The sequence below is a fragment of the Eulemur rufifrons genome, chromosome 30, assembly GCF_041146395.1.
Source record: "Eulemur rufifrons isolate Redbay chromosome 30, OSU_ERuf_1, whole genome shotgun sequence".
NCBI classification, from domain to species: Eukaryota; Metazoa; Chordata; class Mammalia; order Primates; family Lemuridae; genus Eulemur; species Eulemur rufifrons.
The window spans coordinates 97,148,976-97,437,333 of NC_091012.1; the positions used below are offsets into that span (position 1 = coordinate 97,148,976).

Sequence of the window (288,358 nt, forward strand, 5' to 3'; positions counted from 1 at the left end):
ATCATAATTGTATTAATTTATAAGGTACAATGTGATGCTTTGATGTATATATGCAATGTGGGATGATTAAATTAAGCTAATTAACATATCCAGCACCTCATATAACATTTTTTGTAGTGATACATTTGAAATTTACTTTTCTTATTTCACAGTATTATGGGGGTACATATGTGTTAGTTACATAAATAGTTTTGCAATGCCTGAGTCAGAGCTACAAGCATGCCCATCCCCCAGACAGCATACACACCATTGGTTAGGTGTGAATTTACACATTCCCTCCTCCCCCTGCCCACCTGGCCAACATCCCTATGAATGTTACTTCCCATATGTGCACATAAGTGTTTACCAATTAATATCAATTTAATGGTGAGTTCATATGGTGTTTGTTTTTCTATTCTTGTAATACTTCACTTAGAACAATGGGCTCCAGCACCATCCAGGACAATATAGTAGATAGTTCATTATTTTTTGATGGCTGAGTAGTATTCCATGGTATACATATAACACATTTTATTAATCCACTCATGCATTAATGGGCACTTGGGTTGTTTCCATATCTTTGCAATTGTGAATTGTGCTGCTATAAACATTCAATTGAAGATGTCTTTATTATAGAATGTCTGTTTTTCCTTTTGGTAGATGCCCACCAGTGGGATTGTTACATCAAATGGTAGTTCTACTTTTAGTTGTTTGAGGTATCTCCATACTACTTTTTTTTCTCTTTCTTTCTCTCTCTCTTTCTTTCTTTCTTTCTTTCTTTCTTTCTTTCTTTCTTTCTTTCTTTCTTTCTTTCTTTCTTGTCTCACTCTCTTTGCCCGAGCTAGAGTGCTGTGGCATCAGCCTAGCTCACAGCAACCTCAAACTCCTGGCCTCAAGCAAGCCTTCTGCCTCAGCCTCCCAAGTAGCTCGGACTACAGGCATGCACCACCATGCCCGAATAATTTTTTCTATATATTTTTAGTTTTCCAGCTAATTTCTTTCTATTTTTAGTAGATACAGGGTCTCACTCTTGCTCAGGCTGGTCTTGAACTCCTGAGCTCAAATGATCCTCCTGCCTTGGCATCCAAGAGTGCTAGGATTACAGGCGTGAGCCACTGTGCCTGGCCCTCCATACTTCTTTAAATAGAAGTTGTACTAGTTTGCAGTCCCACCTGCAGTGTATGAGTGTTCCTATCTCTCCACATCCATGCCAACATTTGTTTTATTTTCTCTTTTTTTATTACAGCATATTACAAGGGAACAAATGTTTAGGTTACATATATTGCCTTTGCCCCACCTGAGTCAGCGCTACAAGAGTGTCCATCCACAGATAGTGTGCACCACGCCCATTAGGTGTGAATTTACCCATCCCCTCTTCCCCCTCCCAGCTGCCTGATAGCTGATGAATGTTACTATTATATGTAACATAAGTGTTGATAAATTAATACCAATTTGATGGTAAATACATATGGTGTTTGTTTTTCCATTCTTGTGATACTTCACTTAGTAAATTGGGCTCCAGTTCTATCCAGGATAATACAAGAGGTGCTAGATCACCAGTGTTTTTTGCAGCTGAGTAGTACTCCATGGTATACATATAACACATTTTATTAATCCACTCATGCATTAATGGGCACTTGGGTTGTTTCAATATCTTTGCAATTGTGAATTGTGCTGCTATAAACATTCGAGTGAAGATATCTTTTTTACAGACTGTCTTTTTTTCCATTGGATAGATATCCACTAGTGGGATTGCGGCTTTAAATGATAGTTCTACTTTTAGTTGTTTGAGATATGTCGAGGTTATACTAGTTTGCAGTCCCCCCAGCAGTATATGAGTGTTCCTATATCTCTGCATCCACACCAACATTTATTGTTTGGGGAAATTTTGATAAAAGCCATTCTCACTGGAGTTAACTGATGTTCCATTGTGGGGTTTTTTTTTTTTTTTTTTTGAGACAGAGTCTCACTCTGTTGCCCAGGCTAGAGTGAGTGCCGTGGCGTCAGCCTAGCTCACAGCAACCTCAAACTCCTGGGCTCAAGCGATCCTACTGCCTCAGCCTCCCGAGTAGCTGGGACTACAGGCATGCGCCACCATGCCCGGCTAATTTTTTCTATATATATTTTTAGCTGTCCATATAATTTCTTTCTATTTTTAGTAGAGATGGGGTCTCGCTCTTGCTCAGGCTGGTCTCGAACTCCTGAGCTCAAACGATCCGCCTACCTCGGCCTCCCAGAGTGCTAGGATTACAGGCGTGAGCCACCGCGCCCGGCCCATTGTGGTTTTGATTTGCATTTCCCTGATGAGTAGAGATGTTGAGCATTTTTTCCTGTTTGTTGACCATTATTCTGTCTTCTTTAGTAAAGTTTCTGTTCATGTTCTTTGATCATTTTTAATGGGATTTTTCTTGCTGATTTTCCTGAGTTCTATATAGATACTAGTTATCAGCCTATTATCAAATGTATAGCATGCAAATATTTTGTCCCATTCTGTTGTGTGTTGCTCTCATGATAGTTTCCTTGGCTGTGCAGAAGCTTTTTAATTTGATCAGTCTCATTTACTAATTTTTCTTGCTGCTGTGATTGACTTTGGGGTCTTCCTAATAAATTCTTTGACTAGGCCAATGTCTATAGAAGTTTGTCCAACATTTTCTTCTAGAATTGTTATAGTTTCATGACTTAGGTTTAAGTCTGCTATTCATCCTGAGTTGATTTTTGTGAGAGGTAGGAGTGTGGATACTGTTTCAGTCTTCTAAATGTGGGTATCCAATTTTCCCAGCACCACTTATTGAATAAGGATTTTCTTCCCCAGTGTATGTTTTAACCTGCTGTGTCAAAGACAAGATGGCTATATGAGGATGGCTTTATGTCTGGGTTCTTAGTTCTGTTCCATTGGTCTATGTCTCTGTTCTTGTGCCAGTACTATGCTGTTTTAGTTAATATAGTCTTATAGTATAGCTTGGAGTCTGGTAAATTGATGACTCCCAAAGGGACTTACCTAAAAATGATAGGAGCCATCTATGACAAACCCACAGCCAACATCATGCTGAACAGGAAATAAGTAAAACTATTCCCACTTAGAACTGGAACCAGACAAGGTTGCCCTCTATCACCACTTCTATTCAACATAGTGCTGGAAGTCCTAGCGCGAGCAGTGAGACAAAGAAGGAAATCAAGGTCATCCAAATGGTGGCAGAAGAGATAAAATTATCACTCTTTGCTGATGGCATGATCTTATATCTAGAAAACCTGAAAGATTCTTCCATGAGACTACTGAAATTGATAAACAAATTCAGCAAAGTCTCAGGGTACAAAGACAATGTACACAAATAAGTAACATTCCTCATATGCCAACCACAGTCAAACTGAGAACCAAATCAAAGACTCAATGCCCTTCACAATATCAAAAAGGAAGATAAAAAAAACCTAGGAATATATTTAACTAAGGAGGTGAAAGACCTCTACAGGGAGAATTATGAAACACTGAGGAAGGAAATAGCAGAGGATGTAAACAGGTAGAAAACCATACCATGCTCATGGATTGGCAGAATTGACATTGTTAAAATGTCTATACTAACCTAAGTGATCTACAGATTCAATGCAATCACTAGTAAAATATCAACATCATTTTTCGCAGATCTAGAAAAAAATAATTCTATGCTTCATATGGAACCATAGAAGACCCCATATAGCAAAAGCAATCTTAAGCAAAAAGAACATTTGTTGTGTTGGGCCTTTTTGATAAAAGCCATTTTCACTGAAGTTAAGTGCTATCTCACTGTGGTTGTTTTTTTTTTTTTATTTCAGCTTATCATGGGGATACAAAAGTTCAGGTTATATATATTGCCCATGTCCCACCCATCCCCCTGAGTCTGAGCTTCAAGCGTGTCCATTCCCCAGACAGTGTGCATCACATTCATCATGTAGCTATACCCCTATCCCCTCCCCCCACCCGCATCCCCCTGAGTCAGAACATTCAAGCGTGTCCATTCCCCAGACAGTGAGCAATGCACTCATCATGTAGGTATACACCCATCCCCTCCCCCAACCCCCCACCTCAGTCTGATACCCAATTGGTATTATTCCCAAATGTGCACTTAGGTGATGATCAGGGAAACCAATTTGCTGGTGAGTACATGTGGTGCTTATTTTTCCATTCTTGAGATACTTCACTTAATAGAATGGGTTCCAACTCTCTCCAGGAGAACAAAAGGGATTCTATATCACCGTTATTTCTTATAGCTGAGTAATATTCCATGGTATACATATACCACATTTTACTAATCCATTCATGAATTGATGGGCATTTGATTTGCATTTCCCTGATGATTAGGGATGTTGAGCATTTTTCATATTTTTTTGGCCATAAGTCTATCTTCTTTTGAAAAGTTTCTGTTCATGTCCTTTGCCCACTTTTTAATGTGGTTTTTATTTTATTTTTTCTTGCTGATTTTCCCGAGTTCTATATAGATTCTAGTTATCAGCCCTTTACAGGATGTATAGCATGCAAATATTTTCTCCCATCCTGTAGAGTATCTATTTGTTCTAATGATAGTTTCCTTGGCTTTAGAACGTTTTTTAATTTGATCAGGTCCCTTTTATTAAACTTTGTTGTTGCTTTGATTGCCTTTGGGGTCTTGTTCATAAACTCTTTGCCTCGGCTGATGTTTTTAAGAGTATTGCAAACATTTTCTTCTAGAATTCTTATGATTTGGTGCCGTATGTTTAAGTCTGTTATCCATTGTGAGCTGATTTTTGTGTCATTGAGAGGTGTGGGTCTTGTTTCAGTTTTCTACATGTGGCTATCCAGTTGTCCCAGCACCATTTGTTGAATGGGAATTCATTTCCCCAGTGTATTTTTTTGGTCTGCTTTGTCAAAGATCAGATGGCTATATGAGGATGGTTTTATATCTCGACTCTGAATCCTATTCCACTGGTCTATGTCTCTGTTCTTGTGCCAGTGCCATGCTGTTTTGTTTACTATAGCCTTGTAGTATAGCTTGTAGTCTGGTAAATTTTTGCCTCCCAATTTGTTCTTTTTGCTTAAGGTTGCTTTGGCTGTAGACAGTCTTCTCTGGTTCCATATGAAGCATAGAATTATTTTTTCTAGATCTGCAAAAAATGATGTTGGTTTTGCCATGAGTTAGCTATGCTCCCAGAAAAACAGGTCCCAGGCAGGATTGTCGCAAGAGATTTGGAAATAATTGAAATAGAGAGATAATAGAGACAGAGAAATAACAAAGACAGAGACATAGTTTAAAGTGATGGAGGAGTCAGGGTTCTTCCAGCATTCCCATGAGCTGTGAGGCCCTGAGTGAAGTCCTGCATCAGTATTTATTGGTGCAGCAATTAGTTGCCAGTGGTTACAGATTTACATGTAACAGATAATTCGTTTAGGTTTTAAGGCTACTCAAAGTTTCTATAGATCCCCTAATTAACTCTATCTACATGAACAAATGGTTACAAAATTTTTCAATGGTAAACTTCTAAGCCTTAAGTTAAGAATAAACTTAGCTGAGTATACAAGTTAAAGACAAAATTGTCAATTAGTAGAAAAGCTAAACAGAATTATAGAGGGTATATATATCTTTATCTAGTTTCTCAATAACTGAGACTTGGTCAGGAGTGAAGCAGGAACTGTCTTTGAGGCTAATTGTTTTTAGCTGCAGGTGTCTGATGGGCTGACATTCTTTGATCAGTCCTTAACCTGTGACCCCATGCTGAGCTCTGTCTTACACAAGCATCAGGCACAGGCCTCCAGGTCTCAAGACAGGCGTTGCCTTGCATGCGCCTCTGACCAGTGAGATGCCCTCCCGTGGGTAGGCAGCTTTTGCTCTGTGAACTAACACGTTCAAAGATTCCTTCAAAGCAAAGCCCTACAAAACTCCTGAAACCTTACATGTCTCTATGTGCCAACAGTATTTTAATGGGGATTACATTGAATTGGAACATCACTTTGGGTAGTGTAAACATTTTAACAGTGTTGATTCTCTGATCCATGAGCATGGTATGGTTTTCCATCTTGTTTACATCTGCTGCTATTTCGGTCCTCACTGTTTCGTAGTTCTCCATGTAGAGGTCTTTCACCTCCTTAGTTAAATATATTCCTAGGTATTTTATTTTCTTTGTTGCTATTGTGAAGGGTATTGATTCTTTGATTTGGTTCAGTTTGACTGTTGTTGGCATATATGAATGCTGCTGATTTGTATACATGATTTTGTAACCTGAGACATTGCTGAATTTATTCATCAATTCCAACAGTCTCTTGGCAGAATCCTTGGGATTTTCTAGATTAAAATCATATCATTAGCAAAAAGCAATAGTTTGACCTCCTCTGCTCCCATTTTGATGCCCTTGATTTCCTTTTCTTGTCTGAATGCTCTGGCTAGGACTTCCAGCACTATGTTGAATAGAAGTGGTGATAGAGGGGAACCTTGTCTTGTTCCATTTCTAAGTGGGAAGGTTTTCAATTTTTCCCTGTTCAGTATGATTCTGGCAGTGGGTTTTTCTTATATGCCTTTTATTGTTTTGATGTTAAGTTGTGTATATGCCTATTTTGTTAAACATTCTTATCATGAAAGGGTGAAAAATTTTGTCAAATGCTTTTTTTATATGTATTGAGAGGATCATATGGTCTTTGTTTTTACTTCTACTTATGTGGTGAATTACTTTTATAGATTTGCAGATGTTGACCCATCCCTGCATCTATGGGATGAAGTGTACTTGGTCATGATGGATTATTTATTTATTTATTTCAGCATATTACGGGGATACAAATGTTTAGGTTACACATATTGCCCTTGCCCCACCCAAGTCAGAACGTCAAGCATGTCCATGCCCCAGACAGTGCACACCGCACCCATTACTGTTGCTCCATATATTAATATTGCTCTATAGAATTGTTGCCCTATGGAGACAGAAATGATTTCAGGATTTTTGCAGGGCTTTGCCATCAAGGAATATGTGAACATTTTAGTTCACATATCAAAAGCTGCCTCACCTCAGGAGGGCATCTCACTGGTCAGTCAGCTGCTTTCCAAGGTGATGTTGTGTCTCAAACCTGCCAGCTTTTGCCTGTTTTGTATGACAAACCTTGGTATGCATGAGGCCACAGGATGAGAACTGATCAAAGAGTGCCCACCTGACAGACAGACACCTGTGGCTAAAAGCAATTAGCCTAAGGGACTGTTCTTGCTTCACTCATGACTACCTGTCTCAATCCACAAATCTAGATAAAGAAATATAGAGCCACTATATTTCTGTTCAGCCTTTCTGCTAAGTGATAGCTTTGTCTGAGAACTTAGAAGTTTGTCTTAGAAAGATTTTGTAACCATTTGCTCACATAGTTAAAGTTAATTAAGGAATCTCTAGAAGCTTTTTGGGAGACTTTTAACCTAAAACAAACTGCCTGTTATTATGTAAATCTGTTACCCCTGGCAACCGATCACTGTACCAATAAATACTGATGTAAAACTTCACTCGTGGCCTCACAGCTCACAGCAATGCTGGAGGTCTCCCAATCCCCCAACTTTTATAAAATCTATAAAAGTGTACATTCTTCTCTGTGTATTCTTTTATTTCTATATTCTATTATTTTCTATTTTCTATTATTTCCTTATCTCTTGTGATGACCCCTGCCAAAGGGACCCGATTTTTGCTGGGAGTGTAGCTATCTCCCACACATAACATATGTATATATCCACCCCCTCCTCCACCTCCCATCTGCCTGACACCCAGTGGATATTACTGCTATATGTTCACTTAGGTGTTGATCAGTTAAAACCAATTTGATGGTGAGTACATGTGCTGCTTATTTTTCCATTCTTGGAATACTTCACTTAGTAGAATGGGTTCCAGCTCTATCCAGAATAATACAAGAGGTGCTAGATTACCATGGTTTTTTGTGGCTGAGTAGAACTCCATGGTATACATATACCACATTTTTAATCCACCCATGTATTGATGAGCACTTGGGCTGTTTCCACATCTTTTCAATTGTGAATTGTGCTACTATAAACATTCTAGTGCAGATGTCTTTTTTATAGAATGTCTTTTGTTCTTTGGGGTAGATTCCTAGCAATGGGATTGCTGGATCAAATAGTAGTTCTACTTGTATCTCTTTGAGGTATCTCCATATTACTTTCCACAGAGGTTGTACTAATATGCAGTCCCACCAGCAGTGTATGAGTGTTCCTATCTCTCTGCAATCATTCCAACATTTATTGTTTTGGGACTTTTTGATAAAGGCCTTTTGTGTTTTAGGTAAGTGATATCTCATTGTGGTTTTGATTTGCATTTCCTTATGATTAGAGATGTTGTGCATTTTTTCATGTTTGTTAGCCATTAGTCTATCTTCTTCTGAAAAGTTTCTGTTCATGTCCTTTGCCCACTTTTTGATAGGATTGTTTGATTTTTTTCTTGCTGATTTTCCTGAGTTCTATATAGATTCTTGTTATCAGTCATTTATCAGATGGGTAACATACGAATATTTTCTCCCATTCTGTAGGTTGTCTTTTTGGTCTTCCCAGAATTTCCTTGGCTGTGCAGAAGCTTTTTAATTTGATCAGGTCCCATTTATTTATTTTTGTTGTTGCTGTTGTTTTTGTTGTTGTTTTTGTTGTGATTGCCTTTGGGGTTTTCATAAATTCTTTGCCTAGGCCAATGTCTATAAGAATTTTTCCAACAATTTCTTCTAGAATTCTTATAGTTTCATGCCTTAGGTTTAAGTCTGTTATCCACCATGGGTTGATTTTTGTGAGAGATGAAAGGTGCAAATCCTGTTTCAGTCTTCGACATGTGGCTATCCAGTTTTCCCTGCACCATTTATTGAATAAGGATTCTTTTCCCCAGTGTTTGTTTTTGCCTGCTTTGTAAAAAATTAGATGGCTATATTAGGATGGTTTTATATCTAGTTCTCAGTTCTGTTCCATTGGTCTATATCTCTGTTTTTGTTCCAGTACCATGCTGTTTTAGTTATTATAGCTTTGTAGTATAGCTTGAAGTGTGTTAAATTGATGCCTCCCAATTTATTCTTTTTGCTTAAGATTGCTTTTGCTATGTGGAGTTTTCTCTGGTTCCATACAAAGCATAGAATTATTTTTTTATATTTGTGAAAAATGATGTTTGTATTTTAATAGGAATTGCATTACATTTGTAGATCAGCTGAATTTGATATGCTAGGATCTTATTGGGAATTTTTGCATCTATATTTATAAGGTATACTAGTCTCTAGTTTTCTAGTTTTTGTTGAGTCCTTTCCTGCCTTTGGTTTGCTGTTGATGTTTGCTTCAGAGAATGTGTTGGGGTGGATTCCTTCCAACTCTATTTTGTGGAATAATTTCTGCAGGATAGGTACCAGTTATTCTTTGTAGGTCTAATAAAATTTGGGTCTGAAACCATCTGGTCTAGGAATTATTTTTTAGAAAATTTTTTTATTGCTGCTTGATGTGTGAGATTCAGATAAGTAGATGGCTGCTATAGACTAAATATCGTTTGGTTTGTATATGAGAGACATGCTCCCAGACTTTTCCTATGCAGTCTCTAAGAAAGGGCTACCTCTGGAAGGAGCAATCTCTTCCTGGTCCACAAGGCTCCTAAATGATAGAACATCAAGAATACAGAAAAATAAGAACATATATTTAATATAATTGAATCTTTGATAAATTAATGCAAAAAAGACACATATAGAATCCGAGAAAACACAGAACAATTCCTAATGTGTAATAACTTTTAAAATGATGCTTACAGACATTATTTTTTCAGTAAAAATATCAACACAAATATTAATAGTAGATTTATCAATGAATGTGTGCAGCTAAAAGAGGAAAAGTTAGGTTCTGTCCATGAATCAAGGAAAATGCCTTAGAGAGTAGATATTGTTGAAATTGGGATCTGGAGAATTTGTAGAGAATATGATGGAAGCATATTTCAGAAAGAAGTAATAGCGTGAACAAAGATAATGAAACATCATTACCAAGAAACTCTAACTGCTTACTCTATGCAAGAGTGTGGTTGTGACACTACTAACACAAACCTTTCAATATCGTCTGTCATCATGATGGGCCAGCTTAGGCATCAGGCATATAAGCTGCATCATTTATAATCTATCTTGGGACATAAGGCAAGGAGGAAATGCCAACCCTTTCCAACAGTGTAAAATATATACAAATTGTCTTTGACAATGCAAGTATTTAAATATTTAAAGAAAAATAGTAAAATATAAAGGCCAACTAAGAAAAAAATTTTTTATGGATAATATTATAAACTTTATTATAAAACATCTTAAACCCTGAATAATGGAATACATACTATGTTCATAAATATAAATTCACAATATCATAAGGTCAGGTTTTCACAAACTGATATACAAATTTAATGAAAAAGAAAAAAATTTAATTCTATCAAAAATAAATCAGATATCTAAAAAATGGTAAGAAGTCTCACCCTGGTACCTAGGACACAGGAGATAGTGCAGGTGATTTTCTGCTAGTAAAGCTGGAAAGTAATATATATTTGAGAAAACATTTAAGAAATTTCCTCTCAAAGACAGCAGCCAGTCATGATTTTTACTTACTCATTTTATTTGTGGAATTCTATCTATTTTAAAAGAATTTTTATTGTTTGGTGATGTGGAAGTGACCCAGAGTGGGCTGGCAGGCTCGTGCTTTGTTTTCAAAAGCTCCCAGTTCACTGGCAGCAGGAGCTTTTGGGCTCATTATGGTACAAAAACTTTTCAGAAGCTCAGGAACCTGCTGAATTCCAGAGGTGTTAGGGAAGGAAAAACAACCCTCCCTCCTACCCTTTCAATGGGGCTCCATGTTTCTCAGGAGTTGATCTCTGCTGGTATATTTTTCCTTTTGTTCTGTTCTGCAATTTCTTCCCAGAGAATCTGTAGTAGGTTCTGAAACTTTTCCCTCAGAATTACACCTGGTCTATGTTTTTTTTTTTTTTTTCCCACCTAAAGCTTTTCCTTCTTTCTGAAATGATCCAGCAACTGTCTGTAGTTAGGCATCTTCTTACTCCTCCTGCAGAATTATGTCTTTAAGGTTTATACATGATGAATCATGCACCATAATATCCTTCCTTTTTAAGGATGAATAATATTCTATTAAATGTTTATAGCACAGTTGATTTATCCATTTATCTGTCAATGGACACTTGGGCTTCTGACATCATTTGGCTATTGTGGATAATATTGCTCTAAACATAGATATACAAATATTGGTTCATGTTCCTGCTTTCTATTATTTTGGGTATATACTCAGAAGTGGAATGGCTGGATAATATGGTAATTTATAGCAATAAACATGCACATCAAAAAAGTAGAAAGATTTCAAACAAAGAATCTAATGATGCACTTCAAGGATCTACAAGACCAAGAACAAACATATCCCCAAATTATTAGAAGGAAAGAAATAATAAAGGTCAGACAAGAAGGAAAAAAAGACAAAAATAATATAAAGGATCAACAAAATGAAAAGTTCAATTTTTGAAAAGATAAAAAAATTGATAAAGCACTTTTTGGCTAGTCAAGAAAAAAGACAGAAGATCCAAATAAACAAAATCACAAATGTAAAGAAAAGATATAACTGTTTCCACATAAATACAAAAGATAATCGGAGACTACTGTAAAAAACTATACCCTATCAGACTATAAACTAGAAAACCTAGAGGAAATGGATAAATAAGTGGACACATGCAACCTATCAATATTGAATCAGGAAGAAATAGAAAATTTGAACAAACAAAAAACAAATAATGATATTGAATCAGTAATAACAGTTTTCCCAACAATGAAAAGTCAAAGACCAGATGGATTCACTGCTGAATTCTACCAAACTTTCAAAGAAGAATTAAGACCAATTCTCAAACTCTTCTAAAAAAATGAAGAGGAAGGAATTCTCCCTAACTTATTCTATGAGACCAGCATTATTACCCTGATGCCAAAACCAGACAAAGATGCAATAAAAAGGAAAAGTACAGGCTAATATCACTAATGGACATACACTCAAAAATTCTCAAAAAATACTAGTAAACTGAATCTAACATTATAAGTACTTCATTATGTTGTTGTGATATATCACATTTATTTATTTGAATATGCTTAGCAATTCTTTTATCCCTGGAATAAATCATGCTTCACCATGGTATATTATCTTATTGAGATTATATATATATGTGTGTGTGTATATATCTCCAGCAGTGGGATTTCTGGACCACATGATAGTTCTAATTTTAGTTTTTTGAAGCATATTCATACTGTTTTTCATAATGGTTTTACTACTTTACATTCCCATCAAGAAGTGTATGAGCATTTCCCTTTCTCCACATCCTCACCAGAATTTATTATTTTATAGCAGCCATTCTAATTGGGGTGAGATGGTATCTCATTGTAGTTTTAGTTTGCATTTCTGTGATGATTTGGGATGTTGAGCATTTATTTATATATCTGATGGCTATTTATATCTCTTATTGTGAGAAATGTCTATTCAGATCTTTTGCCCATTTTCTAATTGGATTATTCATTCCTTCCTCCTTTTTTGCTATTGCGCTCTTTGAGTTCCTTATACATTCATATCGTCAAATGGATAATGGATAATATTTTATTCCATTCTATAGGCTGCTCTTCAGTTTTTTGATTGCTTCCTTTGATGTATAGAAGCTTTTTAACTGATGTAATCCCATTTTTCTGTTTATGCTTTTGTTGTCTGTGCTTTTGAAGTTTTACCCAAAATGTTTGGCCAAGAAAAACATCCTGTAGCATTTCCTCAATGCTTTTTTCTAGTAGATTCACAATTTCCACATCTTCAGTTTAAGTTTTTAATTCATTTTAATTGACTTTTGGTGTATAGAGAGAAATGGGGACCTAGATTTCCTGTATAGAGATATCTAGTTTTTCCAGAACCATTTATTAATATCTTTTAACCATTATATGCTCTTGGTGCCTTTGTTAAAATTGAGTTAGCTATAAGCGTGTGGATTTATTTCTGGATTCTCTATTCTGTTCCATTAGTCTGTATGCATTTTTGTGCCAGGACCATGCTGTTTCGGTTACTAGAGCTTTATGGTATAATTTGAAATCAGATAGTGTCTTGCCTCAAGCTTTGTTCTTTTAGGTCACTATTGTTTTAGCTATTCAGGGTCTTTTGTGGTTCCATACAAAATTTAGAATTATTTTTCTGTTTCTGTGATGAATGTCATTGATTTTTGATAGGGATTTCATTGATTTTGTAGATAATTTTAGGTAATATAGACATTTTGACAATATTAATATTTTCAAATCCATTAGCATGAGATAGCTTTCAATTTTTTGGTGTCCTCTTCAATTTATTTCATCAGTGTTTTATAGTTTTCCTTTTAGAAATATTTCTCTTCTTTGGTTAAATTTATTCCTGGGCATTTTTTTTCTATAGCTATTGTAAATGGGATTGATTTCCTGATTTCTTTTTCAGATTTATTATCATTAGAATATATAAATGCTACTGATTTATTCAAGTTAGCTTTGTATCTTGCAACTTTGCCATATCTGGTTATCAGTTCTGAGAGTTTTTGATGGAGCTTTTATATTTTTCTAAATATGAGACTGTAATCTGTAATCAAAGATAATTTGACTTCTTACTTTCCAAGTTGGAAGTCCTTTGTTTGTTTCCCTTGCATTATTCTCCTCTCTTACCTTATCAATTGTAAATCTTTTTTCCACTATTTTTAGTGGCTGTCCTTAAGGTTGAAACGTGCATTTACAACTAATTAGAGTCCTCTTTGAATTGATAATATATGATAGTCTACCACTTCACAGATAGTGCAAGAACGTTAAACAGAGTATTGCCAATTGCTCCCTTCCATCATTTAAAACATTGCTGTCATTCTTCTCACTTATCCATAACCTACAATCACCAAATATACTCTTGCCATCATTATTTTGAATAACCTATTATATGTTAGGTCAATTAACAATAAAAATGTAATTTTTTACCTTCATTTATTCCTTCTTGAATGCCTTTCCATTTTTATGTAGTGTTTATAATCTATATTACTATTTTTATTGGTGTAATTTTTCTTCTCTCTGAAGAATTCATTTTAATGTTTTTTACAGAGTAGGTCTACTGGCAACAAATTTTCTCAATTTTTATTTTGAGAAAGGTTTCATTTATCTTCCACTTTTGAAAGATAATTTTGCTGGGTACAGATTTCTAGACCAGTGTGTTTTTTCCACCACACTTTATTTACTCCATTCTCTTCTTGTTTGCATGGTTTCTGCAGAAAAGTCTAACGTATTTCTTATCTTTGCTCCTCTATAAGTAGGATGTGTTTTTTTTTCCCATTTGCTTCTTTTAAGACTTTGATTTTCTTCAGTCTGAATATTATACATATAAGTACAGAGTTTGTGGGATTTATTCTGCTTTGGTGTTGTGTTATTTTCTTAAAACTGTGACTCACATCCTTGATTAATTCCCAGGAATTCTCAGTTGTTATTGCTTTAAATATTTCTCTGTTTTTTTTTTCCACCCTTTTTTCACCTTCTGTTATGACACCATTTATGGTAGCCTGAAACTTTGTGGATATTCTGTTTCAGCTTCTTCATTCTTTGTTTTCTTTGCATTTCAGTTTTGATAGATATTTAATAGTATTTATTGATGTTTCTTCAAAATCACTTATTCTTTCCACAAATGTGTTAAGTATGCTGATGGGCCCATCAAAGTCACTCTTCATTTCTGTTAGTGTTCTTGATTTCTAACATTTGCTTTTGATTCTTTTTTAAGAGATCCACCTTACATTATCTATCTGTTCTTGTGTGTTATCCAGTCTTTCAATTAGAACTCTTAGTATAATAATAATAGTTGCCATTTAAGTTTTGTAGACTTCCTTCATTTTTTAATTCTTTTTTTTTTTTACACCTGACTAGGTTATTTAAAAAACCCTGTCTTCAAGTTTATAAATTCTTTCTTCTTCATGATCTCGTCTGGTGTTGAAGTTATCAGTAGGATTTTTTATCTGATTCACTTAATGCTTCAACTCCAAAACATTTGCTTGATTCTTTTTTAATGATAAATATCTCTTTGTTGAATTTCTGCTCAGATAATGAATTGTTTTTCTAATTTGATTGAATTGTCTATCTATTTTCTCTTGTATTACACTGAGTTTTCTTAAGATCATTATTTTCAATTTCTCTTCAAGTATTTCATGATTTCTTTTTCCTTTGGGGTCTGTTACTGGTGAAGTATTGTGTTCCTTTGAAAATTTTATGTTGTCTTGACATGTTTTAATGTTTCTTGTGTCCCTACATTGATATTTTCACACCTGGTGGAAGTCACGTCATCTAATTCTATGGTAGCTTTTATAAGGGAAGAATTTTTTCCTGTAGATGGTTCCTGGTATGCTGGTTTGGTAGGGTGCTTTGGCTTTGGTTCTGGATGAGTGCAGTAGTGTAGCTTTGTGCAGTTTCTTCAGCTTTAATCAACATCAGTGGCTTCTGCAAGTGCCTCAGTAGCCTTGGCTGTGGGAGTTTGTGGTGGTGGTAACTCAGCTTTGCTTAGGGTGGAGTCCCAGACCAGTTATCAGGCCCTGGAAGATACAGATTGGTAGTTTATTTGGTCTCTAGGGCAGACTCACTGGTGGCAAGGCCATTGGGTTACTCCTTGGGCCTTGGAAGGTGTACACATAGCTGTTCCACAGGTCTCAGGGGTGGTGTTACTGTGGTTGGTGTGCAAGGCTTGTCCTTAGGTCTTGAGAGATGCACATACAGTAGTTATTTCAGATGTAGTGGCAGCACCAGGGGAAGGGCTACTGGGCCAGTTTTCAGGCCCAGGGGTGGGCACAAATGCCATAGTTCCACATGTCATCAGGACAGCCTTCTAACACCACAGAACTGCTTGTTCCTTGGGGGACATGGCACCACCACATGGGCTTAGGTGGTTGGTTCCCAGCTGGGTCTATGCTTAAAGCATCTGGGGTGTGGCATAGTAATCACCTGGGTGATCATGGTGAAATGATGGTAGAGCCTCAGGGACTGGAAGGTTCAGTGTCTACCTGCCCCTAGAAAAGGATATTCTCTAGCACTGGTTCTGGTTTCAAGATGGCACTGTTATGTAACAGCTTGTGTTAGAGGGGTAAGTAGGACACAAAGTGGACTTCTTCTCTGGAGCAATGCAGCTGCATAAACTCTAGGCAACTCCCCTAACTGGGCCCAGGACCTCTGAGGACTGAGAGATTCCCTGTAGTAAAGACTACATGGAAGTAATGGGGGATACTTGGGACCTCCCACTTTTGTTTTTCCTGCAATATGAAGTTCTTTATGACTCCAGGTCAATCATGGCTGGGGAGACATGGGTGCAGAATCAGGGTACTTTGCTACCCTCTCTATGCTACCACCCTGAGCTTCTGTGATTCACAGACTTTGTTTGTCACTACCTTGCTGCACTCCAGTGTTCTAAGAATATTCTAGTCAAAATACAGTTGTTTATTTGTTGTTTGGTCCTTTTCTGTGTGGGGAAAAAGCAGTAGGTACATCTAGTCAGATATCTTGTTAACATCATTCTTGATGGTGGTTCTTTTTTTTTTTTTTAATTATTTAAGACCTTTATTAACAGGTGCTTGCAGTTTGTTGACTTTTTTGAAAAAATCAAGTTGTAAACTTTTATTACAAATTAAAAATGAAGTTCTTAAAAATCTCAACTTGACCAGATATGAAACAATTTAAAAACCTTTAAAGGCGCATTGAGAAAAACCAGGCTTTTTTAAAAAACACGTTTGTTATTACGAAAAAAGACATCTTTAGGTAAAAATAATAGAAACCCCATGCTGCATAGATAATGCAGATAGTTCTAGTTATCTGGTCAACGGGCAAAAAGCAAGCACTTAAGGTCTTCAGCTCCAATCTTGTTCATTTCTTATTGCTGGAATTTCATATTCATTTCTTCTTGTTGGATGACTAAACTGGACGATGGTGGAGATGGTAAGCCGGCATTTACTCAGCCCCGCCCTGCTCAGCCTCGGGAGCGGACGAATTCTCAGCTGGTGGATCGGCTGCTTTTGTGTCTTTGCCGTCTTGTGGTTTAGGGTTTTCTGGGCGTCTGCGTGGGTAATTGAAGTTACGGCGGCAGTACAGACGTTGAGGTGGCTGCTGACCTTGGGTCTCATCTCCTTGATTCTCTTTATCCTCTTCATTGCCATCCTCTCTGGGCTGTCTTTGGCGAGGAGGGCCCCTGCGGAATCGTGGTCTATAACCTCGATACATATTTTGTCTTACTGGTGGTCTACCTTGTTCTCCTGCACCCTGGTTGTCAGCACCCTCCATCACTTCTCCCTGTACAGGAGGGTTGGAATACTGTGGTCGACGCCCATAGGGTCTCCGCATGTAGTAAGGTGGGAACCTTTACCTGCGGTAGGGCCGGCGTTGTTGGGCCTGGCCTGCAGGAGCACTCTCCGATCCCTCATTCTTTTCCCCACTCTCACTATTCTGGTAACTCTGCTGGTAATTGCGTGGAGGACCCCTGCGATGTGGATAGCGTCTATAATGGTTACGGTCTGCTGCATATTTACTGCCTTGAACTGGAATTCCACCAGGGCCTGTAACATTTGCTGCCTCCGCACCCTTTTCTCCTTCAACAACATCAAACTCCACAGTTTCTCCATCTCCTACACTGCGAAGGTACTTCCTGGGGTTATTCTTCTTTATGGCAGTCTGGTGTACAAATACATCTTCTTTGGTGTCATTCCTGTTGATGAAACCATATCCGTTTCTTACATTGAACCATTTTACTGTCCCCAAAACCTTCGTTGCGATGACCTTCTTGTCCCCGCCGGCAGGCGCCGCCGATGTGAGGCCGCCCGGGCCACCGCTCCCTGCGCCGCTGCCCGTGGTGCCGGGCTTGGTGTCGGCAGCGCTGAGGGCGGGGGCGGCGGACGGCTGCTGGGTTTCGGCCTCGCTGCTCATGGTTGCAGTGGTGGTGACTGGGGCCGGCTGTGGCAGCTGCGGCTCCTCCCAATATGTGATGGTAACTAGGCCGGCGGCGGCGGTGGAGCTGCACAGGGCTCTCTGGGGTCCGCTCTCCGCTGCCGCTACCAATCGAACTGGTGGTGGTTCTTATTAAGATATTTTGAGCAAGATATCTTTTCTTCTTGAAAGATATTAAATTACTCTGGAAGTGTAGTTTACTTCCTAATGAAAGTGCCACTTGACCAGTTTCCAGAGAGGAAATAAGGCTTCTATGGTTACCAAGGAGATCCAAACATTTCATACAATTCTGAAATGAGACCAGACTTTATTGTTGGTCTCAAAAATATGTGGTCATGGAAATGGGCATAATTCTATTTCACAGTAAAATATTTAAGAACCATCCTAACATCAATCTTCTATAAAGTATGTACTATGGTAGTGTGGTTATGAACACAGGCTCTGTGTCAGACATCATTTTCTTTCTTTTTTTTTTTGGCATTTTATTTTATTTACTTATTTTTTATTTCAGCTTATTATGGGGGTACATAAGTTTAGGTTATGTATATTGCCCTTGCCCCCCACCCCCCTGGGTCAGAGCTTCAAGCGTGTCCATCCCCCAGACAGTGCGCATCACATTCATTATGTAGGTATACACCCATCCCCTCCCCCCACACATCTGCCTGACACCCGATTAATGTTATTCCTAAATGTGCTCTTAGGACCTGAGAAGATGGTAGAGTGGAGGTAACCTCCTGGATTCATGTTCCCAGAGAGGAAGGCATAGATCTCAACCTGCTACAACACGAGTGGATCACTCCCCTGCAAGAACAGCATTGTGAATCCACAGAGAATCAGCGTGGGACACAAAAAGCAAGAAAAAGAAAAGGTGAACGGGAGATAAGATCGTGAAAATCTGGAGAGTGTGAGACAAATAATAGAGAGTAGACCGTGGGATGGCTGTGCTCATCTCACCAGTGAGTGAGGTGGGATCAGTCCCACAGGAGAACGTTTTACTTCCCCACTGGCCTCCACACCCACTCAAACAGGGATCTGCCTGAAGTTGGTGCAAAATTACCATGGGAGATGTGGGGCTCTGTGGAGAGGAGACATTAGCGGGAAGCATTTTGAACTCCCAAGCTCTGTGCCAGGACTGCACTTGGTGGGGGAGGGACTGGTCTGGGCTACCCCTGGAGGCAGTTAGGAGACAGGTAAATTGCCTCTACCACTCAGCTGGTCCAGATTGATGGAGGTGAAAACTAATTGTGCCAGTATCATGCTGTTTTAGTTACCATAGCCTTGTAGTATAGCTTGAAGTCCTGTAGATTGATGCCTCCCAATTTGTTCTTTTTGCTTAAGGTTGCTTTGGTTATATGGGGTCTTCTCTGGTTCCCTACAGAATGTAGAATTTTTCCTTATAAATCTGTGAAAAATTATGTTGGCATTTTAATCTGAATTGCATTGAATCAGTAGATCACTTTGGGTATTATAGATATTTTAACAATATTGATTCTGCTGATCCATAATCATGGTATATTTTACCATGTTGTGTCCTCTGCTATATCCTTCTTCAGCATTTCATAGCTCTCCTTGTGCAGATACTTCACCTCTTTAGTTAGGCACATTCCTAGGTATTTTATTTTCTTTGCTACTATTGTGAAGGATATTGAGTCTTTGATTTGGTTCTGAGTTTGACTGTTGTTGGCATAAATGAATGCTACTGATTTGTGTGCATTGATTTTGTAACCTGAGAATTTGCTGAAATTTTTATGAATTCCAGTAGTCTCTTGGCAGATTCTTTGGGGTTTCTAGATATAAGATTATATCATCTACAAATAGCGATAGTTTGACCTCTTCTGCTCCCATTTGGATACTCTTGATTTCCTTCTCTTGTCTGATTGCTCTGCGTAGGACTTCCAGTACTATGTTGAATATAAGTGTTGATAGAGGGCAACTTTGTCTGTTACCAGTTCTAAGCAGGAATGCTTTCAATATTTTCCCATTCAGTAAGATGTTGGCTGTGGATTTGTTATATATGGCTTTTATTATTTTGAAGTAAGTTCCACCTATGCCTATTTTATTAAGTATTCTCATCATAAAAGGGTGCTTTATTTTTTTGAATACTTTTTCTGTGTGTATTCACAGGATCATGTGGTCTTTGTTTTTACTTCTAGTTATGTGGTGAATAACATTTATAGATTTGTTTATGTTGAACCATCCCTGTATCTCTGATATGTATCCCACTTAGTCAGGATGGATAATTTTTTTCAATGAACAGCTGAATGTGATTTGCTAGGATTTTACTGAGAATTTTTACATCTATATTCACAAGGGATATTGGTCTTAATTTTAATTTTGTTGAGTCCTTTCTTGGCTTATGTATCAAGGTGATGTTGGCTTCATAAAACATGTTGGGGAAGATTCCTTTCTTCTTATGCTATGGAATAATTTCTGCAGGATAGCCACCAGTTCTTCTTTGTAGTTCTGCTAGAATTCAGTTGTGAATCCATCAGGTCCAGGACTTTTTTTTCATAAAGGTTTTTTATTAGTGCTCCAATTTCATTACTTGACGTTCCCTTTTTCAGCAATTCTTTATCTTCCTTATTGAGCCTAGGGAGGCTCTGTGTTTCTAAGAAGTTGTTCATTTCCTCTATTATAGTATTCAGTGATGATATTTTGTATTTCTGTCATATCAGTCGTAATTTTTTCTTTTTCATTCCTGATTGACCTTATTAGAGTCCTGTCTTTTCTGCATCTGGTTTATCTACTGAGAGACATGCTCATTTTATCAGTTCAAAGAACCAATTTTTTGTTTTATTAATCTTCCATATGGTTCTTTTTGTCTCGATTTTATTTATTTATGATCTGATCGTGGTTATTACTTTTCTTCTGCTAGGTTTGGGATTGGTTGGCTCCTTTTTTTCTAGATCTTTGAGGTGATTCATTATATTGTTGATTTGTGATCTTTCTGTCCTTTGGGTGTAGGTATTTATGGGTATGAATTTTCCTTTTGGGACTTCTTTAGCTGTATCCCACAGATTTTGATAACTTGTGTTCCAATTGTCATTTATTTCAAATAATCTTTTGCTTTCTATCTTAATTTCTTCCTTGACCTACCATTAAGCATTAGGTTGTTTAGTTTTCATGACCTTGTGTAGAGACAAGTGTTTCTGTTGCAGTTGTTTTCTAATTTTATTCCACTGTGGTCTGAGAAGATACATGGTATAATTTCTATGTTTTTAAATTTTGTTGAGACACATTTTGTGGGATAGGATGTGATGAATCTTAGAGAATGTACCTTTAGCGGATGAGAAGGGTGTGTATTTGCTGGTTTGGGGGTAGAATGTTCTGTAAATGTCTGTTAGGCCCATTTGTGCTAGAATTCTTTTTATGTCCCTTTTTTTCTGTTTATTTTATGTTTGGAGGATCCATCCAGTTCTGTCAATGGGGTATTGAAGTTCCTGGCTCTTATGTTACTGTTGTCTACAATATTGCTTGGATCCAGTTTGCTTAATGAATTTGGGCCTTCCTGTGGTAGGTGTGTCAATATTTAAGATTGGTATATCTTCTTGTTGAATTGTTCCTTTTATCATTATATAATGACCATCTTGTCTTTCATTACTTTGTTGATTTGAAGACTAAGTATCTGATATGAGCATTGCTACACTAGCTTTTATTTTGGTTTCCATTAGCGTGGAATATTGTTTTCCATTCCTTCACCTTGAGTCTGAATGATTCCTTGTAGGTTAGATATGTTTTCAGAAGATGGCAGATACTTGGCTTGTGTATATTTTTCTGTTCATTCAGCCTATGTCTCTTCAGTATGCAGTTAAAGCCATTCATGTTTATTTATTTATTTTGAGACAGAGTCTCACTCTGTTGCCTGGGCTAGAAGCCTACCTCACAGCAACCTCAAAATCCTGGGCTCAAGCAATCCTTCTGCCTCAGCCTCCCAAGTAGCTGGGACTACAGGCATGTGCCACCATGCCTGGCTAATTTTTTCTATATATTTTTAGCTGTCCAGATAATTTCTTTCTATTTTTAGTAGAGATGGGGTCTCGCTCTTGCTCAGGCTGCTCTCGAACTCCTGACCTCTAGTGATCCTCCCGCCTTGGCCTCCCAGAGTGCTAGGATTATAGGTATGTGCCACCACGCCTGGCCACATTCATGTTTATTGAAAGAATTGATAAGTGGGGTGAATTTCTGTTCATCCTGTTGGCTTGAACTTTGTTGCTTTGTTTCATCTCTTGAGCCATTGTGGTTTCTGGTGTTTAACCTTTATCTTTTTGGTAACTTTACATTGGTAAGCATTTATTTTGCTGATCTGAGAATAATACAGTTCTCAGTACTTCCTGTAAGGTGGGTGTTGTTTTGATGAAGTCCCTCAGTGTTTGCTTATCCGAGAAAAAATTTATTTTCCCCTAATATATAAAACTTAGCTTTGCAGGATACAAAATTCCCAGCTGGGCATTATTCTGTTTGAGAACACTGAGAATGTGCCCCCAAAGCCTTCTGGCTTGTAGGGCCTCATATGAGAAATCTGCAGTTAGTCTGATGGGTTTTCCTTTGTAAGTTACCTGCTGTTTTTACCTTATGTCTTGTAGGAGCACCTCTTTGGTGTTTATTTTAGCCAGTGTGATGACTATGTGTTATGGTGTATTCCTCTGTGTGATGAATTTCCCAGGAGTCATAATGAGCTTCTTGTACTTGGATATCTAGATTCCTACCAAGGCCAAGGATATTTTCTTCAATTTTTCCCTCAAATAAATTATACAATCATTGTGTATTTTCTTCATCACGCTCAGGGATGCCTGTGATTTTCATGTTAGGCCTCTTTGCATAATCCCATATTTCTTGTAGGCTTTGCTCATTCCTCTTATTTCTCTGCTCTATCTCTATGACTGACTTGTTTAATTGAAAGGTGTTGCCTTCAGTCTCTGAGATTCTTTCTTCTGCCTGATCTAACCTATTCTTAAGGCCTTCCACTATGTTTTGTAATTCCTTGAATGAATTTTTCATTTCCAAAATGTCTTTTTTATTTATTTTTTTTCTGGTATTTTTTAAACTTTAATTTTAATTTTTTGTTTGTTTTTCAGCTCATTATGGGGGTACAAAAGATCAGGCTATATGCATTGCTCATGCCTCCCCATCCCCCGAGTCTGAGCTTCAACTGTGTCCATTCCCTAGACAGTGAACATCGCACTCATCATGGAGGTGTGCACCCCTCCCCTCCCCCCACCCCATCCCCCCCAGTCAGAACTTCAAGTGTGTCCATTCCCCAGGCAGCGTGCATCACACTCATCAAGTAGATATACACCCATCCCTTCCACCCAGCCCCAACCTCTGTCCGACACCCAATTGGTGTTATTCCCAAATGTGCACTCAGGGAAACCAGTTTGCTGGTGAGTACATGTGGTGCTTATTTTTCCATTCTTGGGATACTTCACTTAATAGAATGGGTTCCAGCTCTCTTCAGAAGAACCAAAGAGATGCCATATCGCCATTATTTCTAATAGCTGAGTAATATTCCATGGTATACATATACCACATTTTACTAATCCATTCATGAATTGATGGGCATTCCTCTAGTGAATTTTTCATTCATTTCCTCCATTGTTTTTGTGGTTTCTTTGTGTTGGGTTTCTGTGTTGTATCATGTCATTAGGCTTCCTTACAATCCATGCTTGAAATTCTTCATCTGTCATTTCAATATTCTGCTTTTGGTGGGTATCCCTAGCTAGGGAGCTTGTGTTCTTTTTTGGGGGTAAATTTTTGCTCTGATTCTTGACATTTCCAGAATTCATTCACTGGTTCCTTCTCATCTAGAACAGATGTTGCTTCTTACTTTTGGAATTTCTTTTGTTTGGACAATGACACATGCAGTTTAATCTCTGAATCTTTAGGTGGTGTTTGTGGTTGATGATCCAACACACCCTCTATTATTCAGTCAGTGAATTCTCTAAGAGATGTGCAAATTTACCTCCCTGTCAGTAGGTGGTGTTTGCTGGATTGAACAAGCTTCACTGTTGTGTTTGAGTCCTGTGACCAGCTCTAGTTCCTCCAGAGAAGCCCTTTAATGCCCCTGGTGGTGGGTGAGGGCCGGGGTGTTCCAGGTGATGCCTTTTTTCACCAGCACAGTAGAGGCAGGTGGGGGAATGAGACTGGATGGCATTAGGTTGGGTGAGCTTTCCTTCCAGCTACACAAACACTAGTAAGTTGTATGCAGGAGTTAATGGTCTGTTCCCTGTCTCTGGGCTAAGCTTCCTGGGAGGGGCTGAAGTGGCCCCACTCAACCAGAGAGTCTGCTCTCTATCCCCAGAAAACTCCACTAGGGGACATTCCCACTAGGGGAATAGTGGCAGCTCAAGGAACTCTTGGATCAAACTGAACTCCCTATTAAAATGAATGGCAAGGGGGGCAGCTGCTGTGATTCAGCATGAGGCAGCAGAGGCGTTTGGTTGCCATGGGAACCTGGACTTATGCAACTTAAGTCTCCCAGGTTCAGTAAACTCCAATATGTCAGTTCTCTGGGGAGGTGGGAAGGGGGCACACTTACAGAGCCCTGTTATTCTATACTCCTTCACACCTGCCCTATAGGCACAGGCTCTCACTAGCTGCCCAACCCTGAAACTAGGATCTCTCCCCAGTGCCTCCCCACCCACCTCCAGTGCTGGCAGCAGGTGCATGCCCCAAACACCTGTAGGGGGAAGTTTACAAACTGAGGCTGCTCTGCTGGCTTGGGGCAGAAATGCTGTCCTGGTGCTGAAAGTGGGCCACTCATCACAGACCACTCCAGCAACTGCTATGGTGGGGGGAAGGGGCCTCGGTCTTTCTGTATCACTCTCAAGCTTGGGGGAGCACCAGTTCACCCTCCTTCTCTCCATGGCTTTGGCACAGCGACTGCCTTCCTCTCTGAGCCGCAATGATGGCTACTCTGTTCAAGGCAGGCTCGTCCGGGAGTGCACTCTCCTTTGCCCGTGGCAGGCTCGGTCACTCAGTGTGGGCTCAGCTGGGATTGCACTTCCCATTGTCTTGGCTCAGCTGGGATTGCACTCCCCATTGTCCAAGGCAGGCTCAGTCACTTAGCACAAGGCACTTTGGAAGTTGCTATGGGGTGGGTGCAGCCACATGGCTATGAGCAACTTGAGCCAAAATTACTTCCTGGGATGCCATGAGTGGAGGAGATGCAGAGGAGGGGGGCATCCAGATGCAGGGATGCCAGCTTTCTGGTTCCTTGTGGCCCTCCCCCACAGGATGAGAGCCCTGTTCCCTGTTGCATGCCTGAGGCACCCAGGTGAGGGAGGGGAAAAAATCCCTTGCCCTTTCCCCAGGCTCTGGAACTCCCTTGATTTGGTTCATGCCAATTTCTCCCTTCTGTCCACCTCTGTCTCAGCTGTTCAGCTTCTGCTGGTGGTGTCCTAGACTTCACTGGTGTCAGATCCTGTGGTCCACTCCCAATCAGCTATCACCCTCCACTACACTCAGTCCAACCCTCAACTCCTCTACTGGGAATGTTTGACAAGCCTTGACTCTAGTTGGCCATCTTGAACTCTCTCCCATTTCTCTTTCCACTCAGTCTGACCATACTTCATTTATGTTATATTTGCTGAGATGATGATGCCATTGCTAATGACACAGACATTCTCCTACCACCTGGAAAATCCAGGTAACTCACAGTAGGATAGCATCCACGAGAAGTGCTATAATGTGCTGAATAAAACCTCAGAGGATGTCTGTGTCCAGGAATTCATCCATTTCCTATAGGATTTCCAGTTTGTTAGTGTATAGTTATTTATACTAATCTCAGATGCTCTTTTGTATTTCAGTGGTATCAGTTATAGTATCTCCTTTCTCATTTCTGATTTTGCTTATATGGGTCTCCTCTCTTTAATTATTGCTTGGTCTAGCTACCAGTTTACTGATTTTGTTTATTTTCAGTAAGACAGATTTTTGTTTCATTGATACTTTCTATTTTTTGTTAGTCTATATTTCATTTAGTTCTGCTCTGATATTTATTATTTCTTTATTTCTACTAATTTAGAGTTTAGTGGGTTCTTGCTTTTTTAGTCCTTGAGGTGCATGATTAGATTGTTTATTTGAAATCTTTCTACTTGTATGATGTAGGCATCTATTGCTATAGTCTTCCCTCTTTAGCACTGCTTTTGCTGTTTCCCATAGGTTATAATATGTTGTGTTTCCATTTTTATTCGTTTCAAGAAATATTTTTATTTCCTCTTTAATTTCTTGCTTGACCCTGTGTTCATTCAAGATCATGTTGTTTAATTTCCATGTTTTTATACAGTTTCCAAAGGTCTTCTTGTTATTGATTTCTAGTTTTATTGCATTGTAATCTAAGATACTTGATATGATTTTGATTTTTTACTGATACTAAAATTTTACATGTGTATGGTGTACATGCAAAGAATATGTAATTATCATTCAGAGTATTTGGGGTACTCATCACCTAGAGTATTTATTATTTCTATGTGTTACTATGATTTATATAGTCAGTCATCATTTTGCAATCATCTCTATCATCTATCTATCATCTATTTATCTCTTCCCTCTACTCTCATTTGAATTGTAATCTATTACTGTTATTCATTTCTATATTCAAATTGTCCCAAGTGTGGCCAGTGGGAGCCTCATTAAACTAGTCCCTCGACATCTTGACATAGCCTTCTTCAATTTTGAGCACCTAGTATCTGGTGAAAAACATGTTCCAGGTTTATCTTATTGTTTTTCTTTCTCAGTCCAGAAATAGTCTCTTTCTCCAGGGAGCTTTTCTTCCTTTTACTAGAGAAAGGTATTTGAAAACAAAAATATGGGTGCTATGTGTGATCATTTGTACTGAGATGCCATTGTTGCTAGGACCTCTTAGTGAAAAAAGCTATGAAATATTTTTTCCTTGGGATATTGGAAAAACTTTTCTTGGTGCAGTTGCATTGCTTCTCTACCCCTCTTCGGTTCTCTACTAGTCATATTACTAATAACGTACAGCTGTGTCAACACACCATGTAGTTTCATGGCTTCTTTTTGTCACTATAACTCCTTCTAACTGGAATTCCCTTACTCCATGTCCTGCCTGAAAAACATATAACTCTCAGTTTAAACATCATCTCCTCTGTGAAGTTTCATAACATGCCCTCATTAGAATTGAATATTCCATCCTTTTATCTTCCTACTGTACCCCAAACAGGTACCATTACAGCATCTAGGAAACTTCATTGCATTCATTCATTTACATGTCCACATTCTCCAGTAAGTGAAGGCAGGAATCAAATATTACCATTTTAGGCCGGGCGCGGTGGCTCACGCCTGTAATCCTAGCACTCTGGGAGGCCGAGGCAGGTGGATTGCTCAAGGTCAGGAGTTCGAGACCAGCCTGAGCGAGACCCCGTCTCTACTAAAAATAGAAAGACATTATATGGACAACTAAAAATCTATATAGAAAAAATTAGCCGGGCATGGTGGCGCATGCCTGTAGTCCCAGCTACTCGGGAGGCTGAGGCAGTAGGATCGCTTAAGCCGAGGAGTCTGAGGTTGCTGTGAGCTAGGCTGACGCCACGGCACTCACTCTAGCCTGGGCAACAAAGTGAGACTCTGTCTCAACAACAAAAAAAAAAAAAATATTACCATTTTAGTTAGACAAACAATTAGTGCAGGAAATAAAAGTAGAAAGAAAAACTGAATGAGTAAATAAACCACCCAGTTGTTTTTTCTCTACTTGCCTGCTGGTGCTTGATCTCACCCAATTAATAGAAATACACACATGCACATACACACAATCCTTGACCTTGGAGAAGGTCTACTAAAACTTTCCAGGACAAACCCAGCCCCCAAAAGTTTTCTCAAAGTACTGGGCCACAGCGAGGGTCAAGTGATCATTAAAGGGTCCAGCCACAACCTGGATGCCTAGAGGAAGTCCTTCGGCATTCAGACCCAGTGGGCACTGGGTCACAGGCAAACCCAGGACATTGAAGATACCTGAAGAAAATAAATAAGAATAATGTGAGAAGTCAAGACCAATTTCTGAAAACTTCTTTCCACCCTCATTTGATCAATAATGAATATAATAGCTTCAAAAATATAATTATAGTTTACTACCTGCTAAGGATTCATCTAGGGACTTCATGTGTATTAAACACTTCAATCATCACAGCAAACCCATTATATAGGAGCTATTAATTATCCCTAATTTACCAATGAAATAACTAAAGAATAGAAAAGTTAGATAACACGTCCAACGTTACTTGGATAATAAAAGTTGGAATCAGAATGTGAATGAAGAAAATGTGAATAAGAGTCTGAATGCTTTCCCACTATGCTATTCCTAACTTGTCCCATGTAGCATTTTCAGAAAAATCACAGTAAATGTAAGGTGGGATAAAATGTTCTCAAATACATTGATTTTCTTTTTACTTATGAACTTTTTGTAAAATCAGTTTGCACTAATCAAGAGTTGTAATTTTTAATTACTTACCTAATTCTTGCTGTTAAAAAGCTTTCTTACAGCATAATTTACATAAAATAAGATTCTCCCTGTTATAACTGTACAATTCAATGTCTGTTAATAAATTTACAGAATTGTACAACCATCACCACAATCTAAGTTTAGAACATTTCAACACCCCCCAAAAAACTCCATAACAAATAACAGTTATTCTCCATTTCCAGATATTCCAAACCCCTAGAAACCAATAATCTACTTTTTATCTCTATGGATTTCATATTCTGGTGATTTCCAATATGTTGAATTAGATAATACATAGTGTTTTGTATAATATATAGTGTCTGACTTCTTATACTTAGCATAATGTTTTCAAGGTTTATCCAAGTAGTTCTTTTTTATTGCCAAAGATTATTCCATTGAATAAATGTGCCAAACTTTGATTATCCATTCAACAATTGATGGACAATTGGTTTAACACTTTTTGTCTATTACAAATTACATTTTGATACACATTAGCACTATTATATATATATATTTTTATAATTCTTCATATGAACATATATTTCCATTCCTCAAGTGTGTATACATGAGTAAAATTGTTGGATCATATAATAAATTTCAATTTAACATTATAAAAAATGTCAAACTGTCTAGGAAAGACCCTGCACCAATTTGGGGATAGTCTCATGGCCTCAGAACATAGGCAGCAGCTCAGCCCAACTAGAGAACCCAAGAACAATGTTAGACTGTCCAGGATTGCTACCAGCCAGTCCATCCAAAATCCCAGGTTGGAATAAACAGAGGAAGACTATCACTGCCAAAGAGCACCTGCAAAGGCTGGAAGATGTGGCTATTTCTTCAAATTCATAGACATCAACACAAGAACACAGCATTTGCAAACAATTTGGAAAATATAACACCACTAAACAAACTAACAAAGCTCCAGTTATGGACCTTGAAGAAATGGAGTTCTATGAAATGATTGACAAATAATTTAGACTAATCCTCTTAAACTATTTAGGGGAAGTTTAAGGAAATATGGATAATGATTTTTCTGCCTCTATGTATTAAGTATAAATTCTTTACCTTATTAATATATTACATTACCTGATCATTGAATGTTACAGCTACCTTACATTCTAGAATAAATTCCATTTGGCCATGGTATTATCCTGTATATTTTACTGAATTTTGTGTGCTAATATTGTGTTGAGGATTTTTTCATCCATATTAATGAGAGATGTTGATTTATAGGTTTTTCTTGTGATGTCTTTAATCTAGCTTTGGTATCAGAGTTACTGGCCTCATAACAGAAGGGAAGAAATGAAAAAAGAGGAAGAAATAAAGAAAGAAAAGGGAAAAGAAGAAGAGAGGAGAGGAGTGGGGAGGAGAGGGGAGGGGAAGAAAGAAGGAGACAAACTTTATTACTGGCCTCACAGAATAAATTCAACACTTATGTGCACATATGGAAATAATACACATCAGAAATCAAGCAGATGGGGGAATGGGGAAATTCACATCTAACAGTACAATGCACACTATCTGGGGGATGGGCACATCTATCACTTTGACTCAAATGGTACAAAGGCAATTTATATAACCAAAATGTTTGCACCCCCATAATATTCTGAAATAATTTTTTTTTCCAGTTTCCAAGATTTTATTTATTTTTTTTATTTCATCTTATTGTTATGGGGGATACAGAATTGCAGGTTACATACGTTGCCCATGTACCGCCTTTCCCCCCAAGTCAGAGCTCCAGGCGTGTCTGTTCCCCAGATAGTGCGCGTTGCACCCATCATGTAGGTATATATCCCTCCCTTCCCCACCCCCCACTTCCCGAGTCAGCACCTTCAAGCATTACCATTCCCCAAACGGTGCACAATGCACTCATTGTGTAGGCATACACCCATCCCCTCCCCCAAGCCCCCACCTCAGTCTGATATCCGATTGGTGTCGTTCCCAGATGTGTATTTAGGTGATGATCAGGGAAACCAATTTTCTGGTGAGTACATGTGATGCTTGTTTTTCCATTCTTGGGATACTTCACTTAATATAATGGGTTCCAACTGTCTCCAGGAGAACCATAGAGATGTCATATCTTCATTATTCCTTATAGCTGAGTAATATTCCATGGTATACATATACCACAGCTTACTAATCCAATCATGTATTGATGGGCATTTGGGTTGTTTCCACATCTTTGCTATTGTGAATTGTGCTGCTATAAACATTCAGGTACATGTGTCTTTGTTACAGAATGACCTTTTTTCCTTTGGGTATATGCCCAATAATGGGATTGCTGGATCGAATGGCAGGTCTACTTGAATCTGTTTAAGATACCTCCATAATGCTTTCCACAGGGGTTGCACTAGTTTGCAGTCCCACCAGCAGTGTATGAGTGTTCCTGTCTCTCCACATCCATGCCAACATGTGTTGTTTTGGGATTTTTTGATAAAGGCCATTCTCACTGGGGTTAAGTGATATCTCATTGTGGTTTTGATTTGCATTTCTCTGATGATTAGGGATGTTGAGCATTTTTTCATATGTTTGTTAGCCATTCTTATATCTTCTTTCGAGAAGTTTCTATTCATGTAATTTGCCCACTTTTTGATAGGGTTGCTTGATTTTTTCTTGCTGACGTTCCTGAGTTCTAAATAGATTCTTGTTATCAGTCCTTTATCTGATGTGTAGTATGCAAATATTTTTTCCCATTCTGTAGGTGGTCTGTTTATTCTCTGGACTGTTTCTTTGGCTATGCAGAAGCTTTTTAATTTAATCATGTCCCATTCATTTATTTTTGTTGTTGCTGTGATTGCCTTAGGGGTCTTCTTCATAAATTCTTTGCCTAGGCCAATGTCTGTAAGAGTCTTTCCTACATTTTCTTCTAGAATTCTGATTGTATCACGCCTAAGGTTTAAGTCTGTTATCCACCGTGATTTGATTTTTGTGAGAGGTGAAAGTTGTGGGTCCTGTTTCAGTCTTCTACAGGTGGCTAACCAATTCTCCCAGCACCATTTATTGAATAGGGATTCTTGTCCCCAGAGTATATTCTTTCCTGCTTTGTCAAAAATTAGGTGACTATATGAGGATGGTTCTATATTTGGATTTTCTGTTGTGTTCCACTGGTCTGTGTCCCTGTACTTGTGCCAGTAACAGGCTGTTTTAAGAACCATGGCTTTGTAGTATAGTTTGAGGTCTGGCAAATTAATACCTCCCATTTTGTTTTTGTTGCTTAAAATTGCTTTTGCTATACGGGGTCTTCTCTGGTTCCATACAAAGTGTATAATTATTTTCTCTACGTCTGTGAAGAATGATGTTGGTAATTTAATAGGGATTGCATTGAATCTGTAGATCACTTTGGGTAGTATAGACATTTTAACAATGTTGATTCTTCCGATCCATGAGCATGGTATATTTTTCCATCTATTTGCAAGTTCTGCTATTTCTTTTCTCAGTGTTTCATAGTTTTCCTTATAGAGGTCCTTTACCTCTTTAGTTAGGTATATACTTAGATATTTTATTTTCTTTGTTGCTATTTTGAAGGGTATTGAGTTTTAATTTGGTTTTCTGATTGACTGTTATTGGCATATATAAATGCCTCTGATTTGTGTATATTAATTTTGTAGCCTGAGACTTTGCTATATTCGTTAATCAATTCCAGGAGTCTCATGGTTGAATCCTGGGGGTTTTCCAGATATAGCATCATATCATCAGCAAAAAGTGAGAGTTTGATCTCATCCTTCCCTATTTGGACTCCCTTGATTTTGCTCTCTTGCCTGATAGCTCTCGCAAGGACTTCCAATGCTATGTTGAAAAGTAATGCGGACAGTGGGCAGCCCTGTCTGGTTCCAGTTCTAAGTGGGAGTGCTTTCAATTTTTCCCCGTTCAGAATGATGTTGGCTGTGGGTTTGTCATATATGGCTCGTATCATTTTTAGGTAGGTTCCATCTACGCCTATTTTGTTAAGCGTTTTTATCATAAAAGGGTGTTGAATTTTGTCAAATGCTTTTTCTGCATCTAATGAGAGTATCATATGGTTTTTGTTTTTGCTTCTATTTATGTGGTGAATTACATTTATAGATTTACGTATGTTGAACCATCCCTGCATCTCTGGGATGAAGCCCACTTGGTCGTGGTGGATTATTTTTTTGATAAGTACTTGGATTCGATTTGCTAGTATTTTATTGAAAATTTTTGCATCTATATTCATGAGAGAAATTGGTCTGTAGTTCTCTTTGTTGTGTCCTTTCCTCGTTTTGATATCAATGTTATATTGGCTTGGTAGAACGTGTTGGGGAGAATTCCATCCTTCTGAATATTGGAGAATAGTTTATGTAGGATGGGCACCAGTTCTTCTTTGTATGTATGGCAAAATTCAGGTGTGAACCCATCTGGACCAGGGCTTTTCTTTTTGGAAAGGTTTTTTATTGCTGTTTCGATTTCAGTTCTTGATATTGGTCTGTTCAGGTACTCTATTTCTTCCTGGTTGAGCCTGGGAAGACTATGTGTTTCTAAAAATTTGTCCATTTCCTCCGCATTCTGCAGTTTGTGTGCATAAAGATTTTTGTAGAATTCATAGATGATATCTTGTATCTCTGTAGCATCGGTTGTGATTTCTCCTTTCATGTTCCTAATGGAGGTTATTAGAGATTTTAGTTTTGTGCTCTTGGTTAGTCTAGCCAGAGGTGTGTCTATTTTGTTTATCTTTTCAAAGAACCAACTTTTTGTTTTATTAATTTCCCTTATAGTTTCTTTGTTGTCCTTTTCATTTAATTCTGATTTCATCTTAGTAATTTCTCGCCTTCTGCTGGGTTTGGGATTGTTCTGTTCTTCTTTCTCCAGCTCTTTGAGTCTATTCGTTAGGTTGTCTATTTGCATGTTTTCTGTCTTTTTGATATAGGCATTTATGGATATAAATTTTCCTCTCAGGACTGCTTTAGCTGCGTCCCATAGATTTTGATAAGTTGTATTTCCATTGTCATTTAATTCAAAGAAACTTTTGATTTCCATCTTGATTTCTTCCTTTATAGAATAATTATTCAGGAGAAAGTTATTTAGCTTCCATGACTTTGAGTAAGAGTGAGGGTTTCTGTTTGTGTTCATTGTTACCTTTATTCCGCTGTGATCTGAGAAGAGGCATGGTATAATTTCTATTTTTTTCAATTTTTTAAGACATGATTTATGTCCTAGGACATGGTCAATCTTAGAGAATGTCCTGTGAGCTGATGAGAATAATGTATATTCTGTGGACTTTGAGTAGAATGTCCTATAGATGTCAGCCATGCCCATTTGTTCTAGCATTCTATTTAGGTCCATTATGTCTTTGTTTATTTTCTGTTTAGAGGATCTGTCCTGTACTGTCAGTGGGGTGTTAAAGTCTCCAGCTATTACAGTATTGTTATCTATCATTTGGTTCAGATCTAGTAGGGTTTGCTTTATGAATCTAGGTGCACCTAGGTTGGGTGCATATATATTGAGTATAGTCATGGCTTCTTGTTGAATTGTGCCCTTGACCAGTATGTAGTAGCCATCTTTGTCTTTTATTATTTTTGTTGATTTGAAAGCTAAGCTTTGGAAATTAAGATTGCCACACCAGCTTTCTTTTGGTTACCGTTTGCTTGAAATACCAATTTCCATCCTTTTATTTTCAGTCTAAATGCATCTTTGCAGGTTAGGAGAGTTTCTTGAAGACAGCAGATACTTGGATTGTGTTTTTTTATCCACTGGGCCAGTCTATGTCTCTAGAGCAGGGAATTCAAGCCATTCACATTTATTGAGAAAACTGATAAGTGAGACAGTTTTTTGTTCAGCTTGTTGTGTAGAACTTCATTGCGATGTTTTCTCTCCTGAGCCATTGTGGTATCTGGAATTTGATCTTTAACTCTTGAGTAGTTTTACATTCGTGGGTCTTTCTTGTGCTGATCCATGTGTAACTCTCTTTTGAGTACTTCTTGGAGGGCTGGTCCTGTCTTGGTGAATTCCCTCAACCTTTGTTTATCTGAGAATGTCTTAATTTCTCCTTCGTATAGAAAACTTAGCTTAGCTGGGTACAAGATTCTAGGCTGGGCATTATTCTGTTTCAGAAGTGTGAAAATGGGGCCCCAACCTCTTCTTGCTTGTAAGGTTTCAGCTGAGAAATCTGGTGTAATTCTGATGGGTTTTCCTTTGTAAGTTACTTGTTTCTTTCTCCTTACAGCTCGGAGAAGGGACTCTTTAGTGGATATTTTGGTCAGCCTGATGACTACGTGGCGTGGTGTTTTCCTATTTGCTATGAATCTCCCAGGGGTCCTTTGAGCTTCTTGAATCTGTATGTCTAGAGTATTAGCAAGGCCTGGAAAATTTTCTTCAATTATGTCTTCAAATAGCTTGTCCAACCCTTGCTTATTGTCTTCTTCACCCTCAGGAATGCCAATAACTCTCACGTTAGGTTTCTTCACATAATCCCACATTTCTTGAAGACTCTGATCATTTCTCTTACTTCTTTGATCTATCTCTGTGACTGACTTATTTAGTTGGAAAGAGTTATCTTCAATTTCTGAGATTCTTTCCTCTGTTTGATCTACCCTGCTCTTGAGTCTTTCCACAGTGTTTTGTAGCTCTCTGAGTGAATTTGAAATATTTTTTTTAAAGTGTTTCCTCCTTTATTTTCTCGAAGTGTTTGTGAAAGTTAGCATTCATTATTTAAATATTTGGTAGAATTTGCCCATGAAGCCATTTGGATCTGGATGTTTGTGGGAAGTTCTAAAATTACTAATCAAATCTCTTATTATAGGTTTTCTATCTTTTCTCAAGTCAGTTTTGGCAGTTTGAGATATTTGAAGACTTCTTTCCATTTTATATTAGTCTAATGTCTTGGCATATACTTGAATATGGTATTCTCCTACAATTTCTTTAATTTATTTAAGTTTGGTAATCATGTTGCCTTTTTCATCTTTATTTTAGTAATTTGAGTCTTTCTTTGTTTATTGATCAGTGTAGCTAATGATTTGTCAGATTTTTTGAGATTTTCAAAGAACTAACTTTTGGACACTAGCAGTATAGCAGAATAAGAGGTACCTGAGTCTCCCTCTTTCCAAATTCATGCCCCTCCTATCAATAACAATAACTCCTCCAATAACAATTTGCATTCTCTAGTTAGAGTAATGTTTGTACTCCCCATCCACAATGCTCCGGATGTGCTTTTTCTGTGCTATAGCTCATGGTGTTTCTAATGCCTAGACCATTGTACCCCTTTCTCAACTCCCTTAACCTGGAAAATTTCTACTCATTTAGGACCCAGGTTGGGTGTCACCTTCTCCAGAAAGTCTTCCTTTGCTGTTGTATTTGCTTCCCTCTGTGGAAATTCCTTGGTACATTTGTGTTTCTCTTATACTAAGCTGGGAGTTCCCTGAGGGCGCAGAATGTGTCTGGCTCATCTCTCTAACCCCATCACACACTGACTGGTCTGCAATAGTGCTTGATAAATCTCTTCTAATCCAAAGTGTCAATGTAGCAAAGTAGTAAATGGCACTATGGTGTACTGAGCAGCAAAACAGGCAGAAGAACAAGGGAGGAGAGTTAAGAGTAATAAAATTTGGAGTTAGACAGACCTGGGTTTGAATTCTTATCCCATGACTTCATAGCTCAGGGACCTTGTCTAACCTCTTGTTTCCTCCTCTGTGTAGTGAATTATCTCAGTAACTCTGGAATCAAGAGGCCTGTGTTCAATTCCCAGTTCCAATACTGTCTTAGCTATGTGACTTTGGAAATGTATCCGAAGTTCTTTGTGCCTGAATTCCTTCATCTGTATAATGAGGATAATACTAGTATTTCTCCTTTTTATAGAGCTGCTATAGGATAAAATTACATGCAACATATAAAATTCTTAGAACAATTCGTGGAACAGATAAAAGAAGGAAAACATATATAGCTAATATTATTAAGTAAAACAGAGATATTAATATTACTTACACTAATGTCAATATAAACATACACATATGTTCAATAAATGGTTTTATTACCACTATTCTTAATAGTTTGAAGGCACTTTATACACATTATCACATTAAATCCTTCCTACCATCCTGCAAAGTTTATGCAGGATCATTATCATTCCCATAAGAAAACCAAGGATCAAAAATTAAATATCTGACTTAATTTATCCATCTTGTAAGTACAAGACATACATAAGAAGCATGCTTAAGAAACTGAGAGGGATATTGCTCAGCATGGAAAAAAAGTTATACATTTTGACAGAAGGTCTCCAAAACCTGGTAAGTTTTCAGCTTCATTGAAGAGAATGAAAACAAAATGGGACTGAGTGTTATCAACCCATGCATGTAGTGAAAATCACATTGGCTTTGAAGTCAGATAGAACACAGTTGAATTCTAACCCTGACCCTTAAGTCAATTTTTAAGTCACTCAGCTTCCTCATCTTTTACACAAGGATAACTGCACCTATCATGAAGGATTTTGTGGAGAATTGAAGGGAATAATGTATAGAATTCCCAGCTTAGAGTATCTTTCACATAGTACATATTTGATAAATTATGGCTATCACCTATCATAGATCTTGTGTTTATATCACCTGGAGCACCACCTGACTTATGACGGACATTGTCTGAATGTGTTCAGGATTAAAGTAGAGGGAAAAGTTCAAAATTATGGGAAACTTCAAACTGAGGAAAATGCCTCCAAAAACCTTTAATCAGTAACTTTCTCTTTGGGTTCTCTTCTGTACACTAAAATATTCTTCCTGTCTTCAGAAGCTGAGTAACGAGGTGATACAAACTGAACCAGAACAATTTAGGCAAAAACTTGTTTCAAAGACTTAAAGAATTAGATACGAGTGACAAAAGCCAAGGAACAGAGTAAGGGTGAGGAAATGAAAGGTAAGAACTATTTTATACCCTCTCAGCCCATCCTCCATAACCCTTATGCTATTTACTTTACATGAATTATTTAACTTAATCTTGACAGCAACACTGCAAGGCATAGATTACTCTGGCTTCCTAGATAAGAAAATATGTTCAGAAAGATTCAGTGTCTTGCTCTAAGATGCACAAGTAGAAAGTGTCAGGGCCAAGGATTTGAACTCAAATAAGTAAGCTCCAAATTCCCAATTTAAGTGGACCACAGGCTTCTTGAATGGGAATTCATATTTAATGAAGACCCTTCTACAGTCATCCCAGAGAGCAGCGTCGTTCCCTGGAAAAGATCTTAGAGAAGTCATACAAACTGACCTACTACATATTGAGGGGTTTTTAGACCTCATATAACCATGGTTCAGCCACAGCTCCCAAAACAGCTGAAGAAAGTTAGTTTGGTGAACAATAGAATGAATCAAATTCACAAAGGATGATAGCTAAGGCAAATTAGTGGTCCCTTGGGAATTATTTATATACTAGAATCTTCTGGAGACCACAGATTTTCGGAAAATCTTTACTTGGCTTTACCATCTATCGAAACAGCCGGAGGGGCCTTTGGATTCAGTGAGATCACACTGTGTGATTGAAGACATGTCACAGAACCTCCCTGAGGCTCAGTTCTGTAAAACATGGATACTGATACCCACTTACACGGTTCTTGTGGAAAGACTCCAGGTACTAGCAAAGTATCTTCCACATACAACATTAGCGTCTGTTTTCTGGAGCTTATTTTTAGGCACACAGCATTTTTATACATGTATCTTCAAAACTTTTCCAACAGCAAAGAAACTATGCTTTTCTTGGAAAGTATCTCTATTTCTTTAAGATTGCAAAGTTCAAGGAATACAAATAGGTACCTGTGTAAGCAAAGTTGAAAGGCCTTGTTAGAGGAACATGATGCTTGGGTGCCACTGTGGGATGTGACGGATATAAGAATACACCATCATCACTTAGCATCTCCACCAGTTCTTTACGCAGGCTTTCTTCCACTGCCTTAAACTTTTTGTATTTTTCATTGTTATATTTGAGCTTTTCCTCCAACAAAGCCAACCCTACAGAATGGTAACATATATAAAGTTAACGTAAGAAACTTCATTTTAGACCCTAGTGTTCTTTATTTTTCCTTATTCAAGTAATACATGATCATTGTAGAACACTAAGAAAGTAAGACAGTGATGAAAAAGAAAACCCTATAACCTTACGACCCACACATGAGAATATTTGATCATCTACTGGTCTCTCCTTTTAGTCATTTTTAGTAATGCTATACCTCTCCCACAGCATATTATATCATGAGGATATTTCATATCATTAAAAATCCATTATAGATATGCTTAATCATATGAATGCATAATATCTTAATAGTAGGAATGTACCACAGTTTTTCTTTTCTTTAGCCCATGATTTGGGGGCATGCAGAATGTTTCCAAAATTTAAATGCTATAGTACACATCTTCATGAACGAAACACTTGACAAAACTTTATAATATAAGTATGTCTCTAGAAAATTCTACCCAAAATGTCTTCATGTTTTTATTTATTTATTTATAGTTTTTTTTTAATTTCAGCATATTACAGTGGTACAAATGTTTAGGTTATGTATATTGTCCTTGCCCCACCTGAGTCAGAGTTTCAAGCCTGTCCATCCCCCAGACAGTGCAAAATGCACCCATTACGTGTGTATATACCATCCCCTCCTCACCCTCCGATCTGCCTGACACTGATGAATGTTATTACTATATATGCCCTAAAGGGTTGATCAGTTAATACCAATGAAATGGTGAGTACATGTGGTGCTTGTTTTTCCATTCTTGGGATACTTCACTTAGTAGAATGGGTTCCAGCTCTATCAACAATAACACAAGAGGTGCTATCTCATCATTGTTTTTTGTGGCTGAGTAAAACTCCATGCTATACATATACCACATTTTATTAATCCACTCATGCACTGATGGGCACTTGGGTTGTTTCCACATCTTTGCAATTGTGAATTGTGCTGCTATAAACATTCTAGTGGAAATGTCTTTTTATAGAATGTCTTTTGTTCTTTTGGGTAGATGTCCAGTAACAGGATTGCTGGATCAAATGGTAGTTCTACTTGTAGCTCTTTGAGGTATCTCCATATTGCTTTCCCAGAGGTTGTAGTAGTTTTTTGTGGTTTCTTTGTCCCACCAGCAGTGTATGAGTGTTCCTATCTCTCCTCATCCATGCCAACATTTATTGTTTTGGAACTTTTTGATAAAGGCCATTCTTACTGGAGATAAGTGATATCTCACTGGGGATTTGATTTCCATCTTCCTGATGATTAGAGATGTTGAGTATTTTTTCATATGTTTGTTCGCCATTAGTCTATCTCCTTTTAAAAACTTTCTGTTCATGTCCTTTGCCCATTTTTTGATATGGTTGTTTGATTACTTCTTGCTGATTTTCCTCAGTTCTATATAGATTCTACTTCTTAGCCCTTTATGTGTAACATGTGAATATTTTCTCCCATTCTGTAGGTTGTCTGTTTGCTCTCCTGACAGTTTCCTTGGCTGTGCAGAAGCTTTTTAATTTGATCAGGCCCCATTTATTTATTTTTGCTGTTGCTGTGATTGCCTTTGGGGCGTTCTTCATAAATTCTTTGCCTAAGCTAATGTCTATAAGAGTCTTTCCAACATTATCATCCAGAATTCTTAAGGTTCTATGCCTTAGGTTTAAGTCTCTTATCCATAGTGAGTTTATTTTTGTGAGAGGTGAGAGGTGTGGATCCTGTTTCAGGATTCTACATGTGGCTACCAGTTTTCCCAGAACCATTTATTGAATAAGGATCCTTTTCCCCAGTGTATGTTTTTGTCTGCTTTGTCAAAGATTAGATGGCTATATGAGGATGGTTTTATAACTGGGTTCTCAGTTCTGTTCCATTGGTCTATGTCTCTGTTCTTGTGCCAGTACCATGCTGTTTTAGTTACTATAGCCTTGTAGTATAGCTTGAAGTCTGGTAAATTTTTACCTCCCAATTTGTTCCTTTTGCTTAAGATTGCTTTTGTCATATGGGGTCTTCTCTGGTTTGATACAAAACATAGAATTATTTTTCCTAGATCTGTGAAAGAGACATTGATCCAGCCTGGGAAACTCGTGGGTGACTAGAGATCAACAATCCTTTCCCTGACAGGGTTAGGGATTGATCTCTAGGGCCCAGGGGATAGGTCTGAATATAAGATCCCATACACACAGGTCTCGATCACATCAGCCCGGGGCACAGATGGGATATTTCTGAACAAGCCTACTTAGGTATGTGTGCCTTCAGGGGAAGATCCGTGCGCTTAAGAGGCAACCCTCCTTCCACAAGAGGGATGTACACACAGCTCAGGCTGTGATGCTGGACAGGGACCCTCCTGGCCAGCATCACAGCTAGGGGAGATCTACTGGCTAGAAGATCTGTTGGCAGAGACCTGGGAGAAACTGTGGAATAGGGGAGGGTGGAAAGGAGCCAGGCCTGCTCCAGACTACAGGTTTCAGACAGCCCCACCCCACAAGCAGAATTTTTGGCTAAGTGGGGCCATTTGGTCCCCTCCCTGACAGCTTTGCCCAGAAGCAGAGAACAGAACTTTGACCCCCACTAACAGCATTTGTGGTGTTTGAGGGCAGGATCACTCAACCCAGCTCTGCCCAGACTCAATCCACACCTGGTACTACTGAGGTGGAGAATCTGGAGACACATGGAAGTCACAGGACACCACACACCACCTGAGGCACTAGAGTGCCTCTCCAGAGTAACAAGAGCTGGTTACAGGACCCCAAAACAACACTGCAGCCTGCTCCTCCCAGCAAGCGCCACCTACTGACACGGAGGTCATTCTCCACACACTTTAAGTACATCTACTAACTCATCATACAGGGTGTGGTAGAATCTCACCCACAAACACCACGTACTGGCTCAGAGACTAAACAGGGCATATCATTATTCAAACAAAAATCTAAAGGTAAGAAGTAATAGCTGATCTAGATGGGAAGGAATCATCAAAAGAATGCTGGAAGTATGAAGAAACAAACGGAAAGCACACCACCAAAGGGGAACATCAGCTATAGCAATGGACATCAACCAAATTCAGAACACTAAAATGACAGAATTTTGAGCATGGATTGTAAAAAATCTGAAATGATATGCAAGAAAAAATGGATAACCAACACAAAGAAATCACCAAAAAAAAATCTAGGACTTGGAAGAAAAATTCACTAAAGAACTTGAAATATTAAAGAAAAATCAAACCAAACTTCTGGATATGAAGTATTTATTCAAGGATTTACAAAACATAGTAGAAAGCCCCAAGAACAGGGTAGATCAAACAGAAGAAAGAATGTCAGGGATTGAAGATAACACCTTTAAATTAAGTAAGTCAGTTGTCGAGATAGAGCAGAGAAATAAGAGAAAAGAGCAAAGCCTACAAGAAATGTGGGATTATATGAAGATGCCTAAGGTGAGAATCATAAGCATCCCTGAGGGTGAAGAAGAAAATACACAAGGGTTGGATAAGCTATTTGAGCATATAATAGAGGAAAATTTCTCAGGCCTTGCTAAAAGTCTAGATATCCAGGGACAAGAAGTTCAAAGGACTCCTGTGAGAGACATTGCAAACAGGAAGATACCACGACACACAGTCATCAGACTGACAAAAATAACCACCAAAGAGGCCCTCCTATGAGCTGTAAGGTGAAAGAAGCAGGTAACCTACGAAGGAAAACCCCTCAGAATAGCATCATACTTCTCACTGAGACCTTACAAGCAAGAAGAGATTTGGGCCCCATTCTCACTCTTCTCAAACAGAATAATGCCCAGCCTATAATCTTGTACCCCACAAAACTAAGTTTTGTACATGAAGGAGAAATAAAAACCTTCACAGATAAGAAAAGACTCAGGGAATTAATCAAGACAAGGCATGCCCTCCAGGAAGTGCTCAAAACAGTATTACACACGGATCAGCACAATATGCGCTCACCGATGGCTCAAGAGAGAAAGCAAAGCAAAAAAGTTCAACTCAACAGCATGAACAGAAACCTGCTCCAATTATCAATTCTCTCAATAAATGTGAATGCCTTCAACTGCCCACTAAAGAGACATAGGCTGGCCAAATGGGTAAATACACACAAGCTAAGTATCTGCTGTGTTCAGGAAACACATCTAACCCAGAAGGAAGCATTCAGAGTCAAGGTGAAGGGTTGGAAAACAATATTTCAAGCAAACAGAAACCAAAAAAAAAAAAAAAAAGGTGGCATAGTGGTCCTTATTTCAGATAACTTAGTCTTCAAATCAACAAAAGTGATGAAAGACAAAGAGGGTCACTATATAATGGTGCAGGGTAAAATTTGACAAGAAGACATAACAAGCCTAAATATTTATGTACCTAACTCAGGTGCACCCAGATTCATAAAGCAAATTCTACTTGATATAAACAAAATAATAAATAGCAACACCATAATAGCCAGAGACTTCAACACTTCTGTGACAGAACAGGAAAGATCCTCCAAACAGAAAATAAACAAAGACACAATGGACTTAAACAGAACTCTAGAACAAATCAGCCTGATTGACATTTACAGAAAGTTTTACCCCAAAACCACTGCATATACATTTTTCTCATCAGCTCATGGTAGACATTCTCTAAGATTGACCATATCCTAGGCCACAAAGCATGTCTAAAAAATCAAAAAAATAGAAATCATACCATGCATCTTCTGAGACCACAGTGGAATAAAATTAGAAATCAACTCCAATAGAAACTCTAATCTCTACACAAAGTCAGGGAAACTAAACAAACTTCTGCTAAATGATTATTTCATTAAGGAGAAAATCAAGATGTAAATCAAAAGATTCTTTGAACTAAATGATAAAGGAGACACAAGTTATCAAAAATCTGTGGGACACAGCTAAAGAAGTCCTGAGAGGAAAATTTATATCCATAAATTCCTACATCCAAAAGACAAAAAGATCACAAATAAACAATCTAATTATTCACCTGAAATAACTGGAAAAGGATGAGCAAACTGACCCCAAACCCAGCATAAGAAAAGAAATAACAAAGATCAGAGCAGAACTAAATGAAATTGATAACAAAAAAGTGTACAGAAGATAAATAAAACAAAAAGTTGGGGGATTTTTTGGAAAAATAAACAGAACTGCCATACCTCTGGCTAGATTAACAAGAAGCAGAGAAGAAAAAACTCTAATAAGCTACTTCAGGAATGAAAAATGAGAAATTACAAGTGATGTCATGGAAATACAAAATATCATCTATGAATACTATAAAAACTTATATGCACATAAACTTTAAAATGTAGAGGAAATGGATAAATTCTTAGAAACACACAACCTCCCAAGGCTCAATCAGGAAGAAATAGAATTCCTGAACAGACCAATATAAAGTACTGAAATTGAAACAACAATAAAAAAGTCTCCCTAAAAAGAAAAGCCATAGACCAGATGGCTTGACATCTGAATTTTACAAGACTTACAAAGAAGAACTTGTGCCTATCCTGAAGAAATTATTCCACAACATCAAGAAGGAAGGAATCCTCCCCAACACATTTTATGAAGCCAACATCACCATGATACAAAAACCAGGAAAGGACACAACAAAAAAACAAAACTGCAGACCAATATCCCTTATGAATATAGATGCAAAAATCTTCAACAAAATCCCACATTTTCTTCTAAAATTCTAATAGTTTCACTCCTAAGATTTAAGTCTGTTATCCACTGTGATTTGATTTTTGTGAGAGGTGAAAGATGTGGGTCCTGTTTCAGTCTTCTACATGTGGCTATCCAGTTTTCCCAGCACCATTTATTGAATAAGGGTTCTTTTCCACAGAGTATGTTTTTGTTTGCTTTGTCAAAGATTAGATGGCTATATAAGGATGGTTTTATATCTGGATTCTCGATTCTGTTCCACTGGTCTGTGTCCCTGTTCTTGTGCCACTACCAAGCTGTTTTAATAACCACAGCCTTGTAGTATAGTTTGAAGTCTGGTAAATTAATACCTCCCATTTTGTTCTTATTGCTTAAAATTGCTTTTGCTAAACAAGGTCTTCTCTTGTTCCATACAAAGCATAAAATTATTTTTTCTATATCTGTGAAAAATGATGTTGGTAATTTAATGGGGATTGCATTAAATCTGTAGACCACTTTGGGTAGTACAGACATTTTAACAATGTTCATTCTTCCGATCCATGAGCATGGTATGGTTTTCCACCTGTTTATGTGCTCTGCGATTTCCTTCCTCAGTGTTTCATAGTTCTCCCTGTAGAAGTCTTTTACCTCCTTGGTTAAATGTATTCCTAGGTACTTTATTTTCTTTGTTGATATCATGAAGGGTATTGAGTCTTGGATTTGGTTCTCAGTTTGACTGTTATTGGCATATATGAATGCCTCTGATTTGTGTGTATTGATTCTGTATCCTAAGACTCTACTGAATTCATTTATCAGTTCCAGGAGTCTCTTGGTTGAATCCTTGGGGTTTTCTAGGTATAATATCATATCATCCACAAAGAGTGAGAGTTTGATCTCTTCTGTTCCCATTTGGACACCCCTGATTCTGCTCTCTTGCCTGATTGCTCTCACAAGGACTTCCAGCCTAGAAAACTGAATTCAGGTGCTTATCAAAAAAATAATCCATCACGACCAAGTGGGCTTCATCTCAGAGATGCAGGGATGGTTCAACATACACAAATCTATAAATGTAATTCACCACATAAACAGAAGCAAAAACAAAGACCATATCATCTTTTCAGTAGATTCAGAAAAAGCATTTGACAAAATTCAACACCCTTTTATGATAAGAACGCTTAACAAAATAGGCATAGATGGGACTTAGCTAAAAATGATACAAGCCATATATGACAAACCCACCACCAATATCATACTGAATGGGGAAAATTTGATAGCATTCCCACTTAGAACTGGAATCAGAGAAGGTTGCCCTTTATCACTGCTTCTATTCAACATAGTGCTGGAAGTCCTAGCCAGAGCAATCAGAGAAGAGAAAGAAATCAAGGGCATCCAAATGGGGGTAGAAGAGGTCAAACTTCACTCTTTGCTGATGATATGATCTTATATCTACAAAACCCCAAAGTTTCTGCCATGAGACTACTGGAATTGATAAACAAATTCAGCAAATCTCAGGTTACAAAATCAATGTACAGAAATCAGTAACTTTCCTATAGCCAAGAACAGTCAAACTGAGAAGCAAATCAAAGATTCAGTACCCTTCACAATAGCAACAAAGAAAGTAAAATACGTAGGAATATATTTAACTAAGGAGGTAAAACACCTCTGCAGGGAGAACTATGAAACCCTGAAGAAGGAAAAGCAATGTATCTTCATGTTTTTAATTATTTCATAAAAACCATAAACATATACACATATATATCTTGCACTTTAGTTAAATAGACATTATAAGTGCTTAATAAATATTAGAATATTTAGTATTTAATATTTTTCATCTTCTAAAATAAGGTTTATAAGTTTATTTTTCCTATCATGAAAGGAAAACATAAGTCATACAGAAAATAAGAACAATTTCAAATGGTTAAAGTAGAATAAAAAACACACACAGTAATAAAATGTCCAAAGGAAATAATTGTAAACATGTTATTACACTTAGTTCATATACTTTGTTATGCAAACATTGTATTCTTATAGTACAGCTAATACCATATGTAAAATTTTTCCTTTTTCCACTATTATACACACATTTCCATGTCATTAACACAGCTTCATGAACTTGACTTTACATGACTGCATGCAATTTCATCCTATATATGAACAATAATTTGCCACCTATTGTTATACATTTAGAATGTTTCTAATTTTGAGTCTGGCTTTTTGACAAAAACCATATGTGTTTTCCAAGTCCAACCATAGTCAATTACAAAGGCTTTACCAAGCAGACCTCACTAGGAAAAGCTGCCTTTCCCAAACCAGACATAGTGGTCAGCCAATGCATTCCAATCTATAAAGGGTGTTTCAGTCAAGGACTCAGAATCCTCTGGCCAGTCATGCTGTTATGTATATTTCATTCCTATTTAAAGCCTCTTCATTCCAGATATTTATTGTTATTCTTTTTTATGTAGAAATAGCATACAAATTTATTAGCATCCCTGGGGGAGACTATCTTGAATGAATATTTTTTTACAACACTAATCGTCAACTCTGTAACAAGTATGCCTAACTACACTAATTTGTTGAGCTCCTTGAATTGAATTTACTCTACATAAGCAATAATTATGATTTTGATAAGTTAATCATTCAAAATATTCTTGAGCATGCCTATCCCTAAAGTCAAATATATTGTCCAAAATTTACATTTCACTATTAAGAAATAATAAAAGATGCAGAGAAAACATCACAGGCTTTTGAGTTTGTAGAAACATTGCTTGAAGAGTGCTTCATAACTTGGTTGCAATGTAATCTTGCTGAATTATGGTTTATAATCATACAAAATTTGCATCATAATAGATACATTGCAAATCTATAGGGTAAAGTGCACATGACATCACTTGGAACACAGTGACAAATCAGAAATATGGAGGGTACTTTCATTTATTCATATGTTGCAGCTTCCCTCAAAGGATTGAGAGTTATTATTATTAAGATACTTTTGGTAGAATGCTCTTTCCTCCCCTAAAGACATCAAACCATTCTGGGAGAAAAGATGATTTACATACCAATAGAAGGAATGGTGTACACTGACAGACCCAGGCACCATTTGATCAATTCCCACAGAGGATTGATAGGCTTTCCATGCTCACCAAGCAGATCCACAAATTTCACTGGTTCCTGAGATTGAAGACAAGAAAGAAAATCCAAGAGTATGTTCTCTAAAAAGTATGGTTAAGACAAAACCACGTATAGGAATTTTTGTAGCAGCATTATTCATAGTAGCCAAATACCAATTAATTGGGGAATAGATAAATAATACATTGATACAATAAGATATTATTTAGCCTCACAAATAAATGAAATACTGATACATGGAACAACATGGATAAATCTTGAAATATTATGCTAAGACAATGAAGCCAGTAACAAAACACCACACAATGTATGATTCGACTTGCATGACGTGTTCAGAATAAGCAAAGCGATAGAGACAGAAAGTGGATTAGCAGTTACTTAAGGCTGAGGAAGGATGGAGAGATTGCAGAGTATAAGGTCTCTTTATAATATGATTAAAATGTTCTAAAATTGTGGTGATGGTCTCACAACTCTGAATATACTAAAAACCATTAGACTGTATGCTTTAAATGGGAAAACTACATGGTATGTGAATTATAACTCAATAACATTGCTATTAAAAAACAGCTACAGGCCGGGCACGGTGGCTCACGCCTGTAATCCTAGCACTCTGGGAGGCTGAGGCGGGTGGATTGCTCAAGGTCAGGAGTTCGAGACCAGCCTGAGCAATGAGCGAGACCTCGTCTCTACTAAAAATAGAAAGAAAATTATCTGGCCAACTAAAATATATATAGAAAAAAAAAAATTAACCAGGCATGGTGGCACATGCCTGTAGTCCCAGCTACTCGGAAGGCTGAGGCAGTAGGATTGCTTAAGCCCAGGCGTTTGAGGTTGCTGTGAGCTAGGCTGACGCCACGGCACTCACTCTAGCCTGGGCAACAAAGCAACACTCTGTCTCAAAAAAAAAAAAAAAAAAAAAAAAAACAGCTACATTACAATAAAAAAACATAGTTTAGAAAATGGCCACATCCTTTTTCCATGTTAAAAGCTTCAAGTACTATCACACAATCTACCTATTCTTAAGAGATGAGCTATTAATGAGTGACATGGTACAGTGGTTATGACCACCAGCTCTGAGTGAGGCATTACAATTCAAGGTAACAGGAGAACATTATCTTTCCTTCTTTAACTTTTTTCAGGTTTTTAATTTCAAGACCAATTTTAATAACCAATATGTATGTTAAGAGGTTCTCTAAATTACAAAAGAGTATCTCCTGGAAGTGGACTCAGAACAAACATTTTAGTAATGATCTTTGCTTTAGTTTTTTTTTTTTATTTATTCAGGAAATTATGGGGGTACAAACATTTTGGATATATGTAATGCTGCTTGCCCCACCCAAGTCAGGACTACAAGCATGTCTCTCCCCCATACAGTGTATTCTGGTTCCATTAGTTGTGAATTTATTCCACCCACCCCACCCCTACTGGCAGCCAGTGAGTATAACTACCATGTGAACAACTTAGTGTTGGTCAGTTAGTACCAATTTGTGAAAATTCTTTAGTTTTGATCCAATACTCTGATTATGAACTTACATTTCAGAATCAAACATCCTTAGCTTGTGGATTTACACAAACTTCCTGTTTGGGGAGATTTCCAAGGTGTTTATGTGAAGGAAATTGGATACTTATTTTTTAAAAATAAGGATAGTAACTGAGTATTTATGTTGTTTAATGTAGAAAGGAATTATGTGAGTTCTTATTGAAGGGCTACTCTACGTCAGACACTTTACAAGAAACATTCTTACCACACAATTCTCCTGTAACATAGACATCAGTAGCCTCATTTTGCATAGGAGTAAATTGCAAAATACATAAGTAACTTGCCCAAGATAACAAAGCTAGGAAGTGGCCTCAACAAGCATAAAGAAATCACAGTATAAGGGAAACTTCTTTCACAAGTACCCATATCAGCTTCTAATCTTGCAGATATAAATATGAGGGGAAAAAGACACAGGAGAAAAGCATATAGTTGTGCGTATGTCTCTAAAAACATAAGCAGGGCGTCAGAGCCAGAATCAGAGCCATACATGTGGCGAGGCTGATCTGATTTGGAGGGTGGGATCATGGCCAAGCCACTGGCAGGCTGTTAGGACTTCAAGGGCAGGGTCAGGGCCAAGCAAATGTAAGGCTGTTCTGAAGACTTGGGGACCCCACAGATGCCAAGTCACATGGACAGATGTTGGTTTCAGTGGCCCAGGGGCTGCAGAATTATCCACAAGCCCCAGGACCCACCAAAGCAGTCACCCAAAGCCTCCCAGGTCAGAGACTGCAGTGCCCACGCTCGGATCCCATTGTGCTGCGGGAGAGAACAATTTGGCTTCCAGTCATAGGGTATGGCTCAGAGGAACCTCCAGTTAGTCCATTACCTCCCCAGCCCAGTGGGTGTGATGTGAAGGCTGCTGCCACGAAGCTGAGACCCATGCCAACCTTGTGTCATGTACCCAAGAGCTCAGGATGGCTTTAGCTGTTGCCTGATCCCCACTGTGCCTGTCACTTGGTGTAATGACTGCACAGATTCCAGGCAGGTTCCCAGTCTGTCCAAGTCGAGGTCTGTGGCAGTGGAGAGAGACCTCTCACAACTCAGCCACAGCACCTGTTGGCGAATGTGGCACTCCAGCACTCTAGCCTCCTATTCTTTCCCATATGTACTTTGATTTTGTCAAATGTATCACTGTCACCTTTACTTCATATGCTGAGTGTCCTGCACTGCTTCTCTATGATTTCTCAATGTTTCTTCTGAGAACAATCCACATACACGCAGCTGTCTGTAATTTTCACTTCTTTCTTTGAGAATAGCATGTTCATAGGCTGCTTCTAGTCCACCATTTTTCAGCCTCCTCCCAAGTTTATCATTTCCAAATATAGTGTTCTATCTTACTTAGGTAAACAATCTGGCAACTTTTTCTGTTGTTTGTAGACACGGTGTCTTGCTCTTGCTCAGCCTGGTCTCAAGCAATCCTCCTGCCTTGGCCTCCCAAAGAGCTAGGATTATAGGCATGAGTCACTGCAGCAGGCCTAAATCCTGTAATTTGAGGAGTGTTTAATAAAATCACACGTTACAAAAGTCCAGGAAAGAGTTAGGAAAGCCCCCGAGAATTTTCCAGAACCCTGAAGCTAATTACTGAAAGAGGAGGTGGGGATAAAGGAACCAAGGGGAATTCCTTATTTTTACTGTGAGTTTCTTTTCTCTATATCTCTAACATGTGGCACACAATAGAAGCTCATTAAATATTTACAAAAGAGAAAAGGGAAGGAAAGAAAGAAGTGAACATACCTTCCCATCATGTCCCTTTGCTGACATCATTGTGATCCACAACTGCAAGGAATACTTCATTTTCTTCAGTTTAACATGTTGCACTGAGGCTCCTAGCATAGTTTCGAGGTGAGCCACAACCTTATAAAATGAAGATATAAGAATAGACAAATATGATGAGAAAAAGATTTACCACTGGACAGTGGCATGAGCAAGATGGCATACTAGGAAGCTCCAGGCCCTCATTCCCCCATGGAAATACCCACTTGCGTGTATGTATATATATATATATATATATATATGTGTGTGTGTGTGTGTGTGTGTGTGTATATATATATACACACACACACACACACACATATGTATATGTGCATGTGTGTGTATATATATATATATATATATATACCAAAGTACCTTTGTGAAAACTCTAGAAACCAGTTAAGAAGCTGAAGCAACCAGGAAAATGCCTAAAAGCCTAAAAAAAACCCCAAAATGCTAGGAAATTTCATAGCATTTTTGTTTGCCATTGTGCTACCTGCACCCCCCCGCCACCCCCCAGCACAGGGTGGAACAGTTGGGAGGAAGCCAGCCAATTACTGGATTCTCCCTCAGTACGAAAGGAAACATGTGGAACTTGCTTACAAAGTTCTGGCTTGTCTGGGGGCAGCCAAAGGAATTGTTTTCTCTTTTGCCTGACTTGAAGCACTGACAAGAATGGTGGAATAGTTTGGATTGTAAATTAGAGACTGATTAAAGCAGTGATGGGAACTATAGCATGAGTGAGATGCAGGATTATTGTAGATGTGTGGGTGCCTGTGGGCAAGAGATTATCAGCAGAGAATACACAACTAAACCTCTGAGAAGAAGCAGGGGCGAGACATTCCTGATGATCCTCAGGACTCACCATACCACCCTCCTTTGCTTCTAGACCTATAAATAGACACAATTCCAAGCAAGCCATGAGGTATAAAGTGCTACCCATGAGGAAGTACAGTAAACTCCAAAAGAGCTACATGATTTTTACAATTTATACAGACATAAATTCAGAGAATATGCATGGCAATGGATATTCAAAGTATGGAATAATGGTGGAAGGAACACAAAGTTGGAACAGGCCAAATTTATTGACATGGGCCTACGAAGAAGAAAGTCTGGATTTAATATTGCAGCTCACAGTGTAAGGAAAAGCTCTAAACGGTTGAGTGAAACATGGACCAAAGGTGTTCTTTCTACACTAAATGAAGTTGAAATTCTAGTCCTGCCTTGCATGCTGTATAGGGAGGGATCCAAATTCTTAGTGATGTTTATCATTTAAGATCTTCTCACTCACCTTGGGAGGATGTAGGGAACAACTTTTCACAATTGTAAGAAACAAATTTGTGAGAAACCCTGTAATCTTAGAAAAGCTCTGTGATTACTTTTTTCTGTAGGTCCAACATTAAAGGAAGGAGTGCTGCCATTCAGCTGAAAAATCTAATTTCAGTGGGAATAATTGGATACTCAGGTGGCAGGGCCCAAGTGCCAACACTTAGTTGGCAAAATCGGGGTGGACATGGTTACTGTAATAGGCAGAAAAGTCAAATCAGCAATCAGAATAATCTGACTCACACACTCATATAGACCCATGACATTGGATAGTTGATCATGTTTATAATAGTGAGATAGATGAGAAATCAATCAAATTCTTACTAAATCTGTATAAGCAGAAGAGTTCTCAGTCAACAGAAGTCTAATGTATGCTGTAAATACAGAGTCATTGCCCCTCAATCAATTCCCAGACTTGAGTCAATTTCCAGACTCCTAACCCTTTGAATGAAAAGGAGAATGGGTCCCCTGGAGGAAGGATCCCACTATACTGCCAAAAATTTATACTGTTAATTTTTCTCACAGTCTTCTCCAAAAGGACATACAGCCTTTTACTGGGAATTGGGGAAAAAGAAATAATCAGAATTATCAGGGATTATTGGACATGGGTTCTGAACTGGCATTAATGCCAGGAGACCCAAAACATCACTATAGTCTACCAGTCAGAATAAGGGCATATGGAGGTCAGGTAATCAATAGAGTTTTAGCTCAGGGTACTTGAAAGAAGCAAAAGAAATTGCTTGAGAATGTTGAATGTGTATTGGTTAGGTTAAGAGATGCTGGGAGAACTGTGTGAGGTCCCAAGGTGTCTACTTTGAAGGGGAGTAAGGCATCATTGTCTTATGTACAATGTTTCTCGTATCTTGTATTTTCTTCAATAAATGTCTCTATTTTTCATATTACATGGCTGAATACTTTCCAGACAGACCTTGTATTTTGCTCCTTGGTATTGCCTAATTGAATAGAAAATTTATTTCCATCGATAAAGTTCACATGAATGTTTATAACCATATTGTTCAAACATGCTAACACTTAGAAGCAACCAAGACGTCCGTCACTGGGTCACTGTATAAATAAATAGTGGTATGTCCTTATAAAGGAATATTATTCAGCAATAAACAATGAGTTATAAAGCCACAAAAATAAATGGAGGGGACTTAAATGCATATTTCTACATGAAAGAAGCAAATTTGGAAAGGTTAAATAATGTGTATGCTAAGTATATGATATTGTGAAAAATGTGAAAGTATAGAGACAATAAAAAATCATTGGTTACCAGGGGGAGTAGGGAGAGTGTAGGAATAAATGGATTACATACATGGGATTTTTAAAGTGGTGAAACTATTCTGTATGATATTGTAATGGATAGATGCCATTATGCATTTTTCAAACATAGAACTATATAATAGCAAGAGTGAACACTAATGTAAACGATGAAGTTTAAATGATAATGTACCAATATTGCTTCATCAGTTGCGACAAATGTACCACACAAATGCAAGACAGTAATAACAAAAGGATCTGTGTGCAGAAAAAAAGGAATACCCATGAATTCTCTATACTATATGCTCAATATTTTGGTAAATGTATAATTGTTCTAAAAGTAAAGTCTACTAATTAAAATAATCCAACGACACACAAGGCCTTGGTGTTCTTTTCTATAAAATGAGTAAAAGTAATGTTCTGCTAGGAAATAAAGAAATGATAAAAGACTTGGGCCATAAAATATTCTGAACAAAGATATATGTCCTAACTCCTTCTTTTTCCTTCTGACCTAGAAAGAATTACATACCAATGTCAGTTAGCAGCCATTGAGTTTCTGCTATAAAATCAAAATAGATTTCTCTTTTCATTGAACCTGGAAGTGGCTAAAGTTCAAAAGCCTGTATAAAGTTATTAACCTTAGGAAAATATTTAAATAAATTATGCCACTTAAAAACCCTGGAATACTACATCCTTGAAAAATATTTTGATTCTCTCAAATCAAAAGTTATCATTTCTTTTTGGCTGTTTATTCTGGCAGGAGAAGATTAATATTTTCTCAACTTACATAAGAAAAATTACCAATTTGATTTTAGTTGCTATAAAAAATGGCCTCACCATCCCAAAATATGAACTTTTTCTGTCAATAGCTTGGGAAGGGTGGAGGTGGCACACATCTTTACCATAGCCCCAACCATATAACAAGGCCTTACCCCCTGACTCCTCCATCCTCATATAAACACACTATTCATTGTCACCTTTCTCTTCTTCCTCCTTTTAAGAAAATAAACAGAAACTAAATAAACTAATGCATGAATGACAGATTAATCCACATGACAGCATGTCTGTTGGTGTTTCATAAACACCTTTGCGTATGATGTAGTTTTGTGCTGTGTTTGGAAACTTTATAAAATGGGATGATAATTGTAATCCCACTAACACTGATCATATAAGCTATGTATCATAACCCCCAACAACCCAAGCTATAAAACTGTTTCTCTTTTATTTAGAATTCATTTTAAAACTCATAGTAAAGTTTTATTTTTTGTTTCAATTTTTCTCAGGTAGGTCCTATACCTTTACTTTCAGAGTCTGTAGATATTTTGTGGGTCTCTGTCTCTCTCTCTGCTGTTATTTTTTCCATTCTACTTTCTAACTGGTTATTGCTGATAAATTAAATATGCTTGCAATGTTTTTTCCTCATATTCATCTCACATTCCAACCTTTGTTGAACTCATTTATTCTAAGATACTCTTTAATAACACTCCTTGACTTTTTTATTTCACATTATTAAGGGGGTACAGATGCTTTTGATACATGGCTTGAGTCAGGACTATAAATGTGCCTACCACTCAAATAGGATTCATTGTACACTTTAGATGGGCTTTTGCCCTTCGCCTTCTCCCCCTTCTCCCGCTTGATTTCCAATGACTTTTACTTTCCTCTATGTACTTGTGTGGCCATTTGTTAGTTCCAATTAATTGGAGAGTACCTGTGGTGATTGTTTTTCCATTCTTGAGATAATTTGCTTAGGATAATGGTCTCCAGTTCATTCCACATTGCTGCAAAAGGCTTTGATTCATCCTTTGTTATGGGTGAGTAGTATTCCATGATATCCATATATGCCATTTTGTTAATCCACTCATGAATTGATGGGCACTTGGATTGACTCTGCATCTTTACAATTGTGGATTGTACTGACATAAACATTCGAGTGCAGGTGTCTTTTTGATAAACCAATTTGTTTTCCTTTGGGTAGATACCCAGTAATGGGAATGCTGGATCGAATGGTAGCTCTACTTTTAATTTTTTGAGAAATCTCCATACTGTTTTCCATAGAGGTTGTACTAATTTGCAGTACCACTAACAGTGTATAAGCATTCCTTTCTTTCTGCATCCACACCAACATCTATTGTTTTTGGACTTTTTAATAAAAACCATTCTATCAGGAGTAAAGTAATATTTTATTGTGGTTTTAATTTGCATTTCCCTGATGATTAGTGATGTTGAGCATTTTTTTCATATATTTGTTGGCCATTTGTCTATCTTCCTTTGAAAAACTTCTGTTCATGTTTTTGCCCACTTTTTAACGGGGTTAATTTTTTTTCTTGCTGATTTGTTTGAACATGCCTTGATTTTGCAAGAATATACTCAAATAAGAATATACTACAAATAAGTATGTTTTTCAGTTTTTCATAATTACACCTCTAATCTCTGACATCTTTAAATAATAATGGTGATAGTTGGCATGCTTGTATTACTACAGATTTTTAAAGAGATTTCCCCTGTATTTTATATATATAACAAAAAAGAACACTTAGTATGGCAAAATTTAGTTTTTAATCAGAAATAAGTATTTGAATTTTATAAAATGCTTTCTTGAAAAATATTGACCCAATTGGTAAGGTATACTATAGTATTTTGATTTTTGTCTCCCAAATACCTATTTTTACTAGAGCCTGTTGTAAAATGATACACTATGACATGAAACTCCTGAATGGCTTTAGATATATTTCAATTTGTTTCTTTTATAACATGTGACTATTTTAAACTGTTACTTCAAACTGAAGTGTTCAATGGTGGCTCTGCCTGCTAGCTGATTCTGGCAGGTTATGAAGTCTGCATCATTTTCACTTCTGGCACTCCAAAGAGAGTCTCAATAATTCAAAGCGAGACTCTTTGTTGGTACCAGCAGCGGAAAAAAACACTCAGGAAAATGGACTGTTCATATAGTACACATGAATTTCAGGCCAGCAAAGACTATATTGATATGCTAAAGGAAGGTTTTTGGAGCAGAATACTAAATAGGTTTGATAATTTGATATTGAATATAAAGAAACTACATACTACGTTATTAAAATTTTTGCTTAAGTTATTAAACAGAAGTGGGGGGGGTCATTCTGCTATGAGAGCAACTTACAGTTGGGACAGGATTCAGTGTGACTAATTTACTTCCAACCACCTATTTTCTCCTCCTTTCTTTTGCTCCTGGCTTCATAATTTTTCATTTATTCTTCAGACTGTATCAATTTGCTTTTCCACTAGCATTCTATGACTTATCCACCCAAACAGTCAAGGAATACTATCTTACTTTTTATAGTTGGTTTTAATTTAATTACTTATAAAGTTAAACATTTTTTATGTTTTCATTATTTACTTATGTGTGTGTATGTGTGTATACATATATATATATATATATACACATATATATATAGTTTTATAATTTACCTTTCTTCTTTTCCTATGTCTGTTGTGATATTTCTCTTATGGGTTATAGCCTATTTAAGGTTAATACTCCTCTATCATTTTTATTGAAAGTGTTTTCTGTAATTTCTTTTCAGTGTTATCAATGCAGATTTGTGACGCTAACTTAATACACATAAAAAGTTAATATAGGAAGAAAGTCTGCTTCTGGGTTTATAATTTATTATTCAGATCTCACTTTCCCTTTTCACCCACTTAACATTACAAAATATTAAAAGTACATTGGGTTTTTATTTTAATTACATTTTACCTATAGATTTTTTAATAATGTATATTTTTATAACATGATTTCCAAATCTAGTAACACAGTAAGGTAGTCACATATGCTATTGTATGAATGCATCTCCTCCAAAATTCAGGTGTTGCCAATGTGATAGTATTATTAACAGGTGGCGCCTTTAAGAGGTAATAAGGCTATAAGGGATGCTCCCCTAGTTAATGGAATTAGGGCCTTTTTAAAAGAGGCTTCACACAACATTAGCTAGCTATCCCTTACACCCTCCTTCCATGTTCCTCCCTCTGGAGAATGCAGAAAGAAGGACTGCACCAGACATCAAACCTGCTGGCATCTTGATCTTGGATTTACCAGCCTCCAGAACTGTGAAAAATAAGTTTCTCTGCTTTATAAATTACCCAGTATCAGGCATTTTGTTATAGTGGCACAAAACAAAGACAGAATTATTAAAGCCATTTTTGTAGCACTCAATTTTATAATTTTCTTCATCTAGTTTCCACATATATGTTTCAGCTAATTCATAAGTATTGCAAAACCATTTCCTACTAGTTTTTTGTATACCAGGATGATTCTGATTTGGGGATTATCTGAATTTCATGAAGACACTTCGCTAACTCTTACTGTGAGTTTTACATGGATTTTTCTTAGGATTGAATATACAATTACACGTTGCTTCCAAATAATAGTCTGTACTATTTTAAATGGTGCCACAGGTTAATTTACTGTAGTTTCTTTTATAAAAGTGCTTTTAAAATTTGATAGGGCTCTTCTCCCTATTACTTTTCTTTTCCAAATGAACTTTTTATTTTAAAAAGACAAATTTGTTTCATTATTTTATCTGATTGTAAAAGTATTTAAAAATAAAAATAAGACTAAACTTACTACATATATAATGTTATCTCAATCATGCAAAGTTTACATCTATACATAGCCATAGAAAAACCACTGGACAGAAATAATCCAAATTATTAATGTTACCTCTGAGCAATTTCTTTCTTATCTTTATTATACTTTACTTTCAAAATAATCCTTTTATTATTAAAAAATAAAGTATATAAAATGACTGAAAACCCACACCAGAAATTACTGAGTATAACTATTCTGATCACCTTAATTCTGTATGCTGATACAGAAATATCTGGCAGAAAATAAAGGAAAAAGATCAGAATGGCATCTGTTTGACTGAATATGTATTCTATTAAACAAATTCTATTTAAAATTACCTTTTTCTGAGCCAGGATGAGATCTTGGTCCACCTTGGACATTAAAAATGAACCTCCATCGTGTTCCATCCAGTAAAATTTTATGTCCTTCAAATGTACATTTGCATCCAGTTTTAACCTGTGGGGGATGAAAAAGAAACTGATATCAACAAATTATTTATATATGCTTACTAGTTTATTCCTAATATCTGACCCTACACTCTAATGGAGTCCCCCACCCCCAGCATTGTGTGCCAGAAACAATGCTATGTCTTCAGAATTTACATTTGGATTTAAGAATATTATTCAGCCTTCAAGGGAAGGAACAGTTTGAAATGGGTCAAGATTGGAGAGGGAGTGACAAGTCAGAAGGCTATGATAGTAGTCCAGGAGAGAAACGACTGTGCCTTAACTAGAATTGTAACCATGGTGGTGGAGAGGAATGTAAATATGTAAGAACTAATTAGGAGGTAGTTTTAATAGGACTCAAACCTATGTGGTCCAGTCACCGAAACTGGGTAAGAATAGAGGTAGTGGATCATGTTTGGGGGCCTTGGAAGGAAAACAAGATCAGTTTTAGACATATTGAATTTCAGGTATCTGAGATGGGTAGTACGCCAGCGAATACATAGCCCTGTAGCTTAGGTGAGAAGAGTGCCTGAGATGAAGATTTGGGCATCATCTATGCATGGTAAATAATTGAAGTGCAATTGTAGATGGAGTCGTTTTGAAAGGTTGAGTAAAGATAACAGGGAAGCAAACCAGGTCCCTCTAGAGTACCAATATATAAAGGATGAGCAGCAGCAGAAGATCCAGCAAGGGAGATTGAAAGTGAAAGGAACTATATCAAAACAGTGTGAATCACAAAAGCCAAGAGCAGAGATTGTTTCATGGAAGCTGTAGTCAATAATATTACCAGTTATGAGATTATGAATAGTAAGTAATGAGGAGTTGTCATCATCCTTAGCAATAAAAAAATCAGAGACTCTTGCAAGAATGATTTCAGTGGTGAACACCAGTATGTAGTGGGTTGAGAAATGAGAGGGCAATGTGAGAATTTTGACCCAATGGGTATAATTAATTCATACAGGAAATTTGGTTATGAAAGCAAAAGGGAACATAAAGTAGTACCTTTAGGAGAATGTGGGGCTGAGAAAGACTTTTGCCTGTTTTTAAGATGAGAGACATTTAGATTCATTTAGTAATAATGAGAAGGTGCCTATATATATAATCTCTTCCCCCCTACCCTCTGTGTGTGTGTGTGTGTGTGTGTGTGTGTGTATGAGAGAGGTTGAAGTCATAGTAAGGTAAGTAATGAACCAAAGACCTTAGAGTAAGATAACATGAGATCCAGAACATAGGTGAAAATATTTATATACTAAAGCAAAAAGGAAAGACATTTTCTCCAGTCTAAGAGAAGAAAAAACGCAGAATGAATGGCTGGAGACCTAGGAAAGTTTGATGGTAAGAAACTGAAGGAAGTTCCGTACAGATTGCACTTTCTTGGTGAAATAGGAAGTGGGGTTATTTACTTAAGTTTTAAGGAGAGGAAGAGATTACAAGTTTGATGGAAACAGAAATACTATGAGATCACTGCTATAGAGAATGTGATAAAGAGCTTTCTAGGGAAAACAGACATTCAGGCAGCATAGATGGCACAAGCAAGGGCAGAAGAAACAGAAAGGTTAAATTTAAAGTGAGCTAAATCCTGATACTCAAATTGACAAACAACAAAGTGATCTTCTGCTTCTATCCCAAAATGAGGCCTCTCTTTGCTTGTATTTTCTCAGTAAAATATTGTTACATAATGTCCTCCCAATTTGTGAAGCATGAAGTCTGCTTATATAAAAAGCTCCCTCATAAAAATCTCTAATACTTCTTTGCCTGAGGATTGAAATTTTATCTCTATGACACTAATAAACAAGGAGAGAATGAATGTCAGAATAGGAGGCAGAGGAAATAAAGGAAATATATGAACATATGAACATACTTTTTGATCCCAGATCCTGCCATGACCCTCAGCATGGGGGTGAGGTCTTCAGCATAGCGACACATCGGACCAGTGCACTGAAACTGCTCCTGGGCTTCCCCAGCCACGGGAAACTGGCCTTCATTAGAAACCACACCTTAAAGGTTAGACACTCAAGTTAGCTGCAAAGAATAAGACATGATCCCTGCATGTTCTATTTCACCATGACATTTAATCTATCTTAAATGTCTTTATCCTGTTTAAAATTTTCAAAGCCTTCTTGTTTTTTATTGCAGTAGTGTTCACAAGTTTGCAAGCATTTTAAAAAGCAGTCAATCTTTTGGAGGTCCAGTACAGACCTCCAAATAAAAACAGGCAAAACCAGAGCTTCTCTGATGATGGAAACAAGGTCTCTACCCATTAGACTATTCTCTTTCTGGAGATGGCTGCAAGGGCCTGTAGACCATAGGTGGATAATGGCTAGATAAAACACGAACCAAAACGTCCTGACTTAGAGGACAAAGTTCAGAATTCCTTTATCTTGTATACAATGCCCTCTGCAACCTGGCACCTAAAGAGAAGCCATAACAAAATGTTTGCAATTTTCCACAAAGAACAGACCGTTTTAATTTAATTTCTTAATTTTTTTATTTCAATAGGTCTAGGAGGCATAAGTGGTTTTTTGTTATATGAATGAATTGTATAGCAGTGAAGTCTGGGCTTTTAGTGTACTGGTCACCCCAGTAGTGTACATTGTACCTAATTGGTAGTTTTCTTATCCCTCACACACTTTCCATCCTCCCCCTTCTGAGTCTCCAATATCTATTAGGTTGCTCTGTATGACATTGCATACCTATAGCTTAGCTCCCACTTATAAGTGAAAGCAGGTGGTAATTGTTTTTCCCTTCCTGAATTATTTCATTTAGGATAATGGCTCCAGTTCCTCCAAGTTGCTGCAGAAGACATTATTTCATTCTTTTTTTATGGCTGAATTGTATTTGATGGTGTGTACACACACACACACACACACATATATATAATGTATGCATATATCACATATTCTTTATCCATTCATCAGTTGATGTATACTTGAGTTGATTCCATATCTTTGCAATTTTGAATTATGCTGCAATAAGTACATGAGTGCAAGTGTCTTTTTGATGTAGTGACCTTGTTTCCTTTGGGCAGTAGTTGGATTCCTGGATTGAATGGTAGGGCTACTTTTATTTCTTTGGGGAATCTCCATACTGTTTTCCATAGATATTTTACTAATTTACATTCATACCAATAGTGTCTGAGTGTTTCCTTTTTACTGCATCTGCTCAAACATCTATTGTTTTTTGACTTTTTGTAGTGGTCATTCTGACAGCCATAAGGTGGTATCTCATTGTAGTTCTAATTTGCATTTGCATTTTTCATGTGTTTATTGGCCATTTGTACCTTTTCTTTTGAAAAATGTCTGTTTATGACATGTTTCCACTTTTTAATAGTTATTTGTTGTTGTTTTTCTTGCTGATTTGAATTCCTTATAGATTCTGGATATTATTCCTTTGTCAAATGTATAGTTTGCAAATATTTTCTTCCATTCTGTAGGTTGTGTATTTACTCTGTTGACTATTTCTTTTGCTGTAAGAAGTTTTTTTTAGTTTAAGTCCCATTTGTTTATTTTTGGCTTTGTTGCATTTGTTCTTTGGACTTTTTTTTTTTTTTGAGACAGAGTCTCACTCTGTTGCCCAGGCTAGAGTGAGTGCCATGGCGTTAGCCTAGCTCACAGCAACCTCAAACTCCTGAGCTCAAGGGATCCTCCTGTCTCAGCCTCCCGAGTAGTTGGGACTACAGGCATGCACCACCATGCCCGGCTAATTTTTTCTATATATATTTTTAGCTGTCCATATAATTTCTTTCTATTTTTAGTAGAGATGGGGTCTCACTCTTGCTCAGGCTGGTCTCGAACTCCTGAGCTCAAACGATCCGCCCACCTGGGCCTCCCAGAGTGCTAGGATTACAGGCGTGAGCCACTGCGCCCGGCCTGTTCTTTGGACCTTAAACTTATTATTATTTTTTTTTTTTTTGCCTAGACCAATGTACAGAACAGTTTTTCCTAGGTTTTATTCTAGAATTTTTATGGTTTTAGCACTTACATTTGTCTGCATTATCTCTTGAGTAAATTTTTGCACATGGTGAGAGATAGGGATCCGCTTTCATTCTTTTGCATGTGGCTGCCCCATTTCCCCAGAACCATTTATTGAATAGGGGATACTTTCCCCAGTGTATGTTTTTGTGTGCATTGTTAAAAATCAGTTTGTTGTAGACATATGGTTTTATTTCTGGGTTCTCCATTTTGTTTCATTGATCTATATATCTATTTTCATAGTAATACCATGCTGTGTGGGTTACTTATAACCTTGTCATATAATTTGAAGTTGGGTATATGTGGTGCCTCCCAATTTGTTCTTTAGCTATTTAGGGTCTTTTTTGGTTTCATATAAAATTTAGGATTGTTTTTTCTAAATATCTGAAAAGTAACACTTGTATTTTCATAGGAATTGCACTGAATCTGTAGATTACTTTGGGCAGTATAATTGGTCATTTTAACAATATTGATTTTTCATGGGATGTTTATCCATTTGATTGTATCAGCTATGATTTTTTTTTCAATCAGTGCTTTTTGGTTCTCCTTGTCAAGTTCTTTCACCACCTTGGAAAAGTATATTTCTATGTATTTTTTATTGCAGCTATTTTAAATGAGATTGAGTTCTTGATTCGATTCTCAGCTTGGTCAGTATTGGATTACGGAATTTCAACATTGATTTTGTAACCTGAGACTTTACTGAATTTATTTATTAATTCTAAGAGTCTTTTGAAGGAGGCTTCAGGGTTTTCTAAGCATAAGATTATATCAGGAGAAAGGAATCCCTATTCAAATAGCCAATAACATATGAAAAAATGCTCAGCATCACTAATCATCAGGGAAATACAAAGAAAAACCACAATAAGATATCAACTAACCAAAGTGAGAATGGATTTTATCAAAAAATCCAAAAATAATAGATGCTGGCATGGATGTGGAGAGAAAGGAACACTTACACACTGTTGGTGTGACTGAAAATTAATACCACCTCTATGGAAAACAGTATGGAGGTTCCTCAAAGTACTAAAAGTAGACCTATCACTTGATGCAGGAATCCCACTATTGCACATTTGCCCAAAGGAAAAAAAGACTTTTCACCAAAAAGATACCTGCACTCAAATGTTTATTGCAGCACAATTCACTATCATAAATATGTGGAATCAACCCAAGTACCCATCAATTCATGAGTGGATTAATAAAATGCGGTATATGTGTACTATGGAGTACTACTCAGCCATAAAAAATGATGAATTAATACCTTTTGCAACGATCTGGATGGGACTGGAGACCATTCTCCTAAGTATCACAAGAATGGAAAAACAAACGCCACATGTACTCACTATTAAACTGGAACTAACAGAACAGAACTCAGGTGAACAGTAGAAAGTAAAACTCAATGGAAATCAAGGAGGTGGGGAGAGGAGGAGATGAGTGAAATCATACCTACCATGTACAATGTACACTATCTGGGTGATGGGCACACTTATAACCTTGTCTCAAGCAATACAAAAGCAATCCATGTAACCAAAACATTTGTACCCCTAGAATATTCTGAAAAATTTAAAAAGGATTATGTCATTTGCAAAAAGAGGTAGTTTGACATCCTGTATTTCAATTTAGGTAATCTTTATTTCTATCTTTTGCCTGACTTCTCTAGGTAGGACTTCCGATACTATGTTGAATAGAAATGGTGAAAGTGGGAGTCCTTGTCTTGTTCCAGTTTTTAGAGGGAATGCTTTCAACTTTTCCCCATTCATTATGATGTTTGCCGTGGATTTGTCACTTGTGGTTTTTTTTTTTTTTTTTTTTTTTTTTTTTTTTTGAGACAGAGTCTCGCTTTGTTGCCCGGGCTAGAGTGAGTGCCGTGGCGTCAGTCTAGCTCACAGCAACCTCAAACTCCTGGGCTTAAGCGATCCTACTACCTCAGCCTCCCGAGTAGCTGGGACTACAGGCATGCGCCACCATGCTCGGCTAATTTTTTGTATATATATATTTTAGTTGTCCATATAATTTCTTTCTATTTTTAGTAGAGACGGGGTCTCGCTCTTGCTCAGGCTGGTCTTGAACTCCTGACCTCGAGCGATCCACCCGCCTCGGCCTCCAAGAGTGCTAGGATTACAGGCGTGAGCCACCGCGCCCGGCCTACTTGTGGTTTTTATTATTTTGAGTTATGTTCCTTCTGTGCCTAGTTTGTTGGGGATTATTATCAAGAAGGGATGCTGGATTTCACTGAATGCTTTTGCCATCTCTATTGAGATGGTTTTATGGGTTTTTTTAAATTTCTGTTTAACTGGTGAACCACATGTATTGATTTGCATATGTTGAACCATCCTTGCATCCCCAGAATGAAATCTACTTGATCCTGATGAATTATCTTTTTGAGGTACTGTTGAATTTGATTTGCTAGTATTTTGTCAAGTATATTTGCATCTACGTTCATTAGGGATATTGATATGTAGCTTTCTTTTTTGTTGTGCCCTTTCCTGGATTTGGTGTCAGGGTAATACTGGCTTCATGGAATGAGTTAGGGAGGATTCTCTCCTTCACAATCTTTTGGAACTCTTTCAGTAAGATTGGTATTAGTTCTTTTACATCTGATAGAACTGGGCTGGGAATTCATTTGGTTCTGGACATTTTTTGTTGTTGCTGTTGTTGTTGGGAGATTTGTCTATTACTGATTCAATATTACTATTCATTATTGGTCTGTTCAGGATTTCTATTTCTTTCTTATTCAAGCTTTAAGGGGAGGAGTTATAGGTTTTCAGATATTTATCCATTTTGTCTGGGTTTTCTACTTTGTATGCATAGAGGTCTTCTATGAGTGGATCATCATTTGTTTTTCTCTGGTATCAGTTATAATATTTCCCTTTTAATTTCTGATTGAGGCCGGGCGCGGTGGCTCACGCCTGTAATCCTAGCACTCTGGGAGGCCGAGGTGGGCGGATCCTTTGAGCTCAGGAGTTCGAGACCAGCCTGAGCAAGAGCGAGACCCCATCTCTACTAAAAATAGAAAGAAATTATATGGACAGCTAAAAATATATATAGAAAAAATTAGCCGGGCATCGTGGTGCATGCCTGTAGTCCCAGCTACTTGGGAGGCTGAGACAGGAGGATCGCTTGAGCTCAGGAGTTTGAGGTTGCTGTGAGCTAGGCTGACGCCACGGCACTCACTCTAGCCTGGGCAACAGAGTGAGACTCTGTCTCAAAAAAAAAAAAAAAAAATTTCTGATTGAGCTTATTTAAATCCTCTTTCTTCTCTTCTTGGTTAACCTAGCTAGTGGTTTATCAATTTTATTAATATTTTCCAAGAACCAACTTTTTCTTTCATTCATTGGTTTTATTTTCAATTTGAATTAGCTCTGCTCTGATCTTTGTTATTTGTTCTCCTGCCAGCTTTTGATTTGTTCTTACTTTTCTAATTCATTGAGGTATGATGTTAGGTTGTTAATTTCTGACCTTTCTGTCTTTTTGTTGTACGCATTTAGTGCTATAAACTTACACCATAGCAGTGCTTTTGCTATACCTCAGAGAATTTGATAACTTTTTTCACTGTTATTATTCATTTAAAAAAGTTTTAATTTCCATCCTGATTTCATCATTGACCCAAAGGTCATTCAGGAGCAGGCTGTATAATTCCCATGTAATTTATATAGTTTTGAGAGTTTTTCCTGGAATTGGTTTCTAGTTTTATTCCCTTATGGTCTGAGAAGATAGTTGATATAATTTCAGTTTTCTGAAAATGTATTGATACTTCTTTTGTGGCCTAGCATATGATCTATCTTGGAAAATGTTCCATGTACTGATGAGAAGAATGTATATTCTGCAGTTTAGAGGCAAATATCTATTACTTCCATTTGTCCTAGAGTCCAGTGTAAATTTAGTGTTTCTTTGTTGATTTCATGCCTTGATGATCTGTGTAATGCAGTCAGTGGAGTGTTGAAGTCCCCTACTATTATTGTATCATGGTCTATTTTTTAATAAATTTGAGAGCTCTTGTGTTAGGTGCATATACATTTAGGAGTTTATATTATCATGTTGATTTGGTCCCTTTATCATTATATAATGACCTCCTTTGTTTTGTTTTACTGTGATTTAAAGTATGTTGTATCTGATATAAGTATAGATACTCCTGATCTCTTTTGGTCTCCATTTACATAAATATTTTTCTACCCCTTTACATTGAGTCTATAAGAATCTTTATGAGTTAAATTATTCTTTTGAAGGCAAGAGGTATTTGGGTTGTTTTATAAATCCATTCCATCAATTAAGTGGGACATTTAGACTATTTACATTCAATGTTTTTTTTTTTTTTTTTTTTTTTTTTGTTGAGACAGAGTCTCACTTTGTTGCCCAGGCTAGAGTGAGTGCCGTGGCATCAGCTTAGCTCACAGCAACCTCAGACTCCTGGGCTTAAGCGATCCTACTGCCTCAGCCTCCTGAGTAGCTGGGACTACAGGCATGCGCCACTATGCCCGGCTAATTTTTTCTATATAGATTTTTAGTTTCCATATAATTTCTTTTTATTTTTAGTAGAGACGGGGTCTTGCTCTTGCTCAGGCTGGTCTCGAACTCCTGACCTTGAGCGATCCACCCGCCTCGGCCTCCCAGAGTGCTAGGATTACAGGCGTGAGCCACCGCGCCCGGCCTCAATGTTAATATTGATATGTGAAATACTGTTCCAGTCATCATATTGATTTCTACCTAGTTGCTTTGTATTCCCCTTGTGTTACCATTTTATAAGAGTTGTGAGATTTTTGCTTTCAAGTGTCTTTATACAGCTGAGTATTGACATTTTGTTTGAATATTTAGAACTCATTTGAGCATTTCCTGTAGAGCAGATCTAGTTGTGACAAATTTCCCCAGTGTTTGCTTATCTGAGAAAGACATTATGTCTCCTTCATTTATCAAACTTAGTTTTGCAGAATACTAAAATTCTTGGCTGACAATTATTCTGTTTAAGAAGACTAAAGATAGGACTCCATCCTATTCTGGCTTGTAAGGTTTCTACTGAGAAGTCTGCTGTTTGTCTGAAGGGTTTTCCTTTGTAAGTTATTTGTGATGCTTCCATTTGAGTTCTTGTAGCATTTTTTCCTTCACATTGACTTTGGCTATAATGATGATCATGTGCCTTGAAGATGTACTTTTTGTAATGAAACTCCCAGGAGTTCCTTAAGATTTTTGTGTATGGATGCCTAAATCTCTAGCAAGACCAGGGAAGTTTTTCACCATTGTTCCCTCGAATAGGTTTTCCAAATTTATTGCTTTTTTTTTCTCCTTTGGAGATGTCTATGATTCTTAGGTTTGGATGATTTACAAAATCCCATATTTCTTAAAGATTTTGTTCATTTCTTTAAATTATTTTTTCTTCATTTTTGTCTGACTGGATTAATTCACTTGTCTTCAGAGTATGAAATTCTTTCTTCTGCCTGGTCTAGTTTATGGTTAAAATTTTCCAGTGTATTTTGTATTTCTCTAAATGAACTTTTCATTTCAAGAAGTTCTTTTTTTCTAAATATATCTATCTCTTTAGTACATTTTTCAATCATATCCTAGGTTTTTTTTGTTTGGTTGGTTTTGGTTTCTTTGAATTGGTTTTCCATATTCTATAGGATCTCAGTGAACGTCCTTAAAATTCATATTTTGAATTCTTTATCTGTCATTCTGGTATTTTTGTTGGGGTCCATTGCTAGAGAGCTGATATGAGTTTTGGAGTGTTGTCACACATTTTTAATACTTCCAGAGTTGTTGCACTAATTTCCTCTCATTTAGAAATGCTGTCACTTCTTATTTTTGAATTTACTTTTGTTCAGATGGTAAATTTCCCCCTATTAAGGATGTGTCTGTAGTATATGTTGGGTAAGGACCATTGGCTTTGCTTGTGGGTGCTTTCAAGGGCCAAGGCTCTGAATGAACTCCTTGGTTATAGATAGCCTTAGTGCGGTGGTTTTCTCAAATTTTAGTTATCTATAGGTTGTAATAGTGGTACACTGTAGATATGGGTAGTTTCCCTGCCTTCTTCCAAGAAGAGGAGATAAATGTCTCTGGAATATTATATCATTCCCTAGCCTTGTGCACTTCCAACAGTATGAATTACATTAAAACATCTAGTTTAGTCTCCAGGCCAGTAGGTGGCACTTTCAGTTAACAGTCAGCCAAGTACTGTATAATTGTATCAGCCAATGTTTTAATGGGCTGTACAAGTCAACCTCCCTGCCAGTAGGTGGTGCTTGTAGGAGAGAGCCAGCTGTGGTGATAATTGTGGGACCTATGCCCAGCCCTAGTCAATTAGGAGGAGCCCTGGAACTTTTAAGGGGCCTCTTCTTTTTTTCCACCACCAACAAGGCAGATGGACAGCAAAGCCAGTCAGAGCTGGTTAGGGCAATCCTGTGACCAGGTTCCCCCAAGTCAGGCACAAGCACCATCCCAGTGGGGGTTGGAGGGCATTTCCCAGGCCACCAGAGGAAGCTTTCAGGTTGTGGCAGAGGCACCCACACTATACCAGAAAACCTTATCATGGGGCAGGTCACTCCAGAATCCACAGTTCAGTAGGTAGAAATGGGGTTCACTGAGCTCCCACTTACCTGAAGTAGCACATCTCTTTCCAGCATCCAGCCACCAGCAGCAGGCCAAACCAGTTAGGCCAGTCAAAAGGAGACTGTATTTAGGGCATGAAACCACCCTAGGCTGCAAGCCTCCTTGCCCAGGACAGAAAGTACAGCTTCCCTGAGCATTCCTGTAGAGGGAGGGGCACCTCACTCTTGCACAAACCCATGCAACACTCTACTCTCAGCTCTGCCTGTGATGGTTCCATCTCCATTTGAGATCAGTTTGCAAATATCCCCTTCATGCACGAGGCCATTTTAATGTCTCTTCTTGGCTTTGTGTATGTCATGTCCTCTGCCTATGATACATTTCACAACATAATATGCCAAACAGATAACTACTCAGATTTCAAGACTTAGCTTAAGTGAAACTATGAAGCCTTTCTTGACCACCTACAATCTCTAAGAACACACCACTCCCTGCTCTATACTTTATACTACTAAGTCCAAACTTCTACTTTAGCCTCAGTAGCAGATCATGCATGATATTTTTTTACAAGGTTATTTTCTCATACAATAGAGAAAATCAACATATCTAAAACATGATTTGTGGAAAAGGTTAACAAAGTTGATAAGCATGTAGCAAGATATATTAAGAAAAAGAAAGAAAAAACATAAATGACCAGCATCGGGAATGATAAGGGGATACTACTGCAGATCTTACAGATATAGTACTATCCCACAGCTATAAAACAGATATTGTAGATACAGACACAAGGATAGGCACTTAGGCTAATGGAACAGAATAAAGGCCAGACCCAATTGCACATGTTACTGTCACCATATTTACAGTAAAAAAGGCACTGTAATGCAGTGGGGAAAGGATAATCTTTACAGTATTTATTGTCAGAACAATTCAATATCCATATAGAAAACGTTAACTGCTAAGCTTAATTCACACAAAAGTTCTTTCCAATAAATTTTAAACCTAAGAGTCAAAGACAAACCATTTTATTCTTAAAATAAAAAACAGAATATCTTTATGACTTTGGATGGGCAAAGATTTCTTAAACAGGACACACAAAGCATTAATCAGTAAGAAAGCAAACTATCCAGTAAAAAATGGGCAAAATACTTTATCAAGCTTTTCACCAAACAGAAATCCAAATGGCCAATAGATATATAAAAGATATAATTAACATCATTAATAATAACTTAAATTCAAATTTAATTTAAAATGAGATACCATTGCACACCTACCAGAGAGACAAACATAATCTGAAAATAATAAATGTTATTAGAATGTGAAGCAATAGGAACTCTCAGTAATACATCACAAATGACTTGAGAGTAGCTAGTAACATTCAATATATACGTATACTGTCATATAGCAATTCCACTTTTAAGAGAAATTCTTTCTAATCCACATGAAGAAATAGGCACAACAATCTTCATGGAGGCTTGGTTATAAGACCAATAACCCAAATGTCTATCAACATTAAATTAGATGGATGTGATGTTAGCAAGATTACAGAATAGGAGATTTGTATGGGCATCCATTCACAGATACATTAATTTTGACAACTGCCTATGGATAGGTAGTTGTAGATTTGTGGGAGTCCCAAAGTCCAGTGAAGTTCCCACACACCATTAAAACAAACAAACAAAAAAATCCAAGAATAGATACATTGAAGAGGACAAGAAGAATAGTTTCACTTTGCCCATGTCAAGCCTCCCCCAAGTTTTCACACCTCAGTTAAAAGAGAAATCCCTTAGGCCCACAAATTTTCTCATGGTGAAAAGCAAGAACACAGTGAGTGAGTGTCCATATCCTCCATGAACATGGAGTGTATCCAAGAGGTCCACTTCTTTTTTGCCTTACCCAAATTATTTAAGTGATCAGCACAACTGAATATTGGGAGAGTGTGGTAACAAGGAAGGCAACAGGCAGATCTTATTCACCACTCTGTGGACTCCATCAGGTACCTGGTTGGGACACCTCACCTGCAGATATCCCTCTACAGGGAATTCTAATATCTCTTTGAGATCTTGATTTCTTTTTTTAATTTCAGCATATTATGGGGGTACAAAAGTTTAGGTTACATATATTGCACTTGCCCCCCACCCCGAGTCAGAGCTTCAAGCGTGTTTATCCCCCAGATGGTGCACATTGCACTCATTATGTATGTATACACCTATTCCACCCCCATCTACCCAACACCCAATTAATGTAATTCCTACACGTGCTCTTAGGTGTTGATCAGTGAAACCAATTTAATGGTGAGTACATGTGGTGCTTGTTTTTCCATTCTTGAAATACTTCACTTAGTAGAATGGGTTCCAGCTCTATCCAGGAAAATACAAGAGGTGCTATATCACCATTGTTTCTTATAGCTGAGTGGTACTCCATGGTATACATATACCACATTTTATTAATCCACTCATGTATTGATGGGCACTTGGGTTGTTTCCACATCTTTGCAATTGTGAATTGCACTGCTATAAACATTCAAGTGCAGATGTCTTTTTTATAGAGTATCTTTTGTTCTTTTGGCTAGATGCCCAATAATGGGATTGCTGAATCAAATGGTAGGTCTACTTTTAGTTCTTTGAGTTATCTCCATACTACTTTCCAAAGAAGTTATACTACTTTTCAGTCCCACGAACAGTGTACAATTGTTCCTCTCTTTCTATATCCATGCTAGGATCTGTTGTTTGGATACTTTTTGATAAGAGCCATTCTCATTAGAGTTAGATGATAACTCCTTGTGGTTTTAATTTGCATTTCCCTGATTATTAGAAATGTTGAGCATTTTTTCATGTGTTTGTTCACCATTAGTCTATCTACATTTGAAAAGTTTAGGTTCATTTCTTTTCCTCATTTTTTAATGGGGTTATTTGTTTTTGTCTTGCTGCTTGGTTTGAGCTCATCATAGATTCTGATTATCAGCCCTTTTTCAGATGTATTCAAATATTTTCAGATGTATTCAAATATTTTATCCCATTTTGTAGATTGTCTATTTGCTCTATTGCTTGTGTTTTTGGCTGTGCAGAAGCTTTTTAATTTTATCAGGTCCCATTTATTTTTTTTTGTTGTGGCTGTCATTGCTTTTGGGATCTTTTTCATAAATTCTTTGCCTAGGACGATATTTATAAGAGTTTTTCCAACATTTGCTTCTAGAATTCTTATAAGAGAATAAGCCTTAAGCTTATGTCTCTTATCCATTGTGAATTAATTTTTTCGAGTGGTGAGAGGCACGGATCCTGTTTCAGTCTTCTACATGTGGTTATCAAATTTTCCCAGCACCATTTATTGCATAATTATTTTTTTCTCCAGTGTATGTTTTTCTCTACTTTTTCAAAGATTAGATGGCAATATGAGGATGATTTCATATCTCGGTTCTCTGTTCTTATTCATAGGTATATATCACTGTTTTTGTGCCAGTATCATGCTGTTTTGGTTTCTATCACCCTACAGTATAGCTTGGAGTCTGACAAATTGATGCCTCCCAATTTGTTTTTATTATGTAAGGTTGCATTGGCTATTTGGGCTCTTTCCTGGTTTCATAAAAAGCATAGTACTATTTTTTTTCTATATCTGTGAAAAAAGGACATTACTATTTTAATGGAGATTGCAATGAATTTGCAAATCAGTTTGGGTAATACAGAATATTGATTCTGCCAATCCATGAGCATAATAGGTTTTTCCATCTGTTTAAATCCTCTGCAATTTCTGTCATCAGTGTTTTGTAGTTCTCCCTATAGAGGTCTTTCAACCTCTTTAGTTAAATATATTCCTAGGTATTTTATTTTCTTTGTTGCTATTCTGAAAGTATTGCATCTTTGATTTGATCCTCAGCTTTACTGTTGTCCACATAAATCAAACCTAGTGATTTGTGTATATTGATTTTGTAACCTGAGACTTTGATTCATTTATTTATCAATTCCAGGAGTCTCTTGGTTGAATCTTTGGGTTTTCTAGATATAAGAATATATCATCAACGTTGGCAATATTTTGACCTCTTCTTTCCCCATTTGGATGCCATTTATTTCCTTCCCTTGTCTGATTGCTCTGGCTAGGACTTCCAGCACTATGTTGAATAGAAGTGGTGACAGTGGGCAGCCTTGTTTGGGTCCAGTTCTAAGTGGGAATGCTTTCAATTTTTTAACCATTCAGTATGGTGTTGGCTGTGTGTTTGTCATATATGGCTTTTATAATTTTGAAGTATGTCCAATCTATGCCTATTTTATTAAGCATTCTTGTCATAAAAGTGTGCTGGATTTTTCTGAATCTATTGGGAGAATCATATGGTCTTTTGTTTTTACTTCTATTTTTGTGGTGATTCACATTTATAGATTTGCTAATGATGAACCATCCTTGCATTGCTAGGATGAAACACACTTGGTGATGGTGAATTTTTTTTATTTACAGCTGATTTTGTTTTGCTAAGATTATATTGAGAACTTTTGCTTCAATAGTCATAAGGGAGATTGGTTGTTAGTTTTCCTTTTTTCTTGTGTCATTTTCTGGATTTGTTATCAAGGTGATATTGGCTTCATAAAATCAGTTGGGGAGAATGACTACCTTCTTGATGCTGTGGAACAATGTCTGCTGTGTAGGTACCAATTTTCTTTGTAGGTTTAGTAAAATTTGGGTGTGAAAACATCTGATCCAGGACTTTTATTATTGAAAGATTTTTTTTTTATTGCTTTAATTTTAGTGCTTGGTAGGGGTCTCTTCATGAATTTTATTTCTTCCTGATCGAGCATAGAGAGGTTGTTTCCAAGAATTTCTCCATTTCCTCCACATTTTCAATTTTATGAGCAGAGATTTTTATAGTATTTAGAGATGATGTTTTGTTTTTCCAAGAAATCAGTTGTAATTTCTCCTTTTCCATTTCTAATTGAGCTCATTAGGATCCTTTCTCTTCTATTTCTGGTTAATCTAGCAAGAGGCCTGTCAATTTTATCATTTCAAAGAATCAACTTTGTGTTTCATTAATCTTCTATATAATTGTGTTCTCATTGATTTCATTTAACTCTGTCCTTGCTTATTTGTTTTCTTCTGCTGTGTTTGGGTTTGGTTTGCTCCTCCTTTTCCAGTTCCATGAAAGCCTTCATTAAATTGTTGATTTGTGATCTTTCTGTCTTTTAGATATGGGCTCCTAATGCTATGAGTTTTCCTCTTAGGACTGCTTTTTCTGTATTTCACAGATTTTGATAACTTGTGCCCCCATTATTGTTTAGTTCAAAGAATCTTTTGATTTCCATCTTTATCCCCTCCTTGGGCAGTAGGTTGTCCATAACTTTGTGTAGAGATGAGTGTTTCTGTTGGAAATGATTTCTAATTTTATTCCACTGTGGTCTGAGAAAATACATGGTATAATTTCTATTTTTTAAAAATTTGTTGAGATCTGTTTTGTGGCCTAGGATGTGATCAATCTTAGAAAATGTTCCATGAGTGGATGAGAAAAACGTATATTCAGTAGTTTTGGGGTACAATGTTATGTAAATGTCTGTTGGGCCCATTTGTTCTAGAGTTCTGTTTAAGTCCATTGTGTGTTTGCTTATTTTATGCTTAAGGATCTGCCCAGTGCTGTCAGTGGGGTGTTGAAATCCCTGGCTACTATGGTTCTGCTGTTTATCATTTTGTTTATATTGAGTAGGATTTGCTTTAAGCATCTGTATGCTCCTCTGTTAGGTGCATAAATATTTATGATCGTTAAGTCTTCTTGTTGAATTGTTCCTTTCTCTGTTACATAGTGATCACGTTTGTATTTTTTTACTTTTGTTAATTTGAAGTCTTTGCTCTCTGATATAAGAATGGCTACACCAACTTTCATTCCTTTCCATTTGCATGGAACATGGATTTCCATCCTTTCACCTTGAGTCTAAATGAGTCCTAGTGTGTTAGATCTGTTTCCTGGAGAGAGCAGATACTTGGCTTGTATTTTTTTTTTTTTATCTATTCAGCCAGCCTGTGTTTCTTGAGTTGGCAGTTCAAGTCATTCACATTTCTTGAAAGAATTGATATGTGGGTTGGATTTATGTTCATCCTATTGGGTAGACCCTTATTGCTTTGTTTTGCCTCTTGAGCCATTGTGGTATCTGGACTCTGAGCTTTAGATTTTACACTGGTGGGTGTCTATTGTACTGATCAGAGTATAATGCAGGTATGAGTACTTCCTGAAGGGCAGATCTGGTCTTCACAAATTCCTTCATCAATTGCTTGTCTGAGAAAGTCTTTATTTCTCCCTCATATAAGAAACTTAGTTTTTCAGGATACAAAATTCTAGGCTGGCCATTATTCTGTTTTAGAAGACTGAGGATGGGTCTCCAGTCCCTTTTGGCTTGTAAGGTTTCAGTTGAGAAATCTGCAGTTAGTCTGATAGGTTTCCCTTTGTAAGTTACCTGCTTTTTTTCTTCTTACTGCTTTTCTTCTTACTGCCTCTTTCATGTTTACTTTGGCCAGCCTAATGACTATGTGTTGTGGTGATTGCCTCTTTATGATAAATCTGTCAGGAGTCCTGTGTGCTTCTTGTATATTGATACCTACATTTATGGCAAGGCCAGGGACATTTTCCTCAATTATTCCCTCAAATAAATTATCTAACTATTATATATTTTCTTCTTCACCCTCAGGGATGCCTATGATGCTTACGTTTGGTCTTGGTACATAATACCATATTTTTTGTGGCTTTCTTTATTTCTTTTATTTCTCTGTTCTTTCTCTTCCAGTGATTTGTTTAGCTCATAGATGTTATCTTCAAGCTCTGAGATTTTTTCTTCTTCCTCTTCTATCCTATTCTTAAGGCTTTCCAATGTGTTTTGTAATTCTTTGCATTTTTCATTTACAGAATTTCTGTTTGGTTTTTTTATGATTTGACTTCTTTAGATAACTTTTCATTCATTTCCTGCATTGTTTTTGTTTCTTCTTTGTGTTGGGTTTCTATCTTCTCTTGTATATCATTGAGCTTTCTTCAATCCATATTCAAAATTGTTCATGTGTCATTTTAACCATTTCATTTAGGTTGGTATCCATTGGTAAGGAGTTTTTTATTTCTTTTGGAGATGTATTTTTCATGTTTCAGGAGTTCTTTCACTGATTTCTTCTCATCTCGCCTCTTAATCAAGATTTGAGTGTGCCAGGGTTGGCTTATGGCCCTGTCTCTGAGTCCCCAAAGATCAATCCATTACTGCTCTGGGGATAGGAGTGCTGATCCTGTGTTGCCTTTGGGGTGTTTTAGCAGGTTTGAAGACTCTATCATGTTAAATCTGACCTGTTGTCTTCACCTCTTCCCGACAGAGTGTAGTGAGTTTTATCCCCCAGTTTAGTCTTAGAGCTCTTGGATTGCATTTGTGGGTACCAATCCACCATTGCCTAATTTCTTGAGATGGAAGGCAATATGTTTAGCTATGGGGTTGTTTCCCCATTATTGATTGCAGTTTGCTTGGAGGAGCCAGCTGCGGAGGTAAGGTCTTGTGCCTGTGGTCCTGTGCTTTGGTTCCCTGAAGTGATGTACAGAAATGCCCCAAGCCTTAGTAGGGACCCTCAAGCTCCCAGGAAGTTGCTTGGTCCCTACTCCCCCTGAGATGTGGGAGGTACAAGACAGATCATAGTTGGAATGCCAGAGCCTCAGGGGCTTTGCTAAGCCTCAGTGGGGCTCACGGGTTGCTTATTAGGCTGCTAGGGGGAACCACTGATATGCAGTTCAGAGCAATCTCTCCAAGCCATAAGTACTATCCCTGGGGGAGGGGGCATATTCCTGAGATTGCAAAGACCCCAGGCCAGGCTCTTTCTGGCCCTTTCCACTTGCCCAATTTCTCTGCAGGGATGGGGTGAGTGTCTTCTCCATTTTCTCCCTGGAACTCCAAAGCCCTCTCCCCTCAGATCAGTCTGAGTGTGTGTGCTGCCTGAAACTGGCTCATGAACTCCCTCACTGTCCATGTGTCTGACCTGCTGGCATGCATCTATGCTCTCAGTGGCAGGCACAGGTGGGGCCACACCTCTGCCACAGAGAAACAAGCCTTTCAGCAAAGAGCACTCTCGCAGTTTCTGTGGAGAGATGGGGACATGGTCTCCCTGCACCACTTTCGTGTCTGGGGGGCACTGGCCTGGCCCTCATGTTCAAGCTGCCAGTGGGTGATCCCACAAAATGCCAGCACAGGGAGAAACAGTCCTCTCAGTACCAAGCACTCACATATTCGCTATGTGGGGAGAGGCCACAGTCTCCCTGCAATACTTTCATGTCTGGGGGCAGTGGTCTTGAGGGTGCCTGTCCAAGCTGCCTGCAGACAATCTTGCAAGATGCCAGCATGGAGATAAACAGGCATGGCAGCAGTGAGCACTCACACTGTTGCTATAGGTGGGGACAATGGCCAACTAGAGATAGCACTCATCAGACTGTTCCAGTTGGAGGGTGGAAGGTTGGACTGAAGAGAGCTTAGAGCACTTGTGGTTTGGGTGCAGAGCATAGGGAGAGACAACAGAGGCATCCAGGGACCCATCTGAGAAGGGCTGTGAAGACAAGAAAGAGGAATAAGGAGAGGAGAGGAGAGTGGCAACGTGGCCCAAATCCAGAGAAGCCTGGAGCCAAGTGAAAGGGTAAGGAGGGTTCCCCACCACCACTTGGGTGCCTTTGGCAAGCAGCAGAACACAGAAGCTCTAACCCTTCAGGAAGGTGCCACGAGGGACCAGAGAGCCAGCTTTCTTATGCCTGGACACTTCCTCCGCTGTATCTCTCCCATTCCTGGCACCACAGAAAGCAATTTGGGCTCCAGCTGGCCTGTAGCCAGGGTCCCTCCCCCTATAGCAACTGCAAGAGTGTTCAGCACTGAGAGACCTATTTCTCTGTGGCCCAGCACCCGGTGGGATCACCTGTTGGTGGCTTGGACAGGCGGGCCAGACTGGTTCCCACCAGACACAAGAGAAATGCAGGAAGACCTCAAAATCTTTTTGATTACTCAATGTGCAATGATTCTACATGCATTTTAATTTTTTTCTATTTCTGTAGAAATAAAAATGCCTTTGGGATTTTGATAAGGATTGCCTTGAGTGTATGGACAACTGTGGATAGTATGGACATTTTAACAATATTATATCTCCTAATACATGAACATGGGATGTTTTTCCATTTATTGTGTCTTTTTAATTTTTTTCTTCAGTTTCCTTAATCAGTGTTTTATAGTTTTCAGTGTACAAGTCCTTCACGACCTTAGTTAAATGTATTCCTAAATACTCTATTTTTCCTGATGCTATTATAAAAGGAATTGTTTTCCTAATTTCCTTTTCAGATAGTTCATTGTTAATGTATAGAAATTCAACAAATTTTGTACGTTGATTTTTGTTTCCTGATAATTTTCTGAACTTGTTTATTAATTCTAAGTTTTTTACTGGAGTCTTTAAGGCTTTCTATATATAAGATAATGTCACCTGCTAACAAGGAAAATTCTACTTCTTCCTTTCTGATCTGGATACTTTTCATTTATATTTCTAGCTTAATTCTTCCGGCAAGGACTTCCAGTACTATGTATAGAATTGGCAAGCTTTTTTCTGGGGAAGCAACCTCTCTTGGTTTGTGTAATATCCTAATTGAAGAAGTTTGATGATTTCTACTGAGGAGCTCACCCCTGTATCCGTCTGTGATACGGCAGCTACTAGCATGCTGTAATAAGCCATGGTTCTTGAAGCTCCACATAGTGTCTGTGATAGTGCATCTTCTGGTATTTCTTGAAGGCTTTTGTTCTAAAGACAACCAGGTACCCACTTCCTGTCAGTGCTTAAGATTGAGACAAGACAGAAACCAGTTCCTCAGGTCACATTCCAAAAAGTCAGAACATTGGACATATAGTCCATTCCTTTCTTCCTCAGAGAGAAATTGGAAGTCGGAGGTTTTCTCCCAGTGGCACTGCAAGTGTCTTGAGGGATGGTCTCTGGCTAGGAGAATGTCCTGATTTTTCCTGTCTAGCATCTGTGGTAGGTTTCACGCTGGACTGGAGTGGAGAAAAGTCTGGTCCAGCAAATTTATTTTCTTTGAAGATGTTTTTTATTGCTGCTTAAATTTTGGTACTTGATATTGGTCTGTTCAGGAATTCTGTTTTTTCCTGATTGAATCTGGGGAGGCTGTCCATGAGAATTTGTCCATTTCCTCCAAATATTCAAGTTTATGTGAATAGAGATATTTATACTACTCAGAAATGATATTTTATATTTCCACAGTATTAGGTACAATTTATCCTTGTTCATTCCTGATTGAGTTTACTAGAGTCCTTTTTTTCTGTTTCTGGTTAATCTAGCAACAGGCCTCTCAATTTGGTTTTTCTTATCAAAGAACCAACTTTTTGTTTCATCACTATTATTTATACTTCTTTTGTTCTTAAATTCATTTAGTTCCCCTCTTATTTTGTTATTTCTTTTCTTATGCTGGGTTTTTGATTGGTATGCTCATCTTTTTCAAGTTTGTTGAGATGATTCATTAGATTGTTGATTTGTGATCTTTATGTCTTTTGCATATAAGGCAATAGTAAGAAAAACAGCATGGCACTGGCACAAAAACAGAGACATACACCAATTGAACAGAACAGAGAACGCAGATATAAAACCATCCTCATATTGCCCTCTGATCTTTCACAAAGCAGACAAAACCATACACAGTGGAAAAAAAATCAATATTCAGTAAATGGTGCTGGGAAAATTGGACAGCAACATGTAAAAGACTGAAACAGGATCTGCACCTCTTACCTCTCACAAAAAAATCAACTCACAATGGATAACAGACTTAAACCTAAGGCATGAAATCATAAGAATTCTAGAAGAACATGTTGGAAAAACTCTCATGGACATTGGCCTAGGCAAAGAATTATGAATAACATCACAAAAGCAATCACAGCAACAACAAAAAAAAAAACAAACAAAAAATGGGACCCAATCAAATTAAAAAGCTTCTGCAGAGTCAAGGAAGCTATCACAAGAGCAAACAGATAACCTACAGAATGGGAGAAAATATTTGCATGCTATACATCTAATAAAAGGTTGATAACCAGTATCTACATATAACTCAGAAAAATCAGCAAGAAAAAAATCAAACAATCCCATTAGAAAGTGAGCAAAAACCATGAACAGAAACTTTGCTAAAGAAGACAGAATAATGGTCAAAAAACATCTGAAAAAATGCTTAACATTTCTAATCATCAGGGAAATGCAAATCAAAACCACAATGAGATATCACTTAACTCCAACACAAATGGCTTTTATCAAAATGTCCCCAAATAACACGTTAGCAAGGATGCGGAGAGATGTTGAGCACTTTCTTATATGTTTGCTGGCCATTAGTCTGTCTTCTTTTGAAAAGTTTCTGTTCATGTCCTTTGCCCATTTACTGATGGGGTTGTTTGATTTTTTCTTGTTGATTTTCATAGATTCTTTTTCTAAGCCCTTTATCAGATGTGTAGAAAGCAAATATTTTCTCCCATTCTGTAGGCCATATATGTGCACTAATGATAGTTTCCTTGCCTGTGCAGAAGTTTTTAATTTGATCAGGTTCCATTCGTTTACTTTTGTTACTACTGTGATTGCTTTGGGGGTCTTCTTCATAAATTTTTTACCTAGGCAGATGTGTAAAAGACTTTTCTCAACATTTTCTTCCAGAATTCTTAAGGGTTCGCCTCTTAGGTTAAGTCTCTTATCTATCATTAGTTGATTTTTGTGAGAGGTGAGAGGCGGGGATCCAGTTTCAATCTTCTGCATGTGGGTATCCAGTTTTCCCAGCACTATCTCTACTGAATTGAGATTCATTTACCCAATGGATATTTTTGTCTGTTTTGCCAAAGATTAGATTATAATATGAGGATGGTTTTATATCAGGGATCTCAGTCCTATTCCAAAGGTCCATATCTATGTCCTTGTACCAGTACCATGCTGTTTTGGTTACTATTGCCTTGTAGTAAAGTTTGAATTCTGGTAGACTGATGCCTCTCAATTTGTTCTTTTTGTTCAAAATTGCTTTGGCTGTACAAAGTCTTCTCTGGTTCCAGATGAAGCATAGAATTGTTTTTTGTAAATCTGTAGAGAATGATGGTAGAATTTTTATAGGGATTGTATATAATTCTATGGATCATTTTAGGTAGAAAGGACATTTTAACAATAGTGATTCTAACAATCTGTGAGCATGGTAGGTATTTCCGTCTGTGTACATCTTCTAAACTTTCTTTTCTCAGTGTTTTGTAGTTCTCCCTATACATATCTCTGAACTCCTTCATTAAATATATTCCCAAATATTTAGTTTTCTTTGATACTGTTGTAAAAGGTATTGCATCTTTCATTCGGTTTTTGGCTTGACTGTTATTGGCGTATATTAATGCCACTGATTTTTGTGCATTCATTTTGTATCCTGAAGCTTTACTGAATTCGTTTATCAATTGCAGGAGTCTCTTGGTTGAATCCTTGGGATTTTCTAGATATAATATCATATAATCAGCAAAGAGTGAGAGATTGACCTCTTCTGTCCCCATTTGGACACCCATAATTCCCGACTATTCTCTGATTGCTCCGTCAAGTATTTCCAGCACTATGCTGAATAGAAGTGGAGATAGTGGGCAAACCTGTCTGGTTCCAGTTCTAAGTGGGAATGCTTTCAATTTTTCCCCATTCAATATGATATTGGCTGTGGGTTTATCATATATGGCCTTAATAACTTTAAGGAATGTTTCACCTATGCCTATTTTATTAAGGGTTTTATCATAAAAGTGTGCTGGATTTTATCAAATGCTTTTTCTGTGTCTATTGAGAGAATCATATGGTCTTTGTTCCTACTTTTATTTATGTGGTGAATTGCATTTATAGATCTGCATATGTTGAACCAGTCTTGCATCTCTGGGATAAAGCCCACCTTGCCATGATGAATTATTTTTTTGATGTGCTGTTGAATACAGCTTGCTAAGATTTTGTTGAGAATTTTTGCAACTATATTCATGAGGGATATTGGTCTGCAGTTTTCTTTTTTTGTTGTGTCCTTTTCTGGCTTTGGTATCAAGGTGATATTGGCTTTGTAGATTTAGTTGGGGAGAATACAATCCTTCTCAATGTTTTGTAATAATTTCTGCAGTATAGGTATGAGTTCTTCTTCATATTCTTCATAGGTTTGGTAAAATTCAGGTGTGAACACATCTTGTCCAGGATTCTTTTATTTATTTTTTTGGAAGATTTTTTTATTGCTGCTCCAATTTCTGTGCTTGATATTGATCTGTTCAAGAATTCTATTTCCTCCTGATTGAGCTTAGGGAGATTGTGTGTTTCCAAGAATTTGTCCATTTCTTCCACATTTTGTAGTTTTGGGGCATATAAATTTCAATAGTATTCAAAGATAATGTTTTCTCTTTCAATGATGTCTGTAGTGACCTCTCCCTTTTCATTTCTGATTGAGTTTATTAAAGTCCTCTGCTTTCTAGTTCTTGTCAATCTAGCAAGAGGCCTATCAATTTTGTTTATATTTTCAAAAACCAGCTTTTGGTTTTATTGATCTTCTGTATAATTCTTTTGTTCTCAATTTCATTTAGTTCTGATCTGATCTTAGTTATTTCCTTTCTTCTGCTAGGTCTAGAATTAATTTTCTCTTCTTTTTCCAGTTCCTTGAGACAGTTTATTAGTTTGTTGATTTGTGAGCTTTCTGTCTTTTGGATGTGAGCATTTAATGCTATTAGTTTTCCTCTCAGGAATGCTCCATCCCATAGAGTTTGATAATTTGTTTCCCTGTTATCATTTAATTCAAAGAATTTTTTTTATCTCCACCTGGATGTCTTCCTTGACCCAGTAGTCATTCATCAATAGATTGTTTAATTTCCATGACTTTGTGAAATGGTGAGTATTTTTGTTGGAATTAATCTCTAGTTTTATACCACTACGGTCTGAGAAGATACATGGTATGATTTCTATTTTTTTTTAATTTGTTGAGATCTGATTTGTGGCCTAGGATGTGGTTGATATTGGAGAAAGTTCCATGAGCTGATGAGAAAAATGTATATTTGGTTTTGTTTGGGTGGAATGTTCTGTAGATATTTGGTAGACCCATTTGTTCTAGAGCTCTGTTTAAGTCCATTATTTCTTTGCTTATTTTTTGTTTGGAGGATCTGTCCAATTCAGACAGTGGGGTGTTGAAATCCCCCGCTACTGTGGCATTACTGTTTATCATGCTATTTAGATGAAACAGATTTTGTTTTATATATGTGAGTGCTCCTGTGTTGGGTGCATAAATGTTAAGAATTAAGTCTTCTTGTTGGATTTTTCTTTCACAATTATATGGTGGACATCTTTGTCTTTCTTTATATTTGCTATTTTAAAATTTATGCTGTCTGAAATCAGAATTGTTATCCCTACTCTCTTTTGATTTTCATTTGCCTGTAAGTTTGTTTTCCAACCTTTGATTTTGAATCTAAAAGTGTCTTTGTGTGTTAGATGCATTTCCTTGAGACAGCAGATACTTGGCTTATAATTTTTTATCCACTAAGCCAGTCTATGTCTCTTCAAAGGACAATTCAAGCCATTCAAATTTATTGAGAGGATTGATATTTGGGGTAGATTTCTGTTCATATTTTTGGGTAAATTCTTTTTTTTTTTTTTTTTTTTTTTTTTTTGAGACAGAGTTTCACTCTGTTGCCCAGGCTAGAGTGAGTGCCGTGGCGTCAGCCTAGCTCACAGCAACCTCAAACTCCTGAGCTCAAGCGATTCTCCTGCCTCAGCCTCCCGAGTAGCTGGGACTACAGGCATGCACCACCATGCCCGGCTAATTTTTTCTACATATATTTTTTAGCTGTCCATATAATTTCTTTCTATTTTTTTTTTTTAGTAGAGATGGGGTCTCGCTCTTGCTCAGGCTGGTCTCGAACTCCTGAGCTCAAAGGATCCGCCCACCTCGGCCTCCCAGAGTGCTAGGATTACAGGCGTGAGCCACCGCGCCCGGCCTGGGTAAATTCTTATTATTTTGTTTACCTCTTGAGCGACTGTGGAATCTGGGTTCTGGACTTTAACTCTTGAGTGATTTTAATTTGGTAGGTGTCTATTGCGCTGTTCAGTGTTTAATGCAGGTCTGATTACTTCCTCCAGAGCAGGTCTGATCTTCGCAAATCCCATCAGTGATTGTTTTTCTCAGACAGTCTTTATTTCTCCCTCATAGGTGAAGCTTAGTTTTGCCAGATAAAGAATTCTAGGTTGGCTATTATTCTGTTTTAAAAGATTGAAGATGGGTCCCCAGTCCCTTCTGGCTTGAAGGGTTTCATTTGAGAAGTCTGCAGTTAGTCTGATAGCTTTTCCTTTGTGGGTTATCTGTTTTATCTTATGTTTGTGGTGACAAAATTTTTGGCATCAACAGGTTGGTTGTTAAAACCAGAAAATACTACTGCATTAAGAGGTTGAATTATGATATTAAATATTGTTATACAGAGCAAGATAGTGGAATAGGAGGTCACCCACTCTTATCTCCCCACAACAAGAATTCTGCACCTATCTATGGACAGAAGTCTGCTTGTGGGATCCTTCAAACTTATGTAAAAGCTTATGAAACCACAGTGATTCCCAAGATCTAGGGTTGTTTTGAGAGTGCAGACCTGCATCCAGGTGGCAGACCCACTGATCTTGCTCCTCGGTTCAAACCTGGAAAAACCCTTTTCTCTGAAATGCTAGGCTACAGCCGCATTTGGCCTTGCTCGTGCAACCAAAATCATCTGCCAAAGGGTCCAGGGGAAATCACACACACTAGGGCCTAGACAAACAGGCTCTTCTGCCCACTCCTATCAGTCTCTATAGTGGACGCAACAGTTACCCATAACTTGGCTCCAGCCCTTCTTAGCTGGGATCTCAGCATAGTATTTCTCAAACAATGATCCAGAGGGAGATGCACTATTCTGAGCCACTGGAACTGGCTTGCCAGCCCTTATTCCATAGCAGATCTAAAGCTGCCTCATCTTGGCTCCAACCCCTCTCTGTTGCCACTTATGAGTAATCCCATCCATGCAGAGAACTGCTGTGAGATGTGCCCATTTGATCCGCCAGGACAGACTTGCCAAACTCCATCCCACAGTAGATCCTTATAGGGATCTGTCTTGGCTCTGGCCCATCTCTGCCACAACCTGGGAATAATTCTACTCAAACAGAGATCTCCTGAGGCACTAGCCTATCTGAGCCACCAAGACAGGCTTGCCAGCCTCCATTCTATATCAGATCCAGAAACAACCATGTCTTGGCTTCAGTCTCTCTCTGATGCAACTTTGGAGTAATGCTGCCCACATACACACCCACGTGAGTAACCAAAACAGGATTTTTGGCCTCCATCCCACATCAGATGCTGAAGAGGCACTATCTCAGCTCCAGACCCTCTTTGCCTCAGCCAGGGAACTATCCCACATGTACAGGGAGCAGCTGAGAGATGCACCCATCTGAGCCACCTAGACAGGCTTGCCAGCCTCTATCCCACATCAGATTCTAAAGTGGTGATCTTTGAGCTCCAGCTCCCTCTCTACCATAGACAGGGAACTATTTCATTTATACAAGGAATTTCTGGGAGATACAACCTTCAGAGACATCAGGACACACTTTCCAGCCTCTGTCCCACAGCAGATCCTAAAGGGGCCCTGTCTTGGTTCCAGCTTTTCTTTGCTGCAGTCCCAGAGTAATCCATCTTATGCAGGGAAATCCTGGGAGAAGCACCAGTACAAGCTTGCCAGTTTCCATTCCACAACAGTTCCAGGGAAAAAACTTGAACGTAAGATTCCACTCTCAGCTGTGGTATGCCAGCAATTCTGCCTGCATAAGAAACAGCTAATAGTATTTCCTGATGAAGCTACTGGGGTGGGCTTTCTGACATAAGTTCCACAGCAGATTCTGAAATAGCCTTGAAGCTTGTTTTCAGCCCCTCCCATCTGTAGTCTGGGTATAGTCTTACCCAGCCAAAGTTCTTCCAAGTGATGCTCCTATCTGAGTCCCTGTGGCAGGCTTGTCAACTTCTGTCCTTAGCAGATCCTCAAATGGCCCTGGATCTCAGTCTTGCCCCCACTTGTCTGCAGACAGAGAACAGATCTTCCCACCTGGGAACATGAAGGGAGGCACATCCAGTACTGCCTTTGCAGGCTGACCCCTAGAACTTGTTCACATTGTGTATCCTGAAATAGATCTATAAATTATCTTCAGCCCTACTCAACTGCAATCTGAGAGCAGATCTGTTCACCCAGGTCCCCACTGGGAGACACATCTGTCTATGACCCAAGAAACAAGCTGGAAGATCGTGGTCTTGGCTGTGGAAATGAAACAACCCAGTGTCTCAGTTCCCGCTCATCACTGACACAAGCCAAAGTAGCATGGCCAGCTAAGGGAACCAATCAACCAGCCAAGTGGTCCAAGAAGAGCATTCCCGGAGACCTAGAGGAAGCCACACACACCATCACACCTTGTAACAGGCCTGCTGTATTATAACACTATAGCAGACCTTTATCCCAGTTCCATCCCCTTATGACACTGTAGCCTGGGCTACATCAGCCACATCAGACTTTGGCTTAGGGTGTCCACTGGCACTAGAATGGGTGCAGAAGTCATGATCTTAGGAGCCACAACAATTTGAACAGACCTAATGAAAAAGGACAACCACGGACAAAGCCAGACTGCAGTTACTATAATAAATACCTATGTCTTCAATGTGAAGACATTGAAATACAACCAAAAATATCAAGTACAATCAGGAAAACATGATGCCACCAAATAACAAAATAAAGTGCCAGTGGCTGACCCTAAAATCATAGAGGTGTATGATTTGGCTGAAAAGAAATCAAAAGAGCTATTTTAAGGAAGCTCAGTGAACTTCAATTAAATATAGAAAGAAACAATTCAGAAACTTAGCAGAGAAATTAAACAGATTAAAATAATTAAAAAATCAAGTGCTCGCTTCGGCAGCACATATACTAAAATTGGAACGATACAGAGAAGATTAGCATGGCCCCTGCGCAAGGATGATACGCAAATTCGTGAAGCATTCCATATTTTTAGACTATTTGCTAGTTCTTTAAGCTATGACATATGATGAAATCCCAAATGGCAGTACCTCATTGTTTACTTAGCTTTTGTACTTATATTTTTCAGAGAAAAAAATACTACTGTAAATTGTAAATAGTCAATACATAACTATTGTATGCAAATCTGTGACTGTTGGCAATGTCATCTCGGAGGAACAGATAAATAAAGTTTATTTACTATAAAAAAAAATCAAGTCCTGGAGCCCTATAACACAATAAATAAAATAATAAATAAAATAGCATCAACAGTGGAAAAGATCAGGCATAAGAAAAAATCAGTAAGCTTGATGAAAAGTGATTATAAAGTAAACACTCAGAAGAGAAAATGAAAAAAATATGAAAAGCTTATGAGATTGATAGGACAACATCAAAACAGCAAATTTGGGAGTCATTTCAGTTCCAAAAGGAATAGAGAAAATAAGGGGTAGAAAGCTTACTTAAAATGGTAATAGCAGTAAACTTTCCAAACCTGGAAAAAGATATAGATACCCAGATAAGTCAAAAGTCACCAATCAGATTCAATCCAAATAAGACTATCCCAAGACATACTATAATCAGATGATTAAAGATCAAAGACAAAGACAGGATCTTGAAAACAGTAAAAGAAAATAAGAAAATAACACATGAGGGAGTGCCAAAATGACTAGCAGAAGACTTCTGATAGAAATTATATAAGCAAGGAGGAAGTAGGATGATATATTAAAGTACTAAAGAAAAAAATTGACCAAACAAGAATATTATGCTTAGCAAAGCTATCCTTCAGAAATGGAAGTGAGGTAAAGACTTTCCCATACAAATAAAGCCGAGTTTATCACCACCAGAAGGGGCTTATAAAAATGCTAAAAATATTTCTTCAAGATTAAAAAAATAAAGAAAGTAATGAGTAACATGAAAACATTCAAAGGCATAGAACACACAGGTAAATGCAAGTATATAGTCAAATTCAGAATACTCTAATATTATAATCATGGTATAAACCACATATATCTTTACTATGAGGATTAAAAGAAAAAATTATTGAAATAAAAATAACTACAATAATATATTAAGGAACACCAATTGGGTATCGGACAGAGGTCGGGGCTGGATGGAAGGGATGGGTGTATACCTACTTGTTGAGTGAGATGCGCACTGCCTGGGGAATGGACACGCTTGAAGTTCTGACTGGGGGGGATGGGGTGGGGGGAGGGGAGGGGTGCACACCTACATGATGAATGTGATGTGCACTGTCTAGGGAATGGACACAACTGAAGCTCAGACTCGGGGGAATGGGGAGGCATGGGCAATGTATATAGCCTGATCTTTTGTACCCCCATAATGAGCTGAAAAACAAACAAAAAAATAAAAATAAAACAAAAACAAAAACAAAAACTACAATAATACATTAAGGGATATGCAGTACAAAGTGATGTAAATTTTGACATTAAAAATTCAAAATATAGGAAAAGGAGGGAAATTATAACATAGAGGATTTTTTTTTAAATTTTAATGTGATGCAAATAAAGTTGTTATGACACTTTATAACTATAAAATGTTTTCTGTAAGTCTCATGGTAAACACAAAGCAAAAACCCATAATATATTCACTAATTTTTTTAAAACCCCCCAAATCATAACATACTACTAAAGAAAATCACTTAACCAAAAATAATACAGTAAGAGAGGAAGAAAGGAAGATGTGAACTACAAAATAGCTAGAAAACAATTAAAATGGCAAGACTCAATCCTCACCTATTAATATTAATATTTACCTTGAAGGTAAATAGATTAAATTATCCAATTACAAGACAGAGTAAATGCATTAAAAAACAAATTATTTTGCCCATAAGAGACACATTTTACCTATAAGGACACACATAGACTAAAACTGAAGAAATAGAAAAAGATATTCCATGTATATGGAAATGAAAGAGAGCAGAATTGGCTATAATTATATCATATAAAATATATATCATATATTTTTAACAAATGCTGTTAAAAGAGACTAAGAAGATAATTATATAATGAGAAATGGATCAATTCAGCAGAATATATGCATCCAACACCAAAATGCAATATATATAAAGCAAATATTAATATATCTAAAGGAAGAGATCTCTGCAATACAATAATAGTTAGGGATATCAATACTGCACTTTCAGTAATTGGACAGATAATTCAGACAGAAAATTAATATGGAAATAATGGCCTTAAACTACATTCTAGATCAAATGGATCTAACATTTAGAAAACATTTCATCCAACAGCAATGGATTACACATTCTTTTAATCTGTACACAAAACATTGCCAGTATAGATCATACGTTAGGCCATGAAACACATCTTCAGAAATTGAAGAAAATCAAAATTCTTTTAAATATCTTTTATAAACATAATGGTTTGACTTGGGGTGGACTCAAGGGCAACAATATATGTAACCAAAACATTTGTACCACCTGTAACCAAAACATTTGTACCACCACAATATGCTGAAATAAAAAAATAAAAAAATCCCCCTAAACTAGAAATAAATAACAGAAGGATCTTCAAAAACTTCACAAATATGAGAGGGGTCGGGAAGATGGCGGAGTGGCGGTGACTGCTTGGATCTGTGCTCCGGCGAGGAAGCCGTGGATCCGGACCTGCCACAACGCTAGGGGACCGCTCCCACACAGGAACAGCGGTGTGAATCCACGGAGAATCAGCGTGGGACAAACAGAGCAAGTGAGGTCTGAGGTGAACAGAAATTAAGATTGCAGAACTCTGCGGAAGGCGCGGAACAGACAGTAGCCAGCGGAGTGCAGGCGGCTGTGCCCGCCCCCAGGTGGGGCGGGGGCAGTCTTTAGGGAAAGTGGCTTGCGCTCCTCACTGACCTCCACCCCCAATTGCTTGGAGACCCCCTCGCAAGCCAGAGCAGAATCACCGAGGGAGACGTAGGGCATTGCAGACAGGAGGCTTTTTCGGGAGAATAGCTTGGAACCTGGGAAGTCTCGACTGAGACAGCCCTTGGCGAGAAGGGACGGACCTGCGCCAGGGGGGAGGGGCACGAAGGATCCCTGATCAGCGAATTGCGCTGTACCTCTGCACTACTTTTGTCGGTGGTTCTTCAGCCGGTGGCCCCCAGCGGCTTTGCCCGCCAACCCCCCCGGCAGCGGCGGTCTCTGGTCTCTGCCTGCCGGGGAGCCGGTCCCCCTCCGACGCCGGAGCGCTGTGGGCACCATCTTGAAAGCAAAGGCGGAACCGCTCGGGAGCCATAAGGTGCCGAGCGAATCTCTCTCCCCGGCGCCCTCTGCTGGTCTCTGGGCCCGCGCCATCTCCGCCGGGGCCGCGCTCAGCGTGAAGGGGCGGAGCTGCGCTAAGACGTAAAAAAAACATTGAGTGGCCGCTCGGGACCCAACGGAGCGGGAGTGAAGGGGCGGAGCTGCACTAAGGCGCAAAAACACAATCATTGAGCCGCTGAACTGTATACTTCAGATTTGTGTATCCCTTCGTTTAGCGATGTGCTGTGGTGCTGTGTAGCTCTGTTTTTGTTCTTTTGTGTTTGTGTTTTCGGTGTTTCTGGGTTAGGTCTCTTTGTGTTATTTGTTTGTTTGGTTTTTGTTTTTTCTTTGTTTTGTTTTGTTTTATTTTGCTTCTTTTGTTTTTTTTTTTGGTTTTGTTTTTTCTTTTCTCTTTTTCCTTTTTTTCCCTCTTCTCTTCTCCTTTTCTTTTCTCTTTCTTTTTCTTCTCCTTCTTTTCTTTCTTTTCTCTTCCTTTTTTTTCCTTTTCTTTTTCTTTATTTCTTCTCTCTTTTTGCCTTCTAACTGGGAACCCACGGTGAGCTTCGGAACGGGCCAGGCCCCTGGCTCTGGTACATACCGGAACCTGAGTAGTCGCTCCCAACGCCGGCGATCTGCGGGCGTGAAATCGCCATCTTGGGGCCCACAGCCAAGTCACTGCGGAGCTATAGGGTGCCAAGAGGCTCCCTGGACGCCCCCCTCCCCTGGTCCACAGACCTTATATAGGGACCCTGCCCATGTCTAAACATTGACTACTTCTCCAGAAGTGAGAGTGTGGAGCCTGGTCCCTGGGGACATTGGGCCAAGGCAGACTTTTGCCCGTGGGAGTTGCGGCAACTGGGGTGCTGAGCGAGCGAGGGCACCATCCACTCCCCACAGCTAGTATCTTTCCTGCAGATAGAGACAGAAAACACCCCTATAGAGGAAGAACCAAAGGGAAACAAACAAACAAAGAGAATTTCGGTCTACTACTAGTGTGGACCCTGCCTGCCTTCTGAAAGATCACAACACAGTGTCCTAACTCGCCAAAGCAGTCTTGGATCACTCCAATCCTCTAAGATTGGACCCATCAGAAGCAGTCCCACCAACTGAAATAGAAAAATCTCTAAACAATTCACAACAGTCTTCCCCTCTTGCCAAAGGAAGCAATATATCTAGACTGCTCCACAGCCTAAGAATAGAGCACAAAGAGTGCTGTTAACCAGACTAAATCTATAAGAAAAGATCCAACGATTAATCTAGATGGGAAGGGCCCAGCGAAAAAACACAGGAAGCACAAAGAATCAAACAGAAAGCTCACCCCCGAAGAGAAATACCAGCTCTCAAACATTTGACACAAACCAGACTCAAAACACCAACATGTCACAGGAAGAATTCCAATTATGGATCATAAACAAGCTGAATAATATACAAGAATCAATGAATAAACAACACAAGGAAAACACAAAAATAATACAGGATTTGGAGGAAAAATTCACTAAAGAAATTGAAATATTGAAGAAAAACCAAACTGAACTCCTAGAAATGAAGAATTCACTCAGAGAGCTACAAAACACTGTGGAAAGCCTCAAAAGCAGGGTAGATCAAACAGAGGAAAGAATCTCAGAAATTGAAGATAACTCCTTCCAACTAAATAAGTCAGTCACAGAGATAGATAAAAAAAGTAAGAGAAATGATCTGAGTCTTCAAGAAATGTGGGATTATGTGAAGAAACCTAACTTGAGAGTTACTGGCATTCCTGAGGGTGAAGAAGATAATAAGCAAGGGTTGGACAAGCTATTTGAAGACATAATTGAGGAAAATTTTCCAGGCCTTGCCAATACTCTAGACATACAGATTCAAGAAGCTCAAAGGACCCCTGGGAGATTCATAGCAAATAGGAAAACACCACGCCACGTAGTCATCAGGCTGACCAAAATATCCACTAAAGAGTCCCTTCTCCGAGCTGTAAGGAGAAAGAAACAGGTAACCTACAAAGGAAAACCCATCACAATTACGCCAGATTTCTCAGCTGAAACCTTACAAGCAAGAAGAGGTTGGGGCCCCATTTTCACGCTTCTGAAACAGAATAATGCCCAGCCTAGAATCTTGTACCCAGCTAAGCTAAGTTTTCTATACGAAGGAGAAATTAAGACATTCTCAGATAAACAAAGGTTGAGGGAATTCACCAAGACAAGACCAGCCCTCCAAGAAGTACTCAAAAGAGAGTTATACACGGATCAGCACAAGAAAGACACACAAATGTAAAACTACTCAAGAGCTAAAGATGAAATTCCAGATACCACAATGGCTCAGGAGAGAAAACATCGCAATGAAGTTTTACCCAACAAGCTGAACAAAAAACTGTCTCACTAATCAGTTTTCTCAATAAATGGGAATGGCTTGAATTCCCCGCTCGAGAGACATAGACTGGCCCAATGGATAAAAAAACACAATCCAAGTATCTGCTGTCTTCAACAAACCCACCTTACGAGCAAAGATGCATTTAGACTGAAAGTAAAAGGATGGAAATCGGTATTTCAAGCAAACGGTAACGAAAAGAAAGCTGGTGTGGCAATCTTAATTTCCAATAACTTAGCTTTCAAACCAACAAAAATAATAAAAGACAAAGATGGCTACTACATACTGGTCAAGGGAACAATTCAACAAGAAGCCATGACTATACTCAATATATATGCACCCAACCTAGGTGCACCTAGATTCATAAAGCAAACCCTACTAGATCTGAACCAAATGATAGATAATAATACTGTAATAGCTGGAGACTTTAACACCCCACTGACAATACAGGACAGATCCTCTAAACAGAAAATAAATAAAGACATAATGGACCTAAATAGAATGCTAGAACAAATGGGCATGGCTGACATCTATAGGACATTCCACCCAAAGTCCACAGAATATACATTTTTCTCATCAGCTCATGGGACATTCTCTAAGATAGACCATGTCCTAGGACATAAAGCATGTCTTCAAAAATTCAAAAAAATAGAAATTATACCATGCATCTTCTCAGATCACAGCGGAATAAAAGTAACAATGATCACAAACAGAAACCCTTACTCTAACTCAAAGTCATGGAAGCTAAATAACTTTCTCCAGAATAATTATTCTATAAAGGAAGAAATCAAGATGGAAATCAAAAGTTTCTTTGAATTAAATGACAATGGAAATACAACTTATCAAAATCTATGGGACGCAGCTAAAGCAGTCCTGAGAGGGAAATTCATATCCATAAATGCCTATATCGAAAAGACAGAAAACCTGCAAATAGACAACCTAACGAATAGACTCAAAGAGCTGGAGAAAGAAGAACAGAACGACCCCAAACCCAGCAGAAGGCGAGAAATTACTAAGATGAAATCAGAATTAAATGAAAAGGACAACAAAGAAACTATAAGGGAAATTAATAAAAGAAAATGTTGGTTCTTTGAAAAGATAAACAAAATAGACACACCTCTGGCTAGACTAACCAAGAGCACAAAACTAAAATCTCTAATAACCTCCATTAGGAACATGAAAGGAGAAATCACAACCGATGCTACAGAGATACAAGATATCATCTATGAATTCTACAAAAATCCTTATGCACACAAACTGCAGAATGCGGAGGAAATGGACAAATTTTTAGAAACACACAGTCTTCCCAGGCTCAACCAGGAAGAAATAGAGTACCTGAACAGACCAATATCAAGAACCGAAATTGAAACAGCAATAAAAAACCTTCCCAAAAAGAAAAGCCCTGGTCCAGATGGGTTCACACCTGAATTTTACCATACATATACAGAAGAACTGGTGCCCAACCTACATAAACTATTCTCCAATATTGAGAAGGATGGAGTTCTCCCCAACACGTTCTACCAAGCCAATATAACATTGATACCAAAACCAGGAAAGGACACAACAAAAATAGAGAACTACAGACCAATTTCTCTCATGAATATAGATGCAAAAATTTTCAATAAAATGCTAGCAAATCGAATCCAAGTACTTATCAAAAAAATAATCCACCACGACCAAGTGGGCTTCATCCCAGAGATGCAGGGGTGTTTCAACATATGTAAATCTATAAATATAATTCACCACATAAATGGAAGCAAAACCAAAAACCATATGATACTCTCATTAGATGCAGAAGAAGCATTCGACAAAATTGAACACTCTTTTATGATAAAAACGCTTAACAAAATAGGCGTAGATGGAACCTACCTAAAAATGATACGAGCCATATATGACAGACCCACAGCCAACATCATTCTGAATGGGGAAAAATTGAAAGCACTCCCACTTAGAACTGGAACCAGACAGGGCTGCCCACTGTCCCCATTACTTTTCAACATAGCATTGGAAGTCCTTGCGAGAGCTATCAGGCAAGAGAGCAAAATCAAGGGAGTCCAAATAGGGAAGGAAGAGATCAAACTCTCACTTTTTGCTGATGATATGATGCTATATCTGGAAAACCCCCAGGATTCAACCATGAGACTCCTGGAATTGATTAACGAATATAGCAAAGTCTCAGGCTACAAAATTAATATACAGAAATCAGAGGCATTTATATATGCCAATAACAGTCAATCAGAAAACCAAATTAAAGACTCAATACCCTTCAAAATAGCAACAAAGAAAACAAAATATCTAGGTATATACCTAACTAAAGAGGTAAAGGACCTCTATAAGGAAAACTATGAAACACTGAGAAAAGAAATATCAGAACTTGCAAATAGATGGAAAAATATACCATGCTCGTGGATCGGAAGAATCAACATTGTTAAAATGTCTATACTACCCAAAGTGATCTACAGATTCAATGCAATCCCTATTAAATTACCAACATCATTCTTCACAGATGTAGAGAAAATAATTATACACTTTGTATGGAACCAGAGAAGACCCCGTATAGCAAAAGCAATTTTAAGCAACAAAAACAAAATGGGAGGTATTAATTTGCCAGACCTCAAACAATACTACAAGGCCGTGGTTCTTAAAACAGCCTGGTATTGGCACAAGTGCAGGGACACAGACCAGTGGAACACAACAGAAAATCCAAATATAGAACCATCCTCATATAGGCACCTAATTTTTGACAAAGCGGGAAAGAATATACTCTGGGGACAAGAACCCCTATTCAAAAAATGGTGCTGGGAGAATTGGTTAGCCACTTGTAGAAGACTGAAACAGGACCCACAGCTTTCACCTCTCACAAAAATCAAATCACGGTGGATAACAGACTTAAACCTTAGGCGTGATACAATCAGAATTCTAGAAGAAAATGTAGGAAAGACTCTTACAGACATTGGCCTAGGCAAAGAATTTATGAACAAGACCCTCAAGGCAATCACAGCAGCAACAAAAATAAATGAATGGGACATGATTAAATTAAAAAGCTTCTGCACAGCCAAAGAAACAGTCCAGAGAATAAACAGACCACCTACAGAATGGGAAAAAATTTTTGCATACTACACATCAGATAAAGGACTGATAACAAGAATCTATTTAGAACTCAGGAAAATCAGCAAGAAAAAGTCAAGCAACCCTATCAAAAAGTGGGCAAAGGACATGAATAGAAATTTTTCAAAAGAAGATATAAAAATGGCTAACAAACATATGAAAAAGTGTTCAGCATCTCTAATCATCAGGGAAATGCAAATCAAAACCACAATGAGATATCACTTAGCCCCAGTGAGAATGGCCTTTATCAAAAAAAGTCAAAACAACACATGTTGGCGTGGGTGTGGAGAGACAGGAACACTAATACACTGCTGGTGGGACTGCAAACTAGTGCAACCCCTGTGGAAAGCATTATGGAGGTATCTTAAACAGATTCAAGTAGACCTGCCATTTGACCCAGCAATCCCATTACTGGGCATATACCCAAAGGAAAAAAGGTCATTCTGTAACAAAGACACATGTACCCGAATGTTTATAGCAGCACAATTCACAATAGCAAAGATGTGGAAACAACCCAAATGCCCATCAATACATGATTGGATTAGTAAACTGTGGTATATGTATACCATGGAATATTACTCAGCTATAAGGAATGATGAAGATACGACATGTCTATGGTTCTCCTGGAGAGAGTTGGAACCCATTATATTAAGTGAAGTATCCCAAGAATGAAAAAACAAGCATCACATGTACTCACCAGAAAATTGGTTTCCCTGAACATCACCTATATACAAATCTGGGAACGACACCAATTGGACATCAGACTGAGGTGGGGGATGGGGGAGGGGATGGGTGTATGCCTACACAATGAGTGCATTGCGCACCGTTTGGGGAGTGGTAACACTTGAAGGTGCTGACTCGGGAAAGGGGGGGTGGGGAAAAAAATATGAAACTGTTGTTTTTAACTTGCATTGTTCACTTAATAATTTATCATGAATATTTCCCATATTATTTCATATCATTGTACAAGAAATAATAAAAAAAAAATAGCAGAACTTGTAAATAGGTGGAAAACTATGCCATGCCCATGGATCGGTAGAATCAACACTGTTAAAATGTCTATACTACCGAAAGTGATCTACAGATTCAATGCAATCCCTATTAAACTACCAACATCATTTTTCACAGACGTAGAGAAAATAATTATACACTTTGTATGGAATCAGAGAAGACCCCGTAGAGCAAAAGCAATTTTAAGCAATAAAAAAAAAAATAGGAGGTATTAATTTGCCAGACTTCAAACTATACTACAAGGTTGTGGTTCTCAAAACTGCCTGGTACTGGCACAAGTATGGGGACACAGACCAGCGGAACACAACAGAAAATCCAAATATAAAACCATCCTTATATAAACACCTAATCTTTGACAAAGCAGGCCAGAACATACTCTGGGGACAAGAATCCCTATTCAATAAATGGTGCTGGGAAAATTGGATAGCCACATGTAGAAGACTGAAACAGGACCCTTAGCTTTCACCTCTCACAAAAATCAAATCACGGTGGATAACAGACTTAAACCTTAGGCGTGATACAATAAGAATTCTAGAAGAAAATGTAGGAAAGACTCTTACAGACATTGGCCTAGGCAAAGAATTTATGAAGAAGACCCCTAAGGCAATCACAGCAACAACAAAAATAAATGAATGAGACCTGAATAAATTAAAAAGCTTCTGCACAGCCAAAGAAACAGTCATGAGAATAAACAGACCACCTACAGAATGGGAAAGAATTTTCGCATGCTACACATCAGATAAAGGACTGATAACAAGAATCTATTTAGAACTCAGGAAAATCAGCAAGAAAAAATCAAACAATCCTATCAAAAAGTGGGCAATATTCCATGACTCAGGAAGGGTGGGTGGGTCAGGGAGGGATATATACCTACATGATGGGTGCAACCCACACTGTCTGCGGAATGGACACGCCTGGAGCTCTGACTTGGGGAGAAAGGCGGTACATGGGCAACGTATGTAACCTGCAATTCTGTATCCCCCATAACAATAAGATGAAAAAAAAAAACAAATAAAATAAAAAAAATAATAATAAAAATAAAATAAAAAATAAAACAGAAAGCACTATGTAAACTCAAAAAAAAAAGTGGGCAAATGACATGAATAGAAATTTCTCAAAAGAAGATATAAGAATGGCTAACAAACATATGAAAAAATGCTCAACATCCCTAATCATCAGGGAAATGCAAATCAAAACCACAATGAGATATCACTTAACTCCAGTGGAATGGGCTTTATCAAAAAATCCCAAAACAACACATGTTGGCATGGATGTGGAGAGACAGGAACACTCATACACTGCTGGTGGGACTGCAAACTAGTGCAACCCTGTGGAAAGCATTATGGAGATATCTTAAACAGATTCAAGTAGACCTACCATTTGATCCATCAATGCCATTATTGGGCATATACCCAAAGGAAAAAAGATCATTCTATAACAAAGACACATGTACCCGAATGTTTATAGCAGCACAATTGACAATTGCAAAGATGTGGAAACAACCCAAATGCCCATCAATACATGAATGGATTAGTAAACTGTGGTATATGTATACCATGGAATATTACTCAGCTATAAGGAATAATGAAGATACGACATCTCTGTGGTTCTCCTGGAGAGAGTTGGAACCCATTATATTAAGTGAAGTATCCCAAGAATGGAAAAACAAACATCACACGTACTCACCAGCAAATTGGTTTCCCTTATCATCACCTAAATTCACATCTGGGAATGATACCAATCGGATATCAGACTGAGGTGGGGGAGGGGGGAGGGGATGGGTGTATGCCTACATGATGAGTGCATTGCACACGGTATGGGGAATGGTCACGCTTGAAGGTGCTGACTCAGGGAGGGGGGGATGCGAGGACGGGATGGGTATATACCTACATGATGAGTGCAATGCGCACTGTCTGGGGAATGGACACACCTTGAGCTTTGACTTGGGGGGACAGGCAGTACATGGGCAATGTATTTAACGGGAAATTCTGTATTCCCAATAATAAGATGAAATTTAAAAAAAGAATTATATAGAAGATTAATGAAACAAAAAGTTTATCTTTGAAAAAATAAACAAAATTGACAGGCTTCTCACTAGATTAACCAGAAACAGAAAAGAAAGAACTATAATATGCTCAATCAGAAGTGAAAAAGAAGAAATCACAACTGACACCATAGAAATACAAAATATCATCTCTGAGTACTATAAAAACCTCTATGCACATAAACTTGAAAATGTGGAGGAAATGGAAAAATTCTTTGAACCATATAGCTTTCCTGGGCTCAATCAGGAAGAAATAGAATTCCTGAACAAACCAATATGAAGTATCAAAAATGAAGCAACAATAAAAATAATCCAACAAAAAGAAATGCTGGACCAGATGGTTTCACACCCAACTGTATCAGACCTACAAAGTACAATTGGCATTTATCTTGCATAAATTATTCCCCAATATTGAGTAGGAAGGAATCCAATCAACTCATTTTACAAAGCCAATATCACTTTGACACCAAAGCCAGGAATGGACACAAAAAGAGAAAGCTACAGACCAATATCGCTTATGAATATAGATGAAAAAATTCTCAATAAAATTTTAGCAAATACAATTCATCTGCATATCAAAAAAATAATCCATCATGACCCAGTTGGTTTCATACCAGAGATGCAGGGATTATTCAGCATATGCAAATCTATAAATGTAATTCAATTCACAACATAATAGAAGTAAAAACAAAGACCATTTGATCCTCTCAATAGATGCAGAAAAGCATTTGACAAAATCCAGCACCCTTTTTGGATAAGAACACTTAACAAAATAGGAATAGATGGGACACACCTCGAAATTTAAAAAATCAGTGCTAGCAAGGATATGGAGAAAATGAAACTCATACACTGTTGGTGGGAATATATATTAGTACAGCCAATATGAAAAACAGTACGGAAATTTCTCAATCAATTAAAAGAACTACAATATGATCTAGCAATTTCACCACTGATATTTATTCAAAGGAAAGGAAATCACCAAAATACTGTTCATTGTACCCAACAGGTAAGTTTTTAATACCTCCCTCCCATCCTCCCCACTTCTTGGTTTCCAATGCCCTTTACATCTCTTTGTGCCCAGTATACACATTGTTTAGCTTCCTTACCAGTGGTAACAAACACATGTGGTGTTTTTTTTTTTTTAAACATGGTAACACTATATATGTAAAATGGTTAATAAATATATAAACATTATGATAAATATGGCAGTTTCCTTAAAAAGGCTTGAAGTTTGCTCTGGAAGTGGAGGGTCAAAAGTGTTACAGCGTATGAGTTACTGGGAAGCAGTAAAAGACAGAGGACATAGAACTAGGTGTGGATGGGTGCAGCTCATAACACATGGTAAACTCGGATGTGTGTTTGGTGCATGTTGTATATTCTTTCAACTTGGTGCAACTGAGCACAGTTTTTTACATTCACCTAGTTCTTGCAAACAATATCACGCACAAGCAAACAAAATTCTTTATGCTCCATATGCATACTAACACGTCAATCATATTGGAAGAAATTCACAGCTTTAAAACAAACATGATGTGGTAAAACTTACTGAATTTGAACACAGAGTATTCCTGAGATACTTCACTTAGGATAATGGTCTATAGTTCCAACCAATTTGCTGCAAGTGATATTATTTCATTTCCTTTTATTATAGTTCAGTAGTACTCCAGGGCGTGTGTATATGAGACAGTGTGTGTGTGTGTTACTGTGTGTGATATACACACACATGTACACTTACACACCACATTTTCTCTATCCACTCATGAATTGATGGGCAGTTAGGTTGATCCCACATCTATGCAATTGTTAATTGTGCTGTGATAAACATATGAGTGCAGGTGTCTTTTTGAGGTAATGACTTCTTTTCCTTTGGATAGATACCCAGTAGTGGGATTGCTGAATCAAATGCTAAATCCACATTTCTTTCTTTGAAGAATCACCATACTGTTTCCCATAGAGGTTGTACTAATTTTCGTTCCCACCAGCAGTGTATAAGCATTCCTTTCTCTCTGCATCCATGCCTCCATCTATTGTTTTTTCACTTTTCAATAATAACAATTCTGACAGAGCTCAGATAATACCTCACTGTAGTTTTAATTTGTATTCCCCTAACTATTAGTGATGTTGAGCATTTTTTCATATATTTCCTGGCCATTTGTCTGCCTTCTTTTGAAAAATTTTTTCATGTCTTTTGCCCAATTTTGATGTTTTTTTCTTGTTTATTTGCAGATTCTGGATATTATCCCTTTGGTGGATGTATAGTTTGTAAATATTGTCTCCTATTCTGTAGGCTGTCTAATTATTCTATTGATCATTTCCTTTGCTGTGCAGAAACTTTTTAATTTAATTAAGTCTCATTGATATAATTTTCTTATTGCTGTATTTGCCTTTGGGGTGTTAGTCATAAATTCTTTGCCTAGGATGATATCTAGGAGAGTTTTTCCTACATTTTCTTCTAGGAGTTTTATGGTTTCATGCCTTACATTTAAGTCTTTTATCTATCTTCAATTGATTTTTGTATATGGTGAGAAGTAGGGGTCCTGCTTTATTCTTTTGCATGTGGCTATCCCATTTTCCCCTAACCATTTATTGAATAGGGATTCCTTTCCCTAGTGTATGTTTTGTCTACTTTGTTAAACATAAGATGGCAATATGAGCATGAATTCATATATGGTTTCTCTGTTCTGATCCATAAATCTAGGTCTCTGCTTTTGTGCCAGTAGTATGCTATTTTGGGTACTATAGCCTGTAAGTGTAGCTTGAAGTCTGGTAAAGTGATGCATCCCAATTTGTTGTTATTATGTAAGGTTACATTAGCTATCTGGGGTTTTTCTGGATTCGTATGAAGCATAAACCTAATTTTACTAGATCTACGATAAATACCATAGATATTTTAATGGAGATTGCATTGAATCTGTAAATCGCTTTGGGTAGTAAAGACAATTCAACAATGTCAATTCTGCTGATCCTTTAGCATGATATATTTTTCCATCTGTTTACATTCTCTGCATTTTCTTTCCTCAGTGTTTCATGGTTTTCACTATAGAGGTCTTTCACCTCCTTAGTTAAATATATTCCTAGACATTTTATTTTCTTGTTTGTTATTGCCAAAGGTATTGTTCCTTTAATTTGATTCCCAGCTTGACTGTTATTGGTGTATGTGAAAGCTACTGATTTGTGTACATTGATTTTGTAGCCTGAGACTTTGCTGAATTTATTTTTCAACTCCAGGAGATTCTTAGTTGAATCCTTGGTGTTTTCTAGATATAAGGTCATATAATCAGCAAAGAGAGATCTTTTAAACTCTTCTTTCCCCATTTGAATACTCTTGATTTCCTTCTCTTTTCTGATTGCACTGGCTAGAACTGCCATGTCTCTGTTGAATAGAAGTGGTGTTAGTGTACAACCTTGTCTGGTTAAGTTGTAAGCAGGAATGTTTTCAATTTTTTACCATTATGTATGATGTTGGCTGTGGGTTTGTCATATATGCCTTTAATAATTTAGAGCTATGTCCTATCTATGCCTATTTTGTTGAGAGTTCTCATCATAAAAGGGTGCTGAATATTCTGAAATGTTTTTTTCTACAACTGTTGAGAGCATCACGTGGTCCTTATTTTGCTTCTATTTATGTGAAGAATTACATTTATAGGATTCCATATGTTGAAACATCCTTACATCTCTGGGATGAAGCCTACTTGGTCGTGCTGAATATTTTTTTTTTTTTGATGTGAAGTTGAATTCAGTTTCCTAAGATTTTATTGAGAGTTATTGCATCTATATTCATAAGAGATACTGGTCTGTAGTTTTCTTTTATTGTTGTGTCCTTTCCTGGATTTGGTATCAACGTGATACTGGGTTCATAGATTGAGCCTGGAAGGATTCCTTTTTTTCAATGTTATGAAATAATTTTGGTGCTTGATATTGGTCTGTTCAGAAGATCTACTTCTTCCCATTTGAGACTTGGGATGTTGTGTGTTTCCAAGAATTTGTTCACCTCTTCCACTTTCTCAACTTTATGAGCATAGAGATATTTACAGCATTCAAAGTTTATGATTTTTATATCTGTGATATCAATATTGATTTCCCTTTTTCATTTCTGATTGAGCTTCTTAAAATCCTTTCCGTTCTGCTTCTGGTTAATCTAGCAAGACTCTGCTCAATTTTGTTTATCTTTTCAAAGCCTTTTTGTTTCATTAATCTTCTGTATAATCCTTTGTTTTTGGTATAAATTTTTTTAATAATATTTCAGCATATTATGGGGATACATTAGTTTAGCTTATGTATGTTGCCCTTGCCTCCCAACCCCCCAAGTCAGAGCTTCAAGCGTGTCCATCCCACAGACAGTGTGCATCATACCCATTATGTATGTATACACCCATCCCCTCCCCCCCCACATCTGCCCAACCCCTGATTAATGTTATTCCTAAATGTGCTCTTAGGTGATAATCAATGAAACCAATTTGATGGTGAGTACATGTGGTGCTTATTTTTCCATACTTGGGATACTTCACTTAGTAGAATGGGTTCCAACTCTATCCAGGAGAACATAAGAGATTCTATATCCCCAATAGCTCTTATAGCTGAGTAATACTCCATGGTAAACATACACCACATTTTATGAATCCATTCATGTACTGATGGGCACTTGGGTTGTTTCCACATCTTTGCAACTGTGAATTGTGCTGCTATAAACATTCAAGTGCAGATGGCTATTTTATAAAATGTCTTTTGTTCTTTTGGGTAGATACCCAATAATGGGATTGCTGGATCAGATGGTAGGTCTACTTATATCTGTTTAAGGTATCTCCATATTGCTTTCCACAGAGGTTTCACTAGTGTGCAGTCCCACAAACAGTGTATGAGTGTTCCTGTCTCTCTGCATCCATGCCAACATGTATTGTTTTGGGACTTTTTGATAAAGGACATTCTTACTGGAGTTAAGTGATACATTATTGTGGTTTTGATTTGCATTTCCCTGATGATTAGAGATGTTGAGCATTTTTCATGTTTTTTGGTCATTCTTCTGTCTTCTTTTGAAAAATTTCTAGTCATATCCTTTGCCCACTTTTTGACAGGATTGTTTGATTTTTTCTTGCTGAATTTCCTGAGTTCTAAATAGATTCTAGTTATCAGCCCTTTATCGCATGTGTAGCATGTGAAAATTTTTTCCCATTCTGTAGGTTGTCTGTTTGCTCCTGTGATAGTTTCTTTGGCTGTTCAGAAGCTTTTTAATTTAATCAGGTCCCATTTATTTATTTTTGTTGTTACTGTGATTGACTTTGGGGTCTTCTTCATAAATTCTTTGCCTAGGCCAATGTCTATAAGAGTTTTTCCCACATTTTCTTCTAGAATTTTCATGGTTTCACACCTAAGGTTTAAGTCTGTTATCCACCGTGATTTGATTTTTGTGAGAGGTGAAAGATGTGGGTCCTGATTGAGTCTTCTACCTGTGGCTATCCAGTTTTCCCAGCACCATTTATTGAATAGGGATTCTGTTCCCCAGAGTATTTTTTTGTTTGCTTTGTCAAAGATTAGATGGCTATATGAGGATGGTTTTATATCTGGATTCTCAGTTGTATTCCACTGGTCTGTGTCCCTGTTCTTGTGCCACTACCAAGCTGTTTTAATAACCACAGTCTTGTAGTATAGTTTGAAGTCTGGTAAATTAATACCTCCCATTTTGTTCTTATTGCCTAAAATTGCTTTTGCTAAACGGGGTCTTCTCTGGTTCCACACAAAGTGTAAAATTATTTTTTTTATATCTGTGGAAAATGATTTTGGTAATTTAAAACGGATTGCATTGAATCTATAGATCACTTTGGGTAGTATAGACATTTTAACAATGTGGATTCTTCTGATCTATGAGCGTGGTATGGTTTTCCACCTGTTTACCTGCTCTGCAATTTCCTTCCTTGGTGTTTCATAGTTCTCCCCGTAGAGGTCTTTTACCGCCTTAGTTAAATATATTCCTAGGTATTTTATTTTCTTCGCTGCTATTGTGAACGATATTGAGTCCTTGATTTGGTTCTTCATTTGACTGTTATTGGTATATATGAATGCCTCTGATTTGTGTGTATTAATTTTGTGTCCTGAGACGTTACTGAATTCATTTATCAATTCCAGAAGTCTCTTGGTTGAATACTTGGGGTTTTGTAGATATAGTATCATATTCACAAATAGTGAGAGTTTGGTCTCTTCTGTCCCTATTTGGACACCCTTTATTCTGCTTTCTGGCCTGATTGCTCTTGCAAGGACTTCCAGGACTATGTTGAAAAGCAATGAGAACAGTGGGCAACCTTATCTGGTTCCAGTTCTAAGTGGGAATGCTTTCAATTTTTTGCCATTCAGTATGATGTTGGCTGTGGGTTTGTCATATATGGCTTGTATCATTTTTAGATAGGCCCTGTCTATGCCTATTTTGTTAAGCGTTCTTATCATAAAAGGGTGTTGAATTTTGTCAAATGCTTTTTCTGCATCTATTGAGAGGATCATAGGGTCTTTGGTTTTGCTTCTATTTATGTGGTGAATTACATTTATAGATTTGCATATGTTGAACTGTCTCTGCATCTCTGGGATGAAGCCCACTTGGTCTTGATGGATTATTTTCTTGATAAGCACCTGGATTCGATTTGCTAGGATTTTATTGAGAATTTTTACACCTATATTCATAAGGGATACTGGTGTGTAGTTTTCTTTTTTGTTGCATCCTTTTCTGGTTTTTGGTATCAGAGTTATGTTGGCTTCATAAAATGTGTCGGGGAGAATTCCATCCTTCTTGATGTTGTAGAATAACAACAGGTGAATGTTCAGGGGCTGGCAGGTGCTAGATCCAGGGGCTGTGTCATCAAGATGCTCCCTTGTCTCTTTTATGTCACCCTCCCCCAATCTCACGCCTGTTCAGCAGGAGCTCTCTCTCTCTCTCTCTGATCCACCCTGAGTGGGCCTAATAGCCCACAGCAGTTTCCAGGTTAGAGTCCCCTAATTAGTTTTCACCTCCGTCAATCTGGACCCGCTTAGTGGTAGAGGCAATTTACCTGTCTCCTAACTGCCTCCAGCGGTAGCCCAGACCAGTCCCTCCCCCACCAAGTGCAGTCCTGGCACAGAGCCTGGGGAGTTCAAGATGCTTCCCACTAATGTCTCCTCTCCACAGAGGCCCACGTCTCCTGTGGTGATTTTGCACCAACTTCAGGCAGATCCTTGTCTGAGTGGGTGTGGAGGCCAGTGGGGAAGCAAGACATTCTCCTGTGGGACTGATCCCACCTCACTCGCTGGCAAGATGGGTGCAGCCTCCCATGTTCTACTCTCTATTGTTTGTCTCACACTCTCCAGATTTTCGTGATCTTATCTCCCACTCACCTTTTCTTTTTCTTGCTTTTTGTGTCCCACGCTGATTCTCCATTGAGTCACAATGCTGTTCTTGCAGGGGAGTGATCCACTCACGTGTAGCAGGTCGAGATGTATGCCTTCTTCTCTGGGAGCAGGAATCCAGGAGGTTACCTCCACTCTGCCATCTTTTTTCCACAGCTATATAATCCTTTTGTTCTTGATTTCACTCAGTTCTGCTCTGATCTTTGTAATTTCTTTTCTTCTGCTGGATGTAGGGTTGGTTTGCTCTTCCTTTTCTAGTTCCTTGAGACAATTTATTAGATTAATGATTTATGATCTTTCTGTCTTTTGGATGTGGGCATTTAAAGCTATGAGCTTTCCTTTGGGGACAGATATTGCTGTATTCCACAGATTGTGGTAATTTTTCCCCCTTTATCATTTAATTAAAATAATATTTTGATTTCCATCTTTATCTCCTCCTTGACCCATCTATTAATCAGTAATGGGTGATTTATTTTCCATGACTTTGTGTGTAGATGGTTGTGTCTGTTGAAGCTGATTTCTAATTTTATACCCCTGTGGTTTGAGAAGACACATGGTATAACTTCTACTTTTATACAATTTTTGACGGCTGTTTTTTGGGCTAGAATGTGGCCAATTGTAGAGAAAGTTCCATTAACTGATGAGAAGAATATATATTCAGTATTTTTTTTGTTAGAATGTTTTGTAAATATCTGTTAGGCTCCTTTGTTCCATGGTTCTGTTTAAGATCATTGTTTCTCTGCTTATTTTCTGTTTGGAGGATCTGTCCAGTTCTGTCAGTGGGGTGTTGAATTTCCCCCACTATTATGGTGTTGCTGTTTTTTTTTTTTGTTTGTTTTGTTTTTTTTTTTTTTTTTTGTTGAGACAGAGTCTCACTTTGTTGCCCAGGCTAGAGTGAGTGCCGTGGAGTCAGCTTAGCTCACAGCAACCTCAGACTCCTCGGCTTAAGCGATCCTACTGCCTCAGCCTCCTGAGTAGCTGGGACTACAGGCATGCGCCACCATGCCCGGCTAATTTTTTCTATATATATTTTTAGTTGTCCATATAATTTCTTTCTATTTTTAGTAGAGATGGGGTCTCGCTCTTGCTCAGGCTGGTCTCGAACTCCTGACCTCGAGCGATCCACCCGCCTCGGCCTCCCAGAGTGCTAGGATTACAGACGTGAGCCACCACGCCCGGCCATGGTGTTGCTGTTTATCATTTTATTTATATCAAATTGGATTCTCTTTATGTGTCTGGCCACTCCTGTGTTTGTGCAGAAATATTTAGGATTGTTAAGTCTTCTGGTTGAATTGTTCCCTTCACCATTATATAGTTACAGTATTTGTCTTTATCTACTTTTGTTGTTTTGAAGTTGTTGTTAACACATTACTATATGTTAATACCTACAGCAACATTCTTTTGGTTTCCATATGCATGGAATATGGTGTTCTATCCCTTCACCTTGAGTCTGAATGAGTTCTTTTGGGTGAAATGCATTTCCTGGAGATAGCAGATACTTAACTTGTATTTTTGTATAAATTCACACAGCCTATGTCTCTTGAGTGTGGAGTTCTAGCCACTCACGTTTATAGAAAGATTTTATGCATTTGGTGGATTTCTGGTCATCCTGTTGGGTGGACCCTTATTGCTTTGTTTTACTTCTTGAGCCATTGTGGTATCTGGATTCTAAACTTTAGCTTTTGGATGGTTTTACACTGGTGGGTTTCTATCACACTGATTAGTGTCTAATGCAGGACTGAGTACTTCTTGCAGGGCAGATCTGCTCTTCACACATTCCCTCAGCAATTGCTTGTCTGTGACAGTCTTTATTTCTCCCTCATATAAGAAACTTAGTCTTGCAGGATACAAAATATTAGGCTGTCCATTATTTTGTTTTAGAAGACTAAGGATGGTTCCCTAGTCCCTTCTGGTTTGTAAGGTTTTTGGTGTGAAGGCTGCAGTTAGTCTGATAGGTTTACCTCTGTAATTACCTGTTGTTTTTACCTTATTATTTATAGGAATGCCTCTTTTGTGTTTACTTTGGCCAGCCTAATGACTACGTGATGTGGTGATTGCCTTTTCATGATGAATCTCCCAGGAGTTTTGTGTGCTTCTTATTCTAGGATATCTATATTTCTACCTAGATATCCAGGGAAATTTTCCTCAATCATCCCCTCAAATAAATTATCCAACCCTTGCTTATTTTCTTCTTCTTCACCATCAGGAATGCCTATGATTCTTATGTTTGGCCTCTTTACATAATCCCACATTTCTTGTAGGCTTTGTTTGTTCATCTTATTTATTTGCTCTTTCTCTTCATTCATTAGTGTTATCTTCAAGCTCTGAGATTCTTTCTTATTCCTTGAATGAATTTTTCATTTCCAAAAGTTCTGCTTTGTTTTTCTTTAACACTTTGATTTTAGACAATTTTTTTCATTCATTTCCTGCATTGTTTTTGTGGCTTCTTTGTGTTGGGTTCTATTTTTTCTTGTCTATCATTGAGATTTCTTATAATCCATATTCTAAATTCTTCATCTGTCATTTTAACTATTTAATTATGTTGGTATCCATTGGTGAGGGGTTATTGATTCCTTTTGGGGGTGTCTTTTCACTCTGATTTTTCATGCTTTCAGAGTTCTTCTACTGATTCCTTCTCATCTATCCTCTTGATTGAGAGCTGGGGGGGCTAAAGTTGGCTTATGGCCCTGTCTCCAAGTCCCAAAAGATCAATCCCTACTGTGACAGTGAGTGGAGTGCCAGTCCTGAGTTGCCTTTGGAGTGTTTTAGCAGGTTTGATGAACCTCCTGTGTTACCTCTGACCTGTTGTCTTCACCTCTTCACAGTGGAGTGGAGTGAGTTTGGTCCCCCACATTAATCTTTGAGCTGCTGGTTTGTACTTGTGTATATAAATCTGCTGCTCCCTAATTGCTTGATTCGGAAGGCACTATGTTTAGCTATCAGGTTATTCCCATTGTAATTGATTGTAGCTTGCATGGATGAGACATCTTCCTAGGTAATCTTCTGTGCCTGTGGTAGGCTCTCATCCCCCAGGTGGGGTACAAGAATGCCACAAGCTTTAGGAGGGGCCCTGTAACTCCCAGAAGGTTGCTTGGTCTCTACTCTCCCTAAGTTGAGGTGAGGAGAAAGATAGATCATGGCTGGAATGTGAAAGCATAAGTGAGTTTTGCTTAGCCTCAGTGGGACTCTGAGGTTGCTTATCTGGCTGCTAGTGGTAGCTGCTAGTATGGAGTTCAAGGCTATCTCTCCAAGAGAGCTGATCCTGATGAGATGGCCTAATCATGTTATTGCTAAGGCCCCTAGCCAGGCAATAAGTGACAGGCAATAAGCATTATATGCATATATAATGGATATATCTTAACATCACAAGACATTCTGTAAATATATACAATTACTATTTCTCAAGCAATGATAGTATTAATGCTAAATTTTTAAGAAGCACCTTGCACACGTCACTCTCATGGAGAGCACTGAAAGTGGTGAGATGATATTTATCTTCATATCATCATCTAAGACAGAGCATTGGAAGTGAACAGAAAGGAAATGGGAGGCACACAAAATAAAGAAGAGAGAAGTGGGGCAGCCTGCTGGGTAGGATTGGAGGGAAGATGCCTGCACAGGGTGAAGGGACAGAGGAGAGAACCCTGGGATTCCAAATTTCCCACATGGACATTGCAACTGGAGATTCAGGAGGGCAAATCCACCACAGCAGGCTTCAAAACTGATACAGGAGCTAACTGGAGCCTGTGTAGTGGCATTGCTCTGGAGAGAAGGCAAACTGGGGTCCCACTGGCTTCTGAACCCTAGGCGGTAGAGCTGGCCCCATTCTAAGGTCATAGCCCCAGATTGTGATGTCTATGTGGGGTCAGATACACTGCTGCAGCCTCTCCATTGCCCCTGCCATTCCAGGGAGAGTGTGGAGAGGCTAGGCACTCCCACGTACCCTCTGGGAAGGAGCCACAAAACCCTGCAGCCATCAGAAGAAACAGGAAAATGAAGGAACCATGGAAAAAACATCTGCTGTTGTGACCTAGGTAGCCCTACCCAACCACAGATGCTATGGGACTTGGGTAAGCATGCACCGTGGCCACTGAAGCCCATCACAACTGCCTGGGTAGCACAGCCACCAAAGAAACTGAGTAAGGCATGTGCTCATGCTGCCATGGGTGCCACCACTGCCACCACTGCTGGACATGGGTAGAGTGAACACCAACAGCCCTGGTACCCAATGTCACCATCTAGGTAGCCTCACCCATCCTCCACTGTCACCACTGCTAAGGAACCAAGGAGGAGCAAATCCCTATGGCTATGTGCCCGTGTAGAGGACACAATCTAGCCCCACCAAAACTTTCAGCAGTGGCCTGGGGACCAGTCCAGCCCTCCACATGAATATCCTCCTATCCAGCATGGACTGTAACTACATGGGAATGAGGAGAAACAGCAGAGCAGCACTGTTACAGACTTACAGAATGTCTGCCCTTCTCCTGCCTCGCTAATTTTCTGGAGTAAGACTCAAGCACAAGATCCAAGGATGTCTCCCACTCCCACTCTTCACTGAGAAACAGAATTCCAAGCAGAGGAGAACAGTTGGACCACAAAGCTGAGAAGAGGTTCCAGAAAAGCATTAATCAGCATAACAGCTCTGGCACGAAGAAAAAATAGGCTGCCCTAACACCCTAAAGGATCACACAAGCTGTCCAGCAATGGAATCTAAGCAAAAGGAAATTGCTGAATTGTCAGATAAGGCATTCACAGAATGGACTGCAAGTAAGATCAATGAGATTGATGCAAAAGGTGAAAACCAACATGCACACACACAACAACAATAACAAAAAGAAATAATTCAGGACATGAGTGAAAAAAATCATTGAACAGATAATGTAAGAAAAAATATAACACATGTTCTGGAAAGGAAAGAGTCATGTAAAGAATTTGAAATACAATAGAATGTTTCAAAAAAAAGAGAAAAAAAAATGATGGATTAGGGGTGACCTCCTGGTCTCTGCTCCCAGAGTAGGAGGTGAAGAATGCGGACAACTACACTCAAGTGGATCACTCTTCCACAGGATCAGCTTTGTGACCCTGCAGAGAAGCAGCATGGGACAAGCAGCACTGGAAAAAAACAAAAAGGTGAATCAGAGAATCAACCACAATGTCCAGAGAGTGCAAGATATACAAAAGGGAATAGAGCATGGGATGGCCATGTCCAGCGGCCTGCTTGGGGCAGTGTGATCTGACCCACAGGACGACAGCTCTTCCACCACTGACCTCCACACCCACACAGGCAGGGAAGCACCTGAAGTCAGTGTGAAGTTGTAGTTGGGCCAACAGGCTGTGTGAAGTAGAGACGAGAGGGGGAAACATTTTGAACTCTCCAGTGCACTATGCAGGGTCAGCTTTGGGTGGGGGAAGGACTGGTTCCAGCAGACATTTCCTGGTTCCACAGGAGGGAGCTTGGAGACAGGCTTCTCACTTCAGGCTGCCAGGACCAAAACAAGGGAGGTGAACACCATAAAGGAGGCTCTGCCCTCGGAAATCACCAAAGATTTGGCTGGCACAGGGTGGGACAGAGTACAGATCCCTCCAACTGAAGTCATGAGTCAGTGTGTTAGGGAAGCAGTGGGCTTAGCAGGCGGCTGTTAGAGATAGCGTGCCAAACCCAGCCCCGCTACCTGCTGTGCAGTCGCCTCCAGCGCTGGCTCTCTGTGAGTGGGCAGCTACCATTTTGGGAGTCCATAGACTAAAATCGCTGTGGTGTGTTGCCCAGGCAATGGACTCAGGCAATGCCCCTGCTTGGCAGAGCAGGTCTCACCCTTGGAGGGGGGGGAGTAACAAGAGAAGCCACTTTCTCTCCCAACTCAGCCACTGGCCTTTTCCACTGGCAGGTCAAACCCCGCCTTTGAAGGGGCAGAATAATGAGAGAAGCCGCTTTCTTGACTGAGTTGCCAGGCAGTCTCCGACGGCCCCCTCTTCCCACCCAGCCACCTGCATTTTGTGCCAAAGGGTCAGACCCCCACCCTGGAAGGGTGGAATAGTGAAAGAGGCTGCTTTTCCAGCCAAGAACTGCAGAGAGATTGCATTGTCACCACCACCGGGCTACTTTTCCCAAAGGGACAGACCCCACCCCTGAAAGGGTGTAGTAGCAAAGGAGGCTGATTTTTTTGCTAAGACCCTGGGCAGCATCACCATGGCTACCTTCTTGAGACTCGGCCACCCAGGTGCTTCCCGCCAAAGGGTCAAACCCCGCCCAGGAAGGGCGGAGTAGTGAAAGAGGACACTTTACAAGCCGACACCCACAGCAAGATCATTACCACCCCTTTGCTTTGTCTCCACTGCTGGGCTGCTTTGCACCAAAGGAACAGACCCTGCCCTTGAAAGGGCATAGTAGCAAAGGAGGCTGATTTTTGAGCTGAAACCTGTGATCGCCTCTTTGCTGCAACTTGGTCACCAGTACCTTCTGCCAAAGGGGCCGATCCCGCCTCTGGAGGGGTAGAGTAGCGAGGCAGGCTGTTTTCTAGTCAGGGTCCCTCAGTAGCCTTGGGCAGGGCTTCTCCAGCAGCCCTGAGGCATGTACTTCCTACCAACTAGACAAACCCTGCCTTTGGAGGGGCGGAGTAATGAGAGCAGCCACTTCCAGGGTTGAGACAGTTGGTGGCCCCAGGAAGTGCCCTTCTCCCAGTCCGGTGGGTTATCTTCCCCTCTTGCAGGGCAGACCCCACCCTTGGAGGAGGGGAGAAATGAGAAAAGAAGTCTTCAGAGCAGGGACTTGCGGCAGTCTCAAACGATGCCCCTCCCCCAGCCCACCAGGGCAGACTCAGCCCTTGAAGGCAGGGAGAAAGGTGGAAAGCAGCTTTCCCTGTGTGACTAGCTCGAATCTGTGGGACCTTGGACCTAAGCAAAAGGGGACAGATTGCTGACTTGGTACAGCAGGTTGGTTTTGATCATTTGATAAGATCATAACACAAGGGCTTGCCCTCGGCACCCAGGCTGTTGCCAGCTTAGGGGCTTGTGGTCTGGGAAGGAAAACCTTGACCCGAGTCCTTAGCAATTACACCAATTGACACCTGCCATCAGGAGCTGCTTTGTAAGAGTGGCAAGAGAGTCCTGAATACCATATTAGCAGCTCTCCCCCAGCTACAAATTAAGCAACCTCTGAAGCATACACTCTTAGGCTTGCCGGTACCTGTTGCTCTTCTCACCCCACATAAAGTGATAACAGGGCTCAAGTAACCCTTGGGAGTGGCATGACATTCCACAAAGACTGAGGTACCTGTATATCCCACTTGGGGGTTTAGAGCTCAATACAAAGGTATTGGAATACCTTGATAACTGACGACTCCATGCAAACTACAAGCAACAAAAGAGAGGATAACCTCATAGACCAACACAGTGTCTTCCACCTCAAACAAGTGGTCAGCAGCAGAGTCACACACACAAGAGTGATCCAACTCCTGGGAGTCTAAGCAAGGGATCCAAATTCACTAATCTCCATAAGCAGAAGGTGAAGACAACAGGTGAGAGATAACCCAACAGGTTAAAACACCTCTAAGACAATACAGGACCAGAGTGCATCTCCCCAACATTGTCAAGGAACATCCCTTTGGGATCCCAGAATTAAGTCCATAAACCAGTCCCAGCACTACCAGTACTTGACATAGTAGCCTAATGATAAAGAATCAGTGAAAGAACACAGGAATAATGAAAGATCACAGATAAAAGTCACCTCCAAAAGAAAATATTCAATATCCACCAATATATACCAACTTACATGATATGATTAAACTGACAGAGGAAGCATTCTGAATATGGATTGTAAGAAAACTCACCACCTCACAAAGTCATGGAAATTAAACAATCTATTATTATATAACTATTGGGTCAAGGAGAAAATACAGAATGAAATCCAGAGTTTCTTCAAACTAAATGATAACAGAGACACAAGTTATCAAAACCTGTGGGATACAGCAAAAGCATACCTGAGAGGAAAACTAATAGCAATAAATGCTCACATTCAAAAAACAGAAAGCTCAAAAATTGACAATCCAATAAATAGTACAAAGGAATTGGAAAAGGAAGAGCAAACCAATTCTAAACCTAGTAGAAGAAAACAAATAACTAAGCTCAAACCAGAACTAAATGAAATTGAGAACAAGAGAATTATATGGAAGATCAATAAAACCAAAAGCTAGTTTTTCCAAAGATAAACAAAATTGACAGCCCTCTTGACAGATTGACAAGAATTCATAGGGAAAGGACTCTAATAAACTCAATTAGAAATGTAAAAGGAGAGGTCACAACAGACACCATGGAAATATAAAACATTATTTTTGATTACTATAAAAACCTAGATGCCCAAAAACTACATAATGAGGAAATGGACAAATTCCTGGAAACATACAACCTCCCTAGTTTCTTTCACCCAGGAGGTAACAGAATTTCTGAATAGACCAATCTCAAGCTCGGAAATTGGAGCAGCAATTAAAAACCTCCCCAAACAGAAAAGTCCCAGACTAGATGGTTACACTTCAGAGTTTTACCAAATATACAAAGAAGAACTCATACCTATACTACAGAAATTATTCTACAACACTGAGAAAGATGGTATCCTTCCTAACTCAATCTACAAAGCCAATATCACCTTGATACCAAAGCCAAGAAAGGACACAACAAAAAAAGAAAACTACATACCAATATCCCTTATGAATGTACATGCAAAAATCCTCAATAAAATTTTAGCAGATCGAATTCAGCAGTACATCAAAAACATAATTCACCATGACCAGATGGGCTTTATTCCAGGGATGCAAGGATGGTTTAACATATGCAAATCTATTAGTGCAATTCACCTCTTAAATAAAAGCAAAAACAAAGACCATATGATTCTCTCAATAGATGCAGGAAAAGCATTTGACAAAGTCCAGCACACCTTTATGATAAAAACTCGTAGCAAAATAGGCACAGAAGAGTCATACCTTAAAATTATCAAGTCCATTTATGAAAAACCCATGGCCAATATCATACTGAATGGGGAAAAATTGAAACCATTCCCACTTAGAACCAGAACCAGACAAGGTTGCCCACTATCTCTACTTCCATTCAACATAGTGCTGGAAGTCCTTGCTAGAGTGATTAGACAAGAGAGGGGTATTAATGGCATCCAAATGGGGGCAGAAGAGATCAAACTCTCACTTTTTGCCAATGATATGATATTATATCTGGAAAACTGCAAGGATTCAACTAAGAGACTCCTAGAATTGATAAATGAATTCAGTAAAGTCTCAGGACACAAGTCAGTCATTTAAATATCCATACTGCCCAAAGTGATGTACAGATTCAATGTGATCCCCACCAAAATACCAAAGTCATATTTCACAGATCTAGAAAAAAAATTACTCTGCACTTCATTTGGAACTAAATAATCACATGAAACACCAAATCAACTTAGCATAAAGAAGAAATCTAGAGCCATCACACTACCAGACTTCAAATTATACTACAAGGCTATAGTAACCAAAACAGCATGGTATTGGCATAGAAGTAGAGACATAGACTAATAGAACAGAGAATACATAAATAAAACCATATAGTATGACCAAGGCATCTTTGACAAAACAGACAACAGCATACACTGGGGAAAGGAAGCCCTATTAAATAAATTGTGCTGGGAAAATTCGATAGCCACATGCAGAATAATAAAACAGGACTCCTGTCTTTCACCATATGCAAAAATTAATTCAAGATGGATAAAAGACTTAAATGCAAGGCATGAAACCATAAAAATTCTAAAATAAAATGTAGGGAAAACACTTCTAGACACCAACATGGCAAAGAATTTATGAATAAGACCCCAAAGGCAATTATAGTAACAGCAAAAATAAATACATGGGACTTGATTAAATTAAAAAGCTTCTTCACAGCAAAGGAAATACTCATCAGAGTAAATAGACAACCTATAGAATGGGAGAAAATATTTGCAAACTATATATCCAATAAGTGACTAATATCCAAAATCTAAAAGGACTCAAATGAATCAGCAAGGGGGAAAAAACATTAAAAATTGGGCAAAATACATGAACAGAAGGTTTTTTTTAAAGAAGATAGAAAAAACGTCACCAAACAAATAAAGAAATTCTCAACATCACTAATTATTGGAAAAAATGCAAATTAAAGTCATCATGAGAAATCACTTTACCCCTGTCATAACAGCTATAATTAAAAATCCAGAAACCATAGATTCTGCTGTGGATGCAGAGAAAAAGGAATGCTTATGCACTGTTGGTGGGACTACAAATTAGTACAAGCGCTATGGCAAATATTATTGAGATTCTTCAAAGGAATATATATAGACACACCATTTGGCCCTGGAATCCCACCACTCAGTATCTGCCCAAAGGAAAGGCAGTCATTTTATCAAAAAGACAGCTGCATTCAAATATTTACTGTAGCACAATTCACAATTGCAAAGATGTGGAATCAACTTAAGTGCCCATCAATTCATGAGTGGATTAACAAAATATTACACACACACACACACACACACACACACCATGGATTACTACTTGCCATAAAAAGGAATGAACTAATGTCTTTTGCAGCCATTTGCATGAAACTGGAGATCATTATCTTCAGTGAGGCCTCTCAGGAATGAAAAAGCAAACATCACATGTACTCTCTACTAATGTGAAACTAATTGATGGGCGTACATGGACACAGAAATAAGTAAATATTGTTGGAAATCAAGAAGAGGGTGGAAAGAGGAGGGGAGAGTCACAAACTTACCTAACAGGTACAATAAACATAATTTGGGTAAGGGGCACACTTATAGCTCTGAATAAGGCAATATAAAAGCTATCCATGTAACAAAAACATTTGTAACCTCTTAATATTTGGAAATTAAAAAATAGATAAATTGGACTTCATCAAAATTAAAATATTTTACGTGCCAAAAGTTACCATCTAGACACTGAGAACCCATGCAATGGGAGAAATATTTACAAATCATATATCTGATAATGGATTAATATCCAGTATATATAAAGAACAATTACACTTCAACAACAAAATCAAAATGATCCATTTCAAATTGGGCATAGGAGATGAATATACATTTCTCCAAAATTAATATAAAAATGTCCAACAAGCACATGAAAAGAGCCTCAACATCATTAGTGATCAGGCAAATGTAAATCAGAACCAGAATGAGACACTGCTTTACACTCACTGGCTTGGCTATAATAAAAGAATGCAAAATAACTAGTGTTAAAGAGGATGCAGAAATTGGAATCCTTTCTTCATGAGTGGAAATGTAAAATGTTTTCAGCCACTGTGGAAAATATTTTGGTAATTCTTCAATAATTTAAACATAGAATTACCATATGACCTAATAATTGCACTCCTCGGTATGTAACCAGAATTATAAATAGGTCTTACAAAAAGAACTGGTACATGAATATTTATAGCAACAGTACTCACAGAAGTCAAAAGGTGAAAACAATTCAAGTGTTCATGAAGTAATGTATGAACCAAGAAAATATGTATATCCATAACATGTAATCAGATTCAGCCATAAATGTGAATAAAGTACTGAGACATAATACAACATGGGTAAATGTTGTAACCCTGAAAACATTATGCTAAATAAAAGAGTACAGATACAAAAGACCACATATTGTATGATTTCATTTATATGAAATATACAGGTTGATAATTGCATAGATAGAAACAGATTAGTAGTTTTCAGGGACTATGGGAAAGAGGAAATGGGAAACTAAACAACCTGCTGTTGAAAGATAGTTTGGTAAAGGAGGAAATTAAAATTAAAATCAAGACTATTTGAACTACATGACAGAGGGGACACAAGTTATCAAAATCTGTGGGGTACAGCTAGAGTAGTCCTGAGAGTAAAATTCATAGCCCTAAATGCCTACATCCAAAAGACAAAAAGATCACAAATCAACAATTTAGTGAATCATCTCAAAGCACTGGAAAAGAAAGAGCAAACCAATCCAAAACCCAGCAGAAGAAAAGAAATAACCATGATCAGAGCAGAACTAAATGAAATCAATGACAAAAGAATTATACAGATTAATGAAACAAAAAGTTGACTCTTTGAAAACATAAACAAAATTGTCAGACCTCTTGCTAGATTAACCAGAAGCACAAAAGAAAGGACTATATTAAGCTCAATCAAAAATGATAAAGGAGAAACCACAACTGATACCATTGAAATACAAATACCATCTCTGAATACTATAAAAATCACTATGCACATAAACTTGAAAACGTGGAGGAAATGGGCAAATACTTGGAAACACATAGCCTCCCTCTGGTCACTCAGGTAGGAATAAAATTCCTGAACAGACCAATATCAAGTATCAAAATTGAAATCAGCAATAAAAATTCTTCCAACAAAAAAAGTTCCAGGCCAGATGGTTTCACATATGAATTTTAATACCTTCAAAGAACTGGTACCTCTACTACAGAAATTATTTTATAATATCTAGGAGAAAGGAACCCTCTCCAATTCATCTTACTAAGCCAGTATCACTTTGATACCAAAGACATGAAAGAACACAACAAAAAATGAAAACTACAGACAATATCCCTTATGAATATAGGTGCAAAAATTTTCAATAAAATCCTGGCAAACCCAATTGATCTGCACATCAAAAAATAATCCATTATGACCAAGTGGATTTCATACGAGAGATGCAAGTTTGCTTCAACTTATGCAAACCTATAAACATAATTCACAACATAAATAGGAAAAAAGATCATATGATCCTCTCAATAGACACAGAAAAAGCATTTGACAAAATCCTGCACACTTTTTGATAAGAATGTTTAACAAAATAGGCATAGATGAGACTTACCTCAAAAGTATAAAAGCCATATATGACAAATCCACAGCCAACATCATACTGAATGGAGAAATATTGAAAGTATTTCTGCTTACAACTGGAACCAATTGCCCACTATCACCTTTCTATTGAACACAATGGTAGAAGTCCTAGCCAGAGCAATCAGACAAGAGAAGGAAATTAATGGTATCCAAATGGGGAAAGAAGAGGTCAAAATATCTCTCTTTGTTGACCATATGATCTCATATCTATAAAACCCCAAAGATTCTGCCCAGAGACTCGTGGAAATGACAAACAAATTCAGCAAAGTTTCAGGTTACAAAACCAATGGACGCACATCTGTGGCATTCCTATACATTAATAAAAGACTCAGTACCTTTCAAAATAGCAACAGAGAAAATAAAATACCTAGGAACATACATAACTAAGGAGATGAAAGGCATCTACAGGGAGAACTAAAAAACACTGAGGAAGGAAATAGCAGAGGACATAAAGAGATTGAAAACCATACCATGCTCATGGATCTGCAGAAATAACATTCTTAAAATGTCTATATTACCCAAAGTGATCTAGAGATTCAATGTAATACCCATTAAAACACTAACATCATTTTTCACAGATCTAGGAAAAATAGCTCTAGGCTTCATATGGAACCAAAAAAGACCCTGCATAGCCAAAGCAACCTTAAGCATTAAGAACAAAACAGGAGGCATCAATTTACCAGATGTCAAGCTATACTATAAGGGTATAGTTAGCAAAACAGTATGGTACTGGCACAAAAACAGAGACATAGACCTATGAAACAGATATGAAAACCCAGATATAAAACCATCCTCATATTGCCATCTGATCTATAACAAAGCAGACAAAAACATACACTGGAGAAAAGAATTTCTACTTAATAATTGGTTCTGGGAAATTGGATAGCAACATGTATAGGACTGAAATGGGATCCACATCTCTCACCATCCACAAAAATTAATTCACAATGGATAAAAGACTTTAACCTAAGACATAAAACTATAAGAATTCCAGAAGAAGATGTTGAAGAAACACTACTAGATATAGGCCTACACAAAGAATTTATGAAGAAAACTCCAAAGGCAATAACACCAACAACAAAAATTAACAAATGGGCCTTGATTAATTTAAAAGGTTCTATACAGCCAAGGAAATAATTAATAGAGTGAATAGACAACCTACAGAATGGGAAAAAATATTTGCATGCAATACATCCAATAAAGGGCTAATAACCAGAATCTACAAGGAACTCAATTGAATAAAAAAGAAAAGATCAAAAAACCTCATTGAAAGTGGGCAAAAGACATGAACAGAAGCTTTTCAAAAGGTGATAGACTAATGGCCAACAAAATATGAGAGATGCTCAATGTCTCTCGTAATCAGGCAATTGCAAATCAAAACCTCAATGAGATATCATCTAACCCCAGTGAGAATGGCTTTTATCAAAAAGTCCCAAAGGAACAGATGCTGGTGTGGATTTGGAGAGAAAGGTACACTTACACACCATTGGTGGGAGTGCAAACTAGTACAAATTCTATGTAAAATAGTATGGAGATACGTCAAAGAACTAAAATAGACCTACCATTTGATCCAGCAATCCCACTATTGGGTATTTACATAAAGAATAAAGGTAATTTTTTGAAAAAGACACATATACTCGAATGTTTATTGTAACACAATTCACAGTCACAAACATGTGGAATTAACCCAAGTGCCCAGGAATACATGAGTGGATTGATGAAATGTGGTATATATATACTATGGAGTACTACTGGACCATAAAAAATGGTGAACTATTACCTTTTGTAACAACCTGTATGGAACTGGAGACCATTCTTCTAATAAAACTATTGCAATAATGGAAAAACAAATACCACATGTACTCACTATTAAATTGGAACTAATCAATAAACACCCATGTGCACATAAGGTCATAAATCTCAATGGAAACCAAGCAGGTGGGAGGAGGAGAAGGAGATGGGTAAATTTACTCCTAACGGGTACAATGCATGGTACCTTTGTGATGATCACACTTATAATTTTGACTCAAACTGCACAAAAGCAAATTATGTAACCCAGACCTTTGTAGTCCCATAATATTCTGAAATTTTAAAAAATATACCTACCTAGTAATGGAACTGCTGGATCAAATGGTAGGTCTATTTTAGTTCTTTGAGTTATCTCCATATTACATTCCACAGAGGTTGTACTAGTTTGCAGTCTCACCAACAGTGTATGAGTGTTCCTATCTCTCTGTGTCCATGACAACATTTATTGTTGTGAGACTTTTTGATAAAAGCCATTCTCACGGTGTGTTAAGTGATATCTCATTGCAGTTTTGGTTTGTATTTCCCTGATGATTAGAGATGTGCATTATTTTCACATTTCTTAGCCATTAGTCTATCTTCTTTTAAAAAGTTTCTGTTCATGTTATTTGCCCATTGCGGGGTATCTACCCAAAAGAAAAAAAGACATTCTATAAAAAAGACATATGCATTTGAATGTTTATAGCAGCAAAATTCACAATTGCAAAGGTGTGGAAACCATCCAATTTCCCATCAATACATGAGTGGATTAATAAAATGTGATATAGGTATACCATGGAGTACTACTCAGCTGTAATAAAAAAGTATGAACTACTTATTGTATTATCCTGGATGGAGCTGGAGCCCATTCCTCTAAGCACAGTATCATAAGAATGGAAAAACAAACACCACATGTACTTACCATTAAATTGGTACTAATTGATCAACACTAATATGTATATATGGGAAGTAAAATTCATAGGGTGTCAGGCATGTGGGAGGGGGGAAGATGGGATGGGTAAATCCACACCTAACAGATGTGGTGCACACTGTCTGGGGGATGGGCATGCTTGCCAGGCAGTGCAAAGGCAATTTACGTAACCAAAGTGTTTGTATCCCTGTAATATCCTGAAGAACAAAAAATATATATACCTACCATATGATCCAGCCATTCCACTCATAGGTATTTACACAAGAGAAGTTAATATATTTCCATATAAAGACTTGTACATGAATGGTCATAGTCACATTATTTGTAATAGTCAAAAAGTGGAAACCCAAATGTCCATTAACAGGTGACTGGATAAATAAACTGGGCTATAGCTAGAACATGGAATGGTACTCAGCAATGAAAAGAAATCAGTACAATAAAATGGGTGAATCATATTGATATTATGCTGACTTAAAGAAGTCAGATTCTTTTTAAAAGGGGAATACAAAGTGTGTGATTCCATTTATATGAAGTTCTAGGAAGTGCAAACTAATCTATAACGACAGAAAGTACATTATCAGTATCACATGGATGTTACAGTAGGAGGTGGGAACCATAATTTTAAAGGTCTATGGGGAATCTTTTGTGTGTTATTATCTTCATGTGGTGATGGTTTCATGGATGTACACATATGTCAAAACTTATCAAATTGTGCAGTTTTAATATGTATTGTTTATAGTATGTCAATTATACCTCAAGCAGTTAAAAAATTAAATCTAACTTGTAACAGTGACATCATAGTTGTATGTTGAAAATGAAGAATATGGTATAACAATGAAGAAGTCATAGGTACAGAAATAAAATGCCTTTTAATTTTTATTATTTCAATGAACACATGGTACTTTAAAGTACATGGAAGATATTCATTCCTATGTAATATAATAAAATATTTTCTTCTGAATGATAAATGTCCATGTACATGGAAGTGCAGTGAAAGGTGAATTTTCTATCATTCCTTATGAAAACATAAAATAGTCTGACCATTTTGAATAACAATGGAACACAGTGCATCAAGAGGTTTCAGTTATTCTGTTCTGAGGAGTTACATCATAAAAACACAAGAAATATAAAAATATCTTTTAAAATATTTATGTTTGTTAACCATAATTCCACTTCCAGTAATTCATTCTCAGGACCTAATTGTGAGATGCATAATAACAGTTAAGAACAAGCAACAGAACTGCAGCATTAATGTAATAACAAAATTTTGAAACTAACACAAACAGCCTATAATAAAGGATTAATAGGCTAAATTTGGGGCATCCAGATGATAAATATGAATCCACTAAAAATGGTACTTTTTATTAAATTTAGGGACATAGGAAAATGCTGAAATAGAGCCTAATGGGTGGAAAAAGAGGTTACAAACCAAGATGTACAGTATGATCCTTATTTTAAGTACAAAACAAAATGCTTGGCGGGGGGAGTGTTGGTATCCGTGTGTGTGTGTATATATATATATTTATGTGTGTGTGTATGTGTGTATTCTTATGCATATATGTATGCCTGTGTGAGAGACATAAGATATTAATTTTTATGCATCCATGTCTGTGTTTGGGGTTGTTTATGTATATGGAAACACACAACATCTGGCACATATTAGGCAAAAAATATATACTAATGTATACCACAAAAGCATACCTACAGAAAAGATATTACAAGTGCATAGCGTAGAAGTTGTGAATGAATTTTAGTACATAGAATTAAGAGTGATTTTATTTTCTTGATATTTGTTATTTTCCAAATTGTCAACAATGGGTATGCATTGTTTTTACATTGAAAACAAAAACCCCCAAAATGTTAATAATAGTTGTCTTTATGTGAATTATAACAGGAGATGGAATGTGGCTTTATCAGTACAGTTCTGAAGACAAAGCACAATCGAAGCAATAGCTACCAAGAGGTGGAAGTTGTCCAGTCAAAGTAAAAGAGGACACATCAAGAGCAAAGGTCATGGCAGCAGTTTTGGGGGTGCTCAAGGCATTTTGCTTGTTGACTTCTGGAAGGCTAAAAAATGGTAACATCTGCTTGTTATGAGACTGCTTTAAGAATGTTAGCCAAAGTTTTAGCAGAAAAACATACAGGAAAGCTTCATCAGAGAGTCCCTCACCAGGACGACACTCCTGCTTATTCCTCTCATCAAACGGGCAATTTTGCAAGAGTTTCAATGGGAAATCATTAGGCATCCATCTTAGAATCCTGATTTGACTCCTCCTGACTTCTTTTGTTTCCTAATCTTGAGAAAGTCTTTAAAGGCCACTCATTTTTCTTCAGTTAATAATGGAGAAAAGACTGCATTGACACGGTTAAATTCCCTGGACTAAAGGGCTGGTATAAAGAGTCCTGAACTTGATGGAGCTTATGTTGAGAAATAATGTTTGTATCTTTTAATTCCATTTTTCTATGAACTTTGAAGTTCCTTTGTATATATGCACCCTGTCTAAAGGGGAAAAATTCTTGTGACTACTTATGTTGACTTAATGTTGATCTTCTATTTCTTAAGTTTATACAGACATAAAAGCTGATACAAGCTTTGTTTATAGGCCTTAATGAAAAGATTTACGAAATAAATGCATTCAAAAACAAAACTAAAACAACTCATGGAATGGGTGCTCCTGTTTTACTGAAATGTAGACATGCTGGCTCCTGTGGAGCAGATTGCGTGCACGTACTGCCTTGTACCTTGTGGTTATTATTTTGTCCAGAACTTTGCTCTTTGAAGCCCTCAGGACTATTGAAATGAGGGGAGGGGATCTGAATTCTCAAAAGAATGTCTTTGGACTGTCTGCAAACACTAATTTGAAGAATTCTGCATTAACTTATCTCCAAAGATTATTCTAACTCTAGTGAGGAATTCATTGTTTTGAGACTAGCATTCTTTGAGAAAAGCTTCATTTTGTATTTGATCCAGGACGATGCTTGGTTAGTAGTTAACTAAACTGAATTAAAAGTTGACTATTTTGCAAACTAAAAAAAAAAAATAGTTGTCTTTATGTGAAAGAATTTTTATTTTTTACTTTCCAGCGTTTTTGAAATTGTGTTTTATTACTTTTATTCAGCATATTATGGGGAAAATCAAATTTAATTGATGGTTCAGTTTAATATAGTGGATAGAGGACAGCCTCTGGTAACCAAAGTGGGTTTGAATACTAGCACTACCATTTACTTGTTTAACTTTGTAAGTGGAGAAGTTTTACATAATCTTTCTGACCTTTGAATTTGTCATTTGAAAAATGGGGATATCTTCCTGAAAAGGTTACTTTGGGGATTAAATAAAACTAATTATAGAAGACATCTTGCACATTTTTTGAGCATCAATCCCAGAGTTGGTGCTCAATAAACAATAGCTATATTTTTTATTAAAGAACATTGAACAATGTATAATAATCATCCTGATAAGCAAGATTTTCCTGCTACGAACCAAATTTTAACATTTCTCTAAACCATCCTTCCCAACATAGATTAGCATTACCTGGGGAAGGCTTGTGTCCAAATATGCCATTGAAGAAAGCGGGCATCCGGATGCTGCCACCAATATCAGAGCCCACACCAATCACTGAGCAGGCAGCTGCCACTGTGCAGCCTTCACCACCTAGAGGAAACACAAAATACTCCTTTCAAATAAATAAATTACCTAAATCACTGTTTACATGGAATATTTTTTCTGACCTTCCACTTTCAATCTTTCTTTTTTTATTTCCTTAAATACATCATTTGTGAAAAGAAAACAATGAATGCAAAATGCAAACCTTTCCCTCATTCATTCATACAGCAAATAAACATAAACAGAGTATGTTTTTGTGTGTTAGGGTTGACACAAAAACGATTCTGCTTATCCAAAATTTTAAAAAAGATTAAGATTAAAATGGATGGAAATAAGTTATTGTTATAATAAATGACTTAAATAACATTGGCAATCAATAAATATTGAGCAATGACAAACTAGTGTCATGAAGTAAAAAATGACTTATTTTTGGTCATATATTGTTGGCCTTGAAATTGACAACTCCATTCCAAAGTGTTACAACAATTTTATGATGGCATCATCTTTTCTTTTTTTTTTCTTCTTTATTTCAGCATATTATGGGGGTACAAATATTTAGGTTATGTATATTGCCTATGCCCTACCCAAGTCAGACCTTCAAGCATGTCCATCTCCCAGACGGTGCACACCACATCCATTCGGTGGGCATATACCCATCCGCTCTTCCCCCCTCCCATCTGCCCAACACCCGATGAATGTTATTGCTATATGTGCACTTTAGTGTTGATCAGTTAAAACCAATTTGATGGTGAGTACATGTGGTGCTAGTTTTTCCATTCTTGGTGTACTGCACTTAGTAGAATGGGTTCCAGCTCCATCCAGGATAATACAGGGGTGCTATATCACCACTGGTTTTGTGGCTGAATAGAACACCATGGTATACATATACCACACTTTATGAATCCACTCATGTATTGATGGGCACTTGGGTTGTTTCCACATCTCTGCAATTGTGACTTGTGCTGCTATAAACATATCCTAGGCCACAAAGCATGTCCAAAAAAATTTTAAAAAATAGAAATTACACCATGAATCTTCTCAGACCAAAGTGGAATAAAATTAGAAATCAACTCCAACAGAAACTCTAATCTCCAAACAAAGTCATGGAAATGAAATAACCTTCTGCTGAACAATTATTTCATTAAGAAGGAAATCAAGATGGAACTCAAAAGATTCTTTGAACTAAATGATTAAGGAAACTCAAGTTATTCAAAATCAGTAGGACACAGCTAAAGCAGTCCTGAAAGGAAAATATACATCCATAAATGCCTACATACAAAAGACAGAAAGATCACAAATAAATAATCTAGTGAATCATCTCAAAGAACTGGAAAAGGATGAGCAAACTGACCCCAAACCCAGCAGAAGAAAAGAAATAAAGATCAGAGCAAAACTACATGAAATTGAAAACAAAAAACTATACAGAAGATTAATAAAACAAAAAGTTGGTTCTTTGGAAAAATAAACAAAATTGACATGCCTCTGGCTAGATTAATGAGAAGCAAAAAAGAAAGAACTCTAATAAGCTACTTCAGGAATGAAAAAGGAGAAATTACAAAATATCATGGAAATACAAAATATCATCTATAAATACTATAAAAACCTCTATGCACATAAACTGGAAAATGTGGAGGAAATGGACAAATTTTTAGAAACACACAGCCTCCCAAGGCTCAAGCAGAAAGAAATAGAATTCCTGAACAGACCAATATCAAGTACCGAAAGTGAAACAGCAATAAAAACCTTCCTAAAAAGAAAAGTCCCATACCAGATGGTTTCACACCCGAATTTTACCAGACCTACAAAGAAGAACTGGTGCCTATCCTGCAGAAATTATTCCACAACATTGAGAAGGAAGGAATCCTCCCAAGACATTTTATGAAGGCAACATCACCCTGACACCAAAACCCAGAAAGGACACAACCATAAAAGAAAACTACAGACAAATATCCCTTATGATTATAGATGCAAACATGCTCAATAAAATCCTTGCAAACCAAATTCAGGTGCTTATCAAAAATAATAATCCATTATGACCAAGTGGGCTTCATCCCCAAAATGCAGAGATGGTTCAACACATGCAAATCTATAAATGTAATTCACCACAAAAATAGACACAAATACAAAGATCATATGATCCTCTCAATGGATGCAGAAAAAACATTCGACAAAATTCAACATCCTTTTATGATAAGAACACTTAACAAAATAGGCATAGATGGGACTTAGCTAAAATTGACACAAGTCATATATGACAAATGCACAGCCAACATCATACTGAATGGGGAAAAATTGAAAGCATTCCCACTTAGAACTGGAACCAGACAAGGTTGCCCTCTATCATCGCTTATATTTAACATAGTTCTGTAAGTTCTAGCCAGAGCAATCAGACAAGAGAAGGAAATCAAGGGCATCCAAATGGGGACAGAAGAGATCAAACTATCTCTCTTTGCTGATGATATGATCTTATACCTAGAAAAATCCAAAGATTCTGTCATGAGACTACTGGAATTGATAAACAAATTCAGCAAAGTCTCAGGTTACAAAATCAACATACAGAAATCAGTGTCTTTCCTGTACGCCAACAATAGTCAAACTGAGAACCAAATCAAAGGCTCAGTACCCTTCACAATAGCAACAAACAAAATAAAATACCTAGGAATATATTTAACTAAGGAGGTAAAAGACCTCTACAGGGATGATTATGAAACACTGAGGAAGGAAATAGCAGAGGACGTAAACAGGTGGAAAACCATACCATGCTCATGGGACAGCAGAATCAACATTGTTAAAATGTCTATACTACTCAAAGTGACCTACAGATTCAATGTAATCCCTATTAAAATACCAACATCATTTTTCACAGATATAGAAAAAATAATTCTACACTTCGTATGGGTACAGAGAAGACCCTGGATAGCAAAGGCAATCTTAAGCAAAATGAACAAATTGGGAGGCATGAATTTATCAGACTTCAAGCTATACTACAGGGCTATAGTAGCTGAAATGCAATGATACTGGCACAAGAATAGAAACATAGACCCATGGAACAGAACTGATAACCCAGATATAAAACCATCCTCATATAGAAATCTTATCTTTGACAAAGCAGACAAAAACATACACTGGGGAAAAGATCCTTATTCAATAAATGGTGCTGGGAAAACTGGATAGCCACATGTAGAAGACTGAAACAGGACCTACACCTTTCACCTCTCACAAAAATCAAGTCACAGTGGATAACTGACTTAAACCTAAGGCGTGAAACTATAAGAATTCTAGAAGAAAACATTGGAAAATCTCTTATAGACATTGGCCTAGGCAAAGATAATAATAAATAAATGGGACCTGATCAAATTGAAAAGCTTCTGATCAGCAAAGGAAACTATCACAAGAGCAAACAGACAACCTGCAGAATGGGAGAAAATATTCACATGTTACACATCTGATAAAGGGCTGTAAATAGAATCTATATAGAACTCAGGAAAATCAACAAGAAAAAATCAAAAACCCTGTGAAAAAGTGGGCAAAGTACATGAACAGAAAATTTTCAAAAGAAGATAGACTAATGGCTAAGAAATCTATGAAAAAATGTTCAACATCTCTAATCATCAGGGAAATGCAAATCAAAACCAAAATGATATATCACTTAACTCAAGTGAGAATGGCCTTTATCAAAAAGTCTCAAAACAATAAATCTTGGCATGGATGTGGAGAGATAGGAACCCTCATGCACTGCTGGTGGGACTGCAAACTAGTACAACCTCTGTGGAAAGTAATATGTAGATACCTCAAAGAGATACAAGTAGAACTACCATTTGACCCAGCAATCCCATTACTGGTCATCTACCCAAAAGAACAAAATACATTCTATAAGAAAGACATCTGCACTAGAATGTTTATAGCAGCACTTTCAATCTTCCTCAGTCTTTAGATCTAAAGTTAGTCTCTTATAGACAGCATTTATTTGTATCATGATTTAAATCCACTCTGCCAATCTATAGATTTTGGGGATATTATTCCATTTACACTTATAGTAATTACTGATCAAGTCTTTTCTTAGAAGGTGTCTTGCCTGGGTCTGTATGTGTGTGTGTGTGTGTGTGCTTTTTTTTAATTGCCCCTTTATAAAGGAGTGCTTTTAAATGTCTTAATATCCCAAGTATTCGCACCCTAGCTTTTTCTCAGGTCCTTAAATATTCTGTTGCATTCCTATACATATAAACTATTTCTCCAGGTATCTGAAGGCCTGGAATTCCCATGTAACTTTCGTGAGCAGTGCCTAATCTTTCTTGCAGATTTTTTCAACATTAGATGCAAGCTATCCTGCCTTTCCCCATCTGAGCTCTCAGTTAGGCAAAACAAAGACCAGTCATTCAGGCATGCCCCAGACAGGTTAGAAAATTGCAGATTAGTTCTTCTCTGCTTTCTATGTTGGAAGCAAGAATTGGGCAGTTGCTTCCTCCCACCTGCACTGTGCCAGGGAGGAGCATGAGTCAAGAGTGAGCAAAATTTCTATGAAATTTCCTACCATTTTTAATATGGCTTTTTCTTTGATTGTGTGTTCACGTAGTAGCTATAAACCTTTGTTTCCCAGAACTCCTATAAAGTTATTTTAGTCAGTCTCTAGCTGTTCTTTTTAATTTTTTCTACAGGGTGAATGAAGGCCTAGAGCTTCCTAGTCTGCAGCTTTGCTAAAAAACACTCCCCAACAAATTTTATATGTTGTATTTTCATTTCCATTTATTTTTTAAATGTCCCTTGAGGCTTCTTCTTAAATCCATTTTTATATAGAAATGTACCATTTAATTTCCAAATATTTTGAGTATTTTCAGCTATGTTGTTGCAATTGATTACTAGTTTAGTTCTACCGTGGTAGAATTAAGTACTCATTATATGAGTCTATTCCTTTAAATTTGTTAAGGAGTGTTTTATGATCCAGAATATGGTCTATCTTGTTGAAAGTTCCCTGTAAGCTTGAGAAAAATGTGTATTTACAGTTCTTAGATGAAGAGATCTATAGATGTCAATTAGATCAAGTTGATTGATGGTGCCATTTAGTTCAACTATGTCCTTATTAATTTTCTGCCTTTCTGATCTGTCAGTTACTGATGGGAATATTGATATATCTAACTAAAATTGTGGATATATTATTTCTCATTGAAATTCTACCAGTTTTTGTCTCATACATTTTGATATTCTGTTATTAGGCACATACACATCAAGGATTCTTATTTCTTCTTGAAGAATTGACCCTTGTTATCATTATGTAATGCCTCTGTTTATCTCCAGTGATTTTCCTTTCCCTAAAAACTGCTTTGTCTGAAAATGATATAGTTACTCCAACTTTCATTTGATTAGTGTTAGCATGATTTATCTTTCTCTATCCCTTCACTTTTAATCTATGTCTTTCTATTTGAAGTTTCTTGTAGACAACATATAAGTTGGTTCTTTTTCTATTTCATGCTGACAGTTTCTGTCTTAATAATTGGTATATTTAGATCATCGATGTTTAAAGTGATGATTGATACTGACCATATTTGATACTATTGTCTATTCACTGTCCTTGGTCTTTATTTATTTTTCTGCCTACTCTGGTTTTAACTGGCTATATTGTATGTTTCCGTTTTTTCTTCTCTTGTATCATATCAAGTATACATTGTGGGTTGTTTTTTTTTTTTTTACTTTTTTTAGTGTTTTCCCTTGAGTTTACAATATACATTTACAACTAACCCAAGTCTTCCTTTAAATGACACTATGCCATTTCCCAGTGTAATTACCTTATAAAAGAGCATTCCCAATTCCTCCATCCCTTCTCTTCTAACATTGCTGCTATTCATTTCATTTATATATGAGCTATAATCACCCATTATTATTTTAAACAAAACTGTTATATGTTAGATCCATCAAGAATTTTAAAAGTGAAATATTTTATTTTACATTCATCTATTCCTTCTCTAATGTTTTTTTTTCTTTATATAGATGCAAGTTTGTGACCTATATTATTAATATTTTCTTTCTCTCTACAGAACTTCTCATAATATTTCTTGTGATAGAGGTCTATTGGCAATAAATTCCCTCAATATTTGTTTGTCTGAGAAAGTCTTTATTTCTCCTTCACTTTTGAAGGATCTTTCTACTAAAGAGTTCTAGGTTGGTAGTTCTTTCAACAGTTTGAATATTTCACTCCGATCTCTTCTTACTTGCATGCTTTTTAAAGAAAAGAGCAATGTAATACTTTTCTTGATCCTCTATAAGTAAGGTGTATTTTTTCCTCTTCTTTTGAGATTTTATTTCTTTCCCTTTGATCTTCTTTATGTTGAATAGTAGGCCTAGGTGTAGATATTTGGTATTTATCTTGCTTGGTGTTCTCTGAACTTCCTAGATCTGTACTTTGTTGTCTATTACTAATTTGGGTTAATGCATTGTTTCAAACATTTCTTCTGTTGTTTTTGCTTTTTTTTTTCTCTTCCTAGTGTCCCCATTGTGTGTATGCTATGCCTGTTGTAATCCCACAGTTCTTAGATATTCTGTTCTATCTTTTCCATTCTGATTTTCTCTTTGTATTCCAGTTTTGGATGTTTCTATTAACATTTCTTGCATATCACTAATTCTTTCCTTGGTTGTGTTTAATATATTGATGAGCCCATCAAAGACATTCTTCATTTTTTATGGTGATTTTGATTTTTTGCATTTCCTTTTGATTCTTAGAGTTTTCATCTCTCTGCTTACTTTACAGATATATGTATTCATGTTGTCTGTCCACTTTTTCCATTACAGCCCTAAGCATATTAATCATAGGTGTTTTAAATTCTCAGTCTGATAATTACATCTCTGCCATATCTGAGTCTGGTTTTGATGCTTGCTGTCTTTTCAAACTATGTTTTCTGTCTTTTAGTATGCCTTGCAATTTTTTTTTCAAGTCCGACATGATGTACTGGATAAGAAGAAAGGAAAATTTGCCTTTATTGTAAGGTTTTGTTTGTCTGACTAGGGGTTAGTCCGTGTTTGCTGTTTGCTGTAACGGCAGATGTCAGATGTTAAATTCTCATCTGGTATTCTTGTTTTTATCTCCTATGTTGTCTTTGGGTTTCCCTAAAAACTTCTTAAACAGCACCTATGATGCACAGTTCTTCTAATTTATTCCCTTGTTATATAGAAGCTTTATTAATGTAGTGGTGAAATGCATGTGAGCAAAAGGAGAAAACACTCTGTAGTCATAAGATTAGGTCTCAGTTATTTAGTGTGCTTGTGTCCCTGCCCTGTGACCCTAGTAGGTTCTTCTCAGTTTTATTTTATATTTCCCCTTTAGGTGGGACAGGAAGCCTAGAGGGGGCTGGAGTTGGATATTTTATTTCTCCCAAGTCAGGGCTGTTAGTCTCTGATAAAACTCCAATCAGTTAGACTCTGGTAAAATGGTTTCTCCAAGGGCATTCTTTGTTAGAAGAAAAGAATGCTTTGGGAGTAGTATTTCAAGATGGCTACTTTTCTCATAACCCTACCAGAAGCATGGAGGGCATGGATTTTTCTCCAATCTTCACTATGAGAACCTAGTAACACTCCTGAGGGTAAAACACCTGAAAGTGTAGGGCGCCCCTAAGACTGAGCCAATTTCTGAAATTTTGACTCTGAGACATTTCTACACTGAAGCTCCAGCAATTCATCAACTACAATTTAGGTTTTCCTTCCTCTGTACTGGTTCACACAGAGTTTTCTGCTTCTAGGCTTCTGCTAAGTTTTGATTCTCTCTATATGCCTGTTTTTCTCTTTAATTTTGGGGGTACTGGTTTGCCCTGTGACCTCAGTGTTCCGATAGATCTAAGAAAGGTTGTTAATTTTCAGTTTGTTAAGATTTTTTTGCTTATTGTGTGAATGAGAGTGGTAATTTCCAAACTCCATACATGCCATATCAGAAACCTGGAGTCACACTTAACATTTTTGATCATCACAGTAACCTTACAAGGCAGGTTTCTTTATTATGGCCATTAAGCTAAGCAAACTGAACATCTACTTCATGTGACCAATGGTACATAGTAAAAGAAGTGTCAAATGCTAGAAGTACTACTCAACCATAAAAAAAATGGTAAACTAATATCTTTTATAACAACCTGCATGGAACTGGAGACTATTCTTCTAAGCAAGGTATCTAAAGAATGGAAAAACAAATATCACATGTACTCACTATTAAATTGGAAATAAGCAATCAACACCGATGTGCACATATGGTAGTAAAACTCAACAGAAACCAAGCAGGTGGGAGGCAGGAGGAGGGGATGGGTAAATTCACACCTAATGGGTACAACGCAGGCTACCTTGGTGATAGTCACACTTATAACTTTGACTCAAACTGCACAAAAGCAAATCATGTAACCAAAATGTTTGTACCCCATGATATTCTGAAATAAAAAAAGAAGTGTCAAGGATCTATTTGACTGTAGTATCTACAAGCTTAAACATCATATTTTACTAACCCACATATACACCCTTTTAGGTTTGATAAAAGTCTTGTAATTTCTAGTCTCTAATACACTCTCTTATGTTTCCCTTCTACATCACTTATAGCTCATTCTCAATTTCCGTTGCTAGCTACTTCTTCTCTGTTCACCTTCAACATGTCAGAGTTGACCAAGTCCACTATGGGCCCCATTTTGTCTCTGTCAACACATACATCCTGGGTTTTTGCATCCATTCTTAGATACTGTAGATAGATCAGATACAGTACCATGTTTATGATAACATCTCCTAAATTATTACTAGCTCAGATCTTTGCTCTGACGTAGATACATATCCAATAGGCCACTAGACGCCTCCACTGGATGTCTCACAAACATCTTAAACATAATATGCTCAAAATGGTATTCCTAGATCATGCTGCTGACATTTGCCCCCACTCCAGACTTCTCCATCTGAATAAATCTCTGTACTATCCCTCAAGTGAGAAAACCTGGAATTATTGTTTACTTTTATTTTTAACTTTATACCAACATCTGCATATCCAACCTAAAGTTATATTCAAGTCTACCTTTGCTATGCTTCTTGTATACCATCTACTTTTCTTCATCTCAACAAGCACTAGTTGAAGCCGCTATCATTTGTCTCCTGTACTTCTAAAATAGACTCCTAATTTCTCTGTTTGCTTCTTCTTTTGCTCCTCTACATTATCTTGCCTGCACCAAGCTTTCTGATTTCATCTCTATTTCCTCTCTGTCTTACACACTATACTGGCCTCCTTTCACTTCACTAAGCACACTAAGCATGCTCTCATATTGTGTTCCCTCCACCTAGAATGCTCTCTGCCACACCTACTTCCACTCTCAATGAATAGTTAGCTCTGACTGACCTTTTGGGCTTCATTGCAAATATTGCTTCCTCAGAGAGGATTTCTATGACCACATCTGCTATATTTCTGCATTAACACAGTTCCTAGCCCATAGTTATGAGAGCTAAATGTTCTTACATTACCTTATCACCTTTGTCTCCAGAAGAAATAGGTCGTAGCTAAACCAGCTTTACTAACTCACATCTTCTCACTCTCTGTCTCTCTCCCTCTCTCCCCACCCACACAATTTTGCAAAGGAACTCAGGATATGCCTTTTCATTGTTCACAATGCTCTTCAACAATCTGTGTTGCATTTTGCAACTTCTCTTACCATAAACAGTTAATCATTGCTTTCTCAGAGGTGTGTGTAAAAGTATCTCTACACCTCTCTTTAGAGGGATTTTCTGCAAAAATGTCCAACTCACCAGAACTTCCACCTACAATATGCCGTAAATCATATGGGTTGTTGGATCGGCCATAGATCTTGTTACTGGATTCATACCACATGCACAGTTCACTACAGTTGGTTATGCCAAGGGGAATAGCACCAGCTTCCTTTAGTAATGCCACTACAGCGGCATCTGTTTTGGAAATGGCATCACGACGGCTCATGAGGCCAGAAGAATTGGGCATTCCTATAAGGGTCACAGAAGAGGAAGTAAAAATGTTCTTAAATAAAAATTTACAAAAGCATCTATTTATTGAATACCTACAATGAACCAACACAGCTATTATTCTAGTTAATTTGCTTAGTACTAAGAGGTAACATGACTTACTGAGAAGTGCACAAGCTTTTGAGTCAGAACTGCGCAACTCTATACCTAACCAACTCTTCACACCTTGGGCAAATTATTTAACTTTTCTGAATTTCAGTTTTTATGAGAATTACATGAGAGAAAAAATGTAAAGTGTTCAAAAAATTTCATAAATAGCAGGTTTTCTTAAAAATTCATCATCCAACAAACCAAACTGTTAAGTACTTTTATTAATCCATCTTAGAGATGAATAGGCTTAGAGAAGTAAAAAGACTGAACCAAGGTCATACAGAAACACAACAAAAAGGTCAGAAAAGAACTCAGGTATATATGAAACTTGGCATAGATGTGGCATTTAGATCCATAATAAAAGAATGACTTACTGATCTAAATCAGAAAGGAAAAGAATCAGAAAGACAAGAAATAGAAAAGGAAAAGGAAAGAAAAAGACCAGAAAGAAAAGAATGGTACTAAGAAAACTAGCTTTCAATATGGAAATTTACATATCCCTACACCATATTAAAAAATAACAGCGAAGTGCACATATAGGAACAACATTCATCAGGTGTCAGGCAGATGGGAGGGGGGCAGAGGGGATGGATATATACATACATAATGTGTGCAATGCGCACTGTCTGGGGGATGGACATGCTTAAAGCTCTGACTAGGGGCGGGCAAGGGCAATATACATAAGCTAAACATTTGTACCCCCATAATAAGATGAAATAAAAAAATAAAAAATAAAATAAAATATGGATAAACTAAACACTTAAATGTGAAAAATAAAGCTTCAAAAATATTAGAAGAAATTATATGTAAAGATTTTCATAATCACAAAGTTGGACAATATTTTGTAAATAGGACATAAAGGCAGAAATTATAAAATAAAAAATTTATTCATTCCACAATATTAGATACTTTTGCTTAACAAAAGTAGCCATAAAGTTAAAAGACAAGCAACAAACTGGGAGAAGTTATTTGCACCATAAACATTAAAGGATTAGTATCCAAAATATATCAAAACATCATATAGATCAACAATAAAAAGACAAACATGCCAATATAAAATATGCAAAGAAAATTAAGAATTATACAAAGAATACTGAAAGGCAAAAAAACATATGAGAAGAATCTCAGTCTTGAAAGTAATTAAGGAAATTTTAAGAAAAAATCAAACAACCTCATTAAAAGTGGGCAAGGGACATGAACAGAAATTTTGTAAAAGAAGACAAAATAATGGCCAGCCAACATATAAAAAAGTGCTCAACATCTCTCATCATCAGGGAAACGCAAATCAAAACCACAATGAGATATCACTTAATGCCAGTGAGAATGGATTTTATCAAAAACACCCAACATAACAAATGCTGGTGTGGATGCAGAGGGATAAGAACACTCTTACACTGCTGGTGGGACTACAAATTAGTACAACCTCTATCAAAATTAATATGGAGATATCTCAAAGAACTAAAGATAGAAATACCATTTGATCCAGTAATCCCACTACTAAGAATCTACCCAAAAGAACAAAAGACATTCTAGAAAAAAGCCATCTGCACTTGAATGTTTATAGCAGCACAATTCACAATTGCAAAGATGTGGAAACAACCTAAGTGCCCATCAGTACATGAGTTGATTAATAAAATGTGATATATACATATACATAACATATACCATGATATATATATCACGGAGTACTACTCAACCATAAAAAAGTCAATGGTGAACTACTACCTCTTGTATTATCCTGGTTGGAGCTAGAGCCCATTCTACTAAGTGAAGTATCACAAGAATGGAAAAACAAGCACCACATGTACTTACAATCAAATTGGTACTAACTGATCAGCACTTAGGTGCACACATGTAAGTGATATTCACTGGGTGCCAGACAGGTGGGAGGGAGCTAGAGGGAATGGGTAAATTCATAACTAATGGGTGCAGAGCACACTGTCTCGGGGATGGACACACTTGTAGCTCTGGCTTGGGTGATGCAAAGGCAATATATGTAACCAAAATGTTTGTACCCCCATAGTATTCTGAAATTAATAAAAAGAAATCAAGAAAAAAGCAATTAAGGAAATCTCAAATTAAAACTGTAATGAGATACCATTCCTCACTATTGTGCTGGAAAAAAAAATTAAATTCTAGCAACACTGAGTATGGGCAAAAACACAGAGAAATGGAAATAGTTCCATACTTCTAGTAGAATGTAACTGATAAGATAGTATAGTAAGCAATGTCACAACATCTAGTAAAATAGATGTTTTATACCATATGAACCAGAAATACCACCATTAGATATATATCCAGGGAAAGCTCTCATAAATGTACACATTGTTTATAATAGAAAAAATAGAAACTAAGCAGAAGAATGAACACATTAATTTTACTTTATTCACAGGATAATATAATTTCAGAAATGAAAATAAAAGAACTAAGGACACATATATAAATAGAGATAAAAATACCAACCATAATATTGAGTGACGTGAGCAAACTATAAAAGGGAATATATAGTATGACAAGGTTTATGAAAAAATTAATAGCACATAGAAATAATACTGATTATATAGTATTGAATTAATAAGCACATAAAGTATTAAGAATAACTTGAAAGACAGTATATCAAATTCAGGATAGTGGTTGTATCTGCTGTTGGGTGGGAAAGGCAAAGAAAAGGAGCATGCACTTAGGAATGGGGGACAATAGAGACATCAAATTTTTCTGTAATATTCTACATTATTTTTATAAAAATAATTGCCCATTAGGGAAGTGAAAATTATTTTTTTTTAATTTCAGAATATTATGGGGCTACAAATATTTTGGTTACATGGATTGCTTTTGCACTGCTTGAGTCAAAGTTATAAGTGCGTCCCAGATAGTGCACATTGTACGTGTTAGGTATGATTTCACCCATCTTGTCCTCCTCCTCCCCCTCCCACCTGCTTGATTTCCATGGAGTTTTACTTTCATCTGTGCACATGAGTGCTGACTGGTTAGCTCCAATTTAATAGGTTAGCTTCCTATTAAATTGGAAGAGCAGATTAAAAGCACAATGAGATACCATTTCACAGCCACTAAGATGGCTGTAATAAAAAAGACAGAAAATAACAAATGTTGGTGAGGATGTGGATAAACAAGAACTCTCAGATGCTGCTAGGTGAGAATTGAAAACATGACCACACAAAAAACTGGTACACAAATGTTGATGGCAGCACTGTTCCTAATATCCAAAATATGGAAACAACACAAATTTCAATAAATCTACTGGATAAATAAAATGTAATATACAATAGAATACTATTCAGCAATAAAAGGAATAAACTACTAATACATGCTACAATAGGGATGAACATAAAATCATCATGCTATGTGATCACTATACTATGTGTATAGTATAGTATTATTCCATTTATAGGAATTGTACAGAAAAGGCAGATATATGAAGACATAAAGTAATTGGGCCTGGGGGTGGGAATAGAGATTAACTGTAAATGGAATCAATAAGAGAGATTGTATTGAGGTGAATAACATGTTCTAAAACTGGATTGTGGTAATAGATGCACAACTTGGTAAATTCACAAAAAGCCTTTGAATTTGCACACTTATAATTAATGGGCAAAGGATCTAAATAGACATTTCTGAAAAGAAGACATAGAAATGGCCAAAAGGTATATGAAAAATGCTCTACATCATTAGTCATTAGAGAAATGCAAATCAGAACTACAATGAGATATCATCTCACCCCTTAAAATGGATTTTATCAAAAAGATGATAAAATGACATGAATGCCTGCAATGATGAATGCTTGTGAGGATGTGGAGAAAGGGGAACCCTCATGCACTGTTGGTGGGAATGTAAATTAGTGCAACCACTATGGAAAACAGTACAGAGGTTCCTTAAAAAACTAAAAATAGAACTACCATATGAACCAGCAATCTCATCACTGGGTATATATCCAAAGGATGGGAATTCAGTATATCGAAAAGATATCTGCACTCTCATGTTTACTGCGGCATTATTCACACTAGCCAAGATATGGAATCAACCTAAGTGTCCATCAGTGGATGAATGGATAAAGAAATTGTGGTACATATAAATAATAGAATATTATATAGCCAGAAGAAAGAATGAAATTCTGCCATTTGCAAAAACATGGATGGGTCTGGAGAGCATTACGTGAAGTGAAATAAGCCAAGCACAGAAAAACAAATCTCACGTGTTCTCACTCATATGTGGGAGTTAAATATTAAAAACAATTGATCTCATGGAGACTGAGGGTAGAATGATGGTTACCAGAGGCTGGGAAGGGTAGTGGGGGGGGTGAAAAAGTTGGGGTAGTTAATGGATACAAAAATACAGTTAGATAGTTAGAATGAACAACATTTGATAGCACAACAAAGTGACCATAATCAATAATCAGTTAGGGTATATAATTAAAAGAATGAAATTGGAATGTTCCTAGCACAAATAAATGTTAAATGCCTGAGGTGATGGATACCCAAATTACCATGATTTGATTAATTCACATTGTATGCCTGTATCAGAACATCACATGTACCCTATAAAGATATACAACTGTTATGTTCCATAATAATTTAAAATAAAAAAATTAAAAAATAATAAATTCTATTGTATGTAAATTAAATGTTAAGAAAGAATGATTCTTCTTATCTGTAAAAAGAAAAAAAAGCATACTCTTAATATATCATGAGGAAAACCCAGACAAACCCCAACTAGGAACATTCTACAAAACAACTACCCAATACTGTTCAAAAATGTCAATAACATGAAAGAGACAGAATGAAAAAAATGTTTCCAATTAGAGAATACTAAAGAGATCTAGCAACAAAATGCAATGTGTAATCCTGGATAGAATCATGGACAAGGAGAAAGAAATATATGAAGGACAATATAGTAACAATTAGTGAAATTGGAATATTGATTATAAATTAGATAACGGTATTGTTTCATGGCCAGGAGCAGTGGCTAACACTTGTAATCCTAGCACTTTGAGAGGCCCAGGTAGGAGGATTATTTGAGGCCAAGAGTTCCAGACCAACCTGAGCAATATAGAGAGACCCTGTCTTTACAAAAAAATTAAAGAATTAGCCAGCATGATAATGTGTGCCTATAGTCCCAGCTAATCAGGAGTCTGAGAAGGAGGATCGCATGGGCCCATGAATTTGAGGTTGCAGTGAGCTATGATGACGGCACTGTAGCCCACAGAGCAAGACACTGTCTCAAAAAAAAATAGTATTGTTTCAATGATAAATTTCCTGAATTTAACAACTATATTGTGGTTATTTAAGAGTGTCCCCTTTGTTCTTTAGAAACACACTTAAGTATTTTAAGGCAAAGACACATGATATGTGCAACCTATCATCAAATATCTCAGAAAACAGAGAGGGAGAAAAAGGAGAGAGGAAGGAAGGGAAAGAGAGAGAGAGCAAAATGGGGGTAAGGGAAAGGAAGAAGGGGAGGAAAGAGGAAGAGAGGGAGGAGGAGGGAGAGGTAAAGAGGGAGAGAGGGAGACAGAGAGAGAGAGAAATTAAGCAAATGAGGCAAAATGTTAACAACTGGTAAATACAGATAAGGGCTATACTAGATTTTTTTGTGCTATTCTTGCGATTTTTGTATACATTTGAAATTATTTCTATATAAAAAGTTTAAAATTGAAAAAATGATTCAAAGTCATGCAACCAAGAAAAGGGAGAGCTAAGATTAAATTACAGGTTCATGTGACTCCAGTCTGTGTATTTCTACTGTGCTCCCTCTCAATTACCAGAGAAATAAGGGTTACAGGTTTAGAATAATAAGCCAACTTCTTTATTTACTTTACTTTTTAAAAAATCAGCTTTAACGTGCTTTTGCTTTGTGACTTTGCTGAACTTGTCAATTCCAGTAAGTTTCACTGTTACTAAACTAACCTTGCATTCCTTGGATAAATTTCAATTGGTCATAATATATAATCCTTTTTAGATATTGCTAGCTTCATTTTGTTACTATTTTGTTGATTTTTGCACTTACATTCATGAGGGATATTGGTTACAGTTTTCCTTAATTGTGATGCCTTTTTCTAGCTTCAGTATTAGGGTAATTCCAGCCTCAAAGAATGAGTTAGGAATTGTTTCCTCCTTCTCCATTTTCTAGAAGAGTTTTTTTAAGGATTTAGGTTTATTTCCTCATTAAATATTTGATAGAATTCACTAATTATGTCATCTGGACATAAATTTTTCTATTTGGTATGATTATAAAGTACTAAGCCAATCTCTTTTCTTGCTATAGATCTAATCATATTTTCCCTTTTTCTTTGAGTCAGTTTTGCTCATTTGTTATCTTTCTAGGAATCTTTCTATATCATTTAAGTTGTCTAATTTATTGGAAAGAGGTTTTTCATAATATTACAATATTTTAAATATGTTTAGAAACTGTATTCATATCACCTCTTTCCTTCCTGTTTTTAACTTTTTTTCCTTGGTCACCTAGCTAAATGTTTGTCAGTTCTGTTGATCTTTTCAAAGAACCATTTTTAGGTTTCATTGATTTTTACATATTGCTTTAGTGTTTTCTAGCTCATTAATTTCTATTGTTTTTTTTTTCAGCATATTATGGGGGTACAAAAGTTTAGGTTACATATATTGTCCTTGCCCCCCACCCCAAATCAGAGCTTCAAGCATGTTCATCCCCTAGATGGTGCGCATCACACTCATTATGTATGTATACACCCATTCCCTCTCCCCGCCACATCTGCCCAACACCTGATTAATGTTATTTCTAAATGTGCTCTTAGGTGATGATCAATGAAACCAATCTGATAGTTAGTATATGTGGTGCTTATTTTTCCATTCTTGGGATACTTCACTTAGTAGAATGGGTTTCAGCTCTACCCAGGAAAATACAAGAGGTGCTATATCACCATTGTTTCTTATAGCTGAGTAGTACTCCATGGTATACATTGATGGTCTACTTACTTTGGGTTTAGTTTGTTCTCTCTTTTTTTTTTTAAGTTTGCCAAGGTGGAAGCTTAAGTTATTGACTTGAAATCTTTCTTCTTTTCAAATATACTAATACAAAGTTGTAAATTTCCTCATAAATACCACTTTAGCTGCATCCCATAAGTTTTGTTAGAGTGTTCTTTCTTCATTTTAAAAGCTTCCTTGTGATTTATTTCTTTGACCCATGGGTTGTTTAAAACTGTGTTGTTTAAATTGAAAACATTTGGGATTTTCATTTACTTTTGAGGCTAGCAGGAAATCATAACACAAAAAGTGCATTACAGAGAAAGCAGAGGCTTTTATCAGAATCCCAACTTGATTTTAGGCAAACTACTTACTGAAAAAATATATTAATAATACTGTTCTTCTAAGTTTGCTGTGAAGATCAATGGGTACTGAGCATAGTGCCTCCATAAGCCATACAACCCTAACAGAGGATGACCATTATCTTTTCTCTTCTCAGTGGAATTTGCTGAATATTTTCCTTCATTTCAAAATTGAATAGGAAGCTTTGATTAATATTCCACTTTGATAATATCATTTTGAGTTTATAAGTTTTAAAAATATATGTCACTGTGAGTTAAATTCATGTAGCTAAAGAAATACAAAAAAAAAAAAAAATAGTACCCTGTAGCTGGAAAGATTCCTTGACTGTCAAAGGAACTCCAAGAAAGGGCCATTTCTTTTCCAGGGTGGCTTCATCTTCTTGCTTCTCTGCAAGCCTTTGATCTACAGCATGAGCCTCCTTCTTAGCTGCCTCAAACCTAGGAAGAAATGAAACAGTGCAAACCTAAACTACATAAAGAAGCCATCTAAATAACTTTATTTAAAAAAGAACAGTGATCAACATACTAAAATTAGTGTATTTGTCAAGAGTCTTATAAAGCTAGTCATTTGAACCAGTAATTCTCCTTTTAGGAGTCCATCATATGAGCAATAATACAACACATTAAGTGCACATACAGTAGGAACATTCATTGGGTGTCAGGAAGATGGGAGGAGGGAGGAGGGAATGGGTATATTCACACCTAGTGGGCGTAGTGCGCACCATCTGGAGGATGGGCACACTTGAAGCTCTGACTCAGGTGGGGCAAAGGCAATATATGTACCCTAAACATTTGTACACCCATAATATGCTGAAATAAAAAAATTATAATAATAATTAAAAAAACAAAGATCTACACCGAAAGCTGGTCAGTGCATCATTATTTATATTAGATAAAATAAGAAAGTACCCTGTCTACTATGGAAAACTGTATGGCCAATAAAGTGATGTTGCCTAAAAGTTTTACTATGAAGTACTATGATTCAATTTAAGCAAAAAGAGAAGGCTACAGCATTAAATTCCTAGCATAATCTCAACCATGTGAAAAATGTGCATGCATTTATAAAAAAAAGTAAAACATTAACAGTGAATAACCACCCTTTTGGTACTAAGATTATGGGTAAATTATTTTTATTTTTGCAAATGTTCTATAATAAACACATATTATAGCGATTCTCAGAAAGAAAAACAATGAAATCAATATGCCCAAAAGAACAATTTGAATGTATGTTGTAACACAATGACTAAAGTATGCAATTCCAGTGTAATTTCTCAGTATCTCAAATACTAAATCTTCAAAAGAGGAATTAAAAATCCTCTAAATAACCTGTCACGTGACTTAAAATAACTTTAGGAAAAAATCTTCAGGCTCACTGGAAATAGTAATAATGTGTATTGATCACTTTAACAAATACTCAAAGTATTCAAACAAAAATGAATATGATAAAGTTTGTGCCTTCAAGGTGAACAAACATTCTGGAAAAAGCCCTTATGTCTTAGTTTTGTGATAAAAGCAAGTTCTTTTTTTTTTTTAATTCAGCTCATTATGGGGGTACAAAAGTTCAGGTTATATATATTGCTCATGCCTCCCCATCCCCCCGAGTCTGAGCTTCAAGTGTGTCCATTCCCTAGACAGTGCACATCACACTCATCATGTAGGTATGCACCCATCCCCTCCCCCCGCCCCCATCCCCCCCACTCAGTTGCTTCAATTGTGAATTGGTAGTAATAATATCTACCTAGCAAGGTGTTTTCAGGATGCATTAAGAAAATGGATACATGCCTGTAATCTTAACACTCTGGGAGGCCAAGGTGGGCAGATTGTTTGAGCTCAGGAGTTCGAGACCAGCCTGAGCAAGAGCAAGACCCCATCCCTACTAAAAAAAATAGAAAGAAATTAGCTGGACAACTAAAAATATATAGAAAAAATTAGCCGGGCATGGTGACGCATGCCTGTAGTCCCAGCTACTCAGGATGCTGAGGCAATAGGATCGCTTGAGGCCAGGAGTTTGAGGTTGCTGCAAGCGAGGCTGATGCCATGGCACTCTAGCCCAGGCAACAGAGTGAGACTCTGTCTCAAAAAAAAAAAATAGAAAAGAAAAGAAAATGGATACAAAGTGCTGGTAGGAGACTCTAGGAAGCAGGATTTATCATTGGCATGTTTATATGACAATATGCCAGAAGTGGAGGAGGCATGAGTCACAGAGTGCACCAAATGATGGTGATGACACTTAATCATTGACACGTACCAAGTACTGCTCTAAATATTGTACAGTCACTCAATCCTGACAATCATGTGACATAGGCACCATTTATTGCCCACAGTTTACACATGAGGAAAAATAAAGCTCCAAGACCTTAAGAATCTTGCCAAAATTACACAGCTAGTAAATGGTAGAATCAGGATTTCATACCAAGGTTTAGCTGGTTCTGAAGCCTAAGAACATAGACTCTAGCTAGATCTGATCTGCCCAATATGGTAGACATAAGCTACATGTGGCTACTGAACACTTGAAATGTGGCTTATGCAATCTGTTGACATTATATTTTTGACATATTTAGTTAAATAATATATATTATTTAAATTAGTTTTAACTGTTTCTTTTCATTTTTTTTAATGTGGCTGATAGAATATTTAAAATTACATATGTGTCTCACATTTTATTTTCATTGAACAGTATTGACCTAGAGAAAGAATACACAGATCTGTATTCCAGCTCGACTATTTACTGTGTCTCCTTTGACAAGTTCCTTAGTCTTTTTGTATTTCAGTTTCCTTATATGTATAATGGAACTAATAATGTTTGTCTCACAGGACTGCTGATATGATTGAATTAGTTAATGCATTTGTAAAGTGCTACAACAGTGCCTGGAACATTGTAAGAATTAAAGTGTTAACTATTACTGATACTACTAATGCTTCTTATTAAAGGGAAAGGAAAAACCATGCAGAGAGACTAGAAAGATGCAGGAATGAGAAAACATAGCCCATTTCAGTGAAAACCTATTGAGACATTTGTCTAGCCTTTGTTTTCTGAGAAGTACTAGCCCACCAACAGGGGTGGGAACTCTGCTGTCATATCTATACTATAAGATGCTGCTAGTTTCATTGTATTGGATGCCTGAAACAAGTGAGAAAAATAAAATTACCTCTTTCTCTAGAAGTTCAACTAAAAGAACTAGAAACTGGAGTTGGTTAGAACTAAGATATGTTAATGTCAGGAGTCTAAAATGAAGGCTTACAATCCTATTTTTGAGAATCCAGAGCTGTCTCAGTTCCTTCCTGACCTTCCCAGGATCTAGTTGTTGAAATGTTTGGCCAAACCACATTATTTTTCCCATAAGCTAGTCAAAGTCAGATTCTATTACAATCAAAAGAATCTTAATAAGCACAGCCATTTAGAAATTATATATGTTTCTGCATGTCTATAGCTAGGTACAGTTATTACCATTTGTAGGGCAAAGGCCAATACTCTAGGTATTACACATTCCAGGGGGCCTGCAGGTAGGTGCACACTGTCTACTTGAGGAAAAGGGCACTTTTTGCTCTGCCTATATCTCATCCCTCACACGTTGGACATAAAGGAGGTCAGAAGGATGTACAGTTGAGGATACCCACCCTCTGGAAAGAAAAAGTTTTCACTTACCAATTCAGAGGGAGTTGGGAACCAACATTTCCAACAGGCAAAAACTTGTTAACCTCAGTAAAATGCCCATATGCTTAAGACTACTACTTAATGAAAGCTACTCTGGATTTGAGCCTCATCCAAGCCAGAAGGCCCTGTAGGATTGTGTCTAAAAACACCAGGAGGTAGAAAAAAATGGAACATTAGTGGTGACCTCCTAGCTCTCTGCTCCCAGAGAAGGAGGTGAAGAACACGGACAGCTACATACAAGTGGATCTCTCCCCACCCAAGAATAGTGTTGTGAATCTTCAGAGAAACAGTGTGGGACGTGCAGTGCAGGAAGGGGGAAAGGTGAATGGGAGATACGATTGCAAAGACTGGAGAGTGAGATATATACAAAAGGGAATAGAGCACAGGGTGGCTGTGCCCACCTGGCCAGCCAGTGCAGTGTGATCTGACCCACAGGAGAATGCCTAGCTCCTCCACTGACCTCCACACCCACTCAAACACGGACACACTTGAAGTTGGTGCAAAGTCATGGCATGGGACAACAGACTCTGTGGAGAGGAGACAATAGCAAGAAACATTTTGAACTGCCCGGTGCTCTGTGCTGTGACAATACTGGGCAGGGGAGGGACTGGGTTGAGTGGTTATTTCTCATGATCATGCAAGAGAGTTTGGAGATAGGCACCTAGCCTCTGGTGGTCAGTGGGACCAGAAAAAAAAAAAGTGAAAACTGAAAATGGGGCTCTACCCACAGAAACCGCTGATGATTGGGCTGGCTCAGGGAGGGACAGAAAGAGCAGGACCATCTGCTAGGCAGATGTGAGACTGCGGGACTGTGATGCAGAGGGGACAGCTGGCAGCCTGTTGATTCAGTCCACTAAAGCAGCCTCTGCCAAATCCTAAGTGATCGCCCTCATCACTAGCCACTACCGTTTTGGGCAGCATCCCTCCCCAAGCCCAGGGATTTTCAGGGGGGTGTGACAGGCTCTGCCCTGGCAGGTGGGGAAAAGCGAGGAGAGCCACTTTTTTCATGTGGCTGGCATGAATCCGTGGGACTTTGGTGCTGAAAAATAGTCCACGACCTATTTATTTGGCTAGCCAGGCCACTGTAACCAGATGAATTTTAAGTACTGTCCCCCAACACTAGTTCTCCAGGGGTGGATGACCTCCATCTGTGGGATCCCCAGCCCAGAGATTAGACCCTCAACAACAGATATCAATTTAAATGAAATGATTAAAATAATGGAGGAAGAATTCTGAATGTGGATTGTAAGAAAACTCAATGGAATTGAAGAGAAAATAAAATCCAACACAAAGAAGGCACAACAATACAGGAAATGAATAAAAAAAAATCTCTAAAGAAATTAAAATATTATGAAAGAACCAAACAGAAATACTAGAACTAAAAGAGGCATTCAAGGAAATATAAAACACAGTGGAAAGCCTTAATAATAGAATGGATCATGCACAGGAAAGAATTTCAGAGCTTGAAAAGAACACCTATGTGCTAAACAAATCAGATGAAGAAAAAGAACACAGAAGCAAGAGACAAGAATAAAATATACAAGAAATGTAGGATTATGTAAAGAAACCAAATATAAGAATTGTAGGAATCCAGAGAGAGAAGAAGAAAATACACATGGGCTGGAAAATTTATTCATTGGAATACTGGAAGAAAATCTGCCTGGCCTGGCCAGAAATCTAGATATCCAGGTATAAGAAGCACACAGAACTCCTGGGAGACTCAATGTGAAAATGCAATCACCACATCACATAATTATTAGCCTGAGAGATGTACACAGAAAAGGGGCAATTCTTCAAGCAGTAAGATGAAAACAACAGATAACCTACAAAGGAAAACCTATCAGACTCACTGCAGACTTCTCAACTGAAACCTTACAAGCCAGAAGGAACAGGGGACTCGTCCTCAATCTTCTAAAACAGAGTAATAGCCAACCTAGAATTCTTTACCTAGCAAAACTAAGCTTAATCTGTGAGGAAGAAATAAAGACCTTCCCAGACAAGCAATCATGGATGGAATTTGCAGAGACCAGACATACCCTGCAGGAAGTACTCAGACCTGCATTATGCACTGAACAGCACAATAGACACCCACCAAAGTAAAATCATTCAAGAGTTAAAATGCAGAACCTGTAGTCCACAATGGTTTGAGAGGTAAAGCAAAACAATAAGAATTTATCCAACCATACGAACAGAAATCTACCCCAAATATCAATTCTATTAATAAAGGTGAATTACTCGAATTGTCAAATAAAGACACATAATGAGCTGAATGGATTAAAAATCACAAGCCAAGTATCTGTTGTCTCCCAAAAATGCATCTAGCCCAAAAAGATGCTTTCAGACTCAAGGTCAGGGGTTTGAAAACAAACTTCCAGGCAAATGGAAGCCAACAGAAAGCAGGTGGTAGCTATTCTTATATCAGATAACATAAACTTTAAAGAAGCAAAAGTAAAGAAAGACAAAGATGGTCACTAAATACTGGTGAAAGGAAAAATCCAACAAGAAGACTTAACAATTCATAACATTTATGCACCCAACACAGGAGCATCCAGATACAGAAAGCAAACCTGGTTTCATTTAATAGCATGATAAACAATAATGCCATAGTAGCTGAGGACTTGAACACCCCATTGACTGAAATGGACAGAACCTCCAAGCAGAAAATAAGCAAAGAAACAATGGACTTAAACAGAACTCTAGAATAAATGGGGATAACAGACATCTACAGAACATTCCACCCAAACAAAACCAAATATATATTTTTCTCATCAGCTCATGGAACTTTCTCCAAAATTGATCACATGCTAGGCCACAAATCATATCTCAACAAATTTAAAAAAATAAAAATTATACCACGTGTCTTCTCAGACCACAGTGATATAAAATTAGAGATTAATTCCAACAGAAACACTCAACACTTCACAAAGTCACAGAAATTAAATAATCTACTGCTGAAAGACTACATTCTTTGAATTAAATAATAACAGGAACACAGGTTATCAAAAATCTATGGAACCCAGTAAAAGCATTCCTGAGAGGAAAACTGATAGCATTAAATGCTCACATCCAAAGACAGAAAGCACACAAATCAACAAACTAATAAACAGTCTCAAGGAACTGGAAAAGGAAGAGCAAATTAATTCTAAATGTAGCAGAAAAAAAGAAATAACTAAGATCAGAGTAGAACTAAATGAAATTGAGAATAAAAGAACTATACAGAAGATTAATAAAATAAAAAGTTGGTTTTTTTGAAAAGATAAACAAAAATGACAGTCCAATTGCTAGATAGGCAAGAACAAGAAAGGAAAGGATGCTAATAAAATCAATTAGAAATGAAAAAGGAAAGGAGACTACAGACATCACAAAAATACAAAACATTGTCTTTGACTACTATAAAAATTTATATGCCCCAAAGCTGCACAATGGGGAGGAAATGGAAAAATACTTACAAACACACAACCTTTTTAGGCTCAACCAGGAAGAAATAGAATTCCTGAACAGATCAATAATAAGCACAGAAGTTGAAGCAGCAATTAAACATCTTCCAACAGAAAAAGGGCTGGACCACATGGGTTCACACATGAATTTTACCAAACCTACAAAGAAGAACTCATACCTGTACTGCAGAAATTATTTCAAAACATTGAGAAGGATGGTATCCTCCCCAACCCATTCTATGAAGCCAATATCACCTTCTTAACAAAGCCGGAAAAGAGCACAACAAAAAAGAAAACTACATACCAATATCCCTCATAAATATAGATGCAAAAATCCTCAACAAAATCTTAGCAAACCAAATCCAAGAGCACATCAAAAGTATAATTCATCATGACCAGGTGGGCTTTATCTCAGCAATGCAAGGTTGGTTCAACACACACAAATTTATAAATGCAATGCACCACATAAGTAAAAGCAAGAACAAAGATTGTATGATTCTCTCAATAGATGCAGAAATAGCATTTGACAAAATCCAGCACACTTTTATGAAAAAAAAACTCATAAAATAGGCATTGATGGGAAACACCTTAAAATTATTAAGGCCATATATGATAAACTCACAGCCAATATCATACTGAATGGGGAAAAATTGAAAGCATTCCCACTCAGAACTGGAACCAGACAAAGTTGCCCACTATCTCCACTTCTACTCAACATAGTGCTGGAAGTCGTTGCCAGAGCAATCAGACAAATGAGGGGAATTAAGGGTGGCCAGATGGGGGCAGAAGTGGTCAAACTCTCACTCTTTGCTGACGATATATCTATAAAATCCCAAGGATTCAACCAAGAGACTCCTGCAATTGATAAATGAATTCAATAAAGTCTCAGGATACAAAATAAATGTGGACAAATCAGTGGCATTTATATACGTCAACCGTCAAGCCAAAAATCAAATCAAAGATGTAACACCTTTCACAATAGCATCAAAGAAAATTAAATATTTAGGAATATATTTAACAAAGTATGTGAGAGACCTATATGGGGAGAACTATGAAACACTGAGCAAAGAAATTGTAGAAGATGTAAACAGATGAAAAACCCTACCATGCTCATGGATTGGTAGAATCAATATTGTTAAAGTGTCCATACTATCTAAAGTGATCTACGGAATTAATGCAATCCCTATCAAAAAGCCATCAACATTCTTTACAGATCTAGAAAAATTATTCTACACTTCGTATGAAACCAGAGAAGATCTTGTATAGCCAAAGTAATCTTAAGCAAAAAGAACCAATTGGGATCCATCAGTCTACCAGACTTCAAGCTTTGTTACAAGTCTATGGTAACCAAAACAGCATGGTACTGGCACAAGAACAGAGATATAGACTTTTGGAACAGGACTGAGAACCCAGATATAAAACCATCTTCATTTTGTCATCTAATCTTTGACAAAGCAGACAAAAATATACATTGGGGAAAAGAATCTCTCTTCAATAAATGGTATTGGGAAAACTGGATAAAGATAAGCATAGGACTGATACTGGATCACCAACTCTCATCTCTAACAAAAATGAAGTCACGATTGATAACAGACTTAAACCTAAGGTGTGAAATCTTAAGAATTCTAGAAGAAAATGTTGGGAAAACTCTTGTTGACATTGACCTAGGCAAAGAATTTATTAAAAAGAACCCCAGAGCAATCACAACAGCAGCAAAAATAAATAAATAGGACCTGAATAAATTAAAAACTTCTGCACAGCCAAGGAAACTATCATTACAGTGTATAGACAACCTACAATAAGGGAGAAAATATTTGCATGCTACATATCCAGTAAAGGGCTGATAGCAAGAATGTATATAGAACTTAAGAAAATTAACAAGAATAAAATCAAACAACCCCAACAAAAAATCAGCAAAGGACATTAACAGAAACTTTTCAGAGGAAGACAGAATGGCCAGCAAACATATAAAAAAAAATGCTCAACATCTCTAATCATTAGGGAAATTCAAAACGAAACAACAATGAGATATCACCTAACTCCAGTGAGAATGGCCTTTATCAAAAAGTCCCAAAACAACAAATTCTGGCATGGATGTGGAGGGATTGGAGCACTCTTACACTGCTGGTGGGACTGCAAATTTGTACAACCCCTGTGGAATATAATTTGGAGATATCTCAAAGAGCTAAAAATAGAAATACCATTTGATCCAGCAATCTCACTACTAGGCATCTACCCAAAGGAAAAAAAGACATTCTACAATAAAGATAACTGCACTCAAATATTTATGGCAGCACAATTCACAATTGCAATGATGTGGAAACAAGCCACGTGCCCATCAATACATGAGTGGATTAACAAAGTGTGGTATATATATATATATATATATATACACCATGGAATACTACTCAAGTACAAAAATCAGTGGTCCACCAGCACCTCTTATATTATCCTGGATAGAGATTAAGCCCATTCTTTGAAGTGGGGTATCATAATGATGGAAAAACAAGCGCCACATGTACTCGCCATCAAATTGGTAATAACTGATCAACACTAAGGTGCTCACATGGTAGTAATATTCTCTGGGTGCCAGCCAGTTGGGAAGGGGCCAGTGGGGGTGGATAAACTCCCAACTAATGAAGACGGAATGCACTGTATGGGGGAAGGGCATGCCTCTCGCCCTGGGTTGGGCCAGGCAAAGGCATTACTTTTAACCAAAATATTTGTATCCCCATAATATTCTGAAATTTAAAAAAGATAATAAATAGGCCGGGCGCGGTGGCTCACGCCTGTAATCCTAGCACTCTGGGAGGCCGAGGCGGGTGGATCACTCGAGGTCAGGAGTTCGAGACCAGCCTGACCAAGAGTGAGACCCCGTCTCTACTAAAAATAGAAAGAAATTATATGGACAACTAAAAAAATATATATAGAAAAAATGAGCCGGGCATGGTGGCGCATGCCTGTAGTTCCAGCTACTTGGGAGGCTGAGGCAGGAGGATTGCTTGAGCCCAGGAGTGTGAGGTTGCTGTGAGCTAGGCTGACGCCATGGCACTCACTCTAGCCCGGGCAACAGAGCGAGACTCTGTCTCAAAAAAAAAAAAAAAAAAAAAAAAAAGATAATAAATAAATAAATATTTGATCTCATGGCTTCAATTTTGGTCAAGAGTGTGCTAGGAATTCAACTTTTTATTTTACAGATTGTCATCTAGTTTATCACATGCCTTGTTTATGATAGAATTTCCCATATAAAATATTCAGTTTATTATAATAAAACATGTCTATTTTCCTTTAAAAAAATCAGAAAGCTGTGATAGTCAGTTAGGCACAGCAAGATATCAATCTGACAATATTATAATCTGGCCCCTGGAAACACACAGAATGTGGCCACCCACAAGGCAGTGCAGGACAATGGTTAGATCGCAGGCTTTCTAGACAAACTGATCTAGGGTGGTTATATAACCTTTCAAGTGACAGCTTCCTAAACTTCAGTTCCCCAACTATAAAATGGTGGTAACAATAAGATCTACATAATCTGTCATTTAAATGAGATAATGCATAAAAAATAGTACCTAGCACACAGTGGCCTCTTAATAAATGGTCACTATTACTATAATTATTGCTAATATCATCAGGTTCTGCTGACAGTCAGCAAAATCCCTGTCAGGAAAATCAAAGGATTAGAATTATAGCAGCTTAAGCCACAGCCAAATCACCCAAATCACCAAGCTCAGTGAAGTGGCAACTTGAAATTTGGAAGTAGGCTACAAGCCTCTGTATCAGAAAAACAATGAGAAAAACTGCAACAGCTACTCTTCGACATTCCCTACTAGTACTGGCATTATCGGCACCATTTACTGACAGCCTATGTGTTGATAACAAAACAGGTTTCCTGGGACACTTAGCCTAGCCTCCAAGTTTCCCAACCAGGTGGGCAGAGCAGTCAGGCTCCCAAGTTCTATTCTTTCCCAAGGATGGGGCAAAGGTAGTGCCTTACCTATGTGCACTTTCCTGAGGTCTTGAAAGTCCCTTCAATAATATTGTCCAAACTTGAGCCACACACAATCAGCAAAGGCAGAGAGCTCTAAGAGAAAGTTGATATAGGTATGAAGAGAACTAGATACCTTTATATTCTATGTGGGCTCAGCACCACAAGGCAGCACTTAAACCCTGACACCAATGAAATCCCCATCATTTCAGCCAAGCTAAAACAAGATACTCCAGTCAAGAATCCTTACCCTTGCCTCTATGGAGACAGACAGAGGATGGGGCCTAAGTGTAGCTGTGACACCAGAATGATACATAGGCTGGCCAGTGTGACTCAAATGAAAGACCTTACTAAGGTCTGAGAGGTCTTTTTAAAAATCTATATATCCTGAAATCCTGCCTTTATCCAGTGGTTTAAGTAGAGCTGGGTTTAAGGGAGCAAGATCCAAGGAGGATTCTACCCCCATGCTGTGGTGGAAACCTATGTAGCTCCCCTATTGCATGGTGCTACCATCTGGTTAATTCTTATTCATTCATTCCTCCTAGTTCTTTTTGGGGGGGGAAGGTAGTTTCTAGTTTCTTAAAGGTTATTTTTTTAATTGATACATAATAATTATACATATTTTAGGGGTACATGTGATATTTTAATATACATATACAATGTATAATAATTCTGTTTTTACATCACTTTCTCCAGAAAATTTTCCCTAACACCTCTTGAGTCTTGGATAGGTACAGCTACACATTCTCTGTGTTCCCATAGAATTCTCTTCTTCCCCTTTCAAAACCTTAATTCCACTTTGCCATAAACAATAGTTATTTGCATGTTTCAACTAGACTGGGAGCTAAAAGAGATCAGGGACAATGTTTTTTTCATCTTTGTGTTTTCTGACATCTAGTACAGTGCCAGGCATACAGTAAGCATTCAACAACCATTTGTCGGATAAATGAATGAACATGTTAGACACTTTATAAACATTTAATTTTGTAAAACTATAAACCTTGAGGGTCCATATTATTTTCCCATTTTAGAAAGAATGAAACAAAGACTCAGAGAGGTTCAGAAACATGCCAAAGGTCACCCAATAACTAACAGAGGAAGAATTCTATCCTGGGTCTGTGTGATTCTATAAGTATGTATTTTTATGTCTTGCCATCTCTGGACTCTAGGGCTGCCAGAAAGCTTGCCTTGACCATTTTCCATGTTGTTCAAATATCAGAAAGAACATATCTATTGGCTGGAATGTATGACCATAGATGTTCTCCAGGGAGCAAGGCCTAAAAGTAGTAGCAAATCTGTACTTTTCCAGGCAAGGAAGAGAAACAGTGAGAAGACTTGGAAAGACAACAGGTTGCAGAGCATAAGAGTATTTGTGGCTCAAAAATGAACACAGTCTAAGAATAGATGCATTAATTCATCACCTATTGAAAAAAATACTACATTTCGGATCATGAGCTAGAAATTGAAAACACTAAGGTGAATAAGATATGGTCCCTACTATGGAAGAGTTCACAGTCTGGTGGGTGAGAACGTCAAGACCACAATGACAATGCAATGTTGAACCAGTTGTTATACTATTATCTCTAGGCCCTGAACCAAGCACTTGATATCACACTTTATGATGTGCCTCAGAAACTAAATTTCCCTTTGCTAGTCAGTGCCCTCTTAGATCCTTCAAATACAAGGTGCTAGAGAAAGATTAGAAGGAAAAGAAAGACGTAAAGGGATTTGTTTCTTTCGGTTTGCTTGCCGTTCCTGACAACACTGTTTCAACAATAGCCTTTCATCAAGGCAACAGTAGTTGGTTCCAGTTCCCTACTTCTTCCCACATTCTAGAACTGGTTTCACTGCACTCCCTCAGAAGTACTGGCACCAGTTAGCTGGCAATTTTCCTCAGAATTCTGAACCATAGTTCTGTGAGATCCCTTTTCAAAGCTTCTGAGGTATCAGCAGTAGCCAGGCAACACCCTCTTCACAAACCTCTGGGTCCCAGCTCTATAGGTACCTCCTCTGAGCTTCTAGGTGCTGATAATTCCAATCTTTTCCGTTTGTTCCTTGAGACCTCAGGGCGGTAGCTGTTTCCTATAGTCATCATCCCTGTGTTACTTTAGTGTTACATTTTTGTTTTTTCAGCACTTAACCACCTATTTCACCAATTCTCTATATAAAATTCTTTGTTGAAATAGCGCGGGGGAAAAAAGATGGCAGAATGGTGGTGACCTCTGGGATTCGTGCTCCCGGAGAGGAAGGCATGGGTCTTGGATTGCCACAACGCTAGAGGTTCGCTCCCCCACAAGAACGGCGGTGTGAATTCACGGAGAATCAGCATGGGACACAGAGAGCAAGAAAAGACTAAGGTGATCAGGAAATAAATCACGAAAATCTGGAGAGTGCGGGACGGTCAATAGAGAGGGTAGCGTGGGACGGCTGTACCCACCTCACCAGAGAGTGGGGTGGGTTCAACCCCACAGGAAAGTGGCTTGTTCCCCCTCTGACCTCCACATCCACTCAATTGGGGATCTGCCTGAAGTCGGTGCAGAATCGCCGCGGGAGACGTGGGGTTCTGCGGAGAGGAGACATTAACAGGAGGCATTTTGGACCCTGGAGTTCTGTGCACGGCCAGCGAAAGACTACAGAGACAGGAGCCTAGCAGATGCCAAACTGTCTCCTATACATGGGCGGCAGGGCTGCCTCGGTCCCAGCTCTAGCACACGCCGAACTGTCTCGTATGGGCGGGCGGCTGGACTCTCTCAGTCCCCGGCTCCTCTGGCCTCTGCCGGACCCTGAGCATTCAACCCCAGTGCCAGTGATCTGCAGACGGGCGGCCGCCATTGTCAGGGTCCACAGCCTAAACACTGTGGAGGATTGGGTACCGGGCGGCTCCCTGGGAGGCTCCCTCCCCTAGTCTGTGGACCCCCCCTACTAGGAGCTCCGCCTTTGTATGAACACTGAGTGCTTCCCCAGTCGCAAGAGAGTGGAGCGTGGACCTTGCGGACATTGGGGCGGGGTGGACCATCGCCCGCGGGAACTGCAGCGGCTGGGGTGCTGGGCGAACAAGGGCACTGCCCCCCTCCCCCTATCCACTGTCTTTCTTGCGGAGAGAGACGGAAACCACCTTGGGAGAGGAAGAGGAGCAGCCCCCCCAGCGTAAGTAGCAAAATCCTGAACAACACGCGAAGGGCTCCCCCTAGCGACAGAGGAGGCAGCTTACCTGGCACATACAGCGTGCCCCTATCCAGACTAAAGCTGAAAGAAGGGATCTTAAAGATTCATCCAGATGGGAAGGGCTCAGCGAAAGAACTCTGGGAGTATAAAGAATCAAGCTGAAACCTTGCCCTCAAAGAGGATTACTAGTTCTCCACCAATTGACACAAACCAGATTCTAAATAGCAACATGTCACAGGAAGAATTTGAAACATGGATCATAAATAAGCTGAACATTATGCAAGAAAAAATGGATAACCAACACAAAGAAACCACAAAAAAGATCCAGGACTTGGAAGAAAAATTCACCAAAGAAATTGAAATATTGACGAAAAATCAAACTGAACTCCAGGAAATGAAGAATTTATTCAGGGAGCTACAAAACACAGTGGAAAGTCTCAAGAGCAGGCTAGATCAAACAGAAGAAATAATCTCAGAGATCGAAGATAACACTTTCCAATTAAATAAGTCAGTCACAGAGATAGAGCAAAGAAACAAGAGAAAAGACCAGAGTCTACAAGACATGTGGGACTAAGTGAAGAAGCCTAACGTGAGAGTTATCGGCATTCCTGAGGGTGACAAAGACAATAAGCAAGGGTTGGATAAACTATTTGAAGATATAATTGAGGAAAATTTCCCAGGCCTTGCCAAATCTCTAGATATACAGGTTCAAGAAGCTCAAAGAACCCCTGGGAGATTCATACCAAATAGGAAGACACCACGTCATGTAGTTATCAGACTGACCAAAATATCCACTAAAGAGGCCCTTCTTCGAGCTGTAAGGAGAAAGAAACAAGTAACATACAAAGGAAAGTCCATCCGAATCATGCCAGATTTCTCAACTGACCCCTTACAAGCAAGAAGAGATTGGGGCCCCATTCTCACTCTTCTGAAACAGAATAATGCCCAGCCTAGAATCCTGTACCCAGATAAGCTCAGTTTTATATATGAAGGTGAAATTAAGACATTCTCAGATAAACAAAAACTCAGAGAATTCACCAAGACAAGACCAGCTTTCCAAGAAGTACTCAAAACTGAGTTACACATGGTCCAGCACAAGAAGGATCCATGAATGTAAAACTAATCAAGACATAAAGATAAAAACCAAATTATCATAATGGCTCAAGAGAGAAAACAGATCAATGAAATTCAACCCAACATGAGGAACAGCAATCTGTCTCACTTATCAGTTCTCTCATTAAATGTGAATGGATTGAATTCCCCACTCAAGAGACATAGACTGGCCCAATGGATAAAAAAACATAAGCCAAGTATCTGCTGTCTTCAGGAAACTCATCTAACCTGCAAGGATGCATTTAGACTGAAAATAAAAGGGTGGGAATCAGTATTTCAAGCAAATGGAACCCAAAAGAAAGCTGGCGTGGCGGTTTTAATCTCCAATAACTTAGTTTTTAAATCAACAAAAGTAATGAAAGACAAAGATGGTTACTATATACTGGTGAAGGGTACAATTCAACAAGAAGACATAACTATACTTAATATATATGCACCCAACCTAGGTGCACCCAGATTCATAAAGCAAACCCTACTTGATCTGAACCAAATGATAGATAACAACACTTTAGTAGCCGGATATTTTAACACGCTGCTAACAGTACAGGACAGATCCTCCAAACAAAAAATAAAGAAAGAAATAATGGACCTAAATAGAATGCTAGAACAAATGGGCCTGACTGACATCCACAGGACATTCTATCCAAAAACCACTGAATATACTTTCTTGTCATCAGCTCATGGGACATTCTCCAAGATTGACCATATCCTAGGACATAAAGCATGTCTTAAAAAATTTAAAAATATAGAAATTATACCATGCATCTTCTGAGATCACAGTGGAATAAAAGTAACAATGAACCCTAACAGAAATCCTCATTTCTACTCAAAGTCATGGAAACTAAATAACCTTCTCCTGAACAATCATTTTATAAATGAAGAAATCAAGTCGGAAATCAAAAGATTCTTTGAATTAAACGACAAAGGAGATACAACTTATCAAAATCTGTGGGACACAGCTAAAGCAGTCCTGAGAGGAAAATTTATTTCCATAAATGCCTATACCAAAAAGACAGAAAACTTACAAATAGACAATCTAATGAATAGACTCAAAGAGCTGGAGAAGGAAGAACAGACCGACCCCAAACCCAGCAGAAGGAGAGAAATTAACATTAAATCAGAACTAAGTGAAAAGGACAACAATCAAACCATAAGGGAGATTAATAAAATAAAAAGTTGGTTCTTTGAAAAAATAAAAAAAATTGACACACCTCTGGCTAGACTAACCAAGAGCAGAAAAGAAAAAACTCTTATAACCTCCAACAGGAACATGAAAGGAGAAATCACGACTGATACCACAGAGATACATGATATCATCTATGAATTCTACAAAAATCTTTATGCACACAAATTAGAAAACCTGGAGGAAATGGACAAATTCTTAGAAACACACAGCCTTCCCAGGCTCAACCAGGAAGAAATAGAATTCCGGAATAGACTGATATCTAGATCTGAAATCGAAACAGCAAAAAAAAAAACCTTCCCAAAAAGAAAAGCCCTGGACCAGATGGGTTCACACCCGAATTTTACCATACCTACAAAGAAGAACTGGTGCCCATCCTACATAAACTATTCTCCAATATAGAGAAAGATGGGATTCTCCCCAACACTTTTTTCCAAGTGAACATAATCCTGATACCAAAACCAGGAAAGGATGCAACTAAAACAGAGAACTACAGACCAATTTCTCTTATGAATATAGATGCAAAAATTCTCAATAAAATTCTAGCAAATCGAATCCAAGTGCTTATCAAAAAAATAATCCATCATGACCAAGTGGGCTTCATCCCAGAGATGCAGGGATGGTTTAACATATGCAAATCTATAAATGTAATTCACCAAATAAATAGAGGCAAAAATAAAGATCATATGATCCTCTCAATAGGTGCAGAAAAAGCATTTGACAAAATTCAACACCCTTTTATGATAAGAACACTTAACAAAATAGGCATAGACGGGGCCTATCTAAAAATGATACAAGCCATATATGACAAACCCACAGCCAACATCATACTGAATGGGGAAAAACTGAAAGCATTCCCACTTAGAACTGGAACCAGACAAGGCTGCCCACTGTCCCCATTACTTTTCAACATAGTAGTGGAAGTCCTTGCAAGAGCTATCAGGCAAGAGAGCAGAATCAAGGGAGTCCAAATAGGGACAGAAGAGATCAAACTCTCACTCTTTGCTGATGATATGATGTTATATCTAGAAAACCCAAGGTTTCAACCAAGAGACTTCTGGAATTGATCAATGAATTCAGTAAAGTCTCAGGATACAAAATCAATACACACAAATCAGAGGCATTCATATATGCCAATAACAAACAGAGAACCAAATTAAGGACTCAATGCCCTTCAAAATAGCCACAAAGAAAATAAAATACCTAGGAATATATTTAACTAAGGAGGTAAAGGACCTCTATAGGGAGAACTATGAAACACTGAGGAAGGAAATCACAGAACATGTGAATAGGTAGAAAACCATACCATGCTCATGGATCGGTAGAATCAACATTGTTAAAATGTCTATACTGCCCAAAGTTATCTACAGATTCAATGCAATCCCTATTAAATTACCAACATCATTTTTCACAGATATAGAAAAAATAATTTTATGCCTTGTATGGAACCAGAGAAGACCCCGTTTAGCAAAAGCAATCTTAAACAACAAAAACAAAATGGGAGGTATTAATTTACCAGACTTCAAACTATACTACAAGGCTGTGGTTCTTAAAACTGCTTGGTATTGGCACAAGTGCAGGGACACAGACCAGTGGAACAGAACAGAAAATCCAAATATTAAACCATCCTCATATAGCCATCTAATCTTTGACAAAGCAGACAAAAACATACTCTGGGGAAAAGATTCCTTATTTAATAAATGGTACTGGGAAAACTGGATATCCACATGTAGAAGACTAAAACAGTACACACAGCTCTCACCTCTCACAAAAATCAAATCACGGTGGTTAACAGACTTAAACCTTAGGTCGGAAACTACTAGAATTCTAGAAGAAAATGTAGGAAAGACTCTTACGGACATTGGCCTAGGCAAAGAATTTATGAAGAAGACCCCTAAGGCAATCACAGCAACAACAAAAATAAATAAATGGGACCTGATCAAATTAAAAAGCTTCTGCACAGCCAAAAAAACAGTCACGAGAGTAAACAGACAACCTACAGAATGGGAAAAAATTTTCGCATGTTACACATCAGATAAAGGACTGAAAACAAGAATCTATTTAGAACTCAGGAAAATCAGCAAGAAAAAATCAAACAACCCTATCATAAAGTGGGCAAAGGACATGAATAGAAATTTTTCAAAAGAAGATATAAAAATGGCTAACAAACATACAAAAAAGTGTTCAACATCTCTAATCATCAGGGAAATGCAAATCAAAACCACAATGAGATATCACTTAACTCCAGTGAGAATGGCCTTTATCAAAAAGTCCCAAAACTATACATGTTGGCATGGATGTGGAGAGACAGGTACCCTCATACACTGCTGGTGGGACTGTAAACTAGTGCAACCCCTGTGGAAAGCAATGTGGAGATACCTTAAACAGATTCAAGTAGACCTACCATTCGATCCAGCAATCCCATTATTGGACATCTACCCAGAAGAACAAAAGTCATTCTATAAAAAAGACACCTGCACCCGAATGTTTATAGCAGCACAATTCACAATTGCAAAGATGTGGAAACAACCCGAATGCCCATCGATTCATGAATGGATTAGCAAAATGTGGTATATGTGTACCATGGAATATTACTCAGCTATTAGAAATAATGGTGATATGGCATCTCTTTTGTTCTCCTGGAGAGAGTTGGAACCCATTCTATTAAGTGAAGTATCCCAAGAATGGAAAAATAAACACCACATGTACTCACCAGCAAACTGGTTTCCCTGAGTGCACATTTGGGAATAACACCAATTGGGTATCGGACAGAGGTCAGGGCTGGGTGGAGGGGATGGGTGTATACCTACTTGATGAGTGCGATACACACTCCCTGGGAAATGGACACGCTTGAAGTTCTGACTGGAGGGGATGGGGTGGGGGGAGGGGATGGGTGCACACCTCCATGATGAGTGCGATGTGTACTGCCTAGGGAATGGACACAATTGAAGCTCAGACTCGGGGGGGATGGGGAGGCATGGGCAATATATATAGCCTGAACTTTTATACCCCCAAAATGAGCTAAAAAAACAAAAAAATTAAAAAAAAGAAATAAAAAAATTTGCCTATAGGCTAAGATCTAGGGAGATAAATTTCCTTTTGCACAGAAATTTCAGTCAGTCAGTCCTCATATATCAATAAATCTGATTCCTCTGGAAAAAAAAAAAAGAAATAGTGCAGTTTCTTGACCCTGAATGACACAAGAGTGACATAAGCACAATGTGCTATCAGAGCTCATAAGTAGACATTTCACACAGGCTGAGATTATTAGATAAAGTGAAATTGGGACCTGAGTTGAGTCCTAAAAAATTAAGTTAGCCAAATAAAGAAGAGGTGAGGAAAGGGAGGGTGTTCCAGGCAGAAGGAACAGGATACACAAAGTTACGGAGATAAGAGACAGCATAATGGATCAGGGGAATTGGAGTAGTCCTATATGGCTAGAAGGATAGGATATGAACGAGCATAGCAGGTTGGTATGATGGGAAATAAGGAAGAAGAGCCAGTTAAACTTGTTGACTAATTAGAGTTAAAAGATAGATTTGGGAAAGGAATTAAGAAGGTGGAGTATAGGGGTACACCCCGGTTTCTTGTTTGTGTGCCTGGGTGGAAGAACAGGTTTGAGAAGAAGGCAATAAAGTGGTGAATATTTTCTCATCCGTCAATCAAAAGTAAAAAGAGAAAGCTATGGGCCAGGAGAATTAGAGTCCACATTTCCTTCTACTAATTCCTAGCCATGTGATTTTAATCACTGAACTACTCTGAGAGTCAGTTTCAGTGCCAAGTAAATGGGGATAACAATACAGTAGAACTGTGTATAATCATAAGGACAGCTCCATTTATTGAGCTTCTGTTTTAACAACAACCATAACAATAAAAGAGCTCATACTGAGTGATTGATGTAAGCTTTAATCAATGTGCTACAGGTTTTACACAAATTTTTTATTTTAATAACAATATTTTATTTTATTTTATTTTATTTTTTTTTTTTGTTGAGACAGAGTCTCACTTTGTTGCCCAGGCTAGAGTGAGTGCCGTGGCGTCAGCTTAGCTCACAGCAACCTCAAACTCCTGGGCTCAAGTGATCCTACTGCCTCAGCCTCCCGAGTAGCTGGGACTACAGGCATGCGCCACTATGCCCGGCTAATTTTTTCTATATAGATTTTTAGTTGTCCATATAATGTCTTTCTATTTTTAGTAGAGACGGGGTCTCGCTCAGGCTGGTCTCGAACTCCTGACCTTGAGCAATCCACCCGCCTCGGCCTCCCAGAGTGCTAGGATTACAGGCGTGAGCCACCGCGCCCGGCCTAATAACAATATTTTAAATTTCAAGTACATTGTTATTAGGGCAATAAGGCTATTTTGGGCCCTTTAAGGAAGGTATAAAAAACACTGATGTCACACATAGCATAGATAAACTTCATAAAATTATTTCTGAACATCTTTGTATTTTACCTAAGGTTGCTGTCCTGGAAGCAGCTGTGCTTTCTCTTTCTCCAAATCTTCAATCACCTGACCCTGCTCTGCTTCCCCTATTTGCCTATAAGCAGCCTCTCCAGTCACCTAGTGGTAGCCCAACTCCATTATTTTCAACAAGGACAATTTGATTTGCTCTCAGATCTTTATCTGTATCCTCCCACACAGAAACAAGCTCTGTAACAAAAGACTCCCTTCCTTAAGATTCACGCTCCTTTTAAAAAAGACAACTAAAAACTGTAAATAACAAAATTTCTGTCTCTCTCAAATGTTTAAAGATATACTCTGTCCAAAAAAGTACCCCTAAATTGCATTTCAGATAAAAGTTGGTCCATAGAGACAAAGGAAGACTCCCTGGAACATAAAACTCCCTGTACTTCTGCTTTTGTAAGCTTTGGCATCACATGTCTGTATACTTTAATCATGGTTCTGTCATCCTGTACATATAAATTAACTTTGCTTGGTCACACTTTGCATATCTATGACACAGTAATTATAGTAGTTTTTTGGAAAAGCTGTTAAGATGATTAAATGAGAAAACATGTATAAAATAAGTAGAATGATAAAAATGGATTTGAGGCAGCACTTATATTTCATAAAAATGTTTTAAATGTTTAAAATTTCATAATATTGGGTATTTTTCATTCTATGGGTATTTTTCATTTTATTGACATTAATAATAACTGTCAATGTTAGTTTTCAATTTTTGTAGTGATTTAAAAATGATTTAAGTTAACATAAGTGATTTGATTTTAATACATAAATTAATTAACAACAGAGTTGATATACAAACAAGACAAAAATGTTAAAGGTAGCATAGGAATGACTGAGATCTGCAAAGTGCCACCCTATGTCATGGTGTGCTAAGAACTGTGCTAGTCCTTGGACAGGATGACACAGAAAGACTAATCCAAGTTTTTGGTCCTCTAATATTTCACAGCTGCCTAGAAGGATTTACTTAGCATCTGAGACATAAAAGTCACATATATGATACCTACATAAAAAATGATATACTATGCTAATTTCACATTGGAGAGTGTGTGTGTAAAAAGAGTCACCACCAAATATTAATTCAATAAGTATTTAATGATGCCCACCAAGTTTCAGGCCTTGTTCTGAACGTTAGATATGTAAAAACCAATAAAATTTAGTTCTTGCCATCAAGGATCATACAGTCAATGGGAGGAGGGTGGCAGACACATAAACATAAATGCTCAAGAAAGGGCAGAAAATGCTGAAATTAGAAGTCAGGGAAGGTCCCAGAGAGCACAAAGGAAGGAGACAGAGAAAGAAGAGTCTAGCCAATTCACTAAGGTGGTGTGGCCACAGAAGTAGAACAAAACCCATCAGGAACGACTCCTTGAGAAAGTGAAACTACTCACCTGTACTTAACAATTCCATTAATCATTGGGTTCACATCCTTGATTCTTTTAATATAAGCCTGAACAACATCTATACATTTTACCTGCAAAATATAATATTTTAGTTACTAGGCGTTTATTCATTGAACAGTTAATCCATTCAAGAAGTATTTATTGAAAACCTCCTACGTGAATTAATCATTTTTATTAGAGACACATTTAGTGAATTATCCCGTGCAGTCCCCTGTGCAGCAATATATGAGGCTGAGAAGCTAAAAGATGTCTACTTTGAAGCTAAGAAGTCAGGAATATACTAGTACAAGAAGGTTTCAAACAATGAATAGGGATGAAAGGCATAACCCCTCTCTAAGTAAACAGAAATTGGAGTTCAGAGATATTATGTATATATACTCAACTAGGAAATATTTTATTCTAGTAAATAACCAGTAAAACAATAGATACCATTTTATAGTAATATACTGAAACTTAACATTATACATCATCTCTGCAAAACCCAAGAGTTGGGGAGTAGAGACATGAAAGCAAATAAAGGTAAGGTTTTCAAATAAAATACAGGACACCAAGTTAAATTTGAATTTCATATGCATAGAGAATAATTTTTGGCATAAATATGTCCTGATCGTTGCCTGGGAATAATTATACTAAAAACTATATGTTGTTTATTTGAAATTCAAATTTAACTAGGCATATTGTATTATTCACTAAATTTGGCAACCATATACCAAGGGTCTTATGTTAAGCATGTGAAGAGGGATAAGAAAAGTAAAATATCCTGGGGGGAGTGCTATAAGATTATATAATTATTATATACAATTATAGTTTTACTGGTAATTATTAGACATGTGACAATAAGCATTGCAAAATTACAGAGCAAATTAGAACCTCCAAATAAAGAGGAAGGAAAAGTAAATGAAGAGAAATTAGATCAAGACAGAAAATGTAAGAAAAGGGAAAGAGAAAGAAGTATGGTAAATTATAAACATTATATCAAATAGAAAAAATTAAACCAATTACACCATAATAAGTGTGAAGGACTGAATTCTTCTGAGAGCAAAGACATTAAATTTGTTTTTTTTTTTTAAGCAAAGCTCAGCTATACATTGTTTATAAGAAATTCACCTAAAACAAAGAGACAATGAAAAATTTCAAACAAAAGTTTAGACAAAGATATGCTAGGTGAATACAAACAACAAGAAAGGAGGAGGTGATACTTGGAGGTCATTTTATATCTTGTACATAAAGAGCTACTTCATTTTTTTATTTGCTGAATATAGACATACTGTATCATATTTAATCAGAACCCTGATTTGCCTTTACAAGCATTTACTTTTACAAACAACATATGAGTATATCCTCATATATATGTCATTAGGTGATTTGTATGTGGGACTTATGACTGTAAAACTTCATCAACTTTGGAATCACCAACAAAATCAACTTCCAAATGGGCAAAGACAATGACCAGGCTATGGATGGCATTGACCATGGTAAATTGATGTCCTTCTGTAAGGCCCAGTCTTGGAGATCAACTGAGGCTGTAGAGGTTCAGATGAAATAGTGGTACCTGGAATTCTGAATAAAAAGAGTAATCATACAGGAATCCAAAGGCAAGCATAAAGACAGTAGACCTTGACTCACAGAGAATGGACTATTCAATCAGAGATTCAGTTATCAAGAAGCATTACTCCTTCATGAAGAGCCAATAAAAATCAAATTAGATTAACCTGGCTTAACCACTTCCTAGCTATGTGGCATTGGACAAGCTACTAGAGAACTCTAAACTTTACTTTCCTATTCTGTAAGATGATAATAACACTGACCTCAAAATGTTGTTATGAGGTTTCAAGTTACAAAAATCTAAAAAACCTTTGCCTTATCAAGTGGCGCACAGTAGGTGCTTCAGAAAAGTTGTTTTCCAGTAAGAATATTTCTACATGTAAGGAAGGAAGAGACTAAGAAAGAACTAGGACAAATAAGACTTTGTACTCTCTCTACTTCTCCCCTTCAGAACATTTCCATGTATCTAAGTAGACTATATCTAGATAATCTCTTCTCATGGGCAAGCATGAACATATTAAAAATGGCTATCATTATCAAAAACCTCATGATAGTAATAGTTGCTAAGACTTAAAAGGACTATTATGCCAGGCAGTATTTTATAAGTTTTACATATATGAAATAATGTAATTCTCACAATAACTCTATAAGGTAGATTCTATTATCAAGTCCATTTTTCTTATGGGATATTGGAGGCACAAAAAGTTAAGCAATGTTTCCAAGATCACAGAGCTAGATAGTAGGAGAGCTAGGATTTATGGACCTACGCAGTCTGGCTCCAGGGTCCCTCTTTCTAATCACTGTGCTACACAATCTACTATGTGCCAGGTGCTTGTTATGTATTATCTGCAATTTCCATGGCATCCCTTACCCAGTGTCATACAGCTATGAAGAGAACAACCAAAATTTGAAATCTATTATTTTTCCACTACATCCCAATGCCTGCCTAACATTTAGAAAAACATGCATGAGGGGGTGAAGAGTGAGGAGGGATTATAGGAAGAAGGCAGGGTATGTCATTAAAAGGTAACCAGGAGTGTAACAGAGACATTATTAATTCATGCACTCAGGAATGCATATTCAGATAGGAAATATTTACTGCATGCCTACTCTTTGACAAGTAGTATTCTGGATCCTGGGAATAAAGCAATGAGGAAAATAAATGAAATAACAGATAAAGACAAGAGTGGTATAAAGAAAGAATACTAGCCCAAGATCTCTAGGGAACCAACCATTCATAAGACAAAGAAATGGATAGTACTGCCTGTACAACTCTAGAGAGAATGATTGAGCTGCTTAAATTTTTGAACTAAGAATTTCCACCGATTTTTGTGTATTTGTGCAAACCATTTTACCTCAGTTTCCTCATGTGTAAAATAGAGACATTACCTATATAACTGCATCAGTGAGGCAAAATATGTTTAAGTACCCAGCACAGAATTTCACATGTAGTAAGCACTAAATATATGGTAGCCAGAGCTGTCATGATACTAGATCAGGTATTACTTTTCTTTTCAATAAAATTTTGAGAAAAAGGAGAATTTCTTGGATGAAAAGCAGCACATAGATCTGGGGCCTGTTTCAGAGAGAGAGAGAGATGCAGACAGACAGAAAGACAAACACTGACTTTCCATGGCTGAAAATCAGTTTGAAAATAGTACCTGATTTAGCCCTGCACAATTATTATGCACAAATAGGACAAATGGACAGTAAAGACTAGGAAGGTATCAAAATAGCCCAAGCAATGCCCACAGTAAATGCTCTGGGTACGACAATAAGCATACTACAACTCCCAGAAATCTACTTTCATTCCTAGTGAATGCCACTCTTTTGTTGCCCTGGTAGAGGGCGGAAAGGAAATCGATTTCCATCAAACTCAATCTTATTACCACAACAGCCACCACTAAGATTTCTGTAGTCGTCCACTAAAAGACCCGACCCTCCACCTCTTCTGAATTGCACTCTCACCTTCCTCTGTCGTATCAGCTTGGCCAGCCGTACCCCGGAAAGCAGGAGCAAAGGTTCGGTCACCGGCTGGGTGGTCCTTGAGGCAAACTTGGGGCCGCCTAAGGCTAGAGCCGCTCTGCCTACTAGGCCAATGAGAACGCCTAGCGCCCACAGGAGCAATAACTGGATGCGGGCGGAGAACGGAGGTGACATAGTGGCCTGGATTCCTCACGGTCCTAGTGCTTGAGGGCTGTGTGCACGCTGGGCACACTAGGAGAAAAGACTAAGCAAGGAGGTGCTTAGGAATCCTTTAGTTTACAAGTGCAGTATCTACCCACAATTCCAGAGGAGCATGTTTGTCATCACCTGCTGGGCTCCTGGCCAGAGATGGAGGCGGAGCTGAAACCTTCCCAGCAGCTGCTTGTGTGCAATGCAACCTGTTAGTGCTGGTGTAATCCAACCCAGAAAGTTCCTAGGGCCTGACACGGGTGGCCTTGGCCAATTTACACCATGTCTCATACTTTGTTTGCTCATAAGAAAGAAAACGGGAATAATTATTCCTACATCAAAGAGTTATGATAAACACTAGATAATAAATCAAAACAGCACAACACATGGCAAATAGTATAAGTAGTAGATATTATAATTTATTTCATTTTTAACCATGAAAAAAGTTTTGTAAGTATACCTTTGTATGTAAATATTCACTATGCTCAACAAACAACTAAATGACAAGCATATACATATTAACCATATGCATATTACTTAATCCTCACAAGATCACTAACAGGTAGTACTGATGAATATCAAATCTGTAGCCCATCTTTCTCTCCTAAATTCCAGACACTTAAAATCCAGTGTCTTTTTGACATTTCCATGTGAATGCCTCACAGATTCTTCAAACTCAGCATAGCCAAAACTAATGCTCCTCCAGGCTCACGATTGGTATTTTCATCCACCTGGTCAGCAATGCCAAAAATCTGGAATCAACTCAGATTTTTCCTTTCCTCTCATCCTCATGAATAATCACCAAGTCCAGCCCATGCCTCTCCCTCCCAACTTAGCTTAACTCAGATTCACTGACGTTTACATAAAATTCTACACATAATCTAGCTCATTACTCTGCCTTTATTTCTAGTGTTCTTTTTAATATACAAATTTATGTTACTTTCCTGCCAATTACTCTGCAATGATCCCCCATTTTTCTCAGGTTCAAGCCCCATCTACTTTGTCTGGCATTCAAAGTTCTCATGATTGGTGTCTGAAAAACTCTGTACCTCATTCCTAATCCTTTCCATCCCTCATATAGTATGCTGCTGACAAACTGAATTATCTGAAAGGTCTCTCTCCCCTCCATATCTTTGAGTCTGCTTTCCCAAACTCTTTGATAGCTCGGGACACTTCCTCCAGGAAGGCTTCCCTGGATTCCCTATTCTGTTTGATGCCACTGTTTTGTAACCCTGCACTCTACAGATTAACAATATTATAGCACTTATAACCTTCTATTTAAGTGTTAAGTTTTTATGTTTATGCCCCATATAGATAGGAACTCCTTGAAGAGCAGGGTCATTCTAATTCTTCTTTGTATTGCCAGATGCAACATAGAGCTTGGCATGCAGTCAATACAGGTTTTTAGGTTGAAGGTTTGTGTTTATGAAAGAATGAATGTTGAAGATAGGACTCAAGATCAATATTTAAGACCTTAGGTGATGGACAAACTTATAATTTGGACTCAAACATACCAAAGCAATTTACATAACCAAAACGTTTGTACCCCCATAGTATTCTGAAATTTTATATATATATATATATATATATGACCTTGAGTAAGTGGAATGAAAAAGTCATCCCAGGGTGGTCGGGTGTGGTGGCTCACGCCTGTAATCCTAACAACCTGGGAGCCCGAGGCAGGTGGATCATTTGAGCTCAGGAGTTTGAGACCAGCCTGAGCAAGAGCGAGACCCCGTCTCTACTAAAAAATAGAAAGAAATTAGCTGGACAACTAAAAAAAAAAATATATATATATATATAATTAGCTGGGCATGGTGGCACATGCCTGTAGTCCCAGCTACTTGGCAGGCTGAGGCAGGAGGATTGCTTGAGCCCAGGAGTTTGAGGTTGCTGTGAGCTAGGCTGACGACACAGCACTCTAGCCCAGGCAACAGGGGGAGACTCTGTCTCAAAAAAAAAAAAAAAGTCATTCCAGGCACTGTTGTTCCACTTGCAAAACTCAGGTAGGTACTGAATGTGTCATCATAGCACTTCTAGCATAACTCAGAGCATTTGATAGCATGCAGGTTAATCACTATAAGCATATCTGGCAGATCCAGTAAACACAGCTGATAAAGTAGGTTGTCATAATCTAGGCTCCATTTAAGTTTTGAGCAAAATCTGTAGCTGAGTAAACATGCTTTACCAGAGTGTCTTTGTCAAAGTAAAAGTCATTCCTTTGCCTAACTTTTGTTACTTTATCTAAATTATAAATGACCAACATGTGGGCCTGTGGTACAAAGAATACCCACTAATTGGGCACTGACCAGACATACCTGAATTCAAATCCTAGATCCAGCATTCATTATGTTTTTGACCTTACAAATCACTTAATATCTCTAAGTGTGTTTCCTCATTTGTAAAGTAGGATAACAGCTGCCTCATGGTGTTATGAAGATTAAGTCACGTGTGTGTGTAAAGCTTTTCACAGTACCTTCCAAGCACATCAAAGTGCTTTATATTCATTTGTACTGGGAAAAGAAATGGACACTATCTGATGTGAACCAAAATAAAATCTTAAGGCTCACCCACTACCGGCTGACTGAATGGACCCCTCATGGCCAAAAAAAAATCCTAAAACTAAATTGCCCGCCAAGAGGAGGGAGGTCAGAAATGCCTCATCATGTCCCCCTCCCTTCTTGGGGACATCCTTTGTAACCCATTAACAGGCCTAAGGGTATTCAAGATAAACCTGCAGGTCCTCAAATTACACAACAAATATATGTCCAGTGGCTTATCTCTGATTAACAGCTACTTATCTTAAAACATTTCAAGCCTCTAAACAAAGCTTCATGTCTTTAGCCAATTACAAGTCAAAGAATTTTTAAACCAACCTATAACCTGTAAGCCCCCACCCCCACCCCCGCTTCGAGATGGCCCACCTTTTTGGGCCAAACCAATGTATGTCTCCCACGTATTGATTTACGACTTTACCTGTAACCCCTGTCTCCCTGAAATGTATAAAACCTAACTGTAACCTAGCCACATGGAGTCCACTTGCTCAAGGATTCTTGGGCATGGCTCTGGATCATGGTCCTGAAATTTGGCTCAGAGTAAATCCTTTAAAATTATTTTACAGAGATTGGCTTTTATTTTCCGTTAACACTGAGTATAAAGGAAAGAGATGGGAGAAATTACCTTTTGTCCCCAAGAGGAAAAAATAAAAAGAAGTACTGTGTGATAACTTGGGTGTGTGTGTGTGCGTAATCTCCCTATTAAAATCAGGGAGGATTTATGTAATCTACCATCAATTTAGCAATCAAAATGGAGACTTGGGAGTTATCCTTGACTCCTTCCTAAACCTCACTTAACACTACAGATCTTATGTCCTTAATGTGTCTACACCCTGTTCTCCAGCTATTACTTCAATTATATACTAGTTTTCTAACTGGTGTTATGCTGCCTTCAATCTGTCATCTTTCTAAACCATTCACTACACTTCGATTTTTTTTCTGTTAAAGTAATTTGTGCTCCTATTTATACTATATGTATCTGCCCTGACTTTCATACCCTCATAAAACTGGGCATTATCTTTTTTACCAAGTTCATAGGTGAAAAATACTCATTGTTGTTTACATTTATATTTATTTGATTTAGAGTAATAATGCACACCTTTTCTACACGATTATAGGTCATTTGTATCTCTTTTGTTGTGAATTGCATATTTATGCCTGCTACCCATTTTTCTATTGGGTTTTTAGCTTTTTAAAATTTTTAATTTATTTTCACTGATCTATAATAATTGTCCATATTTTTGGAGATTTATCTTTTTAAACTAATCTTCAAGAGTTCTTAATATAGTAAGGATATTAACCTTGCTTATGTATGCCTTATTTGTTGATAATATTGTCCTCAGCCAAATTATTAACCTTTTTATTATCATGAAAAGTTATGTTTAAATGTAAAGGCATTTTAAATGTTTATGCAAACAAGTCTATCAAATTTTCCCTTTGTGGTAACACTCACTGATATTATCTTCAGTGTCCTTTCTCAACTGTCAATTAACAAGTCACGTATATTATCCTTTTGTGATTTATTATTTTGCAGAGATTTTCCTACTGTGTAGATAGATTCTAGCATGGAGTCAGGGACATTAAGAGCATGATGATTGCTGACTTTCTTAGTTTTATCTTCTACTACTTTTCACACACACACACACACACACACACACACACACAGCCTTGCTCAGACTATACAAAACTAATTTGCAATTCCCTAAAACAGTGGTCTCCAAATTGCAACTACTATTTAAGATAATTTAAATGCTCCCTAATGTATTTGTATTTATGCATTAACTATTTTTTTACTGTGCTAATATGTATACCATGGAGTATTACTCAGCTATAAGAAATAACGGTGATATAGAATCTCTTTTGTTCTCCTGGAGAGAGTTGGAATCCATTCTATTAAGTGAAGTATCCCAAGAATGGAAAAATAAGCACCACATATACTCACCAGCAAATTGGTTTCCCTGATCATCACCTAAGTGCACATTTGGGAATAACACCAATTGGGTATCGGACAGAGGTGGGGGTGGGGGGAGGGGATGGGTGTATACCTACATGATGAGTGCGATGCGCACTGTCTGGGGAATGGACACACTTGAAGCTCAGACTGGGGGGGACGGGGGGGCATGGGCAATATATATAACCTGAACTTTTATACCCCCATAATAAACTGAAATTTAAAAAAAGATTATATACTACTAGACTAATATAAAATGTACATTGTAGAACAAAAAGAAACAAATAAATTGAAGGATAGGATTTTTTTAAAAGTCCTAGTATTTTCCTTACAACAATGTATTACCTGTATGCTTCCAGAGATGCTTGCACATCCCCTGAACCTTGAAGAACGTTCCCTAAACTATGTATACTGCATAACAGTCCCATAGCTGATATCCACTTTCAGCCTCCCTCTTGCCGCCCCTCTGAAACATGCACAACTACTCAAACCTAGAGACTCAAATCAGACATCATATATTTTAGGAAGCTTTCTCTGACCACTGGAATCCCCATCTGATTAGATAAACTTTCTTTTCATTTCCACAGCACAGCATATTGTGCTCTATCATGACACCCAGCCCACTGCACTGTAATTAAAATATCCCCCTCCCCCAAAAATGGAAACTCCTTAAGGCAAGGACCCTGTCTAGGTCATCTCTATACCACCAAAGTCTGGAACAAAGTGCTCCAATAGTGTTGATTTTATTAGTGAATGATTGAATGAAACCATCATAATTTTGCTTAATTCCTATCAGTCTGTGCTCTCTCACACACATACACAAAGTATTCAACCCACTACCACCCACATAAAAAAACACAACCATAAATGCATGTGAAAATACACACCCATATCAATAAATACACTCATAAGGAAAATATGAACCTTTACTCATGGATGAACACACATGTATTCACAACTATGAAATACAAAGTTCTTCTTGCTACCATTTCCCAAATATTACCTACTACAAAAACAAACACATCTTAGTAACCACAAGTGTGGTGAAAGTATGCAAAAGGGTGTGTGGCTTGATAAGTGGTAATAAAATTGATAAACCAATAGAAAAATGATAGACTTGAACGATATATCCCCCAAAAGAAGTTGGTATTTTTCATATATTATTTTAAATTAAACCTTAAATTTTGAGATAATTGTAGATTTAAATACAGTTGTAAGAAATAATACAGAGAGATTTCAGGTACCCTTTACCAAGTTTCCCCAAATGGTAACATTTTCCAAATTATAATACAATGTCATAATGAGAATACTGGAGTTGATGTAGAATATTTTCATCACAAAAAGTAACTTTTATATTGTTCTTTTATAGCCACACCCCTGCCAAATCCTCTTTTTATCACATGACAACCACTAATCTGTTCTCCATTTCTATAAGTTTGTTGTTACAAGAATTTCATATTCAATACTGTATGATATTCACAAATCATACAGTATTGTAACCAATTGGGGTTTGCTTCTTTTACTCTGCAAAATTCACTGGAGATTCATCCAGGTTGTTGTGTATATCAATACTTCATTCCTTTTTGTTGTTGAGTAGTATTCCATGATATGGATGTGCCAGGGTTTAACCTTTTTGCTATTGAAGGACATCTGGGTTGTTTACAGTTTTTGACTATCATGAATAAACCTGCTTTAAAAATTCATGTACTACTTTTTGCATGAACATAAGTCTTAATTTCTCTGGGATAAATGCCCAAGAGTTCAGTTGCTGGGTCATATGGTAGATGCATTTTTAGTTTTTTTTTTTTTTTTCTTTGAGACAGAGTCTCACTCTGTTGCCCAGGCTAGAGTGAGTGCCGTGGCATCAGCCTAGCTCACAGCAACCTCAAACTCCTGAGCTCAAGGGATCCTACTGCCTCAGCCTCCCGAGTAGTTGGGACTACAGGCATGCACCACCATGCCTGGCTAATTTTTTCTATATATATATTTAGCTGTCCATATAATTTCTTTCTATTTTTAGTAGAGATGGGGTCTCGCTCTTGCTCAGGCTGGTCTCGAACTCCTGAGCTCAAACGATCCACCCGCCTCGGCCTCCCAGAGTGCTAGGATTACAGGCGTGAGCCACCGCGCCTGGCCGCATTTTTAGTTTTTATGAAAGTTCCAAATTATTTTGAGAGGGACTATGTCATTTAATATTCCCATCAGTAATCAGCAATATATAAATGATCCAGGTGTTCTTCTTGCTCACCAGCATTTGTTATTGTCACTAACTGTTGTCACTATGGCTATATAATTTTAGCCATTCTGATAAGTGTGGGGTGATATCTCATCAGGGCTTATATTTCCATTTCCCTAATGGCTAATGATGCTTATATGCCATCTGTTTCCATTAGCTATGGGTTTACCCCCACCAACCCCTCCAACCCTCAACCCACCCCCACACCTGACCGGCAACCAATGAGTAGTGTTGATCAGTTAGTACCAATTTGATGGCGAGCACATGTGGTGCATGTTTTTCCATCCTTGTGATACCTCACTTCGAAGGATGGGCTCAATCACTATCCAGGATAATATAAGAGCACCTAGATCACCATTGTTTTTTGTAGTTGAGTAGTATTCCATGGTATACATATACCACATTTTATTAATCCACTCATGTATTGATGACCACTTGTGTTGTTTCCATATCTTTGCAATTGTGAATTGTGCTGCTATAAACGTTAAATTGCAGATGTCTTTATTATAGAATGTCTTTTTCCTTTGGATAGTTGCCTAGTAGTGGGATTGCTAGATCAAACAGTATTTCTATTTTTGGCTCTTGGAGGTATTTCCAAATTACTTTCCGCAGGGGTTGTACTAAGCTCCAGCCCCGCCAGCGGTGTAAGAGAGCTCCAATCTCTCAACATCCACACCAGCATTTGTTACTTGGGGATTTTTTTCATAGAGGCCATTCTCACAGGAGTTAGGTGATATCTCATTGTACTTTTGATTTGCATTTCCCTAATGATTAGAGTTGTTGAGCAATTTTATATGTGTTTGCTGGCCAGTAGACTGTCTTCTTTTGAAAAGTTTCTGTTCATCTCTTTTGCTCATTTATTGATGGGGTTGTTTCATTTTGGGGGGTTCTAGATAGATTCTTATCAGCCCTTTATCTGATGTGTAGAAAGCAAATATTTTCTCCCATTCTGTAGGTTGTCTGTTTGCTCTAATGACAGTCTCCTTGGCTGTGCAGAAGCTTTTTAATTGATCAGGTCCCATTTGTTTATTTTTGTTGCTGCTGTGATCGCTTTGAGGGTCTTCTTCATAAATTCTTTACTTAGTCAGATGTCTAAAAGAGTCTTCACAACATTTTCTTCTGGAATTCTTAAGGTTTCACCTGTTAGGTTAAGTCTCTTATCCATCGTGAGTTGATTTTTGTGAGAGGTGAGAGTTGGGGTTCCAGTTTCAATCTTCTGCATGTGGATATCCAGTTTTTCCCACACCACTTATTGAATAGAGATTATTTTCCCCAATGTATACGTTTGTCTGCTTTGTCGAAGATTAGATGGCAATATGAAGATGGTTTTATATCTGGGACCTCCATCCTATTCCAAAGGTCTTTATCTCTCTTCTTGTGCCAGTACCATGCTGTTTAGTTACTATAGCCTTGTAGTAAAGTTTGAAGTCTGTCAGAGTGATGTCCTCAATTTCTTCTTTTTGCTTAAGATTGCATTGGCAGCATGAGCTCTTCTCTGGTTCCAAACAAAGTGTAGAATTATTTTTTCTTTTTCTGTGAGCTTTTTTTTTTCAGCTTATTATGGGGATACAAAAGTTCAGGTTATATATATTGCCCATGTACCGCCCATCCCCCCGCATCAGAGCTTCAAGCGTGTCCATTCCCCAGACGGTGCGCAACGCACTCATCATGTAGGTATACACCCATCCCCTCCTCCCACCCCCCACCTCAGTCTGATACCCAATTGGTGTCATTCCCAAATGTGCATTTAGGTGATGATCAGGGAAACCAATTTGCTGGTGAGTACATGTGGTGCTTGTTTTTCCATTCTTGGGATACTTCACTTAATAGAATGGGTTCCAACTCTCTCCAGGAGAACCAAAGAGATGCCATATCACTGTTATTTCTTATAGCTGAGTAATACTCCATGGTATACATATACCATAATTTACTAATCCATTCATGAATTGATAGGCATTTAGGTTGTTTCCACATCTTTGCAATTGTGAATTGTGCTGCTATAAACATTCGGGCACAGGTGTCTTTTTTTTTTTTTTTTGAGACAGAGTCTCACTCTGTTGCCCAGGCTAGAGTGAGTGCCGTGACGTCAGCCTAGCTCACAGCAACCTCAAACTCCTGAGCTCAAGCGATCCTCCTGTCTCAGCCTCCCAGGTAGCTGGGACTACAGGCATGCACCACCATGCCCGGCTAATTTTTTCTCTATATATTTTTAGCTGTCCATATAATTTCTTTCTATTTTTAGTAGAGATGGGGTCTCACTCTTGCTCAGGCTGGTCTCGAACTCCTGAGCTCAAAGGATCCGCCCACCTCGGCCTCCCAGAGTGCTAGGATTACAGGCGTGCGGGCACAGGTGTCTTTGTCATAGAATGGCTTTTGTTCCTTTGGGTAGATGCCCAATAATGGGATTGCTGGATCGAATGGTAGGTCTACTTGAATCTGTTTAAGCTATCTCCATAATGCTTTCCACAGGGGTTGCACTAGTTTGCAGTCCCACCAGCAGTGTATGAGTGTTCCTGTCTCTCCACATCCACACCAACATGTGTTGTTTTGGAACTTTTTGATGAAGGCCATTCTCACTGGAGTTAAGTGATATCTCATTGTGGTTTTGATTTGCATTTCCCTGATGATTAGAGATGTTGAGCATTTTTTTCATGTTTGTTAGCCATTCTTATATCTTCTTTTGAAAAATTTCTATTCATGTCGTTTGCCCACTTTTTGATAGGGTTGTTTGATTTTTTCTTGCTGATTTTCCTGAGTTCTAAATAGATTCTTGTTATCAGTCCTTTATCTGATGTGTAGTATTCGAAAATATTTTCCCATTCTGTGGGTGGTCTGTTTATTCTCGTGACTGTTTCTTTGGCTGTGCAGAAACTTTTTAATTTAATCAGGTCTCATTCATTTATTTTTGTTGTTGCTGTGATTGCCTTAGGGGTCTTCTTCATAAGTTCTTTGCCTAGGCCAATGTCTGTAAGAGTCTTTCCTACGTTTTCTTCTAAAATTCTAATCATTTCACACCTAAGGTTTAAGTCTGTTATCCACCGTGATTTGATTTTTGTGAGAGGTGAAAGCTGTGGGTCCTGTTTCAGTCTTCTATATGTGGCTATCCAATTTTCCCAGCACCATTTATTGAATAAGGATTCTTGTCTCCAGAGTATGTTTTTGTCTGCTTTGTCAAAGATTAGATGGCTATATGAGGATGGTTTTATATTTGGATTTTCTGTTGTGTTCCACTGGTCTGTGTCCCTGCACTTGTGCCAATACCAAGCAGTTTTAAGAACCACAGCCTTGTAGTATAGTTTGAAGTCTGGCAAATTAATACCTCCCATTTTGTTTTTATTGCTTTTGATAGGGATTGCATTAATTCTGTAGATCAATTTAGGTAGAATGAACATTTTCACAATATTAATTCTACCAATCCATGAGAATGGTAGGGATTTCCAACTGTGTATATCTTCTACAATTTCTTTTCTCAGTGTTTCGTATTTCTCCCCAAAATTATCTCTCACCGCCTTCATTAAATTATTCTCAAATATTTAATTTTCTTTGATACTATTGCGAAAGGTGTTGCGTCTTTGATTTGATTTTCAGCTTGACTGCTATTGACATATATGAATGCCACTGATTTTTGTGCTTTTATTTTGTATCCTGAGACTTTACTGAATTCATGTATCATTTCCTGGAGTCTCTTGGTTGAATCCTTGGGATTTCTAGATATAAAGTGTCATCAGCAAAGAGTGAGAGTTTGACCACTTCTGCCCCCATTTGGATACCATTAATTCCCCTCTCTTGTCTGATTGCCCTGGCAAGGACTTCAAGCACTATGTTGAATAGAAGTGGAGAGAGAGGGCAACCTTGTCTCGTTCCAGGTCTGAGCAGGAATGCTTTCAATTTTTGCCCAGTATCAGTATGATATTGGCTGTGTGTTTATCATATATGGCCTTAATAATTTTAAGGAATGTTCCATCTATGCCTATTTGTTAAGGGTTTTTATCATAAGAGTGGGCTGGATATTATCAAATGCTTTTTCCACATCTATTGAGAGAATCATATGGTCTTTATTCCTGTTTTTATTTATGTGGTGAATTGCAGTTATAGATTTACATATGTTGAAACAGCCTTGCATCTCTGGCATAAAGCCCATCTGGTCTTGATGAATTTTTTTTTATGTGCTGTTGGATTGCATTTGCTAAGATTTTGTTGAGGATTTTTGCATCTATATTCATGAGGGATATTGGTCTGTAGTTTTCTTTTTTGCTACATCCTTTCAGGGCGTTGGTATCAAGGTGATATTGGCTTCGTTGAATGAGTTGTGGAGGATACCATCCTTGTCAATGTTTTGGAATAATTTCTACAGTATAGGCATGAGTTTTCTTTGTAGGTTTGGTAAAATTCAGGTGTGAACCTATCTGGTTTGGGAGGTTATTTTTTTTTTTAAACTTTTTTTTTTTTTTTTTGCTGCTCCAATTTCTGTGCTTAATATTGGTATGTTCAGGAAACCTATTTCCTCCTGATTGAGGTTAGGGAGGTTGTGTGTTTCCGAGAATTTGTTCGTTTCCTCCACATTTTGTAGTTCTTGGCCCTATAGATTTTTATAGTATTCAAAGATAATGTTTTGTATTTCCATCATGTCTATAGTGACGTCTCCTTTTTCATTGCTGATGGAGTTTATTAAAGTCCTTTCCTTTCTAGTTCTTGTCAATCTAGAAAGAGGGCTATCAATTTTGTTTATCTTTTTGAAAAAACAGCTTTTGGTTTTATTGATCTTCTGTATAGTTCTTTTGTTCTCGATTTCATTTAGTTCTGATCTGATCTTAGTTGTTTTTTTTTTTTCCTTTCTTCTGCTATGTTTATAATTAATTTGCTCTTCCTTTTCCAGTTCCTTGGGATGGTTTATTAGTTTTTTGGTTTGTGAGTTTTCTGTCTTTTGGATGTGAGCATTTAATGCAATTAGTTTTCCTCTCAGAAATGCTTTTGTGTGTCCCACAGATTGTGATAACTTGTGCCCTGTTATCATTTAATTCAAATAATTTTTTATCTCCATCTGGTTCTCTTCCTTGACCTAGTATTCATTCAGTAATAGATTGTTTAATTTCCATGACATTGTGAAGCGGTGAGTGTTTCTGTTGGAACTGATTTCTATTTTTATACCACTCTAGTCTGAGAAGATACATGGTACAATTTCTATTATTTCAAATTTGTTAAAATCTGATTTGTACCCTGGGATGTGGTCAATGTCAGAGAGAGTTCCATAACTGATGAGAAGAATGTGTATTTGGCTTTTTTTTTTTTTTTTTTGTAATGTTCTGTAGATGTCTGTTAGGCCAATTTCTTCTAGAGCTCTGTTTAAGTCTATTATTTCTTTGCTAATTTTTTTTTTTTGTTTGGAGGATCTGTACAATTCAGAAATTGGGGTGTGGAAATCCCCAGCTACTATGGCATTACTGTTTGTCATGCTATTTAAATAAAACAGGGTTTGCTTTATATATTTGGGTGCTCCTGCGTTGGGTGCATAGATATTAAGAATTGTTAAGTCTTCTAGCTGGATTTTTCCTTTCACCATTATATAGTGATCATCTTTGTCTTTCTTTACTTTTGTTCTTTTAAAATTTATGCTGTATGAAATCAGAATCACTACCTTCACTCTCTTTTGGTTTCCATTTGCCTGAAAGTTTGTTTTCCAACCCTTGACCTTGAGTCTGATAGCATCTTTGTGGGTTAGATGCATTTGTTGGAGACAGCAGATACTTGGCTTATAATTTTTTATTCACTCAGCCAGCTTATTTCTCTTCAAAGGGTAATGAAAAGCAATCACATTTATTGTGAAGATTGATATTTGGGGTAGATTTCTGTTCATATTGTTGGATAAATTGTTATTGCTTTGTTTTACCTCTCAAGCCATTGTGGAATCCGAGTTCTGGACTTGAACTCTTGAGTGATTTTAATTTGATGGGTGTCTATGGGCTGTTCAGTGTATAATGCAGTTCTGATTACTTCCTGTAGAGCAGGACTAGTCTTTGCAAATTCCATCCGTGATTGCTTGTCTGGGACAGTCTTTATTTCTCCCTCATAGATGAAGCTTAGTTTTGCCAGATAAATAATTCCAGGTTGGCCATTATTCTGTTTTAGAAGATTTAGAGTGGGTCCTCAGTCCCTTCTGGTTTGTAAGTGTTCATTTGAGAAGTCTGCAGTGAGTCTGATAGGTTTTCCTTTGTAGGTTATCTGTTGATTTCATCTTACTGCTCAAAGGATTGCCTCTTTCATGCTTACTTTGGCCAGTCTGATAATTATGTGACTTGGTGATTGCCTCCTACCATTGAGTCTCCCAAGAGTTCTGTGTGATTCTTTTATCTGGATATCTAGATTTCTGGCCAGACCAGGCATTTTTTCAGTATTTCCAGTATTCTAAGAAATAGATTTTCTAGCCCTTGTGTATTTTCTTCTTCTCTCTCCAGGATGACTGTAATTCTTATATTTGATTTCTTTACTTAATCCCACATTTCTTGTATGCTCTGTTCTTGTCTCTTGCTTCTGTAGTTTTTTTTTCTTCATCTGATTTGTTTAGCATATGGACATTATCTTCAAGCTGTGAGATTCTTTCCTCTGCATGATCCATTCTATTTTAAAGACTTTCCACTATGTTTTGAAGTTCCTTGAATGTTTCTTTCATTTCCTGATTTCTGGTTTTTTTCATAATATTTCATTTTCTTTAGAAAATTTTTCTTTCATTTCCTGTATTGTTCTTGTGGCTTCTTTGTGTTTGGTATCTATTTTCTCTTCAATTCCACTGAATTTCCTTACAATCCATATTCAGAATTCTTCCTTCATCAATTTAATCATGTCTTCTAAATTAGTATCTGATTTTGAGGGTCTCATGATTTCTTTTGGGGGTGACTTTTCTCTCTACTCTTTCATATTCCCTGTGTTCTTTCTCTGGTTCTTTCTCATCAGGGCAATTGATTGAGAAGTAGAAGTACTAGGACTGGTTTGTGCCCTTAACTTCAAGCGCCCAAGGGACGTTCCTTGATAGTGGTGTGAGGACATGCACTGGTCTTACCTCTATTGCCTTAGAGGTATTTTGGCAAATTGTGTTATCTCTGACCTGTTGTCTTCACCTCTTGCCAGTGAAGTTTAGTGACTTTGGTCCCCCAGCTTAAGCTCCCACGCAGTGAATGGCACCTGGGTCTATAACTCCACTCCTTCTAATAGCTTGAGATGGAGGGCACTGTGTTAAGCTATGGAGTTACCCTCTCTATTGTTGGTTGTAGATTGCATGCAGGAGCCAGTTATTGAGGTAATCGATGCCTCTGTGTTGGTCTCTGGTCCCTGGGTGAGGAGTACTAATGCCCCGATCTTTAGGAAGGGTCTTGCCACTCCCAAGGGTTACTTGGTCCGTACTCTCCCTTAAAGTGGTTGTAGGGGCAAGGCAGATCACAGCTCCTGCCTACTAGCCTGGATATGTGTGCTTCCATGGTTGCTTGATCTGACGCTAGGGGGAGCCGCTAATATGTTATTCAGGGTTCTTCCACCATGCTTGGGAGGCTACTCCTGATGGGAGGGGTTACTTGGTGCATCTGCTGGTGTCTTGGGCCAGTATTTTACTTCTCGGACCACCAACCCTACTATCGGCAGCTGCCCGGATGTGGAGAGCAGGCCCTAGATTTTGATCTTATTAGATGACCTAAGCTGGTTTGGTAGGCTGAAGCACTGGGCTGTCAATTATTGATCTGTGCCAAGGCTCTGCAGATTCACGCCAGTCATACAGGGAAAGTGGCTTTTCTTGCTTCTCCTTACCTCCAGGGGCAGAGCCCACCACTCCTGGCATAAAAGCCACTGTGCTAGGGGAGGGGTGATGCCTGAGACCGCCCAGCACCCCAGTGCCTGGGATTCCCACAGGTGGTGGCCTCCTACCGCTGTGGAACTAGCTTTGTGGGGAAGCACTCAAAACTCGCCCATCGATACAGTCCTGGCTAGCTGAATCAATAGGCCGTGGAAAGGCAGAGGCTGTCATGCCTGGTGGGAGACACCCCAGGCTGGAGAAGGGGCGCTGCCTGAAACCTTAGTGTGTCACAGCATCCAGGTTGTGGGCCCCAAAACTGGCAGCTGTCCACCCACAGAGCACTAGTGCTGGGGTGACTGTTCAGGAATTGGTGGGTGCCGGATTGTGGAGCTGAGTCAACAGGAGGCCCACTGTCTCTTGTGTGTCACCATCCTGCAATCTCATGCCTGTTGGCAGGAGGTCTTGCTCTTTCTGACCCACCCTGACCACTGGCCTAATCATCAGCGGTTTCCAGGGTACAGCCCACTTTTCAGTGTTCACCTCCTTTGTTCTGGACCCACTGACCACCAGAGGCGAGGTGCCTGTCTCCTAACTCCCTTGAGCAGTCACTCAGACCAGTCCCTCTATCACCCAGTGCAGTCCTAGCCCAGAGAATTGGGGAGTTTGAAATGTTTCCCACTACTGTCCCCTCTCCAAAGAGCCTGCCCCCTTGTGCCATGATTTTGCAATGACTTCAGGCACATCCCTGTCTGAGTGGGCATGGAGGTCAGTGGGGGAGCAGGACATTCTCCTGTGGGTCAGATCCCACTGCACTCACTGGCTGGCAGGTGGGGCCATCCCAGGATCTATTCTCTATTGTTTATCTCACCCTCTCCAGACTTTCGAATCGTATCTCCCATTCACCTTTTTTTTTTTTCCTGTATTGTATGTCCAACACTCTTTCTCTGCAGTTTCATAATGCTGTTCTTGTGGGGGAGCGATCACTCATGCATAGCCATCCAAGGTCTTCACCTCTTTCTCTTCTCCAATAGCAACCGCTTCTCTCAACAAATGTCTCCCACAGGATGACTCCCTGCTTCTTGAGTTCCTGGGTCTGTGGATCCTCAGATGTCTGTCTTTCCTGTTGTTTCTCTGTAGAATGGCTTTTATTAAAAAGTTCAAAAACAATAGATGTTGGCATGGATACAGAGAAAAATAAATGCTTATATGCTGTTGGTGCAACTACAAATTAGTACAACCTCTATGAAAAACAGTGTGGAGATTCCTCAAGGAACTGAATGTAGACCTAACATTCAATCTAGCAATCCCATTACTGGGTATCTACCCAAAGTAAAAGAGTTCATTTTACCAGAAAGACACATGCACTTGAATGTTTATTGCAGCACAATGTACAATAGAAAAGATATGGAATCAACCTAAGTGCTCATCAATTCATGAGTGGATTAACAAAATGTCATGTGTGTGTGTGCATATACACACACACTCACAGTATGAATATATATATATATATATATACACACACACACACACACGCACGCACGTGCGTGCACACCATGGAGTACTACTCAGCCACAATAAATGATGAATTAATGCTTTTTGAAGCAATTTTTGGAAGGAACTGGAGACCATTATCCTAAGCAAAGTATCTCAAGAATGGGCAAACAACACCACATGTACTCTCTAATAACTTTGAACTAACTGATGGGCACACAAGTTCACAGAGGAAAGTAAAAGTCATTGGAGATCAAACAGGAGGGAGGGGGTGGAGCAGAAGGACAAAATCTCACCTAACATGTACAACGAACACTATTCGGTGATGGGCACATTTATAGCCCTGACTCAAGCCAGGTATCAAAAACAAAATGGGGCTGCAAATAAAGTAAGTTTTGGAGTGCCTCGAAGTGTTATCCAAGCAAGTAAAGTCATTTAAGTATGGCTAGTTAATTAAATCGTATTTGATTGCAGCAGATGAAGGCTGTTTCTAGAGAATATAAACTTAAGTTTGATCCTTTTTGGCAGAAATAGTTGCTCAAAGAGTTGTGGATGTGAAACCATATCAATAGTTAATAAGAAAATAATGCACATATTTCAAGTGTTTGGTTTTATTTATTTATTTATTATTATTATTTTTTTTGGCTTTTGATGAGTCAACAGATATTACCAATTTTTCTCAGAATAAGATTCTATGTATGAAGAGTCTATGCCAAGCAGCTCCAGGTGAAAATATTTTTAAAAAAGTCAAGAAAACACTTATTCAATACAGCCTGAAGTGGAATATGCTAAGATATGTTACAACTGATGGTGGAAAAATTATATGTGATGCAGAAAAAAAGAGTTAGTTTTAAAATATGTAAAATTTTTATCAGATAAAAATGGTGGTATAAAGGTGACCTCCTAGATTCCTGCTCCCAGAGAAAGAGGCATAGATCTCAGTCTGCTACACATGAGTGGATCACTACCCCGCAAGAACAGCATTGTGAATTGGCAGAGAAACAGCATGGGACACACAAAATAGGAGGGGAGAGGTGAACATGAGATACAATCATGAAATCTGGACAGTGTGAGACAAACAATAGAGAGTAGAGCATTTGATGGCTGTGCCTGCCTGGCCAGCAAGTGCAGTGGGATCTCACCCACAGGAGAATATCCTGCTTCCTCACTAACCTCCAGACCCGCTCAGACACGTACCTGCATGAAGTCAGTGCAAAATCATGGCAGGAGACATTGAGCTTTGTGAAGACCATAGCAGGAAGCATCTTGAACTCCCCAGAGCTCTGTGTTAGGGCTGCACTGGGCGGAGGAGGGACTGGTCTGAGCTACCACTGGAGGGAGTTAGGAGACAGGTAACTTGCCTCTGGGACTCAGCGATCCAGATCAAGGAGGTGAACACTAAGTAGGGGACTCTAAACTGGAAACCACTGCAGGCGAATAGGTCGGCTCAGGGTGGGTCAGAAAGAGCAAGAGCTCCTGCTGGACAGGCATGAGATTGTGGGAGGGTGACATAAAGAAACAATGGGAGGCCGGGCGCGGTGGCTCACTCCTGTAATCCTAGCACTCTGGGAGGCCGAGACGGGTGGATCGCTCAAGGTCAGGAGTTCAAGACTAGCCTGAGCAAGAGCGAGACCTCGTCTCTACTAAAAATAGAAAGAAATTATCTGGCCAACTAAAATATATATATAGAAAAAATTAGCTGGGCGTGGTGGCACATGCCTGTAGTCCCAGCTACTCGGGAGGCTGAGGCAGTAGGATCGCTTAAGTCCAGGAGTTTGAGGTTGCTGTGAGCTAGGCTGACGCCACGGCACTCATTCTAGCCCAGGCAACAGAGCAAGACTCTGTCTCAAAAAAAAAAAAAGAAAGAAAGAAAAGAAACAATGGGGCTTCCTGATGACTCAACTCCCCAATCCAGCACCTGCCAACACCTGAACAGTAGTTGCCCCCAGTGCTACTGCTCTGCCAGGAGGCAGTTGCCATTTTGGGGGTCCACAACCCAAATGCTGCATTGTGCTTCTGTGTCAGGCAGCTCCCTTCCCTGAACCTGGGAACTCTTGTGACAAGCTCCGCCTTTACATGACCTATGATCAACTAGCCAGGCCCGTATTGATGGGTGAATTCTGAATACTTCCCCAGTCGTGGGAGGCTAACATCTGCGGGATTTACAGGCGCTGGGGCATGGGAGGCTAACGCATGTGGGACTTACAAGTGCTGGGGTGTGGGAGGTTAATGGCTGCGGGACTTACAGGTCCTGGGGCACTGTGCATACTAGGGCACCACCCCCTCCCCCTAGCCAGCAACTTTCACTCCAAAAGTGGTAGGCTCCACTCCTGGAGGTAGGGAGAGACAAGAAAAGACACTTTCCCTCTGCAACTAGTGTGAATCTGTGGGGACTTGGCACAGATCAATAGTTGACAGCCCAGTGACTTTGCTTGTCAGACCGGTTTAGGTCATAGTGTAGGATCATACCTGTGGGGCTGGATTTCCATGTCTGGTCAGATGCCAACAGTGGAGTGCATGGTCAGGGAAAAAAAATCCTGGCAAGAGGCCACAGTAAGCTCCCCTAGTAACCCCTCCCTTCAGGAGCAGCCTCCCAACTGTGGCAAAAGAACCCTGAACAACATATTAGTAGCTCCCCCTAGCAGAGGATCAAGCAACCATAGAAGTGCACACATCAAGGCTGGTAGGCAGCAGCTGTGATCTGCCTTGCTCCTAAACTACATCTACTGGAACAGAGCCCAAGCAGGGCATGTTACTTTCCAAACAAAAACTGAAAGGTGGGAAGCAACAGCTGATCCCGATGGGAAGGACTCAGCAAAAGAACTCTGGAAATATGAAGAATCAAATGGAAAGCACACCCCAAAGAGGAATACCACCTCTCTAGCAATGGACGTCAACCAAATTCAGAACACTAAAATGACAGAATTTTGAACGTAAATTGTAACAAAACTCAATGATATGCAAGAAAAAATGGATAACCAACACAAAGAAGCCACAAAAAAAATCCAGGACTTAGAAGAAAAATTCATTAAAGAAATTGACATCTTAAAGAAAAATCAAACTAAACACCCGGAAATGAAGAATTTTTCAAGGAGATACAAAACACAGTGAAAAGCCTCAAGAACAGGGTAGATCAAACAGAAGAAAGAATCTTAGGAATTGAAGATAACACATTTCAATTAAATGAGTCAGTCACAGAGATAGAGCAGAGAAATAAGAGAAAAGAACAAAGCCTACAAGAAATGTGAGATTATGTAAAGAAGCCTAAGGTGAGAATCATAGGCATCCCTGAGGGTGAAGAAGAAAATACACAAGGGTTGGGTAAGCTATTTGAGCATATAATAGAGAAAAATTTCCCAGGCCTTGCTAAAAGTCCAGATATCCAAGTACAAGAAGCTCAAAGGATTCCTGGGAGATTCATTGCAAACAGGAAGACACCACGACATGCAGTCATCAGACTGACGAAAATATCACCTAAAGAGGCCCTCCTATGAGCTGTAAGGCAAAACAAGCAAGTAACATACTAAAGGAAAGCCCATATGAATAACATGAGACTTCTCAACGGAAAACTTACAAGCAAGAAGAGATTGGGGCCCCATTCTCACTTTTCTCAAACAAAATAATGTCCAGCCTAGAATCTTGTACCTGCAAAAGTAAGGTTTGTATATGAAGGAGAAATAAAGACATTCTCAGATAAGCAAAGACTGAGGGAATTCACCAAGACAAGACCAGCCATCAAAGAAGTACTCAAAGTAGTGTCACACATGGATCAGCACACACACACACACACACACACACACACAAAACTAATGAATGTAAAATCACTCAAAAGCTAAATGTCAAAGGCCAGACACCACAATGGCTCAAGAGAGATAACAAAGCAACAAAGTTCAACCCATCAGGATGAACAGAAATTTGCCCCACCTATCAGTGCTCTCAATAAATGTGAATAGCTTGAACTGTCCATTAAAGAGACATAGGGTGGGAGAATGGATAAATACACACAATCCAAAGTTCTTCTATCTTCAGGAAACATATCTAACCTATAAGTATATATTCAACACCAAGTGAAGAGGTGGAAAACAATATTTCAAGCCAAAGGAAGGCTGGTGTGGCAGTTTTGAAATCAGAAAACTTAGTCTTTAAATCAACTAAAGTAGTGGCCGGGCGCGGTGGCTCACGCCTGTAATCCTAGCACTCTGGGAGGCCGAGGTGGGTGGATCGCTCAAGGTCAGGAGTTCGAGACCAGCCTGAGCAAGAGTGAGACCCCGTCTCTACTAAAAATAGAAAGAAATTATCTGGCCAACTAAAATATATATAGAAAAAATTAGCCGGGCATGGTGGCGCATGCCTGTAGTCCCAGCTACTCGGGAGGCTGAGGCAGTAGGATCGCTTAAGCCCAGGAGTTTGAGGTTGCTGTGAGCTAGGCTGACGCCACAGCACTCACTCTAGCCCTGGCAACAAAGTGAGACTCTGTCTCAAAAAAAATAAAAATAAAAATAAAAAAATAAATCAACTAAAGTAATGAAAGACAATGAGGGTCACTGTATAATGGTAAAGGGTACATTTCAACAAGAAGACATACCAATTCTAAATATGTATGCATCTAACTTAGGTGCACCCAGATTCATAAAGCACACTCTACTTGACCTAAACAAAATGATAAACAGCAACACCATCATAGCCAGAGATTTCAACACCCCTCTGACAGCACAGGACAGATCCTCAAAACAAGAAATTAACAAATAAATAATGGATGTAAACAGAACTCTAGAACAAATGGGTCTGACTGACATTTACAGAACATTCTATGCAAAAGCACGGAATATACTTTTTCCTCATCAGCTCATGGGACATTCTCTAAGATTGACCATATCCTACATCACAAAGCATGTCTCAAAAAAATTTTAGAAAATAGAAGTTATATCAGGCACCTTCTCAGACCACAGTGGAAAAAAATTAGAAATTAACCCTAATAGAAATTTTCTTCTCTACACAAAGTCATGGAAACTAAATAATCTTCTGCTGAATGATTATTTCATAAATGAGGAAAGCAAAGATTCTTTGAACTAAATGAAAAAGGAGACACAAGTTATCAGAATCTGTGGGATATGGATAAAGCAGTCTTGAGAGGAAAATTTATTTCCATTAATGCCTATATCCAAAAGACAGAAAGATCACAAATAGATAATCTAATAAATCATCTCAAAGAACTAGAAAAGGATGAACAGTCTGTCCCCAAACCCAGCAGAAGAAGTGAAATTAGTAAGATCAAATCAGAACTAAATGAAATTGACAAAAAAACTATATGGAAGATTAATAAAACAAAAAGTTGGTTCTTTGAAAAACTAAACAAATTGAAACACCTTTGGCTAGACTAATGAAAAGCAGAAAAGAAATAAATCTAATAACTTCCATTATGAATGAAAAAGTAGAAATTACAAGTGATGCCACAGAGATACAAAATATCATCTATCACTACTATAGTAACCTTTATGGACATAAACTGAAAACAGTGGAGGAAATGGACAAATTCTTAGAAACACACAACCTCCCTAGGCTCAACCAAGAAGAAATAGAACTCCTGAAAAGACCAATATCAAGTACTGAAATTGAAACAGCAAAAACAAACCTTCCTAAAAAGAAAAGGCCTGGACCAGATGGTTTTGCATCCGAATTTTACAACACCTACAAAGAAGAACTGGTGCTTATCCTGCAGAAATTATTCCACAACACCTAGAAGGATGGAATCCCCCCGACACATTTTATGAAGCCAACAAAACCCTGACACCCAAACCAGGAAAGGACACAACAAAAAAAGAAAACTACAGACCAATATCCCTTATGAATATAGATGCAAAAATTCTCAAAAAAAATCCTAGCAAACTGAATCCAGGTGCTTATCAAGAAAGTAATCCATCACGACCAAGTGGGCTTCATCCCAGAGATGCAGGGGTGGTTCAACATACACAAATCTATCAATGTAATTGACCACATAAAGAGAAGCAAAAACAAAGACCATATGATCCTCCCAATAGATGCAGAAAAAGCATCTGACAAAATTCAACACCCTTTTATGATAAGAACACTTAACAAAATAGGCACAGACGAGACCTATCTAAAAATGATACAAGACATATATGATAAACCCACAGCCAACATCATACTGAATGGAGAAAAATTGAAAGCATTCCCACTTAGAACCGGAAGCAAACAAGGTTGCCCACTATCTCCATTTCTGTTCAACATAGTGCTGGAAGTCCTTGCTAGAGCAATTAGACATGAGAGCGGAATTAAGGGCATCCAAATGGGGGCAGAAGAGATCGAACTCTCACTCTTTGCTAATTATATGATATTATATCTGGAACACCCCAAGGATTTAATAAAGAGACTCCTAGAATTGATAAATGAATTCAGTAAAGTCTAAGGATACAAAATCAATACACACAAGTCAGAGGCATTCATATATGTCAATAACAGTCAAACTGAGAACAAAATCAAAGACTCAGTGGCCTTCACAATAGCAACAAAGAAAATAAAGTACCTAAGAATATATTTAACTAAGGAGGTAAAAGACCTCCAAAGGGAGAACTATACAACACTGAGGAAGGAAACAGCAAGAGGATGTAGACAGGTGGAAAACCATACCATGCTCGTGGGTCAGCAAACTCAACATTGTCTACACTACCCAAAATGATCTACAGACTCAATGCAATCCCTATTAAAATACCACCATCATTTTTCACAGATACAGAAAAAATAATTTTATGCTTCGTATGGAACTAGAGAAGACTCCATGTAGCAAAAGCAACCCTAGACAATAAGAAAAAAATAGGAGGCATCAATTTACCAGACTTCAAACTATACTACAAGGCTATAGTAATTAAAACAGCTTGGTACTGGCACAAGAACAGGGACATTGACCAGTGGAATAGATCTGAGAACTCAGATATAATACTGTGTTCATATAGTCATCTAATCTTTGACAAAGCAGACAAAAACATACACTGGGGAAAAGAATCTTTATTCAATAAATTGTGCTAAGAAAACTGGATTGCCATATGTAGAAGACTGAAACAGAATCCGTACCTTTCACCTCTCACAAAAATCAACTCACAGTGGGTAACAGACTTAAACCTAAGGCATGAAACTATTAGAATTCTAGAAGAAAATGTTGAAGAAACTCTTATAGACATTGGCCCAGGCAAAGAATTTATGAGAAAGACCCCAAAGGCATCACAGCAACAACAAAAATAAATAAATGGGACCTGATCAAATTAAAAAGCTTCTGGTCAGCGAAGGAAACTATCACAAGAGCAAACAGACAACCTACAGAATGGGAGAAAATATTCACATGTTACACGTCTGATAAAAGGCTGATAACTAGAATCTATTTAGAACTCAGGAAAATCAGTAAGAAAAAAAATCAAACAATCCTATCAAAAAGTGGGCAAAGGACATGAACAGAAACTTTTCAAAAGAAAAGAGAAGAATGGCCAAAAAACAAATGAAAAAATGCTCAACATCTCTAATCATTAAGGAAATGCAGGCCAGGCGCGGTGGCTCACGCCTGTAATCCTAGCACTCTGGGAGGCCGAGGTGGGCAGATCGTTTGAGCTCAGGAGTTCGAGACCAGCCTGAGAAAGAGCGAGACCCCACCTCTACTAAAAATAGAAAGAAATTATATGGACAGCTAAAAATATATATAGAAAAAATTAGCCGGGCATGGTGGTGCATGCCTGTAGTCCCAGCTACTCGGGAGGCTGAGACAGGAGGATCGCTTGAGCTCAGGAGCTTGAGGTTGCTGTGAGCTAGGCTGACGCCACGGCACTCACTCTAGCCTGGGCAACAGAGTGAGACTCTGTCTCAAAAAAAAAAAAAGGAAATGCAAATCAAAACCACAGTGAGATATCATTTATCTCCAGTGAGAATTGCCTTTATCAAAAAGTCCCAAAGCAACAAATGTTGGCATGCATGCAGAGAGAAACACTCATACACTGCTGGTGAAACTGCAAACTAGTACAATCTCTGTGGAAAGCAATATGGAGATACCTCAAATAGATACAAGTAGATCTACCATTTGATCCAGCAGTCCCATTACTGGGTGTGTACCCAAAAGAACAAAGGCATTCTATAAAAAAGACATCTGCACTCGAATGTTTATAGCAGCATAATTCACAATTGCAAAGATGTGGAAACAACCCATGTGCCCATCAATACATGAGAGGATTAATAAAATGTGATATATGTATAACATGGAGTACTATTCAGCTACAAGAAACAATGGTGTGCCCACTTCGGCAGCACATATACTAAAATTGGAATGATACAGAGAAGATTAGCATGGCCCCTGCACAAGGGTGACATGCAAATTTGTGAATCATTCCCTATTTTTACTCAGACAGGCATTACACATGGAACAGCGCAGTAGACATTCCCCAAACTAAAATCACTCAAGAGTTAAAGTCTAGAACCTGTTCTCCAAGATGGTTCAAGGAGTAAAACAAAACAATAGGAATTTACCTAATATATGAATGGAAATCTACCTCAAATTTCAATCCTCTCAATAAATGTGTATGGCTTGAATTGTCCTCTGAAGAGACACAGGCAGAGTGGATAAAGATCCACAAGTCTAGTTTCTGCTGTCTTCAAAAAACACATCTAACCCACAAAGATTATTTCAGGCTCAAGGTCAAGTGATGGAAAACAGTCCTCTAGGCAAATGGAAATCAAAAGAAAGCAGGGGTAGCTATACTTATTTCAGATAACATAAGCTTTAAAATACCAAAAGTAAGAATACACCAAGACGGCCTCTATATAATGGTGAAAGGGAAGATCCAACAAGAAGACTTAACAATTCTTAATATTTATGCACCCAACTCAGGAGCACCTAGATACATAAAGCAAATCCTGTCTGATCTAAATAGCATGATAAACAATAACGTCATAATAGCCAGGGACTTCAACACCCCACTGAATGAACTGGACAGATCTTCTAAACAAAAAATATGGCCTTAAACAGAGCTCTAGAACAAAAGAGTTAGACAGACCTCTACAGAGCATTCCACCAAAATAAAGCCGAATATACCTTCTTCTCATCAGCTCATGGAACTTTTTCCAAAATTGATCAAATACTAGGCCACAAATCAGACCTAAAAAATTTCAAAAAAAAAATTAAATAATACTGTGTATCTTCTCAGATCATAGTGGTATAAAATTAGAGCTCAATTACAACAGAAATACTCACCACCTCACAAAGTCATGGAAATTAAACAATCTATTATTAAATAACTATCAGGTCAAGGAGAAAATACAGCAGGAAATCCAGAGTTTCTTCAAACTAAATGATAATGGGGACAAAAGTTATCAAAATCTGTGGGACTCAGCAAAAGCATTCTTGAGAGGAAAACTAATAGCATTAAATGCTCACATCCAAAAAGCGGAAAGTTCAAATATCAACAATCTAACAAGCAGTCCCAAGGAATAGGAAAAGGAAGAGAAAATCAACTCCAAACCTAGCAGAACAAAAGAAATAACTAAGATCAAAGCAGAACTAAATGAAATTGAGAATAAAAGAACTATACAGAAGATCAACAAAACCAAAAGCTGATTTTTTGAAAATATAAACAAAACTGACAGGTCTCTTGCCAGATTGACAACAGCTTGAAGGGAAAGGACTCTAGTAAACTCAATTAGAAATGAAAAAGGAGATATCACAAAAGACACCATAGAAATACAAAATATTATCTTTGAATACTATAAAAACCTATACGCCAAAAAACTAAATAATGTGGAGGAAATGGACAAATTCCTGGAAACCTACAACATCCCTAAGTTCACCCACAAGGAAGTAGAATTCCTGAACAGACCAATATCAAGCACAGAAATTGGAGCAGTAATTAAAAACCTTCCAAAAAGGAAAAGTCCCAGACCAGATGGCTACACTTCTGAGTTCTACCAAACGTTCAAAGAACTCATACCTATACTGCAGAAATTATTCCACAACACTGAGGAAGATGGTATCCTCCCTAACTCATTCTACAAAGCCAACATCTCACTGATACCAAAACCAGGAAAGGACACACACAAAAAAAGAAAACTGCAGACCAATATCCCTCATGAATATAGATGCAAAAATCCTCAATAAAATCTTAGCAAATCGAATCCAACATCATATTAAAGAAATAATTCATCATGACCAGGTGGGCTTTATGCCAGAGATGCAATGCTGGTTCAACATATGGAAATCTGTAAACGCAATTCACCTCATAAATAAAAGCAAGAACAACGACCATATGATTCTCTCAATAGATGCAGAAAAAGCATTTGAGAAAGTCCAGCACACCTTTATGATAAAAAACTCTTAGCAAAATAGGGATGGATGGGGCATGCCTCAAAATTATCAAAGCCATATATGATAGAACCACAGCCAATATCATTCAGAATGGGGAAAAATTGAAACCATTCTCACTTACATCGGGAACCAGCCAAGGATGCCCACTATCCCCACTTCTATTCAACATAGTGCTGTAAGTCATTGCTAGAACAATTAGACAGGAGAGGGGAATTAAGGGCATCCAAATGGAGGCAGAAGAGATCAAACTCTCACTCTTTGCTGATAATATGATATTATATCTATAAAACCTCAATGATTCAACCAAGAGACTCCTAGAATTTATAAATGAATTCAGTAAAGTCTCAGGATACAAAATTGATACACACAAATCAGAGGCATTCTTATACACCAATAGCAATCAAGCCAAAACTCAAATAAAAAATGAAGTACCTTTTACAATAGCCTAAAAGAAAATCAAATATTTAGGTATATATTTAACAAAAGAGGTAAGAGACATATACAGGGAGAACTACGAAACACTAAGAAAAGATATTGTAGAAGAGGTAAACAAATGGAAAAATCTACCTTGCTCATAAATTGCTACAATCAACATTGTTAAAATGTCCATACTACCTAAAGTGATCTACATAATTTATGCAATCCCCATCAAAGTACCGGCATCATACTTTACAGATTTAGAAAACATAATTCCACACTTTGTATGGAACCAGAGAACACATCACATAGCCAAAACAATCTTAAGCAAAAAGAACAGACTGGGAGGTATCAGTCTACCAGACTTCAAACTTTACTGCAAGGCTATAGTAACTAAAACAGCATGGTATTGACACAAGAATAGAAACATAGACCTTTGGAACAGGACGGAGAATCCAGAGGTGAAACCATCCATATATTGTCATCTAACCTTTGACAAAACAAACAAAAGTATACATGTGGGAAAGAACCCCTTATCAATAAATGATGCTGGGAAAACTGGATAACTACAAGCAGAAGATCGAAACTGGATCTCCACCTCTCACCTCTAGATGGATAACAGACTTAAACCTAAGTCATGAAACCTTAAGAATCCTAGGAGAATATATAGGGAAGACTCTTTCAGACATTGGCCTAGGCAAAGAATTTATGAAGAACAGCCCCAAAACAATCACAGCAGCTACAAAAATAAACAAATGGGACCTCATCAAATTAAAAAGCTTTTGCACAGCCAAAAAAACTATCATTAGAGCAAATATACAACCTACAGAATGGGAGAAAATATTTGCTCTCTACGCATCCAATAAAGGGCTGATAACAAGAATCTATCTAGAACTCAAAAAAATCAACAAGAAAAAAATCAAACAACCCCATCAATAAATGGACAAAGGACATGAACAGAAACGTTTCAAAATAAGACAGAATAATGGCCAGCAAACATATAAAAAAAATGCTTAACAACCCTAATCATTAGGGAAATGCAAATCAAAAACACAATGAGATACCACCTTACTCCAGTGAGATGTTCCTTTATCAAAAAATCCCAAAGCAACAAATGCTGGTGAGGATGTGGAGAGATAGGAACACTCTTACACTGCTGGTGGGACTGCAAATTAGTGCAACCTCTGTGGAAAAGAATTTGGAGATACCTCAAAGACCTACAAGTAGAACTACCATTCAATCTAGCAATAGCACTATTAGGCATCTACCCAAAGGAACAAATGCCATTCTATAATAAAGATATCTGCACTCGAATGTTTATGGAAGCACAATTCACAATTGCAAGGATGTGGAAACAATCCAAGTGCCTTTCAATCCATGAGTGAATTAATAAAATATGGTATATGTATACAATGGAATACTACTCAATTATAAAAAATGGTGGTGACCTAGCACCTCTTATATTTTCCTGGATACAGCTTGAGCTCATCTTCCAAAGTGAGGTATAACAAGAATGGAAGAATAAGCACCACATACCCTCGCCATCAAACTGGCACTGACTGATCAACACTAAGGTGCTCACACAGTAGTAATATTCTTTGGGGGTAGAGGTGTTAGGGGTGGGTAAACTCACAACTAATGGATGCAGTGAACATTGTAGGGGGGAAGGGTATGTCTCAAATCATGGTTGAAATGTGGAAAAGTCATAACATGTAACCAAAATGTTTGTACCCCCATAATTTCCTGAAATAAAAAAAATTTTAAAAATTAAAATAAAGAACAGTGATATAGCACCTCTTGTATTATCCTGGATAGAGCTGGAACACATTCTACTAAGTGAAGTATCCCAAGAATGGAAAAATAAGCACCACATGTACTCACCATCAAATTGGTTTTAAATGATCAATACCTAAGTGAACATATAGGAATAACATTCACTGGGCATTGGGCACATGGGAGGAGGAGGAGGGAATGAGTATATACAAACAGAATGAGTGCGATGTGCACCATGTGGGGGATGGACACACTTCAAGCTCTGACTTTGGGTGGGGGCGAGGGCAATATACATAATTTAAACATTTGTACCCCCATAATATGTTGAAATAAAACAAAAATAAAAATAAAAGTAAAATGCCCATAGTGCCCAAAGATATCTATAGATTAAATGCAATTCCTTCAAATTTTCAATATTTTTTCACAGAGGTATAAAAATATCCCAGAATTTGTATGGAACCAGAGGACTCTGAATAGACAAAGCAATTTTGAGGGGAAAAAAAATGTGAGGACATCACACTCACTGATTTCAAGATGTATAATAAAGCTATCATAATCGAAACAGCATGGCATTCACATAATTAGATATATCAATCAATGAAATAAGAGGCCGGGCGCGGTGGCTCACGCCTGTAATCCTAGCACTCTGGGAGGCCGAGGCGGGTGGATCGCTCAAGGTCAGGAGTTCGAGACCAGCCTGAGCAAGAGTGAGACCCCGTCTCTACTAAAAAAAATAGAAAAAAATTATATGGACAACTAAAAATATACATATAGAAAAATTAGCCGGGCATAGTGGCACATGCCTGTAGTCCCAGCTACTTGGGAGGCTGAGGCAGTAGGATCGCTTGAGCCCAGGAGTTTGAGGTTGCTGTGAGCTAGGCTGACGCCACGGCACTCACTCTAGCCTGGGCAACAAAGTGAGACTCTGTCTCAAAAAAAAAAAAAAATGAAATAAGAGAGACTGTCAGGAAATAAATATGTACAATCAATTAAGTTTCAACAAAGATGCCAAGAACCCATTGATCAAAAGGCAGCCTTTTTAATAAAAGACGGAAGAATGAAATTGGACCCTTATTTCAGACCGCATTCAAAAATCAACTGAAAATTGATAAATGACTTAAAATGGTAAAGCTTCTCAGAGAACACATAAAAGCAAAGCTCCATATCATTGTTCTAGGCAATGATTTTTTTAAATAGAATTCTAAACAGACTGGCAACAAAAATAAAAATAGACATATGAGATTACATTAAACTCAAAAGCTTCTGCACAGCAAAGAAAACAATTAACAGAGTGAAGAGACAACCCACGGATTGGAAGACTACATTTCCAATCCATATATCTGAAAAGGGACTAATATTCCAAATATATAAGAAATTCAAACAACTCAATAGAAAAAAATAAAAACAATCCAATTAAAAATGGACAAAGAATCTCAACAGACATTTCTCAAATAAGAGATATGAATATCTGACAGATTTAAAAAATACTCAACATTTCTAATCATCAGAAAAATGCCAATTAAAATCACACTAAGATATCATCTCACATCTGATAGAATAGCTATTATCAAGAAGACTAATGATAAATTTTGGTGAGAATGTGGAAAAAGGGAAACTCTTGTACACTGTCAGTGGAAATGTATATTAGTATACCCATTTTGGAAAATGGTATGGATGTTTCTGAAAAAAATTAAAAATAAAATTATCATATTCACCAATCTCACTTCTAAGTACAAAGACAAAGGAATTGAAATCACTATGTTGAAGAGATATGGGAACTCACATGTCATTTTAGCATTATACAAAATAACCAAGATATGGAAGTAGCCTAAGTGTCCATCAACAGGTCAATGGATAAAAAAAATGTGATACAGACAGACAGACACACACACACACACACACACACACACACACTGGAATATTATACGTCTTTCTAAAAGAAAGAAATTCTGTCAATTGCAACAATATTGATGAAACTGAAAGACATTATCCTAAGTAAAATATGCCAGGCATATAAAGACAAATATTGTATGATCTTATGTGTGAAGTTTAAAAGATTTAATCTCATAGAAAAGAGATAGAAAAGGTGATTACCAGAGGGTAGGTGGGGATGTGGAGGGGTACAGAAAGGGAAGATGATCAAAAAGGACAAAGTTTCAAGCTGGGTGTGGTTGCTCATGTCTGTAATCCTAGCACTTCGGGAGGCCAAGGCAGGAGGATTGCTTGAGGACAGGAGTTTGAGACCAGCCTGGGCAACATAGGGAGACCCCATATCTAAAAAAAAATAAAAAATAAAAAATAATAATTAGCTGGGCATGGTGGTGTGCACCTGGGAGGCTGATTTGGGAGGATGGCTTGAGCCCAGGTTTAAGGTTGCAGTGAGCTATGATCATGTGCCACTACACTCCAGCCTGGGTAGCAAAAACAAATGTACAAAGTTTCAGCTATACTGGAAAAATAAGTTTTAGTGATTCCTTGTATGCATGGTGACCACAATCAATAATAATGTATATTTCACAATTGCTAAAAGAATAGACTTTTAATGTTCTCACCACAAAAAAGTTGATAAGGTGATGCATATGTTAATTAGCTTGATTAAATTTGTATTAGCTTGATCAATGTATACACAGATCAAAACATCACATTGTACCCCATAAATATACACAATATCATCTGTTGCTTAAAAATTAATTAATTTTACAAAGCAGTATAATCAAACATGATATATGTATGCCATGAAATGCAACTCAACCACAAAAAACAATGGTGAACCAGCACCTCTTATATTATCTTATATAGAGGTAGAGCCCATCCTTCAAAGTGAAGGATACTTCAAAGTGAAGTATCACAAGAATGGAAAAACAAGCACCACATCTACTCACCATCAAATTGGTACTAACTGATCAACACCAAGGTGCTCATGTGGAAGTAATATTCACTGAGTGCCGGTAAGGTGGGAGGGGGTACTGGGGGGTGGGTAAACTCACAACTAATGGGTGCGGAGCACACTGTATGGGGGAAGGGCATGCTTGTTGTTCTGGCTTGGGCCAGGCAAAGCCATTATATGTAACAAAAATGTTTGTACCTCCATATTATTCTGAAATTTAAAAAGACAAAATAAAATAAACAATAATAAAAATGGCTAACAAACATATGAAAAAGTGTTCAACATCTCTAATCATCAGGGAAATGCAAATCAAAACCACAATGAAATGTACCAATGTTAATCTCATATTTGACAAATGTACCAAAGTTATGTAAGATGTTAGGTGAAAATAAGTGAAGGGGATATGGGAACTTGCTGTAGTATCTTTGCAACTTTTCTGTAAATCTAAAATTATTCAAAAATAAAAGGTTTTATTTAAAAAAAAAAGAAAAAAAAACCACAATGAGATATCACTTAACTCCAGTGAGAACGGCCTTTATCAAAAAGTCCCAAAACTATACATGTTGGAGTGGGTGTGGAGAGATAGGTACACTCATACACTGCTGGTGGGACTGTAAACTAGTGCAGCCCCTGTGGAAAGCAATGTGGAGATACCTTAAACAGATTCAAGTAGACCTACCATTCGATCCAGCAATCCCATTACTGGGCATCTAACCAGAAGAACAAAAGTCATTCTATAAAAAAGACACCTGCACCCGAATGTTTATAGCAGCACAATTCACAATTGCAAAGATGTGGAAACAACCCAAATGCCCATCGATTCATGAATGGATTAGCAAAATGTGGTATATGTATACCATGGAATATTACTCAGCTATTCGAAATAATGGCGATATGGCATCTCTTTTGTTCTCCTGGAGAGAGCTGGAACCCATTCTATTAAGTGAAGTATCCCAAGAATGGAAAAATAAGCACCACATGTACTCACCAGCAAACTGGTTTCCCTGAGTGCACATTTGGGATTAACACCAATTGGGTATCGGACAGAGGTCGGGGCTGGGTGGAAGGGATGGGTGTATACCTACTTGATGAGTGCGATGCACACTGCCTGGGGAATGGACACGATTGAAGTTCTGACTGGGGGAGATGGGGTGGGGGGAGGGGAGGAGTGCACACCTCCATGATGAGTGTGATGTGCACTGTCTAGGGAATGGAAACAATTGAAGCTCAGACTCGGGGGGGATGGGGAGGCATGGGCAATGTATATAGCCTGATCTTTTGTACCCCCTTAATGAGCTGAAAAACAAACAAAAAATAAATAAATAAATAAAAACAATAAAAATTTAAAAAGCAATGTTTTGCATTGATAACTGAAGAATCCAGAGTTAAGCCTCAGACAAATCTTTATTCAGGCCTTGAACAAAGTAATCTGGGTCCCAGTCTCTTTTTCTCTATTTTCATGATTGCTTTATTGTAGTTGGCCTCATTCTCAGGCAATTCACTCTTTATGATCATATGATAGTTATGAGGACAACTCATGTTAACAACCGTTTATCTACATCCAGAGGGAAAGAAAAAGTCTACTTTATTGTTGACTCAAACTAAAGTCCCACAATTGATTTTCATTAACTCTGAATTGATCATCAGATTAACATGGGATTTATTGTAATATTAGCTGCAGTTATAAGCAAGCAAATAAATGTAAATGCAACCCTGGAAGCAAAGGGTTAAATACAAAATTAGCAACATATATGGACTTTAAAACCACAATGTTTAATAAAAATAGTACAAGCACAAAGAGATATGTAGCACTGCTATAATTATGTTACTGAAAATACATGCACACAAACCACAATGTGTATTTTGCAAGAACACTGGAAAACACAAAAGAGAACATAGAACATATTTCCTCCATTGTGTCAGGGAAGAAAATGAGCAAATAATGGAGATAAAATGGAACAAATAAATGAATAAATAAAAGACATGAACCTTACACAGACTCATGATAAGATAACATGAAATCAATTCTTTGTATCAGAAGTCCAAGCTGAAAAAAAGGAAAAATACTCTCTGAAAAATGTCTCCCTTTCTGTGTTTTGTAAAAGTCTATGCCCATTGAAAGGAGTGTGGTAGGTTTTCTAGAGAAGAGAGAGAAACATCAGAGAGGCATTAAATTAGAGAGAATATAGTCATCCATATTTTAGGTCAGTTATAAAATACAAGTCAGTAGTTTCTGAAACTATGTAGATCTTCACCTTAAACCATGGCAATCCCTCACTGAGGTACAAAATGTCAGAGGCAAATAAGCACAGTGACACCAAGTCTCAACAGTAACTCAGTTTCAATTGTGGCATGGAAGCACACAGAGGCAGATCTGAAGGGACAATGCTATACACCTAATCAGTAGCAAATGAGAACATATAAGATATGACAGACTTTCCCACTGGCTTGACACTGCCCAATATTATGATGTGAATTAGGAAAGTTCTAGTAAGTGTTGGCCTTAAATTTCTTCACAATAGAGTAGGATAATAGTTTGTATTCAGATTTAATTTGATTTCAAGAATATACATTGATATTTCTTGCACATAAAATAATAAATTAAGACTCATATCCTCTGTCCCATATCCTTTTTACTCTATGACTAGCATCATGCTATGTATTTTGCATGATGTTAGTCATAATACCTAACTGTAATATCTGTTACAAAATAGGTTTTGAAATCTGGCAAAACTGAGTTTGAGTCTCTGCTATGTGACATTGAGTAAGTTATTTAACATTTTCAAGGCTTAGGTTCTTCACCTGTAAATGGGTTTAATAATTATATCACGTGAAGTAAGACATGTACATCTCTTGGCACGATGTTTGGCAATAAATGCTCAATTCATGTTAACTTTTGTTATGTGACTGTAAAAATTTGATCCCACTGATCATAAAGTCTCCAGGCCTTCAACAGTTCCAAATAGAGCAACATAGGACTGATCATAAATCTTGGTGTTGGAATTCTCAAGAGTGCTTACTTATACTCACATGGCATCTAGAATAAATATAATTAATAGGTATTGCCTTAGTCCATTTTGTGTTGCTATAAAGTGATACTTGAAGCTGGGTAATTTATAAATCAAAAAGACATCTTTGACTCACAATTCTGATGGCTAGAAAGGTCAAGACTGGACATCTATCTGCACCTGCATCTGGTCATGCATCATATTGGACATGTCCCAACCTCAGGCTGCCTCCACTCATGGAAGAGTGTGAAGGGAAGCCAGTGAGTACACAGATTGCCTGGAAAGAGAGGAAGCAAGAGGGGGTTTCCAGGCTCTTTTAAATAATCAGCACTTGCAGGAACTAATAGAGTGAGCACTTGCCTGAATGATGGCATTAATTTATTCATAAGGGATCTGCCCCATAACACAAGCTCCTCTCATTAGGCCCCACCTCCAACATTAGAAACCAAACTTCAATGTGAGGTTTGGAAAGAAAAAACAGCCAAAACATACCAGGTATTAGATTTAAAGTATGTTCCCCAAATATGTATATCTGAAAAGTGAGAGTGTGCATGTTAAAAAATATTACATCCATTCTGTTGCACTTGATCAAACTTAATGAACCTAGAGCATAAACAAACTTCAAAAGTAGTCTATATGACATTAAGAACTGTGGTCAATAGCATTGTTACCTCTCATGATCAAACAGTGAGACCATTATATAAATATTACTTGTACACTATCCTGTGACACAGAAAACCCCTTAGGATATCCTATGGTCCTTCCTTGGAGGGTCCCAATTGAATATCTTTTAACAGAGAAATTATTCTCCTTAAAGGACATATGTTATGTTGCTGACTGCATCAAATAAACTAAAATCACTGGCCTTTATAAATAAAAAAAATGAAATATACTGCAAGTATAAAATTTCCACTAGATTTTCAAGACTAAGTAGAAATAAAATATATTATTAATAATATTTTATTGATTACATATTGAAAGGATAACATTCCAAATATACTGAGCTAAATAAAATATAAACTTAAAATTCATTTTACCTATTTATTCACCCTTATTTTAATATGGCTAGTAGTTAATAATTTAACTGTGTAATTCATATTTTTGTATCACATTATATTAATATTCTATTGGACAATGCTAAAATAGAAAGAGCCAGAGTTCTTGATGACATTTTAAAATTTTATTTTTAATTGACACATAATATGTGTGTATATTTATGGGATGAAATGTGATGTTTTGATACATGTATACATTCTGTGATGGTCACATCAAGGTATGTAGCATATCCATCACATCATACATTTATTATTTCTTTAAAGTGAGAAATATTCACCTACAAAACATTAAAAATCCTCTCTTCAAGCTATTTTGAAACACACGATACAATGATAGTAACCATAGTCAACCTACTGTGCAATAAAAGACCAGAACTTATTCTTTACAACTATAACTTTTTATGTATTGACCAATCTCTCCCAATCTTCCACTCCCTCCTATACTCCATAGCCTCTGGAAACCACTATTTTATGCTCTATTTCTATGAGATCAAATTCTTTTTGTTTTATTTCAATACAATTCTGGGTACAAGTGTTTTTTGTTACATGGATGAGTTTTGTAATGTGGAAGTCAAGCCTCTTAGTGAACCTATCACCAGAATAGTATATATTGTACCTAATAAGTAGAATTTATTCTGCACCCCCTGGCTGCCTTTCCCTTTCTTACTTTTCAATGCTATTACACCACTTTATGAATGTATATGCCCCTCATATACTCCCACTTATAAGTGAGAACATAGGGCATTTGTTTTTCCATTCCTGAGTTACTTCACATAGGATAGTGGTCTTCAGTTCCATCCAAGTTGCTGTGGAAGACATCATTTAATTCCTTTTATGGCTGAGTAGTACTCCATGGTGTGTGTATGTGTGTGTGTGTGTCTGTGCACGCGCATATGTATATATTACATTTCCTTTATCCACTCATCAGTTGATAGACATTTAGGTTAATTCCATATCTTTGGAATTGTGAATTGGCTTGTGATAAAAAATTGGGAGATGTATTTTTGATATAAAGTCTTCTTTTCCTTTTGGTAGATACCCAGTAGTAAGATTGCAGGATCAAATGGTAGATTCCTTTTTAGTTTTTTTTTTTTTTTTTTTTTTTTTTTTTTTGAGGAATCTCCCTATCATTTTCCACAGAGATTATACTAATTTCCATTCCCACCAACAACATATAAGCATACCCTTCTTAATGAATCAGTAACAACATCTATTGTTTTTTGACTTATTAATAAAAGTCATTCTGACAGGGGCAAGGTGGTATCTCACTGTGATTTTAATTTGCATTTTGTGGATAATTTGTGAGGTTGAAAATTTTTTCATATGTTTATTGGTTTTTTGTCTATCATCTTTCAAAAAAAATCTGTTCATATATTTTGCCCACTTTTTGGTGTGGTTATTTGTGGTCTTTTCTTGCTGATTTGATGGAGTTTGTTGTAGAATATGAATATTAATCCTATTCTGGGTGTATAGGTTGTGAATATTTTCTCCCATTCTGTAGGCTATCTATGTACTCTGTTGATTATTTCCTTTGATATGCAGACATTTTTTAGTTTAATTAAGTCCCATATATTTATTTCTGTTGTTGGTATATTTGCTTGTGAGGTCTTAGTCATAAATTTTTTGCCTATGCCAATGTCCAAAAGAATTTTTCCCTCTCTCTTTTGTGAGTTATAGCAACCATTGCCTTGTGAATCAAGTGCCACAGTCACTGTAGTCCTGGCAACTGTTACCCATCAACAAGAATTACTCCTCTCCTCCTCCTTCTCCTCCTCCTCCTCCTCCTCCTCCCCTTTCTCCTCCTCCTTCCCACCACCATCTTCATCACCCACCAACAACACCACAATAATCCACAGCCAAGGCAAGTATTCTCTTTAGTGTCTATCATTTCAATAAGCAAGTTGAATTTTTATAGCTTATTAGGCAACCAGGTCAGTAGAATCACAGGAGCTTATAAGTGAATGTATAAAATATAAAAAACAAATGACTTAACAGTATTTGTGAGGGAAAAAATGGCGGATTAGTGGCCTCCTGGCTCACTGCTCCCAGAGAAGGAGGTGAAGAACTCGGACAGCTACACACGAGTGGATCACTCCCCACTGAGAACAGCATTGTGAATCTGCAGAGAAACAGTGTGGGACATGCAGCACAGAAAAAAGAAGGTGAAAGGGAGATACCTTCACAAAGACTGGGGAGAGCAAGAAATACAATAAGGAATAGAGAGCAGCATTGGAGGGCCACACTCAACGAGCCAGCCAGTGTAGAGTGATCTGACCCACAGGAGGACACCTGGTTCCCCCAGAGACCTCCACACCCACTCAGACAGGGACACACCTGAAGTCAATGCACAGTCATGGCACAGGACAGCAGGCTCTGTGGAGAGCAGACAATAGCAGGAAAAATTTTTAACTTCCTGGTGCTGTGTGCTGGGACTGCACTTGATCAGGTGGGACTGGTATGAGTGGTTACTTCCTGCAACTGTGTAAGGGTGTTTGGAGACAGGCACCTCGCCTCTGGTGGTCAGCAGGACCAGAGCACAGAAGATGAATGCCAAAAAGGGGGCTCTGCCTCTGGAAACCACTGGTGATTTGGCCAGATCAGGACAGGACAAAAATAGCCAGGCCCTCTGCTAGGCAGATGTGAGTCTGCGGGACTTTGATGCCCAAGTAACACCTGGTGGACTATTGACTCAGCCCATCCAACCAGCTTCTGCTGACTCTTAAGTGGTCACCCCCAACTCCAGCTCTCCAGGGTGGGTGGCCAACATCTTTGGGGTCTCCAGTCTGAAGATGCTGCAGCAGTGGCAGTTTGGGGCACCACGCCACCCCCAGCCCAGGGACTTTTTTGCTGGGCACAGTGGACTCTGCCCTTGGAGGTGGGGATAAGCAACAAATGCCACTTTCTCTGTGCAACTAGTGTGAATCTATGGGACTTTGGTCCTGAAAAATAGTTGGTGGCATGTTGATTCGGCTCACCGGACTGGCTTTGGCCAACTCTTGAGTGCTTGCCCGCAACACTAGATCTCCAGTGGAGGGTGGCTCCATCTTTGGGGTCCCCAGCCTGGAGACACTTCTGCAGTGGTGGCTTTGGGCATAACCTGATCCCTGGCCCAGGGACTTTTGGGCTGACTGTGGCAGACCGTACCCTTGGAAGTGGCACAGAGCAAGCAAAGCCACATTCTCTGCATGGCAGCCATGAATCGGTGGGACTTTGGAGCCAAAGAAATAGCAGCCTGTTGATTTGGCCTGCCTAACTGGCTTAGGACACTACTAAGAACATAACTTCAGGTGTTCTCTTCCAGTCTAGGTGGCCCTCAGCATGGGGTTTGTGAAAAGGGAAGAAAAAACATGGCCAGAGACCTCAGAAATTGCACCAAATGAGCTCTATCATCAGTACCAGACCTCCAAGTGTGGTGAAAGAGGCCTGAATAACATATTAGTGGCTCCTGTTACTGGTAGGTCAAGAAACCACAGAAGCACACACACCCAGGCTTACATGCACCAGCGGTCATCTATCTTGCTTGTACCCCCACCTTAAGGGGGAACAGGGTCCAAGCAACCCTCTGAAGTGGCAAAGCACTTTCCAAAGCTGGGGGCATTCATATACTACATCCAGGGTACCAGAGCCTACCTCAGAGAAATCAGATTACTTCTATAAATGTCTCTTCCAGGCAAACTACAATCAAGCAAAGAGAGGGTAACCCCACAGCTTAATACAGGGCCTTCCATCTCAAGCTACTAGAAAGCAGTGGAGTCATACCCAAAAGTGCAATCCACCAGCTTGGAGCTTAAGCTGAGGGACAAAACTCACTAATCTCCATGGGCAAGAGGTGAAGATAATAGGTTAGAATTACCACAAATTCCTAAAGTACCCATAAAGCAATACAGTAGCAGTGCGCCTCTCCCCAGCACTGCCAAGGAACAACCCTTGGGGACTTGGAGATAGGGTCATAAACCAGTCCTAAAAAACCCCATTCTTGACCTAAAAGCCTAAGGAGAAATATTCAGTGAAAGAACACAGGAAAAATGATAGATCAGAGTGAAAATTTATCTCCAAAAGAAACCTTTAGACCCTCAACAACAGATACAAAATTAAACAAAATGATTAAAATGACAGAGGAAGAATTCTGAATATGGATAGTAACAAAACTCAACAGAATTAAAGAGAAAATAGAAACCCAACACAAAGAAGCCACAAGGACAATACAGGAAATTGATGAAAAATTCCCTAAAGAAATTGAAGTATTACGAAAGGAAAAAAAAAAAAACAGGAAAACTAGAAAAGAAACAGGCATTCAAGGAACTACAAAACAAAGTTGAAAGCCTTAAGAGTAGCTTGGATAATGCAGAGGAAAGAATCTCAGGGCTTAACGATGACACCTATGTGCTAAACAAATCAGGTGAATAAAAAGAACACAGAAGCAAGAGACAAGAACAAAACATACAAGAAATGTGAAATTACATAAAGAAACCAAATATAAGAATTATAGACATCCTGGAGAGAGAAGAAGAAAGTACACAAGGGCTGGAAAATCTATTTCTTGAAATGCTGGAAGAAAACATGCCTTGCCTGGCCAGAAATCCAGATATTCAGGTACAAGAAGCACACAGAACACCTGGGAGATTCAGTGTGAAAATGCAATGTCACATAATTATTAGGCTGGCCAAAGTAAACCTGAAAGAGGCAATCCTTCGAACACTAAGATGAAAACAACAGATAACTTACAAAGGAAAACCTATCAGAGTAACTGCAGACTTCTCAATGGAAACCCGACAAGCCAGAAGGAAGTGGGGACCCATCCTCTATCTTCTAAAACAGAATAATGGCCAACCTAGAATTCATTACCTGGCTAAACTAAGCTTCATCTATGAGGGAGAAATAAAGACTTTCCAGACAAACAATCACTGATGAAATTTGCAAAGACCAGAACTGCCATGCAGGAAGTACTCAGACCTGCATTATATACTGAACAGTGCAATAGACGCCCACCAATGTAAAATCACTCAACAGTTAAAGTTCAGAACCCTGATTCCACAATGGCTCAAGAGGTAAAAACAGGCCGGGCGCGGTGGCTCACGCCTGTAATCCTAGCACTCTGGGAGGCCGAGGCGGGTGGATCGCTCAAGGTCAGGAGTTCGAGACCAGCCTGAGCGAGACCCCGTCTCTACTAAAAATAGAAAGACATTATATGGACACCTAAAAATCTATATAGAAAAAATTAGCCGGGCATAGTGGCGCATGCCTGTAGTCCCAGCTACTCGGGAGGCTGAGGCAGTAGGATCGCTTAAGCCCAGGAGTTTGAGGTTGCTGTGAGCTAAGCTGACGCCACGGCACTCACTCTAGCCTGGGCAACAAAGTGAGACTCTGTCTCAACAAAAAAAAAAAAAAAAAGAGGTAAAAACAAAGCAATAACCATTTATCCAATAGAATGAACGGCAATCTACCCCAAATATCAATACTCTCAATTAATGTGAATGGCTAGAATTTTCTACTGAAGAGACGTAGACTGGCTGAGTGGATTAAAAAACATGAGGCAAGTATCTCCCATCTCCAGGAAACCCATCTTACAAACAAAGATGCTTATAGCCTCAAGTTAAATGATGGAAAGCAAACTTCCAGGCAAATGGAAACCAAAAGTAAGCTGGGGTAGCTATTCTTATATCAGATAACATAAATTTTAAAATAGCAATGTTACAGAAAGACAAAGATGGTCACTATATAGTGATGGAGGGAAAACTCCAACAAGACTTAGCAATTCTTAATATTTGTTCACCCAACACAGCAGCACCCAGGTACATAAAGGAAACCCTGTTTGATCTAAATAACAAAATAAACAGTAATGCTTTAGTAGCTGGGGATTTCAATACCCCACTGGAAAGAACCTCCATGTAGAAAATAAGCAAAGAAACAATGGACTTAAACAGATATCTGGAGAAAATGTGTCTAACTGACAGCTACAAAACTTTCCACCCAAATAAACCTGAATATACATTCTTCTCATCAGCTCATGGAACTTTCTCTAAAATCAATCACAGAAATCATACCATGTATCTTCTCAGACAACAGTAGAATAAAATTAGGATCAATACCAACAGAAATACTCACAACATCATAAAGTCATGGAAATTAAGCAATCTATTGGTGAGTGACAATTGGGTCAAGGAGGAGATCAAGATGGAAGTCAAGATTCTTCAAACTAAATAATAACAGGGACACAAGTTATCAAAGTCTGTGTGATACAGCAAAAGCATTCCTGACAGTAAACCTAATAATATTAAATGTCCACATCAACAAGACAGAAAGTTCACAAATCAACAAACTAATAAAAAATCTCAAGGAACTGGAAAGGGAAGAGAAAATAAATCCCAAACCCAGAAGAAGAAAAGAAATAGCTAAGATCAAAGCAGAACTAAATGAAATAGAGAATAATATAACTATGTGGAAGATTAATAAAACCAAAAGTTGTTATTTTGAAAAGATAATCAACATTAACAGCCCTCTTGCTATATGGACAAGAACTAGAAAGTAAAGGACTATAATAAGCTCAATTAGAAATTAAAAAGTATAGGTAACAGCAGAGATCATGGAAATAGAAAGCATCATCCTTGAATACTATAAAAATCTCTATGCCCAAAAACTACAAAACGTGGAGAAAATGGACAAATACTCAGAAACACACAACATCCCTAGGCTCAGTTAGGAAGAAATAGAATTCATGAACAGACCAATATCAAGCACAGAAATTGAAGCAGCAATTAAAAATCTTACAACAAAAAAAAAGATAGATTCACACCTGAATTTTACAAAACAAACAAATAAGGACTCCTACCTATACTGCAAAAATTATTCCACAATGTTGAGAAGGACAGAACCCTCCCCAATTCATCCTATAGGGCCAAAATCACCTTGGTACCAAAGCCAGAAAAAGACACAACAATAAATAAAGCTACAGACCTATATCCCTTATGAATATAGATGGAAAATTTCTCAAAAAATCTTACCAAACCGAATTCAACAGCACATCAAAAAAAATAATAATAATAATTCATCATGATGAGGTGGGCCTTATCCCAGAGATGCAAGGATGGTTCAACATAGGCAAATCAATAAATGTAATGCACCACATAATTAAAAGCAAGAACAAAGATCATATGATTCTCTCAATGGATACAGAAAAAAGCATTTACAAAGTCCAGCACACTTTTATGATAAAAACTCTTAAAAAATAGTTATAGATGGGTCATACCTTAATTATAAAAGCGATATACTGTCAACCCACAGCCAATATCATACTGAATGGGGAAAAATTGAAAACATTCCTGCTTAGAACTGGAACCAGACAAGGTTGTACACTAGCTCCACTTCTCTTCAACATAGTGCTGGAAGTACTTGCTAGAGCAATCAGAAAACAGAGGGAATTAAAGGTGTCTCAAGGGAGGCAGAAGTGCTCAAACTCTCACTCCTTACTCATGATATGATATTATATCTGGAATATCCCAAGGATTTAACCAAGAGACTCCTGGAATTGACAAATGAACTCAGTAAGGTCCCAGAATACAAAATCAATGTGCACAAATCAGTGGCATTCATATATGCCAATATCAGTCAAATCAAAAATCAAATCAAAGACACAACATCTTTCACAATAGCATCAAGGAAAATTAAATGTTTAGGAGTATATTTAAGGAAGGAGATGAGAGACCTACGGGGAACTACAAACCACTGAGAAAACAAATTGTATAAGATGTAAACAGATGCAAATCCCTACTATACTCATGGATTGATAGAATCAATATGGTTAAAATGTCCATACTGCCTAAAGTGGTCCACAGAATTAATGCAATCCCTATCAATATACCACCATCATTCTTTACAGGTTTAGAAAAAATGACTCTATGCTTTATATTTAACCAGAGAAGACTTCATGTAGCCAAAGCAATTGTAAACAAAAAGAACAAATTGTCTGCCAGACTTCAACTTTACTACAAAGCTGTAGTAACCAAAACACCATGATACTGGCACAAGAACAGAGATATAGACCTTTGGAACAGGACTGAGAACCCAGGTATAAAATAATCCTCATACTGTCACCTAATCTTCAACAAAGAGGACAAAAATATACACTGGGGAAAGAATCCCTATTCAATAAATGGTGGTGGGAAAACTGGATAACCACATGCAGAAGATTGAAACTGGATCCCCACCTCTCACCTCTAACAAAACTCAATTCACAATGGGTAACAGACATAAACCTAGGCATGAAACCTTAGGAATTCTAGAAGAAAATTTTGGGAAAACTCTTATAGATATCGGCCTAGGCAAAGAATTTATGAAGACCCCCAAAGCAATCACAGCAGCTACAAAAATAAATGAATGGGACCTGATCAAATTAAGAAGCTTCTGCACAGCCAAAGAAACTGCCATTAGAGTTAATAGACAACCTACACAATAAAAGAAAATATTTGCAGGCTAAACATCTGATAAAGGGCTGATGACAAGAATCTATATAGAAGTTAAGAAAATTAACAAGAAAAAATCAAGCAACACCATTACAAAGTGGACAAAAGACATGAAGCAAAACTTTTCAAAAGAAAACATACCGGCCGGGCGTGGTGGCTCACGCCTGTAATCCTAGCACTCTGGGAGGCCGAGGTGGGCGGATCGTTTGAGCTCAGGAGTTCGAGACCAGCCTGAGCAAGAGCGAGACCCCATCTCTACTAAAAATAGAAAGAAATTATATGGACAGCTAAAAATATATATATAGAAAAAATTAGCCGGGCATGGTGGTGCATGCCTGTAGTCCCAGCTACTCGGGAGGCTGAGACAGGAGGATCGCTTGAGCTCAGGAGTTTGAGGTTGCTGTGAGCTAGGCTAACGCCATGGCACTCACTCTAGCCTGGGCAACAGAGTGAGACTCTGTCTCAAAAAAAAAAAAAAAAAAAGAAAAAGAAAACATACCAATGGTCAACAAACATATAAAAATGTGCTCAACGTCTCTAATCATCTGGGAAATGAAAATCAAAACCACAATGAGGTATCACTTAACTCCAGTGAAAATGGCCTTTATCAAGAAGTCCCAAAACAGCAAATACTGGTAGGGATGTGGAGAGATATGAATGCTCTTACACTGCTGTTGGGACTGCAATTTAGTAAGACCCCTGTGGAAAGTAATTTGGAGATATCACAAAGAACTAAAAAGAGAAATACCATTTGATCCAGCAATCTCACTACTCTCCGTCCACCCAAAGGAAAAAAAGACTTTGTATAATAAAAACATCGGCACACCAATGTTTATGGCAGCACAATTCACAATTGCAAACATGTGGAAACAACCTAAATGCCAATAAATACATGAGTGGATTAATAAAATGTGGCATATGTATACCACGGAATACTACTCAACCACAAAAAACAATGGTGAACTAATACCTCTTATATTATCCTGGATAGAGCTGAAGCCCATCCTTAAAAGTGAAGTATCACTAGAAATGGAAAAACAAACACCACATGTATTCACCATCAAATTGATACTAACTGATCAACACTAATTTGCTCACAGGGAAGTAATATTCATCAGGTGTCTGACAGGTAGGGGGGTGGAGGTAGGTAAACTTGCAATTAATGGGAGCAGAGTGCACTGTATGGTGACAGTGCATGCTTGCAGTTCTGGCTTGGGCGAGGCACAGGCATTATATGTAACAAAACATTTGTACCCCCATAATATTCTGAAATTTTTTTTAATTTAAGAAAGAAAAAAACATAAAATTATTTTCAAAGAATTAACTGAATGTTTTTTTCTTGGGATATAGTTATCACTCTTTGTCTTAATCTATGTTGTGTGTTTCTGTGTCTTAGTTTAACTGTAAAGAATAGTCTTTTAAAACAATAATGTTTTGAATTAACTAAAAAAAAATAGTTTTTCGTATGTTATCCTCTAGAATTTTGAGGTTTAAAGTTAAATTTAAGTATTTAATCCATCTTGAGCTACTTTTTAAATATATTGAGAGATAGAGATCCTATTTAATTCTTGTGTATGTGGCTATCCAATTTTCCCCACACCATTTATTGAATAGGGTGTCCTTTCCCCTGTGAATGTTTTTGTCTGCTTTGTCAAAAATCAGTTGGTTGTGGCTACATTGCTTTATTTCTCGGTGTGTTATTCTGTTCCATTGGTCTATGTGTCTACCTTTATACAAGTGTCATGCTATTTTGGTTACTATGGCCTTGTAGTATAATTTGAAGTCAGGTAATGTGATGGCCCCAGACTTGTTCTTTCTTCCTAAGATTGCTTTTGGTATGTGGGTTAATTTTTGGTTCTACATGAAGTTTATGATCCTTATTCTAGATCTGTAAAAAATGACATTGGTATTTTCATGGGAATTGCATGAAATCTGTAAATCACTATGAGCATTATGGACATTTTAACAATGTTTATTCTAATCCGTGAGCATGGTATGTTTTTCCATTTGTTGATGTCATTTATAATTTCTTCATCAGTGTTTTGCAGTTCTCCTTGCAGGGACCTTCCATCTCCTTGGTTCAATATATTACCAGGTATTTTATTTTCACTTGCAGCAATTGTAAATTGTATTATTTTTAAAATTTTCTTTATTTCAGGAAATTATGGGGGTACAAACATTTTGATTACATGTTATGACTTTGCCACATTTCAACCATGATTTGAGACATATACTTCCCCCCCTTACAATGCTCACTGCATCCATTAGTTGTGAGTTTACCCACCCCCAACCCTCCTACCCCCAAAGGATATTACTACAGTGTGAGCACCTTAGTCTTGATCAGTCAGTGCCAGTTTGATGGCGAGTGCATGTGGTGCTTACTCTTCCATTCTTGTGATACCTCACTTCAGAAGATGGGCTCAAGCTCTATCCAGGAAAATATAAGAGGTGCTGGATCACCATCATTTTTTATAATTGAGTATTATTCCATTGTATACATATACCATATTTTTTTATAAGACTATTTTTTCTTTTTGGCCTGGCGCGGTGGCTCACGCCTGTAATCCTAGCTCTCTGGGAGGCCGAGGTGGGTGGATCGTTTGAGCTCAGGAGTTCGAGACCAGCCTGAGCAAGAGCGAGACCCCATCTCTACTAAAAATAGAAAAAATTATATGGACAGCTAAAAATATATATAGAAAAAATTAGCCGGGCATGGTGGCACATGCCTGTAGTCCCAGCTACTCGGGAGGCTGAGACAGGAGGATCGCTTGAGCCCAGGAGTTTGAGGTTGCTGTGAGCTAGGCTGACGCCACGGCACTCACTCTAGCCTGGGCAATAGAGTGAGACTCTGTCTCAAAAAAAAAAAAAAAAAAAAAAAAGACTATTTTTTTTGATAAATTTGCTTTAATAAAATAGAAAGACAGGGAAATATTGAAAAGAAAGTTCCACATAGCACAACATTTTTTGTTTGGCTGAATTTAACTTGAGGTGAACAGTATTAATAATTTTAGCGGTTTTTTTCCTGGGGAAAAAAATGTTATCACTCTTTTCTGTAGCTGTTGCTGCTATTAGAAAGATTAGATCTCAGGAATTCAATTTTTGGTAACTAGTCCATATACAAAATAGATTCATATGTGTTATATACACACATAATTAGTCATACTTTTTAAGGACAATCTACTCTTTTTTTTTTTGTCTTTGTTTTTCTCTTTTTTTTTTATTTGTTTTTTTTTTTTCATCTTATTGTTATGGGGGATACAGAATTGCAGGTTACATACGTTGCCCATCTACTGCCTTTCCCCCGAAGTCAAAGCTCCAGGCGTGTCTGTTCCCCAGAGAGTGTGCGTTGCACCCATCATGTAAGTATATATCCCTCCCTTCCCCACCACCCCTTCCCGAGTCAGCACCTTCAAGCATTACCATTCCCCAAACGGTGCGCAATGCACTCATTATGTAGGCATACACCCATCCCCTCCCCCCTCCCCCCTCCCCCAATCTCAGTCTGATATCCGATTGGTATCGTTCCCAGATATGTATTTAGGTGATGATCAGGGAAACCAATTTTCTGGTGAGTACATGTGATGCTTGTTTTTCCATTCTTGAGATACTTCACTTAATATAATGGGTTCCAACTCTCTCCAGGAGAACCATAGAGATGTCGTATCTTCATTATTTCTTATAGCTGAGTAATATTCCATGATATACATATACCACAGCTTACTAATCCAATCATGTATGGATGGGCATTTGGGTTGTTTCCACATCTTTGCTATTGTGAATTGTGCTGCTATAAACATTCGGGTACATGTGTCTTTGTTACAGAATGACCTTTTTTCCTTTGAGTATATGACCAATAATGGGATTGCTGGGTCAAATGGCAGATCTACTTGAATCTGTTTAAGATACCTCCATAATGCTTTCCACAGGGGTTGCACTAGTTTGCAGTCCCACCAGCAGTGTATGAGTGTTCCTGTCTCTCCACATCCACGCCAACATGTGTTGTTTTGGGTTTTTTTGATAAAGGCCATTCTCACTGGGGTTAAGTGATATCTCATTGTGGTTTTGATTTGCATTTCTCTGATGATTAGGGATGTTGAGCATTTTTTCATGTGTTTGTTAGCCATTCTTATATCTTCTTTTGAAAAAATTCTATTCATGACATTTGCCCACTTTTTGATAGTGTTGTTTGATTTTTTCTTGCTGATTTTCCTGAGTTCTAAATAGATTCTTGTTATCAGTCCTTTATCTGATGTGTAGTATGCAAATATTTTTTCCCATTCTGTAGGTGGTCTGTTTATTCTCGTGACTGTTTCTTTGGCTGTGCAGAAGCTTTTTAATTTAATCATGTCCCATTCATTTATTTTTGTTGCTGCTGTGATTGCCTTGGGGGTCTTCTTCATAAATTCTTTGCCTAGGCCAATGTCTGTAAGAGTCTTTCCTACATTTTCTTCTAGAATTCTGATTGTATCACGCCTAAGGTTTAAGTCTGTTATCTACTGTGATTTGATTTTTGTAAGAGGTGAAAGCTGGGTGTCCTGTTTCAGTCTTCTACAGGTGGCTAACCAATTCTCCCAGCACCATTTATTGAATAGGGATTCTTTTCCCCAGAGTATATTCTTTCCTGCTTTGTCAAAAATTAGGTGACTATATGAGGATGGTTCTATATTTGGATTTTCTGTTGTGTTCCACTGGTCTGTGTCCCTGTACTTGTGCCAGTACCAGGCTGTTTTAAGAACCACGGCCTTGTAGTATAGTTTGAGGTCTGGCAAATTAATACCTCCCATTTTGTTTTTGTTGCTTAAAATTGCTTTTGCTATACGGGGTCTTCTCTGATTCCATACAAAGTGTATAATTATTCTCTCTACGTCTGTGAAGAATGATGTTGGTAGTTTAATAGGGATTGCATTGAACCTGTACATCACTTTGGGTAGTATAGACATTTTAACAATGTTGATTCTTCTGATCCATGTGCATGGTATATTTTTCCATCTATTTGCAAGTTCTGCTATTTCTTTTCTCAGTGTTTCATAGTTTTCCTTATAGAGGTCCTTTACCTCTTTAGTTAGGTATATACCTAGATATTTTATTTTCTTTGTTGCTATTTTGAAGGGTATTGAGTCTTTAATTTGGTTTTCTGATTGACTGTTATTGACATATATAAATGCCTCTGATTTCTGTATATTAATTTTGTAGCCTGAGACTTTGCTATATTCGTTAATCAATTCCAGGAGTCTCATGGTTGAATCCTGGGGGTTTTCCAGATATAACATCATATCATCAGCAAAAAGTGAGAGTTTGATCTCTTCCTTCCCTATTTGGACTCCCTTGATTTTGCTCTCTTGCCTGATAGCTCTCACAAGGACTTTCAATACTATGTTGAAAAGTAATGCGGACAGTGGGCAGCCCTGTCTGGTTCCAGTTCTAAGTGGGAGTGCTTTCAATTTTTCCCCATTCAGAATGATGTTGGCTGTGGGTTTGTCATATATGGCTCGTATCATTTTTAGGTAGGTTCCGTCTACGCCTATTTTGTTAAGCTTTTTTATCATAAAAGGGTGTTGAATTTTGTCAAATGCTTTTTCTGCATCTAATGAGAGTATCATATGGTTTTTGGTTTTGCTTCTATTTATGTGGTGAATTACATTTATAGATTTACGTATGTTGAACCACCCCTGCATCTCTAGGATGAAGCCCACTTGGTCGCGGTGGATTATTTTTTTGATAAGTACTTGGATTCGATTTGCTAGTATTTTATTGAAAATTTTTGCATCTATATTCATGAGAGAAATTGGTCTGTAGTTCTCTATTTTTGTTGCGTCCTTTCCTGGTTTTGGTATCAATGTTATATTGGCTTGGTAGAACATTCTGGGGAGAATTCCATCCTTCTCAATATTGGAGAATAGTTTATGTAGGATGGGCACCAGTTCTTCTTTGTATGTATGGTAAAATTCGGGTGTGAACCCATCTGGACCAGGGCTTTTCTTTTTGGGAAGGTTTTTTATTGCTGTTTCGATTTCAGTTCTTGATATTGGTCTGTTCAGGTACTCTATTTCTTCCTGGTTGAGCCTGGGAATACTATGTGTTTCTAAGAATTTGTCCATTTCCTCCGCATTCTCCAGTTTGTGTGCATAAAGATTTTTGTAGAATTCATAGATGATATCTTGTATCTCTGTAGCATCGGTTGTGATTTCTCCTTTCATGTTCCTAATGGAGGTTATTAGGGATTTTACTTTTGTGCTCTTGGTTAGTCTAGACAGAGGTGTGTCTATTTTGTTTATCTTTTCAAAGAACCAACTTTTTGTTTTATTAATTTCCCTTATAGTTTCTTTGTTGTCCTTTTCATTTAGTTCTGATTTGATCTTAGTAATTTCTCGCCTTCTGCTGGGTTTGGGATCGTTCTGTTCTTCTTTCTCCAGTTCTTTGAGTCTATTCGTTAGGTTGTCTATTTGCATGTTTTCTGTCTTTTTGATATAGGCATTTATGGATATGAATTTTCCTCTCAGGACTGCTTTAGCTGCATCCCATAGATTTTGATAAGTTGTATCTCCATTGTCATTTAATTCAAAGAAATTTTTGATTTCCATCTTGATTTCTTCTTTTATAGAATAATTATTCAGGAGAAGGTTATTTAGCTTCCATGACTTTGAGTAAGAGTGAGGGTTTCTGTTTGTGATCATTGTTACTTTTATTCCGCTGTGATCTGAGAAGATGCATGGTATAATTTCTATTTTTTTGAATTTTTGAAGACATGATTTATGTCCTAGGATATGGTCAATCTTAGAGAATGTCCCGTTAGCTGATGAGAAGAATGTATATTCTGTGGACTTTGGGTAGAATGTCCTATAGATGTCAGCCATGCCCATTTGTTCTAGCATTCTATTGAGGTCCATTATGTCTTTGTTTATTTTCTGTTTAGAGGATCTGTCCTGTACTGTCAGTGGGGTGTTAAAGTCTCCAGCTATTACAGTATTGTTATCTATCATTTGGTTCAGATCTACTAGGGTTTGCTTTATGAATCTAGGTGCACCTAGGTTGGGTGCATATATATTGAGTATAGTCATGGCTTCTTGATGAATTGTGCCTTTAATCAGTATGTAGTAGCCATCTTTGTCTTTTATTATTTTTGTTGGTTTGAAAGCTAAGTTATTGGAAATTAAGATTGCCATACCAGCTTTCTTTTGGTTACCATTTGCTTGAAATATCGATTTCCATCCTTTTATTTTCAGTCTAAATGCATCTTTGCAGGTTAGGTGAGTTTCTTGAAGACAGCAGATACTTGGATTGTATTTTTTTATCCATTGGGCCAGTCTATGTCTCTTGAGCGGGGAGTTCAAGCCATTCACATTTATTGAGAAAAGTGATAAGTGAGACAGTTTTTTGTTCAGCTTGTTGGGTAGAACTTCATTGTGATGTTTTCTCTCCTGGGCCATTGTGGTATCTGGAATTTCATCTTTAGCTCTTGAGTAGTTTTACATTCGTGGCTCTTTCTTGTGCTGATCCGTGTATAATTCTCTTTTGAGTACTTCTTGGAGGGCTGGTCTTGTCTTGGTGAATTCCCTCAACCTTTGTTTATCTGAGAATGTCTTGATTTCTCCTTCATATAGAAAACTTAGCTTAGCTGGGTACAAGATTCTAGGCTGGGCATTATTCTGTTTCAGAAGCGTGAAAATGGGGCCCCAACCTCTTCTTGCTTGTAAGGTTTCAGCTGAGAAATCTGGCGTAATTCTGATGGGTTTTCCTTTGTAAGTTACTTGTTTCTTTCTCCTTACAGCTCGGAGAAGTGACTCTTTAGTGGATATTTTGGTCAGCCTGATGACTACGTGGCGTGGTGTTTTCCTATTTGCTATGAATCTCCCAGGGGTCCTTTGAGCTTCTTGAATCTGTATGTCTAGAGTATTGGCAAGGCCTGGAAAATTTTCCTCGATTATGTCTTCAAATAGCTTGTCCAACCCTTGCTTGTTATCTTCTTCACCCTCAGGAATGCCAATAACTCTCAAGTTAGGTTTCTTCACATAATCCCACATTTCTTGAAGACTCCGATCATTTCTCTTACTTTTTCGATCTATCTCTGTGACTGACTTATTTAGTTGGAAGGAGTTATCTTCAATTTCTGAGATTCTTTCCTCTGTTTGATCTACCCTGCTCTTGAGACTTTCCACAGTGTTTTGTAGCTCTCTGAGTGAATTCTTCACTTCTAGGAGTTCAGTGTGGTTTTTCTTCAATATTTCAATTTCTTTAGTGAATTTTTCCTCCAAATCCTGTATTTTTTGTGTGTTTTCCTTGTGTTGTTTATCCATTGATTCTTGTATATTATTCAGCTTGTTTATAATCCATAATTGGAATTCTTCCTGTGACATGTTGGTGTTTTGAGTCTGGTTTGTGTCAAATGGTTGGGAGCTGGTATTTCTCTTTGGGGATGAGCTTTCCATTTGATTCTTTTTGCTCTCCGTGTTTTTTCGCTGGGCCCTTCCCATCTAGATTTGTCGTTGGATCTTTACTTATAGGTTTAGTCTGGTTAACAGGACTCTTTGTGCTCTATTCTTAGGCTGTGAAACAGTCTAGGTATGTTGCTTCTTTTGGCAAGAGGGGGAGACTGTTGTGTATTGTTCAGAGATTTTTCTGTTTCCATTGGGGGACTGCTTCCGATGGGTCCAATCCTAGAGGATTGGAGTGATCCAGGACCGCTTTGGTGAGTTAGGACACTGTGTTGTGGTCTTTCAGAAGGCAGGCAGGGTCCACACTAATAGTAGACCGAAATTCTCTTTGTTTGTTTGTTTGTTTGTTTCCCTTTGGTTCTTCCTCTATAGGGGAGGTTTCTGACTCTATCTGCCGGCAAGATACTAGCTATGGGGAGAGGACGGTGACTTTGCTTGCTCAGCGCCCCAGTTGCTGTAGCTCCCACGTGCAAAAGTCTGTCTTGGCCCAATGTCCCCAGGGATCAGGTTCCACACTCTCGCTTCTGGAGAAGTATTCAGTGTTTACACTTGGGCAGGGATCCTATATAAGGTCCGTGGACCAGGGGAGATGGCCGTCCGGGGAGCCTCTTGGTACCGTATTGCTCCGCAGTGACTTGGCTGTGGGCCCTAGAGTGGCAATTGCGTGCCCGCAGATCTCCGGCCCTGGGGGTGACTACTCAGGATCCGGTATGTACCAGAGCCAGGGACCTGGCCCGTTCCGAAGCTCACCGTGGGTCCCCAGTTAGAAGGCGAAAAGAGAGGAGAAAGAGAAGAGAAAAAAAAAAAGAAAAAAGAAAAGGAAAGAAAGAAAAGAAAGAGGAGAAAACGAAAGAGGAAAGAAAAAAAAGAAGAAAAAGAAAGAAAGAAAAACAAAAAAAAAAAAAGAAAAGAAACGCAAAAAGCCAAACCAAAAAACACCAAAAACGCCAACAAAAATGAACAAAAACAAACTACATAGCACTTCACCACACCGCAAGGCAGAAAGATACACAAATCTGAAGTATATAATTCAGCGACTCAATGTTTATTTGTTTGTTTGTTTGTTTTACGCCTTAGCACAGCTCCGCCCCTTCACTTCCGCTCGGCTGGGTCCGGAGCGGCCATTAGATGTTTTTGTTTTTACGCCTTAGCACAGCTCCGCCCCTTCACGCCTGCCCGGCTGGGTCCCGGGCGGTTTCGCAGTGGATTTCAAGATGGCGTCTGTGCGCCCGCACAGCTCCGAGGGTGGTGGGGATCCAACCTCCACGCTCAAAAAGGCCCGGCAGCCAGAGGCCCAGAGGGCAAAGGTGCCCGCCGAGGCTGTCCGCCGCCGGAAAAAAAAAGAAAAAGAAAAGAAAAGGAAAGAAAAAAAAGAAAAAACCCAAAAAAAACAAAAACAAACACAAACACAAACAAACAAAACCCAGAAGAAATTTACCAAGAATAAAATATACAGTTCGGCGAGCCTATTCTTCTTGTTCGTGTTTTTTTTTTTTTTTTTTTTTGCCTTAGCGCAGCTCTGCCCCTTCACCCCGAGCGCGGCCCCGGCATATCCCGCACTCCTGGCATTGGTTCAGAGACCAGCGGAGGGCGCCGGGCAGAGACAGCCGCTCGGCACTTTATGGCTCCCGAGCAGTTTCGCCCTCGCTTTCAAGATGGCGCCTGCAGAGCTCCGGGGCTGGAGGAGACCGGCTCCTCGGCAGGGAGAGACCACCACTGCCCGGGGGCTGGCGAGCAAGGACGCGCACCAGGGGGTCACCGGCTGGAGAACCGCCGAAAAAGGCAGCACGGGCAGAAAGAGCCGCTGGGCACTTTTTGGCTCCCGAGCGGTTTTGCCTTCGCTTTCAAGATGGCGCCTGCCAAGCTCCGGGGCTGGAGGGGACCGGCTCCCCGGCAGGCAGAGACCGCCACTGCCCAGGGGCTGGCCAGCAAGGACACGCACCGGGGGTGACCGGCTGGAGAACTGCCGAAAAAGTCAGCACGGGCAGAAAGAGCCGCTGGGCACTTTTTGGCTCCCGAGCCGTTTCGCTCTCCCTTTCAAGATGGCGCCTGCCAAGCTCCGGAGCTGGAGGGGACCAGCTCCCTGGCAGGCAGAGACCGCCACTGCCCAGGGGCTGGCCAGCAAGGACACGCACCGGGGGTGACCGGCTGGAGAACCGCCGAAAAAGGCAGCACCAGCAGAAAGAGCCACTGGGCACTTTTTGGCTCCCGAGCCGTTTCGCTCTCCCTTTCAAGATGGCGCCTGCCAAGCTCCGGGGCTGGAGGGGACCGGCTCCACGGCAGGCAGAGACCGCCACTGCCCAGGGACTGGCCAGCAAGGACACGCACCGGGGGTGACCGGCTGGAGAACTGCCGAAAAAGGCAGCACGGGGTACAACGCTATTTGCTGTCCGGGAGTCTTTTGTGTTTTTCCGCCCTGGGGCAGATCCGTCCCTCCTCGCCAAGCGCTGTCTCAGCTGAGATCCCCCAGGTTCTAAGGTAATTTCTCAAAAAAGCCTCCTGTCTCCAATGCACCACGTATCCCTCAGTGATTCTGCGCTGGCCTGGGTCAGGGCTCTGTTCAATTGGGAGCGGAGGGCTAGCCGCTTTCCCGAGAGGCTGCACCCGCCCCGGCTGGGGGCGGGTGTATCCGACCCGCGCTCCGCTGGCTAGTGTCTGTCCCGCGTTCCTAATATTCGTTCACCTCAGACCTCACTCGCTCTGTTTGTCCCACGCTGATTCTCCGTGGATTCACACCGCTGTTCCTGTGTGGGAGCGGTCTTCTAGCGTTGTGGCAGGTCCGGATCGATGCCTTCCTTCCCGGGAGCGCAGATTCAGGCCGTCACCACCACTCCGCCATCTTTGATTTCTCAAGATGTGGTTGTTTATTGGTGCTTTGGTCCTTTATTTGTGAAGAGGGATGAGTATTAGGCACCTCTAGTCAGCCATCTTGCTGACACCACTGCCCCTAATGACATTTTTGAGCTACTGGATCATCTGATTTTGAAGTTGTTTCTCCCTCTGGATTTCCTGATATAAACATAAAAGTGGGGAGTTTGGAGTCTTTTTTAGCCAGTTAAATTTCACTGTCATAGGACTTAGTGATGTAGCAAATATATACCAATGATTCTTTAGTATTATCATTGAGAAGAAAGAAGTCTGCCAATAGGAAGCTCAAAACTATCAGTCTACAAAAAGCTGGAAAAACAACCACTTAGTGAAGCTAAGTGTGAGTTACTTTATGTAAAAAAGTGGGATTTCTTATTAGAGGAGAGGAACATCCTCTCACTGAGATTCTGCAATATTAATAAAAATACAATGATCAAGGGAGGGAGATTGATTACAGTTATCACATAAGACATAAAACTTGATCAAGCCACTTTCTGAGGACACTTAGTTCCTAATTTAAAGAAAAAACAGCAGTTTTTTCATCACACTGCAGGTTAGCAGAGATGAAAGGCCCCCAATTCAAATGTCTTACTGCTTGCTCTTAAAAAACTTAGTGGAGGAATAAAGACTGTAGTCTGGAGGTTAAATATTTTTCTACTGGATTGTGGTTGCTTAAGGTGAATTTCTTACAACTTTTCACTAAGTTATGAATTAAAGAAAAGCACAAAGCAAAAGCTAAATGAAAAAAATGTAACCTCCACAGATAAATAAAACATAACCAGCACCCCAGAAGCTCCCTATGCCTCATTCCCAGTCACTATTCCTACTACTCTGATATCTAACTCCATAGATTAGTCTTACTATGTTTGAACAATATATCAGTGGGATTCAAACAATATATATCCTTTTGTGTTTCTTTTTTAAATTCAGTATTATGTTTAGGAGATTTAACCACGTTGTTTCAAGGATCTGTGTGTTGATGAATGCAACTGAAAATTATTGATATAAGTAAATAACTTGTTTGAATATACCATACATTATTTATCAATTGTACTGTTGATGAGCATTCTAGTACATGTTTTTTGGTGCACCTACGTATGTATGTATTTCTGTTGGGTATTAATCTAGGAGTAGAATTGTTGGGGGAAATAATATGCATATGTTAAAATTTACTACATAATGCCCACCTGTTTTACAAAGAGGTTTATAAGAGTTTCTATTGCTTCACATTTTCAACAAATCTTAGTCTATTTAGTTTTAGCCATTCTCAAGAATATGTAGGGGTATCTCATTATGGTTTTAATTTTTATTGTACTAATATTAATCTGAGTGAGTATATTTTCATAAGATATTCATAAGATCATTTTTATATTGTGATAGACAGAATGTCCCCCTAAAGGTGTCCATCCTCTATACTCTGGAACCTCTGAATATGTAAGATGTCAAAAAGAACTTTTTAAATGACCCATATGGTTATGGGTCTTAAGATAGATTGTCCTAGAGTAGAAGTGAACCCTCTCTAAGACTAAACTATGAAAAGAAATCTAATGGATTTGGATATTTTATTGGATATTTTATTTTTAAGAAGTGTTCATGGCATTCACAATTGTGCCATTTCTCCATTACATTTGGATAATGCTACAATTCAGTGCTCAGTGTAAAATATATCTGGTGATACTATATCTACAAATATGATAATAGTAGCAATAATAGTAGCATTAATGGAACTCTTGTTATATCTGATGATAATGATAATAACAGTTAGATATTTTTGAGGATTTACTCTGTGCCAGACTGTGTTTTATATACTTAAAAAATATAACTTTGAAAATAACCCTATGTTTTAGAAACTATTATCCTTTCCATGTTATAGGTGAGGAAATGATGACATAAATTCATTCAGAGAATGATGCAATAACCAAGCCACATATACCAGTATATATGTTGTGTGTGTATTCTTGTACATGTGTTGTATGTAAGCATATGTGTAGATATTTGAGATGTGGGATAATTTACTGGTCAAAAACTGAACCTCTGAAACAGCTGTCAGAGTTTGAATTTTAAATTCTGATTCTTCTTCCTTGTTAGCTGTGAGGATTTGGGCAAGTTACTTACCTCTCTGTATCTTAATATTTTTTATTTATAAAATTGGAATAATAATACTGCCCACTTTCCAGAATTGTCATAAAAGTTAAATTCATCTATGGAATATTTAGAACAGTGTCCAGAATCTATGGAATATTTAGAAATGTGTCTAAGGTAGAAAAATGTTGGAACCAAAAGCAAATTCTTTATAAAAAACAAAAGTTTGAGAAAACAAAAACTTTTATCTGAAGAATGTGAGTCCTTTAAAATTATCAGGCCCAGAAAGCCATTAAGATGAGACAGAAATCACATCCTACTTCCCTTCTTGAGCTATATATTCTCTTAAAACTGCTTATTACTGCCACAAGTAGCTATACATTATCATCATAATGCTGCACCAGAGACTATAATGCACACTCTATAGGTTAATGATGTATAACCAATCACTAGTTGATGTTGTTTCTGTAAACCAATGAGAATTCCTGACAAACAACTTTCTATGAGTCCACTCCCTGTCCTCCTTTTATTGCCTTTAAAAACCTGCTTGTAACAAAGTCCAAACAGAGCTCATATCCAAGGTTACTTGAGTCTGAGTCTTCCAAACAGCTATCCCCACTTTTGCACAAGTAAACTCTTTAAATTATATTTTGTGCCTCAGCCCCTTCCTTTTAGGTTGACATATGTATATCAAACTTGATTAAACCCAGGTATGGAAAAAATCTCTAAAAATATTTGTAGGGCAATTAGAAAACTTGTTATATGAACTGAATATTAGATCACATAAGGTAATTATTACTTTTGTTTTGCAAAATGATGTTTTGCTTATGTAGAAGAATGTTTTTTTCTTAAATGATTCATACTGAATTATTTAGATACAAATTGCCATAAAGTCTGCAACATAGTTTCACGTGTTTTGGCAAAAAAGTAAGATAATATATACATATGTATGTAATGGTTAATTTTATGTCAATATGGCTGAGCTAAGGGATATGCAAGTAGCTGGTAAAAAATATTATTTCTGGGTGTGTCTGTAAGGATTTTTCTTGAAGAATTTAGCATTTGAATAACTGAACTCAGTAAAGAAGATACACCCTCCCCAATATGGATGGGCATCATTCAGGGCCCAAATAGAACAAACATGGGTCTTATTAGCCTCTATGATTATGTGCCAATTCTCATTATAAATCTCTTACATATTTTTATATATTCTACTGGTTCTTTTTCTCTGCAGAACCCTCACTAATACAGAATTTGATACTGAGAGTGGTTCTAGAGAAAGAGAATCAGAAGCATGAGTTTTCTGAATTGGTTTTGGAGTTTGGGGATTGACTTTCTAATTTGATTAGATTTAAAGACACTAATTGCTCTGTTTCTTTTCCAGTAGTAAAGAGAGCTCTGATAGTTCATGGCATTAACTCTTTATAGAGATATGCAAAAATCTTCATCGAATACTCCTAACCAACCACTTATAGGAAGCAAAGTGCTAAGTAACTCCATATATATGCATTTCAACATTTTTTGAAAACTAAGAAATATAATGATGTTGGTTGGTTGCTCCTAATATTTCTGGACAAAGGGGTGACAGAAAAGGATGAAATCAGGGAGTAAAATTCCCAGCTCAAGTGTTGCATGCATAAATGACCTAAGAGCTTTTAGGTGTGCCCTGATGGAGAGCACTATCTCCTGTCAAAGGAACAGCTGAACTTCCTAAAAATGAAACATAGCACCTCATCATGAAATTAGTGGAATTATAATGCAATTTGAACTCCCAGCCTTTTAAGATGTCTACTGTTAAAGTGAGGGCATTGATTGGAAAATATTGGGATCCTGTATGTTAAGATGGGAGACATGGAAAAAGACATTCATGAAGCTGGGCAAACTGGAAGAGTTTCTAAATTGCCAGTGAAAGAGGTCTTCCCACCTCCAGCAAAATGGCCTCCTCAATCCCAGCAGAAGTAGTTTTCCCACCCCCAGTGGTAATGGCCTGCTCACCCACAGTGTATTAGCCCTTCCACCTCCATCTGAGGAGATTAATTCTTCACTGCCTAAGAAAATGGTAATGTTCTCCCTTCAGGCAGTTGCCATGCAAGACAATGAATGCTGATTCTCCTCAGGATCCACCTATATTACCTCCCTTGTCTTTTAAACTTATAACAAGACTCAAGTTCCAGCAGACCCCTAAAGGTGAGATAGATATGTGACTTATCAAACTCATAGAAGCAGAGAGTTAGAATGGTGGTGGCCAGGGGGTAGGGGGAAGAGAAGAAGTTGATCAAAGGGTACAAAGTTAGACAGTATTAAGAAGTTTGTAATATCTATTGTACAGCATAATGACTATAATTGAAAATAATGTATTATTGACCTGAGAACTGCTAGAAGATTTTAAGGGTTCTTATGCCAAAAAATGATAAGCATGTGAGATGATGTTGTTGACCTAAAAGGATGAAGCTGATGCAAAATTAATATGAGTAGAGAGAATATTTGGGCCAAACATGAGGATTGCAACCTGGGAGCATGGATTTAAGTTGCCCAGAATATACACTCCAAGGAGCAACAGTTACCAGTAGATTTTTAAAGAAAAATAAGAGGCAATTCCTGAGCTGTTTTACAAGAATTTACATTAAAATAACAAAAGCTATTGATTAGCTTTACATTGTTCTTTGTTTCACAAATTCCAGGAGCTTGAAGTTAATGGGTGAGGCAGCTAGTCAGGAACAAAATGACTTTAAACAATTGCTCCCAAGCATGAGTGGAGGGGCATGACTAAAGTGCCATCTCATGCCTTTCTGAGCATGATAAATTTTTCATACCTCATTACAGCTCATACTTATCTGAACTTTATTTCTTTTTTCAATGGATATGTTAATAAGCTTGGCTTAACCATTTTACAATACACATATAAAAAATATCATATTGCACATCATAAATGTTAGGTTTGTTCCAGGTGGGAACCCGAAAAGTATGTATGGGACAGAATGTGGTTAATGGAAAACTGAGGTTTGTGAATCAATAGCTACAGGGGTCTGGAGAGTCCCCAGAGCTTGTAAAATCTAACAGACATCTGCAGACACCAGCATTCCTATCCCCCTGATGAGGACAGAACTACTCCCTTCCCTTATCTCTACAGGATGAGACTGACCCAGGGGTCCCAGAAATTGGTTGTTTAAAAAAAATTTTATTGCATCAGCTGTTCTGGCCCAGGTACTCATTCCACACTAGGAAACTCTCTATAAAACCCAAAGCTTTCCCCTCTCTCAGGGTGGATGCTCTTTGGCCTCCACCCATCTGCACCCAGATGCCCAAAATAAACAGTATTTTGCTACAGATGGGGCGTCTCTCTCTCTCTCTCTCCCCCCCTCCCCCACCTCCGGACCTAACATTTGGCACCTAAACCCAGGAAGGCACACCAGGTAGACATGACTTCTGGGTCTCTAGCAGGCAAGACTTGCAACTCAGGAAGCAGTAGGCAGCGGCAGCTCATCCTAGCCTAACTCCCGAATCCTGCCTTACTCTGAGTCCCTGGGTCAGTGGTAAGGTTTCCATGGATCTTTGATTACATTGAGAAGAACCAGTCTCCTCGGTAGATTATGTCCCCTTGAGCCACAAACATCCCTTGTCTCTGACGAGGAGCGGGGAGCTCACAAGCTCCTTCTCATTTTCCGATCCCTCTCATTCTCATTCAGCTGGAAGCTGTTCCCGACCTCTCCCACTCTTGCTCTTGGTCTCGCTCTCGTTTCTCAACTCATCTCAACTCAAAAGTCCTACCAGTAAGCTGGAGGACTCTTGGCCCCTGGGGCCCTCCTTGGACACAAGGATGCCTGTTCCGACTAGTCGCTCACACTGGCACACTCTCGTCACTCCCGTACCATTCCCTCTTTCTAGGAATGCCTAGAACTGAGTAGAGTTGGCCTTGTGTGACCCCTACTCTTTCCAGGGACATGAGAAACTCTCAGTCTACTCCTCCTCTCAAAACACTAGATCTCACTACAATTTCTGTCACCGCAATGGCAAAGAGTCCAAGATTCCCTATGTCCAAGCCTTTTCACCCTCCACTCTCCACTCTCATTCTATATGAGCTGTAATCGTGCTCAAATCTTCCTGCTACATTCTAGGCCTTCCCCCTCTCCCTCTCCCTCTGCTGCAGACCAACTTGAAACCTCAGATCCTGACCCTTGCAATCTCAACCCTCCCCTGTACAGGTCTCCCCAACCAAAACTCCCTCAGCCTAACCCTCAACCTGCTCCCTGCCCTCTTCCCAGCCCTCCTACTACTCACTGTTGTTCTGCTCAAGTCCTGAGACCCACAGACTCTACCACAAGTGGTTTGTACCTGCTCAGGGAGTGGCTAGGGTGGAAGGAATCACGCAGATGCAAGTCCCTTTTATTTAACTCAGTTTTATGATCTGATCTGGCATGATCTCTACACTATAAACCTTGATATATTATCAATAATAACTATGTATACTAAATTATGTGTCAGAAAAATAACCAAATCTCCTTTACATCTGTAACCATGACTATTGTGAAATCTTTACCATCCACGGATGGTTGTTCTTTTGCCCTGATTCTTCTTAAACAATAGTTTATAATCAACTGTGGTCCAACATTTACTTCTTTGGAAGATGTCATAGAAAGAACTAAAATTTCTATGACTTTTTATTTAAAACATTATTAATTCTCATGCTTTGCTTTCAAAAGCCATTGAAGTAGTATTAAGTAAATAGCAAAGCTATCTCCAGGATTTAAACTATTAGATTCCACCTGGCCCAACCGTATTTATCCTCTCTAGGCCTAAGGGCTATTACAGAAGCGATGTATAAAAATGTAAAAAACTGATTTCAAGAGATAAAAATTAGTAAGTTTGGTTTGGTTCCCTTTTTGTCCTCCACAACCCCCACCTGGCACCTACCTGCCAGCAATAAAACTCACTGGACCTCTTCTTATTTTTATTTTTATTTTTTTATTTATTTATTTATTTTTTTTTGAGACAGAGTCTCACTCTGTTGCCCAGGCTAGAGTGAGTGCCATGGCGTCAGCCTAGCTCACAGCAACCTCAAACTCCTGAGCTCAAGGGATCCTCCTGTCTCAGCCTCCCGAGTAGCTGGGACTACAGGCATGCGCCACCATGCCTGGCTAATTTTTTCTATATATATTTTTAGCTGTCCATATAATTTCTTTCTATTTTTAGTAGAGATGGGGTCTCGCTCTTGCTCAGGCTGGTCTCGAACTCCTGAGCTCAAACGATCCGCCCACCTCGGCCTCCCAGAGTGCTAGGATTACAGGCGTGAGCCACCGCGCCCGGCCTGGACCTCTTCTTAAAGGGACCACAACACTTACAGCCTAAAGACTAGATTTTACTCAAGGATTTCCCAGAACAAATTGGGCCTCCTTCAGCCTTTTATATAATTCACTCACTGCTTCCACCACTACAGCCAAGCTTCTGGAAATCCTGTCTGAGAGTCATCTCTCAGAACTCAAATCTACAGGCCCTCTAGAACCTGTTTCCACTCGTGGCGAGCTCCCTAAAAGTCCAGCCCATCATGGATACCAGGCTCTGATAATATGCTGTGGTCTATATGGCTCCTTATCATGCTTTACCTCCTTTATATATTTCCTGTGTAACTCTATGAAAGCCTCCACAGCCAGGCTTACATACCTGGCCAGTCAGTCCTTTGCCCATGCTAAGAGCCCTAATAATAATAACCTTACTTTCCATCCCCCCACTGTGGGAGCTCTATGCCATCTCTATCTACCTATAGTCCAGGAAACCTCTCTACCTTCTCAAAACTATGAGCTCTTCTCACCATGCGTGATCTTAAACTCTTAACTAAGGCCTCTAGTGGCTCTACTTTCAACTCTCATTTTCAAACTCTACATTCTCCACTATCTAGTAAAATTCAGGTCCTAACTATTTCTCTCCAGTAAAACCTCATCCTGCCTCTATTCTAACTTCAAGACCTTCTGTTTTCAACCCCCTCCCTTTTAATAAATGAACTCCATAAAAGGATCTCTATTCCCCTCCTCAACTTGAAGAAATTACAGAAGAAAGATCTCTGCCCATTTTCCCAAATTCTGGGTTCATTTTACATAAAAATTTAATTTTAACACCAGAAAAGGGGAATGTTAGGGCGGCCTTGAATCTTCCAATTTTCTAGTAACAGCTAAAAATCAGTTCTGAGCTCTCCCTACTCTTTTCTATCTCTCTCCCAAACTAGCAGGCAACCTGCTGGGACCCTGTTTTCACAAACACCTAAAACAGCCCAGACAAAAAATGTAAATCTTTCTCTTTACATTTCCCCAGCTCACATCTTTTAGAATTTGTTTGGCAGCCTCAGGGTGTTTGTTCCTGAGAAACTCTCAGACAGACTGCAGGGGGGTAAACTCAGACCTTTGTTTCCTGCCCCAAACCAGATCTCAAGGACAAAGATCACATCCCCTGAATAGGCCTGACTGCATTTAAGAAATAACCAAATCTCCAGGAACAGAAAAAAAGCAGTCAGAAAGATGATCACGACACCCAGTTCCCATTCTTTCTAATTTTTAATCTTTACCCTTTTCCCATAATTTACCCTTCCTTTCCTTATATGTGTATAATAAAAAGGGTGGAATGTTAGGTTTGTTCCAGGTGGGAACTCGAAAAGTATGTATGGGACAGAATGTGGTTAATGGAAAACTGAGGTTTGTGAATCAATAGCTACAGGGGTCTGGAAAGTCCCCAGAGCTTGTAAAATCTAACAGACATCTGCAGACACCAGCATTCCTATCCCCCTGATAAGGACAGAACTACTCCCTTCCCTTATCTCTACAGGATGAGACTGACCCAGGGGTCCCAGAAATTGGTTGTTTAAAAAAAATTTTATTGCAGCAGCTATTCTGGCCCAGATACACACTCCACGCTAAGAAACTCCCTATAAAACCCAAAGCTTTCCCCTCCCTCAGGGTGGATGCTCTTTGGCCTCTACCCATCTGCACCCAGATGCCCAAAATAAACAGCATTTTGCTATACATGAGGCTTCCTCCCTCTCTCTCTCTCTCTCTCATAGCTCCCGACCTAACAATAAATATATACAATTTTTATTTGTCAACTATGCCTTAATAAGAAAAGTGTGACTCATGAGGGGGTGCACTACACTCCAAAAGAATTACCTGAGTTTTTTATTATAATTTATACAAGTAGAAGTCTGAGGAACATGTGTGAGAATAGTGTGTGGAATTACGGTGCAGTTGAGTCAAGCTAAAATTATTGACATGGGCTCACTACTCAGACATTATGCACTTAATGCTGCAACTTGGAGAGTTGGAAAGGGCTCTAACAGTTTGGTTGGCTGGCTAAAACATGAATCAAAAGATAACCCCCCATGATCACATTAAAAATTCCTGATCTCCCATGGTTTAGTCAGTGTATAGGCAAGGATTCAACCGCTTAACCAGATTGGAATGTTAGGGTAGATTTTTTATTTAAGACATCCTTACTCAGACTGGAAGGATCCAGAAGACATACCTTTTACCAATTCTTTGAGAAATAAATTTGTGAGAGAAGTCCCAGCATCCTCCATGATTGTTCTTCTTTGTAGGTCAGACCTTACGTAGGAACCACAAACATTCAATCAGAAAATGTAAATACAATAGGAGTAATTAGACATCAGTGTGTCGGGGAGCACTCAACTGCCACAGACAAGATGGATTTAGTAATGGACAGAAGAGTAAAATAAATAATCAGAATAGTCTGACTCACACAGACCTATGGCATTGTCTAATAATGATATTCCTGGAAGTGAAATAGATATGAAGCCTACTTAGTTTATCTGTATATGTAGAAAAGTTCCAGGTCAAGTGAACAAAATTCTAACCCAAATCATAAAAATAGATAATCACAGCCCCTCAGTTAATAGCAAGATTTGAGCCAGTTTACAGACCTAGAATCCCTTGAATGAAAGGGAGTCTGGGTCCACTTGAGGAAGAGCCCCAGTTCACTACTAATAATACATAATATTAATATTTCTTCCAGCCTTCCCCCAGGGGATCTATGTCCTTTTAACAGGGGAACTGCATTGAGGGAAAGAAATAGTCAGACTTTTCTGAGACACTGGCTCTGATCTGATATTGATTCCATGAGATGCAAAACAACACTGTGGCACTCCAGTCAGAGTAGGGGTTTATGGAGATAAGACAATCAATGAAGTTTTAATTTAGGTACATTTCACAGTGAGTCCAGTGTGTCCCTGAACCCATGTTGAGGGTATTTCTCAAGTTCCAGAATGAATAATTGAAATATATAAACTTAGCAGCTGGCAGAATCCCCAAATTCTTTCCCTGTGCTGAGGAGTGAAGGTTGTTATAGTGGGAAAGGCCAAATGGAATCCATTAGAACTGTCTCTACCTAGGAAAATAGTAAATCAAAAGCAATATCACATTTCTGGAGATATTGTGCCGCCATGAAAGACTTGAAAGATGTAGGGGTAGTGATTCCCATCACATCCCCATTCAACTCTCCTATTAGGTCTGTGCAGAATACAGGTGAATCATGGAGAATGACACTGGATTATCACAAGCTTAACCAAGTGATGACTCCAATTATAACTGCTATACAAGATGTGGTTTCATTGCCTGAGAAAATAAACACTGTTTTTGTATCTGGTATGCAGCTATTGATCAGGCAAATAATTTTTTCTCCGTGCTTGTCCACAGAGACCACCAGAGGCAGTTTGCTTTCAGCTAACAAGGCCAGCAACACATTTTCTTTAACCTAGCTCAGGGGTATATCAACCCTCCAGTCATATATCAATTGAGTTCACAGAGCTCTTGATAGCCTTTCTCTTCCACAAGGGTTCACCCAGATCCACTACAATGATGACATGCTGATTGTACTTAGTGAATGAAAAGTAGCAACCACTCTGTATTTATTGGTAAGACATTTGTCAGAGGATGGAAAATAAATACAACTAAAATTCAAGGCCCCTTTATCACAGTGAAATTTCTAAGGGTCCACTGATGTATGGCATGTTAAGTTATCCCCTCTAAGGTGAAGGACAAGTTGTTGCTTATGCTCCCCCCCAACCAAAAAAGGGACACAACACCTAGTGGGACTCTAAATTTTGGAGGCAACATATTCCTCATTTGGGTGTGGTACTCTGATCTATTTACTGACTATCCTGAAATCTTCTAGGCTAGTTTTGGGTGGGTCCCAGAACAAGAGAAGGCTCTACAACAGATTCAGGCTGCTGTGTAAGCTGCTCTGCTCTGCCACATGGGCCATATGATCTAGCATATCCAATGGCGTTTGAGGTGTCAGTGGTGGATAGGGATACTGTTTGTGACCTTTGGCAGGCCTCTATAGGTGAATTGCAGCTCAGGCCTTCAGGATTTTAAAGCAAAGCCCTGCCATCATTTATATATAATTACCATCATTTTGAGAAGCAGATCTCGGCCTGCTTCTGGGCCTTAGTAGAAATTGAATGACCATGAGCCATGAATTTACCATGTGACCTGAGCTGCCTGTCATGAACTGTTATCTGACCTACCAAGCCATGAAGTCAGGCATACACAGCAACATTCCATCATCAAATGGAAGTGGTATATATATGAGCAGACCCAAGCAGGTCCTGAAGGCATAAGTTACGTGAAAAAGTGGTCCAAATGCCCAGAGTCCCCACTCCTGATAAACTGCTTTCTCTCTCTGAGCCTGCACCTATTGCTTCATAAGGAGTTTCCTATTCTCAGCTGACAGAGTAAGAAAATATTCAGGCCTGATTTATAGATGATTCACCACCATATCCAGGTACCACCTGTAAGTGTACAGCTGAAGTACTATAGTCCCTCTCTTGGACATTCCTGGACAGTGGTAAAAAAAATATATCCAGTGGGCAGAACTTCAGACAGGCACCTGGTCACATGCTTTGCTTGGAAGAAGAAATTCCCAGATGTGTGATTATTTATAAATTCAAAAGTTTGGCTGAATGGCCAGTAATTTGGAAGGAACAGATTGAAATATTGGTAACAGATTTGGAGAGAATAATGTGGTAGACTTTGCTGAATGGACACAAAAAAACCTGTGAATATATTTATATCCTGTGTAAATGCTCATCAAAGGCTGACCTCAACAGAGGAGAATTTTAATAGTCAAGTGGTTAAGATGAAGTATTTTGTGTATACCAGTCAGCCACTTCCCACAGCCACCCTGTGATCACCCAATGGGCTCATGCACAAAGTGATCATGGTGAAACTCATGGAGGTTATGCATGGGCTCAGCAACATGGACTTTTTTCTCACAAGAATGACCTAGACCTGGCCACTGCTGAGTGCCCAATCTGCCAGCTGCAGAGAACAACACTGATTTCCTGATATGGCACCACTCTCCAAGGCACCACTCCTTAGGGTGATCAGCCAGTTATCTCGTGAGAGACTGATTACATTGTACCAATTCCATAATGGAAGGGGAAGTGCTTTGTTTTTACTAGAATAGACACGTACTATGAATATGGATTTTTCCTTCTGTGCAAGCCATGCATCTGCCAAAACTATTACCTGTGGACTTCCAGAATGCCTTATTCCCCATCATGGTATTTCACACAGCATTTCTTCTGACCAAAGAATTTACCTCACAGCCAAAACAGTGCAGTAATGGTCTCATGCTCATAGAACTCACTGGTCTCACCATCTTTGCCATCATCCTGAAACAGCTGGCTTGATAGAATAGTTGAATGACCTTTTGAAGACTCAATTACAGAGCCAGCTAGGTGGTGGTGCATTACAGGACTAGGGAAAGGTTCTCCACAACACTGTATATGCTCTGAATCAGTGTCCAACACATGATACACTTTGTATGATGGCATGAGTCAAGGTATAGGAAACAAGGGTGAAAATGGAAGTGACATCACTCACCATTACCCCCGGTGACTCATTAGCAAAACTTATGCCTACTATTCCTGTGATTTTATGCTTTTCTGGCCCAGATGTTTTAGTTCTAAGAGGAGAAACACTTCCATCCATCAGGAGGCACAGGCATTATTCCATTAAACTGAAAGGTAAGATCACCACCTGACCACTTCGGGATCCTCCAGGTCAACAAGCCAAAAAGGGAGTTACAGTGCTAAGTGGGATTATTGATCATGACTACCAAGAGGAAACTGGGCTACTTCTCCACAAAGAAGTAAGAAATAGTATGTCTGCAATACAGGAGATCCCTTAGAGCATCTCTTAGTGTTATCATGCCCTGTGATTAAGGTAAGCAGAAAAATAAAACAACCCAGTTTAGCCAAGGCTACAGATGGCATAGACCCTTTCAAGAATAAATATTTAGAGCACCTTACCAAGTAAAGAATCATCACCAGCTGAGCTTCTTAATGAAGGCCAAGGGGCTAAAGAATGGGGAGTACAAGAAGATAGTTATAAATACCAGCTGTGACCATATGATAAGTTAAAGAAACAAAGACTAATTGTCATGAGTATTTCCTCCTTATTTTGTTTTTAATATATTTGTGTATATATATACATATACACATGCATTAAGTAAATATTTTTGGTTTTTTATTGTCTTACTCTCTTACATAATGTAAAACATACAGACTTTATAATAATACTTTATATTTAAATATTGTTAATTTTACATCATAGTATTCATGTTATGGGATAGCAATAGAAGAGTAAACATCACTCAAGGACCTTATCTCCTCTTCTGAGGAAGGAATTAGTACATTTCACATATATACAGGATATTTGTATTATGTTAGGCAGAATTATGACTTTGTTATTGTCTTTATTTGAACATTAAGTATAGTTTAAGGAGATGTGTATGGATGCCAAGTTGACAAGGTGTAAATTTGTGATGGTTAATTTTATGTGTCAAATTGACTGGGTTAAGAAATGCTCAGAAAGCTGGTAAAACATTATATTTGTGTGTATCTGTGAGGGTATGTTCATAAGAAATCAGTAGACTGAGTAAAAAAGACCTACCTTGATCAATGTCAGTGGATATTATCAATTCATTGAGGGCCTGAATAAAATAAACTATGGAGGAAGGGCAATATCTATCTATCTCTCTATCTCTCTCTCTCTCTCCCCAGCTGGCACATCCATTTTTTCCCTGCCCTTGGACACAGAGCTCCTGGTTCTCAGGCCTTTGGACTACAGAACTTATACCAGTGCCTTTATCCCTGGTTCTCAGGTCTTCAGATGCAGACTGAATTACACCACCAGATTTCCTCATTATCCAGCTTGCAGACTGCATATCATGGGACTTCTCAGCCTCATAATTGTGAGAGCCAGTCTGAATAATAAATCTCTTATACAGTCATGTGTCATTATTTACAATGCTTTGGTCAATAATGGACTGCATATATGATGATGGTCCCATAAGATTTTAATGGACCTGAAAAATTCCTACCTCCTATTGATGTGATTGTCATAAGGTTGTAACACAATGTATTACCTTTTCTGTGTTTAGATATGTTTAGACACAAAAGTACTTACCATTGTGTTACAATTGCCTACAGTATTCAGTACAGTAACTTGCTGTAAAGGTTTGTAGCTAGGAACAAAAGGTTATGCCATATAGCCTGGGTGTGTAGTAGCCTATACCATTTATGTTCATGTAAGTACACTCTATGATGTTTGCACAATGATAAAATCACCTAAAAACACATTTCTCAGAAAGTATCACCATTGTTAAGGAATGCATCACTGTATATCTATATATATCCTATTGGTTATCTTTCTCTGGATAACCCTGACTAATACAATGTGGGTGTACACGCATGCACATATGTACACATATGAGAGAGAGAGTGAAAAGGAGGCAAAATAATTAACAAACTCTGAATCTAGGTGGATGATTTATGGTATTCTTTGTATTATTATTTCAACTTTTCTAAAAAGTTAAAACTTTGCAAATTAAAAAGGAGGAAAAAATAAAATCGTCAACTGTGAAATAAAATATAATAAACAGGCCCATCTGAACTTTTCCAGTTTAGAATGGGTTTTGAATCAAGGTGAAATTTCTATATGGAAATATCATAAATGACATTATTTTATCAACCTTTGGATGATATCAAGGATTATTTTTGTCTACTGGCTATAGTGATTTAAGAATGGGAATCCATGACCAGGAAGATATTAAGTGATAAATGAAAGTAGAAAATAATTATGAGTGCTTAGTATTTGCAACGGCAGGGATTTTTTTCTTGTTGAGTAAACCAAAAACATACCAATAAATTCATTTTATTTCATGGATTTTTATCAAGTAGATAATTAATTGAGGACCTGAAGCATATAAAATGTTTCATCACAATGCCAACTGTCAACTGAATATGAGGATATAAAAAGCTTCACATGATAGCAGGGGTATGGACTAGCACAGTTATTATGGAAAGCATTCTGGCAGTACATAGTCAAGTCAGGTATATAATAAATGTATAAATCAGTAACTCTACTACTAAATATATACATCACAAAGAAATTTTTAAAGAAGTTCATAAAAATAAGTATAAGGATATTTAGGACAGTAGTTTTTGTGGTAGCTAGAAGATGGAAAAAATATGGAGCTACATTATAAAAGAAATGGACAGATAAGATGTGGTGGGTGTACACAATGATTTAACTATTAGAAGCAACATATATACTAGTTGTATATACTAGCTATACACACATCATACGGAATGAAACTACTAAACAGAATGAGATCTATGACATATGTATTAAACCTGTATTTTTGTTCTGATGCTCAGACATTTTGGGGCCTTGGCAACACTAAAGAGACTGCCCTTCCCAGAGTTATCTAATTCCTAGAGCTAAAAAATCACTTGTCTGGGAGCATGCCTTTCATATGCAAACCAATCAATCAATACCATAACAACCTTATTTTGGGGGCTCTCACATTTGGGCCACTATTCTCCTGCCCTAATCACTCCAGGGCTAGGTACCAGAAAACTAGAGACATCCTGTACACCCCAAAGCCTGCTGAAATTATTCAAACTAGCCAATCCTAAACCTGCTTACCCTGGCTCTCCCATTCCTTTCAATAGAAACCACAATGAAGTCTCTTGACCACATGTTCCTCTCAGTCTCTATGCCTTCTAACAGAACCTAGTGTTTCCCCATGTAGCCCTGCATGTTGTGGCATGCCTCCTACTCTTGAGAACTATGAGTAACAAACTATATTTTCAATGTAATCATCTTCTCAACTTTTTGCCTCACCATACCTAAATAATAATAAAATCTATATTTTAAAACATTCAATACTTGCCTCTTGGCAAGAGTAGCAAGAATCTATATTGAGAGCCAGGAACTGCTTCTTCTCACCCCCAAACTTGGCTCAACATAACCCACTCCAAGTAGGTGCAGTTAAAAAGAAAATTTCCTCTCTAGTCAGATTTCAGTCAAGGAATTCGGTATCTCACCAACAAGGGCAGATGGCAAACATTTATCATCCCCTCTATCACCAAGTCACAGGAACCAAATACTTGGCAAGAGTAACTGAGGGATTGGGTGGAGCAAGATGGCCAAATGGAACCTTTCATCAATTGTTCCCCTGAAGGAACATCAAACTGAACAACTATCTATGCAAAAAAGCACCTTCACAAAAGCTAAAAAATCAGGTGACTACTCAGTTACCTTGTTTTAGCATAATAAAAAAGACGCATTGAAGAAGGTAGGAAAGACAGTCTTGTATTGCCTAATATCTTCCCCAGCTCCATGCAGTGCAGCTTGGAAAAACTATTTGTATGATTTGGAGAGAAAGGGAATTGAGTATGGAACTTCGCATTGGAACTCAGTGCCTGCCCTGCCATAGTTGAACACAGCTCTGGGCAGAATTTTGTTCTCTTTGATTTCAGGCTGATGCCACTGGAAGGAATATTTAAGACCCACCATAGGCCAGAGGGGAAACTACCACCCCATTGGGAGAAAACTGAGTCCCTGCCCACTTCAGCACCATCTGACTAAAGTGGCCTTGGGCCTTGGAGAAATTTCAGTAGCAACCAGGCCATAGTGACTATGGACCTTGGGTGAGCCCTGGTACTGAGCTGGTCTTGGAGGCTGTAGGATCAGCATGCAACTGAGTGTGACACCAACTGCAGTGGCCATGGGAGTGCCCATATCATTCTTCCTATAATTCTAGGCCATGATTCATAAAGAGAGACGCCTTATGCTTGGGAGAAGAAGACGAAATAGCATAAGGACCATTTCCTTTCAGCCTAGTAACAGCCACACTACAGTAAAATGCAGCACTGGGCAGAACACAGAAGTCCCAGATTCCAGGTCATTGCTTCCAAATGGCACATCTAAATTCACCTCAGTCCAGAAGGGAATCTCATGGAATAGACCTGAGTACCGCCTGGCTTCACCACTGGTTGACTAATGTGCCCCTAGGCCTTAGATAAACATCAGTGGCAGTCAGGCAGTAGAAACTGGTAACCTTGGGTGAGCCTTAATACTGCTCTGGTCAGGGGGACCATGGGCCTTGGGTGCAACCCAATGTGGTGTCCAGTGCAGTGGCCATGGGAGTTCCTGCATCACCATTCTCACAACTCCAGATAGCTCTGTGTGGAGAGAGATTTCTTGCACTTGGGGATAGAGAAGGAAGGGAGTGAGGGACTTTGTCCGGGAACCCAGGGAATTCCTCTTTAACTTCCCCAAACCTATCAAGGTTGGGGAAGCTAGGAGTAGCTAGGAGTCTGAAATATTTGTGTTATATCGGAGCTGGGAGTGCCCTGTACTGCTGAAATGGCTACAGTAACCACAGGCTTAATGAACTCAATAATCAATCCCCTTTGAATTCTTGGAAAGCCCTCTAGAGAAGGTTGAATACAAACAAGGCCACACTGCAAAGACTGCAACAGATAACTAACTCTTAATGCCCAGACATTAATGAATGTCTATAAGCATTAAGAACATTCAGGGAAATGATCTTATAAAACAAACTAAATAAGGCACCTGTGACCAATGCTGCAGTGACAGAAATGTGTGACCTCTGAGATAGGGAATCCAAAATAGCTATTTTGAAGAAGCTCAATGAACTTCAAAAAACACAGAGAAATAATTCAGAAATTTATCAGAGACATTTAACAAGAGGATTAAAATAGTAAAAAGAAAAGCAGAAATTCTTGAGTTGAAAAATAAAATGGACAAACTGAAAAATGGCATCAGAGTGTCTTAATAGCAGAATTGACCAAGCAAAAGAAATAACACAAAAAATGATAAATCCTTGAGATAATGGTAGACTAATTATTCAGATTTGATCAATACATGTATGCTTGATTCTTATTACATGTACCATACAAACATGCATAACTATTATATTTCCATTACAAATAAGATTTTAAAAATTAAAAAAAGCAAAAGATTTAGTGAGCTCAAAGACAGGCTATTTGGAAATAGATATTCATAAGAGAAAAATAAAATCAAAGAAGATCACATAAAGTATGTAGAAAATAGCCTGGAAAATGCAAATCTAAGAGTAACCCTAAAGACAGAGGAATAAGATAAAGTAAAAACTTTACTCAAAGAAATAAATGAAAGAGAATTTTCCAAACCCAAAGAATTATATGAATATCCTGGGACAAGAAAGTCAAACAACATAAGGAAGATTAATCCAAATGAGAATACCCCCAAGGCATAGAAGAATTACTCTCCAAGATCAAGGACAAAAAGAGTATCATAAAAGCAGCAAGAGACAAACTATAAGGAGCTCAAACAACTCAATATAATAAAAACAATTACTCTAATTTAAAAAATGGGAAAGAGGCAAGTTTCCCCCAGATCTGGGAATTAGACATTAGGCAAATTCAAGTCCTCCAGCATCATGTCACTGGTCCAAGTTACAAGCCAACTGAAAAATCTTTGTGCCTCATATTTATTTATATAAAACCAAAGTAGAGAAATCAAGTCTGGGAAGGCAATGTATCATTCCCTCTTGACATTGAGCAGCAGAGCTCCTGGCTGAGGGGATCACATGAACTGCAAAGCTATCTGTTTTGCACTCATGGAAGAAGTTTCAGATGAGAAAAATTCAGCATAAGAACTCTGTCAATATGAAAAAAGCAGACTGTTATCATACCCCCAAATAATCATAGTAGCTCTGCAGCAACAGACTCCAACCAAAAGGAAATTATTTAAATGTCAGATATTAAATTCAAATTATGGATAGCAAATAAGCTCAGTGTGATCCATGAGAAAATTGAAAACCAACACCAAAAAAAAAAAAAAAAAACCAGAAAAATAATTCAGGACACAAATGAAAAACTCACTACAGAGCTAGATATTTAAAAAAACAGAACTTCTTTAAATGAAAGAATCATTTACAGAATTTCAAAATACAGTAGAACATATTAACAGCAGACTAGACCAAGTAGAAGAAAGAATTTCAGAGCTTGAAGACAAGGCTTTCAAATTAACCCTGTAAATCAAATATATAGAATTAATAAACAAGAAAAATGAACAAACTCCCCAAGCAATATGGGACTGTGTAAAGAACCCAAGCATGAAAATCATAGACATCCCTGAGGGAGAAGCAAAAGCATAAAGTATGAGAAATATTTTTGAGGGAATAATGGAGGAAAACTACCCTGGTCTTGCTAGAGATTTACACATCTAGATACAAGAAAGCCATTGAACTCCTGGAAGATTCATTTCAAATAAGACATCACCAATCACATAGTCATCAAATGGGCTGAAGTCAAAGGGAAGGAGAAAATTCTACGAGCTGTGAGACAAGAGCATCGCAAAACTTACAAAGGCAAACCCATGAGGCTAATAGCGTAATTCTCTTTTTTTAAGATATAAAAGTTTAAAAAAGCTTATTTTATCCTTTAGAAGGACAGAATGAGAGAGAGAGAGAGAGAGAGAGAGCAGGGATACAGTGTAGCATCCCAAAGAAAAAGAAGGGAGATGCCAGCCTAACAGCAGAATTCTAAATAGAAACCTTACAAGCCAGAAGTGATTGGGGTCTGATTTTCAGTCTTCTTAAACAGAATAATTGTCAACCAAGAATTTTGTATCTTGAAAATCTAATGTTCATAAATGAAAAAGAAATAAAATCTGTCCAAACAAGCAGACAATAAAGGAATTTGTCACCACTAGACCTGCCATAAAAGAAATGCTCAAAATTTCTCTAAATACCAAAAAGAACAGCCAATACTCATGAATGTAAAAACACTTGAAAGTGAAAACTCACAACACTTATAAAGCAGTAAAATAAGGCAGAATGCAAAGCAACTGGCAAAAATCAGTATGTTGACTGCAAAAATATCTCACTTATCAATATCAACATTTGAATGTAAATGGTACGGTCTAAATGCCTCAATAAAAAGATATACATTGAAGGAATGGATTATAAAAACACAACCCAAGCATCTGTTGTCTCCCCAAAAAAAACATTGAACTAAAAAAATCACCTAGACTCAAGGGAAAGGGGTGGATAAAAATGTTCAACACAAATGGAAACCAAAAATGATCAGGACTAGCTAACGTTAGACAAAAAAGATTTTAGACCAACAACAGTAAAAAAAAAAAAAGATAAAGATGTTCATTATATAATGATAAAAGGATCAATTCAAAAAGAAGATATAGAAATTCTAAATTTATATGCCACTGAGTGAATTTCCCAGATTCATAAAACAAATACCACCAGACCTAAAAAATAAAAAAAAAAGAGCAAAATAAATATAATGAGGAACTTCAACTCTCCATTGACAGAAGAGGACAGATAAGTGAGACAGAAAATCAACAAAGAAACAGTGGACTTAATCATGACTCCAGAACAAATGGACCTGACAGATATTTACAGAACATAGTACCCCGAAACTGCAGAATATACATTCTTCTCCTCAACACATGGAACATTTTCAAAGATATGCCACACATTATTCCACAAAACAAAAATCATCAAATTTTATAAAATTAAAATAACACTATGAATCTTTGCAGACCACAGTGTGATAAAACTCAATTCCAAAAGAAATTTTCAAAATTGTACAAATACATGGAAATTAAACAACCTGCTGCTAACCAATCTGAGTCAATGATGAGATCAAGATGGAAATGTAAAAATTTTTGAATTGAATGAGAATGGCTACACTATCTACGAAAATCACTGGAATACAGAAAAAGCAGTACTAACAGAAAAATTCATAGAAATAAATGCCTACAACTAAAAGACAGAAAGATCATAAATTAAGAACCTGATGTTACACCTTGAGAGACTAGAAAAAGAGAAACAAACCAAACCCAAAACAAGCAAAAGAACAGAAATGATGAATCAGGGCCAAACTAAACAAAATTGAAAGCAAAATCAATATAAAATATTAATAAAATGTCCCAAGAATGGAAATATAAGCACCACATGTACTCACCAGCAAATTGGTTTCCCTGACCATCACCTAAGTGCACATTTGGGAATAACACCAATTGGGTGTCGGGCAGATATGGGGGGTGGGGGGAGGGGATGAGTGTGTACCTACATAATGAGTGAGATGCACACTGTCTGGGGAATGGACACGCTTAAAGCTCTGACTCAGGGGGTGGGGGGGGCATGGGCAACATACATAACCTAAACTTTTGTACCCCCATAATAAGCTGAAATAAAAAATAAAATAAAATAAATATATATTAATAAAATGAAAAGTTGGTTCTTTGAAAAGATAAATAAAATGGAAGGACCACTAGCTAGATTAAATAAGAAAATAAAGAAGATTCAAATGAGCTTAACTAGAAAGAAAAAAAGGACATTACCACTGGTACCACAGAAAAATAAAAAGAGCATTCAATAATACTATATACATGTCCATGTGCACACATTAGAAAATCTAGAAAAATTGGACAAATTTTGAGAAACACACAACTTCCCAAGCTTGAATCAGGAAGACATAAAAATCCTGAACCAATCAGTAACTAGTGAGACTGAAACAGTAATAACAAAATTTCCCAACAACAACAACAACAACAAAAATTCCCAAGACCAGAAGTACTCCCAGCTGAATTCTACCAAACATACAAAGAAGAAATTGAAAATATCCCTCTGAAACAATTTGACAACATTGAGAAAGAGGGAATCCTCCATAACTCAGTTCAGAAAGCTAGTATCACCCTGATGCCAAGTTCAATAGGACACAAAAACAAAAGAAAACTACAGACCAATATTACTCATGAACATAGATGAAAAACTGCTCAAGAAAATACTAGCAAACTGAATCCAACAGCACATCAAAAAAATAATTCAGAGAAAGATGGAGCATAGTGACCAAATAAAAACCTTCAGTGTTTGTCCCTCCCCATGAACAACAAATTCAAAAATTATCCATGCAAGGAAGTAGCTTCAGAAGAACCAAAAATCAGAGGAGAAATCACAGTATCTGTTTTTAACTTTATATAAAGGTAAGAGGCACAGAAGGGGGCAGAAGAGACAGTACTTTTTATTTGAAAATATTAAGGGAGTACAAGTGTTTTAGGTTACAGGGATGATTCCTGTAAATTTTAAGTCTCAGTTATAGGTGTGACTGTCACCAAATAGTGTTCATAGTACCCATTAGGTAGGTTTTTCCCCTCCCCTCCTCCCACCTCCCAACTGTTTGATTTCCACTGAGTTTTTTTTATTTCAGAATATTATGAGAGTACAAATATTTTGGTTACATATAATGCCTTTTCCTTGCCCAAGCCAGAGCTACAAGCGTGCACTTCCCCTATACAGTGTACTGTGCACTCATTAGTTGTGAGTTTATCCACCCCCACCACCCCCCTCCCACCTGACCAACACCCGATGAATATTACTTCCATGTGAGCACCTTAGTGTTGATCAGTTAGCACCAATTTTATGGCCAGTAGATGTTGTGCTTGTTTTTCCATTCTTGTGATACCTCGCTTTGAAGGATGGGCTCAAGCTCTAACCAGGATAATACAACAGGTGCTAGTTCACCACTGTTTTTTGTAGTTTGTAGTCATGTATTGATTGACACTTTGGTTGATTCCACATCTTTGCAATTGTAAATTGTGCTGCCATAAACATTCCAGTGCAGATGTCTTTATTATAAAAGGTCTTTTGTTCCTATGGGTAGATGCCTAGTAGTGGGATTGCTGGATCAAATGGTGTTGCTATTTTTAGCTCTTTGAGATATCCCCAAATAACTTTCCACAGGGATTTTACTAATTTGCAGTCCCATGAGCAGTGTGAGAGTGTTCCTGTCTCTCCACATCCATGCCAGCATTTGTTGTTTTGGGACTTTTTGATAAAGGCCATTCTCACTGGAATTAGATGAAATCTCATTGTGGTTTTGATTTGCATTTTCCTAATGATTAGAGATGTTGAGCACTTTTTTATATGTTTGCTGGTCATTAGTCTGTCTTCTTTTAAAAGTTTTGCTTCATGTCCTTTGCCCATTTATTGATGGGGTTGTTTGATTTTTTTCTTGTTAATTTTCTTGAGTTCTATATAGATTCTTGTCATCAGCCCATTGTCAGATGTGTAGCATGCAAATATTTTCTCCCATTCTGTAGGCTGTCTATAAGAGTTTTCCCAACATTTTCTTCTAGAATTCTTAAGGTTTTATGCCTTAGGTTTAAGTCTGCTATCCATTGTGAGCTGATTTTTGTGAGAGGTGGGGATCCAGTTCCAATCCTCTGCTTGTGGTTTTCCAGTTTTCCCAGCACAATTTATTGAATAGGGATTCTTTTCCCCAGTATATATTTTTGCCTGCTTTGTCAAAGATTAGATGACAATGAAGACAGTTTTATATCTGGGTTCTCAGTCCTGTTCCAAAGGTCTATGTCTCTGTTCTTGTGCCAGTATCATGCTGTTTTGGTTACTATAGCCTTGTAGTAAAGCTTGAAGTCTAGTAGACTGATGCCTCCCAATTTGTTCTTTTTGCTTGAGATTGTTTTGGCTATACAAGGTTTTCTTTGGTTCCATACCAAGTGTAGAATTATTTTTTCTAGATCTGTAAATAATTATGGTGGTATTTTGCTGGTGATGCTCATTGGATAGTTCTAATTTAATATTTAAACATGTGTTGTGTGTATGCCCATTCTTGAAATACTTCACATAGGAGAATGGTCTCCAGTTCAATCCAGATTGTTGCAAAAGGTATGAATTCATTGTTTTTACAACTGAGTAGTACTCCATGCTATACTTATACCACATTTTATTAATCCACTCATGAATTTATCAGCACTTGGGCTGACTCCACATTTTTGCAATTTTGAACTGTGCTATAAAAAACATTGAAGTGTAGATGTCTTTTTAATAAAGCAGCTTCTTTTATTTTGGGTAAATACCCAGTTGTGGGATTATTGGATTTAATGGTAGTTCTACTTTTAGTTCTTTGAGGAATCTCCATACTGTTTTCCACAGAGCTTATACTTTTGAAGTCCAACCAACAGTGCCTGAGCATTTCTTTCTCTCTGCACCCACTCCAGCATCTATTGTTTTTATTTTATTTTTTTAAAAGAAAAGCCATTCTAACTGGGGCAAGATAACATTTCATTGTGGTTTTAATTTTAATTTGCATTTCCCTGATGATTAGTGACATTGAGCATTTTTTTCATATGTTTATTGAACATTTGTTTTTCTTCTTCTGAGAAGCCTTGGTTCATGTATTTTCCCCAATTTTTAGTAGGGTTGTTTGTTTTATTCTTGCTCATTTGCTTGAGTTCTTTGTAAAATCTGGGTGATTAGCTGCTTATAACATGTAGCTTGGAAATATTTTCTTCAAGATTGTCTATTTTCTCCAAGAGTGTCTATGTACTCTGTTAAATGTTTCCTCAGCTGTGCAGAAGGTTTTTAACTTAATCAAATCCCATTTATTTATTTATTTATTTATTTCTATTTTTGCCATTGGGGTCTTAGTCATAAATTCTTTGCCTAAGCTGATATCTAGAAGAGTTTTCCTACATTTTACTCTAGAATTTTTATGGTTGCATGCCTTAGATCAAAGTCTTTTATCCATCTTGAATTAATTTTTGTGAGTGGTGAGAGATAGGGTATTTTTCATTGTTCTACATGTGGCTATCTGAATTTCCTAGCACCGTTTATTGAATAGGGCTTCTTTTCCCCAGTATATGTTGTTGTTGGCTTTGTCAAAGATCAGTTGGTTGTGAGTGAATGGTTTAATATCTGAATTTTCTGTTCTGTTCCATTGCTCTATGTCATTATTTTTGCACCAGTACCATGCTGTTTGGTTGCTATAGCCTTGAAGTATAGCTTGAAGTCTGGTAATATGATTCCTTCTGATTTGTTCTTTTTGCATAAGACTGCTTTTACTATTTGGGCTATTTTCTGGTTCCAAATGAAGTGTAGAATTATTTTTTCTAGATGTGTGAAGTATGACTTTGGTAATTTGATGGGGATTGCATTGAACCGTAAATCACTTTGGGCAGTATGGATATTTTAACAATGTTTATTCTACCTATCCATAAGCATGCTATGTTTTTCTATCTGTTTGTATCCTCTGCAATTTCTTTCCTCAGAGTTTTGTAGTTATCCTTGTAGAGATCTTTCATCCCCTTGGTTAAATGTATTCCTAAGTATTTTATTTTCTTTGTAGCTACTGTGAATGGTATTGAGTCTCTGATTTGACTCTCATCTTGACTGTATAGGAAAATGCTACTGATTTATTTACACTGATTTTGTATCCTGAGACTTTGCTGAATTTATTTACCAATTCCCAGACACTCTGGGTGGAATCTTTAGGATTTTATAGATACAAGATCATAGTGTCAGCAAAGAGCAATAATTTGACCTCTTCTATCCCAATATGGATACCCTTAATATTCTTCTCTTCTCTGATTTCTTTGGCTAGGATTTCCAACACTATATTCAATAGAATTGGTGGCAGTGGGTATCCTACTCTTGTTCCAGTTCTTAGAGGAAATGTTTTCACCTTTTCCCCATTTGGGATGATGTTGGCTGTGGGTTTGTAATATATGGCTTTTATAATTCTGAGATCTATTCCTTCTATGCCTCAATTGTTGAAGACTTTTTATCATGAAAGGGTGCTGGATTTTGTCAAATGCTTTTTCTGCATCTATCGAGATGATCATATGGTCTTTGTTCTTGTTTCTGTTTATGTGGTGAGTCACATTTACTGATTTACATATGTTGAACCATCCTTGAATTGCTGGGATGAAGCCAAGTTGGTCTTGTGGATTATTTATTTTTTTTTTTTTGATATGCTGTTGAATTTGGTTTGCTGGCATTTCAGTGAGGATTTTTCCATCTATATTCATAAGGGGTATTGGTGTGTAGTTTTTGTTTTTGTCATGTCCATTCTGGCTTTGGTGTCAAGGTTATACTGCCTTCATACAATGAGTTGGGGGGATTCCCTCCTTTTTGATCTTATGAAATTATTTCTGTATTATAGGTACAATGTCTTCTTTGTAGGTCTGATAGAATTCATCTGTGAATCCATCTGGCCTGGTACTTTTTCTTGTTGGGAGGTCTTTTATTACTATTTCCATCTCACTGATTGTTATTGGTCTATTTAGCAGTTCTATTTCTTTCTGGTTGAGTCTTGGGGGGTTGCGTGCTTCCAGGAATTTATCCATTTCCTGTACATTCTCTACTTTATATGCATAGATATTTACATAGTGTTCATGGATGATGTTTTATATTTCTGCAGTATCACTCATAATGTCACCTTTTTCATTTCTGATTGAGCTTATGTGGGTCCTTTCTCGTGTGTTCTTGATTAATCTAACAAGGGGTCTGTTGATTTTGTTTATCTTTTCAAAGAACCAAATTTTTGTTTTGATAATCCTTTCTACTGTTTTTACTTTGTTTTCTTTTGTTTTGTTTTCTAATTCCTTTAGTTGTACTCTGACCTTCATTGCTTCTTTTCTTCTGCTGGCTTTGCATTTGGTTTGTTCTTCATTTTTTAGTTCCTTGAAGTGTGACATTAGGTTGTTAATTTGTGATCTTTCTGTCTTGTTGATGTAGGTATTTAATGATACAAATTTTCCCTGAAGGAATGCTTTTCCTGTGTTTCATAGATTTTGATGTCTTGTGTCTTCTTTGTTGTTCAGTTAAAAGAACTTTTTGATTTCTGTCTTATTTCATTTTTGACCCAATAATCATTCGGCAGCAGGTTGTTTAATTTCCATGACTTTATATATGTTTGTGTCTCTTGTGGTTGGTTTCTAATTTTATTCTGCCATGGTCTGAGAAGGTCCATGGTATAATTTGTATTTTTTTGAATTTGTGGAGACCTTTTTTGTGGCCTGAAATAAGGTCAGTCTTGCAGAATGTCCCATGTGCTGCTGAGAAGAATGTGTATTCTGTATGTTCTGTAAATATCTGTTAGGTCCATTTGATTTAGAATTTGTTAGTCCATTTTTTATTATTTTAGGCTGTAATAATTTGTCAAGCTCTGACAATGGGGTGTTGGGACCTCTGGAAATTACGATGGGTGGTATTTACTTCTGTGCTTAGCTCTAGTAACATTTGCTTTATGTATCTGGGAACTCCTCTGTTTGGTGCATATATATTTAGGATTGTTACATCTTCTTGTTTAATTGCTCTTTTTATCTTTATATAATGACCTTTTTTTGGTCTTTCTTTACCTTTGTTAGCTTAAAATTGTTTTATCTGATACGAGAATGGCTACACCTGCTCTCTTTTGATTTCTATTTGTGTGGAATACTTTTTTCCATCCTTTCACATTGAGTCTGTGTGTATCCTTGTGGTTTAGAAGTGTGTCCTGGAGACAGCAGGTATTTTGGTTGTGTTTTTTCATCCATTCAGCCAGCCTATGTCTTTTGAGAGGAGCATTCAAGTCCATTAAATTCAACTGATAACATTGACATGTGGGATGTTGGTCTGTTCATCCTGTTAGTTCCCTTATTGCTTTGTTTTATCTTTTGTTGTACTGTTTTATAATAGTTGTAAGTTTCTGTTTCTGTTTTTGTTTTTGTTTTTTGGTGAATTTACACTGGTTGGAATCTGTTGTGCTGATTTGTGTTTAGTGCCATTCTGAGTATTTTATGCAAAGTGGGTCTAGTCATGACAAATTCCCTCAGTGTTTACTTGTCTGGAAAAGATATTTTCTCTGTCTCTTGTGAAACTAAGTTTTTCAGGCTATAAAATTCTAGGCTGGTAGTTGTTCTGTTGGGTGTCAGACAGATGTGGGGGGTGGGGGAGAGGTTGGGTGTATACCTACATAATGAGTGCAATGCACACTATCTGGGGAATGGACACTCTTGAAGCTCTGACTTTGGGGGATGGGGGGGCATGGGAAATATACACAACCTGAAATTTTGTACCCCCATAATAAGCTGAAATTAAAAAAAAGTTAGTTGAACATGGGGCCCCAATCCCTTCTGGCTTGTAAGGGTTCTGCTTAGAAGTCTGCAGTTATCCTGACAGGCTTTCCTTTGTAGGTTATTTGATGCTTTCCTCTTGCTGCTTGCAGAATTTTCTCCTTCATTTTGACTTTGGCTAGACTGATTACTATGTGTCTTGGAGATGTCCTATTTGCTATGAATCTTCTCAGTGTTTGATGTCCATATTGTAACTGTATGTCTGAATTTCTGGTGATACCAGAGAAAATAAGTTTTCCATGTTTTTAGCTCTTTCTTTTCCCTCAGTGATACCTATAATCAAAATATTACTGTGAGACCCTGTGTGGTGGCTTACGCTTGTAAACCTAGCAATCTGGGAGGCCAAAGAGGGAGGATTGCTCGAGCTCAGGAGTTGGAGATCAGCCTGAGCAAGAGCAAGACCCTGTCTCTACTAAAAATATACATATAAAAAAATTAGCTAGGCAACTAAAACTAAAAAAAATAGACAGGCATGGTAGTACACACCTATAGCCCTAGCTATTTGGGAGGCTGAGGTAGGATGATCTCTTGAGCCCAGGAGTTTGAGGTTGCTGTGAGCTAGGCTGATGCCAAGGCACTCTAGCCCAGGCAACAGAGGGAAAGTCTATCTCAAAAAAAAATGTGTGTGTATATATATGTACACATTAGTTTTCTTCACATAGTCTCATAGGTCTCTCAATGATTGCTCAGACATTTGTATAGTTTTCTCTGCCTCTTTGTATGACTGGGTTATCCCCTGAGCCTTGAATTCTAGCTCTGAGATTCTCTCATGTCCTTGGTTTAACCTGCTATTAACGCTTTCTGCTGTGTTTTGAAATTCCCTAAATGACTCTTCCATTTCTTTAAGCTCAATTATATCCTTTCTTATGGTGTCCAGCTCTCTACTGATTTTTCACTATTTCCTTGATTTCCTGAGATATTTTTTGGCTTCTTTTTGTCAGTTTTCAACTTTCTCTTCAATTCCATTCATCTTATTTGCCATCCGTATTCTGAATTCCATCTCAGTCATTTCAGCAATATCCCTGTGAGCTGAGTCCACTGTTATAGCTCCATTGTGTTCCCTTGGGGATGTTGAACTATTTTGTTTTTTCATGTTTCCAGGGTTCTTTTGCTGGTTTCTTCTCATCGACCTACTCCTCTCTCAGCTCTGAATTAATAGACTTGCAGGGCACCTATTGTCCTTTGGTGGGGACCCTCTCAAACCAAGTCTGGGAGTGATGGATGTTTAGGGATGGGGGTCCTGAGTGAAGTGTTGGACCTCAGAGAGATTCTGCTAGTCCAGCTGTAGTGGTTAGAACTAAGTGTGGGGTCTTGGGGACCAGCCACAACTCTTCAGTCTAAAGGGTGGAGTTGCAGGTACGGCAGGGGCCCAGGAACCACAGGGTCAGAGCCTCATACTTGGGCACAAAGAGAGCTTCAGAGGTGGCTCTGGAGATCTTGGGGGCACAAGCTGCCGATATGGGGGGCTACTTCTCCAGCATGGGGACTGCATATGCCCAGTCATGCAGGCAGGGATTTGTCTCAGTGTCCCAGGGTCCATGTAGGGAGGCTGGAGCTGCTGGTCAGCAAAGGTTCTCCCATGACACAAAGGACGCACTGAGGCAGTAGGCTTAGGCTTCCTAAGCAGTGCCTGAGGCATCTGAGGCTCCTCCTCTGTTCAGCTCCCATGTCAAGCAGGAGGCATGGTTGACCCCAGTCACAGGGCAAGGCATGCAGGAGCATGTTCCCTCCCCAGCCTGGCAGGAGTGATGCAAAGGCTATTACTGGAAGGCTGGGTCCTGAGAGCACCTGGCTTTGTGCACCAGAGTAATTAGGATGCTGTCAATTGCAGAAATCTGGGATTGAAAGGCACCAGGTCTCTGCTTCACCTGCTCTCTGGTGAAATGTCTCTGCACAGACTCTGAGCAGTTCCCTAATTAGCCCAGAGGTCTGCAGTGGAAAAGAGACACCCTTCACATATCGAACTGTCTGTAACTTTTGTTTCCCTCCTAAAAAGCAGTGCCCCCTTGGGTTGCCTCTATCCTTTCTTCACTTCTTCCCAGCAGTGTGAATTGTATTGGGACCCCTAGCTTAATCTCTGAGAAGATGGGTCATATTTTTGAGTATGCCCTATTTGATCGAGTTGGTAGATGCCGTAATGAGCTATAGATTTGTTTTCTTTGTTTGTTTGTTTGTTTGTTTGTTTTATTTCAGCGTATTACAGGGGTACAAATGTTTAGGTTACATATATTGCCTTTGCCCCACCCAAGTCAGAGCTTCAAGCATGTCCATCCCCCAGGCAGTGTACACTGCACCCATTAATTGTGTATATACCCATCCCTTCCTCCCCCTCCCATCTGCCTGACACCCAGTGAATGTTATTACTATATGTGCACTTACATGTTGATCAGTTAATACCAATTTGATGGTGAGTACATGTGGTACTTGTTTTTCCATTCTTGTGATATTTCACTCAGTAGAATGAGCTCCAGCTCTATCCAGGATAATACAAGAGGTGCTAGATCACCATTGTTTTTTGTGGCTGAGTAGAACTCCATGGTATACATATACCATATTTTATTGATCCATTCATGTATTGATGGGCACCTGGGTTGTTTCCACATCTTTTCAATTGTGAATTGTGCTGCTATGAACATTCAAGTGTAGGTGTCTTTCTCTAATCATCAGTGAAATGCAAATCAAAACCACAATGAAATATCACTGATATCCAGAAATAATGGCCTTTATCAAAAATTCCCAAAACAATAAATGTTGGCATGGATGCGGAGAGATAGGAACACTCGTACACTGCTGGTTGGACTGAAAACTAGTACAACCTCTGTGGAAAGTAATATGGAGATACCTCAAGGAGCTACAAGTAGAACTACCATTTGGTCCAGCAATCCCATTACTGGACATCTACCCAAAAGAACAAAAGACATTCTATAAAAAAGACATCCGCACTCGAATGTTTATAGCAGCACAATTCACAATTGTAAAGATGTGGAAACAACCCAAGTGCTCATCAATGCATGAGTGGATTAATAAAATGTGGTATATGTATAGCATGGAGTTCTACTCAGCCACAAAAAACAATGATGAGCTAGCACCTCTTGTATTATCCTACATAGAACTGGGGCCCATTCTACTAAGTATCACAAGGATGGAAAAACAAGCACCACATGTACTCACCATCAAATTGGTACTAAATGACTTAACTGACCAACACTTAAGTGCACGTATAGTAGTAACATTCATTGAGTGTTGGGCAGGTGGGAGAGGGGAGAAGGGGATGGGTATATTCACACCTAATGGGTGCAGTGCACAGTCTGGGGGATGGATAGGCTGGAAGCTCTGACTCGGGTGGGGCAAAGGCAATATATGTAACCTAAATATTGGTACCCCCATAATATGTGGAAATAAAAAAAATTTAAAAAGAATTTTAAAAAAACATGCAAAAGTTGCTGCAAAAATGCTATCTCTGTCGGTATATGAGAATAAGGAAGCATATAGCTCCCAAAGTTGCTGAAAGCCATATTGCCACATGAGTTTTAGGATGCAACTGACATTAAAGAGAAAATAGAAGACTGAAAAAAAACTAGGTTTTTGGTGACAACACAGAAAGTAATTTTTTTGCTAGGGCTGCCATAACAAAATAGGCCAGATCTGGTGGCCTAAACAACAAAAATTTATTATCTCACACTTCTGAAGGCAATAAGCCAAGATCAAGCTATCACCATGGTTGATATTTTTCCTAACGCATCTCTTCTTGACTTATAGATTGTCATCTTCTCCCTTCAACTGCACATAGTCTTTCCACTTTGTGTATTTGTGTCCTAATTGCAACTTTTATAAGAACACCAGTCATACTGTATTAAGTGCCATACATATGACCACATTTTACTTTAATTACCCCTTTAAAGACCATTATCTCCATACACCATCACATCCTAAGGTACTGGGGGCTAGGACTTCAACGTATGAATTTTAAAGGGACACAATACAGCCCACTACACTGATCACCAATATTAAGCTTACCTAAGAACTTTTAAAATGTTTTCAATACCTTTGCCAATAAATTGTTTTTATTGTACACCTATGTGAGTTTTTCCCACTACATGAAACTGAAACATTCTACTTTGATACAGCACCTTAATACTGTTGATAATTTTCAGAATTATAAGATAGTGTGCATGGCCGGGCGCGGTGGCTCACGCCTGTAATCCTAGCACTCTGGGAGGCCGAGGCGGGTGGATTGCTCAAGGTCAGGAGTTCGAGACCAGCCTGAGCGAGACCCCGTCTCTACTAAAAAATAGAAAGACATTATATGGACACCTAAAAATCTATATAGAAAAAATTAGCCGGGCATAGTGGCGCATGCCTGTAGTCCCAGCTACTCGGGAGGCTGAGGCAGTAGGATCGCTTGAGCCCAGGAGTTTGAGGTTGCTGTGAGCTAAGCTGACGCCACGGCACTCACTCTAGCCTGGGCAACAAAGTGAGACTCTGTCTCAACAAAAAAAAAAAAAAAAAAAAAAAGATAGTGTGCAAAAATTATAAGTAACAAAAAAGGATACAAACAAAATTAAAAATGATGTCATTTTATGAAAAATTTGATAAGATTTCTTAGAAATCATAATCACGTTTAGGAATAACTCTTTAAGCACAAAATAAGCCACTGCTTCTTCAAACTAGGGCTCTAAATCTAAAACATGCCTACACTCTGCTTCAGAGAAACTCCTAATATGTGTATTCACCAGTGTGTATATATACACAGAAAAATATGTCTATGTGTTATGTTTTTGAGTAGAGAGGTTTGTATTTAGAATTATGTGGCTGGATAAAATTTTTGTAAATGTATATACATGTTTATTAATGTGTATTGTGTATGTATGCATATAGTTGTGTATAAACACAATGGAATTATGTCTCCGTATATGTATGAATATGGTATTTCTGTATTAAATTCTGTATCTGCAAAAAAATGTAAGGAATGTGTGAGAGATGGAAAACAGATGGAGCAAGAGAGCAGAGGGGTGGAGCCAGCTAGAGAGCCTGTAGGATCCAGTTAAAAGAGGTGGAAAGAGAGAAAGGGCCACCTACAGGTCTCAGTGCTCTGAATTTAGTATAGGGAAGCAGCATCCCTGGAGGACCTACAGGACAAGAAAGGCAGGTTGGTCCGTGTTTAGCAAGAAGGAGAGGCATCAACACAAACAGAAAACAAAGACCCTAGTCCTATACGGAAAGAGGAACCAGACTACACCAGCAGCAGCAGCGGATAGTGGAAGTCCAATGTGGCAGAGGGGCCGCCGACACAGACAGGGAGACAGAGGGACCTGAGGGACCACAAGCCAAGCGCTGGGGACGCGCCGGCGCCACGGTCCTCTTGCATGCCTCGCAGCCCTCCTAGACACGCTGCTTGCCTACGGATCCTACCTTCCCAACTCTTGCAAGCACTCACTCGGCTGGTCGCCTACTGATCCCCCTTTGCCATAGGCACACAGAGGGAGGCAGCAGCAAGGTGTCCGATTCCAGGATTCCAGCACTTGAAGCCCGCGATCCCCGCCGGAGGACGCCAGGCAGGGCAAGGCCATCGGTGGGCGCCAGAATGGAGAGGGGGGATGGGAAGGAATTCGGCAGGAGATATGGGGTAGGGGTGGGTGCCCGGCAAGTGTGGGGTGGAGGAGTGCGGTGGGCAACAGGAAAAGGGGTTGGAGTTAGGAGACAGATAAGGATTTGAAGGTGAGCGCGTGGGGAAGCAAAGGAGGTGGGTGCCAGGGGAGCATTTGGGGTAGGCAGGGGGCTCGTGGGCAGCAGGCTGGGGCGCTCAGGGCAGGAGGGCAGTGGGTGCCGGCCAAGGCACTGGAGGGATAGGTGCTTTGCAGGAGGTCAGCAGTGGACAACAGTGGCAGTGGTCACTGAGCAAGGAGGAGGTAGCCCGCCCCTTTCTGCAGAGTTCCTAACACAGCCAGCTCTACCACTACTCCAGCCCTTCCCACAGCCCAAAGGAAGCTAAGAGGGAGAGCACTGCAGGCACACAGCCAGGATTTCCAGCGTTGCTGCCAGGCTCATGGGGGAAATCTAGGCGCTGGTGCAGGATACATAGCGACATGGCAATAGGGGAAAGTTCACCTTATGGCATATTGGATATTTCTCTTTATCCTCTGCCTCCCCCCGCCCCCACCAACAGGCATGAAGACCCCCAACGCACAGGAGGCCGAAGGGCAGCAAACTAGGGCAGCTGTGGGACGGGCCACTGGGTCTGCAAACTTGACAAAGAAAAAAGCCTCCCAAAAGAAGCAGAGGGGCAGACCTTCCTCCCAGCCCCGCAGGAACATCGTGGGCTGCAGAATTTCTCACGGATGGAAAGAAGGAGATGAGCCAGTCACCCAGTGGAAAGGAACCGTTTTAGATCAGGTGCCTATAAATCCCTCTCTTTATCTGGTGAAATATGATGGAATTGACTGTGTCTATGGACTGGAACTTCACAGAGATGAAAGGGTTTTGTCTCTAAAAATTCTTTCCGACAGGGTGGCGTCATCTCAAGTTAGTGATGCCAACCTTGCAAATACCATAATTGGCAAAGCAGTGGAACATATGTTTGAGGGTGAGCATGGTTCTAAGGATGAATGGAGGGGGATGGTCTTAGCCCAAGCACCTATCATGAAAGCCTGGTTTTATATTACCTATGAGAAAGATCCTGTCTTGTACATGTACCAGCTTCTAGATGATTTTAAAGAAGGTGACCTCCGCCTTATGCCAGAATCCAGTGAGTCTCCTCCAGCAGAGAGAGAGCCAGGAGTTGTAGATGGCCTGATAGGTAAGCATGTGGAATATACCAAAGAAGATGGCTCCAAAAGGATCGGCATGGTCATTCACCAAGTGGAAGCCAAACCCTCTGTGTATTTCATCAAGTTTGATGATGATTTCCATATCTATGTCTATGATTTGGTGAAAAAGTCCTGTTAGGGTAAAATTTGCCACATTTGTGGAAACAAATGTATAATTTGTAGACACACAAAAAATGTTGCTTTTCAGTGTATTGAAAACTTAAGGGTCCCTGATAACCCAACGTCTTTGCCAGCATAACTGTTGTTTTGTTCTAAAAAATACAAATTTATGTGGACATGACATGCTGTGTGTAAGCACTTTGTCTTGTTGAAAAGATTGGGTACCTTTGGTGGATGGGGCATGAAAGGAAGGAACAGCTGTCAATTCAGCTAGAATCACAATCAGTCATCTAAAAATGGCACGGGACTTAGCTGGTCTGCTCTGGAGTTGCAGGTGGAGGGGGGAGGAGGAACTATAGATGGACTGTGGGGGAAGGGAGAGGAGAAGATGACTGCTTAGGAAGAGGTGGGGAAGGGCCAGAAAGAGAGAAGCTCCCTGGTGGAGAGGATGACCTGTGAGGAGGAAGCATCCAGCTGGGAAGGGAGTGAAAAATTACAGAGAGAGAGTGAGATCCTGAGGCTTAGAGAAAAACAGACAGAATAAATTGAGTAGATAGGGACACCAAGAAGCTTAGAAGAGGTCCAGAGTCAGGGGGAGAAAGAACACATGGGCAGGGATCTGGGGAGAGGCAAAGGATACACAAAGGGAGGGTCTGTGCAGGGGCGGGGGAGTGGGTAGCAGAAAGGGCTTGATACTGAAGAAGGAGGACTTCAAAGAAGAAAGACTGACAGAGGGAGTGAGAATATAGAAAAAGAGATGTGGGGAGTGGGTCCCAAGATGGATGGGAAGGCTCAGGAAGAAGTCAGACTTCTGGCAGTATCCCTGTTGCTCTCCCTGGCTCTGTGCACAAAGGAAGTGTCAACTGTCAAAGAAGCCAGATGCACTGGAGGTTCCCTAGAAGGGAACATGCATGACAGGCATGACTTGGACAAGTTAAACAGGAGTCAAGTTTATACCTACAGGACTTTCCTTGTTTCAAGGAGTTCATGCCACACCTGCCCAGCAGAACTCCAGCCCTCGGGCAACTCCTCATGTTTCCCAGAGGGCACAGGTGCAGTCAATCTTGGACCTGAAGGTCTTGGTTCATTTACCCTACACCAGATTAACAACACTTGTAGAGAATGGGTTCGTGGGGCTCTCAGAACTTAAGAGATGTGCCATCTTGGGTTTGGAAAGTATTTTATCCAGAAAAATGGAACTTACTGAAACCGGGTACAGCAGTCCCATCACTGTTCTTCCCCCTGCTCAAATGTTCCTTGTCTCCCTAGAGGGGAAGACCATCAAAGATGTCTCTCTCCAAGGCAAGGGGAGTACTCAACTATCCATGCTTCTTTCAGCAGTTGCCTGGAACCACAGGTGGCTCTAACCAGTGTTCCACCAAAGGGAGGCCCACTGCTCCCAGAAGCCCCACTCTGGATAGACCCCTCACAAAGCCCATTTTTACAGTGCTCTCACTGGTACCTCCTGGCTGATCGTGCCCACCCCAAGCTGACAGGGAGCTGGGATAGAAGTTTGTGCAGCTCTTTGTTTTCAGGTGAGGTAGATGCCATGGGGCAGTTGCACTGGGAGCTGTGACTTTGTATAACTAACTGATTTGGCTGTATAGTGCCACATGGAGGGGTTGTGGTTGGTGGGGAGAGGGAGTGGCAATCCCAGTAAAGTGCCTCAGAACTATAGTGTCCAGGTCTGTGTCCTTCGCTTCCTCTCCTCCTTGTCCTTCCCTGGTCTTCCTTCCTCCTGTGGTCCCTCTGAAAACCCTCTCTGGTTTCTACATCCCCACCCTTCACCAAATTATACCCTTGTCCCCAGAAGAGAGTGCTGGTGACTCCCCACTACCCAGGTTTCCATAACTACATGAATAGTGGGGGGAGGCAAGAAGCTTTCAGGAGTTGAAGGAAGGTGGTAAATCCAGTTCATTCTCTCCACCAGACATGACCTGAGGCTGATTGCCTCAAGATTTGCACAAGGCAAGCCCACCTCACCATGGCAGGGACTAATCTTGCTTTTATATATCACACAATTTAGTCCAGGAAACACCACCAGAATGCTCAGGAACCAGTTTCATTCAGCTGTCAGATTTGGTTTGAACATTGTGTTTTTATTGTTTTCTATTTTAAATTAGGTACTTTAGACATTTGGGAGAGTTCACATGATGAAAATCCATCTTTCTGGCCCCTCCTGAAAGTGAAACAGAAGAAAAAATCATGAAGATTATGGCCCACATTCCAACAAGGATACAAGCAGCTGGGTCTGAGGTAGGGCTCAGCCCATTTTAGACTCAGAATGCCCTCTCCAGTTGGCCACACCCCCAGCTGGCCTGTTTCACTCTAATAAAATCCACTGCCGTCCCCTGGAGGCATTTGTGTCTGTACCCTTGAGGCTAGAGCCAGGGAAAACTGCCCCTTTTGACTTGCTTTGACCCCATTTGCTTCCCTCCCCCATTTGCTTTTTAATTTATTTGTTTTTTTCTTCATCCCACAAATCCTTACTTTGGGTGGGCTCCGTTCCTATCACTCTTCTAGGGGTACATAATAACGATAGAGAAATGAACAAAAGAAACAAATAAAAAATCTTACCCTCTGGGAGCTTTCATTTTTGTGTGGGAGACAGTAGCCAAAATAAATAAGTAGATGTAAAGTATTTTCGTAGTGACAAGTGCTAAGAAGAAAACATAAAGGAAAGAATTGGCATATGAAATTTCAGGGTGGAGTCTGAAATTAGATAGACAAGGTGGCCAGGGAAGGCCTCACTGAGAACTTTCCTTTTTAAAAAATTACTGTTTATTTATTTAATTTGTGACTGGTCCTCTCTCTGCCTCCCAGGCTGGAATGCAGTGCCTCAATCATAGCTCGAGTAGTTCCAGTGCAGCCTGGAAACTGCTGAGCTCAAAGTGATCCTCCTGCATCAGCCTCTGGACTAGCTGGGATTACAGGCATGAGCCACCGCACGGGGTTAGAACTTACCTTTTGAGTAAAGATCTAAAGGCAGTGAGAGAACTGGCCATGTAGCTGTCTGAGGAAGGAGTATTCCGGGTAGAGGGACAGCAAGTGCTGAGTACGCCTGGCATGTTCGAGGAACAGGGACAATGACAGCAAGGCTGGAGTTGAGCGAGCAAGGTAGAGAATGGCAGGAGGTGATTTCAGAGAGATAATGGGGATGGGGGAGAAGCAGATAGCTTAGAGCCATGTAGGTATGTTCTAGAACGGAATGTGGCTTTTGCACTGAAAGTAGTTGGATCCCATCATGTGTCTTATATTTTAATGGGATCATCCTGACAACTGGACAATAGGATGTACTGATATAAGGTAGAAAAGCGGAGATTAATTAACAGGCTATTCCAATAATGCAGGTAGAAAGATAATGGTCATTTGGATCGGTCTGAGGACAGTGGGTGTGGAAAGAATTGGTTGAATTCTGCCTATATACTTCAAGCATATCCTACAGAATTTGCTATTAGATAGGATGTGCAATGGAAAAGAAATATAGTGGGAGTCAAGGGCAGCACCATGTTTTGGCCTGTTTTGAAGATTTCCTTAAGATAAACAAATTTACAAGGAAAGCGATAGGTGACATATTTGCACTCTTACTACTCAGATTGGATGTACAGTGTTGATGATGTGAGTACTAGAGAATGAGAATCTTACCCCAGGAAATAGTGATAAAGTCTTGTTGTCAGCTTTCTCTATTTGGAAAACTCCCCTAGTCCTTATGTTGGAAACTGTTGAGAAATAAACATATTATTTTGGCAATGGGGCATCAAGTACCCCAGAGAGATTTTGTTATGAGGTTTAGACAGTTAGTGAATAATTTAATGTAATTTGGCTGTTCAAAAGTTGATAGGGTACAGATGGAGCTTGAACTTGTACCCTGTCTGCATAAAGGACAGATGTTTATACCAAGGTAGAATTGTTCAAAGTGCTTTGTCTAGGTACATCTCATTCCCCAGTTTCCCAAGCCCAAGTGATATTGTCATTACTGAAGATAAGTGAGTTAAAATGGAAGAGAGTTTGGCATTAATGCTTAGTGATGTTATCACAGAGTAAAGTCTTGGTTTGTACAGCCATTTCTGTTCAAGAGATGTGGTCAGAATCCTTCAACCTTTTTCCTAGGTCATTGCTGAGGATAGATGCAAGGTGCCATTGTGGAATACTAAAAGTCTTCTTTCTTCTCTTACAGATCACAGTACATCCCCTAATATCTCATGTCCTATATTTACCTTAGAGATGTGATGTTAGGTCCAAGCATACCTATAATAGTTATGCCTTCCATTACAGATTGAAATTGTGCCACAGCTCAGCATAATGTTACAGTTGAGATTTTAGAGGACTAAAAATTAAACCATTCTTTCTCTTTGCAAGCTTGTAACCATTTGAGAGACAGGTACAATAATCAAGCAAATGGAGGTCAAAATATTGCCTTTATAAATGGTAAAAGCTGAATTGACGGACATGCTTAGATATGCGGCCATAAGGACTTCCTCATACTTCACCTAATCAAAGGCAGAACTAAATAATTGTAGACCTCTTGATAGGGACAGGCCCACAAGTCTTACCCTGTGTTTGTGAGCAAATGAGAGTGCATATTCTGGCCAAAAGAAATAGATCCAAGAGAGAAGCCAAAAAAATTCTCACATGTCTAACTCCTCTCAAATTCACTAAAGAAGTCATCGAGAGATATGAAGCCAGGAAAATAAAGGTGCTGTTTGATGACCACTACACATAGTCCTTGGTAGAGAAAACAAAATGTTTTTTTCAACTTCATGTAGTTAATGTTTCATAATATACCTGAGCAAATTTGCAATTTAAAGGATATTTACATGTACTCACCAGCAGATTGGTTTCCCTGATCATCACCTAAGTACACATTTCAATGTGGCTTTAATGTCCTTTTAAAATCTAATTTCAGCCAGGCGTGGTGATCCATGCCTGTAATCCTAGCTCTCTGGGAGGCCAAGGTGGGAGGATTGCTTGTGGTCAGGAGTTCGAGACCAGCCTGAGCAAGAACAAGACCCCATCTCTGCTATAGAAAAAAATTAACCCAGTGTGGTGGTGTGCACCTGTATTCCCAGCTACTTGGGAGGCTGAGACAGGAGGATGGATTGCTTGAGCCCAGCAGTTTGAGGTTGCTGTGAGCTAGGCTGATGCCACAGCACTGTAGCTTAGGCAACAGAGCAAGACTCTGTCTCAAAAAATAAAATAAAATAAAATAAAATAAAAATTAATTTCAGAGGCTTCTGAGATAAACTGTGAGCTTCTGAGATTATTTTTTTAAAGAAGCAACAGTATATATTGAAGGAGGAGCCTCATAAAGTGGGAACATGATTCTTGTCTCTGTCATGAGGGAAGTAAACTACACCACTGATTGACCACAGGAGTGGCTAAGTAAACTCACTAGTTTAAAAGATAATAAAAAGTGGGTACATGAAAATTCTTTCACTAAAAAGCACTACATTTTAAAATGTTGGATAAAATATGACATATCTCCTCTTAAATGTATAGCTGAACTTAGAGTGTGAGGGAAATCCCTAGGGACCAAAAATTAAGAAAGAATTGAAAACAGCAGTAAGCACATAAACTGATGCTTTGGCAGCATGGAGAGAGAGGGATGTTGTCTCAGTTAACTAAAGGATTTGTAAAAGAAGATAAGACCTTAAGCCTGATAAAATTGGGTTTTGAGAACTAAGATCTAACTTTCCTTTCAATTCTCCACATAATAGCCAGAATAATCTTTTAAAAATGTAAACCAGATTATGTCACCCTCCTACTTAGAATGCTACAAAGGCTTCCTTTTACATTTTACATAAAATCCAATCTTCATATCTTATCCTGCAAGCTCTAGATCATGCATTTTCAAATGAGATGATATTGCCCCCAAGGGGGAGAAAATTGATCCTTGGTGTAGGAAGTGAAAACATCTTAAGTATTAACAATGGTTTGTGGCCCTCCAAAGCTCAACTGTATCTGACAGTCTTATTCCTTAAAACTTAATTATTCTTGTTTTCTTGGATATCACATAAGTAGCATTGCCATTGAGCTCATGGAAGATGAACAATATGCATGCAAGACCAGTACTACAAAACCATGGCAAATTGATGTCTGTGATTGGAGGACTTTCAATCTATTGCTCATTCTTTTTTTTTTTAATTCATTCTTGAAGTCATATGGCAAGAAGTGGCCTGTGTATGCCTTTTGGCTGCCATTGACAGACTTTATGTTTGATCCTGTGTCCCTGTGTGTGTCTTGGACTTTGATAATTAAATAAAAATAGTTCATATTTAATTTTACATAAGTTATTTAACCCATCATTATTTATGCCAGGTGCTGAAAAGAAAAAATGTTGGTGATATATGAATGAATATTTAGCAGCTAGTTAAAACTTATTTTCTCATGTCAAGCAAAACTTAAAAGTTGACTAAAAATAACTTTTAAGAAATTAGTTTTTTAGTTGTTTACTTTTGCTAGAAAAATAAATTGTGAATGATTTTTAAAAATTTGATTACATTGCTATTATGTATTTATGTAACTTGCTAATTGCATATGTACTTTGAGACATTATAATTTATATAAGTAAATAAATTGCCTTGAAAGTCACTCAGCAAATATAGTTATACACTTAAGTTAGATGTTGCTAGCTTTCTAATTGTTTTCTTTTTCTTCAAAAAGAATTTTTGTTTGTAAAAGTACAGTTTCAGAAGGAAACAGACAATAGCATGAGACTAATCTTTATATAGGCACATTTTGGTAGACTGGTTTTCTCATTCCTGGTCAAGGAGCTTCTCTGATGGTTGATATTTTGCAGATGGTTTTCAGCTCCCCAAATGGTTCTTGCGTTAAATAACAGACCTGGAAGGCTGGATAAATCATATGTTTCCTTTACGTTTGATTCTTTCTCTTGAACATCTGAATAATCTTAATAAAGCTGTTTGAAATTAGATAAGGAATATATTGCATTCCTAAGGGAAGAATTTCTCTCCTTAAGTTCATCATATTTTGTTTGTAGTTGTTTCAGCTGTAGCTCTAACCGAAGCAGTTCATTCTGGACTTCAGTCAAATGCTGCCTTTTCTTTTTGATATCTGAAATCATCTTAGCATCCTTCCTTTTCAGTTTTTTCAACATCTGGGTATCTTCAGGTATTTTGATGAGTTCTTCTTTAATATTAAAATGAAATTTGTTGATGGCTTCCATACAAATTTTGGATTCTATTCTTTGTTTATACCCTAGGAGGGTTTCCTCGAATGCAGGCAAAACAATATCCAGCTCCATGATGTCACTGCTTTTCTTTCCTTCTAGACACCAACTATGTACAATGTTGAAAGTATCTGAATCTATATCTTCACTTCTTGATTTCTCCCTTTTGCCACAAGACATCTTCCCTTTTTCCTGAGTTTTTGGTTGACTTTCTGTTGCCAGGGTTTCTTTTTCAACAGAGGGCTGGGCGCTAAGTGGTCCTATCTTTTTAGTAGTGACCAATTCAGCTGGTTTCTCTGAAAGTTCTGAAGATGCTGTAGTTGGAATACCTTCATGTCGTTGTGTAACTATTTTCTCTGCTGATTTAACTTTTCTTCTTACATCACTTTCTTCAGCACCTTCAAACTCATCACTATGGGCTTGCATTTTCTTCCTGGCTTTTTTGCACTAATTTTTACAGATTCGTTTTCACTTGCTTCACTTTCAGAAGTGTTTGAACTTCTTCTTGCTTCTTTTCCTGGAGGAGTTGAAGGGATAGATAATCCACAGTGTTTGGATAATTCTTCTTCATCAGGATATACAGCTGTCCTGTGTAAAGGAGGATATCTTTCACGGAATGTGTTCTTCCTAAAATGTTCTTGAATATCTTGCACGTGCATGCCCGGATGGCCACAACTCGCCACCACAGTGTCATTGGGCTACCCTTCTAATTTTTTTTTTATGTTCCATTTTTTTTATTTCAGCATATTAAGGGGGTACAAAAGTTTAGGTTATGTATATTGCCCTTGCCCCCCCTCCCCGAATCAGAGCTTCAAGCGTGTCCATCCCCTAGACGGTACGCATCACACTCATTATGTATGTATACATCCATCCCCTCCCCCACACACACATCTGCCCAACACCCAATTAATTTTTTTTTTATTTCAGCATATTATGCGGGTACAAAAGTTTAGGTTACACATATTGCCCTTGCCCCCCCCCGCCCTCCTAGTCAGAGCTTCAAGCATGCCCATCCCCTAGAAGGTGTGCATCGCACTCATTATGTATGTATACACCCATCCCCTCCCCCCTACATCTGCCTGACACCCAATTAATGTTATTCCTAAATGTGCTCTTAGGTGATGATCAGTGAAACCAATTTGATGGTGAGTACATGTGGTGCTTATTTTTCCATTCTTGAGATACTTCACTTAGTAGAATGGGTTCCAGCTCTATCCAGGAAAATATAAGAGATGCTATATCCCCATTATTTCTTATAGCTGAGTAGTACTCCATGGTATACATATACTACATTTTATTAATCCAATCATGTATTGATGGGCACTTGGGTTGTTTCCACATCTTTGCAATTGTGAATTGTGCTGCTATAAACATTCAAGTGCAGATGGCTTTTTTATAGAATGTCTTTTGTTCTTTTGGGTAGATGTCCAATAATGGGATTGCTGGATCAAATGGTAGGTCTACTTGTATCTGTTTAAGGTATCTCCATATTGCTTTCCACAGAGGTTGCACTAGTTTGCAGTCCCACCAGCAGTGTATGAGTGTTCCTATCTCTCCACATCCACACCAGCATTTATTGTTTTGGGACTTTTTGATAAAGGCCATTCTCACTGGAGATAAGTGATATCTCATTGTGGTTTTGATTTGCATTTCCCTGATGATTAGACATGTTGAGCATTTTTTCATATGTTTGTTGGCCATAATTCTGTCTTCTTTTGAAAATTTTCTATTCATGTTCTTTGCCCACTTTTTGATAGAGTTGTTGGATTTTTTTCTTGCTGATTTTCCTGAGTTCTAAATAAATTCTAGTTATCAGCCCTTTATCAGATGCGTAGCATGTGAAAATTTTTTCCTATTCTGTAGGTTGTCTGCTTGCTCTCGTGACAGTTTCTTTGGCTGTGCAGAAGCTTTTTAATTTAATCAGGTCCCATTTATTTATTTTTGTTGTTGCTGTGATTGCCTTTGGGGTAGACATGTTTTGTGTCCTAGGATATGGACAATCTTAGTGAATGTCCCATGATCTGATGAGAAGAATGTATATTCAGTGGATTTTGGATAGAATGTCCGTAAATGTCATTCATAGCCTCCTGATTTTTAAATTAACTTCTATCTTCAAATTTTATTCATTCTTAATCCTACATACAGCTTGCTATTTTTATGTATAATGCATTGATACACATGCATTTATTGAGTAGATACAATGGTATTCAATACATTAATGGTATTCAAATATCATGAGGGAACAATTAGAAAAAAACATCTTCGGCCGGGCGTGGTGGCTCACGCCTGTAATCCTAGCACTCTGGGAGGCCGAGGTGGGCGAATCGTTTGAGCTCGGGAGTTCGAGACCAGCCTGAGCAAGAGTGAGACCCCATCTCTACTAAAAATAGAAAGAAATTATATGGACAGCTAAAAATATATATAGAAAAAATTAGCCGGGCATGGTGGTGCATGCCTGTAGTCCCAGCTACTCGGGAGGCTGAGACAGGAGGATCCCTTGAGCTCAGGAGTTTGAGGTTGCTGTGAGCTAGGCTGACGCCATGGCACTCACTCTAGCCTGGGCAACAGAGTGAGACTCTGTCTCAAAAAAAAAAAAAAGAAAGAAAAAAAAGAAAAAAAACATCTTAAGCCTTCTATTGGTGAGGGGACAATAAGGAAACAAGAGGTAAGAAGCACTGCTCTAGATGAGCTCACTTTTTTTCTGATTCAAACATGCTCTCCTTTTCACTATGTACTACCGCCATACTAACATTTCTCTCTGTACTCAAAGGCAGCAAAGCTTGTTTCCACCTCAAGGCATTTGCACTAGAGTTCTTACTCCCAGAGCTTTTCATAACTTCTCATAACTTTTCATGACTTCTCATAACTGGTTGCTTCTCATACACAGGTCTTGACTCAAATGTTACCTGTTCAGACATTCTCTCCTTCTGCCCCATAACCTTGTTTTTCTTCCTCTGCAGTACTTAATCACTATGTTAACTTGTTTCTTTTTTAGATTATTTCTTTATTTTCTGTCTTACTTTACTAGAATATAAAGTTTGAAGGCAGGAATCTTGTCTGTCTCATTCATTCTGGTACTCTAGTGCCTAGAAAAGGGGTCTGGAACATAGGAGATTCTATAAATATTTGTTGAATGAATGATTACATTACAGTTTTGTATTTTCAAATAACTTGCTTTAAATCCCTTTTGCATTTGTTGGGTTTTATTTTTTTTGTATTTTCCAGAGGTTTTTTTTGTTTCTTATTGTTTCATTTTTTCACAAAACTTAGGCTTTGCTACATCTCTTACTAATTTTCTATTTTTTACTTCATCAGTCTCTACAAATTTTAGTTAATTCCTTTAAGTCTCCATGGATGTCTATGACAATAATTTCTAGTTAATTTTAATAGAAACAGTCATTGCTATAAATTTATCATTGAGTAGAGTGCTGGCTGTGACCAAAACATCTTAGTATGTTGTGTCATTGTTGATATCATTTTTCAAGTTCTCTGTTGTTAATTTTTAATTTTTTTCTTTTTGATTTAAGAGCTTTGTAGAAAATTGCTAAAATTTATGAATACTGAGTAGAGGACCAGACAAAGAAGCACATAATATATTCCTAAATAAAAGATAGACTTCTTTAACTGGAAAGATTATTTTATATCAGCACAGGTAGCTTGAAGAAGGATGAATGCAGCAGCAGTGAGAAAGGACCGAGATACTTACCTTGTTGGCCAAATAAGCACCATCAACTCTGGAAATCAGAGTGAGAAATGTCACAATTAGATTGCACTCACCTGTTATTGTAGATTGCACTCACCTGTATAGCAAAATAGCTGGGGGAAAACCTGAATATCCATCAATAGGAGAATAGTTAAATACATTGTGTTTATGTATAGTATGAAATATAGCTATACAAAGATATTTTAGAGCTATACCTATTGACTTGTGTAGTTGCGCACAAATGTATATGGTATAATCCTATTTATGTTAAAAAGTGAGAAAAGGCTTCCAAGTTCCTATATTAATGTTTATATTTGTATATTATTATTATATTATAGAAAAAGGTTTAGAAGAGTACATACCAGAGGTTTAATATTGGCTAAGTATGATTGAAAGTGAAATGGAAGAACATTGGGCAATACTGGGAGGTGGCAAAAAGAAAAAGGAAAGGAGATGGAGGAAAGTTGTTAGTCTTTTTTATTCATTATAGATCATTTTATTGCTATAAAGATTGGAGTAACATATTAACTTTTGGTAATTTTGGAAGATGGTCTTAATATTAATGCACAAAATTGTTAAGTGATTAGAAATTTAATTTTTTATTCTCATAAGCATAAATATCAGAATCATCCCTTTATGTAAGACAGATAAGTCTAAAGTATATGGAAAATAGATTTTAAGTGGAGAGACTAGAGTCAGGAAGCCGACCTCTTCCTCTGAGGATATATGAACCTCACCATTTTGTTAGTAGCCTTTATTTAGGGAGTTGTTGGGTCATCCTAGTGTATAGTTTTTTTATAGTATAGATTAGAATGGTGTCTCTTATCTCATGTTTGTTTTTCAGGTAGCTCTTTTTTCCTCATCTGCAGTTGAACCCTAAATTTTTTTTTTTAATCTTGAGATAATGTTCCATTTCCTGTCATGGAAACTAGTTGTGGAAGTCCCTGAGAATGTAATGTTTCATATAAGTTCAAAGTCTAATGATATGTCTAGGGATACTATGTCTTTTAAGGTGGGAACACTTTGCCATTTAAGATGATTTAAACTACAAGTAACAAAAAATCCAGACTCAAATTACATTAATTATAAAGAAATTTATTACCTCACAACTTGGAGTCAGAAGTAGGACTCCAGAAATCGTATGAGCAGCAGCTAAATGATATGATCAAAGGATTCAGAGTATTTCCATTCTCCCCTATGCCATATTTATTACACAGGTTTTCCCCTCAGTCTGGTAACAGAGATTCCAGGGGTCATATAAAGATACAGCACCATCCTAAATAAGAAAAGAAAACATCATTACCTGTTTCTTTTTCTTAGGAGTAAAGAGATATTTTAGAAGACCTCCAGCAGACATACTATCATGTTTAATTGACCAGGATTACACACCCAGTGCTTAAAAAATCACTTGCAGTGGCAATGGAATCATCATGACTAGTTAGACTAACCTTTTAGAGTGAGATGAATATTGGGAAGTCAGTGACCATGATCACCTACATGTGCAGAAGGACTAGGACACTAGGACACATTCTCCTCCTTTTGTATAGCTTGGCTCCATTCTCTTCTGTGTGGTGATTTTGTTCTCATACTTCAGGTTATGGTAAGGTGAATAGAACAGCTTAATACTCATATCCCTTAGTTTCATTCTCATGCAATTGAAAAGATCATCTGCCTCATGCCCAAAAGTTTGTGCAAAGTATCATCCTGCCTCATCTTGCTCTGAATAGGTTGAATGCCTATTCCCAAACCAATCACACTAATAGTAATTCCATACACTAAAGTCAGGTTTAGGTTGTTCCCAATAGGAAAATTGTAGCACTAGTACCAGAAGTGTGATTGGATGCTATGCTGCAATATCAAATGATAACTACCACTTACATTTTGCAGCTCAGTATCTATATAACCTTTCTTGCCATACTTACACATTCAACGATGTCTCCAATTTTTACTTGGATCAACTGCTGGTGGAATATGAACTGTTACCATCTATTTGGAAAATATCTTTGCAAAAATAATTGCTATTCCAACTTTTAAGGCAATAGATTTGTTTGATCATTTTTGAACTTTAAATAAATTGAATGGTACAGCATGTGCCCTTTTATTTTCTAGTTTCTTTTGTTTGACATATTTGTGAGATTCGTTCATGTTGCTGCATGTAGTTGTAGCTTGCTCAGTCTCACTGCTGTATGATATTCCAATGCATTAATATATCACACCATATCCAGTATACTACTGATGGAAATTTAGGTGATTTTCAGTTTGAAGTCACTGCAAATAATTGAACATATTTTATTATTCTTAAACCACTTTATTGAAGTATGATTGACAAAAAGTTGTACCTATTTAGCGTATAGAGCCTCACGATGAACACATATTGTTTATAATAAAAAATAGGGTTTGGGATTTTAGTAACAAGAGACTAAGCGATTCAAAACAATTTTCCCATAAGAAACATTAAATCTGTATAAAAATAGTTTAAAAAAATATGCTCAAAGGCATCTAAGAGCTGAGAAATAGGGAATAATTACCCAGCCAAGATGGGGGAGAACAGGCCCAAGGGGCAAACAGGGCATTTGGTGGATGTTTTTCCCCTGGGAAAGTTTCCTCTTTCTAGAGAGAATTGCTGAAAGACATATAATCTCAGTAGAGCTTGTAACTGCTTGTTGAAGTTGCAGATACAGAAACTAGAGTCCAGGCCCTGGTAAACCTAGGGTTATATCCCAGGAATAAGGGCTAATCAGAACTAAACAAATCCTTACAGAAACTACAGCTTATCTGCAAATTGATTTCCATAAAAATTTATGAAAGTGTATTTGTATCAGCACTAGATACTCTTTTCTCATGCTCAGTAATATTAAGTAGTACTTTAATGTTCTTTCATACGTTGATTGTTGAATTAAAATTATCATTGATCTTATTTTCTCTTTTAGTAATTATTTTATTATTTTAATTATAGTTCTGTTAACATTGAACTCATCCCGTGATTCAGATACTGTATCTGAATAAGTAAGATACCATTAAACATTGACATTGGTTACAGGATTTTTTGTTTATTCATTTTGTTTTTGTTCTGTTTCATTTTGGTGCATTTTACTTTTTAATATATCAAATAATGATATGAGTACAGAGTTAGTATATAACCTTTCCCAAAATATTGAAAGAATCATTTCAGCATTCCTTAAAGAATCCTCAATCTTTACCCACTAATTTATAGAACTATCATTTTTACATAATTATTTCTAATAATCTTTCCAAAGCTTTCCATTCTGATAAATAGGATAGATTACCGGGTATTATGGAAATATAATCTCAAATGTCCAGTAATAGGAGAAAAATCAAATTATGGATCACTGTAAAATTGAATTTCATGGACTGAGGGCCAGACATGTAGCAAGTACTCAATTAATATTTGTTGAATGAAAAAAAATTTAAAAATATATACTGTGCTTAGAAAATGCTTATTCTTCATGGAAAAAGGCATGGCATGAAATTGCATATGCAAAATTAACCCAGTATTGTAAAAGCTTAAGAAAAAGGAAAAAAATTATGAATATTAATATTTTGCTGTGAGACTAGAGGAACAAGATGTGAGACTGAAGTTATTTTTTCCTTTATATCAATTTCCCAAAATTTACACAGTGCTCACATTGTTCATGCAATTGTGCAATAGATGAAAAGAAAAACGAGAAAAAAAGAAAAAAAGTCACTCAAAACAAACAAAAAGGCCAGGAAACACAGCTTGGGAAAATTAGGTAGACACTGGGTAAAATTGGCAGGCTGAGCACTAGTGAAATTCTCTCATCCAACTCCAAATACTTTTTAAAATAAGAGTAAAGGCAAATTTATGGATAAGGAATTACTCTCTAAAGGCACCCGAAAAAATGAAAGGGTGAATTCCTGGAAGAAGGGATGCAGATGGGGCCGGGGCTCTGAGAGGCTGAAAGTGGAGGTGGGGGTGGAAACCGAGGGGCCCTAGCTGGGTAGTGAAGGGGACTACCAGCTGGGAAAAGGATTCTGGCAAGGGCTACTCCGGATTTGGAAAGAGGTGGAGCCAGAGCTAAAAGCTCCTCCTGGGCAAAGGCAGTAGTGGGGCTTGGGAGCAAAAGAGGGGAAGGGGGCGCAGTGTTTCGCAGGAAGGGGAGGCCTCTCTCTTCCCAGGAAGCTGCCATACAGCACGAGGGAGGAGACTGCAGTAGCGGCAACCGCTAGTGGAAGCCCAATGTGGCAGAGGGGCCGCCGACACAGACAGGGAGACAGAGGGACCTGAGGGACCACAAGCCAAGCGCTGGGGACGCGCCGGCGCCACGGTCCTCTTGCATGCCTCGCAGCCCTCCTAGACACGCTGCTTGCCTACGAATCCTACCTTCCCAACTCTTGCAAGCACTCACTCGGCTGGTCGCCTACTGATCCCCCTTTGCCATAGGCACACAGAGGGAGGCAGCAGCAAGGTGTCCGATTCCAGGATTCCAGCACTTGAAGCCCGCGATCCCCGCCGGAGGACGCCAGGCAGGGCAAGGCCATCGGTGGGCGCCAGAATGGAGAGGGGGGATGGGAAGGAATTCGGCAGGAGATATGGGGTAGGGGTGGGTGCCCGGCAAGTGTGGGGTGGAGGAGTGCGGTGGGCAACAGGAAAAGGGGTTGGAGTTAGGAGACAGATAAGGATTTGAAGGTGAGCGCGTGGGGAAGCAAAGGAGGTGGGTGCCAGGGGAGCATTTGGGGTAGGCAGGGGGCTCGTGGGCAGCAGGCTGGGGCGCTCAGGGCAGGAGGGCAGTGGGTGCCGGCCAAGGCACTGGAGGGATAGGTGCTTTGCAGGAGGTCAGCAGTGGACAACAGTGGCAGTGGTCACTGAGCAAGGAGGAGGTAGCCCGCCCCTTTCTGCAGAGTTCCTAACACAGCCAGCTCTACCACTACTCCAGCCCTTCCCACAGCCCAAAGGAAGCTAAGAGGGAGAGCACTGCAGGCACACAGCCAGGATTTCCAGCGTTGCTGCCAGGCTCATGGGGGAAATCTAGGCGCTGGTGCAGGATACATAGCGACATGGCAATAGGGGAAAGTTCACCTTATGGCATATTGGATATTTCTCTTTATCCTCTGCCTCCCCCCGCCCCCACCAACAGGCATGAAGACCCCCAACGCACAGGAGGCCGAAGGGCAGCAAACTAGGGCAGCTGTGGGACGGGCCACTGGGTCTGCAAACTTGACAAAGAAAAAAGCCTCCCAAAAGAAGCAGAGGGGCAGACCTTCCTCCCAGCCCCGCAGGAACATCGTGGGCTGCAGAATTTCTCACGGATGGAAAGAAGGAGATGAGCCAGTCACCCAGTGGAAAGGAACCGTTTTAGATCAGGTGCCTATAAATCCCTCTCTTTATCTGGTGAAATATGATGGAATTGACTGTGTCTATGGACTGGAACTTCACAGAGATGAAAGGGTTTTGTCTCTAAAAATTCTTTCCGACAGGGTGGCGTCATCTCAAGTTAGTGATGCCAACCTTGCAAATACCATAATTGGCAAAGCAGTGGAACATATGTTTGAGGGTGAGCATGGTTCTAAGGATGAATGGAGGGGGATGGTCTTAGCCCAAGCACCTATCATGAAAGCCTGGTTTTATATTACCTATGAGAAAGATCCTGTCTTGTACATGTACCAGCTTCTAGATGATTTTAAAGAAGGTGACCTCCGCCTTATGCCAGAATCCAGTGAGTCTCCTCCAGCAGAGAGAGAGCCAGGAGTTGTAGATGGCCTGATAGGTAAGCATGTGGAATATACCAAAGAAGATGGCTCCAAAAGGATCGGCATGGTCATTCACCAAGTGGAAGCCAAACCCTCTGTGTATTTCATCAAGTTTGATGATGATTTCCATATCTATGTCTATGATTTGGTGAAAAAGTCCTGTTAGGGTAAAATTTGCCACATTTGTGGAAACAAATGTATAATTTGTAGACACACAAAAAATGTTGCTTTTCAGTGTATTGAAAACTTAAGGGTCCCTGATAACCCAACGTCTTTGCCAGCATAACTGTTGTTTTGTTCTAAAAAATACAAATTTATGTGGACATGACATGCTGTGTGTAAGCACTATGTCTTGTTGAAAAGATTGGGTACCTTTGGTGGATGGCGCATGAAAGGAAGGAACAGCTGTCAATTCAGCTAGAATCACAATCAGTCATCTAAAAATGGCACGGGACTTAGCTGGTCTGCTCTGGAGTTGCAGGTGGAGGGGGGAGGAGGAACTATAGATGGACTGTGGGGGAAGGGAGAGGAGAAGATGACTGCTTACGAAGAGGTGGGGAAGGGCCAGAAAGAGAGAAGCTCCCTGAGGGAGAGGATGACCTGTGAGGAGGAAGCATCCAGCTGGGAAGGGAGTGAAAAATTACAGAGAGAGAGTGAGATCCTGAGGCTTAGAGAAAAACAGACAGAATAAATTGAGTAGATAGGGACACCAAGAAGCTTAGAAGAGGTCCAGAGTCAGGGGGAGAAAGAACACATGGGCAGGGATCTGGGGAGAGGCAAAGGATACACAAAGGGAGGGTCTGTGCAGGGGCGGGGGAGTGGGTAGCAGAAAGGGCTTGATACTGAAGAAGGAGGACTTCAAAGAAGAAAGACTGACAGAGGGAGTGAGAATATAGAAAAGAGATGTGGGGAGTGGGTCCCAAGATGGATGGGAAGGCTCAGGAAGAAGTCAGACTTCTGGCAGTATCCCTGTTGCTCTCCCTGGCTCTGTGCACAAAGGAAGTGTCAACTGTCAAAGAAGCCAGATGCACTGGAGGTTCCCTAGAAGGGAACATGCATGACAGGCATGACTTGGACAAGTTAAACAGGAGTCAAGTTTATACCTACAGGACTTTCCTTGTTTCAAGGAGTTCATGCCACACCTGCCCAGCAGAACCCCAGCCCTCGGGCAACTCCTCATGTTTCCCAGAGGGCACAGGTGCAGTCAATCTTGGACCTGAAGGTCTTGGTTCATTTACCCTACACCAGATTAACAACACTTGTAGAGAATGGGTTCGTGGGGCTCTCAGAACTTAAGAGATGTGCCATCTTGGGTTTGGAAAGTATTTTATCCAGAAAAATGGAACTTACTGAAACCGGGTACAGCAGTCCCATCACTGTTCTTCCCCCTGCTCAAATGTTCCTTGTCTCCCTAGAGGGGAAGACCATCAAAGATGTCTCTCTCCAAGGCAAGGGGAGTACTCAACTATCCATGCTTCTTTCAGCAGTTGCCTGGAACCACAGGTGGCTCTAACCAGTGTTCCACCAAAGGGAGGCCCACTGCTCCCAGAAGCCCCACTCTGGATAGACCCCTCACAAAGCCCATTTTTACAGTGCTCTCACTGGTACCTCCTGGCTGATCGTGCCCACCCCAAGCTGACAGGGAGCTGGGATAGAAGTTTGTGCAGCTCTTTGTTTTCAGGTGAGGTAGATGCCATGGGGCAGTTGCACTGGGAGCTGTGACTTTGTATAACTAACTGATTTGGCTGTATAGTGCCACATGGAGGGGTTGTGGTTGGTGGGGAGAGGGAGTGGCAATCCCAGTAAAGTGCCTCAGAACTATAGTGTCCAGGTCTGTGTCCTTCGCTTCCTCTCCTCCTTGTCCTTCCCTGGTCTTCCTTCCTCCTGTGGTCCCTCTGAAAACCCTCTCTGGTTTCTACATCCCCACCCTTCACCAAATTATACCCTTGTCCCCAGAAGAGAGTGCTGGTGACTCCCCACTACCCAGGTTTCCATAACTACATGAATAGTGGGGGGAGGCAAGAAGCTTTCAGGAGTTGAAGGAAGGTGGTAAATCCAGTTCATTCTCTCCACCAGACATGACCTGAGGCTGATTGCCTCAAGATTTGCACAAGGCAAGCCCACCTCACCATGGCAGGGACTAATCTTGCTTTTATATATCACACAATTTAGTCCAGGAAACACCACCAGAATGCTCAGGAACCAGTTTCATTCAGCTGTCAGATTTGGTTTGAACATTGTGTTTTTATTGTTTTCTATTTTAAATTAGGTACTTTAGACATTTGGGAGAGTTCACATGATGAAAATCCATCTTTCTGGCCCCTCCTGAAAGTGAAACAGAAGAAAAAATCATGAAGATTATGGCCCACATTCCAACAAGGATACAAGCAGCTGGGTCTGAGGTAGGGCTCAGCCCATTTTAGACTCAGAATGCCCTCTCCAGTTGGCCACACCCCCAGCTGGCCTGTTTCACTCTAATAAAATCCACTGCCGTCCCCTGGAGGCATTTGTGTCTGTACCCTTGAGGCTAGAGCCAGGGAAAACTGCCCCTTTTGACTTGCTTTGACCCCATTTGCTTCCCTCCCCCATTTGCTTTTTAATTTATTTGTTTTTTTCTTCATCCCACAAATCCTTACTTTGGGTGGGCTCCGTTCCTATCACTCTTCTAGGGGTACATAATAACGATAGAGAAATGAACAAAAGAAACAAATAAAAAATCTTACCCTCTGGGAGCTTTCATTTTTGTGTGGGAGACAGTAGCCAAAATAAATAAGTAGATGTAAAGTATTTTCGTAGTGACAAGTGCTAAGAAGAAAACATAAAGGAAAGAATTGGCATATGAAATTTCAGGGTGGAGTCTGAAATTAGATAGACAAGGTGGCCAGGGAAGGCCTCACTGAGAACTTTCCTTTTTAAAAAATTACTGTTTATTTATTTAATTTGTGACTGGTCCTCTCTCTGCCTCCCAGGCTGGAATGCAGTGCCTCAATCATAGCTCGAGTAGTTCCAGTGCAGCCTGGAAACTGCTGAGCTCAAAGTGATCCTCCTGCATCAGCCTCTGGACTAGCTGGGATTACAGGCATGAGCCACCGCACGGGGTTAGAACTTACCTTTTGAGTAAAGATCTAAAGGCAGTGAGAGAACTGGCCATGTAGCTGTCTGAGGAAGGAGTATTCCGGGTAGAGGGACAGCAAGTGCTGAGTACGCCTGGCATGTTCGAGGAACAGGGACAATGACAGCAAGGCTGGAGTTGAGCGAGCAAGGTAGAGAATGGCAGGAGGTGATTTCAGAGAGATAATGGGGATGGGGGAGAAGCAGATAGCTTAGAGCCATGTAGGTATGTTCTAGAACGGAATGTGGCTTTTGCAGTGAAAGTGGTTGGTTAGCTAATCTTGTATTCATAGCAGAGGAGTGACATCACTTGTCTTATATTTTGACATCATCACTCTGGCACCTCTGGAAGGTAGTCTTTATGATTTCCAATATTGGAAAAAGCAACATCCAATATACCAATGGACCAGAAGAGTTACCTACAAAGAAGTTTACACGTGGGATACTTGAATCTTAATAGAGAGGAAAATTTAAATGAGTTATAGAAAAAAAGTTTTTATTCAAAAATGGTTCTGGGTTAATTGGTTATCCATAGGTTAAATAGTAAAATTCTTTACCACATTTTGGAAACAAAATAAAATCCATGTGGAACAGAAAGTTAATATCTAAACTTGGAAACATTTATAAAACCTTTAAAATGAGGGTGTATGTTTATACTTTGTCTTCTGGAAATAGGAAGTATTTTATATAAAGACACAAAATGCACAGTTATTGAAGGAAATTTTGATAAATTTGATGATATCATGATATGTAATTCTCTAATTACAGTTCTGCCTTATACAAAGTTGGGAAAAATATAATAATACTTTGCTACAAATGTGAATGATCAAAATGAATGAAACAAATAACAATTCATTTTAAGACAAATAATGGCCCATAGAAATTGGGCACAAAATGTGAACAAGCAATTCACAAAATAAGGGACCTCATGGTCAGCAAAACTACTAGACTGAGCAAGAGCAAGACCCTGTCTTTTTAAAAAATAGAAAAATTAGCTGGGCATGATGGTATGTACCTGTAGTCCCAGCTACTTGGGAGGCTGAGGCAGGAGGATCACTTGAGCCCAGGGGTTTGATTTTGTGGTGAGCTATGATGATGCCAGTGCAGGCAACAGAGTGCAACCCTTTAAAAAAAATACACACACACACACACACACACACACACATACACATATATGTATATATTGCCTTAATCTATCTGCTTCCCCGTTACTTTACCTTTTTCATCACATCATCTTCTAACATACTATATAATTTACTTAGTTAATGAGTTTATTGTTTTCCCCTTGCCAGAATGTAAGTTCTGTAAGAAAATGCTTTCTCTTAATGTTCTCTGATATATTCCACGTACTTAGAAGTGTACCTTGTACCTAGTAGGTGCTCAATAAATATTTCATGACTTTACAGATCTCACCAGTAATCAGGAAAATGGAAATTAAAATGACACGGGCTTTTATATGTATCAAATTAGCAACATATATGAAATTTAAAAATATATATTGGCAACCAGGTAAACAAGTGGGAGATCCTGTACACTATTGGTCACAGAGAAATTTGTCATTATTACTTGTCAGATGGCATATTTCCACCAATTTCTCTCTTTTACATTGTTGGAAAATAATCTTACATGGGTATCTTGTGTCACTGTACATTTTGCAAGCAAGGCACTGAGTATTCTTTGTTTCTCACTATATTTTGAAGTATGTTTTAATAAAAATCTTTGTAAAATAATGATTCCCTCTGGAGCAAAAATCAAAAATGGTTACAGAAATATAAGAAATGTCTCCTTTCAGAGCAAAGGGAAGGCATTTTTACTGTCCATTATTAAAATGTATGTTCCTTAAACTAAGATTTCCTCTCCTCTAATGCAACCTACTGCATAGGTATGTGTCAGGTGCCCATTTCCTAACACCCTGTGGTAAGTGGGGCTCCAGGATCTAGGGTAAATGCTGATATTCTGGCTGTTGCTGTTGCACAAATAATAAACTATTAATGAGCAGAAATTAAGATGATGGTTGTAGGATGAGTACCAGGAAGTGGGTTCCAAGACAGCAGCTATAACCATAACTTGGTTGTTGCTAACTTAGTTCGAGGTGAGATAATTAGTTCACCAATACTTTGGCTAACCTCAGGCTTACTCCACTGTGACAAATAGTCTAATAAGATTCTTTCTGGGTTCGTAGAAGTGTTTCATATCCTTTCAGATAACAGTGACAGAGACACTGACTCTGAGAATAAAAGGAAGGAAATCACAAGCACTATTATCAGAAAATGGAGAATCTTTAGAACTTTTGCTAGTTTGCTTGGGAAATGAGAGGGCTGGGGAAAAAATGCTTGTAAACAAAGAATGTAAACAGTTGGGCTCTCTGATGACTCAACCCATCCTTCAGATGATCACTCAAACCTTAGATACATTGGGAAGTAACAGTAAATAATTCAAAGGGTCTTTTTTGCAGTCGGTGGTTATTGGCTGCTCAAAGGAGTTTTAGCTCTCTTGGGGATATTTCTAAGACAAGTATAATTCTGTATACACCGTAAGTCAAGTTATTTAATAGTATTTGAGCTCTTATTGCCCCAGACTAGGTATACAATGCTGACAAAGTTACCCACTGAGAAATGAAAAGCTTACCCAAAGAAATATAGATAAATTTTTGTGAGCAATCTCACCACCCCAGAAAACTCCCCTAGCCCTCATGTTGAAATCATGTGAGAAAATTAGAGATGTTATCTTGCCACTCTAGGTTATACTGAATTTCTCAAATCAATTTTCTGCTGTTTGAGCCAAGTTAGCTAGAGAGTACAAAACTTACAGTCCTAGATAGAAAGAAGTGCAGTTGTGACTGCTGAGTGAAGATGGTTTCTAAGGCTAAAATAGATTGTGTCAGCAATGAGGACTTGCCACCTGATATAGATAATTGAGTCCGCTGAAAACATTGGAAGATTAATCTGATGAGACACAAGCAGCCACTATACCACACAGAATCTAAAGTAAATGCAAAGTCTCTCTAATGGTACAAGAACAGCTCTTTCCCTTTATGTCCCCTGATTTCTCTCTCCACTTTAAGTCAACCACAACTGCTATCAGGAGAAAAATGAGTTAGAGATGGGCCAAGGGTCTCTGTCCCCAATGGAGATCAAATTCCATATGCAACTATCTGAGTCGGCTAGGGAATTTTGGTAAGGGGAAAGAGTCAAACTTTTATGGCTCTGTTACTAGTCTGCTGGACTCATGGGAGGAAAAGATATCCAGAATCAGGTAATGGGAATTGGCTGGGTTTAGAGTAGGAAAACGAAGCCAGTATGACCTTATGAATGAAATTTAGAACAATTTTGCACACTCTTGGTGCTACTTCCACATCTAAATATAACGAGGAACTGATTCTTGTATTTTTCTGTCCCGTAAGTGCCAGATTAAATTCAGCCACATGTAGAGAAGTGTTAGTGGAACACAAAAATTAATCTACCACCAGCCTCCCTGTCTCCAACTGGGTGGTCCAACACAAAGAGTATAGAATTCCAGGAGGAAAAATGAAAATCAAAGCCCTGACTAAATACTTAAAGGAAACACTGGTAGTAAGAGATGCATAATCTTTATAGAGCAGCCTTGTATTCTCAGTGCAAAATCTAACGGGAACTGAAGGCTTATAGTGTATTATTGTCAAATAAATTCAGTTTGATCTCTTATGGCCCCAGCTATTGCAGACATTATGACTCTAACTGAATCCATTACACAGACTGATGTTAGCACATGGTACACTGTTTTCAACATTGACAACACCTTCTTTACCATACTACTGGCACTTCAGGATTAAGATCTGTTTGCATTCATGTGGCAATGCCTCTAGTATATGCTTGTATACTCCCCCAGGTTATGTAAACTCCAGTACCACATGCCAAAGCATAGGTCAGAATTTAGTGCAAGTGTTTCTTCACTCTTATTTCCAAAACTTTCACTGTAAACATGACTTCCTTCTGGTAGGCAATCAGAAGCCTCAATCTCAATAGCCCTGGCTGTGATATTGTCACACATCCCCTAGGAAGAATGACTGAAAATCTCTAACAAAATTCAGGAGCCTGCTTGCCAAATAATGTTTCTCAGTACTGTGTAGGCAGATTCACAATACTCAATCCTCAGGCAAAGAAAAATTGTCTCTTCAGAACTCCCAGCACCTAACTGTTCCCTTTGGATATTGGAAACACTTTGTGATTGCTCGGGCATTCTGTTTGGTCCTTTATATCAGCTAACTCACAAATCATCATCTTTTGAGTGAGACCTAAAACAAAATTCTGCCATGGAGACTGTCCAGTGAGCTATGTCATGTTCTCTACCTTTGGAGTCCTACAACTGTAATGACCCCTTTGAGCTATATGAGTCTCTGTAACTGCTGATTTTCTTATTGGAATCACTGGCAAAGGGAAGCAGTCTCCTCCTGGAGATATGCGTTGGAGTTTTGGACTACTCTTCTTTCTGACATGGCTATCAGAAACAACCCTTTGGAAAAACAGTTATTTGTTTGCTACTGGGCCCTTTACAAAACTGAACACCTGAAACATGAAGGTCTTGTGTTTCTTCAATCTAATGTTCCCTTTTTGGGATGGTCAATTCCAACTGAATGCCTGTAATGATGATAAGGGATCAACAAGCCTTGTTTGTCAAAGGTAAATTTTGTATCAAAAATGTACTTGGGGCCGGGCGCGGTGGCTCACGCCTGTAATCCTAGCACTCTGGGAGGCCGAGGTGGGCGGATCGTTTGAGCTCAGGAGTTCGAGACCAGCCTGAGCAAGAGCGAGACCCCATCTCTACTAAAAATAGAAAGAAATTATATGGACAGCTAAAATATATATATAGAAAAAATTAGCCGGGCATGGTGGTGCATGCCTGTAGTCCCAGCTACTCGGGAGGCTGAGACAGGAGGATCCCTTGAGCCCAGGAGTTTGAGGTTGCTGTGAGCTAGGCTGACGCCACGGCACTCACTCTAGCCTGGGCAACAGAGTGAGACTCTGTCTCAAAAAAAAAAAATGTACTTGGCCTCACTCTACTGGCACACAGGCTATACATGAAAAAGTATTCATTACTCCCTTCAGGTAAACCCTATTCCCCACTGTGCCACCTAAGTAAAGTTAATGGCTAAACGAAGTGCTTGACTCACAGAGCTTCAATTAAATTCTTGGGCTTGGTTCACTGATGAATTGGATAAACTGAAACCTTATGGCATCCAATGGGCTACTGTATATGTTTGATCTTAATTCCAGCTATACAAAATTGAAAGAAGATGTTGGTGCCTTCCTCAGTGGCCGGAACTCAACGCCATTTTCCTAGATCTGGATAATACTCCCTTAGGTGAACTTTGATATATTTTTACTGACTCATGGGATATTGACAATGGCCTAGTTGTTTGGTCTTCCACTTGGAAAAACTACAGAATTGCAGACTAAAGACACCTCTCATTGGGCCTGCAAACTACAGAAACAAATTGCTGCTGCTGTGCAACTCATCTGAGTCATTCATGTAGATGATGACCAAAGTAAGATATCATTTTCCGATGAGAATGAAATCAAGCTCTAGACTGAGCATGCACCACCTATATTGTTATGATTCCTAAGTGAATTCATCACTATACTGGACATGGCTAAAAATCCACCTTCATAAATAGGATCAAAGTAAAAATCTCTGTTTCTGATGCAGTGGCTACAACTGCATGCCAGACTTATAACTCTTTCTAAACCTTATCTACAAGTGAGAGTGGCCACATTGCATGAGATGTTGCCTCACCTACTTACTGTACTTGGCACAATAACTACAATAGATTTTTTTTACCTCCTCTATGGGTACTAGTTGTGCCTCATAACTGTTGACATTTTCTTTCAGATTAATGGGGCTGCCATTCTAATCCAATGAGTCAACTCTGAACATAACATTATGGTCCTTGAAGATAACTTATGTCATGTGGTTTTTACCTTTCTGGATCATTTGCAGTTGGCAATAGTACACCTTACATCACAGAAGCTGCTTACCAATACAATTCTCTCAAAACCCACTCACTCAATACCATTTGCAATACCTACAAAAAAACAATACCTAGGAATATATTTAATTTAGGAGATGAAAGTTTTCTACAAGGAAAACTACAAAAAACTAAGGAAAGAAATGATAGGTGAAACAAATGCAAAAATATTTCATGCTCATTAATTGAAAGAATCAATATTGTTAAAATGTCCATGCTGCCCAAAATAATTTACAGATTCAATGCAATTCCCGTCAAAATACCAATATTATTTTTCACAGAATTAGAAAAAACAATTCAAAATTTTATATGGAATTTAAAAAGAGCTCGAATAGTCAAAGCAATCCTAAGCAAAAAGAACAAATCTGGAGTGATTACATCAGCTAAGTTTAAATTATACCACAAGGCTATAGTAACCAAAACAGCACAGTATTGGTATAAAAGTAGACACATAGATCAATGAAACAGAATAGTGAACCCAGAAATAAAACTATACACTTAAAACCAACTGACCTTCAATGAAACAGACAATAATGGAAAGGATAGCCTATTCAATAAATGGTGTTGGTAAAATTGGAGGGTCACATGCAGAACAATGAAACTGGATCCTTATCTCTCACCATACACAAAAATTAACTGAAGATGGATTAAAAACATAAATGTCAGACCTGACACCCTAAAAATTCTAGAAGAAAACATAGGAAAAACTTTTCTGGGCATTGGCTTAGGCAAAGAATTTATGACTAGGAGCCCCAAAGCAAATAAAACAAAAACCAAAATAAATAAATGGTACTTAATTAAATTAAATAGCTTCAGCATAGCAAAGGAAATAATCAACAGAGGCATCAGGCAACCTACAAAATGGGAGAAAATATTCACAAACTCTACATGCGACGAAGTTCTAATATCCAAAATCTATAAAGAACTCAAACAAATCAGCAAGAAAAAACAATCTCTTCAAAAATTGAGCAAAAGACATGAACAGAATTATTCTAAAGAGAATACACAAATGGCCAGCAAATATATGAAAAAATGTTCAACATCACTAATCCTTAGGATAATGCAAATTAAAATCACAGTGAGATACCACCTCATAACTGTCAAAATGGCTACAATTAAAATGCCAAGAAACAATAGATATTGGTGCAGATGTGGTGAAAAGAGAATGCTTATACACTGTTGATGGGAATATAAATTAGTACAACCTCTATGGAAGACAGTATGGAGATTCCTCAAAAAACTAAAAGTAGACCTACCATTCAATCCAGCAATCCCACTACTGGGTATCTACACAAAGAAAAAGAAGTCACTATATAAAAAAGACACATGCACTCATATATTTATCGCAGCACAATTTACAATTGCAAAGATATGAAATCAACCTAAGTGCCCATCAACTGATAAGTAGAAAAAGAAAATGTGGTACACACACCCCATGGAATACTACTCAACCATGAATAAGAATAAAATAACGTCTTTCACAGCAACTTGGATAGAGCTGGAAGCTATTATCCTAAGAGAGGTATCTTAGGAATAGAAAAACAAATTCCATGTATTCTCACTTATAAGTGGGAGATAAATGATAGATATAACTGCTTATAAAAAGTAGTAATGGACTTTGGAGACTCAGAAGGGGGGAGGGAGGGAGGAGGGGGAGGGATCAAAAAATTACCTGTCAGGTGCAATGTATACTATTCAGATGACAGGTACAATACAACCCTGACTTCACCACTATACAATTCATCCATGTATCAAAAAACCACTTGTACCCCCTAAATCTATTAAAATTTTAAAAAAGTAAAAAGCAATGTCCTTATAGTGAAAGTATTAATGGAGTGTAAATGGACTGTCCATATGCTCTACCATACAGAGGAACCTGGTATTTTTAAATATTAATAGCTTTATTGATATATGAGGTCTGCCCAGAAAGTATCCCGCCATTGTTAATATAATGAGAACAGTTTGCAGGACATCGATGTAACCTGGTAGCCAAGGAGAGTGGACTATAGTGTGCATGCATGAACAATGACAACTTCACTGTACTAGTCAGTGTGGTGCTAGACACCGTTGAGTGAGCATGTGTACTGTGTGGCTGTTGCATTCAAAATGACTGAGTGAGTAGAGCAAAGAATTTGCGTCAAATTTTGCATTAAGCTTGAACATTGCTCCATGGAAACTGTTCAGATAATTCAGAAGGCTTTTGGAGGCGAAGCAATGAGTGCAGCCCAAATAAAAGTATGGCACACACGCTTCAAAGATGGTCAAGAATCTTGAAAGTGATAATCATTCTGGAAGGCCTGTAATGAGCAGAACACCTGAGAATGTTGAACGTGTATGGGTTAGGTTAAGAGATTCTGGGAGAACTATGTGAGGTCCCAAGGTGCCTACTTTGAAGGGTACTAAGGCATCATTGTCCTATGTACAATGTTTCTTGTATCTTGTATCTTCTTCAGTAAATGTCTCTATTTTTCATATTACATGGCTGGATACTTTCTGGACAGACTTTGTTTAATTCACATACCATATAATTCACGAATTTAAAGTGTACAATTCAAAGGTATTCATTATATACACAGTTCTTTGCAACCATCATCATAGTCAACTTAGAGCATTTTCATTACCTCATAGAGAAATCCCGTACACTTTAGCTATCATCCCCTCAATACTCCCTTCCCTCTGTCCTAAGCAAGTATTAATTTACTTTTTCTTCCTATATATTTGCCTATTTTGAACATTTTATATAAATGGAGTCATGTAGTATTTGGTCTTTTGTGACTTACTTATTTCAATTAGCATAATATTTTTAAAATTTATCCACATTTGTAGCATGTTCTTTACTTTTATGGCTGAGCAATAATTCATGGTATGGGTATACCACATTTTGTTTATTCATTCATTCCTTGATAGGTATTACGGTTGTTTTCACTTTTGGACTATTATGAATAATGCTGCTATAAATATTTGTGTACATGTCTTTGTTTAGACATATGTCTTAAATTCTCTTAGGTTTATACTAAAGGTGGAATTGCTGGGTCATATAATAATTCTATGTTTAACTGTTTGAGGTTTGCCAGAGTATTTATCAAAGTGGCTATGAAACTTTACATTCCCACAAGCAGTATATTAGGGTTCCAATTTCTCCAAATGCTCAATGACAATTGTGATCTGACATTTTATCTCTGACCATTTTAGTATGTATGAGGAGGTATTTTACTGTTTTTTGGTTTGCATTTTCCTGATGACTGATGATATTAGCACCTTTTCATGAACTTACTGGCTATTTGTGTATCTTTCTTAGAGAAATGTTTATTCAAATCATTTGCCTGTTTTTAATTGAGTTGTGTTTTTATTGTTGAGTTGTAAGAATTCTGTATATATTCTAGATACGAGTCTCTTATCAGATATATAATAAATGAATACTTTCTCCTCTTTTGTGAGTTTTCCTTCCACTTTCTTTTTTTTTTTTTTTTTGTTTTCCTTCTTTTTTTTTTTTTTTTTTATTTCATCTTGTTATGGGGGATACAGAATTGCAGGTTACATACGTTGCTCCTGTACCGCCTTTCCCCCCAAGTCAGAGCTCCAGGCGTGTCTGTTCCCCAGGTCGTGCGCGTTGCACCCATCGTGTAGGTATATATCCCTCCCTTC

At 38.3% G+C, this 288,358-nt stretch overlaps 3 protein-coding genes, 2 non-coding genes and 2 pseudogenes across 7 annotated transcripts; 4 read left to right on the top strand and 3 right to left on the bottom strand.

The window, feature by feature from the left end:
* Nucleotides 1-16,775: 16,775 nt before the first annotated feature.
* LOC138378176 (Y-box-binding protein 1 pseudogene) lies at nt 16,776-17,911 on the bottom strand (annotated as a pseudogene).
* A 9,728-nt stretch (nt 17,912-27,639) lies between these two features.
* On the bottom strand, nt 27,640-168,427 carry FAAH2 (fatty acid amide hydrolase 2). 3 transcript variants are annotated; one of them, XM_069463541.1, is made up of 11 exons: nt 168,202-168,427; nt 164,677-164,759; nt 142,585-142,721; nt 134,630-134,839; nt 124,814-124,933; nt 59,838-59,973; nt 57,869-57,986; nt 50,321-50,440; nt 46,977-47,088; nt 38,132-38,326; nt 27,640-27,898 (listed from the first exon to the last, which is right to left on the bottom strand). In XM_069463541.1, the coding sequence occupies exons 1-11, from the start codon at nt 168,391-168,393 to the stop codon at nt 27,723-27,725; spliced, it is 1,599 nt and encodes a 532-aa protein (XP_069319642.1). In that variant the 5' UTR covers nt 168,394-168,427; the 3' UTR covers nt 27,640-27,722. The 3 variants fall into 3 exon arrangements, with proteins under 3 accessions (XP_069319642.1, XP_069319645.1, XP_069319643.1); XM_069463544.1 differs by lacking the exon at nt 134,630-134,839; XM_069463542.1 differs by lacking the exon at nt 50,321-50,440.
* On the top strand, nt 86,406-86,512 carry LOC138379225 (U6 spliceosomal RNA). Its single transcript, XR_011232009.1, has one exon. It is a non-coding gene; the product is annotated as a U6 spliceosomal RNA (small nuclear RNA).
* A 24,279-nt stretch (nt 168,428-192,706) lies between the features above and the next one.
* Nucleotides 192,707-192,813, top strand: LOC138379236 (U6 spliceosomal RNA). Its single transcript, XR_011232019.1, has one exon. It is a non-coding gene; the product is annotated as a U6 spliceosomal RNA (small nuclear RNA).
* Nucleotides 192,814-258,218: 65,405 nt separating this feature from the next.
* On the top strand, nt 258,219-258,995 carry LOC138378986 (spindlin-2). The gene has a single exon (XM_069464272.1). It carries the CDS (start codon nt 258,219-258,221, stop codon nt 258,993-258,995), a length of 777 nt encoding a protein of 258 aa, XP_069320373.1.
* A 6,964-nt stretch (nt 258,996-265,959) lies between these two features.
* LOC138378987 (centromere protein U-like) lies at nt 265,960-266,824 on the bottom strand (annotated as a pseudogene).
* A 7,225-nt stretch (nt 266,825-274,049) lies between these two features.
* On the top strand, nt 274,050-275,926 carry LOC138378201 (spindlin-2). Its single transcript, XM_069463530.1, has 2 exons — nt 274,050-274,316; nt 274,986-275,926. The coding sequence occupies exon 2, from the start codon at nt 274,988-274,990 to the stop codon at nt 275,762-275,764; it is 777 nt and encodes a 258-aa protein (XP_069319631.1). The 5' UTR covers nt 274,050-274,316; nt 274,986-274,987; the 3' UTR covers nt 275,765-275,926.
* The last annotated feature ends 12,432 nt before the right edge of the window (nt 275,927-288,358 follow it).

Coding starts and splice junctions, on each gene's coding strand:
- LOC138378201 (XM_069463530.1), top strand. CDS start 274,988: ATGAAGACCCCCAACGCACAGGAGGCCGAAGGGCAGCAAACTAGGGCA.
- FAAH2 (XM_069463541.1), bottom strand. CDS start 168,393: ATGTCACCTCCGTTCTCCGCCCGCATCCAGTTATTGCTCCTGTGGGCG. Junction 124,934..134,629: donor TATTGTAGGTGGAAGTTCTG/GTGAGTTGGACA, acceptor TGTTTCCTCTAG/GTGGTGAAGGCTGCACAGTG. Junction 59,974..124,813: donor TGGACACAAGCCTTCCCCAG/GTAATGCTAATC, acceptor CTAACCTTTAAG/GTGTGGTTTCTAATGAAGGC.
- LOC138378986 (XM_069464272.1), top strand. CDS start 258,219: ATGAAGACCCCCAACGCACAGGAGGCCGAAGGGCAGCAAACTAGGGCA.